The sequence below is a fragment of the Myotis myotis genome, unplaced genomic scaffold (genome assembly GCF_014108235.1).
Source record: "Myotis myotis isolate mMyoMyo1 unplaced genomic scaffold, mMyoMyo1.p scaffold_m19_p_6, whole genome shotgun sequence".
Classification (NCBI taxonomy): Eukaryota; Metazoa; Chordata; class Mammalia; order Chiroptera; family Vespertilionidae; genus Myotis; species Myotis myotis.
The window spans coordinates 93889505-94177862 of record NW_023416368.1 but is presented as its reverse complement, the minus strand read 5'-3'; the positions used below and the strand labels follow the sequence as shown (position 1 = coordinate 94177862).

General features: G+C 41.6%; 1 protein-coding gene, 1 non-coding gene and 2 pseudogenes across 3 annotated transcripts; 2 read left to right on the top strand and 2 right to left on the bottom strand.

The window, feature by feature from the left end:
• Nucleotides 1–8475: 8475 nt before the first annotated feature.
• On the bottom strand, nucleotides 8476–9183 carry LOC118658963 (annotated as a pseudogene).
• Nucleotides 9184–71458: 62275 nt separating this feature from the next.
• LOC118659511 lies at nucleotides 71459–71595 on the bottom strand. The gene has a single exon (XR_004968615.1). It is a non-coding gene; the product is annotated as a small nucleolar RNA SNORA76 (small nucleolar RNA).
• Nucleotides 71596–99901: 28306 nt separating this feature from the next.
• On the top strand, nucleotides 99902–209092 carry ADRA1A (adrenoceptor alpha 1A). Of its 2 annotated transcripts, none has more exons than XM_036315068.1 (3): nucleotides 99902–100850; nucleotides 195003–195388; nucleotides 206562–209092. In XM_036315068.1, exons 1-3 carry the CDS (start codon nucleotides 99968–99970, stop codon nucleotides 206592–206594), a joined length of 1302 nt encoding a protein of 433 aa, XP_036170961.1. In that variant the 5' UTR covers nucleotides 99902–99967; the 3' UTR covers nucleotides 206595–209092. The 2 variants fall into 2 exon arrangements, with proteins under 2 accessions (XP_036170961.1, XP_036170960.1); XM_036315067.1 differs by having other exon boundaries at nucleotides 195003–195532.
• Nucleotides 209093–263194: 54102 nt separating this feature from the next.
• LOC118658571 lies at nucleotides 263195–263993 on the top strand (annotated as a pseudogene).
• Nucleotides 263994–288358: the final 24365 nt, after the last annotated feature.

The following is a 288358-nucleotide window of genomic DNA, read 5'->3' as shown; positions in this document are numbered from 1 at the left end:
CTCTCAGTCTCTATTTGTGCATGCCTGTCTAGTAAGGGTACCAAGGAAAAACTAGGCAAGAGTTAAGAAAGTGGTGGGTTGTGTGTGTGTGTGTGTGGGGGGGGGGGGGGGGGTGGCGGCGGCGGGAGTGAGGTTGGAGCAGCCAACTGTTTTCTACTCCTGGCATATTGTTGCAGAAGACCCAAGAAAACCAAGCGACACTTTAAAGAAATGGAGGGACACTGTTTAATTATGCCAGCGGACTCAGGGAATAGCTTTCCAAATCTGAGTACCGAAACACGCAAGGGGCTTCTTTTTAAATCTCCCTGTGGTCTTTTGTCCCACAAATATGAATTATGCTTCCTGTCCTTTTCGCGGGCCTTGCAAGAAGGCCCCCAGGTGTTGGGGGTCTCCAGGCCATATCTGATGGTTTGGCCTGGCACCAGCGTTAATAACCCTCCCTCCAGGGCAGTGCACTGTTCACAGTTTTATGGCCTCTGTGACAGGTTCTGCAAGATCAGTTGCTGGGAAGGTGGTAATGACTTAATTATAGGTTATCAAGAATCTTGCTGGCATGGATTCCAATTGCTAGCCCCCAAAATATCAATCAGGGTTACATTTGAATTAGCCCTTTTTAGCCTTCTCAATATGAGCATGGCCCTAGATCTTCCCAGCAGGTGTAATAGAAGTTATCACTAGAGACAGAATTAAAAAGTTTGCAGTCAAAAAATGGGCAACAGACCTAAATAGACACTTTTTTAAAAAAATTGTTTAATTGCTTGAAGTATTACAAAGAGTATTACATATGTCTCCTTTTTTTTCTCTCCCCTTGACCCTCCCCTAGCCTCCCTTCCCCCCCAGTGTCTTGTGTCCATTGCTTATGCTCTTGTGCATGCATACAAGTCCTTTGGTTGATCTCTTACCCACCCCCTCCCACCCCACAACCCTCCACAGCCTTCCTGCTGTAGTTTGACAGTCTGTTTGATGTTGCTCTGCCTCTGTATCTATTTTTGCTCATCAGTTTATAATGGTCTTAATTATCCATAAATGAGTGAGATCATGTGTTATTTTTCTTTCATTACTGGTTTATTTCACTTAGCATAATGCTCTCCAGTTCCATCCATGCTGTCGCAAATGGTAAGAGTTCCTTCTTTTTTACAGCAGCATAGTATTCCATCGTGTAGATGTGCCAAAGTTTTTTAATCCATTCATCTGCTAATGGGCACTTAGGCTGTTTCCAGGTCTTAGCTATGGTGAATTGTGCTGCTATGAACATAGGGGTGCATATATCCTTTCTGATTGGTGTTTCTGATTTCTTGGGATATATTCCTAGAAGGGGATCACTGGGTCAAATGGGAGTTCCATTTTTAACTTTTTGAGGAAACTCCATACTGTCTTCCATAGTGGCTGTACCAGTCTGTATTCCCACCAGCAGTGCATGAGTGATCCTTTTTCTCCACATCCTCTCCAGCACTTGTCGTTTGTTGAATTGTTGATGATAGCCATTCTGACAGGTGTGAGATGGTACCTCATTGTTGTTTTGATTTGCATTTCTCGGATAATTAGTGACTTTGAGCATGTTTTCATATGTCTCTTGGCTTTCTGAATGTCCTCTTTTGAAAAGTGTCTATTTAGGTCCTTTGCCCATTTTTTGATTGGATTGTTTATCTTCCTTTTGTTAAGTTGTATGAGTTCCCTATAAATGTTGGAGATTAACCCCTTATCGGTGATAACATTGGCAAATATGCTCTCCCATGCAGTGGGCTTTCTTGTTGTTTTGTTGATGGTTTCTTTTGCTGTGCAGAAGCTTTTTATTTTGATGTAGTCCCATTTGTTTATTTTCTCTTTAGTTTCCATTGCCCTAGGAGCTGTATCAGTGAAGAAATTGCTTTGGCAGATGTCTGAGATTTTGTTGCCTTTTGGATTCCTCTAGTATTTTTATGGTTTCCTGTAAATAGACACTTTTTGAGAGAGAACATACATAAGGCTGAGAGACATATGAAAACATGCTCAAAGTCACTAATCATCCGAGAGATGCAAATCAAAACAACAATGAGGTACCATCTCACACCTGTCAGAATGGCTATCATCAACAAATCAACAAATGACAAATGCTGGCAAGGATGTGGAGAAAAAGGAACCCTTGTTCACTGCTGGTGGGAATGCAAACTGGTGCAGCCACTGTGGAGAACAGTATGGAGTTTCCTCAAAAAACTAAAAATGGAACTTCCATTTGACCCAGTGATCCCACTTCTAGGAATATATCCCACGAAACCAGAAAGACCAATCAGAAAGGATATATGCAGCCCTATGTTCATAGTGTTAGGTTGGAGAGAGCCCAGGATCGGATACATGCAGACATGACAAGATAATGGACTTCCCCTGGAATTTCTCATAGATCAAGGTGCCAGACACAGATACCAGCTTCTTCTCCCTAAATTCACATACCCCCACACAGATAAGAACTTCGTCCTGAATATTCCGCCCATTCCCTGCAGCAGAGAATTCCTCAGCTCATGTCCCCGCCCCTCACCCAACCACAGTATAAAAAAAGTGCCCCCCTCCCTCTTGGCGTGAATCCACGTGCCCTGTCCTTGGGGTATGTGGGTCTCCCGGGGACGCAGAATAAACCTTTTCCTTTCCTTTCTTTTCTGATTCACTGGACTCTATTTCTTGCGCCGCCTCCTGAGCCACCTAACCTAACACATAGCAGCACAATTTATAATAGCTAAGATCTGGAATCAGCCTAAGTGCCCATTAGCAGATGAATGGATTAAAAAACTTTGGCACATCTACACAATAGAATACTATGCTGCTGTAAAAAGGAAGGAACTCCTACCATTTGCAACAGCATGGATGGAGCTAGAGAGCATTATGCTAAGTGAAATAAGTCAGTCAGAGAAAGATAAATATCACATGCTCTCACTCATTCGTGGATTATAATGAACAACATACCGATGAACAAAAACAGATGTGAAGACAGAGAAGCATCGATCAGATACTCAAAACTCAGAGGGAAGATAGGGGAGAGTGGGGGTGAGGGAGAGAGAACAACCAAAGGACTTGTATGCATGCATATAAGCATAAGCGATGGATGTGGACAACAGGGGTGAGGGTGAGGGCAGGATTGGGGGGATGAGGGGACATTGGGGGGATAAGGACACATTTGTAATATCTTAATCAATAAAGGGGGGGGGGAAGTTTGCAGTGCCTAAGGAGGGGTTAATTTCTGAGGCACGGGAGGGCATGGCCCCTTACTGTGCATGGCTGCATTACAGCCACACACAGCTGTTGGGTTGGCCTGTTGACTGTTGATTGCTAGGTCTCTTCTTTGTTGTGATCTCCGAAATGAATCTGGAATTGTGAAATGTGTTTTTTAACTCTGTTATTTTCAAATCAAAGTGTTATTGAAGGGAAAAAGAAGGCCTGTGCAAGTTGCTGAAAGTCTGTGCAGGTTAATGACAGGAAGAGAGACCAAGGGAAGTGTAAACAAAGGCCAAATCCCTAAAGTTGTAGCCTGCCTGTAGTTAACAAACCATTATCTCCCTGCCTGGGGCAAAATGGAAGGAGGAAGGGGAAAAAGGCAGCTTTCTAAGCGGCTTCAAAGCCTAAGAATAAAAGGTGGCACTTGCCAAAACCCTACAGGCTGCAGGCCGTGGAAGCAAAACCAGGACTGGCTAAGGTGCTGTCACAGCTTTGCCACTTCTTTGATCCTGACAAATACATTGAAGTCTTCCAAAATCTCATTCAAGTATTTGATCTCTCATATAAAGACATCATGTTCATATTAAACCTGACCTTCTCAGCCACTGAAAAGCAAAATATGCTGAAAAAAGCAAAACAATTTGGGAATGACCATTTTCTTACTTATGCTGAGGAAACAGAGGACTCTGAGGAAAGAAACAGAAATTTCTTAACAGGACAGGAGGCAATTCCCCCTGTAGATTCTCAATGAAATCCTAGAACTAAAAGGTGGAAAATAAAGCCCTGCCAGTTCTGTGTTATAGAAAACCTGACATAATAAAACAAAAGCCTGTTAATTACTCTAAATTAAGCACCATTAATCAAGGGGCTAACGAAAACCCCTTGGTCTTTTTGGAAGATTCAAGGAGGCTTTTGGATAAGCATACCAACATTACCCCAGATTCAGAATTGGGACAACTAATTTTAAAGGACAAATTTATCACTTAGGCCAGTGGTCGCCAACCTTTCAGACCTCATGGACCACCAGTTGGTGACCATTGCTCCAAAGGTTTCCTTAAACCAGTGGTCACCAGCCTTTCAGACCTCACGGACCAATGGTTGGTGACTGCTGACTTAAGCTACCCCAGACATCAGAAGGTTACAAAAATTGGCTATTGGTCCCAAAAATACCTAAAAAAAAAAAACCCTCCTGAAAGTTACCACCTCTATGTTCTATAATAAAAACCAGAATAAGGAAAACAAAACAAAACAAAACAAAAACAGGACAAGCCAGGCCAGAACCAAGGCTCTTTGTGCCAGGCTTTAGCAAGGCAAGAACCCCAGTCAGAGGTCACTTGGGGCAGGGCTGGTGACCCAGCTGGCCCAATAGGACTAGCAAGGCTTGGGGTCTCCCAACCTGGCTCCTCAAAGGACTACCATCTCCACCCTGGAGCCGCGGGTAAACCTGACAGTAGAAGGCAAGGAAATTAATTTCCTCAGCAGCCACCTTCTCTGTACTCCTCCCAAACCCTGGTAAATCATCCTCAAAGGCTGTAGCCATTACAGGCATGTCTGGGAACCCAAAAAAGAAATCTTTTTCCCAGCCTTTAGGGCACAGCTAGGGTAAGTTGTTCCTTTCCCATGCCTTCCTGATCCTGCAAAAAGCCTCATATTCACATCAGAAACACTATCCTCTCAACCATGAGGCTCTAGAACAGTGGTTCTCAACCTTGGCTGCACATTAGAATCGCCTGGGAATCTTTTTAAAATCCTGATTTTAAATGTGCAGCCAAGGTTGAGAACCACTGCTTTAAAAGGACTCAATATCCTAATAAGTCATCTATTTTAAAAGGCCCAAGGTTTACTGAAACCTTGTCATAGTTCTTACAATACCCCCCTCTTAGGAATTCCAAATAAAGGGGAAGGACTAGTTCTTATAACTAGTAAATAAGGTGATGATTGCTATCCAACCAATTGTCTCTAACCCTCATACTTTACTTGCCCAGACTCCAGAGGACACAAAGTGGTTTGCAGTACTAAATCTCAAGGAGGCCTTTTCCCGTATACCCCTGCCTCCTAATTCACAGTTTCTATTTGCCTTTAAAAAAATCCCAATAATCAAAGCCATCAACTAACATGGACAATGCTGTCCCAAAGTTTTCAGGAATAGCCCTCATTTATTTGGGCAGGCATTTAAACAACTCAAAAAGCCCTTTTACAGGCACTGTGTCTTTAAGTCCCCCCCACAAGTCAGCAGCATCAGCTCCTAAATCCGTCTGTCTCAAGTGAGCCTTGAATACCAGCACAAAAGGAGGACGAAGCTGCATAGCCATCAACTAAATCACCAAAGCTCTACTCGTGTAAACCTCTAGAGCAGTGGTTCTCAACCTTCTTAATGCCGCGACCCTTTAATACAGTTCCTCATGTTGTGGTGACCCCCAACCATAAAATTACTTTCGTTGCTACTTCATAACTAATTTTGCTATTGTTATGAATCGTAATTAAATATCTGATATGCAGGATGTATTTTCATTGTTACAAATTGAACATAATTAAAGCATAGTGATTAACCACAAAAACAATATGTAATTATATACGTGTTTTCCGATGGTCTTAGGCGAAAGGGTCATTCGACCCCCAAAGGGTCGCGACCCACAGGTTGAGAACCGCGGTTCTAGAGGCCCTAAACTAGAGGACCATCTCTTTCAAAGGAAACTTGAAAAGTCAATAAATGCCAAATAAGTAACATACTCTGATATTTCTAAATAATCAATGTTTTCATTTTAAAAATAATTCTTAGTCTGTCTTTTTGTGTCACCTGAATCCTAGGGTGGTACCTAGAGGAGACCTTCTCTATCCTTATTGGGACCCAGAAACACCATAAAATGTTCCTATTTATAGCCCCTCTCTGTAACCCTGGTATACTAAATTTCTGAAGCCATACTGGCTCCCCAAATCCCTAACTACTAAGTATGTTATAAGCAGCCCAATTCAGAGTCAAATAATCTCTCTCCCACAACTGTTTTAAAATAAAATGTGCTAAATCTTGGTCTATAGAACAACGTATGCTGCCACTACCACCAACCAGAACCACTTCTCAAGCCTCTATGGATTTTTATTCACAAAGAAGCCCTTGATTGAGCAGGGCAAAGTCTGTGCCATGAATAACACTTCTTGCTGCAAGCAGCTTAGCTAAAAGGAAAGTCTCAAAGCCTCTTGCCCCAGAAGTCTGGGCACCAATTTAAGATATAATACCATCCCTATTAACTAGCTCTCCTCCTCAGACCTTGGTTTATACTGTTTTATTTTACTCATCTTTAACCATTACTTGTTTACTAGTAACTTTTGTTATGTTTCATATCTTCCCATTTAGAAGCCCTAAAGATACAAATGGTCCTCCACATAGAACCACAGACAAAGGCCACTGCATCCATCATCCGTGGACCCTTAGTTAGCCCACTTCCAATGGGACCCTGACTGCCGCTCCCAAACTACGACCCCTTTGCCAGCAAGAAGCAGCCAGACAAATCGAAGTCCATTGTTCCCAATGGCAGTTGGGGTTCCCTAATTGGAGGGGGGACTGAAACAGGAATTTTAGGGGTAAAATAAGACAGGTTTAGAAAATTTTAGAAATTAAGGGGACCATGGAGGAAGCACAGAACTGCAGAGCAATAGAAGGTACATTTCCATAGAATGAGGGAGCTGAGAATAGCAAAAGGTCTATATTTACAAAATAAAGAGAAGGAAGCCCTTTATCCAGAAGGAGAAGAAGAAAGCCCAAAGGGAATAGGAAAACAATAAGGAAGGAGGGGTGGGCCCTCACATGTCCCATGTGAGGTTCAAAGTTTGAGCCCAGGAGTTACTATAGTAACCAGTCCAAGGGAATAGTGACCAATCAGAGGGGATATCAAGGCACCAAAATCTGTAGCCTTTATAAGCTGTAGGGAAAAGGAACTCAGTGGGACTCTTTCCCCTTCCCCACGTGGGAGTCTGTACTTGTTCTTTAATAAATTTCCACCTTCTGTCCGTGGATTCATTCTTTGACTCTGGAGGACAAAGAATCCGGGACATCCTGCCCAGGGGAACACTGTGTGTTCCAGTCCCAAAATTCCGTATCATAGGGCACACTCTTTCTCTCTCAAGAGCACACCCATGCCTTTTCTCCCACCACTTCTTTCCTAAGCTGTGTATCTTTGTTTTTATTTCTCCAGGGTCCTTCTTTTTCCTTGTTAACTTGTTTCCTGAGTCTACACAGCCCAGCTGGCTCACTTCTTCTGCCTCAATGACTTTTTTTTTTTGTAAAGGGTCAAGGCAGCCACCGTAGGCTCAACTCTTCCTCACATTTCCAAAGGACCAAGGTAGCTCTGTCTAGGGCTAGGCTCACTCCTGTTGCTATGAGCTTGCCTTTTCTATCATTTTTTTTACACAGAACAAGAAATTTTATTATCTCAAATGCTGGTGCATAACCAATAACAAGCTTAATTAGAGGAGGAGACAGAGGGAAACTTCAGAAATTTCTGGATAGGTTTGAAACCTTTAAAGGTTGACGGTGTAACTGTCCATAAAGTCTTTTTTAAATGTAGGGCCTTTCTTTTACTTGACAATTTTCACTTAATAGTTCTTTCATGATGAAGTCCCACCAGTCTTTTCCCTGTAAAGTTAAAGGTAAAACAAAATTTCTCTAGGATATGAAGGTATTAGAAATAGTTTTCTTTATACTTTCACATACATTTTAATGTCTGAATTTGAAAATTTACTGAGAATTTCTTCATTTTTTACTTTTAAAAATAATGGTCAAGATAATGAATTTTCTTAAATTACAGATCACAATAACTTTATAAATGATCAAGATACATGTACAAATAAAATTTCAGATGCCCTTGGAAACATGTTAAGATGTAGTACACATGACACATATTTCTTCTGGAGTTTGCTTATACTTCTGGGATACTAAGAATATTTATCTTATTAGTATACACTGAAAATTTAGCCTTTGATATCTATGGCTTGAATAGATCACAAAGTGGAATCTTCAAAGTTTTCTCAAGAGGCTTTCTGTCCAATAAACTCAAAAGACATCTGGTGCCCTATGTTGGATACATTACTTTTTCTCACGTAATTAGTATCAGTGGGCTCTTGCACTGGCTGGCGGTTTGTCTTGGATACGATGCATTCTTGCAAAACCATTCTGTACAGTGGATGTGGAAGTAATTTTTCCCAATGCAAAGAAGATAATCTGGATCAATCACAAAGTCAAAGCCATACATGTTTCAGGATAAACAGGTTTCAACAGTCCTAAGATCCTTTTCCTTAAACAGCTTTTTTTTCTTTGTCACAACTGTGCAGTCACTGCCCTATTCTATTCTGAAAAACAAAACCAAAGAAAAATTTTTTTTTGAAGATCAAGTGTTTCATTGGCACGGAACCATTTGGAATAAACCCCAGAGACAGTGGAATGCTGGGTCTCTCCTCAAGTAGTTTCCTCCTCTTTAACCGCATTTAACTACTCTTTGTCCATAATCTCATCAAAGCTGGGTTATTCGGTCAGACGATTGACAACCATAAGTGAAAAAGGCTCTTCGATAAAAGCCAACGGATCAAACGCGGTCTTCTCGTAATGCATCTGAAAACCACCATCCACGGCCGCCTCTCCAGCACTGGGTGTTCTCAGAAATAGCTTGTTGACTTTGTCCAGGGCCACGGATGCCCTGTAGCCTCCTCCGGATAGTCGGATAGTCGTAGCTGTCCTCCCAGTCATCAAATTCCTCGGCCTCGAAGTCAGAGCCAGCGAACAGGCCTGGCAGCTCCCCGGGGCTGGGCCGGCCTGCAGGCCTCGGTTCCCCACTGCCTCTGCCATAGGGCCTTCCTTCTCCGCCCGAGGCGGGGCCGGTTGCAGGGGTGGTTCCGGGACGGCTCCTGGTTCCCGCTGCCTACCTCCATCTGTGGAAGGTCACCCTTGCCCGGCATCACATCCATCTGCAGGTCATCGCTCCCTTCATACAGCTCGGACAGCGCGTGCATTGCCGCCTTGGCGCCAGCGGCTCAAGCTCAGGCAGGGCGATTGCTGCAGGATCAGAGTGGCGGGCTGTGCGGCTGTGCCTTTTCTATCTTAAACCCTTCCTTTGCTTCACTGTCCCCAGCTTTAAGAAATGTACTCTCAAAATCACCTGGACTTGTGTTGTGAAATATTTCTTGCAAAAAGTCAAGAACTGAAAGCCCCCACCACTGGTAACATGACCAGTGCAAGTCTACTTTAATAGGTCTATATCTTTATCTCTTAGTGTTTGCATGTAATAAAAGAGATATAAAGGTAAAGGGGCTAATAAAATTTCCTCGGTTTGTCTTAATAGCTGAAATTTCACAATTAAGGTTTTATTTTTCAGGTTAACTATAGACTTCTTCATAAATTAAACATACTGTTAAAGAATGGAAAGCAACAGACCCCAAATGGGGTCATTTGTGCTAAGCCCCTCCTCAGCAAACCAAGACTTAAACTGCAATTTCAGCTTCTTCCAGGAATGTGATCCTCTGCATGATAGCCCCACCTTTCCTCAAAGAAAGGTGACTTAGCCTGAAACAATCCCCGCGTTGTTAGAAATGTCCCTTTTCTGCTCCATTCTGACTACAAAAGCTTTCAATTTTAAGCAGCTCCTCAGAGCTCTTTTCTACTCGCTAGACGGAATGCTGTCCAATTCATGAGTCATTGGATAAAGTCAATTAGATCTTCAAATCTACTTAGTTAAAAAAATTTTAGCACCACTGAGTCCCTAGAAACTTCATCCAAATAAATTGTTCAGATTGCTTTCCTATAAGAAAGAGTATAAAAGCACTGACTTCCATGACAAGAGCATAATCAATGAAGAGAAAGAATGAGTATAGACAGGTGACCACGTTTTCTAACCTCACTTTGCATAGAACTGATCATATTTGTAGTATCAACATGGTGACAAATCATTCTCTCCCTGGCCTTAGCTTTTGATTGAATGGCAGCTTTCGGTTCACACAAAAACCAAAGCCCCCTATAGTAGAGGGAACAGGTATAATGGTAATATTTATACCTTATTCATAACTCTTTCAACACAGTTAGGCAAGCCTGGTGAATAGATTGTATTATTCCTATTTAACAGATGAAGAATCTGAAGCACAGAGCTTAGGTTAATGGATTTTCAAAGAACTTAGAACTGATTAGTGGAAAGGCAGGATTAGAACCTGGGTCTCCTGTCTTCCATTTCAATAGCAATTTCAACTATTCTGAAGCTTCTTTATAAAGGAAGAACAATAGACTATTCAATTACTCACTGGTTCAAGATATTTTGTAACTATCTAAAATGTACAAGCACTGTGGGAACTTCCTGTAAGGAATGCAAAGGTAAGTACGAGGTGGCATGCACCCTCAGCAAGGCCAGCTCTATGGAGTCTGAATGGAGGGGCTTCCTCCTTCCAGAATCATGGAGAGTAGAGAGGTCTGGGCAGGAATCACAGAATATGTTGGGTTAGTGGTTGCTTTCTGGGAAATCTGTGAAGCAAAACAATAATACAGCTCAGAAGCAGTTAGGTTCTGGGGAGATTGCCACTACGCAGAATCACTCTACAAATGATCATTTTAAAGTCTGGGGAGGAGAATTGAATTGGGGGTAGAAAAGATGAATTGAATCAAGAAATAAGGCAGCAAATGAGTGGATTAGAAGTTGAACATAGGATTAAAAGCAAGTTGGTTGGATGTTGAGTTCCACAAAATGCTGCACCTTAGAGGTTGTTAATTTCCTTGGATGATATACTAAACTGAACCTCTGGCTAGGAAATGAAATAAATTAACAAACAAGTGGAGATAGACTCAGATATAGAGAATAGACTGATAGTTGTCAGAGGGGAAGGTTTGGGGACTGGGTGAGAAAGGTGAAGGAATTAAAGAAAAAAAGAAAGACTCATGGACACAGACAGCAGTATGGAGATTGTCAGAGGGAAGGGGGTGGTGGAGAGAGGTAGAAGAAAGTAAAGGGGGGATATATGGTGGTGGAAGGTGACTTGACTTAGATGATGTATTGTAGAATTATACACCTGAAACATATATAATTTTATTAATCAATGTCACCCCAGTAAATTCAATAAGAAAGAAAAAATGGCCTATGAATTAGAATTTAGGTAGGAAATTAAAATTAAAAACAATATCCAAGCCCCACCTCCCAATGGTTCTGATTTAACTATGGCAGCCAGATATTATTATTTTTAGTTTCTCAAGTGATTTGAATGTGCATTCAGGTTTAGAATCCAATTGGAGTAAAGCTGAACCTGCAGGTGGATACACCTGGCCACAGAGTCCTTAGTACATCTATTAGCATTTTGGCTGGTTCTTTACTGGCCCCAGAAGCCAATGAACCTTGGTCAATAATAAGACTGCACCATGGAAAAGCTTCTGCACAGCAAAGGAAACCATCAACTATACAAAATAATGAGAGCCCACTGTACGGGAGAACATATTTGCCAATGATACATCTGATAAGGGGTTAATCTCCAAAATTTATAAGGAACTCATACAACTTAACAAAAGGAAGATAAACAATCCAATTAAAAAATGGGCAAAGGGCCTAAGTAGACACTTCTCCAAAGTGGACATGCAGAAGGCCAAAAGGCATATGAAAAAATGCTCAAAGTCACTAATCATCAGAGAGATGCAAATCAAAACGACAATCAGATACCACCTTACACCTGTCAGAGAGGCTACTATCAACAAATCAACAAATGACAAGAGCTGGCGAGGATGTGGAGAAAAAGGAACCCATGTGCACTGCTGGTGGGAACGCAGACTGGTGCAGCCACTGTGGAAAACTGTGGAGTTTCCTCAAAAAATTAAAAATGGAACTTCCATTTGACCTAGTAATCCCACTTCTAGGAATATATCTCAAGAAATCAGAAACACCAATCAGAAAGGATATATGCACCCCTATGTCATAGCAGCACAATTTACAATAGCTAATATTTGGAAACAGCCTAAGTGCCCATCAGCAAATGAGTGGATTAAAAAACTGTGGTACATCTACACAATAGAAAAAAGAAAGAACTGTTACTATTTGCAACAGAATGGATGGACCTAGAGAACATTATGCTAAGCAAAATAAGTCAGTCAGAGAAAGATAGGTATCACATGATCTCACTCATATGTGGAATCTAATGAACAATGTAAACAAAAATGATGAACAAAAATAGATCCAGAGACACAGAAGCATCGAACAGACTGTCAAACCTCAGAGGGAAGGCAGGGGAGGGTGGGTGGGTGGGAAGAGATCAACCAATGAACTTGTGTGCATATATGCATAACCCATGGACACAGACAATAGGGTGGTGAAGGCCTGGGTGAGGGGGTGAGGTGGGTTGAGAGAGATCAGTGAAGGGAAAGGGGACATATGTAATACATTCAACAATAAAGATAAAAAAATAAATAAAAGACTACACTGAGGGGGGAAAAATCTCTTCAAACCATCTATATTTAAAAATAAATGGACTTAAGCACTGTGTCTCAAATTTACTTGTGTGAATTCTGATATAGTCTTGTGTCAGACCAAGAAAATCAAAATACTGCACCTTAGAGGTTGTTAATTTCCTTGATGATATATTAAAGTGAACCTCTGGCTGGTTGATTCTCTTCACATGTGAAGAGGTGTCACATGTGTGAAAGGATTTTAAGAATTGTGACAAAAGTATCTATGGGTGAAGAGTGTAAAGCAGAAAAATTGATCAGAACAGCATTATTTTTTATGGTGGTTTCAAAGATTAAAAATCAAGGTAAGCTCATGACACCAGGTTAATTGTGTAACTGTCAAAGAATGTGTCATAAATTACTAAAGTTTTCTATTCAGCAAGATGAGGTAGGCAGAGCAGAGCATTTTCCATTAAATACAGATTCCTTAAAAATTTATGGGAAATGCTAGGTGAAATAAAATGAGTTTCTTTACTGTTGGATTTTTTCAGTCTCTATTATAAAGATGTAGGTGGCGAATCCCTAAAAAAGAGATGACAGTAAACTCTGCTTCCAAAATCTATCTCTTCTCTCCTCTTTTTCCCTCCTTTCCTCTCCCCTCCTCTCGCTTCTACTTGTGCTTAAACGCCCCCTCCCCCAAATAACAGTCTAGCCCAGTGGTCGGCAAACTCATTAGTCAACAGAGCCAAATATCAACAGTACAATGATTGAAATTCTTTTTGAGAGCTAAATTTTTTAAACTTAAACTATATAGGTAGGTACATTGTTATTAACTTAATTAGGGTACTTCTAAGCTGGCCTTTGCTAAAAACATCCTCAATCTGATTGAGGTACGTTCGCTGAGGTCGACCCCTTCCAACTCTCCCACCCACACTGGTCTTGTATACTTGTTTCATCTATCTCCTTTCCGAAAACCGACTTCTGCGCATGGGCCACGAAGTTTCAATCGCACTGTACGTGTGTGCCCGCACGTGGTATTTTGTGGAAGAGCCACACTCAAGGGGCCAAAGAGCTGCATGTGGCTCGCGAGCCTTGGTTTGCCAACGACTGGACTAGCCAGTTTGGTTCAGTGGATAGAGCATCGGCCCTTGGACTGAAGGGTCCCTCGTTTGATTACAGTCAAGGATACCAATCCATGTGTCTCTCTCACATCGATGTTTTTCTCCCCCTCCCTTCTACTCTGTCTAAAAAAAAAGAAAAAAAATATCCTTGGGGGTGAGGATTAACACACACACACCACCACCACCACCACCAAAAACAAACAAAAAGAAGTCACAGAGAATTGGGGAAAATGAGAACCAATTAATTTCATCTTTTTCTTTTCTTTTTTTAAAAATTTTATTAGTTCAGGGTTATTCAACCAATTTTTACTGAATGACTAATTTTTTCTACTTTAAATTTTTTAAAATTATAGTTTATATTCAATATTATTTTGTATTAGTAAGTGGTTAGACAATCATATAGTTTACAAAGTGTTTCCCTGATATTTCCAGTACCCACCTGACACTATACATAGTTATTACAATATTGACTATTGCTTACACCCAGTCCAAATGTTTGGTTACTCTTTATACCTTAGGTCATTACTGAGTCATGGACCTTGGTAGGCTAGGGCATCTGTAAGTCCAAGCTCTACCACAGCTCCAAGAAGTACTAACTGGAAAAGATACAGAAGGAGCATGAGCAATTGAGAGCCTCCAACCAAGAAGGGGACCTATGTTGAATCTCTTTAACAAGTTGGTCTTGAGGCACAAGATATCTCTGGGAAAGAATTTGGAACAGGGACTAGTGATGGGCCAGGAGGAGCCTTCCCCCAAATGTCAGACTCCATCTGCCTCTGCCTCCTTCACAGTAGCCACCTGGAGAGGATGACAAGAAGGACCAGGAGTCTTAGGGGTGCAGCATCTCCTTCCTCTCCCCGCACCCAGATTTGGGCACTTGCCCTCACATGAAATAGCAAGAATGGGCTCCTTAGCTTGCCAAGTCTTTCAGCCCTTACTGCTTTGGAGAAACAGGGATCATGGAGGACAGTCCCAGGTATGTGCCTGAATCTTCCCGAAGGAGCCTGGAAACTGGCTTTGGATGGGTAGTGGTAGTGGTGGGAGCTTGCTCTCAGCCTGTGCTCTAACCACCCCTTCACCAGCGAGTTCTCCTCCCTAAAGAGACATTGACATAAAATAGTACATGTGTCAATAAAGAAGTATAATGCAAGAACTGAAAGAAAAGCTTTTCATTTGCATTTCAAATGAACAAACTAATATATATTCTAAATAGATGAGTAAGCTATTTATCAATGTGCAAAGAAACTACCTCTCTATCCACTGATGAAAATAACCCCAGACCCTATTTCATAGTGATGGTGAGCTCCTGGTCTCTAGGCTCGGTCATATTTGGGCTCATTATGGCTCTCTGATGGGTGATTTTTAGGGCTGTCTGTCATTATTTGTCTGCATAATGATACTTCCCATCTTTAATACTCAGTCCCTGTGCTTCATCTCAGCTTTTGAACAGCTGCTATGCAATTTAAAAAATCACCCTGAATAGTAAAATGGACAAATGAGTTTTCTGTGAGTATGAAGGACAAATTGGGTAAATGGACTTGCCTCATCTGGGAGCCAGAACTTCAATGAATTTCCACACAGCAAGTTATTCTTCATTCCATTTTAGTAGTATGAATCCTGAATTTAAAATGAGCATGAAAAGCCACTTTCTTTTAGATAGATTCCTGCTTCTGGCTCATTAAAGCTGCAAAAGCTTTAGTTCAGTGAGTGCCAACCACATAACAGTTCCACCCTCGGGGGAAAAGAATGTCCCTTTCTTCCTTGCAATCTTTGGACTGCTGGATCTCCCCAAAACTGTCAGGGAAGAGAAATCTTTTCTCTCCAGGGAAAAGAAAATTCTAGAGAATAGAATAACCATTTAAATAATGACCTATAGACCAGCTGGGGTGTCTCAATGGTTGAGTGTAGACCTATGAACCAGGAGGTCATGATTCAATTTCCCAACAGGGCACATGCCCTGGTTTTGGGCTCGATCCCCTGTAGGGGGGATGCAGGAGGCAGGGATCAATGATTATCTCTCATCATTGATGTTTCTTTCTTTCTCTCCCCTCCCCCCCACCTTCTTCTCTGAAATAAATAAAAACACCACCACATTTTAATAAAACCAAGCATATTTAAATAATGACCTATAAATCTTCTCATTAAAGTTGGAGTGCAGAGTCCTGAGGGAGGGAGTGTGGGAAAATGTGTTCTCTCCAAGGCAAAGGAAAAACACTCCCTGCCAGCCCAGCCACGGGATGGAACTGAGCTCCTTCGGTCATATGTCCTGACCAGAATGCCTCAAAGCCTCTCTAGAAGTGCAACAGGGAAAAATGTTCCATCTCTCTGACTCTACCTTGTTCAAGCCTGCATTGTTCCAATGGCCTTCAGGCTAATAGTTCCTGCTTTAGACATGCTAATCATTAGAGGAATTTTGCTGAGTTTTTACAAAAACAGCCTCTCCCACTTCCCCTTCCATGGACTTAAAAGAAGCCTGAACCCTGTACTTTTTAAAGATAGATTTGAGGATGAGGGCGCCCATCTTCTAGATTAGCACTTTCTTTCTTTCTTTCTTTTTTTTTTTTTTTTAAAATATTTTATTGATTTTTTTACAGGGCTAGATTATCACTTTCTTGATAAATAATCCTTTTCTTACTCCAAACTGACATGTTGAGTTTTGGCCTTTTAAAGCACTGGCTACAGTATGGACTTTGAACCAATAAGAGAAATCGTAAAATAAGAATTAAATACATATACAAATAGAAATGAATGAATAAAGAATAAAAAGCCAGTAGAGTTGATAAACAAATCCAAGGGCTCATTCTTTTAAAAGATTAGTAAAGCCGAAACGGGTTTGGCTCAGTGGATAGAGTGTCGGCCTGCGGACTGAAAGGTCCCAGGTTCGATTCCGGTCAAGGGCATGTACCTTGGTTGCGGGCACATCCCCAGTGGGAGATGTGCAGGAGGCAGCTGGTCGATGTTTCTCTCTCATCGATGTTTCTAGCTCTCTATCTCTCTCCCTTCCTCTCTGTAAAAAATCAATAAAATATATTAAAAAAATGTTTTAAAAAAAAAAGATTAGTAAAACACAAATACCATAACTAATCACAGTCCTGATAAATGTTGCCTCCTTCTTTGATTTCCCTAAAGTAATTCCACTATCCTTATCACTTTTAGGGTCTCCAAAGGAGGAATGCAGGAGGCCAAAAGGGGTAAAGAATTATGAATTTATTAGATCATCTGGAGAACCAGATGCCTGAGCCTCAAAATGGCGCCAGCACCCAGGGGTGGGGACTCAGAGATTTTAAAGGACTCTAGGCAGGCTTTTTCTGGGTGGAGAATTCTCTGGGCGGGTCCTGAGGGGGAAAGATAATGGTCTTAGCAAGTGGAATGTGGTCTTAGCAAGTGCTAAGCAAAAGGGAATGCCAGTTGTGAAGTGATCTAAAGGTCAGTTCCCAGGGGAAGGGGTGTTGATTCAATTATTTGATCAGACCTAACAATAATTCACTTATTCCTTTGTTTTCCTTTATTTTCTTCGGAGTACTAAAATTCCATTGCATATCTATGTTTCCTTTTTATTGCCCTCTGCTTTTGTAGTATGATCTCTAAAATGGAAGGGCTTTTTTCTGTTTTGTTCCAAAGATTCCCTCAGCACCTATTATTTACAGCACAGGGAGTATAGTAGCAGCTCTATAATTATGGTTAAATATGTGGATAATAAAGAAGGAAAAAGAAAATAACATATGCTCAATAGTAAACATGAGAAAAGATATATATAGCTATATATATGAAAGCCTAAGTGACCTAACGACAGAACAACTAGTCGACAAGGGGCTATGACGCACACTGACCACAAGGGGGCAGATCCACAACACAGGAGCTGCTTCCTGGTGATCAGTGTGGTCCCACAGCGGGAGTACCGCTCAGCTGACCGATGGGCGCCAGATGCTGGGCTCACGACTGGTGAGTGCAGCTGCAGTGGCACTAGCCTTTCACGCCTCTGCAGTAGCACTACTGGGCAGTGGCAGCAGGCACACCGGAGCCAGGATGAGCAGGAGCCATGCGGCACCCAGCCCGGGCAGGGATCAGGCCGAAAGGGGCAGTCCGACATCCCTTGAGGGGTCCAGGACCCAGCCTCTAGTATGTAATATTTTATTTATTTATTTATTTATTTATTTATTTATTTATTTATTTAATCCTCACCTCAGGATATGTTTTCCATTGATTTTTAGGGAGAGTGGAATAGAGGGAAAGACAGAGAGAAACATTGATGTGAGAGAGGCACATCGATTGGTTGCCTCTTGCATGCACCCGACCAGGGCCAAGGCCGGGGAGGAGCCTACAACCAAGGTATGTGCCCTTGACTGAATCGAACCTGGGACCCTTTGGTCTGCAGGCTGATGTTCTATCCACTGAGCCAACCTGGCAAGGACTATATATGTAATTTTTATATATACATGTATTCTATCTAGAAATAGATATAATCGACAAATACATATAATCTTGAAAAATTTGGACAAAAACATATAAAACAATAAAGTTACATGTCAGTTGCATTTTATATCAGTAAGGCCTTCCCAAATTAATGATGATAAACTTGTAAATAAAATAATAGAATAATATGTATATAACTGTATCATCTTCGGTCTTGTGTTGAGAAAGAACTTTATAAAAATGATCTTGAGCAAGCATAAAGTGAAAGATTGATGATCGTGAATGTCCTAAAACAAAAAATAAAATCAACATTTTAGAAACAAGTAAACTAGGAAAGTATTCACAACATAAATAAAAGATGACCACCTTAATATAACAGAGCCTTTAAAATTTAAGAAAAATTTAGGGATTTCTTTCAAAATAGACAAAATATATAGGCAGGCAATTTACCAAATAGGAAATACAGATGGCTGGTGAACATATTAGAATGACTTGCCTCCAGTTAGTATTGAAATACAAGTTCAATGCAATTTCATTTTCAGCTATAGTAATGGTCCAAAAAATGACTAGTAAAGATTAGTATTCAGTCTTGGTGAAGATGCAGAGGATGAGATACTCAAATACTGATGATGGTTTGGCAAATTGATTGAATCTTTCTGGAAATGAGCCTCTCAATTACATATATTATACACATCTTCAAACTAAGCATAACCTTTGCAACAGTAGTTTTACCTCTAGAAATTTATCATGAGAAAAATGCTAAAGAATTCTATTAAGACTTAGTTACAAGGACCTTAATAACAATGTTGTTTATAATAGCCCTAAGTTAGAAAGTAAATGTCCTTTAATTTTGAATTTATTAAATAAATCAAGGCTTATACATGTGATTTATACAGATATTAAAAACAATTGTGGACTAGACATTAGATGATATTGAAGAACTCATCTTAATATTATTAAGGGTGGTAGCAGTTTGTGGTTATGTTTTCTTTTAAAGTTCTCATCTGTTAGAAATACATTTAGAAAAAGGGGAAATATCAGATATTCATATCAAATATTCATTTGGGTCACTTTAAAATACTCCACCCTTTCCCATTCCAAAAAGTATGTGGGTAACATAGATGAAAAATATCCCAACACTGGGGGTCACTCCTCTGTGACTTAACCACTCTGTGCAATGCCCCCCCATGTGACATGGGGCTGAAAAAGAATCGACGTCTTCAGTTGTGGAGGTTGAATAAGGCAAGGCAGGTATTACCACAGTGATGGGCACAGAGTCAGGAGCCTTCCCAGGATGTGCAATATGTAAGACCATGGTAGGTGCTCAGAGGCACAACCACTCTGGTTTTGAAAGGTTAGCTTTCTTTCAACTGATGTCTGAATTTCAATGGTGTGGGGCTAAGGAGGCCTGGGTAAGATAATACCAGGGGCAGATACCAGGGACGAGAGCTACCAAATGGGTAAGAGTGTATTTAACAGAGAAAAAAAATAAATAAATGTTTCTTTCAAAACTTTGCCAGAAGCTCCCCCTGCTGCCTGTAATAACCCACAGGCAGTAGCGATGGGCCAGGTATTGGATAAGGAGGCCAGTTCAGAGATCCTGTTCTTTAAGCCACTGACTCCTCTGGAAGCCCTACCCACTCTTGGTTTTCCTTCCTGAAGATCATTTTTATTTAGGTGGGATTTTTACTGCTGAATTCAAAAGACTGACTAGTGTTGGAGAGTGGGGAGAATTTTCTCTCCTAATGCTTCTCTCTGGTCTAATAATAAAATTGACATGAGATAGAGCAATAGGAGCAGATAACCAAATTTATTATGTATGTACATATGGGGGTTCTGTAAAAATATGGGATCCAAGGACAAATCCCTTTAAGTTTATATAAGGAGAAAGGGGGCTAGTGGGTTAGGCTTCAAAAGGTAGGAAGGCAATTCACTTGGAGATGGAGAAACAAATGTTTGGTCAACAAATGTTTGCTGGCCTATCTTTAACAATGGGACACAGAGAAGACTTTGACTGAAGGGGTCTTGCTAGGTTCCTCCCTGTCCATCTGTCCCGGTTGACCCCAAATTCTATTAATTACTTATTCTGCCTTAGCCTGGTTGGGACAAGCGTAGGTGTCGGAGGGTCAGCGATAACAATGTCCCCCTCGGGTCTTTAAGGCCTAAGGCAACCGACCAAGTCATGAACATCAGCACACAGAGACAGCCGTCAGTCTGCCACCACACAGGGCTTTATTACCAGTTCCTGGTGGATCCTAGCACCAGGCAGGTAGCCGCCCGGTGATGCACACCGACAAGGTCGAAGACGAAAGCGGGAGCGGCCGTGGCTGGGTCTCGGTCCGGGTGGAGCATCCTGGGGTTGTCTTGTAGAGCGATGTGGAGTCCTCCTCTCTCGGGGCAGGAGACACTGAATGTCAAACGTCCGGGGTTTTTATGGGGTCGAGTAAACACGACGGTCCTTATCGGTGGCTGCCAGCTGTGGTGTGCTGTACTGGTGCGATATGGTCTAGGGTACAAGTTCTGGGCGTTCACTCATTTGGGAAAGTACATTCGGGTTTTGTGGGCCTCACACAGGGTTACAACTTAATATTGAAATGTGGGGGTCACTACATCCTAATACAATCATCACTATAACACCATCACACCTAGTTCATATGAAACTGCTGCTATCTATGAGGATAGCTCCCTTCCTGGAGCAGGTCGTCCATCTCAGTCCTTTTAGACAATTAGAAGGAAGGTCAAAGGTTCTTCCTGAGTTTTTTATTTCTTAAAAGTAACCATCTTAAAATAATTACTATTCCAAAAAAATGCATATCTTGGAGTTGCAAACTCTGTTCCCCTCACTAGTCTGGGCATTAACTAATGTAGGCTGTCGGCATAGAGGTAACAATGACCCCGAGGACAGCCTTAGTGCATAGTATGCTCCTGGGCCCTCCAGGGAAATTTGTCCAGCAGCTGTTGTCCAGCTGGAGCAAACATTCTGAGTCACTGATCCCTTTCTTTCCAATCAGACCCTCAGGGGAGCCATGGCTTAATCAATGAAAAGGACTATAGAGTGGGATGGGAGGGTTGATGAAGGATAAAAAATAACATTCTTGGAATGCTTTAGATGAGACTTAAAAAAGCACAAAATGCAGTAGATGAACTGAGAATGAAAGGAGTCCAAATTATTTTTTTTTAATCTAAAATATTCAAACTAATCTCCAAAGCACTGGGTAACCAGATAGACACTTGTGGCTTCTAACATGGCTTAAAATAAGACATGATAAAGGGAAAGATTTTGTTCATTTAAGTCTATGTGGTTATGCTAAATCCTCAGCGTACAATCACTATTTCTTTCATGAATTAACATTGTCAACTGACCCAGTGAAACTGGTTCTGCTCCCTTAAAGCAAAGGTGATTAATACAATTTTTGAATTCTTTTGCAGAGACAGCACTGTGCATGTGCTACCCCGTCCTCCAGCTGCACCAGGAACCCAAGTCTCACCCATCCCCATGGAACTAAAGAACCAGGACTTGACCAGAACTTGAACACCAGAACCCTTCAGGAAGGTCTGGTGCTGAAGCCCCTTACTATAAATGGTCAGGTTCCAAGTTTCTCCAGTTCAAACTTGCCCTGCCCGCACTTCCGCATACGTGTTTCCCCTAACTCCTAAAAACCCTGAATTTTGAGCAATAGCTTCCCAAATTTCCTTGCGTGGCGCCTAGCAATAGATTCTAATTTCTCCACTGCATCTAGGGGTTCAGTGTTCGCCTGAAAACCTGAACTCTCTTTGTGTTTGGTTACACCAATACCCTGCAGAGAAACAAAAATGCATGGCTTCTTCATTTTCGTTGTTTCCTCAGTAGGCACATCTTTTTTAAAAAAGAAGAAAGATTTCATTTTTAGAAATAATCTTGGAATGTAGAGTTTAAGGCTGTTATCCTATTTTTAACCCTCCATCCATATCCTTGGTTATTGCAGCCACATCCTTAATATGTAATGAATGAGTAACAAGAACCCTCTAATAGCTAGTGTAAGGAAATTGATGCAGGAAAACATGATCACCCAGACATACTGATTGTACTTCGGACAGTACAGTCATGCACCACTTAACAAGGGGATACTCTCTGAGAAATACATTGTTAGGCAATTTCATCATTGTGTGACTGTCATTGAGTACACTTACACACACCTAGATGCTATAGCCTATGACTGTAATTGTATGTGCTGTACTTTTTATACAATTGGCCACACAGCAGGTTTGTTTATATCAGCATCACCACAAACATGTAAGGAATGTATTGTGCTATGTGGATATGATGATTATAACATTACCAGGCGATAGGAATTTTTCAGCTCCATTACCATCTATGGGACTATCTAATCCAGGGGTGGGAAAACTTTTTGACTCGAGGGCCACAATGGATTCTTAAACTGGACTGGAGGGCCAGAACAAAAGCATGGATGGAGTGTTTGTGTGAACTAATATAAATTCAAAGTAAACATCATTACATAAAAGGGTACGGTCTTTTTTCTTTTAGTTTTATTCATTTCAAATGGGCCAGATCCTGCCCGCGGGCCGTAGTTTGCCCACGGCTGATCTAATCTAATAAAAGAGAAACATGCAAATTGACCATACCTCCGCTACACCCACCAGCCACGCCCACCAACCACTTAGGAGTGAATATGCAAATTAACCCAACTAAGATGGCGGCGGTCACGGAGCTGGAGGAGCAGGAGGCTTGGGTTGCCCCTGGAGATGGAGGAAGCCAAGCTTCCCTCCTGCCCTGCCAGCCCTGAGCTCTGCTCAAGGCTACAAAGTTTCAATTATAGAAGGTAAATGAATCCCAGATACCTGCTTCCAGCCCGTGGCAGTGGCCAGCCTGAAAACAGCCACCAGCCCCTCACCCAGACTGGCAAGGCACCCCCACCCTGATCCAGGACACCCTTCAGGGTAAACCAGCTGGCCCCCACCCATGCACCGGGCCTCTATCCTATATAATAAAATGGTAATACAAATTGACCCTAACAGCAGAACGACTGGGAATGACTGATCACTATGACACACACTGACCACCAGGGGGCAGATGCTCAATGCAAGAGCTGCCCCCTGGTGGTCAGTGCGCTCCCACAGAGGGAGCTCTGCTCAGCCACAAGCCAGGCTGATGGCTGCCAGCACAGCAGTGGTGGCAGAGCCTCTCCCGCCTCAGCAGCACTAAGGATGTCCGACTGCAGCTTAGGCCTGCTCCCCGCTCGCAAGTGGACATCCCTCGAGGGCCCCCGGGCTGCCAGAGAGATGTCTGACTGCCAGCTTACGCCCGATCTCCCGGGGAGCGGGCCTAAGCCAGCAGATGGACATCCCCCGAGGGTTCCCAGACTGCAAGAGGGCACAGGCCGGGCTGAGGCCCCTCCCCCACCCCGAGTGCACAAATTTTTGTGCACTGGGCTTCTAGTCTATATATATAAAAGGCTAAGTGACCATTTGACCAACTGACTGGGCCAGTAGGTATGACACACACTGACCACCAGGGGGAAGATGCTCAATGCAGGAGCTGCCAAACCACAGCAACTTTGCAGAGTGGCCTCTCACACTCCGGGACCCCTTGGGTGAAGTTGGAGAGTGGATTTTGGCCAGATCCCTGAAGGCCAGGCCGAGGGGCCCCACCTGCCAGAGGGACCCCACTCATTCCGCAGACACCCTTCAAGCTGAGGCCCAGCCCCAGGTGTGACCAGCCAGGGAGGTTGGCTCCAGTGGGAAGTTGGCTCCAGGCATGTCTGGGCCATCTTGCCAAGTCCCATCCTGCCAGCCACCTTCTGATTAATTTCCTTTCAATGTGCACGAATCCATGCACTGAGCCACTAGTCCTATATAATAAAAGGTTAATATGCAAATTGTCTCCTTGATCAGGAGTTCAACCAGGAGTTTGACCAGGGGCCAGGGCCAGCTGGCCAACTGCCCACAGCCCCTCCTGTTGGCCAGCCTGGCTGATAGGCCCCCACCCATGCATGAATTCATGCACCGGACCTCTGGTAATCATATATGCAGCCCGTCATTGACTGAAACACTATTGTGGGGCACATGATGGTATAATCAAAGGTGATGTGTTAGTTTTCTGGGGCTTCCATATTGGCCTCAACAAACAGAAATTTATTTTCTCACAGCTCTGAAGGCTAGAAGTCCAAGAGCAAAATGTCGGCAAGAGTGATCTCTCTGAGGCTCTCTCCTGGCTGGTAGACACCTGCCTTCTCTGCAAGGCCCATGCCTGCTTGGTCTTCCTTCTGTGCATGTCTGTGTTCTAATTTTCTCTTCTTATTGGATTAGGGTTCACCCGTAGGGCCTCATTGTACCTTAATTGCCTCTTTAAAGTCCTTATCTTCAAATAGTTACAGTAGAGGTACTAGGGGTTAGGACTTTAACAGGAATTTTGGGAGGACACAATTTTACCTGTAATACTCAACTTTCTGGCCCCGCAAATTTATGTCCTTTTCATATGCAGAATACAACAGACTTAAAATTCAACCTATTCTGTTATAAACTCAAAGTCCAAAATCTTTTTTAAAAAATATATTTCCATTGATTTCAGAGAAGAAGGGAGAGGAAGAGAGAGACAGAAATATCAATGATGAGAGAGCCCCCTATTGGGGATTGAGCCTGCAACCCAGGCATGTGCCCTTGACCAGAATAGAACCCGGACCCCTCAGTCCACAGGCTGACGCTCTGTCCACTGAGCCAAATCAGCTAGAGCTCAAAGTCCAAAATCTTATCTAAATGTCACCCAAATCTGATATGAGTGATACTTAAGGTATGACTCATCCTGAGTCAAAATTCCTCTGCAGCTGTGAACCTGTAAACCCAGAAAACATGTTATCTGCTTCTCAAATATAGTGGTGGGACAGGCATAGGATAGTCATTTCTATTTCACAAGGGAGATAGAAGAAAGAAAAAAGAATTCATGAGTTCAAGCAAGTCTGAAAGATAGCAGGGAAAATTTCATTAGATTTTAAGAGTCACTAATAATACTATTTGGTTTGGTGCTCTGTTTTCCAAGCCCATCCTGGTGGCACCCCTGCTTTTCAGGCCCTCATTGGACAGACCATGTGGTTGAGAAGAGCACTAGATTGAAGAGACACTAGATGTGGTTCTTTTCAATAACCAACTCTGTGACCTTGACCATGACATTCCAGCATCATAATTTCTTTATTTATAAAATGAGATGGCTACTATCTCTAAGACTCTTTTTTATCTCTAAAAATTATTTACTTTGATAAGGAACATTAGCCTTCTTTTTGACAATTTCTTTTCCCCAAAGAGGCTAGATGGTCAATGATTCCAAAATAGAAAAGTGCAATAATATTTAGGGCACATTTATCTATCTACAGAGATCACTAACACGATTTTCACAAAATAGTGAAGGGGAAGTGGCCACTTTTCAGTATTTCTAATCAAGCAGTCAATCACATAAACTTAAATTTGAAGACATGCTTAATACTATAAAACGCAGACTCATAGGTATTGACCCCAAAATATGGTGCTCAGGTGCCTATTTACAGACCTGGCAAGTATTAAAGCTCAAATTGCCATCGTGGAGAAGCACTCTGTGTAACCAAATCTCTTCCTGCAAATCTGAGAAAATTATATTTCTGATGACACTTGGGACATCCTTCAGCAACTAATTGCCTACTCATTCAGCAATTCTCCATTTCTCTAGTTAAATTCCCAATTTTTTGCCTTTAAGATGCAGGCAAGAAGTGTTTCAGCAGAGAAAAAAAGCAGAGGAGTTAAAATGAGAGCTGATTCATGCCATTTAGTAAAATATGACTCAGCAGGAGGTAAAGAATCCTGAGGTTAGCAAGTGTCCCAGGTTCAGTGCGCCAGAGCTCTGTCATCTCTTTAGGAAGCAAATCATGCCAGTGAGTTAATTAGCATTGTCATTACTTACTAACATTAAAAGAACCTCAAGAAAGCCCCTACAGCATCTTAAACAATCCAATCTCTAAAAGTTTAGATTGATTTTCATTCCAAATATTCCATTAAGTATAATTCAAGCCACAATCTAATAATATTGGTCACTCATAAAGCTGAGCAAGGAATTGGGGGGGGGGGGCGGGTGTCATCTGTCTTGGGGTGATGACTGTGCACATTCTGGGAGATCTATTGGTGATTTGGATTGTTGAATATTAGAGGCAAGAAGAAATTTAGAAGTCATATAACCTAATATTGTCATTTAATAGGTGAATCTCAGGTACAGGAAAGTGAATGAAGTTCCTTGTCCAGTTCCCTGAAAAGACCTGGGAAGGTTTCTTCCACTACATTCGATATTCTCCCAACTAAAGAAACTCTAAGCATACCACAAAATACAAAAGATTTTATCTTTTGGGTTTTTTTTTTTCATTATGAATATCAGACAGTTCATCTCTACAGAGGCCAGAAAAGAGCTAAGTGATGGTTTCAGCCAAAGCATAGCTAATTTAAGAAAAAAAATAAATACCTACACACACATAAATGAGCAATGTTGATTATTTGGACATGCTTTATGGAGAGGATCAACCAGTTGTCAGGCCTGGACAGCGCCTCCCCCCCCCCCAACCCCCCACCCACACACCCACCTTTGTTTTACTGAAATGACTACAGCTTGGGAGGAGGGAATAATGCATACGGAATTAACAAACGAGAGCTGGAATTTACTTGTGTCCTCTTTTCAACAGTACGCTCTTGAATAGTATCAGAGTTGCTTTAGAGATTAAATGGTTGACATTCAAAGTGCCTAGTAGCCTGGTAGGCAAATAACTGTTTCTCATAGAACAACTATCTATTGTGGTTCTGGGAAGACTGTGAAGCCAGTATAATCCTACCCCCAAGCCCTCCCTGCCAGCGCTCTGGACCAGGGGCATGGAAGAGTTTGGAAAATCTGCTTGAGTGCTGGAGCCTAGAGAAGGGGGCCATCCACTCACCAAGAGTTTTGAGAAACTGGTCTTAGATTTCTGTGGAACCAGATGAAAGAGCCGATAACTGATCCACAGAGCCTCCTCCTGAGAAAGTGGCTAAAGGCAACAGAAAACGAAAGCAAGTCTCAGTAGAAGCCCTCTTAGAGCTACTGACATGAAAAAACAAGAAATGGAGGAGCAAATGGGCCTTATGAGAAGGAATCATTCCACCAACTGAATGAATTGGGTGAAGAAAGGGATCCCCCAACCTCTGCACAAGTCTGGAATCTGACCTCTCTAATGTAGAAAGGAAGAGTGAGAAATGCTGGCAACCCAATTCTTGCAGGGAGATGCCATAGCCCTGGACTTGGGGGAAAGGGAGCCCTATCTTCTGGATCACAGCTGCACAGTGAAACTTCCATCATATCGAGGTGCAGGGTATGGGAGGAGGAAGTGGACCTGGCTCAAGTGCCACAGATTCCTAATGAGAGTTAGTCGATTTTCTTGAATAGATGTTGTTTCACTTGCTATGGAGCCTTAGGATAATTTCCAGAGATTTAAATTGTTGGATATTTTAAACACTTTTTCTCCAGCTACTCTTGTTTTGCTGAGGAGTGGGTCCATGAAGCTTCTTTTACATTTTTGTTAATCCTCACCTGAGGATATTTTTTCCCATTGTTGTTTTAGAGAGTGAAAGGGAGAGAGGGAGAGAGAGAGAGAGAGAGAGAGAGAGACATCAATTGATCGGTTGGTTGCCTCCTGCACGGGGGTTTACCTGAAACCAAGGGACATGCTTTTGACCAGAAATTGAACCTGTGACCCTTCTGTGCAGGGGTCCACCTCTAACCATTGAGCAACACCATCCAGGGAAGCCTATGGAGCTTCTCGTGGTACAATTCCAAAAGTTTACTTCTATTTCTTCTTTAATAAGCTTTGGTGGTTATGCCTTTCAAGGAATTCATCCAATTGATCTAAATTGATGAAGGTATTGACATAGAATGCTAATATTTCTGTATTATTCTTTTATTATCTTTTAATATCTATAGACTCTCTAGTGATATCACCTCTCTTATTTCTATATTGGTCATTTGTATGTTTTTTCTTGTCTCTCTAAAGGATTATCCTATAGAATAAAGAGCTAATATGCAAATGGTCATCACGCCCTCACACTGTCCTGCCATAATGGCTCAGACACTCAACACTGGGGGGAGAAGAATGGGGACCCGCCAGGCACAAATGAGCTTGTGAGAGAGGAATGGGGACCAGCAGACTGCAGCCTGGGAGAAGAACAAGCTGCCTGCCCCGTGGTCCCGGGCATCAGCAGCTGTGCCCGCACCTGTGGCCCAGGAGAGGGACAATCCACACGCTACACGGTCCCTGTGGTCCCCGTTGCCAGTGGCTGCGCCTGCGGCCCTGGAGAGGGAAAAGCCACCTGCCCTGCGGTTCTGGGCGCCAACGGCTGCTCCTGTGGCTGCAGCCTGGGCGAAGCCACCCGCCCACAGTCCCCTATGGCTTGCCCAGGTAAAGCCAGCCCAGGTCCGGGTTGCCTGCAGCCAGCCAGAGGGAAAAAAGCCCAGGTCCCGAGTGGCCGGAGGAGAGAATCCTGGGTCCCAGGTGCGGGGTGAGGCAGAGGTGGTTAGGGGCGATCAGGCCAGGAGGGGAGCAGTTAGGAGCTATCAGGCAGGCAGGCAGAGGTGGTTAGGGGTGATCAGGCAGACAGGCAGGTGAGTGATTAGAAGCCAGCAGTCCCAGATTTTGAGAGGCAGTCAGACATCCCCCAAGGGGTCCTGGATTGGAGAGGGTGCAGGCCGGGTTGAGGGAACCCCTCCACCCCCAAGCACAAATTTCATACACCGGGCCTCTAGTGAATTTTATAATTTTTCTCAAGTAATCAACTTTTAATTTTAATGATTTTATATAATGTCTATCTGTTTTCTATATTACTGTTTTCTGCTCTGATCTTTATTCCTACCTTTCTTGTGTCCACTTTGGGGTTTATTTAGTTTTTCTTTTTACTTTCTTTCTTTTTAAAAAAAAATACATTTTATTGATTTTTTACAGAGAGGAAGGGAGAGGGATAGAGAGTTATAAACATGATGAGAGAGAAACATCGATCAGCTGCCTCCTGAACACCCACTACTGGGGATGTGCCTGCAACCAAGGTACATGCCCTTGACCAGAATCGAACCTGGGACCCTTCAGTCCACAGGCCTATGCTCTATCCACTGAGCCAAACTGGTTAGGGCTACTTTCTTAAGTTTCAAGCAGAGATCACTGACTTTAGAACTTTCTTCTTTTATAATACAGTTGTTCAGTACTACAAATTCCACCCTAAATTCTACTCTACTGGCATCTTACACGTTTTGATTTGCTGTTTTTTTATTTAATTCTGCCACACAAAATGGTTTGACTGATGTTAAGTGTCTAACTTCTCTGTATAATTGACCCCTAGAGTTGGTGAACAATCATCCACGTCAGTCATAGAGAAGAGAATTTGGTGGGATGGATGGTTCAGACAATAGAAATTCACAAGCCTCCAATGAGAGAACACTGGGGCTAAACCTCAGCTAGAAAGCCTAGGGTGGGGAAGGAATGAGAATGTCCCTCATGAATGGGATCTAATCTTGGTCAGCAGCATCAAGGCTCCAGGACAACTTACTGAAATTCAAGGCTAGGCTTAAGAGGAGCTGGATCAGGAAACCAAGGCAGATACACAAGCATATAAAGTAAATCAACCCAGGCACTGAATGTTAGCAATGAGGGAACAAACTACTTCTGGTCTCTCAGACTGCTGAAGGGCCTGTGACTGGCTGAATCTTTTAGAGTATTAAGCCCTCATAGCTGGAAAGACAATGTATATTCTCTTGCTTTTGGGTAAAATGCTCTGAAGATATCAATGAAATCCATCAGATTTCATTGCCACAGAGAGATCCATATACGGCTGCCATCTGCTCTGGGCTTGGAAGTACCTAGGTGAGGCCTGGGCTGGCATTTCCTTGTTGATCTAGTGTTTCATTTAAGGTTGCCATTTACTTGTTGATTTTTGTTGGGGGCCAGATGTAAGCTGGCAAGGTCCTTGCACCTGTAGGGGCTAGCAAGGCTGGGACCCTTACCCACACAGTTTTCCCAGACTTGTTTGGATGGCAATTATCAGTAGAATGAGAGTAACATTTGTAGAATGAGAACAGCCTTTCATAGCTTACCAAGAAGTCTGTAACTATTTACTGAGATATGCTGTACTGAGAACTTGTCCTTCTGCTGTATCTCTCCCTTAGAGATTAAGAGGAACAAAGAATACATTCCTCTTGACAGACCCTCCGATTCAGTGTGTTGTGTATAAATAGGATTGTATAGCTAATAAACTCGCTTCAGTTCATCAAGAGAACTGGGGTCCTCCCGACCCCGCTTTCCTGTCTTTCTTTCTTTTCTCAATTCCCACCTCCCTGCCTCAGCCCGGCTCAACCCTGTCAGGCTGGCCCTGACAGATCTGGCGCCCGAGCTCAGGGACTGAGGAACTGGGAAAAAGACGGTGAGGAACTCCGTCGGGCTTGGAGAGACGACGTGAGGATCTCCTCCGGATAAAGAGTGCACTCGTTAAGGTAACGGAGGAGCAATTTTTTGATAATCGGGAGTAAAGCATGGGGCAATTAGAATCTAGAGAAAATGCCCTTTATGGGCAAATGTTAAAGTTTATGTTCAATAGTAGAGGAACTAAGGTTAATGACAAGCAAGTAGAAAAATTTTTAAAATTCATTCAGGAGGTCTGCATTTCCTTATCGAATTTAATACGGGATTATTTAGATCCCAGGCATGACCATAATCAACTGTCTCTTAAGCCAGAAAAAAGGGAGAAGCAGTGTGATAGCACAAAACAGAAGTCTAAAAAAGACAGTATATTAAAAAGAAATAATGTAACTTTTAAAGACAATTTAACTCCTCAAAATGAGGAGGATTTTGAGGAAGCTGCTGCTCTCTGTCATGACGATAATACAGGTATTGTTCAGGCAAAAGAGGAGGAAGAATGTTTTTCTGCTGGAACTGAAGAGGGCAGTGATATAGAGGATGTGTTGGAATGCTTTTTAGAAACATTAAAGCTTCTTGGCAAGAAAAAGAGAAGCCGCGGGGGCCGTTCCCGCCGCTCTCCGCTGCCTTGTGCAGCACCAGTTCCACTTTCCCCTCTCCAGATGGCTTTGCAGGAGGCACGAAAGTGTGGTGAGGAATTGGGCATTCACGCCTTCTCTGTTATGGAATGGGTGAACCCTCACACGGGACAGCGTGAGCGTGCTTATGACCCGCTTCCTTTTAAAACCTTAAAAGAGTTAAAAACAGCCTGTGCTCAGTATGGGCCCACTTCCCCTTATACTTTAACCGTCTTGGAAACTATGGCCTCAGAGGCTCTCCCACCTAATGATTGGAGAGCTATTGCCAAGGCTTGTTTATCAGGAGGGGATTACCTCTTGTGGAAATCAGAATATGATGAAAAGGCTAAGGAACAAGCTTCTCGTAATCGAGCTGCCCGGATTAATATTTCTTATGAAATGCTGGTAGGTGAAGGAGTCTATGCTGATACCCACAATCAAATTCAATACCCCCAGGAAGCTTATGGACAGATTAATGGAGCTGGGGTCAGAGCCTGGAAAAAGTTACCCACCTCTGGTCAGAAAACAGAGGAGCTCTCAAAAATTATTCAAGGGCCAGATGAAAAGTATCAGGATTTTGTCTCTCGGCTATTACAGGCTGTTGGCCGAGTAGTGGTGGATGGAGAGGCTGGCATGTTAATAGTTAAACAGTTGGCATATGAAAACGCCAACACTGCCTGCCAAGCTGCACTGCTGCCCTATCAAAGACAGGGGACTCTCTCAGATTATATCCGCATTTGCGCAGATATTGGTCCCTCATATATACAAGGAGTTGCCATTGCGGCTGCATTAAAGGGAACCACCATTGAAGGAATTCTTCAGCAACAATTTAGCGCAGGGAAAAGTCAAACATACAAGTGTTACACTTGTGGAGGAACAGGACACATAGCAAAACAGTGTCCTTCTAATAAAGGGGTTAATAAAGGAAATGCCAGAGGTCCCAAACAACCTGGACTATGCCCTAAATGTAAAAAAGGAAAACATTGGGCAAATGAGTGTAAATCTAAGACAGATATTCAGGGAAATTCTTTGCCTCAACACCAGTCGGGAAACTACCAAAAGGGGCCAGCCCACCCACAGCAAATAACAGGGGCACTGTCTATTTACCCTCCTGTCCCTGTGCCGTCTCAAGGCCAGCAGGCTGCACAGCACCCAGCCCGCCCCAGCGAGCAAAATAGATACAAGAGCTATTCTGAGCAACCCCCGGGAGTGCCGGGCTGGACCTTGGATCCATAGGAATAAGACATTCTGTCTGCCCTGGGTGCTGCCCTTGCCTACTGAAATAAACAAAATATCATTAGATTTAAAACCTCCCACATAGAGAAGAAACAATGATTTCCTTGCATCTCTGATACAGCTACAGCAAATGCCACCGAATCTGAAATTTAAAAATGCATCTGGGATTTCTGTACACGTGTAAAGAGAAAACTGGCTTGGAACTAAGGCGCGCATTGTCCGATTTTGGACATTTAGATAGAGTTTCAAGCTAAAATCTCTTTACAAATATACAAAATAAAACCCAAGACTGATTATTTCCTAAGAAAGATGGCAAAATTTAACCCAAAGGAAAAAAGATGCTGGCTAGATTCTAGCAGCAGGATTGGCATTTCCATAATAAAGAACAGTTTTTAAATACTAATAAAGAATATTAAAAAGTTAATTTCAAGGCTGAAAAGGAAATTCAGTAAAATTGTCTCTGTTACAAAAATTTGCTAAAGAATATGCCTTAAAATAATAAATTGGATTTAAATCTCAAGAATTATTAAAATATACTAATTAAAAAAATCTAAGTAGCCCAGGTAAAAGACGGCTACACCCTTTAATAAAGGCTGGCTAGCTAAGGCAATTTCTAATAGAGGAAGGGCTAGCCTCCCTTCCCCCAACAGAGCAGGTAGGCCAAAAATTTCCTGCCAGTGACAACTTTTAAAGAGAGGCTTGCTTCCCAGTTTCCCATCCTTGGTAGAAAGAATATAATTTACATTTTAATGGTTACCTGTTTTCAGTCAATGGTACCCCAAGGCTTAGGAATTTGCTAAATTATATTAGATATTCTGAAATAACAAAATGCTAAAATATTAATCTAAATTTCCCTCACAAAAAATCTAGTAGACAGAATTAAATCTATTTGATTATGTCTTGTATTTTTGAAGTATGTTTTTTAAAAAAATGTTACTGATTAAGAAATACTAAATATTGACCTTGCCAGCTAAGAGTTTAAAGTTCTGGTTACATAAATTGGGAGAAATCATATGATTATAATAAAATTTCAACATTTATCTAATTGAAAAAAGAGGATAAATTCTATAATCCCAACCAAAATTTTTAAATACAAAGATCAGTTTTAATTTAATTAATATCTCTTAATAATTATAAAAGGTTTATAATCTTTAAATTATATATATACATATATATTTAATAGTCTTTTAAGTTAGATTTCAAAACTATAATCAAGGAATGACTTTAGGACATTTCATGGGCCCTGAAATATTTTCAAAAGTTTATTCTCTTTTCTTAAAAGATTTTTTAATAAAGACAATTTAATATACTTGAAATCACATAGAAAGCTTTATAAAGTAAATATTAATAAATATATATTTTAAGTTTTTGCCTCTAAGAAAGGGCAAAACAAGTTATCTTATTTAATATTTCTTAAAATACAGCAGTAGAATTTTAAGATATAATTTAAAATAACAAAAGCTCATTAATAATTTTTAATATTTTACAACAGCATATTAACATTTATTCCAAACAAGCTTACAAACTAATTGTTTGGCAGGAATTTAATAAAAACATAAAAGGATTTTATCCCTTCCACTGTGTGGAAGGCCCCCTAGGAAGACACTTAAGCATTCTGTATTGACCTCTCTTGCCCTTTTTGACAAGGGGGTCCCTCTTCCAATTGTCCACAGCTGTTACCTAAGCTCTCTGTTCATACTGAGGTTGAAGCCTCATGGCGGCTGGTACCATGGATCTGTCTCTTGCCCAATGGCGTAAGCTGGGCCCTCTCTAGAGAAGAAATCTAGGTTCCCCATAATCAATGCCGGGGCCCCGCCAGCAGGCGAGGGGATCACAAGGCAGTTACTAGGCATAGAGGCCACAGGGGCATATGCTACCAAGGAGACAAAACTAAACCTCACATCACCCTACTTGGCCCTAGAGGATAGCTAGTTAGTCAACGACGGGTAAGACCCCTCTAGGAGGGGCAACCTAAGACAGGCACAGTCGCAAGGGGCCTCAGGGGAGAACTTAGGGGTCAACAGAGGTGGGACACAGATCCTCACCCCCCCCCCCCCAGCTATACAGGGGCTTGAACACTCGCCCCTTCTGAGGGAGGTCTCCTGTCCCCATAGCTGCTTCTCGATTCCCATGCCCAGCTCAGATCGGGACCCAGATAACAGAAAGAGACTTAGCCCAGCCGAGATTGATACCCAGATAACAGAGACTTAGCAAACAGCAGCTACCCTATATATAAATCTAGCTTAACACCAGGAATGCTCAGGGCCTTCTCAAGGATACAAAATAATCCTTTCCATTAATATTTACAGTATAAACTAAGATTATTATTAAAGTATTAAATTTAACAGTAAAATAGTAGTCAAGTTTTCAGATTAATTAAATTTTACTAATTAATATAAGTAATTATTCATAAAATATTAGCCAAAATTTTCATTTCATGGACAAATTGCTTAACATACTATAAACCTAAAGCAGTCATATTTTTATACAAAAATTAAAATTAAAAGTTATCAAGACTACACTAAACAATTTCCAAAAACCTCCTAATATTAAAAAATAAAAAGGGGGGATAGTGGAATAATAACCTTTTAAGTAAATGCCTTAATTGCTTTAATATTTTTACTTGAAAATTAATTTTTTCATTTATAATGCTAATAGCAAGACACCCATGAAAAACATAGGTGGTGTCAAAATAGCCAAAGGATAATCGTTTGGACAAAAATTAAAAGAATCCCAAGTCTAAATTATAGATATGATTCTTTTATTAACCTTTGGTCGAGAATACATTTGTATATTTTCAGAAAACAACTCCAAGACCATGTGGATTCCTGCAACAGAGAGGAATTATCAGGACTGCTCTAGCCACAGAATAGCAGTGGCCCTGTGAGACACAGAGAAGAGAAGCAGTCCAGAAATAAAGATGGTGAAGACGCCTTATCATGCTAGCAGTCAGCAGCTGTGCGTCGCTGCAGGTTGCCCAGGACCAAACCAGAGAGGGTCGAACCTACATTGCCACCATTTGTCCACCATCCAGAACTGAAATATTACTGCTGACATGTACACATAAAAAACTGTCGGACACTGAAACATGAACTTCACCTAAAAAACAAAGAAGGGGGATCTGTTGGGGGCCAGATGTAAGCTGGCAAGGTCCTTGCACCTGTAGGGGCTAGCAAGGCTGGGACCCTTACCCACACAGTTTTCCCAGACTTGTTTGGATGGCAATTATCAGTAGAATGAGAGTAACATTTGTAGAATGAGAACAGCCTTTCATAGCTTACCAAGAAGTCTGTAACTATTTACTGAGATATGCTGTACTGAGAACTTGTCCTTCTGCTGTATCTCTCCCTTAGAGATTAAGAGGAACAAAGAATACATTCCTCTTGACAGACCCTCCGATTCAGTGTGTTGTGTATAAATAGGATTGTATAGCTAATAAACTCGCTTCAGTTCATCAAGAGAACTGGGGTCCTCCCGACCCCGCTTTCCTGTCTTTCTTTCTTTTCTCAATTCCCACCTCCCTGCCTCAGCCCGGCTCAACCCTGTCAGGCTGGCCCTGACAGATTTTCTTTTTTTTTTTTCTTTTTTTTTTTTCATTTTATTTTATTTTTTTTTTTATTGCTTAAAGTATTACAAAGGGTATTACATATGTGTCCATTTTATCCCCCCGCCCTAGACAGTCCCCTAGCCTCCCCTATCCCCCAATGTCTTATGTCCACTGGTTATGCTTCTATGCATGCATACAAGTCCTTTAGTTGATCTCTTACCCCCCTACCTCCTGCCCCGCAACCCTCCCCGGCCTTCCTGCTGCAGTTTGACAATCTGTTTGAGGCAGCTCTGCCTCTGTATCTATTATTGTTCAAAAGTTTATAATGGTCTCTATTATCCATGAATGAGTGAGATCATGTGGTATTTTTCCTTCATTGACTGGCTTATTTCACTTAGCATAATGCTCTCCAGTTCCATCCATGACGTTGCAAATGGTAAGAGTTCCTTCCTTTTTAGAGCAGCATAGTATTCCATCGTGTAGATGTACCACAGTTTTCTAATCCATTCATCTACTGATGGGCACTTAGGCTGTTTCCAGATCTTAGCTATGGTGAATTGTGCTGCTATGAACATAGGGGTGCATATATCCTTTCTGGTTGGTGTTTCTGGTTTCTTGGGATATATTCCTAGAAGTGGGATCACAGGGTCAAATGGGAGTTCCATTTGTAGTTTTTTGAGGAAACTCCATACTGTCTTCCATAGTGGCTGCACCAGTCTGCATTCCCACCAGCAGTGCACAAGTGTTCCTTTTTCTCCACATCCTCTCCAGCACTTGTCGTTTGTTGATTTGTTGATGATAGCCAGTCTGACAGGTGTGAGATGGTACCTCATTGTTGTTTTGATTTGCATCTCTCGGATGATTAGTGACTTTGAGCATGTTTTCATATGTCTCTTGGCTTTCTGAATGTCCTCTTTTGAAAGGTGTCTATTTAGGTCCTTTGCCCATTTTTTGATTGGATTGTTTATCTTCCTTTTGTTAAGTTGTATGAGTTCCCTATAAATTTTGGAGATTAGGCCCTTATCGGATATGACATTGGCAAATATGTTTTCCCACACAGTGGGTTTTCTCCTTGTTTTGTTGATGGTTTCTTTTGCTGTGCAGAAGCTTTTTATTTTGATGTAGTCCCATTTGTTCATTTTCTCTTTAGTTTCAAGTGCCCTAGGAGCTGTATCAGTGAAGAAATTGCTTCGGCATATGTCTGAGATTTTGTTGCCTTTGGATTCTTCTAGAATTTTTATAGTTTCCTGTCGTACATTTAAGTCCTTTATCCATTTTGAGTTTATTTTTGTGTATGGTGTAAGTTGGTGGTCTAGTTTCATTTTCTTGCATATATCTGTCCAATTTTCCCAGCACCATTTATTGAAGAGACTATCTTGGCTCCATTGTATGTTCTTGCCTCCTTTGTCAAATATTAATTGAGCATATTGGTTTGGGCCGATTTCTGGGCTCTCTATTCTATTCCATTGATCTATATGCCTATTCTTGTGCCAGTACCAGGCAGTTTTGAGAACAGTGGCTTTGTAATACATCTTGATATCTGGTATTGAGATCCCACCTACTTTGGTCTTTTTCAGGATTGCTGCAGCTATTCGAGGTCTTTTTTTATTCCAGATGAATTTTTGGAGAGTTCGTTCTAGATCTCTGAAGTATGCCATTGGTATTTTAATGGGAAGTGCGTTGAATTTATAGATTGTTTTGGGTAGTATGGACATTTTAATGATGTTGATTCTACCAATCCATGAACACGGTATGTTCTTCCATCTGTTTATGTCTTCCTCTATATCTTTTTTCAACGTCCTGTAGTTTTCTGAGTAGAGGTCTTTTACCTCTTTAGTTAAGTTTATTCCTAGGTAGCTTAATTTTTTTGGTGCGATGGTAAACGGGATTGTTTTTATAATCTCTCTTTCTGAAAGTTCACTATTGGTGTATAGAAATGCCTCGGATTTCTTGGGGTTAATTTTGTATCCTGCTACATTGCCAAATTCATGTATTAAGTCCAGTAGCTTTTTGATGGAGTCTCTAGGGTTTTGTATGTATAATATCATGTCGTCTGCAAATAAGGACAGTTTTACTTCCTCTTTTCCAATTTGGATGCCTTTTATTTCTTCTTCTTGCCGAATTGCAATGGCTAACACTTCCAGTACTATGTTGAACAGGAGTGGTGAGAGGGGGCATCCCTGTCTTGTTCCTGTTCTTAGGGGAAATGGTGTTAGTTTTTGTCCATTGAGTATGATGTTGGCTGTGGGCCTGTCATATATGGCTTTTATTATGTTGAGGTATGATCCTTCTACTCCCACCTTGCTGAGAGCTTTTATCAAAAATGGGTGTTGAATTTTGTCAAATGCTTTTTCTGCATCAATTGATATGACCATGTGGTTTTTTTCTTTCAATTTGTTTATGTGATGTATCACGTTTATTGATTTGCGGATATTGTACCATCCTTGCATCCCTGGGATAAATCCTACTTGGTCATGGTGTATGATCTTTCTGATGTACTGCTGGATCCGATTTGCTAAGATTTTGTTGAGGATTTTGGCATCTATGTTCATGAGGGATATTGGCCTGTAATTCTCTTTCATTGTGTTGTCTTTACCTGGTTTTGGAATTAGGGTGATGCTGGCTTCATAGAATGAGCTTGGAAGTGTTCCTTCCTCTTGAATTTTTTGTAGTAGTCTGAGGAGGACAGGTTTTAGTTCTTCCTTGAATGTTTGGTAAAACTCCCCTGTGAAGCCGTCTGGTCCTGGGCTTTTGTTTGCTGGAAGCTTTTTGATGACTGCTTCAATTTCTTCCATAGTTATTGGCCTGTTGAGATTTTTAGATTCTTCCTGATTGAGTTTTGGAATGTTGTATTTTTCTAGGAATTTGTCCATTTCCTCCAGGTTGTCTAGTTTGTTGGAGTAGAGCTGTCCATAGTATTTTTTAACAATCATTTGTATTTCTGTGGGGTCTGTTGTTATTTCGCCTCTATCGTTTCTGATTTTGTTTATTTGGGTCCTCTCTCTTTGCTTCTTGGTGAGTCTGGCTAGAGGTTTGTCAATCTTGTTTATCCTTTCAAAGAACCAGCTCTTGGTTTCATTGATTTTCTGTATTGTTTTTTTGGTCTCTATGTCATTTATTTCTGCTCTAATCTTTATTATCTCCTTCCTTCTGCTCACTCTGGGATTTTCTTGTTGCTCTCTTTCTAATTCTTTGAGTTGTAGAGTTAGATGATTTACTACCATTTTTTCTTGTTTGTTGAGATAGGCCTGTAGAGCTATAAACTTCCCTCTCAGGACTGCTTTCATTGTGTCCCATAGGTTTTGGATTGTTGTGTTTTCATTGTCATTAGTTTCCAGGATGTTTCAAATTTCTTCTTTGATTTCATTGGTAACCCAATCAATATTTAATAGCATGCTATTCAGCTTCCAGGTGTTTGAGTATTTTGGGTTGTTTTTATTGTAGTTTATTTCTAATATTATGCCATCGTGGTCTGCGAAGACGCTTTTTATGATTTCAATTTTCTTGAATTTGGGGATACTTTGCTTGTGACCCAATATATGGTCTATTTTTGAATATGTCCTATGAGCATTTGAGTAGAATGTATATTCCCTGGCTTTCGGGTGAAGTGTTCTGAAGATGTCTATTAAGTCCATCTGATCTAGTGAGTCATTTAGGATTGCTGTATCTTTGCTGATTATTTGTCTAGAGGACTTATCCAGTGCTGTCAGTGGTGTATTAAAGTCCCCAACTATGATTGTATTGTTGTCGATGTCTCCTTTGATATCTTCCAGGAGTTTTTTTATGAATTTGGGTGCTCCTGCATTGGGTGCATATATGTTTACCAGGATTATATCTTCTTGTTGTATTGATCCCTTTAGTATTATGAAGTGGCCTTCCTTATCTCTTGTTATGGCCTTCACTTTGAGGTCTATTTTGTCCGATATAAGTATTGCTACCCCAGCTTTCTTTTCCTTTCCATTTGCCTGAAAGATATTTTTCCATCCTTTCACTTTCAGTCTGTGTGAGTCCCTTCTAATGAGGTGGGTTTCTTGTAGACAGCAGATGTATGGGTCATGCTTTTTTATCCATTCAGCCACTCGATGTCTTTTGTTTGGAGCATTTAGTCCGTTTACGTTTAAAGTTATTATTGAAAGGTACTTGTTTGTAGGCATTTCTGTTTTTGTGTGGCTGTTTTCTTTCTGAGCTTTTTATTTCTTATTTTTATACCAGTCCCTTTAGCATTCCTTGCATTGCTGGCTTGGTGGTGATAAACTCCCTTAGCCTTTTTTTGTCTGTGAAGCTTCTTATTTCCCCTTCAAGTTTGAATGATAGCCTTGCTGGATAGAGTATTCTTGGATTCAGTCCTTTGCTTTGCATCACTTTGTAAATTTCCGTCCATTCTTTTCTGGCCTGATGTGTTTCTGTTGAGAAATCATTTGACAATCTAATGGGAGATCCCTTGTATGTAACTTTCCGTCTCTCTCTTGCAGCCTGTAAGATTCTCTCTTTGTCCTGAACATTTGCCATGGTAATTATGATGTGTCTTGGTGTGGGTCTTTTTGGGTTCACCTTGTTTGGGACTCTCTGGGCTTGTGTGACTTTTTTCTTCCCCACCTCAGGGAAGTTTTCTGATATTATTTCTTCTAATAGGTTTTCTAATCCTTGTTCATCCTTCTGTTGTTCTGGTACCCCTATTATTCGTATGTTGTTTCGTTTCATGTTGTCCCAAAGCTCCCTTAGGCTCTCCTCCTGTCTTTTCATTTTTTTCTCCAATTGCAGTACATTTTGGGTGTGTTTTGCTTCCTTGTCTTCTAAATCACTAATTCGGTCCTCCGCTTCTCCTAGTCTACTGTTGATACTTTCAATGGAGTTTTTCATTGCAGCTATATCACTCTTCATATCTTCTTGGGTCTTACTTAAGTTGTTGATTTTTTCATCTGTTTCTTCTAGCTTCTTCCATATGTTATCGATTTTTTCATCTGTTTCTTCTAGCTTCTTCCATATGTTATCGATTTTTTCATCTGTTTCTTCTTGCTTCTTGCTGAGGTTGTCGATTTTTTCCTCCATCCGGTTTATGCACTCTAGGACCCTTATTCTGAATTCTTTTTCTGTCATGTTGCATGCCTCTGTATTACTTAGCTGCTTTTCTGGAGAGTCCTCCTTCTCTTTCCTTTGGGGGTTTCTTTGTCTACCCATGTTTGATCTCACTGACATATCTAGACGTTGAGTCATTCAGTGGCTGCTCCCTTGGTGGCAGTGACTCCTTGGTCTGCGGTTCCTCTTCGGGCGGTTGCGGTAGCAGCTGCTCTTCAGTTGGCAGCAACTCCTCTGGTGGGTGCTGTTCACAGCTGTGGTGGCTCTTCTGGCTGGTGGGGCGAGGTTTCATGTACAGCTGCTGTTCCTCAGCAGAGGGTGTGGTGCTCAGGAGGTTGCTGCTGCTTGGATCTGCTGTGTTGATTTAAAGGCACAAAATACAACACAACAAGGCACCACGTACCAGGCACTATACACAAATATATTCACGATATTAATAACCCCAAATAAAGGTGACCACCTGAATTAAGAGAATTAGGGGATAAGGAAGAAGGAAGAGAAAAAGAGAAAAGAGAAAAAAGAAAAGAAAATTAGGGACCAAAAAAAGGAGTGCAAAAATGAAATTGGGAAAAAGGAGGGGGGAAAGTAAAAGCGAGAAAAGAAAGGAAAAGAAAAAAAAAGAGTGAAAAGAGAGAATGAAGTGGAAGAGGGGAAGAGACTTTTTATATGAGGAGAATACTCCTATAGAACAGCCATTAATCCCAACAAATTCCAGCAACAGCTCCCTGGAGATGAATGCAAACTAGAAACAACCAATAATATAACGATGAAAATAGAATGGAGAACACTAATCCCAAAATAAAATAAAGAGAAAATAAAATGGCACTTTAAAAAAAAATGGTAAAATGGTAGCAGTAAAAATACTGGTTAAAAATAAGAAGGTAGTAATTAAAAGGGTAAAATCAGGTGATGGAAAAAATAATAAAAAAAAAAATAATAATATTAAAATAAAAAAAAAAGAAAAAAAAAGAAAAAAAATTGGTTTCTTAGTTAAAAGGTGAAAAAAGAAAAAAAAAAATATTGCAGTAGTGAAGGTCCTTTGGTTCTTCTATTCTTCAGTGTGGCTCGCCTTAGACCTTTCCAGGGGAGTTCTGCTCTTCCCGGCTGTAAACCGTCTCGCCAGCTGAGGAATTTCGCCAATTCGGGGTGGATGTTACTAGTTTCAGCTGCTCACTCCATTTGCTCAGGGACACGACCTGGGACGCGTCTGCCTATACCGCCGCCATCTTCCTGCAGCTGTAAGGCCTGTCTCCAGGTGTGGACTCCTCTTTCAATTGACCAGTTCCTCTCTCAGGTCCATGTTGAAGGTAATATTTCTTGCAGGGATCCACACAAGCTTTGATAAATTTTACTCAGAGGAGGCGCAGTGCTGAAGTCAAATTCTGAGGTGCGGAGTGCGCGGAGCGGGCTGGCGGAGGAGGGCGCGGTTGGCGTTTTCTATCGGGAGGGAGTCGCAGAATCTGAGCTCCAGATCCGGGCGAGTCTTTAGGGACCCAGACTCAAACGGGAGAAGCGGGACTGTCTGGCTTCGGTCAGAGCGAGTGTAGCTTTCTCTCTGAGCTTTGCAGCCGGGGCTGGGACTCAGAGAGCTACTTGTTGATTTTCTGTCTGGAAGATCTATCCATTTATGTCAATGTGGTGTTAAAATCTCCTACTATGACTGTCAGTCTCTCCCATTATGTCTACCAATATTTGCTTTACATATTTAGGTGCTCTTATGTTGGGAGCATAAATGTTTACAAGGATTATATTCTCTTGTTGGATGGCTCCCTTTATTATCATGTAGTGTCCTTCTTTGTCACTTACTATAGCCTTTGTTTTAAAGTCTATATTGTCAGATATAAGTATTGCTACCCCCAAGCTTTTCTTAAATTTCCATTTGCACAAAATATCTTTTTCTATCCCTTTTACTTTTAGTCTGTGTGTATCTTTTGTTCTGAGGTGGCTCTTTTGTAGACAGTATATATAAGGGTCTTGCTTTCTCATCCATTCAGCTACCCTATGTCTTTCTTAAAAAAATATTTATTGTTGAGAGTATTACATATGTCCCCCTATATCAGTGATGGCGAACCTATGACACGTGTGTCAGAGGTGACACGCGAACTCATTTTTTTGGTTGATTTTTTTTTTTTGGTTAAATGGCATTTAAATATATAAAACAAATATCAAAAATATAAGTCCTTTGTTTTACTATGGTTGCAAATATCAAAAAATTTCTATATGTGACACGGCACCAGAGTTAAGTTAGGGTTTTTCAAAATGCTGACACACTGAGCTCAAAAGGTTCACCGTCACTGCCTTATATCCCCCCAATTGCCTCCCTCCACCTGGTTCCCACCCTGCTGCAGGTCTTCACCACCTTATTGTCTATGTCTATAGATAATGCATATCCTAGCTAATAAAAGACAAAAAGGGTAATTGACCGTACCTTTGCTATGCTTCCCATCGGCTAATCAGCGCCATATGCAAATTAACCGCCATCTTTGATGTCCTTGGGCAAGGGGGGAAAAAAGAAAAAATAAACAAATGGGACTGCATCAACTAAAAAGTTTTCACCAAAGCCCTGGCCAGTGTGGCTCAATTAGTTGAAAAGTTGTACTGTACACCAAAAGGTGGTGGGTTCAATTCCTGGTCAGGGCACATACCCATGTTGAAGATTTGATCACCAGTCAGGGCACATGTGGAAGGTAACCGCCATCTCTGATGGCAGTTAATTTGCATACTGCAAGCAGGGCTGGCCAGTGCCAGACACCATCCGGGCCCTGTGTGCAGCCCTGGGCGGCCAGGCTTAGGCAGCGTGATCTCATCACCTAAGCCCCGCCCCAGCCTCGACCCCCATGTGCTGCCTAAGCCCCCGCCGCCAAAGCTCCACCCCCATCCGGGACCCCTGTCTGCCGCCTAAGCCCCACATTGCTTAAGCCCCGCCCCCAGCCGGGACCCCCATGTGCCACCTAAGCCCCGCTGCCAGCTGGGACCCCATGGCGATCCCAGAGCAAGCAAGTGCGGAGGGCAGCCGGCCCCCAGGTGGGGGCATGTTTCTCCATTTTGGCTGTCTTTTGTTTCTATGTATAAGATAGCTCTGCTATGATTCCCAGTCTTTTTGGGGTGGCCTTATGTAGTAGGTGTACTGTGGGACTCAGTCGCTCAGTCTCCTTGATCACTTGACCTGTGCTCTAGGAATATCCCTTGCATGGGATATGTGGGCACTCCTGTTGTAATTGAGTCTTGATTGCTATTGGCCCATTAACATGTAGGATTGACCATCAGGTTGGCTGACTATGAGGCTCAACCCTGACCATGGCATGCAAGCTGCTGTGCAGGATCTAACCAGATGAAGTGAAATTTGCCTCAGCAGTGTTTGGTACTTGCTGAGAAATCTCTTTGAATATACTGCTTGTGAAGCTTATTAGAACCTACTCTGATGTTGTCTGAAGCTGGCCACTGTGTGTGTTGGTTCTGAGCAAAACTTTATTTTTATAATGTTTAAAAAATTTATTTCAGAGAGAGGCAGGGAGAGAGAGAGAGACAGACAGACAGACAGAGAAATGTCAATGTGAGAAGGAGACATTGATCAATTACCTTCCACATGTGCCCTGACTGGTGATCAAATCTTCAACATGGGTATGTGCCCTGACCAGGAATTGAACCCACCACCTTTTGGTGTACAGTACAACTTTTCAACTAATTGAGCCACACTGGCCAGGGCTTTGGTGAAAACTTTTTAGTTGATGCAGTCCCATTTGTTTATTTTTTCTTTTTTCCCCCCTTGCCCAAGGACATATATTAGAAAAAATATTGCTAAAAGAAATAGCCAAGCTTTTACTGGCAATGTTTTCTTCTAGGGCTTTTACAGTTTTGAGTCTAACATTTGTCTATATTCAAGACACTAATTTGAAAGAATATATGCACCCCTATATTCATTGCAGTGCTATCTATATAATAAAGAACCAGGGTCATTAGGACTGAAGGCTAGACCAGACCGGAGGTCAGTGCTGGGTTGCCATGGTGACCCAGCACTGACTGGGGCTGCTGCCAGTGCCCCTACCCAGCACTGACTGCTTAGGGGGCTGTGGATCAGTTCCGGAGAGAGGCCTGCAGAGAGAGAGGCAGGGTCTGATCCATAGCCTCTGTGGCAGCCATTGATCAGACCTTGCCTCTCTTTCTCTCCCACCCTGGCCAACAGCCCTGCCTACATTTCTCTCTAGGCCTCCACGGGGGCTGCTGATCAGTCCCACCTGTCTGATCAGATCCCATTGATAGGCCCAGAGACACTGACAGGCATAGAAACTGACCAATCAGAACCAAATTGGCCCGCAGAGTAGGGTAGTTGAGGGCAATATCAGGCCTGCAGGAGAGGGCAGTTGGGAGTGAGATTAGGTTGTCAGGGGAGGGCAGTTAGGGGTGATCAGGCAGGCAGAGGCAGTTAGGGGTGATCAGGCTGGCAGGGAAGGGCAGCTGGGGGCAAGATCAGCCCACAGGGGAGGGCAGTTGGGGGCAAGATCAGACCAACATGGGAGGGCAGTTAGGGGTGATCAGGCAGGCAGGCAGAAGGGTTAGGGACAATCAGGCAGGCAGGCAGGTGAGTGGTTAGGAGCCAGTGGTCCTAGATTGTGAGAGGAGTGGAATCAGGCCTAAACCGGTGGTTGAATATACCCTGAGGGGTCCCCGATTGGAGCGGGTGCAGGCTGGGCTAAGGGAACCGCTACCTCCGTGCACAAATTTCGTGTACCAGGCCTCTAGTTTATAATAGTCAGGATCTGGAAACAGCTCATGGGCCCATTAGTAGATGAGTGGTTAAAAGGACTGTGGTATAGTTACACAAGGGAACACTGCTAAGTCATAAAAAATAAGAAACTCTTACCCTTTGCAACAGAATGGGTGAGAGTATTATGCTAAGTCAAATAAACCAGTCTGTGAAAGATGAGTACCATTTGATTTCACTTATATGTGGCATCTAATGAATAAAATAAACTAGTAAACTAAGTAGAGACAGATTCATGGATACAGAGAACAGACTGACATCAGTCATAGGGGAGAGGATTGGGAGCTGGGTGAGAAGGGTGAAAGGATTAAGCAAAGGAAAAAAACAGAAAGACTCATAGACACAGACAACAGTATGATGATTGCCAGAGGAAAGGGGGGTGGTGATGGGAGGAGGTAGAAGAAGGTAAAGTGGGGATAAATGGTGATGGAAGGGGACCTGACTTGGGGTGGTAAACACACAATACAGATGATGTATTGTAGAATTGTATACCTGAAACCTGTATAATTTTATTAACCAACTGAGGCCCAGTGTGTGAATTTGTGCATGGGTGGGGACCCTTGGCTGGTGATCAGGGCAGATCAGAAAGGGACCACGGGAGGGCTCCAGGGAGGTCCAGACCTCTCACCCAGTCCCAATTGGCCGTACCCCAGCAGCAAGCTTACCTACCGGTTGGAATGTCTGTCCCCTGGTGGTCAGTGAGCGTCATAGTGACTGGTCAAATGGTCGACTGATCGGTCAGACACTTAGCATACTATGCTTTTATTATAATAGGATGTCGCCTCAATAAATTTAAATAAATAAATAAATAAATAAATAAATAAATAAATAAATGTAAAAAGCACATAAGTTGAAATAATTTAAAGGATAGGAAAAACTGCTTTTACTTTAAATTAACATATTTTTTTATTTTGGAACAAAGCCTCACAGAAACTGTGGAAGAGGGAATGGATATAAACTGCCCATTAATAGTGCCATCAACCTTGCCACTATTGACATTTGGACTGGATAATTCCTGTGGTGGGGGGCTGTCCTGTGCATTGTAGGATGTTTAACAGCATTCTGAATGCCAGTAGCAACACTCCCCACAGAATCATGATAATCAAAGAAGTCTCCAGAAATTGCAAAATGTTCCATGACAAGGGGGTGGGGCGAAGACTCCTCACCTTCACCACCATTGGAGACCACTGTTTAGGTTGTGTTTTACTTCAATCCAAGGTTAGAGAGCTTGCATCGTGCTAAGCAAGCTGGAAGCAGGGAAGGAATGAGATAAGATTCCAAGCACTCCTTCTGCCAATTTTGTAAAATCCTTTCTCTTAGAGAAGTGGGACAACAGTGATGACTTGAAAAGGCTCGCCAGCCACACACTTTTTTTATGTGTGGGCCCTTATTTCTCTGCTCGTGCCCTGGCCACTTAGCAGTTCTGACGGACAAGTTGTCCTGAGCATGGTTAGAGCAAAGAAACCCTCTCCCTATTGGTAACTGGTTTTTACTTATTGCTCCTGTTTCCTTCTCTTTGGCCTTGAGGGCTCTTATTTAATCTTTAAACACCATTTGGCACTGTTTTTCTTTCTTGTTTTGAAACTCTCACTTTTCTGGCTTCCATGACATCACACTCTCACAGGCCTCCTACTGGCTCAATCTTCTCAGTCCCCTTTGTAGGCTCTTCCTCTACTTCCCCATTAAATACTGGCATTCCTCAAGGTGCAGTCCTAGGCACTATTCTCTTCTCATGCTGTCCTCTTTCCCTTCATGTTCTCATCCATGACCATTGACGGCTTTATTCGGCTATGGTCATATGTATATACCAATGACTCTAAAATTTATGTGTTTTGACCAGTCCTATTCTTTATACATTGGATCCTTATATCCAATTACTTACTTGAAATCTCCACTCAAGGAAATCTCAAATTTATCATGCCCAAGATCAAATTTTTTTAAAATTATTTTTTCTTTTTCTTTTTTAATTCTCACCTGAGGACATGCTTTTGGTGATTTTACAGGGAGAGGAAGGTGGAGGGAGGGAGAGAAAGAGAAACATCATTGTGAGAGAGAAACATCAATCAGTTGCCTCCCACATGTGCCATGACAGGGAATCAAACCCACAACCTTGATATGTGCCCTGACCAGAAATTGAACCTATGACATTTCCATGTATGGGCGGATGCTCCAACCTACTAGGCCATACCAGCCAGGATCCAAGATCAAATTCTTGATTTTCCATCCTGTTCAAACCTACTCTTCTTCCAGGGTCCCTATATTAATGAATGGCACCTACCTCTCTGCCTCTTACTCTTCACCTTACTCTCTGGCTTTGTGTCATACTGGCCTTCTCTTTGTTCTTCAAATGGACCATGCTGTCTTCTTCAAGAGGACATGCTGTTCTCTCTGTCTGGAACATTCCTCTTGCTGCCGTCCCCTACACTTGGACTCATTTTTCTGATCTCCACCCAAGCACTACCTCCCAGGAAGTATTTCCTGGCATTTCAGCGTACATTAGGGTCATCTGATACTTGCTCTCCGAGAACCATGAGCTCCCTTTGTTTCATGTTAGTGCATGTTCACCCATCAGTTTCTGACTCCTTCTCTAGGTTATAACGTCATAAAGTCTGGGGCCATATCTGTTTTTGATCTCCATTTTACTCCATTGCCAATGTTTTTGAAATTAATAAATGCACGAATTAATATAAAAGAGAAAATTGCTTTCCTGAACTGAGTTTTTTGCCTCTACTTTTTATTTATATTGTTTTCATATACTGACTTTTTATTTTTATAAAATCTAATGTATCCATTTTTCCTACTTCTTTAAGGCCATTTTTAGAACTGCCTTTCCCACCCCAAGATTACATAAACATCCACAGAAATCTTCTTCCAGTACTTTTATGGTTTTGTTTGTAAGATTTAATTCTTAAATCCATCTGGACTTTATTTCTGAAAGAAATAAAATAGTGCCAGCTATTTTGTTTCAGAGCCAATTTCTCCTAAATTGAAAACTTCAGCTATATCTGGAAGTGTGATGTCATAAAATAAGATTTGGAATCAGATGACCTGCATTAAAGTTCAGCTTAACCACTTGGTCATTGTGAAAATTTTAGCCAGTTATTTATTTTCTTTTAGAGTTATCTCCTTTATGAGATGAGAACTCAAGGGAAGAGTCAGTTCATGAATCCTCATGAAAAGGGCCATTGAAGAGGCTGGATAGATAGCCTAATTATTGAGTGTGAGCTTGAATCAGACTATCACCATGCCTCTCATTTTATCGTCTGTAAAATGAGATAAAAATAGCAATCTTCCTTGTATGGTTTATGGTGAGGGTCAAATAAATTAATGAATATAAAGCAATTAATCATGGTGGTGATTAAGTTATAAGCAATGGTTACCATAGAAAAGGATGTCATTATTTCAGTGAGGATAATAGAGAAGATGCCTTGCTCATACTTTCTTGAAGAACTAGGAAAATATCTTGTCAAAGTATACTCCAAAGTGAACTAATAGGGACAGTAAAGAAAAGGAAGTAGAAACATTGCCAAGTACTTTACTGGCCATATGACCAAAATGACTCTCTCTCAGTTCTAATTTTTTGTTATTATTGTTCTTGCAAATCTGTTCATGGTCTATTCTTATCATGGGCAGAGTAACCTCTAATGTTTTCCAGTTTTAAAGGTCTAAGCTTATTAAGTTCAATAAATTACTACCTCAAACTTCATAAAAACCAATATCTTTGATATGGACAGATTTTAATAATATCCCTGGATATGAATGTCTTTAGAAAAGAACTGATAAATGTGTCATATAGTATAAGTAAGCAAGTGGGATGGAAGAGAAGATTTACTTCATATACCAAATCATAACGAATCTTTTCATTAACATTTTGAGCCCCTTACGTGCAGGAGGAACTGGGGAGGAGCAGAATAATAAACAGTAAACCACCATTTTCACTTCTCCTTTCTTTTCTGAATATTTCCCTAGGCTGCGGACCCTGATGTTTCCTAAACTCACATCACGACAGGCATGGTCAGGCCATACTTCTTGTCCAGAAATTGATTTCAATGATGAATGAATTGTGTATCTCTTTCATTGAGTTCAAATTAAGGGATTTATTACTTGCACTGAATTTAACATTCTAATTTATTTAGAATTACTTTTCATTTTACAGTTTGTCACATAACTAGATAGTGTCAGTCACCCAACTAAGGATAAAATGTATGTTTTATTGGTTTTGTTATGGGTTATTTTTGTTTTGTTTGTTTTTTATTTCATGTTGGAAAAAAAGTGTTAGTTTCTATTTTCTGACATGTTCACTTTTACATCTTCTACTGACAAATTCCCACAGAGAATCCAGATGCTCATTTGACATTAATAATTGTAAACACAGTTTAGTAATTTTAAGTTTATTAAACCTCAAGATGTTTATAAGCAGAATTCCCATAGCCATTTTCCTTTAACGTATTTAATTAGAGAAGCAGCAGTTACTGGAAACTTTACCCCCTACTCCCCTCTCTCCTCCATCACCAGTTAAATAAGTGGGATTGTAGGTGGGACTGGGGGACAGGTGTGAGTCAGCTGTATTCTCTACTGCCGTGTTATAAAAGCAATCTAGGCTCCCTTTCTCTGGCTGTCTTGTGTTCAGTGATTAGCCCTTCACTGTGGGAGACTGCCTATTGTCTTCACTAGCAGAGAGGTGTGGACAAGGAACCCAGAAGGCTGGTGATCCTTGAAGCCCTTGCAAAGGTCGGAGCTGGGCGCCACCTCTGTTTGTCCAGACAGTGGTAGCTGAAGCAACTTCCCCATTTATTATTATGTAAATCCTTGCTGATGGGCTAGTCTGCCTGTTGCGGGGGGTGGGGGGGGGGTCGCCTGCCTAAGGGCTATGCTATGGGTGTATCCCAGATCAATAAAAGCTTGGTGAGGCCTGAGCCAGTGGAAGTCCTTCTCCTTGAGTTGGACTTGCCCACCTGGTCACCCAATATTTCCAAATTATCTCTTGTCTCTTCTCTTTCATTTGTGTGCATCTCCTCTTCCAGATCCTGAACCCTGAACCACGCGGGACGTGGAGGGAAACACACTCCACACTTCACATCCATCTATCACTGCTCTGCCAGCCCCAGCCAGGTCTCTGATCCTTCTCTTGCAGCCTCTGGGTGGATATATCGAGTTAGCCCTCTGTTCTTCAGAGGGGACCAGTTATACATTCAGAGGCAGGAGTAAAATACCTCAGGTTCAAGTCACATTCTCCAGTCCAATGTTGGCAACAGAAAAACTGGTGGCTTGCCCACTCCACCTCCCCATTTCCCATCTTAAAAAGCAGTAATATCCATGTGAGCATTTTATTTCTTTTCTACATATTGGAATTCAGAGACAGAAAGTCATGACTGAGTGGGACCTGTGCTGTCAGGGCATACGGGTTTGCTATATAAGCTACAATTTCAGTTTCACATTTAAAAACAACAACTACTACTCTAATCCAATCAATTTCAGTTATGGAAGTTAATTATATGAAACAGCAGAAAGTCAAATATTATTCTATCTTAATTTTACTTAAAACTGAGATAGTAATCAGATCCTGTGCAAAGAATGTTTACCCAAAAGAAAAGGAACAAGAGCAAAATCACTAATGTATTTTCATGGGAGGAAAAAATCAACAAAACATTCCTTTTTCTTTCATAATTGCTCTCTTTTGAGTTTTCTTTCTCAGTTTTCTGAAAGTTAAGTGCACACATGGATATTACTGCTTTCCAATTGTAGATTAACCACCACCACACCCCCCCACCCCCCAAACAATAGGTCACTTCTCTTTGGAAAACAGCTCCAGGCCATGCTCTACTCCACTTTAGAACTTCATATGGCTCTACTGACCAATCGGTGTCTGGCCCAATGTCACACCCTATAAGTTGCTATGTGTTGTCACAAATATACTCAAAAAACCTAGGTCTGCACTGGCAAGTTTATTATTTTTATTATTTAAGAACACTGTTCACTTCATTGGGAGCAGGAACTATTTACATTGTGCCAGTTCTATTAATTTCCTAGGGCTGTCATAACAAATTACCACAAACTTAGTGGCTTAAAACAATTGAAGTTTATTATATCACTAGAGGCCTGGTGCACAAAATTTGTGCACTGGGGGGGATGTCCCTCAGTCCAGCCTGCACCCTTTCCAATCTGGGACCCCTTGGGGGATGTCTGACTGCCGGTTTAGGCCTGATCCAGCAGTCAGACATCCCTCTCACAATCCGGGACTGCTGACCCCCAACCGCTCACCTGGTCACCCCTAACTGCCCTCCCCTGCTGACCTGATTATCCACAACTGCCCTCCCCTGTGAGCCATCTTGTGGCAGCCATCTTGTGACCACATGGGAGCAGCCATCTTGTGCAAGGGCATGACAGTCAATTTGGATATTACCTCTTTATTATATAGGATAGTTCTGGAGGCCAGAAATCCCAAATCAAGGTCCACAGGGTCATGCTCCTCCAAAGGCTCCTCCAAATCCTTCCATGTCGCTTCCAGCTTCTGGTGGCTCCAAGAGCTTCTTGGCTCATGTCCCTAGAACTCCAATCTTTGCCTGTGTCTCCTCTGTGTGTCCTTCCCTTTTCTTGTTTTATAAAGTCAGTTGTCATTGGATTTAGGGACCAGCTTTATCTAGGATGATCTCATCTTTAAATCCTTAATTACATCTGCAAAAATTTATTTCCAAATAAGGTTCTGAGCAACTCTCTCCTTTGATCGTTTTTCATTAGTCTCTGGACACTATCCATGTTTAAGTCTCAAACCCCCTTCTGTTGTCAATTTTATTGATCATCTCTGCATCTTTAGTTTTCTTAACTTTAATTTGAACAATTTCCCTGTCTTCCACAGATTTCTGCATTCATTAAGAGTTTCATTTTCTTTATCAGTAACTTTCAATGATTTTTGCTACATTCAATTTATGTATTTATGCAGAGATAAAATCCTACAGCCAATTTACCTACCTCAGTTTTACATTTGGGGAAACTGTTAAAAAAATCTTGAAGCACTGCTGGAGTATACATATATCTATTTTAGCAAAAGCATTTGAATATTCCTTTATAGTGTAAAGTTTACATATCATACAAAATGGTCACTGGATTCTAAAATTTACCAGAGTAATAAATAATTATATTAAAAGTTGGTAGACCCTTTGTTTCCTGTAGAGATAATTGAACTTGACTATTTGTGCAAATTAATTTGTTAAATTATTTCTTTGGAGCAAGAGGGTCTGAATATATCTCTAATAGTGCACATTTGTATCGCCTTCCATAGTTTTCAAGAACATTTCATATTTATTATTTTATTTGATCCTTACAGTAGTTCTGTAAGGATAAAATAATCCTTTATAATAAAAGGCTAATATGAAAGTTGACCAAACGGCAGAACTGCCAGTCATTATGATGCACACTGACCACCAGGGGGAAGACACTCAAAGCAGGAGCTTCTCCCTGGTGGTCAGTGCAGTAAGGATGTCTGACTGATGGAGAGTGGGCCTAAGCTGGCAGTCAGAAATCCTCTGAGGGCTCCCGGACTGGTAGAGGGCGCAGGCCGGGCTGAGAGACCCCTCTCCCCTAGTGCACGAATTTTGTGCACCAGGCCTCTAGTAATCTACACTAATAAAAGAGAAACATGCAAATTAACCATCACTCTGCCATTACGCCACACCCACCAGCCAATCAGGAGCAAGTATGCAAATTAACCCAACTAAGATGGCGGCGGCCACGGAGCTGGAGCGAGTAGGAGGCTTGGGTTGCCCCCAACGATGGAGGAAGCCAAGCTTCCTGCCTGCCCTGGCTGGCCCTGGGCTCCACTCAAAGCTACAAAGTTTCAATTATAGAAGATAAATAAATCCCAGATACCTGCTTCCAGCCCACCCTGGCCTCCACTCAAGGAGGTGCTGACAAAAATAAATAAATAAATAAAGGAGAGGCTTGGAGCTTGGGTCACCGGGGGGCATGGCCAGCCTGCAAACAGCCATCAGCCCCTCACCCAGGCTGGCCAGGTACCCCAGTGAGACCTCCCACCCTGAAGGGGCTGTGGGCAGCCTGAAAACGTCCCTCAGCCCCTCACCCAGGCTGGCCACACTCCCATGGGGTGAGGGTCCCCACTGGGGGGCTTGGCCAGCCTGCAAACAGCCATCAGCTCCTCATCAGGCTGGCCAGACACCCCAGCGGGACCCCCATCCTGATCTGGGACACCCTTCAGGGCAAACCAGCCCGCCCTCACCCATGCACCAGGCCTCTATCTATACTAATAAAAGGGTAATATGCTAATTAGACTGGGAGACCTTCCAGGAGACCTTCCAGATGTTCTTCTGAGCAAAGCCATGGTGGCGGGGCTGAGGTAGAGGTGGTTAGAGGCCAAGAGGGGAGGGCAGTTGTGGGTGATCAGGCCAAGATGGGACAGCAGATGTGGGTGATCAGGCTGATGGGGGGCGGGGCCATTGGGGGTAAGCAGACCAGCAGGGGGGCCAGTTGGGGGTGAGCAGGCCAGTGGGGAGGGAAGGTGGGGGCAAGCAGGCCAGCATGGGGGGGCAGTTGGGGGCAAGCACACTGGCATGAGGGGCATTTGGGGGTGAGCAGGCCAGCTGCGGGGGGCAGTTGGGAGTGAGCAGGCGGCAGGCAAAGTAGTTAGGGGCAATCAGGCAGGCAGGCAGACAGGCAGGCAGGTGAGTGGTTAGGAGCCAGCAGTCCTGGATTGTGAGAGGGATGTCTAACTGCTGGCTTAGGCCCGATCCCTGTAAACCGGCAGTAGTACATCCTTCGAGGGGTCCCAGATTGGAGAGGGTGCAGGCCGGGCTGAGGGATACTCCCCTCCCCCCCCCCAAGCCCCATGCACGAATTTCGTGCACCGGGCCACTAGTAGTAATAATATATACTGATATTTATCTAATTAAATGAAGCTCCTGAAGTCTATTTGAACCACCTAACACCCTCCATCTAGTACTCAGCTTAAACCCATGGCCATTACCCCATTCATCTACTGATGGGCACTTGGGCTGTTTCCAGATCTTAGCAACCTTGAGTGCATAGTAGAATCACCTGAGGAGTTTCAAAACATATTGACACCTAGGCTGCACCCCACACAAATTAAATCAGAAATTCTGGGGGTAAGACCAGGCATCAGTGTTTTTATTTATTAAAAATTTTTAAAAATATATATTTTTATTGATTTCAGAGAGAAAGGGAGAGGGAGAGAGAGAGAAACATCAATGATGAGAGAGAATCATTGATTGGCTGCCTTCTGCATGCCCCCTACTGGGGATCGAGCCCACAACCTGGCCATGTGCCCTGACTGGGAATCAAACCTCAACCTCCTGGTTCATAAATTGATGCTCAACCATTTGAGATACTCTGCCTGGGCTTAATTTTTATTTTTTTTAAAAATTTTGTCTTTATTGTTGAAAGTATTACAGATGCCCCCTCCACTCCCCATTGACCTCTCCCCCCGCACCTGCCCTCCACCTTCACCACACTATCGTCTATGTCCATGGGCCATGCATATATGTTCCTGGTTAATCTCTCTTCAACCCCACCTCCCCCCACCTCCCCAACCTGCCCTCTGAGATTCGTCAGTCTGTTCAATGCTTCAATGTCTCTATATCTGCTTTGTTCATCACTTCATTTTGCTCATTAGATTCCACATATGAATGAGATCATGTGATGCTTATCTTTCTCTGACTGGCTTATTTCACTTAGCATGATACCCTCCAGGTCCCTCCATGCTGTCTCAAAGGGTAAGAGATCCTTCTTTTTTTACTGCTGTATAGAACTCCATGGTATAAATGAATCACAGCTTTTTTTATCCACTCATCTACTAATGGGCACTGAGCTGTTTCTAGATCTTAGCAATAAACTTTCCTGGTAATTTTTTTTTAAAATATATTTTATTGATTTTTTACAGAGAGGAAGGGAGAGAGATAGAGAGTTAGAAACATCGATGAGAGAGAAACATCGATCAGCTGCCTCCTGCACATCTCCTACTGGGGATGTGCCCGCAACCCAGGTACATGCCCCTGACTGGAATCGAACCTGGGACCTTTCAGTCCGCAGGCCGATGCTCTATCCACTGAGCCAAACCGGTTTCGGCTTTCCTGGTAATTTTAATGTGCAGCTGAGTCTGAAAACCAGTACATTACCCTGCCCTTTCTGGAACACTGATGTCTCTCCAATTCACCTCCTTCTGCTCTCACCTTTTAAAGTGACTTTTATTGCAGATTAAAGGGGAACCACTTTCTTGCAACATCGGTCTCTGTAGATATATACAGTAATTTTCTCCCAAGCTTCTAATTGAAGTTTCTATATATGTATTGATCAGAAGATAAAAGTTGTCCAAAAGGTGTACAGTGTTATTTGTGGGAAGTATCAAAACTTTTGGACCTAACTCATAGGTTTTCACACACTACATGGATATTATATTCAAATTTACATGTAAATATCTCATGAACATCACCATTTTCTTATTCTTTCTAAAGGAATGACAAATGTGGCTCTGAGTATTGGGCTGGCCTGTTTCTTTTTTAATAGCTGGGGATAGCATTAGAATGGTTTGAAAAGGAGCTGAAGTAACACTTGTCCTAGAAAAGTACCCTACATATGTAAGGCCTGAGAAATCTCGGTTGTAAAATAACTTTTACATTTCTCCACTTGGCTTTGAGGCAGAATCGGATAATGGCAATTATTCTGCTGTGACAATGAAATGGGTCTGCTCCTAAACATGCACTGGGGAGGGGCAATGTTGGCAAAATGTAAATTGGTGGCACACATTTCCTTGCAAAGTTGGGCTACAAATAAAAAATAAATAAAAGAGAAATATTCCCAGAACACAAGTATATTCCAAGACTGGTAGAATATTGAAAGAATATAAAAATGGAATAAAAAATGATTCTTACATCAGTTCTTAAGACCATGTGATTACATTATTATATTATTATATCCTGAAATCATTGTCTCTGTTTGCCGTATAAAAGAATGAGAATATACTTCTGAAATTCACATAAAGCCTAGAGAGTTTGCTTCTTAATTTTATCAGCACATAATGAGCAGAACAAAATCAATTTTTAGTTATTACTGAATTAGTTTTCATTACTATACTCCGGTGAAATATATTTAATTATGATTGTTTAGGTGACTAATTATATGGGAGCCATTGAATAAATAAACAACTTTTCCTAAAATGCCATTTTCATACAATAAATGCTCAGCTTAAGACCCTGGTTTTCTGTTAATATTGCATGAAGTCTAAGTCCTTCATGCTAATTTCTAAGGTGTTAGGTATATCTACCTATCTTGTTTCTTCCTGCTTCCCAGCATGCAAACTGTTGCAGTTAGATTGTTTTCTCCGGCCACTCCACCTACTTCCTCATGCAAATCCCCAGACCTGTGTCTCTGTTCATGCTTTTCTCTCCATTGGATTACCTCCTCTCCCTTGTCAACTCAAAGAAGCACAGAATTTCTTCAAGGCGCCACTAGTTCATATCACTTCTACCTACTCTGGCCCATACTGATCTTGCCATTCTCAAAGCTATCCCCCATGGGTAAAGAGGAACTACTGTATAAGAGTTCTGATTTCTCCATATCCAGACACTTGTTATTATCTGACTTGTTGATTCTAGTTGCCCTAGTGAATGGGAAGTTTCTCATTTTGGTTATCATTTGGTGGCTAATGATATTGAGCATATCTTTTTTGTGTGCTTATTGACCACATGCTTAGCTTCTTTGCAGAAATGCCTATTCAGGTCATTTGCCCATTTTTCAATTTAGTTATTTGTCTTTTTATTATTGTATTATAAAAATTGCAAAAAATCTTTAACATTTTCTAGATACAAGTCCCTAATCGGGTATATGACTTGCCAAATATTTTCTCCCATTAAATGGGTTGAGAGTTTTAATAATATTAATGCCTGGGCCTACTCCTGGAGATTTAGATTTATTTAATTTGCTGGCTACTTCCACTCACATTTTCTCAGTGTAGCAGGTAGAGTACTAGTACTGCCACCTTAGAGCCCTGGAACTAACTTCTTTTAGCTCCAGAACAAGGGCCAGCCCACTGGTAACAACTATTTCCAGACCCAAAGTAATTTTATTTCAGGATTTTCTTTCCCTTTGCTGCCCTGTAGTTTCGATCAGTGTCTCTCAAGTTTTACCAACTGATTGATCTCACTTTGAACCTGAGAAGAGGTTAGGAGAATTTCATGCCCTTTTCTCCTACTGAGTCTCTTATGCAAAATATTTGATGATACCCCCACCCCAATCCTCATCCAGGTTTCTGCATATCAAGCAGTTTGGGGAGAAACAGAATTTGCCAAATCCAAGAGAGAAAGGCAAAAGCAGAGGGTCCTCTAACACCCTTCCTCAGAGAGTAAAACGCCTTGCCATGTATTTATAAAGTTACAAAAAACAAACCTATTGACATTTACCAGACTAAAGAATGTGTCCCCAGATGACTTGCTGTTATTACCTATGGATACACATGTAGTTGCAAAATTTTAATTGGCAGTTTCCCTTACTTAAAGCATTGCTAGACAGACAGGTAATAAATAGATGGAGACAGATAGGTAGAAAGATAGATAGAGCAAGATCATGACCATCTTCTTGTACAGGCCCTTCGACTTCATCGCTTCTCTGCCTTCACTGGTCTACACCAACTCCAGCTCACTTGGGTGACAATATTGCTGCGCCGTGGTCAACAACAGCTCAGACATGTGCAAACCTGGCTTCTCAGATGACAATATTCCCAGGGCCATCATTACTTCCATGGAGGGCACCCCCAGCACCAGGGTGTGATGGTGGGCATGGGCCAGAAGGACTCCTATGTGGGCAATGAGGCCCAGAGTAAGTACCCCACCGAGCATGGCACCATCACCAACTGGAATAACATGGAGAAGGTCTGGCATCACACTTTTTACAATGAGCTGTGTGTGGCCCTTGAGAAGCACCCCAGCTTGCTCACCGAGGCTCCCTGAATTCCATGGTCAACCATAAGAAGATAACCCAGATCATGATTGAGACCTTTAACAGGCCATCCAGGCCGTGCTGTTCCTGTACACCTCTGGCCGTACCACTGGCATTGTGATGGCCTCCAGTGAAGGTGACAGCAGTCTGTTGGAGTGAGTATCCCCAAAGTTCTACAATGTGGCCAACAACTTTGGTTGTACATTTTTCTTTTAAAAATTCAAATATCATGAATTGCATTGTTAAAGAAGTCCCTTACCTGCCCCAAAGCTACCCATTTCTCCCTAAGAAAGGCCAGTCCTTGCCCAAGTTCATACCAGGGAGAGTATTAGCATTGCTTTTATGTAAATTATATAATACAAATTTTTAATCTTCACCTTAATACTTGCTCTTTTTGTTTTGTTTTATTTTGAGTTGTCAGCCATTATGGGCCCTGTTTTTGTCCCCAACTTGAGATGTATGAAGGCTTTAGGTAGCCCTGGGAGTGGGTTGAGGTGTGCAGGCAGCCAGGGATTACTTGTACACTGACTTAAAACCAGTACAATAAAGTGTACACCTTAAAGAAAAAAAATAGGTAGGTAGATAGAGTTCTGTATGTTTCTACACAGGTTTATGGTTTCCTCCACCAAAGTTTTTCAAGAGAGTCCTAATTGCTATTTAGATGTTTAATACCGCATCTTTTGCTTTATAAGATAGTCTAGCCCATCCAGTGTTACTCAGTGGTTGAGCATTGACCTATGAACCAGGAGGTCATAGTTCGATTCCTGGTCAAGACATATGCCCAGGTTTCAGGCTCAATCCCCAGTGTGGGCATGTAGGAGACAGTCAATCAATGATTCTCTCTCATCATTGATGCTTCTATTTCTCTCTCTCTCTCTCTCTCAACCTCTCTCTCTCTTTCTCTTTCTCTCTGAAATCAATAAAAAAAATATATAAAAAACTGGGGAAAAAGTCTAGTATCCTCCTTTCCTTCCCCTTAACTTTAAATGCCAGTAGCACCCCTTCTAGTCATTTTGACAACACAGTTCCAAATTATGCTTTTAAAACACTATGACCTCAAAATCCCCAAATATATGTCTTCAGCCTGGACAATTCCATCCTTTAAAGCTCTAACTAAAATTTCTAACTGCCAGTGCCATGCACCAGTTCATGTATAAATCCTACAGGCAACTGAAACTCAACATGTTCCAAGAAAACTCATCTTCCCCCTGCAAGCCTGCTCTCTTCTGAATTTCTGATCCAAGACACTTTGAACTATGCATTCCCTTCCCCTCCTAACCTTCCCTCCTGCTTTCCTCCAACTTTATCACCATGTTCTGTTGACTCCACCTCCTAAAAATCTCTTGACTTCATCCCTTCAAATCCTTGCTCACTAACCTTTACTTGGAAGGACTGTTTAATAGCTCCCAATTGTTTCCCTGCCTTCAGTGGCATCATTGTCCAATCCAGAGTGACTTTTCCAAAAGGAAAATCTGATTAAACGTGTTCCCCACTTAACTCCCTTCACTGGCCTCTCTTCAATGCTGGTGACTCCACCCAGCAGTTGGCTAGAGAATACTTGGGGATTAAATGGAGCGGTTCTAGAAGGTTCATGTCATACACAATGGCACCTGTTCCTTCCTAATTTTTATCAGTTGGTTAATAGAATAAAAAAATCCAAAACTAACCAATAAATAAATCAATGATTTAAAATATTTTCCCTCTTAAAAAGGACAATTTGCTAACTTCTCACTTCATATCCAGTGAACAGGTGTGCTGTGGTTGGTAAATTTCAAAGTGAACAAACTCATGTCTCACTTAGTTTATTACTCATTTGAGTCCCACTAGCAATGATGGTTTTGAATTCCTTTTAGTGGTAGTCCTTTTTCCTTTGCATCCATGATGGGACATTTGTTAAAGAAAGCATGTAGAGGGTATTGGCAAAATTCAAGTTAGAAGAATAAAAATGATAACAATTCTGCAACCGTATCTCAAATTGATCTTCACCAGGACTGTGACATATAAATTATAAGTTAATTTTGCAGCAGATCTCAACATACATTGATCTTATACAGCAGATAAATATTTATGAACTATTTTTAAAAATAAAAATAGAAAATATAATAATAAATATATTTAAATTGACTACACATTTGTTTGATATAAAAATCCTATCTAATAAAAGAGTAATATGCAAATTAACCCTCACTCCATCACAAAGATGGTGCGGCCACAGAGCTGTAGCGAGCAGGAGGCTCGCGTTGCCCCCAGTGATGGAGGAAGTCAAGCTCCCCACCTGCCTTGGCCAGGCTCTGAGCTCTGCTAAAGGCTACAAAATTTCAATTATAGAAGATAAATAAATCCCAGATATCTGCTTCCAGCCTGTGGGCATGGCCAGCCTGAAAACAGCCCTCAGCCCCTCACCCAGACTGGCCAGGCACCCCAGCGGGACCCCCACCCCTATCCAGGACACCCTTCAGGGCAAACTGGCCAACCCCCATCCATGCACCAGGCTTCTATCCTATATAATAAAAGGGTAATATACAAATTAACCCTAATAGCAGAACAACTGGGAATGACTGGTCACTATGACACACACTGACCACTAGGGGGCAGATGCTCAATGCAGGAGATGCCCCCTGGTGGTCAGTGTGATCCCACAGGGGGAGCTCTGCTCAGCCACAAGCCAGGCTGATGGCTGCCAGTGCAGCGCTGGTGGTGGGAGCCTCTCCTACCTCCTCAGCAGCGCTAAGGATGTCTGACTGCACCTTAGGCCTGCTCCCCGCTGGCAAGTGGACATCCCCCAAGGGCTCCTGGGCTGCCATAGGGATGTCTGACTGCCAGCTTAGGCCTAATCCCCCGGGAAGCGGGCTTAAGCCAGCAGGTGGACATCCCTTGAGGGGACCCAGACTGCGAGAGGGCACAGGCCAGACTGAGGGACACCCCCCCCCCAGTAGCACTATATATTACTATATAACTAAAATAGCTATGTTATTTTAAAAAATAAGTTGGACACAGAAGCTTAAAACCCTCTTTTGTCTCATCATGTAAAAATATAAAAATAAGAGTCCTTTCTTTAATCCATTGTCAAGAAAACAATTTTTGTTAATTTAAAAAAAACACATATTTTTATTTATTTCAGAGAGAAAGGGAGCAGGAGAGAGAGATAAAAACATCAATGATGAGAGAGAATCATTGATCAGCTGCCTCCTGCACACCCCACACTGGGGATGGATCCCTCAACTCAGGTTTGTGTCCTTGACTGGAATCAAATCCGGGACCCTTCATTCAGCAGTCCAACACTTTATCCACTGAGCCAAACCAGCTAGGGCTTTTGTTAATTTTTAATGCAGTAATAAGTAATTACATTTTGATTTACATGTTAACATACATTCCATTCCCAATCCAAAAGTAACTTAGTTATTAATCATTTACTTATGAACATTGTATATTTCTTACACAATTAGTATAAAGTGAACCAAATTATGCAAATTATTGGTGATAGGGAAAGAGCAGATTGGATCTGTTATAGGACTATTGATAAAATTATGTTTTAAAAAAGTTTTTTTAATAACATTTTAAAAATCTTCACCCAAGGACATACTTTTATTGATTTTAAAGAGAGAGGAATGGAGAGGGAGAGAAGGAGAGAGGAAGAGAGGGAGAGAGGGAGAGAGAGAGACATCGATGTGAGAGTGAAATATTGATTGGTTGCCTCTCGCATGTGCCCTGATCAGGGATCGAACCCACAACCTGTCCTGTTGCACTGGAAAGAACTCCAACTAACTGATCCACACCAGCCAGGGCTAAAAGAATTTTTTAAGTCTAGAAAGAACAATGATCAACTAAGTTGAATGGTGCAATTATGTGAGGAAAGATGAGGGCTGAGAACTCTCTCACTCCTCTACTTTACCAGGAAACCTACAGAAAGTTCATTTATTTTAGACAACAAGATAGGATACTGAATTCATCTAGTCCTCAATTACCCATTCAGCAAATATTTGGAGTATCTGTTATGTTGCACACCCTTAGAGACAACGCTAGCAAGTAGATCCTGCCCACATAAAGTGTAGAGTTTAAAAGGAAAAAACCAACACAAACTAAGCAAAAACACCCAATGAATTAAGTAATTGTGAATTGTTGTAAGTACTAGGTAAGTGTCACTATCAGCCACCTGATAAGAGGACATTTGAGTTAAGACCTGTAGGGTAAGAAGCAAAACCAGAAAGGGAAACCTTTTGTATCAATAGCCCTGAGGGAAGGTAAGCTTGGAGGATTCATGGAAGTGACAGGTGACCAGGTTTACTGGAGTGTAGGGAGGCATGGGGAGAAGGTAGCCAAGACAAGCTTAGGATGATAAGAAAGGTCCTGTGTTAGTCATGGTGAAAGGTTTTGATTTTTTAAAAATAATAAAACAGAAAAAAAATAGTCTAAGTGTTTTAAGCAACTGATTCAATTTACATGTTAAAAATATAAATCTAGAGAATTCTACTTTCAGTATAGAGGAGTAAGCTTCTAATAAACCAGTTTCCCACAAATAAAAATTCCATATTGGCCAAAACAGAAAAGGCAACTACTTGAGGTCTGTGGAAACTTAAAGGCAGACAGATTCAGGGCCCCACATGATCGGGTCCCCACCACCTTTCTGATTTCATTTCTTTTCACTCTTCTCCTTGCTCACTCTTCTCCATCTACTCTAAGCACACTCCAGGCACTTACTGCCCTGTCCCCCTGGAAGCCGCGTTCCTAATGCACGGTTGGCTAGTTCACATCCTCTGCACACCTGCACAAAGCCCTTTCATAACCCTCTTATGGAAAATAACAACCCTCTAGTCCTCTATTCTCCTGGGACATCCTATTCCCTTACCCCAGTTTATTCTTCTCCATAGCACCTATCACATTTGACACACCATATATTGGTTTGTTTATTTGTTTGTTTGTCTCTTTTATTCATGCATTCCCACTAGGATGTTAGCTTCATCACAACAGGGACAACCCCACACCTAAAATGATGTCTGGAACAAAGCAGTTAAGGACAAAAATATACAGCATAATTGAATGGATAGACGCATGAAAGGAGGGATCCCATTCAACAGTGTGATAACAGGAAGTTATTCTAGACACAGTGATGTCCATGGACAGAAGAGCCATGGCTGGAGAAGGGTAGCATGATTATGGGAGTATAGGTCACTGACCTGCCGTGGCAGGCTGGAACATGTCTGATGTTAGTGGGAACCATAAAACCCTGGAGGGCCAAGCTGACAGGAGCCTTGCGATTTCCTCATGCAAGTCCCTCAGTGAGATCATTAAGACTCAGAATGTGAAATGACTTGGCGGATTCACATAGCAACTAGGGGAAATAAAGAGTTTTCTGATTCCTGGTCTAAATTTCTCCACATTTACCTTCAGGCCCCAGTTTATTTACTATAAATTAATTTGTGTCCCCACCCAAATTCATATGTTGAAGCTCTCATCCCCAAATGCAATTGGAAGTAGGGCCTACAACAAAGTAGTTAAGAGTAAATGAGGTCCTAAGGGTGCTGCTCTGCTCTCTTTCCAACACACACACTGAGGAAAGGCCATGTGATGACACCATGTAAAGGCCAGGGAGAGTGTCTTCACCGAGAGCTGAACCTTGCCAGCACTTCTGCAGAACAGTGAGAAAATAGATCTGTTGTTTAAGCCGCCCAGTCTGGGGAACATTATTATAGCAGCCTTAGCGGACTGCCCTTCCTCTTCTGCCTGCTTCTTGATAAAACAGGATTCATAGCCACTAATCTATGTGACCAGGTGGTTGTGTCTATCACTAAGAAGAGAATAAGGAATAAACAGAAAAATGGATTATAAATATCTTGCATGTGCCTCGCCATCTCAGGCAGCTCACATTTTCAGACATAGCTTTCACAGGTGACTCACTCATCTAATCCAGTGGCTTAGTCTTGACCTTTATAACAGCTATTAGAACCACATTTATGTGAACATTTCAGAAGAGATTTAAAGTGTTCTCCTGTTGTCTTGTTCTTTGGGTACAAACTGAATATGAAGGTGGGGGCAGGAGCCATCAGGGGGAGACAAGCTGCTGTTTTCATTTTTGTCTGTTGGCTTCCACGGGTAATTCTCTCAGTGTGAAAACAACAAAGCACAGGATTTCACTTGTAATGACACAGACCAGGGCTTATTAATCCATTTATTTTATTAAATGACTCACAGAAAATTTGTCTTATCTGCTGTGCTCATATTACCTTTTTATTCCTGACACTGAAAAAGAAAATTGGAGACTCAGTTCATATTTTAGAAGAATCCTTTCCAGCAAAAATATTGATATTTAAAGCCTGGGTTTGGGAGTGAAAAAATGAGGGGAATGCATTGGAATTCAATTCAATTTTCCCAATGTTTAGAACATTTCACTGATATGCAAAGCACTGGTTACACTGTGTACAATGTAAGAAAATCTATAGCCTGCTCGGTGCTGTGTAGTGAGAGGTATGTATGAAGCTCAGTAGGAAGCATTCAGAAGCAAGTTGGAGACCAGGCAAGATGATATGTGTACAAACATCAAATTCCTACTGAAATGATTATAAATATATGAAAAGACATTCAGTGCTGCAATTCAAGGAAAGATCATGTGTATGCCAGAAGCAATGAAGAAATAATTTAGAGCCCAGCCTGGCTGCCTGGCCTGTGTGGCTCAGTAGTTGAGCATCGACCTATGGGCCAGAAGGTCATGATTTGATTCCAGGTCAGGGCACATGTCGGGCTGTGGGCTGGATCCCCAGTAGGGGGCATGCAAGAGGCAGCCAATTAATGATTCTCTCTCATCATTGATGTTTCTCTCTTTCCCCCTCTCCCTTCCTCTCTGAAATAAAAATATATATATAAAATATATATATTTAAAAAAGAAACCATTTAAATATAGTGAGATGGGATTAAATGAAAAGGAAGAACCATCTACTACTGTGCTATCTGCTCAGAAAGTAAGTGGAGGAGAAACCAGCAAAATTGCATTAAAATCCTAGGATGCAAAATAAATGAATAAATAAACAAACAAATAAATAAATAAATAAAATAAAATCCTAGGATGCAAAGGAGTAAGAATAAGGATTGCTGGGTTGTGGGGTCAAGAGCAGAGAGAGGGGGATGAATTACCTCCAATATTTAATATTCAGTGTAATACTGAATAGCTGGGTGGAACATTTTCACTCTATCAGCTCCTATGGGACGTTCTACCAAGCTGGAGCCGAACAGAAGCTACACATCAAGGACAAGTATCAGAAGAAGTGCACCCCTGGGGATCAGCACAGGGAAGGAGGGTCCCTGCTGAGTCGCCTTGTAGCCCTGGCTCAGGCTTCCAGATGCTGTACAAGGACTGGCCTTGAAGAGGGGCTGGAGTCCTGGCAGCAAGGAATTGCCGTAAGGCAGACCAGCGAAAAGCTGATCTGTCCTGCCTCCCATCCCCTAGACAAAGACTGAGAAAGAGATAGAGCCACCCGCTCTTATATAAAGCTCACACACACACACACACACACACACACACACACACAGATAAAGAAAAAGAGAGAGAGAGAGAGCCACAAAACCCTAACTCTAGAAAGACAAGCTGGAGAAAACCCAGACCTTCCTCTGGAAGGGAGAATAAGCAGAAAGCCATTGAAACCATCATATTTCATAAGAAGAGGAACAAACATTTTCTGAAATCCACAGTTATTATCAGAAACTGTGGCATTTTAAAGAAATTGTGTAATTTGTTCTTGGTTTTCAAAGGGCATTGCAAATATGAGATTAAAGCCGGTGCTCATAAAAATTATTTGAGATCAGGAAAGAGAATTGTGATGAAAATTATAATTCTGAATTCAAAGATTCAGTGTAATAGTTGAGCAGATACTGAAGAGATCTAATCTGTAAATGACAAGCTTGAGAAAAAAGCAAAGATAGAGGGATAGAAATTTTACAGGTTACAATCTCCAACTATAAAATAACACAATTTAACTTAATAACAAAAAAATCATACAAAAATATTCTCAAATGTCTCCTGGACATTAAAAGGCAGTGTTCTAAATAACTCTGGGGCCGGTTGAAGAGGTCAATACCACTATGACACACTATTTAGATTATAATGATAATAAGAACACTATCTATATACCAACATTTATGGGATGCTGCTGAAGTTGTACGCACATGTGTGCCTCCTACATGTCCCTGACTGGGAATCGAACCATACCTCCTGGTTCATGAGTTGACACTCAACCACTGAATCATGCCATCTGGGCTACTTGGCATTTTTAAAGAGAAAAAAAATTTAAATGTGCAACTTATAATACCAAGATTACATTTTATGTGTTTTTATATACCACATGTTAATACATACACTATTTATTACTGTATTATTCTACTGGGTTAAAAGCCCCAAACTCTGCAAACATATTTATGGGTACTTTGAGGAATTTTCAAGATTTAATTCTGTTTTATTTTTGCCCTGTGTGTCCAACTTTAGCACTTATTGTCTCTACCTCATTATAGGTGATTCCTCTTGCATTTTTGCTTCTTCTCAGTAATCTTTCTCTTCATCTATCACTGGTTTCCCAGAAAACTTTCCACAGAGGTTCAACTCCTAGTAATAGTAGTAGTAGTAACCCTTTATATTTACATAAAAACAACAGACAAAACAATAGAAACCTTTAACCAAAACATTTAATCAAAATAGAGCATTACAAACATGCACCTCTTGGGGATCTGTTATTCTACTTCAAAGGAGTAGATGCTGCAGGACTCCTTTTCCAGAAGTTTAATCAGGGCTGGATTACATAATGAGGGTGGGGCCATCAGGGTGGGCTCAATGCCCTTATAAAAAGAGGAAGAGAAACAAGTTCTCTCTCCATGTGAAGATGCGGCAAGAAGACAGCCATCTGCAAACCAGGAAGCAGGCCACCAGATCTGCCTGCACCTTGACCTTGGACTTCCCAGACTCCTGAACAGTGAGAAGTAAATGTATGTTGTTTAAGCCCCTCACTCTGTGGCGTTTTGTTATAGCAGCCTGAATGGGCTAAGACCAGGACTAACACACAGTGAGTGCTAAATAAATGCTGGTAGCTACTCATATGCAAATGTTCTGTCTATTTCAGCACTTTAGACAATGCCTCCAAGATCCACTGATTATCTTTTCTCCTGCACTTGGTTTGTCTCACCAAGTCCATTTGTAGCTCCTCTGGTTTTACTTCTCCTCAACCTTTTTGGCAGCCTATTTGATTCTTCATTCTAGTTTGCCCTTGGCAGCAGTCTCCTGGTGCCAGGACCAGGGGCTATAAGACTTGTTCTATTCCCACTTTCACCCGCTGGCTCCTGAAACCTGAGCCTTAGTTGCATCCAACCTCCCAGGAGAAAGTTCAGGCAAAATATTTTGTACAAACTGTTTGTTACAACATTCATTTACTAGCAAAACATTAGAAAATGTAAATGCCCCACAATTGGAGAACATATGAACAGATCATGGAGCACTTACATGGTAGAATATTCTACAATATATAAATATGTTTAAAGCTTTTTTAAAAATAAAATGAAAAAAAAAGTTACAGTCATGGTATATTAAGAGCAGATCTGGGGTAGGTGGGCGGGGGTGTCACAAAGACCTGTGTGTAATTCTGGCTCCACCATTCATTCACTATGTGACATACAGAGGTTGTTTAACCTTTGTGAGCCTCAATTTCCTCATCTGTTAAATGGGGATAGTAACAGCCACTTCTTAGGGTCACTCTGATGATTAGACTAGATAATATATGTAAAAACTTTAGCAATTAAGATATTACAGTAAAAAACAGCCTCAAATTCCCAGTGGCTTGAAACAGCAACATTTTATGTCTTGCTCACATTTCAAGTCCATCAGGGGCTGGCTGGGTGTTGAGCTCCAGATCATCCTTCACTAGACACTCTGGCTGACGGAGCTGCTGGAACATCACCTGCCATCATGGCAGAGGGAAGGAACTTAGCAAATCACATACCTGATCTTAAGTTTCTTTCTGGAATGTCTCATGGCTACGCCTAATTTCAAAGGACAAAGAATTGCAATCCTACCACATGTGCAAAAGAAGGAAAACCAGAAATATTGGAAAACTAGAGGCTCAGTGCACGAATTCATGCACAGGTGGGGTCCAGCTGGCCTGCCCCAATGGGGGTCCATTGGGTCAGGCCAGCAGGGAGGAGGGCTGTAGGTGGTTGGCCAGCCAGCCCCGCCCCTGATTGGGGTGTTGGGGGCCAATCAGGGGCCAGGCCAGCCAGGGTGGGGGGACTGATTGGGGCCAGGATCAGGCTGGTTGACCCCCACAGTGCATGTCATAGCCACTGGTCATTCTGGTGGTTCCGCCATTCTGGCCACTGGGCTTTTACATATATAGATAGCACAACTAACTCTCACAAATACCTATGACAGTGCTGGCACCTAGAGGCTTACAATAATATATATATATATATATATATATATATATATATATATATATATAATGCATTTTTACATATAAGCATTTTCAATGCACAAAAATTAGAACAAAATATGTTACTATTTTAACAGCAATAACTTTAGATGATCAGGTTATTTTGTTGTTGTGTTGTTTTTTGTTAATCCTCACCCAAGGATATTTTTTCCATTGATTTTCAGGAAGAGTAGAAGGGACGGGGAGAAACACAGAGAGATAAATATCAATGTGAGAGAGACATATTGATTGGTTGCCTCCTGCTCGCTCCCTGACCGGGGCTGGGGTCAAGCCTGCAACCAAGGTACATGCCCTTGACTGGAATCAAACTCGAGACCCTTTGAAATAGATGGGCTGACTCTCCAACCACTAAGCAAAACTGCCTGGGCAATAATCAGATTATTGATGGTCCTTTTCTGCACCTATACTTGTGCTGTAATTATTAACTGTATATAATATGTCTATACTACTTTTTAAATAAAGATAAATAAATAAGACTAATACTTATTACTGTTTATATTTAGCTATTTTCATCAAGTTTTTAAAGGCATAACTGAATTTAAAAACCATCCTGCTCTCTTGGTTAACCACAACTCTGGGAGGTCAGCTGTTTAGATGATGAAGTCATAACCGGGGCACTACTTGTGGAGATAAAGGCTATATAAATTTTAGGAAGAGAACAAAGAAGGATGTGAGCTACACTAAAGATTCAAATGTTTGATTGATAGCAAAAGCCAAAATATGGGAGTTACGAACTGTATTGCAAATAGCATTGTCATAAGGTGTTATTAATCTTGTATAATGAGCAGCTTCATTCCAAATTGTTTGATCAACATTTAAAATTCCCCCAAATCTCATCTTACTTGTGGTCAATAAAATAAAAAACAACAACATATAGTCTTTGGTTAAAATATCCTAAAGAAGCATATTAAAAATTATAGCTTTTGTCATGAAAAAGTAGCCAAATGGTTTTAAGTATTCTCAGAGGACTGAAGAAACTCGAAGCTTGTATGTAATAAAACAGAAGCTACTTTAAGTGATGTTGCAGATTTAACGTTCATTAAATTTCTCCCCATTCAGCAAGGAAAACATTTTCTTTCTGTCTCCTTTTGCAGTTATCAGCCACTGACCTTGCACCCCAGTCTGACTCCCTGAAGAATTGTGACCCCAGAATCTGGGGACAGCAGCTGGTTGCACTGAGTTACAGCTATCTGAGCCGAAGATGTCAGTTTTGCTCTGTTTCTTACTGAGAATAGTGTTATTGGAGAGGGGACTTTGCATTAAATGGTGCTTACAAACCAATCCAAGGCAGCATAATATTGCACCTGTACTAATGAAGAGAATGCAGGCTAATAGCTTATTTGTCATTAAAAACTATATTTTCTTCAAGAAATTAATGTCATAAAAAAAGGTAGAGGACATTGCTTTGTATTAAAAGAGCATTGTAAAGCATAAAAACCCAATGAAATGTGTGGCCCTTAAATGGTTCAACCAAACCAAAGGTTGAAGAATATCTGGGGGACAATAGGGGGATATTTAACTGAAGACTAGGTATTAGGCAATGTCACAAATTTTTTTAAAAAAATTTGTTTGTTGTGATATTATGTATTGTGATTAGGTAGGCAAGTGTCATTATTTAGAGGTAAATGTCAATTTTCATAATTTTTAAAACTAAGAAAATATAGATAAAGAAAATATAGAAAAATGTTAATAATTACAGCACTAATTGAATGTAGGTGAGGAGTATTTAGAGGATTATTATTATACTTTTTCTGCTTTTCACTATGCTTAAAATGTTTTTCATTATTAAAACTTTAAATTTCCTAAGTGGTAGGAACAATATAAGGAATGAGAATACATCAATAATATCACAGACCTTTAGAGCTAGGAAAGATATTAGAGAACATTTATTTCCACACCCTCACTTTGGCGATATGACAATTGCTGCCTTGAGTGATTGGCAAATTACCTAAGGCTACATAATTGGTTGGTGACAGAACCCAGAGGAAAACCAGGTCTCCTGAGTCCCAAGTAAAATTCTATAATTGCATTGTGATTCCTAGATTCTGCCCTGCTCACACCTGACTCCTAACTAAGCCAATATGGCTGTCACTCCAAGGCCACCAATTACACTTCTTTTGGGTTATCGGCTATAGCCTTGGGCACCATCATCACAGTTGCCCATGCAACTGTTATAGAATGGCAGACATTTCAGTAAGTAACATCATCCCTATGCCAAATCATACCTCACATGCTACATCTTTTTTTTTCTTTTTTCCCATTGTCACTTGCTGCCAAAGGAACTGCGTAGTGGCATTTAAGCAGCCCTGGATCTGAGCAAGTTAGGTTTGCTCTGGCATGGCCACCAGACCCCTGAGGCCACCGGCCAGGCATTGCAGAGGTTCCAGGGAAGTGCCTAGATGCTACTTCTTACCCCCAGAAATTCAGCAATGAGAAACTAATACAGCCCCCTTCAACCTCCAACCCTCACATGTCTTCCTCCTCTCACTACTTAGTGATGGGAAGGTTCGTTGTTATTTTTACAAAGGTTTCCTCCAAAAAATGCTTTATTCCTGAGAGATACATTAATTAAGCTGTATCTGCATTTCTCTGAATATAATGATTCTGCTTTTTATTATTGTTTAGGACATGAATCTTTGAAATGTATTCACAAAGGACAGAAGAAGTGACAAGAATTAGTGTGTGTGTGTGTGTGTGTGTGTGTGTGTGTGTGTGTTTAGCAAGAAATACCTTTAAGCATTTAGGCAGGTCATAAAATTACAAAATGCCCCAAATTATAAAGACAGAATTAGTAACACAATTTATGTTGATAAAGAGAGTTTAAAGTTGTAAACTCAATTCACATTTCTCATTCTAGATTTACAATATGACCTTCCTTCTTTCCTTCTCTTCTCAATTCATCATTTTTATAGTGAGAGTTTCTAAAGGTAAAATAGTTTAAAAATATGCAAAATATTGGAGATAGAGAGAGAATAAGAGAGAGAGAGAGAGAAAGAAAGAAAGAAAGAAAGAAAGAAAGAAAGAAAGAAAGAAAGGCCAAAACATTACTTTTATGATGACTTTTCTTTACCAGCCTATGTTGTCTTTTGGCAAGGAATTTTAGCTTCCTTGTCTCTATCAGGTATTGCTTTCCACTGTGGGATTTTTCTTGTTTCTAGTTACATTTAGTTTCTGTCCTCAGACCTGTGACATCCAACAGGCAACACTGAATATAGGAACGGATAAATCCTCCTTGGTCTCACAGTCATTCAACAATGCTGAGGAGTCTTGTTCTGGATTGCTCTCTGAGATGATGTACCTGAGCCCCATCTTCCTGCTCTCTCCTGCTTGAAAGCCTCTTGGGACTTTGTTCCTCAGCTCTCAGAACTTGCACCAGCTTCCAAACTCCCTCCCATCTCCTGAACTTTTCCTGGTCTTAAACCTTCTTGAGAAACTGTTCTATTGCTCCTCATAGTCCAACATAACAATAACACATCATAGTTGAAAACATGCCCTCCCCCTCCAACAACAAAATTCTAGAACAGAAAAATATAATAATTAAAATTTACTTAGTTAGAAATTTATGCAGTTTTACTATTATTTTAGTGGCTACCTTAGAAATTGACTAATTTAAGTGACTATGTTTAACAGTAGACTATACACTGTTGAAAAAAAGAGAATTAGTAAATAGCATATAAGTCAGAAAAGTCTTTCAAGGAAAAACAGAGTGACAAAAGGAGGAAATGAAGAGTGGATTAAAGATGCGTGAAATTCAGTAACAAGGTCTAATATATAGTTGATTAAAGCTCCAGATGAGAATGAGAAAATGATGCAAACACAATAATTGAAAAGATAATGACTGAGAATTTTTCACAACCAATGAGAGAGATCTACAGATTTAAGAAGCCCAGTAATAGTGACTATACACATTTGTTTTCTCTTGGGAATTTGGGTGTAGCTCAGGTGGAAATAAATAAAAAAGAAGCCCAAATCTAGATGCATCATAGTAAAACTGCAGAAAACTAAAGATAAAGAGAAAATCTTAAAGGAGTGACAATATATCCTACCTTTCAGGAGTAATATCAGAAATCAGAATATAATAGAACAGAACACCTTCAAAACACTGAAAGAAAATAATTGCCAATCTAGAATTTTTACTGTCTGGAAAGTTCTTCAAAGACTAACTTGCATTAATGACATTTCAAGATAAATAAAAATGAGACTATTTGTCCCCAGAAGATTATACTAAAAGAAATCCAAACGGAGGGTCTTCAAGCAGAAATAAAATAATCTCACACAGAAGGTTGGAGATGCAGAAAGAAAGGAGGAACAAGGAAGATAAACATAAGGGTAAATCTAACTGAGTATTGATGGTACACATAATAATGTCTCATTTGGATTTATATGTATATTTTAAATAAATGGTAACAATAACATAAAAATCAAGAGAAAATAAAAACCAAAGTGTTCAAAGGTCCTTTTATTGCTTCAGAGGAAGATACAGCAATCAATATTAGACTTCGATAGGTCAAATATACATGCTGAATTTCTAGCATGCCTTTTGGAGGATTGCCAACCTGAGTGGCCTGATCAAGCTCTGGAATTTCAGTGTAAGAAAACTTTTCACGACTCACTTTAGGTTGCCATTCTCTGAGATTATTAACGGGCCTCATGGGAGGGAAAGAACCAAAACCATCAAGGTTCTCAAGATTTGAAGTTAGGAAGCCCTGCTATGTTAGACCAAGGTGTCTGTAACTACATCCTAGTGACAGGGAAAGACAGTGAAGTCTCTGATATACAAGCTCATTGGAAAAGTGGGAGTCCATGCTGAAGAGGATTCAGGATAAGGACCTAAGTTTCCATGTAAAAAAATTGGTTTCTTAAGTGAGGCTGATAATGGAAGCTCCTCCATACCAAACCCCCTGTCACAGTGCTTGCAACATTGGGAAAATAGCTGAGCATGAAAGCATCAACTAGACAGAAGCCCAAGTGGGCACATCCTGGGATGAGCCTGGCACTCATGTGTCCTCAAAGGACATGTATTAGTTATTTATTGCTTCTTAACAAATTACCCCTCAAATTAGTGGCTGAAAACAGCACAGATTATTTTCTCTTGAAATCCTTGGGTCAGGAATCTGGGTATAGCTCATCTGGGTATCTCTGGCTCAAGGTCTCTCATAAGGTTGTAGTCAAGATGTCAGCGGGGCTTTGGTGTCATGAAAGCTCCACTGAAGGGCAGAGAGAAATGTTTCTAAGCCAATTCACATGGATCTTAGTAGCCCTCAATTCCTTGTTGTCTGTTGTCTAACGGCCTGGCTCAGTTTCTTGGTCCATGGGTCAGTGCACAACATGGCAGCCCAAGACAGAAGCCACAGTCATTTTACACTTTAATCTCAGAAGTGCCATGCCTTTACTTACCATATTTGAGTCATTAGAAGGGAGTCACTAGATTCCATCTCACACTCAAGTGAAGGGATTTCACCAGGGGGTAGATACCAGGAAGCAGGAATCATTATGAACCTTCTTACAGGCTTTTCACCACAAGGCTAGACCAATAAAATTTCACTACAGAGAGAACAGCAGCCCCTGACTGTAGAGAACTGACTTTCAACAGTGACACCATGACACTGTGTGTCAGAGAGAAACAAAGAAGATGGTAATAATAAGAATCACTATTTATTGAACACATACTCTAAGCAAAACTAATCTAATCAATTTGCAAGTTATGAACTGAATGTTGTATGGCTCCCCCGAAATTTATGTTTAAGTCTTAACTGCCAATGTGATGGTATGAGGAGGTGCGTCTTTGGGAGGTAATTAGGTTTAGAAGAGGCCATGAAAGTGAAGCCTCCATGGAGGGATTAGTGCTCTTATAGGAAGAGAAAGATGGACCAGAGCTCTCCCTCTCTACCACATGGAGAACCGGCAGGAGGGGGCTATCTGCAAACAAGAAACAGGGTTTTTACCAGAGAGCAGATCTGCTGGCACCTTGATCTTGGACTTTCCTGCCTCCAGAATTGTGAAAATAAATGCCTGTTATTTAAGGCACCCAAATCTATGGTATTTTGTTATAGCAGCCAGAGCAGACTAAAATACATCTATTAACTTATTTAATCCTCATAATGACCTAATCAAAATGTGTTGTTAGTATCTATATTTCACCATTGAGGAAAACAAGGCACAGAAAAGTTAAATAACTTGTCCAAGATCGTATAGCCAGTAAATGGTGGAGCTTGCATCGAAACCCAGACAGTCTGTTCTCAGAACCCATGCTTTCACCCACTACATTCCATTGAGTGGATGCTAACGTCCTCCCTTAAGACTGGGTTCTGTAAAATTTGGAGGGGGAATAAATGAAACGTTATCTGATGGGGGCTTGAGCAAGTGTTAACCAGAAAAATTGATATGTCTGCATCTTGGACTTTTTTAAGTTCACAAGCTGACTCCGGGAGTATTCATCTTCTTTGGATGGACCTTCAGATCTCTCTGCTATTGGGTACTGTGGCTTATCTCAAGTCGTAGAGATTTTGAAAACTCCAGGAAAGGCATCTATGGAACTCCACAAAGACTGAGCCAAAGAAAGTCCTCAGAAGATAGCCAACGTTTCTCAATGGCTTTTGGTGGCCTATAATCACCCGGATTAAAAACTTTCCTTACATTAAAAACGGCCATAAAATGAGTTAGAAAAAATTGACTTGAGTCTGATCTAATCTAAAAGCAAAGGAGGCTTTTCACTTAGTACCTCCAAATTTCTCCCTCTTCAAAGAACATTCTCTTCCAGATGTCTCCACAGCTGAAGTCATGGTCTATCTATCAGCAGCCTCCACTGTCTCCCCACAATACAAGCCATTTGCAACACAGTATGGCATAAGCTTTCTCACAAAAATATTTCTTGCTAAAAATATGAAAATTCAGCCCTAACCAGTTTGGCTTAGTGGAGAGAGCATCAGCCTGCGGACTCAAGGGTCCCAGGTTCGATTCCGGTCAAGGGCATGTACCTTGGTTGTGGGCGCATCCTCAGTGGGGGGAGGGGAGGGGGGTGTAGGAGGCAGCTGATCTATGTTTCTAACTCTCTATTCCTCTCCCTTCGTCTCTGTAAAAATCAATAAAATATATTAAAAAATAAATAAAAATATGAAAATTCCAAAATGTCATAGATTAGTTTTGCTTTTACCTTTGAAATATAATCTACTTACTTCTCTAACTTCCTTAGTTCCATGTGGTCTTTCTTGCATGAAGGATATTCTTAGTGGATACATGTTGCACCCAGGATATGCATCCAGTAAATACTCCTTGGGTGACACAGTGAAGGAAGGCTTCCTCTGAATGCTTTGCATAAACCTAAGATTTCATTGGCCTAAAAGGAGAATGACTATTTCCATTTGAACTTGGCCTGGCATCCACACTTTTTGCTTTTCTGCTTTTGGTACCACTGCTCCCTCTGCCAATTTCTCATAATTCATCTGGAGGCCTGCTACAACTCAAAGTAACTCCAGCCAAAGTAACTCCAGAGCGTGAGAGAATAATTCTGTGAGCACCAGTCAGCAACATTCAGGGACTTGAAGCCAGTTTAGATTCAAGCAAAGGCTCCTTTTGGAACCATTGACTATAGAGGAAAACAAATTGCAATGGGTAAATTTGTTTTTGGTGTTGATTCTTTTGCTCCAGTATAAAGTAGAAGCTGTGACACCTGAAACTGGCCAGTGAAAAAGGAGAACCTGTCTGCCATGGCTGGAGGTAAAGTTTACATTTGCACGTTATTCTAAACACTAAGGACAGAGTCACACCAAGCAGCTGTCAGATAACAAAGTATCCATGTGCCAGTGTCCCCATGACTTTCCTCTGCCAAACTCCCCATTTTTCCAAACTCACTTTGATTGCTACGTGTGGATTATCACTGGGATCCTTGTAACTTTCTCAGGCTGACACAGCAAGTAGATTTGATGGCTGCCTGCACCCGAGTTGCCATTAGGCAGTGGTGGTATTATTGGTTCAACACTTAATTGGAGGCTTATGTAGTTCTTGGTGTTGGTGAGCCTTGCCATCTTATTTGCAGAACTTTCTTAGGTGGGAGGGAAAAAGCCTGCCTCATATCCACTATGTTTCAAGTAAATGTTTGTAGAATTTTCTGGACCTCCACTGAGCAGTCATTAATAAAGGGCTACTCCTAAAATTCATTTTAGCAGTAAAAAGCTGTAGATGTTATCAAGATGTAGGCATATTCAGCACCAAAAATACATTTACATATTCCCATTAAATTTCTCTTTACTACTATGATAACATATTCATGCAATTAGCATGTCTACTTCTTTGGCTAGTCCAAGAAGTCCTGAGGGCAGGTCTAATGTTATTCATCTTTATATGCTTAGCTTCGGCACAATGTCTCACACAGTAGGTATTCAATAAAATTCTGTGGAAAAGCCATGTTTAGCAGCTACACCTTTCAATGAGTCCTACATTAAATCTTCTAATTGACAGATATAATGGGCTCCATAAATATTTCAAATAGAAAGAAACCCATTCAACTTCCTGATCCCCTCTACATTCTCACAGGCCCTTGCTCTGAATGAGAGAATAAGAATGTGAAAACCACCTTCTTCTTGTGGTCATTACAAAAAAATAAAATACTCCCTAGCCTACCACCTTAATGTAGAGTTCTAAGCCAAACATCCCAAACATTATTAGGGGAGTTTGAAATATAGAATGACTCCAAACTCTCTCACATATACACTGTACCAAAGGCACACAGCCAACCTGCCTTTGGAGGCAGAAGCCTAGTGGAAACCAGGACTGAACAAATTACTCTTTTCCACTGGGGTCTAGCTCCCCAGCTTCAGAAACTACGTGGGTCAATTCTTAGAGACATTCTGGGAGGCATGGGCCAGAGGTGTCTTGAAAACAGCTAAGATGATTCTCTTCTCAAACTCGTTAGCCCGTGGGGGCATTTGCCAACAGAGCCAATACCTCCAGGTGTTCCATAAAACAGGGATCAGCAAAATTTGTCTCTAAAGGACCAAATTTTAAGTATTTTTAGGCTTTGCAGGTCACGTCTATATCAGTTGCATGTTCTTCTTTTTTGTGTGTTTGTGTGTGTTTACAAACCTTAAAAATAAAAACTAAAAAAAATTTTTTTCACTGGAAGACATGTAGAAGAAATTAGACAGGAAACCTGGATCTGGACCATAGGGAATAGTTGCAAAAGATCACAACCCTTGCAAAAGATCACATTGATGTGACAGACATTAATATGATTCTTTCCTCCAACCCAACAATAAATTTACTTTATTTTGGACATTTCTTATTGAAAAGAGTAAAGGATTTAGGTTCAAAAAACCTAGGTTTCTACCTCTAAGTCACTGTGTGATTTAGGCCAGCTCATTTGATTCCTTTAGGCTTCAGTTGCCGCATCTTAAAATGTGGGCAATAAATAAATATCTTATATAGTTGTTCAAAGACTCCAATGAGTTAACATATGTGGAAGTTCTTCGTAAACTATAAACTCTACTTAAGTGTTAGCTATTGTTAATCTTAATGTTATTTAACTCCTAAGGAATAGAATTACTCTGATAACATTATGGTTTACTTTGTATATATACAGTTCCAATGATAGAGTGTGGGAAAATCCCAAAGGAATATTTGGCTTGAATCATAAATTATTAGAAATCTTCAACCTTTTCTTAGAACCTTTTTTTGCTTGTGTGGGAAATTACTTGTAAGAAAAAGAAATTGTGGTTTTTTGACTTTCCACATTCACAGAAGAAAAACTACAAAAGAAAAAAATTATTTTTGTAAAAAATATTTGTAGGAATCCATTTTTAAATGTCAAAGATTTTGTCCAGAAGTTAAAACAAGTGAAGACTCATTTCTTTAGAAAAAGAGAAATTGAGATTAAGCTGAAAATTAATATAACATACTTTGGTGAGGGAAAAAGCGTGTTCAAATAAATGCTTTTGACTGATTGTGATCACACTGCTACCTTATCTAATACATTTAGGAATTGAACAGCTATTAAATATTGCCCAACTTTGGTGACAAACAAAACAAAAAATGAATTTATATTTTGCCCATGAGATTCTTAAGCTATTTCTTTAAAAAAAGTTATTTAAGAATGTCAACAATTGTGGTAAATGATGATAGCCATTAGTGTCCACTTCTACATTGTGCATGACAAATCATCTCTAGTTCCTCAATCTTTCTTTTTTAATTCTTAACACTTGATATCAGCCCATACACTTCTTTTAAAAAGCTTTGAAATTTTTGACATTTTCACTTTTCTAGTTCTTTGGCTCCTCTTCCTTGAAAACACGAGCATTTCCACTATTTTCTTGATCAACCTCAAGTTCCCTCTCAGCTCCATCTCTCAGACAACAAAATCATTCATACTTATAAATAGTTGTCTAATGTACCTATTCCCATTCAATTATAAGTTCCATGAGAGAAGGAATTTTGTCTTGTTCCCTGTTAAATCCTTACTTAAGGGATATATAACCTGGCTTACATGTACTAACTCCCAGTGCTTTAATCACTAACATTCTGTGTATGACTCTGCACCTGGCCACATATGACACTAACGACCTCAAATTCAACATATATCCAAGCCACACTTATCACACTTATCAGCCACCTCACACATCTCTTCCTCCTCCTGACTCCTTTCTATTAATTTTCTTAGTCACTTGGCGGTATCTCAGTCCATCAAACATCAATTTAATTTCTAATTAATTGCCACCCATTCTGTTAAATAATGTTAAGATAAAAAGGAATAAATAGAGTAAATAGTTTTAAAGTTATAAGACAATAATATCATGAAAACCTATATGCTAATAAGTATAAAAATAGATTAAAATACCAGAGTAAACTATAAACTATCAAAGAAATAGAACTGATAGACAAAACTTTCCCTTCTAAAATGACATTAAGTCGAATATTTTGTACTTGAGTTTATACAACTTTAAAATAAAAGACATTCACTTATTTAAACTGTCCCACCCAAGGAATAGAAAGAGAGCTAGACATCTTTTTCCCCCAGCTAGTACAGTTATAATTTTAGAGCAGAATAAAGACCATACAAGAAAAGAAAATAATAGTCCAATCTTACTAGTAAATATTGTTAGGGGCAGAAATAGAATATTGGGGACCAGCTACAATTATAAGAAATATTATCATGCTCTGTTAACCGTGATGGTTCTGTTCTGATTAGAGAAAGCATATTCTAACCTGGCTGGGAATTGTATATCCCTGGGGCACGGGAGCTAACACCAGAATGTAGTTCATCCTCCTGTCCCATGAACTGCCTATCATTATGGAAGGATTTACAACCTAGTGGTTGAAACAGTCTAGTCCTGGGGGCATCCACCCTTTACAGTTCCCAGCTCCTATTGCCTGTAATCTGGTCCCAGAGCACCAGGAGGTCCCTGCCCTCTGCGACACCCCCTCCCCCAGCCAACACAACTTGTAACCTGTAATTATTATACCGTGCCTACTTTCCCATGCTGTAATTCCTACTTTCCCATGTAATCTTTGACCTTCTACCCAATATAAACATCTGGCTTATGGGGAGAGGCAGAGCAGTGGATGATCTGCTACTCTCCCATACTGCCGGCATTATTGGAATAACACTCATATATGATTCAACCCTGTCTCTGCTTAATTGGCTCAAGTAGTGACAGGCAGCCTGGACCCCTTGGTTGTCTGGTTACAATAGCAGTAGAAAAAATTTTAAATAAATGCAAAAACTAAAACAAAAAGCGTATAAAAGGACATATTATATTAAGACCAAGTAGTGTTTATAGCAAGAATGGAAAAACTATATAAGAAAATCAATCCATATTATTTATCATATTAATAATCATTTTAAGAGATTATAAGAATAAAAAATCCTGTTAGCAAACTGGAAATATATAGAAACCCATTTAACTAAGATTATTACCAAGTAAATACAAAAATCATAGTAAATATTGGAAGTCTAGAAACATTAATAAAAAGGTTAAGGCATGAATGCCTATAATCAATCATCCCTAAAATTTACCAGTATAATGGGGCTAAAGAAATACAAAAAGAACAAGAAAAAAGAGGCATCAACATTTGAAAGAAAGACATAGAATTGCCATTAAATATAGATGTTGTCTTTGTGGAAAATTCAAGGTAATCCACAAATTTAAAAATCAGTATTAACTTCTAAAAAAGAAACAAAAGTAAATGAAATTCAGCAAATCTGATCAGTATACAAATAAATACCATTTGAGTATATCATCAAAAGAAATTTTGAAAATTTAGTAGGAGAAAGACACCATTTATAATAGGAATAGAAACGATAGGGCATCTAAAAATAAATCTAACCAAATTCATGCAAGATGCTTATAAAATTGTTTAAATATTATAGAGACTATATTATGAGTAAAAGGAGAAATATATTAAAGTATATTGTTGTAGCTGATAGGACTATCATAAAGATGTTAATTCTCTACAGATTAACTTTGCAATTACAATTAAAATTCTGAAAAGGTTTTTGTTGGAAACTGACAAGTTCATTAAAAATTCAAATGGGATTTCTAGCTTCTGGTATTTTTCTTACAGCAATCCTTCAGAATATAACAATTACAAATCCTGAATTACCTGTGTGTGTGTGTGTGTGTCCACACTGTGTATGTGTCTGTGTGTGTGACAAATAGTTTATTCTCATTTATGATAGTTACGTTCTATGAAATCACTGCAAACACTGAGTTTGCAAATACTGAACCATTGCTCCTACAGGAAATCATGAGGTTAGGTCTCTGAAATCCTGTGGTCACAACATTTTCATCAACTTCTCAATACATAACCTTGTTGTATGTGTATTTCTGAGAAAAACATCTTCTTTATTATTCTATACTAGTAGCCTGGTGCACGAAATTCATGCACATTAAAAGGGAATTAATTGCCCTAACCGGTTTGGCTCAGTGGATAGAGCATCGGCCTGTGGACTCAAGGGTCCCGAGTTCAATTCCAGTCCATGGCATGTACCTTGGTTGCGGGCACATCCCCAGTGGGGAGTGTGCAGGAGGCAGCTGATTGATGTTTCTCTCTCATCGATATTTCTAACTCTCTATCCCTCTCCCTTCCTCTCTGTAAAAAATCAATAAAATATATTATTTTTAAAAAGGGAATCAATTAGCAGAGATATTTTAATATTGCTATTTGCCTTTGCTCTATAATAGAAGTGTGAGAGATGAAAGGAAATTAGTAAAATGTATATGAAAATAATATATAAATTTATTAATAAACAGTAACAAAAGGATATAAAAATAACAGAGGCATGATATAAAAATGACAAAAACATGATATGAAAACAACAAAAAAATGATATGAAAACAACAAAAACATGATATAAAAACAGCAGTGCTGCAAACAATGACTGATAAAGTGATTAAACTTATTCTAATATCTCCCTGTACACCACATGAAGAGTGAAAACACTTTCAGAGTGCTTGACTAATTTCCCTTGTGCTGAAGTACTTAGAACTTTAACTGTAATGTCACATGCTCTTCAAACTTGAGAGAAAGCAACATATAACTGACCATGTGCAAAAATGGGTTCAGGTAGGAATATGCCTACTTTGTCTAGAGTTTGTCCTTGTGATTTATTAATAGTCATCACAAATGCTGGCATCACAGGAAACTGTTGTCGAATTAATTTAAATGGGAGGCCAGTGTCAGATGGGGACAAATTAATTCTTGGAATCAGAACAGCCTCTCCCTCTGCAGATCCTGTTAATACTTCAGCTTCAATAATGTTAGGTCATAATCTTTTGATAATAAATCTGGTACCATTACAAAGACCCCATTTACTATTGAGATTTCTCAATAGCATGATGATTACACCCACTTTCAATTTTAATTTATGACATGGCATTCCTCAAGGAGTAATACTATTAAGAAATTCTATGGGAAAATTTTCCTTTTCAGCATCATCTGTGGAATCAATGGAATCATCACTCAAATATGTGTGAAAATCTCCATCGAGCATATCCAAATTTTCTCCATTTAATTTTTAAACATGCTCATGTTTTGGACAAAGAATTGCACATTTAGATATATTTTTAATATTATCTATAGCAGTGGTTCTCAGCCTTGGCTGCACATTAGAATCACCTGGGAATCTTTTTAAAATCCTAATTCCTGGGCCTCATCCTCTGGAAATTGTTTCTTTGTTATGGGGTGGGGCCACAACATTAGTAACAAAGATACAGAATTAAAACTTTATTGTGGGGAGCTGCTACAGTGTTTTGGACAGGTTCAAGCCTTGGACTGATGAGAGGGCACAGTCCTCTCAATGCCATGTGCAAGTCCCAGCTTGGAGGGCAGGGCCCTCACAGCACAATTATAGCCAACAGCTGTAGTTGTAAGCTTGAACCTATGGTCCGAACACGTGGCCTCATGTGCCTGAGTGATGTAGGCTTGATAGAGTTCAGGTGCATGTAGTTGAGTAGGATTGAAACCCAGGAGAATGTTGTAAACATCTTGTAGTATCTGCTATAAAATAAAGGCATGGCTGTGGGCGTGGTCGCTGTCTCTCAGAGAAGCAGCGTCCACTGAGACCCAGCTTTCATTCTCTTGTCTGTCTTTTCTAAGCCTTTTAGCTGCCCCCACTCAGGTTCACCCCTGGTCGTGCTGGCGCGCAGCACACTTTAGAAAGATCTGCCTCCACGCTCCGAGGTCGGGTTCCTGCCTCAAATCCTGCTCTTAACAGGAAACAGCACCGGGAAACAGCTTGGGGGAGGGTGCAGCCATTGCCAAGACAACCCCTGCAGGACTGACTTCCTTCTGCTTGGTCGTGGTGGTTCTTCTGGATGTGATGAACACCACCCATGGTTTTTATATAAGTAGATAATAAAGAGGTAATATGCAAATTGACCATTACACCCTCACACAAAATCGCCACCCCCATGTGGGCACAAGATGGCTGCCACAAGATGGCTGTCAGGGGAGGGCAATTGGGGGTGGATCAGGCCTGCAGGGGATGGCAGTTAGGGGTTACCGGACTGGCAGGGGAGGGTAGTTGGGGGGGAGCCCAGGCCTGTAGGGGAGGGCAGTTAGGGGCAACTAGGCTGGCAGGGGAGGGCAGTTAGGGGTGAGTGGGCCAGCAGGGGAGGGCAGTTAGGGGTGACCAGTTGGCAAAGGAGGGCAGTTAGGAGCAACCAGGAGAGCAGGGGAGGGCAGTTGGGTGGGACCAGGCCAGCAGAGGAGGGCAGTTAGGCGTTGATCAGGCTGGCAGGCAGAAGTGGTTAGGGGCAACCAGGCAAGCAGGTAGGCAAGTTGTTGGGAGCCAGCAGTCTCAGATTGTGAGAGGTTATGTCCAACTGCTGGTTTAGGCCCCATCCTACAGGGCCCACAGGGATCAGGCCTAAACCAGCAGTTGGACATCCCCCGAAGGGTTCCCAGATTGGAGAAAGTGCAGGCTGGGCTATGGGGACCCCTCCCCCCCAGTGCACAAATTTCATGCACCAGGCCTCTAGTATATTAATATTCATTAATGTTGAATGCCTGATCAACAGTACTCATGGTTTACCAAAGTTTATCTAGCACATGTTTGTTCTCTATAAGCTACACCATAGTTTTCTTGAGTTTAGAAGTACTAGACAGCACTTTAACACTGTGCTTTGGGGTCATTTTAAATCATACAATCACCAACAGAAAGCACAAATATGTGAAAGGTGTGATACTATATAGAACACATATTTACTGTATGAGAGCTGAGACAAGAGGGGAGACTTCAACTGAGAGTGTGCATATAGAGCAACTCAAATTTTTGTCTGTGCAAGTTAGTGCAAAATCATAACGAATATTCATTTAAGGGTTATAAATAAATTTTAACAAGTAGATGAATCTGCAAATATGAGGACTGACTGTACATATACACTCTATTTGAAGGTACTATAGAGACCAATAAAGGGCTGAAACTGTTGAAAAGTTCATCTTTGGAAGATGAAAAGTGCACCAGGTGAAAATGTGTACCTTTGCTGTTTGCCTAGGGCACTTCTTAGTCCTAGTCCTTGATATAGGAAGACAGAAATCTCCAGCTTTACTTGTTTGAGATGTCAGAGAACAGAATTCATAGCTGACAGAGCAATTGAAAAATTAAGTGGGGAAATCACCAAAAAGAGGTAGTTACAAAGGGCATGAGCATAAAAATCTGCATATGAAACCTGGTCAAATCCTTGACTGAATGCTAAATTCCTGTATACAGGGGAGATTCCAGGGAACTCTGAAAACTAAGATGGAACCTAAATAGCTGAGAGGAAATTTCAGCAGCTACACGCCACAGGAGAAACAGAGTTTAAAGTTGGAATCCTGGCAATTTACGGTAATTGTCTGCTGGAAAAAAATTCAACACTCTGCCCTAGCTAGTTTTGCTCAGTAATTAGAGCATCAGCCAAAGACTGAGGGTCATGAATTCAATTCCAGTCAAGGGCATGTACCTGGGTGCAGGCTTGATCCCTGGCTGTGGCCCAGGCACGTGGGGGTGGCAACTAATCAATGTATCTCTCCCACATAGCTGTTTCTTTCTCTTCCCTCCTTTCCACTCTGTCTAAAAATCAATGCTAAAAATATCCTCAAGTGAGGATTAACAAAAAACAAAAAACAACAACAAAACAAACAAACAAACAAAAAATTCAACACTTTTCATAAAAGTCTTTAGAAATGTGTCAACACAATGTTCAGCATATAATAAAAATTACCAGGCATATGAAGATATATGAAAATGTGACTTGTATTCAAAGGAAAAATTGAACAGTGAATAATTACTCAAGTGTTGAAATAAGCAGAAAAGATTTAAGACAACTATAGTAAATATATTCAAATAGTTAAAGGAAAGTATAGTCAGAGTGGATGAAAATATACAAATGGGAATTCTAGAAATGAAAAAAACACACTAACAAATTAGAAATTGTTGGATGGCTTAACAGCATATTGGAGATGGCAATAAGGAAGAGTCAGTTAACATACAGAAAAGGACTGAAGAAAATAAATGTAGCCTTGGAGATTAGTGAAATAACATAAAATGAAGTGGCCTCCCCTGCCAATTGGAATACATGCAATTGGAATCCTAGACAGGAAGAGAAAGAGAAGGAGGCAGAAAAATATCTTTGAAGAAATTTTCCCAAAAGTAGTAACAATGGTAAATTTACAGATCCAAGAAGTTCAGAAGGATAAACACAAGCAAAGCCATACCTAGACACATCATAATCAAGCTGCTGAAATCCAAAAAGAAAGAGTAAATCTTAAAATCAGCTAGAGAAAAATTATACATTATCTACTGTGAAACAATGATATAAATGTGACTGAGTTCTTAGAAACAATGGAGGTTAGAAAACAACATAACATACATACTCTGGAAAGTAATCTTGGTCTGTTATAGATTTTACAATATTTGCTCCCAATTAAGGTTATACTGTAACCTTACTTTTTGATCCCTTTTATCATACTGAAAAGTATTGAATGTTGATGTGTAAATTTTTCTCAAAAATTCTATTTTTGTGCCTTAAGAAAAACATTTCTTTTTTTTTTCTTTTTTTTTTTTAAAATATATTTTATTGATTTTTTACAGAGAGGAAGGGAGAGAGATAGAGAGTTAGAAACATCGATGAGAGAGAAACATCGATCAGCTGCCTCCTGCACATCTCCCACTGGGGATGTGCCCGCAACCCAGGTACATGCTCCTGACCGGAATCAAACCTGGGACCTCTCAGTCCGCAGGCCGATGCTCTATCCACTAAGCCAAACCGGTTTCGGCAAGAAAAACATTTCTTGAATCCCAATATGAAAATATGTTATCATATATTTCTTTTTATTAATTTAAATTTTTATATTTGATCTTTACTTTAACTTTATTTAATTTTGAGTGAGACAGAGCTCTAATTTTGTTTTACTTTTTCCAAATGGAGAACCAAATGTCTAAGCACCACCAATAGAACTTTCATTAACCATTCTTGGTTAAACCCTTTTTGTTGTGCAATTTTTTTCTTACTTAGGCCTTGACCAATACAGGAAGTAATAAACTGAGTCCCTAAGAAATTTAATCAATATCAACAGTCATTTTGATTTCCCAAATGTTCCCATTATAAATTCATTATAAATTTTGCTTTTTCTGTCATAGATGGTGGTTACATAATTTCTATATGTGGGAACTGGGAAATGCAAATCTAGTTGGAGAAGAAGGCTAGGGTTCTTGCCTTGAACTTGAGTTTGCATAGCAAGTACATTTTTAAATTAGGATTTCCTGTTTTGAGGAGAAGCATGGAAAGAAGGCTAATGGGGATTAAACTCTATACACTGGTCTATTTGTTATTTAGTTTGCTTCATTAGAAATTTACTTGCTTTCTCCTATTTGTAAATTCATTTGTCACTGCAAATATCAAATAGATACTCAAGATTCTCAGCATGCCAATCCCCACTACCACCCAAAGTTTTATTTTTCTGTTGATAATTTAACTCTTCTTTCCAAAAATTTCCCAATAACAAATTGATACTTCTGAAAAAATCATACTGTCATAACTTCTGATGTTTTCTTTTTCTAATGGGCTTGTCATAACCTTTTTAGCTGGATTCATTTAATGACTATAAGAGAGTAAACAAAAAGAAAAACAGTGAGAATTTCAAGAAACTTAGTGGGAACTACAATAGCATGAAACAAGAAATAGAAACAATAAAACAGAATCAGTTGGAAATGAAGAATAACATATCTGACACCAAGAATACACTGGACTATGTTCATAGCAGCACAATTTACAATAGCTAAGATTTGGAAACAGCCTAAGAGCCCATCAGCAGATGAGTGAATTAAAAAAACTGTGGTACATCTACACAATGGAATACTATGCCGCTATAATAGACTTTAAATCTAAGGCCATAAAAGAGACAAAGGCCACTATATAATACTAAAGGGATTGATACAACAAGAGGATATAACTCTGGGAAACATATGTGCACCCAAAATAGGACCACCTAAATTTATAAAAAAGCTATTGGAGGAGTTCAAAAAAGAGATCGACAGCAATACAATAATATTAGGGGACTTTAATCTCCCCTGACATTACTGGGTAGATCTTCCAGACAAAAAATGAACAAGGAAACAGAGTCTTTAAATGACACACTAGAGCATATGGATTTAATTGACATTTATAGAACATTTCACCCTAAAGCTGCAAAATATACATTCTTCTCAAGTGCACATGGAACATTCTCAAAGATAGACCACATGTTAGGACATAAAGTAAGTCTTTAAAAGTTCAAGAAAATTGATATCATATCAAGCATCTTCTCAGATCACAATGGCATGAAATTAGAAATGAATTACAAGAACAACACTCAAAAACATTCAAACACATGGAGGCTAAATAGTATGTTATTAAACAATGAATGGGTTACAAATGAAATCAAGAAAGAAATAAAAAAAACTTCCTGGAAACACATGAAAATGAACACACAACAATCTCAAATCTATGGGACACAGTGAAAGCAGTCCTGAGAGAGAAGTTCATAGCATTACAGGCTTACTTCAAGAAACAATAAAAAGCTCTATTAAACTACTTAACACTACAACTAAAATAATCAGAAAGATAATGACAAGAAAATCCCAGAGTAAGTAGAGGGAAGGAAATATCAGAGCAGAAATAAATAACATGCAGATTAAAAACAAACAAACAAACAAACAAAAGATCAATGAATCCAAGAGCTGGTTCTTTGAAAAGATGAGCAAGATTGACAAACCTTTAACCAGATTCAAGATAAAAGAAGAGAGGTTTAATAAATCAAATCAGAAATGAAAGAGGAGAAGTAACAACTAACATTACAAAAATACAAAGGATTGTAAGAAAATACCAAGAACAACTATATGCCAACAAATAGGACAGCATGGGCAAAATTGATGCATTCCTAGAAACATACTATCTTCCCAAACTGAATCAGAAAAAATCAGAAAAACTGAATAACCAATTAACCAATGAAATGAAAGCAGTAATAATTTTAAAAGAACCACACAACTCCTAGCAAACAAATGTCTTAGGCCAGATGGCTTCACTGGTGAATTTTACAAAACATTCAAAGAACTGACACCTATCCTCCTCAAACTATTCCAAAAACTCCAAGGAAGGAATACTTCTAAGCTCTTTTCATGAAGCCAGCATTATCCTAATTCCAAAACCAGATAAAGACACTACAAAGAAAGAGAATTACAGGTCAATATCCGTGATGAACATACATGCTAAAATCCTCAACAAAATATTAGCAAATAGGATCCAATAATACATTAACAAAATCATACATCCTGACTAAGTGGGATTTACTCTGGGGATGCAAGGCTAGTACAATATTCACAAATCAATAAATGTGATATATCACATAAACAAATTGAAAGACAAAAGTCACATGATCATATCAATAGATGCAGAGAAAACATTCAATAAAATCCAACACATATATTTGATAAAAACTCTCAGCAAAGTGGGAATAGAGGGATCATATCTCAACATAATAAAGGCCATATACGATATACCTACAGCCAACGTCATACTCAATGGGCAAAACCTGAAAGCATTCCCCCTAAGAACAGGAACAAGACAGGGATGTCCGCTTTCACCACTCTTATTCAACGTAATACTGGAAGTGTTAACCACAGTGATCAGACAAGAAGAGAAAACAAGTGGTATCCAAATTGGAAAGGAGGAAGTAAAACTGTTATTATTTGCAGATGACATGATATTGTACATAGAAATACCTAAGGACTTCACCAAAAAACTACTAGATTTAATAAGTAAATTTGACAATGTAGCAGGATACAAAATTAACACCCAGAAAATGATGGCATTTTTATACACCAATAATGATCTCTCAGAAAGAGAAAGTAAAGAAACAATTGCATTTACCATTGTAACAAAAAATTAAAATACTTAGGAATAAACTTAACCAAGGAGGTAAAAGACCTGTACTCAGAAAACTGTAGGACATTGAAAAAAGACATAGAAAAATATATAAACAAGCAAAGAATATATCATATGCATGGATTAGTAGAATTGACATCATTAAAATGTCCAAACTACCCAAAGCAATCTATAATTCAATGCAATTTCAAAGCATATTTCACAGACCTAGAACAAAAACTCCAAAAATGTATATGGAACCAAAATAATACCCCACATAGCTGCAGCAATCTTGAGAAGGAAGAACAAAGTTGGAGGGATCACAATACCAGATATCAAGTTATACTATAAAGCCACTGTAATCAAACAGCCTGTTACTGGCACAATAATAGGTATATAAATCAATGGAACAGAACAGAGAACCCAGAAATCTACCCAAGCCATTATGTTCAATTAATATTTGACAAAGGAGGCATGACTATACAATGGAGTCAAGACAGTCTCTTCAATAAATGGTGTTGAGAAAATTGGACATGTACATGCAAAAAAGTCAAACTAGACCACCAACTTATACCATACACAAGAAAAAACTCAAAATGAATAAAAGACTTAAATTTAAGCTGTGAAATCATAAAAATCATACAAGAAAACAGGTAGCAAAATATCAGACATCTCATGTATCAGAATGTTCACAGATACATCACCTAGGGCAGTGATGGTGAACCTTTTGAGCTCGGCGTGTCAGCATTTTGAAAAACCCTAACTTAACTCTGGTGCCGTGTCACATAGGGAAATGTTTTGATATTTGCAACCATAGTAAAGAAAAGATTTATATTTTTGATATTTATTTTATATATTTAAATGCCATTTAACAAAGAAAAATCAACCAAAAAAATGAGTGTCATAGGTTCGCCATCACTGACTTAGGGCAAGAGAAACAAAGGGAAAAATAAACAAATTGGACTACATGAAACTAAAACACTTCTGCACAGCAAAGAAAACCAACATCAAAATGAAAACAGAACCCACTCTATGGGAGAACATACTTGCCAACGATACAGCTGAGGAGGGGTTAATTTCCAAAATATTACTCATTACAACTCAACGAAAGAAGAGGAACAATCCAATTAAAAAATGGGCAGAAGACCTGAATATACACTTCTCCAAAAAAAATACATAAAGCCAAGAACATATGAAAAAATGCTCAGTCACTAATCATCAGAGAGATGCAAATTAAAATGACAATGAGGTACCACCTCACACCTGCCAGAATGGCTATCATCAATAAGTCAACAAACAACAAGTGCTGTTGAGGATATGGAGAAAAAGGTAACCTAGTTCATTGCTGGTGGGAAGGCAGACTGATACAGGCACTGTGGAAAACATTGTGGAGTGTCCTCAAAAAATTAAAAATGGAACTGCCATTTGACCCAGTGTTCCCACTTTTAGGTTATATCTTAAGAAGCCTGAAATACCAATCAGAAAGAATATATGCACCTCCATGTTCATAGCTAAGATCTGGAAACAGCCCAATTGCCCATCAGTAGATGAATAGATTAAAAACAACCACCTGTGGTACATTTACACCATGGAATACTGTGTGGCTGTAAAACAGAAGGAAGGATCTCTTACCCTTTGTGACAAGCATGGAGGGACCTGGAGAGTATTATGCTAAGTGAAATCAGTCAGTCAGAGAAAGACAAGCATCACATGATCTCACTTATATGTGGAATATAATGAACAAAATAAACTGACAAACAAAATAGATCCAGAAACACTGAAGCATGCAACAAACTGACGTATTTCAGAGGATATGGATGGTGGGGGCAGGAAGATATTAGCCAAAGAACATATATGCATATATGCATAACCTAGACAATAATGAGGTGAAGAGAAACAAAGGGAAAAAGGGGGCAAGGGGGTGAGTCCGGTGGTGGGGGTCAATTGGGAGGGGTGGGTAAGGGATATCTATAATACTTTCAAGAATAAAGGTAAATTTTTAAAAAAACAAAACTCAAACAAACAAAAAAACAATTTCTACATTTGGTATAGATATTGATTCAGGTGTTTCACCTCCCTTCCAGATGATCTCTGACAAAGGTATAGAGAGAATTTCATTGTTATGCCTCAACTGATATTTGCAAGCAAGAGCAAAGTTTTATTGTTTTAAAGGAATAATTTATCTGATCCAGTTATAAGATGACTTGAACCCACATTCCCACCATAATGTACATTGTAAGGGTGGAATGCCACAACTCATGAGATTTGGTGCAAGTTATTTTCTCAGGGAGGTAAGAAAGAGCAGGAAGAATAATGCTGAAGTCACAATTATCTCATCCAAGGCTTCCTTCAGCCGTGTCTGTGCACTGAGCATTTTTCTGATAAAGACTTAGGACACAATAGTTGTTTGGAGAATTGTGATGAGACTGCATCAATACCGTCCTGAGCCATGTTTTCATTTTTCTCCCTCTTTAACTTTTTAAGCCCTATGAGAATTTGTTGAAAAGCCAGGTCTTCTGGTGGATATTAACGCTAAGCCCCCTACTCTGTCATTGTAAGTCCCAGAAATCAGCTCCTAATTCCATTGTGTATTGTCTTCTAAGATAATAATTAACTGATTCTGAGTAATTTTTCCTCAAAGCCTCCTACACTTGCTGACTTTCTCACTAATCACAGTCTTGCCAATCGAAGGCATTGAGTGTATGATTATTACAAGCCTTCCTTCTCCAATTAAAATGGTACACACACACACACACACACACACACACACACACGCACGCACGCACTCATGCATGCACAACACTCTATTGTACAGCTGTTGCTGATTTGCCTTCTTAACTTTTGTCTTTCAATCTAAATTCTGCTTATCCTGTAAGTCCTAAATCAAACAATATCATCCCCTGAGCCTTCACAGAGGTCCCCTGCAGTGGATTTCTCACCTTCCACTATACCGCAAGCCTAAAGAGTAGTGCCCTTAGGTCCAGGCAAGAGGACCCCTGTCTTGGGTTTTAGTCTTTAGAGACCCCAGATATGACTCCCTCTGACCATGGCTCTTTCCAATGGGCAGAGTCCACAGGACCAAAAAATTAAGGTGTTATCCCTGCCTGGAGTCCACTCTCCCTTTTCTCGGTCATGCTTTGGGACCCAGAATTGTCTACCCTAAATGGCCGCACAGATGCTTTCAGGGTGAGATGTGCCAGGGCTTCTGTAGAAATGGTTTCTCCCACTGGATCTGGGCCTCCCCAGCACCTCCCCCAGGAGGCTGTAGCAGTTGGCCAGCCTCTCTCCACTGTAACTATGTACGATGGAAAGGTGGTGATAAAAAAAATTGCCAACACAGCCCTAGCCCATTTGGCTCAGTGCATAGATCATTGCCTCTTGGACTGAAGGGTCCCAAGTTCAATTCCAGTCGAGGCACGTACCTTGGTTGCAGGCTCCATACCAGCCTAGGTCTGGACACAGGCGGAAGCAACCAATCGATGTGCCTCTCTCACATCAATGTTTCTCTCTCTCTGTCTCTCCCCTTTCTTCCACTTTCTCTAAAAAAAAATCATTGGAAAAAAAATATCCTCGGGTGAGGATTAACAACAAAAAAGCCGATCTGCAGATATGCAACAGAACTCCATGGAATGTGCTACTCAGGAGTTGGAGAAATATAACATAAATATCAAAAGTGGCCCATATCAAGGAGTTTGACAAGAAGTACAATCTCACCTGGCACTGCATGGTGGGGAGAAATTTCAGTAGCTATGTGACACATGAAACCAAACCCTTCATCTACTTCTACCTCGACCAAGAGGCCATTCTTCTGTTCAAATCTGGTTAAAGGCATGGACTATACCACAAACCCAGTGACCCATCCAAAGATAAGTATTACAGCCCAAATTCCAAACACCGGAGACTGAAATCTTCAGCCTTGCCTAAAGGAACACCTTGATCTTGAACCTTTATTGTGTTATTTTCTACAAGGCATTCTCTGTACTCATTTGTTGAGATTGTAAAACAATTAGCAAAACAGCTTACATCTGTATTTATTTTCTATTTCATATCTCTCTGCCCCTTGTTTTTCCTCCTCAAAATCCGTTCCTTTCTCAAAAGAAATAAAATTTGTTAAAGAACTGAACAAAACAAAACAAAACACACCTTTCAAGACCTTTAGACTTTTTTCCTGGGCTCATCAATGTTTCTCTCTCTCTCTCTCTCTCTCTCTCTCTCTCTCTCTCTCTCTCTCTCTCTCTCTCTCTCTTTCCTCTCCCTTCTTAGGACAGACCACATCATAGTATGTGCACCTGGCAGCCAAAGGCCAAAAGGCAGCTGCCAGGATGATCAGACTGCAGTGTTCACACATATAGGCATGGCCCTTCAAGATGTGGGACAATGGGGAGTAGGGAGAAAAGGAGGAGTAAGCAGTGGCCAAGGCCAGCTCACCCACTCCAGACGTAATTCCCAGGTCACTTTGCACGTTTCTCCAGCTGAATACATAGTGCTTATGTCGGATGTGGAATTTGAACCACTCTGGATTAGAAGTGTGTTTAAAGTAGCACACAAAATGAGCAGAAATGGAAAGGGCTAATATTTATAACAAGAGTTTTACTAAGCTTTACACGATATAATCTCACTCAGTCCTAATAACCATCCTGGGGGTTTTTATTGTCTCCCTTTAAAAATTATGAAACCAAGGTTCAGAGAAGCTGAGTTTTACCCTGGTCTTACATGATGAACATCTTTATGATTCCACAGCCACTCTTTCTTTACTCCACCTCCCCCTGGGTCTAACTCAACATTTTCTGGAACATCCATGTCAACTGTTGACAAACAAAAAGTCAGCCACATATTTCTCCAGCAAATGGGTTAATTCTGGAACAACAATGAATTGCAGTCCAGAACATGCAACCATGGCAGGCCATGTGCAAATCCACTAAAACAAAAGAGAGGAAACTTTTATGGGGAGAGGAAGAAGTTGGGAGGGCTATTACAAAGGGTTCTCCCTACCCTATCCAGTTTGGCTCAGTGGATAGAGTGTAGGCCTGTGGACTGAAGGTCCAGGGTTCTATTCCCATTGGAGCATCTTATATAAAAACTGTTGTTTGAAATTTTAACCCTGCTATTTGGGCTTCTGTAAATGCTTGCTTACTTAAATAATAAGGAAAATAAGATTACTCCCATTTCTGAGGCCATTTAACCTTCCCCAGACGAAGTTATCAGTGCTGGCACCAGGCCAAGCCTTTGGTTGAGGTCTCAAAGCCCCAGGACATAGGGGCTCTTTAAGAACTTGCAAAGGGGACCAGAAAACCCCATATTTGGGAGACAAAGAGGGTATAAAGGTATAAATACAGGAAACTTCCTGCATGACTTTGCCCAGAATTCTAGAGCATTTTTCTCTGGGCCTGAGCGTAATAACAATAAATGTAACTCCATCTCTCTAAGTGTTGCTTGGTTCTTCTCTGATCTTCTGTAACACCATCAAGGACATGTACTTTGGTTGCAAGCTTGATCCCTGGCCCTGGTTGGGGCACTTATGGGAGGCAACCAATCAATGAGTCCCTCTCACATTGATGTTTCTCTCTCTGTTCTCCCCTCTCTTCCACTCTCTTTAAAAAATCAATGGAAAAAATATTCTTAGTTGAGGTTTAACAAAAAATAAATAAAAAATAGAGTTCTCCCTGTTGTGCTTGGCAATGATGGTGGGGCATGAGAGCTCCCCCTTTTGGCCTCCTTACTTTATTTTAAATGTGGTTTTTGTTTGCTTTTTTTTTTTCTCAACTATTCTCTAAAGAATCCCCAATAAATGGATAGTTTCCTGTTTATGGATCTATGATTATTGAGGGGAAAAAATGGTTCTAAGAGTTAATTTCTCAAAGATTGATGTTTATAGGATGAGAACTAATTTAAAAGACCTGCCTGGTAGCATACTAGTATCGGCTAGAATTAAGGAGCCACTCTTTTCAGTCTTGGCACTAGCTAGTTAGTTGCCCTGGAAGGAGAGGATTTGTGAGTATGCTTGTTCATTTGGGGATGGGGACTGGGAGTTCCAAAGACTTTTGTACATACTGACCTTGCAGAGCAGAGCAATTTTCAGTCGCTTTTCTTGTAGATAACACTGTTTCCCTTGTGTGCCATGGAACAGATATTAATAGAGCATGCAAATGCATGGCGTAAGGCTAATGAATATGAAACTGAACAATAATATATCCCTCTGATGGATGAGGTTTCTGAACAATAGACATTATATGCACATTTGATGAAAAAATGTAAGAGTCACACAGCATTGTAGTCCAGCCTTCTCCAACAGAGGGGACTGAATCACAGAAAGACGGCAAGTGATGTGGTAATTAGAGTGAACCCGGGTTTACTGTCTCCTCACCCAGTGTACTTCCTGCTCAATACAAAGTTCAGTTTATGGACGACCTAGCCATTTGGGTATATGTTTAAAAATAATATTACAGTCAAATAAAATAATATTAAATCTAAATATTAGGTATTCAATGAAGCAGAGCCCCCTGATCCTCCCATGGGCATTCCTCCAGGATATTTTGAGGTATATTGCTAAAAAAGAGGGAGACTTCCAAATATCTAAACTTCTGTTCAAGGGAAGGAATTCAAGTGCATAACAAAGTTATCTATTTGTTATAGGTTTAAGGGAACCTAGTAAATACTTTGAAAACAATGTGTCTTATCTGAATAGATGAAAATGAAAGATGACAATGAAAGAGGTGGGAATCAGAATGCAGAAAACGTTAGCATTTTTCCAATGTTCCAAAACATATATAGCTTTATTCAGTTGTAAGGTAAGCAGAACATAGAATTTACCAGAAAAAAAGTAAACAAGTCTGGTGATGTCAGCTTTTCATGCTCCAGCTATTAATAAATCAAAGAGAATTAAAGGGAAGTAATTCTCCTTTAAAGGATATATTTTCTTATGAAAACTGGAAAAAAAATTATGTGGCACTTCAAAAACACTAAACTATGTAAGAAACTACAGTGAAACTATACTGCTTTTTTTAAAATATGTTTTTATTGATTTCAGAGAGGAAGGGCGAGGGAGAGAGAGATAGAAACATCAATGATGAGAGTATCATTGATAGGCTGCCTCCTGCACGCTGCCTACTGGGGTGAAGCCCACAACCCCGGGAGCGTGTGACCTGACTGGGAATCCAACCTTGACTTCCTGGTCCATGGTTCCATGCTCAATCGCTGAGCCACACCGCCAGGCTATACTGTTTTTTAAAATCTATAGATATGCTCACTTTATCTTCCTGGAATTAGAATTTTATTACAGATTTATTTAATTTTATCTGATTTTACTTGCATCTTAAAACAGATTTATTTAATTTTATCTGATTTTACTTGCATCTTCAGATAATACAATTTACTTGCATATTTGGCAGAACTACATGCTTCTTCCTGATTTTAACAGAACTTAATCCAACTGTTCATCAAATCATATGTTTCAAGTGTACAATATTATAATACATCATCTGTATATTGCATTGTGTCCTCATCACCCAAAGCGAGAACCCAAGCCACTCCAGGCAAGATTTAAAAAAACACGGCTTTGCGCATGTGCCTGGGCTGCGGAGTACCGGTAACCGCAGGAGATCGCTACTAGCTGGGGCTACTGCCTTGTTACGTCAGCGAGACCTGCAAAGTTCCTTGCCAGCTCTTGGCTGATTTCTGGGAGCTGATTATTAAAAGGGTGAAGGTGCAGTTATTGAGCAGCTGTATTTTCTTTTCTTTGCTATTTTCACTCTTTATGGTAAAGTCCCCAAGTAAAGGATAGCGAGTCAGGCGCTTGAAGACATTAGCGGTGGAGGGGTGAGTCAGCGGGTGCGACAGGACAGGGAATTGGCTCCTGGAAGAGCCGGTGCCCTCTCCCCTAGAGAGGAGGCGGCAGGGCTGCTCCTGGGACAGGGATCCCGGCAGCTCCGGCAGCGCCGGAGGTGGCTCCGCGTGGGGGCTCCAGGTGAGTGAGGGAGGGAGCGGGGCGCGAGCGTCCGGCTGGGCGGGTGGGTGAAGGCAAATGGCCTGGCCCCCGCCTGAGCGGATCCCCCACTTTCCCAAGTGCCTTTGGCATTTTCCACCTGCTCTGACCTGTATCCCCACCCCACCCTGTTTTCCTTCTATAGTCTGGGAAGTTATCTCTTAGTTAATAAGTGTGTTTTAAACCTCGTATTTAGTACCCCGAGGTGTGTATGCGGGGAAAGGGTTTTTGCTATTGCTTGTTTTTATTGCCACCTGTGAGCTCTTGAACTTGTGATTTCACAGTAGCCTGTGTCTGGGGTCCTGCCTCAGCGACCAATCCCAGAATTCTTAGAAGCCAAGATGGGTCCCCACTCCTCTCGCTCCTGCCTGGTTCCTGCGGTCGGCTTGCAGCTGTGGGAACCTAGGTTTCCTGCACTGCCCCTGCCCCTCCCCCAACCCGCCCAGAATATCCAGGACATCCTCTGTCCACTGGTGTGCGGGCTGGATTTTCACGCCTAAACCTTCGCAGTGACTGCCACTTGCAAAGCCTCTTCGGCAGACTGAAGCTCCCCCTGTCCCCTCAAACCTCCCCACTGGACCCCAGCAGCCCACCTGGGTGTGGCTCAAGGCTCGAGTCCTCTGGGACCTCCGACCCTATGGATTGGAAAGGAATCCTGGACTGACCTCGGTCGCGTTCAGCCCTGGGGACCCATCCGGCTTTGCTCGGGACCTGACTCTCAGGCCGACTCGGCTGGTGGACAAATCCACGCGCTCCGCACGCCCAAGTGTGAATTCCTCCGGCACGAGCGTGCGCGCGGCACTGCGGTCCCCAGGACGCGGCGGTCCCTCTCCCGGCCCGCCCCTCCAGGTGGCTGCGAAGCGACCTGTTCAGATGGCAGCCGGGTAGATCCTCTGTTCCACTCGCTCAGTTTGGTGAGACACACGCGCCAGCTGCAGTGGCGCCTCGCGGGCTTCGGGGATTTTAATTTCGCCGTCATCCGGCCGCCAGGAGCTGCAGTTTGGGATTTATTTGCTTCGGATTTGAACCCTGCGGTCGCGCGGAGGAGCGCGCCAGGGCGGGCTCCCAGCGGCCGGGGCACTGCGCGGAGCCCCTCCCGCGGGCCCTCTGTTGCCGCAGGGCCAGCCGCTCTGGTACCGCAGAGTCAGCCGGGCTCCCCGCCGGGTCCTCCTCGTGGAGCCCCGCACGACCTCGATCCCCCGTGACCTCGACTCCCGTGCGCCTGGCTGACACCCCGCCTTTCTCTTCGCGCTCTTTCAGGAAGACGCCGGCTGATGACCCTGGGTCTTGGTGAACAGTTCGCATCCACATCCCCCGCCCGCGCGCCTAGAAGCTGGATCTACGGCGGGCCAGCCACACAGTGGGTAACTGCGGGCGGCAGCGGGGTCCAGATGTCAAAGGTCCCCACCTTTAAGAGTCGACGGCAGGCCGCTACTTGCTGGTGGGTTGCGGGGGAGACTGGCGCTGGATTTGAGAATCCCAACTGATGTGCAGAATGCTGAATCTTCTCATCAGGACGCATCAGACAGAGCGGAATAGAGGACACGCATAATCCCGGGGCGGCATTTTGCAACTTGTCTCCTCGAGCGTGGCGCCAAGCCTCCTGTAGGTAGGGAGTGGGGGTCTGGGTCCAAAGCAGCGGGTGGAGGGCTTCCGCGGACACCCCGCTCGCCCCGCCATGTCGCCTTTCATGCCCTGCCCCTTGGCGTGGCCTTCCGAGAGTTTCCAGGGCTGGCAGGGGTTGCTTCCCATCGGCGCACTCTCTGTCACCCCCGGCCAACCCCAGCGGGCAAGGCTCCCCCAAGCCCAGACTTTTTGACTCCCTGCTCCCTCGATCCCGCCTCCGCCCCCGCCCCCGCCCGGGGGTGGCCGTGGAGAGCCGGACCTCGCCCGGCCGGCTGGCTAGGACCATGGTGTTTCTCTCTGGAAATGCCTCAGACAGCTCCAACTGCACTCACCCGCCGGCTCCGGTGAACATTTCCAAGGCCATTCTGCTCGGGGTGATCTTAGGGAGCCTCATCATTTTCGGGGTCCTGGGGAACATACTCGTGATCCTCTCCGTGGCCTGCCACCGGCACCTGCACTCGGTCACGCACTACTACATCGTCAACCTGGCGGTGGCCGACCTTCTGCTCACGTCCACTGTGCTGCCCTTCTCCGCTATCTTCGAGATCCTGGGCTACTGGGCCTTCGGCAGAGTCTTCTGCAGCATCTGGGCGGCGGTGGACGTCCTGTGCTGCACCGCGTCCATCCTGGGGCTCTGCATCATCTCCATTGACCGCTACATTGGCGTGAGCTACCCGCTGCGCTACCCCACCATCGTCACCCAGAAGAGGGGACTCCTGGCTCTGCTCTGCGTCTGGGCGCTGTCCCTCGTCATCTCCGTGGGGCCTCTGTTCGGCTGGAGGCAGCCGGCCCCGGAGGACGAGACCATCTGCCAGATCACCGAGGAGCCCGGCTACGTGCTCTTCTCGGCGCTGGGTTCCTTCTACGTGCCGCTCGCCATCATCCTGGTCATGTACTGCCGGGTCTACGTGGTGGCCCGGAGGGAGAGCCGGGGCCTCAAGGCGGGCCTCAAGACAGACAAGTCGGACTCGGAGCAGGTGACGCTCCGCATCCATCGGAAAAATGCCCCGGTAGGAGGCAGGGGGATGCCCAGCGCCAGGAACAAAGCGCACTTCTCTGTGAGACTCCTCAAGTTTTCTCGGGAGAAGAAAGCCGCCAAAACACTGGGGATCGTGGTCGGCTGCTTCGTCCTCTGCTGGCTGCCTTTTTTCTTAGTGATGCCCATAGGTAAGTCTCCACAGCATCTCATCTTAGTATTTAGGGTCTTCACCCCCTTCCTGCTCTGCTACCTCAGCTTCACGGTGGGTTGGCCCAGAAAGGATCTGCATTTCAAACAGCAAAGCCAGGAGGGCAGTTTGGGAAGGCTTCCTCCTAGAAAAGTGAATTTCCATTCCCTTTCCACTCCAATCTCATTTATATTATGTCCCAGGGCACTGTTTCAAGTAAGGTGAAGTGGTTTCCAAGTGATGCAGATTAATTGGCCTCTTTAACAAGAACGTCAACTTTTCTCAGTACCTTTAAGCCCTCATTCAAGCTGAGTCTCCACCAGCACTTAGGCAGGGTCTGTGGGATGCTATGTCCACCTCTGCTGCTAAGGACTGCACATTCTCTTCACCTAAACATATGCCCATGCTTATCTTGAACAAATGTGTAATTTTATTCTTAGATTAGGTTATTCCTAAGGGTTCATTATAATGGTCTGCTTTTACTACATATCTGTGTTAATTTTATATTCTGGATTCAGTATGGAAGAAAGTATGGTGAGCCTTTGACAAGGAAAAAAATCATGTCTAAATTAATTTAAGTTCAACATAATGTTTCTAGTAATAAAATACTTTTCCCTTTATTTTAATAGTAAGTATTAAAGCTAGCCTTACTCTTATCCAAAGCATTTGGTAAGTTGCAGAAGACAAAGTTTGAAAATAATACGGTAATGTTACAAATCCAGTTTTTGCAAATGTTAAATTAGCTGTTGTTAAAACTAATTAGCTCATTAGAAGGATCAGCAAGTGGATCCACTTGGAATAGTCATTTATCACTGAAAAGGCCTTCTTGAGATCCCAAAATGGTTGTTTGCTATTTTTAGTTTATGAGCTCAAATGTAGACAGACCTACACATTGGTTACCCACTAACTCTAGCAAACAAAAAATTATGATAACGATTATTAAAAGCCTGTTTCCAGCACTTTAGAGCCAAATTTAAATGGTATGTACTTAAAAGTACTTTATTTGCAATGCTGTAATAATAGCAGCTATAATTTTTTTGAGGTCCACCTCTGTTTTAGACATTTAACAAGGCTTCTTATTGCATTAATCCTTTCAACAATTCATGATGTGAGGTATGTATTGTTATCCTGAAGTTACATTGAGGGGAAGGGATTCTTCAGGTTCTAGAACTTCACTGTCTAATACCATACCCACTGGCCACATGTGACTATTTAATGCAAATTAAAATGAAAGAAAATTAATATTCAGTTCCTCAGTCCCACCAGCCACATTTTAAGTGCTCAGTAGTCACATGTGGCCAGTGGCTATTGTTTTAGGACAGCAGAAATAGAGAATATTTCATCATTGCAGAAATTCCCTTCCAACAGAGGCCCTTCTGAGTCCTCTGCCTCACCTTCCTTTGTGTCTGTCCATTTTTATTTATTACTCTGCTCCTGGAAGTACGTCACAGCTTTGAATTTATTTAAATAACACTCTTTACCTGAGCCTCTGCCAGCTTGCCTACCTTTCTACATCTCATCTCTTACTCCCTCCTGAAGTTTGCGCATTTATTCTTGCTCCATTCATTCAGCAAGTATTTATTGAGCACTTGTTCTAGATGCTTAGAATGAACAAGGAGGAAAAGTCCTTGCCAGTAAGATGCTTGAGTTCTTTTGGGGGAGATAGACAAACAAATAAATATAGGCTAAGAAGGATTACACACCTGAAATTAATATAAAATATTATTGAATATTAACTGTAATTGAAAAATTAAAAAAAACAGAAAGCAAGCAAGAGTAGATATATTAATATCAGACAGATCAGACTTCAGAACAAGGAAAGCCATCAATGGTTTCCAGAGGTTCAAAAGGAAAGAGTGAGGGAATGAGTCGATGGGGCACTGGGGACTCTGAGGGCTGGGACACTATTCTGTATGATAATGTAATATAAATACATGGCATTATTCATTTGTCAAAGCTCACAGAGCTATGAAACATAAAGGGTGAACCCGAATGTAGACTATGGGCTTTTGTTGATAATGATGTGACAATATTGGTTCATCAATTGTAACAAATGCACCCTATTAATGCAAGGTATTAGTAGTAAGGGACACTTTATGGGCGAGTCAAAGGCGTATATGTGAACTCTGTACTCCAAACTGCAATCGGCCTCTCCACCTGCCCCAGTGCCTGTCACCTTCTATTTCAGAGCAGCTAGGGGAAACGGTTTTCTAGAACCCTTGTCCTCCCCTCCCCCAGCCCAACTGGTCTTCCTGGGTTGCTGGGTATCTGTTTACCTTAGTGACAGAACACTTGGAGGGTTCTGAGTGGCCAATTGTGGCCCACAGGACACTGGCACTTGGAGGCAGAGCTGTGAGCCCGACCAGCCACGGAAACCTGCTGTCCGCCACCACATCCACCTTCCAACGGGTCTTGGAGCACCTGTGCAATGCTCTGCTGGAGATTTCTGAGAGCTTGAGATATGTTTGGGATCTCCATGCTTTCCCTGGGAGATCCTGGTTTGTGCTGTGTGTGGGTGTATTTGATAGTAAGAAGATGGCACACTTTAGGAATGTGAGGGCATTAGGCTAAAGGTGTTCTGCCCCAATGAAGTCTGTGGGAGATGTCGTAAGAATATTGAACCAGTGACATGTGCCAAGGACTCCCTCAGCCTGCCTGCGGTGGAGGCCAGGCCTTGTGCTTGTTAGCACTGAACACAGACCTGAGCAGGTTGTCACTTCAGGACAAGGTCGACTCTCTGCAAATGTATGGAGGAGCCAGTCTCCTAAACTTTCCCAGCTGACATGAAAACCCATCTCAAAAACATCAGAAATCCATGGAGAGCAACTTTGGAAGAAAATAAAAAATTATTTAATGAAAACATTCATTTTTCAGAAAGTCCACAACTGCTCCACTAATATGAGGTGGAGTAAGTGAGTATAGGAAAAGGAGCAGAAGAAAGACAGGCTGGAGCCAAACACAGAAACAGAGCAGGTCCTGAAGGATCAAATCAGCCAAGTAATATCAGTGGCTGAAAAACTGCTACAGACCATCCCTTCACCTGAGATCACCTAAGTCACATGAAGTGCCAGGTCAAACAAAACAGGGAAGCAGAAAACTGTGATCACCCCGTCCTTCGGTCGCAAATTGACCTGAAGGGTGTCCCTGATAATGCCGTCTTCAATGTGTCCCCTCAAAGTCCTGAAGAAGAACATCATGAAATAGCCAGGCAATTGTGGGAAGAAAAGCAAGTGAAGGAAGAGCTCTCAGGACAAATAACCAATCTCCAATTTGAGGAAGCATCTTTGCAGCATGAAAATTCAAACCTAAAAAGTTAGACTCATCAGCAGAAGCTGAAGCTCCAAATTCTGCCCGAGGCACATGAAGATCACTTAACACAACTTCAGAAAAAAACCGAGGAGGAAACGAGCTGCTTAGAAATGGAGAAGAAACTTCTCACCGTGTCTGTAGATACGTGCACTCCGCATATCAGATTTGCAGCCTACAGGAAGATGGCAGAAGACCTGGGCAAGGAACTGGAGAGAAGCACTTCCTACCAAGGCAAAGGAGACCGTCTTCCATGCGAAAGGGCTTAAGAAAGCTGGAACACAGCCATTGGGTGGAGAGAAAGCGCATGGAGGTGAGGAAAGAAAATGATCGCAACAAGCGAATGCTGGCCAAGGTTGAGTCCAAGGTCCAGCCTGTCCCAAGTGGCCCTGTTGCTCCTGTTGCTCCACCCACAGCCCACAGAGACCCAGAGGAGTCAGGGGATCCCATGGGTCATTAGGCCCCGCAGGAAGGAGGAGGGAATTACGGTAAGAGCTCAAGAATCCAGGGTCACCTGAGGTTTGCTTCCATTTCCACAGCAGCTGGGTCTTGGACATCCACAACCTCTCAGAACATCTATATTGTTTTCTCTTTAAAGTTATTTTGATGATTCATTTTCTTGTTTAGCTACTGTTATTTAATTGATGCTACAATTCCTCTTATTCAAGTAGATATAACATAATTTTAAGTTAGTATTTAAAAATAACTATTCATTAAAAGATAAAGATAAAGTTCATTAATATTAATTCAGGATTACTATGCACTGTTTAAAATGTCAACAGAATAAGAGGCTAGAGAGTAGCAGGACAATGTGGGGGTTCTCTGGGAGGTCAGGAAAGTCCTCTCTGAAGAGGTGATGTTCTGATTGAAGTGAGGAGCAAGAAGTCTGGAGGAAGAGCTTTCTGGGTAGAGCAAACAGCCAGGGCAGAAATTGGAAAGAACTTGACCTGTTCAAGGCTGAACAGAGAGGCCAGTGTGGCTGAACTACAGAGAATGAGGGGGAAGACAAGTTCAAAAAGAGGATGAAGAGAGAGACAAGGTCAGAGTACTGTGTATTTGTGAGACCAAAGTAGAGTTTGCATTATCATTCTAATTGTGATGGGAAGCCGTTCTATTGGAGGGTCTTTTAGCAGGTGAGTGGCTGGTCTTATGTTTTGAAAAGATCACTCAGGATTCTGGGTGGAGAGTGGACTGTTTTGGGTGAGAGTGGGAGCCAGGAGATCAGTTAGGAGGCTATTGGAGAAGTCAAGGGAAGAAAGGTCTTGATGCCTCCACTCAAACAGGTGGAGGTGGTGAGAAGTGATCACATTCAGTACTCATTTCAAAGGTAGAGCTGACAAGTTTGCACATAGGTACATGAGAAAAATAGAGGTATTAAAGATAGCTTCCAGGTCTGGGGCCTCAATAACTGGGTAAATAGTGCATTTTACTGAGATTGAGAAAACTGAAGACTGACAGGGTTGTGAGCGGCTGGTAGGAGTATGTAGGATGAGTGTTTATCTTGTATAGCCCATGTTGAGAAGGGTCCATTAGACATATAAGTAGAGATGCCCAGTAGGTAATTAGATATATGAATTGTAGCTAAGAGGAGAAGCTGTGCTACTATATAAACCTAGGACACATCAATATATTTAAAGCCACAGAAATGGAAGTATCTATAAGAGAGAAAGTACAAAGAGAAAAGGCAGATAAGGTCTGAGCTGAGCCTTGGGACATTCTGATGTCTGAGGGTTAGGAAAAGGAGGTGAACCTACCAGCAAAAGAAATTGAAGAGTGGCCAGGGAGGAGACTGTGATGTTCCCCAACACTGAATGGAAATGTTTCAAGAAGACAAGAGTAATCAGCTGTGTCCCCTGCAGTTGCCAAACCAAGTCAGAGGAGGACTGGGAATCCACACTGGGCTTGGCCAAGTGCAAGTCTGAGTAGATATGAAGAGGTCCTTTGAGGGTAATAGTCTCAGTGGAGTGATGGAAACAAGCCTGATTGTGTGCTTTCTAGGGAGAATGGAAAATGAAGAAGTGGGAACAGTGAAATAGACAACTCTTTGGAAAGATTTTGCTAGACAGTGGAGCTGGGAAATAGAGTGTAGCTGAAAGGATCTAGAGAGAATTTTCAAAGGTGGGAAATGGGATATCATGTTTATACTCTGATGGGAATAATGGAATAGAAAGATGCCGGTGGTACATGCAAGGGAGGAGATGGGAGTCAATGCCCAAATGTGTTGAGAAGTGATGAGAAAACACAGTGGGGAAGGAACAGGAAATGATGGTTGTTTGAAGAGCAAAAGAAATATTAACCCTTGAAGTGAGAAAGTGAATAGATTGTAGAAATTTAGTAGAGTCCTGAGGAGTCCTGTTTGAGACCTGTGGTCATATACATTTAAAGCCCAGTCAAAAAAGTTGTATGTTGCTCTCTAACAGCTAAGAGGCTGGGGATTAATAGGGACTGTTACTGATGACTAGATCTAGGGACCACAGTGAAGAGGTGGTGTTAGTGAAGGGACATAAACTGGATCAGATTAGGGGTCATACAGAGTCAGATGGTGAAAAAAGCTCAGGTGATGATAGGTGACTGGAAGCTTGGGACTTCTAGTGGTGACCAAGCTGAGCACGATGGGCTGGGTCCTGAGGTCCCCTGGGGAAAGGGGACTCTGGTCTAAGCAGAGCCTCCCTCTTGTATCTGATCTCTTGGGGAGTTAGTAATGTTGAGGTGAAGATGCTATTATGGAAGGGAATTGTAGTAAGAGAGGAGCACCCGGAATCACTGGGCTTCCTTTAAATCCTAATAATGTGGTGTGACAGGAGGAAATTGAAAATTTATAGTTAACAGTATTCAACTAAGTTGCTCAGCAGGGTGAAATAGCCCTAAGCCTACCAAGTCTGTGGTGCATAGTTTCTTTTTGACACCAAACAAGTAAAATACTCTGTCTTCCAGGATTTATTGACTGAATAGTAAGTAGCAGGCACAGAGTTAAACAGAATGAAAAGATAAAGCACATTCCCATCCCTCAAGGGCCTCACAATCTATTTAAGGAGACAAATTAGGAACAAATATCACAAGTCTGTGAAAATGATCCTCAAAGCACTATTATATTAACAGGGCTGAGAAATATAACAGTTAACCATGTCTGAAGGTTGCTGTGGAAGCTTCTAGAAATATTGCTGTTGATTAAGTAAGAATTTGAAGGCTAATTACTTCTGTTGGGCCACCAATGAGATGTTATTGTTTTTTAGTACATTTTTCATGCAAAATGTGTACAGAAGAATAACTTTGTCATTATATTATCATACACAAGGGACATGAGCTCTTAAAAAGAAGTATTCTCTTGAAGAGTTTCTCAGTCTGTGCTAGGCTGTCAGAGAACAGTTAAGATAGAAATTAAAACCAGGGCACAGTTGAATGTGATATATAAAGCTGAAAAGTGAAGCACCCACGTGCAGAGGACTACGCTCAAGATGACGGGTGAGTGAGTGCTCCCCATTTCACCACCGAAGGTCTCTCCTCTGTACTATGAAAAGGCTCTGTCTCCTCACTGACCCCATACTCCCTTCCTCCGCAGCTGCTCCCCATCAGGGCTGGGCTAGTTGCTGGACTGAACAGAGTGACTATAGGAAGGAATCTGACTTGCCTGCTCTCAAGTCTAAGTGTTGCTGGTCTTGTTTTCTTTTTGCATCCTAAGTGTTTGGTTGAAATTCAGAACCCCTTCATGGGAGGAGAATCACGTTTGAAGTTTCTATCAATCATTGATACCTTAGAAGGAACGTTTTTTAAAAAACCAACTTTGGTCATGGAAACAAATACAGAGAATGTGAAGGTGTTAGGCTTCAACATATAAAGGAAGAAAGGGTGAACAATGTGCCTCATGGGGAAGATCAGGCACCAGAAGTGTATGTGTCATCTCTGCCTCTTTCATCCTCTGTCTGGAGACCACTAGTCCCAGAGGAAGTGGACTGGGTGGAGAAGGTGTTGGCCTGAGATTTAATCCGCAGCTTTCTTTGTCATGAAATAGGTGATGCTATACAGGGTAGCTGGTAATCTTATCAGAATTCATATGGTTCATATGCCATTACTGACATATGTCAATATAAGGATGTCACCATGAGCAGTGGGTGCACCTGGAGGTCTAAGAAAGAGAGAGCATCAGGGAGAAAGGGATGAAGGGGCCACAATTACTGAACACATAGTTATGTGTCTGAACTCTAGACACATTAAATACAAAATAGGCACTATTATTGTGCGTGTCCATTGCTGTTATGTCAGAAATCAAAAGAGGCAGTGTTGGGCTGAGCTGTGGCTCATGTGGACCTAGAATATTTGAGAATTATGTTAAAAAAGAGGGCGGACAGCACAGTGGTGACCAGGGAGAATATGTTTAAAGTGGAATGTTTGGGGCCCTAACGGGGTGGCTCAGTTGGTTGGCGAGTCGATCCATGTGCGTGCACACACACAAAAAGGTTTGGGTTCAATTCCTGGTCAGGGCACATACCTAGGTTGTGGGTTCTTTGATCTCCAGTTGGGGCACATATAGGAGGCAGCTGATCAGTGTTTCCCCCTCCCCCTCTCCCTCCCTCTTCTCCCTCCCTTCCTCCCTCCTTTCCTTCCCTCCTTCTCTCCCTCCTTTTCTCCTTCCCTCCCTCCTTCCCTTCCTCTCCCTTCCTCTCTGTCTCTAAAATCAATAAGCATATATATCCCCGGTGAGGTTTTTTTTAAAAAGGGACATTTGGAGGAAGGAGAGCTGGCAAAGGGCTTATCAGGTGGAGGCAGTGAATGATTCATTTATTCAGCAAAATTTTATTGAGCATTTACTATGTGCCAGGCAGCTAGAGAATCACTGAAGATAAAGACCAACAAATCCCTGCCCCAATGGCGCTGAAAATCTGCACAAATTCATAGAAAAGTTTCAGATGGTGATAAGTGAAAAACAGTGAAGAAAAAGGGCAAGTACATATAATGACATCTAAATGCTGTATAAGGACTCTTGACTCAAGTGGATGTCCAAGATAAGCAGAGATTGTGCTGCTTCACCACAGATACAAAGGGACCAGGCCCTTGATTCCTATGGAAAAGGTTGATCTCTTGGAAATAATGGTGTAGAGAGAATCTAAGAACCATTATAATTTTAAGATCAGAGACCAGTTTTTCAGTTAACTCTTGCTGTACCACAAACCATCCGAAAATGTAGAAGTTTAAAGCAACACCATTTTATGATTGGTGATTCTGTGAGGAGGGGATGAATCAAGGCCCAATTTGTCCAGAGGTTGGGGCTGGCTCACAGAATCGGTGGCCTCTTTTGCCCCAGTGGTCTAGACTAGCTTTCTTACTAGGTGTACCGGTTAATAATGTGGAGTTTGTAATCAAAGAAAATACAATAATTTAAGAGAAACATCAAAAGTGCTTTATTCAACGTAATGTCCATTGCTAGCTACACATTTCCCCCATCTTTCAGGTAATTTGTGGATAACGTCCCAATTGAACTTTTCTTGTTTTGAAGCAAATCAGAGACCCAATTTTCTACTTCTTTGTATGTTTTGAAGTGCTGCTCAGAAAGTGCATGTGCTATCAATTGGAACAAGTGGTAATCTGAAGGAGCAAGGTCTGGTGAATACGGTGGGTGGGTTAATACTTCCCAGGCAAGATCTTTTAACGTGTCTTTAACTGCTTTTGAAGTGTGTGATGGTACGTTATCATGAAGCAAAATTACTTTGCTGTGTCTTCTGGCATATTCTGGTCATTTCACGATCGAAGCATGGTTCAAATTGATTATTTGTTGTCAGTAGTAGCGATCAGTATTAATGGTTTCACTTGGTTTTAGAAGCTCATAATACACCACACCTTCCTGATCCCACCAAACGCAGAGCATTGTCTTCTTTCTGAAGCGATTTGGCCTTGCAGTCGATGTTGATGGTTGACCTGGATCAACCCATGATTTTGTGCTTTTGGGATTCTCAAAATAAATCCACTTTTCACCGCCAGTCACAATTCGATGCAAAAAAGACTTTCCTTCGTGCCATGGAAGCAACATTTTACTGATGACTTTTTGGTTTTCCATTTGTCTTTCATTCAGTTGATGTGGCACCCATTTTCCTTCCTTTAAGATCTTTCCCATTGCTTGTAAATGATCAGAGATTATTTGCTGAGCAACGTTTAATCTTTCTCCAAGTCGTTTTTGAGTTCGACACACATCTTCATTCAATAATGCTTGTAATTGTTGGTCTTCAAACTTTTTAGGTTGAGCTGGACGTTCTTTGTCTTTCACATAGAAATCACTTTTAAAGCATTTAAACCAGTGTTCACAAGTATCTTGAGATGGAGCATGTTCACCATAAGCTTCCGGAAGTATACGATAACTTTCTTTTTTCAAAATAAAGTAATGAATTAACACTTCCCACAAATGTATTTTTTTGGCATGAAATTTGACATTTTTAAGCATAAAAATAACTCTGATGTTAACACCTTCAACAAATTTGACATATGAAGTTTTGAAGCTTCTTGTAAATACAACAAAATAGCATACATATCAAATCGCATATATATCAACAAATGTGTAACTCCATCTATTGAAAAAAATATGCATTATTAACTGGTACGCCTAGTACAATGTGGCAGTTCTCTCAAGAAGAGTCAGGGCAGATGCTGCCAGGCTTCTGAAGAGCTAGACCCAGTGTTACTGCTCCTCATCCTGCAGTGAAAGCAAGTCACAAGGCAAACAAGTCAGTAGGTTCAAGGAAATAGACTCATCTCCTGATGGGTGAGCAACATGGAGGTGCATAGCAGGAGGGGGGATTACTGTGGCCATCTTACACCACATCTACCTCCCAAGCACATTAAACAAACGTTTTCTTTCACATACCTTTTATTATTTATTGAGAACTTCCCATGTGCTGGGCTTGATGCAATGCATGGAGTAAAAACAGTTGGGGTCCTTGCCTTCCTGCAGGTTTATAATCTCCATGGGGAGATAAAAACATAAATTTGATAATCACATAAGAAATCCCAAACTACATACACTGAAGAGGATGTGGATGGTGCCTTCCTTGAAAATATATACTGTGGATAAGCCTGGTCCTGGGCAGGGAGGCAGAAAAGGCTTGTATGGAAGGAAGGCTTGACCTATGAGCTGAGATCTGTAGAATGAAGAGGTGTTCAGTGGCTATAGGAGAAAGGCGGGAACAGAGTGGGCAAAGACTCTTACCTGGCTGGCTTGATATTCATGATATTTTCCAGAAGATAAGAGATAGCTGGTGTCAAAGGAAGCTGGAGAGAGAGGGTCCAGGCCAAATAAGCCATTAGAGCCATTCTGTGAGTTTTTTTACTTTTATCCAAAGATGACCAGGAACAGGGATGACATGATCAAGCCTACATTTCAAAAAATCAGACACTTAGTGAAAAGAAGACTGTGGCTAGACCAGTTGGGAGACCTTTACCCGGACAGGGAAGAGACATCCTGCCAAGACAACCCCCACGTGCGGTTGAAAATATGTATTTCCATGAGCTGCCGCGGAGTTCTGGGCTGCCCTTAGTGTCATTGCCTCCGGAACACACTGACGAGAAAGCCTCTTGCTGATGAGTAGTATAACCAGACGTGGCTTTAAATTAATTGTGACTCTTTCCACAAGACAAATCTGTCAATGAAGATTTACTATCGTATCCAAAAGAGTGTGCTGCGGGCTCCGAAGACATCTATAGTGAGTTTTAATAATGCTTGCAACAACAGCCAACTCTTTCAAACCAGGCTGCAGACAGGCAGGTCATGACTTTGAAGAAGATAATACTTAGTGACTAAGGTATTGTTACGTTTTGGTACTTCAGGTTTCAGGTTCAGATGAAGACGTTTTTCTAAGGCCTTTTCCTTGTCTAGCAGGTTCTCTGTCTTTCAACCCTGCTATTTGGCACGTGCATAACCCCCCTTCCATATTTCATTAGACATTTATATGTTGACTTTGGGGATGTGAAATTGCTTGTCTGTGCTTTTTGGCCACATTTTATAAAGTTGTATGTTTTTTAAAATTCCTTTTCTATTTTCAAGCCCATATTTTCCCCATTTTTTTCTTTATTGATTAAGGTATTTCATATGTCTTTAACCCCTCATTGCCCCCCTACCCAACCCCACCCATGCCTCCACCTCCCCTGGTGTCTGTGTCCAGTGGTTGGGCTTATATGCATGCATACAAGTCCTTTGGTTGATCTCTCCCCCTTAGCCCCACCCTCCACTACCTACCCTCTGAGGTTTGACCCATTTTATAGAGTGAAGATATTAATCATAATCTATTATATATACTGTATTGCCAGTTTTCTCATACTATATTCAGGTGTAGTAAGAAAAACATAGCTTGTTTATTTTCCAAAAACCAATGTGATCTTTTTCATGAAATTCCACACACACACACACACACACACACACACACACACACACACACATTTTAGTTAAATCCGAGAAGCTCAATCAGATCTGATTATTTCAGCCTCTTTGGGTTACTCAGCCTTGCAGATTTGCCTGCTAAGTTGTTGACCAGGCCCAGGGACTCACATTGCCTCATGGTAGTTGTGAGGGGGCAGGAAATTAGGACCCTTGGCTGACCCTTCATTGTGGTTTTTAGTGCCCGGCACTGGGGAGTTTGGTTCAGTCTAGTTGGCGCTAGTCCCAGCCATCATGCTCTTGTTCCATAATGAGTCTGAGGATGCTCCATGGGGACTGATGTCGGTCTGATGACCTAGCTCCCTCAGTCCTCACTGTGAGAACAGACCTCAGGGTTTGTCTGTGACTCCATGTGTTTCCTGGCTGGGGTGCCACTTGCTTTGTTGCCATTGGTCAGGGGATCACTTTGTCTTTCCATGCCCCATGATCACCTTCCACAGGCTCCTGAGTCAAATCCTCAGCAACGTTCCATCTCCGTCTCAAGGTATGGAGAGCCCTGTGGGCTCCTTCCACACAATGCCAACCCACACCACGCAGACGTGCCAGCCCAGGGCTGCTCTCTGCCCAGCCACACTGGCTGCCACTTTAATAGATACAGTAGACCTTCTGTGTCATCTCCCAGAGTGGACAGTGGGAAAAAGCAACTTCACTCTCACCTTTATCTTCTTAAACTCCTCTATAGTCCTTGTGCTGTTTTTGTGGCTTTTACCAATATATGGACATTTACATTTTTTGTATGTAGTCACATATTTTAATGCCTTTTTCATGGTTTGGCCCTTCTCAGGGATTCTTGGAGAGATCTTCCGTGATGTAAGTCAGATAACCTCTATCTTCCCCTAGTTCTCTTAGAGCACCATTTGTACTCCACCTGGAATTTATTTTTGTATATTGGTAGATGATGTCTAATTATATTTATTTTGAAGTTGTTAGTTATTCTTAAAAGACTTATTGAATAATTTCTTCTTTCCTTTCTTATTTGAAAAGGATAGATTATATTAGAATCTTGACATATTAGAATCTTGACTCTATTTTGGGACTCTGTTTTGTCCCATTTATCTGTCTCTCTAGTATTGGTGCCACATTATTTTAATTACTGTGATTACATTATACATTTGAATATTTTCTCATTTAAGTTCCTGGATGAATATTCTTTTTCAAAATTTTATTGTCCGTCTTGCACATTCATTCTTCCATGCTGGGGTCCAACCCCAGCAGGTCCAGGGGTCCGCAAAGGTGTGGACGGAGTCGGCGAAGAAGGAATGACACAGAGACAGCGTTCAGTTGATCAGCAGCCTAGCCAGGATCTCCAGCGAAGTTCTGATCAGGATCTCCAGCGAAGTTCTGGTTAGGATCTCCAGCCAGGTTCTGTGTCCATGTTCTCTTGCTAGGTTCTCCAGGTTCTCCAGCCAGGTTCTGTAGCCATGTTCCCTCACTAGGTTCTCCAGCCAGGTTCTGTCCAGGTTCTCCAGCCAGGTTCAGTCACCAGGTTCTAGTCAGGTTCTCTTGCCATGTTCTATCCAGGTTCTGTAGCCAGGTTCTCTCTCTAGGTTCTTCAGCCAGGTTCTCTCGCTAGGTTCTGTCTCTAGGTTCTGTGGCCAGTTTCTGTGTCTAGGTTCTGTTTCCTGTTGTCTTGTTACATCTGTATTTATACCAGTTGATTCCAATCCTATCAATCTCTATTCCAAAGGTTAGGGCGTTTCTTATCTCCATTCCAGGGAGTAAAGATTATGTAGCTTAAGCATGATTGTTTGTAGTTAAAGTGATTAATTACCCGCCTGGCACTTAGTTAAGGGGTTTTATTCCCTCCCTAACTTCAGGGGAAAATCCATACCTGGGGAAACAACCTTTCTCAGAGAGGTGACCTTGGTTAAAACACATAGTGCCAAGAAGGTGAGCAAACATATTAAGAACAGTATGCCATATATGCCAGGTCCCTTGAAACAGCAAGCATGGACCAGCTCCCGGCACTTCCAGGAAAATTCTGAGCTCATTTTGTTAAGTTATACCTCTGCCCCCACCAATGCGCCACACACACACACACACACACACACACACACACACACACACACACACCACATGTTAATCATAATGTTTTGGAATGTATAGATTAATTTGAAAAGTGACATCTTTATCACACTGAAACCTCCTTAAGAAATAGGACATGTTTCTCCACGTGCTTTTCAAACTACTTTTTTTAAGCTTTATTTTTATTGTTGACACTATTATAGATGTCTCCATTCCCCCACTCTTTGTCCACCTCCACCCTGCCCCTGCCCCTGGCCCCTTTTCCTTATTTTGAAGATTGTTTACACTTTTAATCACACTTACTACCACCTGCTGGAAAACTGATTATGATAATGAAATTGGGAAATACTGTTTGGTATTTTGACATTAGATATGACACTGATTGTTCAAGACACTTCCTCATATCAAGGAAGTATCTTTCTATAGTTTATAGGACAATTTAATAAAAAATGAATTTTTAGTTTTATCAAATGCTGCTTTTTGATATCAATTAATATTAAGATTTTTGTTGACATTAATTTGATAAATGTGATTTGTAATATTATTCTATACATTATTGAGTAAAATCCTACCTGTTAAGTGGCATTATTCCTTTTTATGTTACTGCATTATACTAAATATTTTATTTCTGGTTTTCATCTATATGTCCTTTTTGTTATTGTGTTTTTCTCTTTTATATTTATTTTGTCTATATTTCTATGTGAAATTACTGTATTTTATTGTATTGTGCTATCTTTGTCACATTTTGGTACCAAGTTTATTTTAACTTTATGAAGCTAACTGTGACACTTTCTCCCCCCTACAATCTGGAACAGTTTAAATAACATGAGAATTATGTGTTCCTTGAAGGTTTGAAAGAACTTGCCCATAAAACATTTGGGCATAGCTCCTTTTATGGATGCAATTTTTGGAGACTGGTTTCTATTTCTTCCATGGATAGTGGGTTATTCTGATTGTCAGATTTGATAATCTTTGTTTTCTTATTTTCCATTTTCCCTTTCAATGAGGTTTAACATTTTAGCTTAGAATTCTACATGAAACTCTGAAATATTTTCTTTTCTATCTTTCGCCCTTTCTACATCATATATTTGTGTTTACTTTCTGTCTTCACTTAGATGTTCTGGGAGGTTATCTATTTTATTAGTTTTTTTTCTTTTTAAATTTTTATTTATTGACTGATTTTAGAGAGAGATGAAGAAGAAGGGGGGAGAGAGAGAAACATTAATTTCTCGTTCCGCTTATTTATGCATTTATTGGTTGCTTCTTGCATGTGCCCTGACGGAATCAAACCCGCCACTTTGGAGTATCAGGACAATGCTCTAACCAACTGAGCTACCCCGCCAGGGCTATTTTATTGGCTTTTTGTTTTTTCCAAAGAACCTATGTCTCAGATTTATTAATCATTTTCATCTGTTTTCTAGTGCACTAATTTAATCTCTAGAGTTTTTGAATTATATTTTGTTCTTTTATATTAGCCTGAGCAGAATGTTTGGTTGGTGCATTCTAATTCTTTCTTGTCTAAGATTAATAACAATCACTTGAGTTCCTTCCTTTATTGTTTTGCTAAGTAGTGCTCTCATCCAGTTGACCTGTGTTTCTACTCTTAATCTCCTTTGTTTTGTTGTAGACAGGAGAGAATTTATTATTATTTTGTTGTTGTTGTTTGTTCATTTGAAAATAATTGGTATTTTTACACCCCCCCCCTTAAAAAATTAATTTCAAATTTACTGCATTGTGGTCAGAGAATGTGGAATTTATTGAGGTTTTTCTTTACGATCTAATATATGATCAATAAGTATCATACTTAATATATTTAATGTTTAATATATATGTTAACTAAATTTTAAATAGTGGTGTTTTTAAGATCTTCTTTTTCATTATTATTTGCCTTTATCTATCATCTACTTTATTATCAAATATTGAAGGAGGTATGGTAACTCTTTCCATTGCTATTAAAAATAACTCTCCTAATTATTTCTAATCATTTTAGCAGGTTTTTCTTTATATGTTTATGTTGTTGCTTGATACTTAAACTATTGAGTCAGTATTATCTTTATTTAGACTTTTTGTTCTATTTATTTTTCCTTAATAGTACATTTAAAAATAGAATAGTATAATCGCTAATATATTTTTATTTGCATTTGTCAACATGCCTTTGCCCATATTTTTATATATGCACTTGTGTTTTTTGTATCAAAAAGATTTTTCATAGTCTGTGTATCTAATCTGGCTATTTGTCTCTTAATAAGGATTTAACTAATTCCCTGTAACAGATATATTTAGTAAGATTTCTGTCTTCTTGTTTTATGCTTTTAGTCTCTTGCAAAATGGATCATTTTCTTTTTGTTTTTAAATTCTGTAATATTTTGAAAAGGTTTCTCCTATTTTTAATTCTACTAGAGATGTCCTTTGAGCTTTTCAAATGCATTTTTAACCTTCATTTTTCTCTTACCCTTATCCTACCACCCACCCACCATTGCCCATGTAAACTTCTATTTTCTCTCCTCTCTGAAACTTACATCTTTGGGTTAATAGCATTTTGCATTTTAAATACATATAATTACCATTAAGTGTTTGTAGTACCTAGTCTATCTTTTGTATCTTTCTATAATATAGTTTAGTGTAATACTAATTGCCATGTTATTACATACTGTAATTTACTCACTCGTGAGCTCTGGATTTCACTTTATCTCCCATGTGAACTGGGGCCAACAAACTGTCACCTGTTTTTGTAAATAAAGTTTTATTGAAACACAGCCATGCCCCTTTGCTTACAAATCATCCATGGCTACTTTCATGCTCCAGTGGAAGCGTTGAGTAGTTGCTACAGAGACTGCATAACCCACAAGGTTTAAAATACTTACTATTAAAGAAGTTACTGTATAATGCCAAATAAAAATTTACCAATAAAGGCATAAGCAAAACACATTTTCTAAGCCCTTACGTGCCTGAGCTTAAACACATGAAAGATAACTTCTCTGAGCATAGAGGTCGAGTTATGCTTTTTAAAAAATTTTTTGAAATACTGTTGTTACTCCTTTGTCTCTTGGTATTTCACGCTTTATAAATGACTTGAGGCCAACTTGCTTATTGTTGTTGTTTTTTGTCAAGTCTTCTTTTTATTTATTTTCTAGCCAATATGCTTACAGAATGGTTTCCCTAATCAAACTTAAAAATGTCTCCTGGAAACTTCTAGTTTGGGGGATTATGTTTTCAGGGCTACTTCCTGGAACCCAGTGCACATTTTAGCACCCAGTGCTAAAACTAATCCTCCAGTGACACCTTCCTCAACTCACTCTCTCTTGGAATTCATACTACTGATATTTTGGATCTCCTATACCTGCCCTATTTTTTATTTTGCTTTTTTCTTATATTATTCATCGTTTTCTTATTTTCTTTTGACTTCTATTTGAATTTCTTGCTTGTGTTGTATTTTACTTGTTATATGCAGTATTCTTCACATTCCCTCCACTTCTCTCCATTTCTATAGCATGTTGTAACGTCTTCATTATTGCTGATGCTTGTTTTATAAACCCAATAGCTCCTGGAGTATCATTTCAACACAACTTAGAGGTTTGCTTCCATATCACTCTTTTAAAGATGGGCTTTTGCTCTGATTCCTCAGCTTGATATCCTCTACTGAACAGCTGAATCTTTTCACATGAACAATAATTCTCTTTTTGTTCCACCTCACAGAGGACGACCTAGTTATAATATTTTTAATGGGCTCTCTTTGGTCCCTGTCCAAATCTGCCAGACTCAAATTAGGGGAGAAGAAAATAATTGTCATTGTTGTAGTTGAGTACAGATCTATTTCCATAGGAGCAACGAAGGAGATGGAGGAAAAAGGGCTCACTTTTGCACAGAAGCTTCTTTGTTGTGTTTGCTGGGCACAGCGGGCACAGTGGCCCTCCTCTGGGCAGTTAGTTGCCAGTAAGAAACCTGCTGCTTACAAGTTGATTGTGTAGTTTGATCCATTATAATGAGAAATGTTTTTGAAATTTTCCTTGCACTCTGCCGCATGCTTTTAAAAATGATTTTGCTGTCGTTAGGAAATAACTAAAGGACAGTCTCAGAAATTGATTTATTTTTTAAATATTTTTATTGATTTCAGAGAGGAAGGGAGAGGAGATAGAGACAGAAACATCAGTGATGAGAATCATCAATTGGCTGCCTCCTGCATGCCCCCTACTGGGGATGGAGCCTGCAACCCGAGCATGTGCCCTTGACTGGAATTGAACTCAGGACCCTCCAGTCTGCAAGCCAACACTCTATCCACTGAGCCAAACAAGCCAGGGCAGAAATTGACTTTTTAAAGGACATTCTAGGATGGATGAAATCCCAGAAGAACAAACTATTCCTAAAGAAATCATAGCAGTAGTTCTCAGCCAGGGGTGAGTCTGCCCCTTAGGGGGCACTTGGCATGTGTGGAGACATTTTTGGCTGTCATAATTTCACAGTTGGGGTGACAAATGCTATTGGCATCTAGCGGGTAGAGGCCAGGGATACTGCTAAAATGCTATAATACACAGGACTGCCCCCACCACAAAAAATTATCCAGCCTCAAATGACAATAGTGCCAAGATTGATACCCTCTGGCTAATTTGATATGAATTCATAAAATCTATCAAAATCTTTAGAAAACACCACATTTAAAGCAGAACGCCAATTTTTATTATTCATATTTTTACTGTGTTTCCAACATCATGGCTAGTGATTACTAATAAACTGAGGTTTCCAGATGCCTAAGGTCCTTAAAAAAGTAAGGACCTATATTTTGTAGTTGTCTATCCACTATTTTTTGGTAAAATTTATATAATAAAAAAATTCACTATTTTAACCATTTGAACATGTATAATTCAGTAGCTTTTAGTGCAATTACAATGTTGTGCAACTATCATGACTATCTACTTCCAAAACATTTTCATCATCCCAAAATATAACCCATACCTTTTAGCAGTCACTCTCCATTTCCCCCATCCCATGCCTCTGGCAACATCAGTCTGCTTTCCATTTGAATGGATTTGCCTGTTCTTGATAGTACATATAAATGGGATCGTATAATATGTGACCTGTTATGTCTATCTTCTTTCATTTAGCATATTGTTTTCAAGCTTCATTCATTTTGTAGCATATGTCAATACGTCATTGCTTTTTATAACTAAATAATATTTCATTGTATGGATACCATATTTTATTAATGTATTCATTCAGTTGATGGACATTTTAGTTGTTTCTACTCTTGGCTCTTGTGAACAGTTTTGGCTCTTGTGAATATCTATGTAAATGTTTTTGTTCAGATACCTGTTTTCAAATCTTTTTAAAATATATTTTTATTGATTTCAGAGAGGAAGGGAGAGGGAGAGAGAGATAGAAACATCAATGATGAGAGAGAATCATTGATTGACTGCCTCCTGCATGCCCCACACTGGGGATCTGCCTTGACCAGGAATTGAACCGTGACCTCCTGGTTCATAGGTTGATGCTCAACCACTGAGCCATGCCGGCTTGCCCTGTTTTTAAATCTGTTTGGCATATACCTAGGAGTAGAATTGCTGGGTCATGTAGTACTTATATGTCTAATGATAGAGGAACCAACAAACTGGTTTTTTTAATTCTTTTTTTTAAAATATATTTTATTGATTTTTCACAGAGAGGAAGGGAGAGAGATAGAGAGTTAGAAACACCGATGAGAGAGGAACATCGATCAGCTGCCTCCTGCACATCTCCCACTGGGGGATGTGCCCGCAACCCAGGTACATGCCCTTGACCGGAATCGAACCTGGGACCTCTCAGTCCGCAGGCTGATGCTCTATCCACTGAGCCAAACCGGTTTCGGCCAACAAACTGTTTTTTACAGTAGCTGCCCCAACTTACATACCTCCCACTAATGTATGGCAATTTTAGTTTCTCCACATTTTCACCAATACTTATTTTCCTTTTAATTATAGCCATCATAGCGGGTACTAAGTAATATCTCATTGTGGTTTTGCTTTACTTTCTCCTAATGCCTAATAAAGTTGAACATATTACCTCTTGGCCATTTATCTATCTTCTTTGGAGTAGCATCTATTCAAATTCTTTGTTCATGTTTTTTATCCCACATCACATGTTTATTTGGACTTAAACACTTATAATTTCATTCTAAACACTTTATTGATAAACATTTTGATATATGTAGTTATGCTATAAGGAATATACAAATCAAAGCTCTATGAATAATACACAGGGTTTTCAAAAATTATGTTTCATAAAGAATACAGAGAAAGGAAAAATAACCACACATCCAATAGCTCAGAACCATTTTAAAGTTAAATTGTCTTTTGCTGTTGAGTTCTTTATATAGTATTTCAAATACTAGGTCCTTATCAGATATATGATTTGTACATATTTTCTCACATTCTATCTGTGGATTGTTCTTTCACTTTCTTGACAGTATTCTTTGATGCATAAATGTGTTCAATTTTTATGAAATCCTATTTATCTACTTTTTCTTTTGTTGTTTGTGCTTTTGATGTCATATCTAAGTAATCATTGTCTAATCCAAGATCACAAAGACTTATCACTCTGCTTCCTTCTAAGAGTTTTTTAGTTTTAGCTCTTACAGTTAGTCCTTTGATCCATTTTGAAGTAATTTTTTTATATGGTGTGAGGTAAGGTTTCAACTTCATTCTTTTGCACATAGAAATCCAGTTGTCCAAGCACCATTTGTTGAAGATACTGTTCTTTCCCTCATTGAAAGTTCTTGACAACTTGTCAAAATTCCACTCACTATAGAAACAGGAGTCATTTATGGACTCTCAATACTCTCCTATATTCTATATGTATATTATTCCTAGACAGTTTCATTGTTTTGATTACTGTAGCTTTGTAATAAGTTTTGATATTGATACCCACTATTTTCTTTTACATTTTCAAAAGTTAATAGAAACTTCCAAAAAGACTATCTCTTGTTAAGAAACTATGTAGAATAGTACCAGTACACTATTCCATGGAAATTCCTAAGTTCAAAAGCTCTGAAGATAGAAAGTTCTACATTCCTAATTTGGGGCCAAAACCTGACTTCATCAGAACTCATTTGACACCAAACCCAATCTGAACTCACATGAATCTATACATACTATGACATCTATGAGAATATATATTTCAGAATATGCAAAATATGAAATCTATATTTTATATAATACACTGAGTTGCAGAAAGATTTATGTTTGCTTGTGAGGTGCTGCCCCACACCTGGCTGGTGCTGCCCCTCTGGTGGTGGTGTGCACTGTACAGTCTATGACGTGTATTACCATCATAACATTGGAAAATCCTGAATTCCGAAGCACGCCTGATTCCAATGGTTTGGAAAAGAAATGGTACACCTGCATCATTCTATTAGGACCACACTGGTATCTCCTGATACTCAACACTCTGGATAATTTTTTATCTTTGTTTAGAAAAACAAGAGGAGAAACAAATCACTATAATGTGCTTTGTGTGACTAGCATTTATGGCACAAGTGATCGCTGTTAGGCAATAGGCTAGGCACTTGATCTCATTTTAAATCTTTCAAAACACAGATTCTGTAGGAAAAACTAATGAAGTGACCCTTGGCAGTGAAAAGTTGTGAGTAGTTTTTCTGACCAATTTTTATTAAGTCAGAAGAAACTGTAAAGGGAAGCTAAGAAACTATGTAGAATAGTACCAGTACACAATTCCAAAGACCTAAATTCAGGTCTTGCTTAACTCCTGTAGGTGGGAAATCAAAGAAAGTTTTCCTCCTCCTGTTGGGTAGCTGATGTCTGTCCTGTCCTTGGTGTGAGGACTGCTTCTTTGCCTTTTACAGTTTTGTTTTGCCTCATCATTCCTGAGAGAAAGTAGACCTGCCCAGATTCCCTGTCACCTCCGTGTGGCCCTCTGTAGCCATCACGGACTATTTGTGATTTCCAGATAATTCTCCTCCTGCAAATAGTTTACACAGTCTAAAATTTTGAATTTTCCTCAGTTTCTTTAGTCTGAACATTGCCATTCTGGATCATTCTTTAAAACAAAAATGCTAGGTTACCATTGAGGTGCATACATTCAGCTCTCTGGTTCATCCAGTCCTATATCCTTAGCCTATTGTTTAAGTGTCATTTTACTTAATTCCATAGTTCCCCTATAAAATTATCTGGAGGTATTTTTTACCCTTGTTTCACCTGCCTGAGAAATGAGGCTCATAGAGGTTAGTTTATTCAATGTCACCAGTAACAGAAGGACCATCATGATTCTTCCTCTTTGACGCATTAACTTCCTCAATATAACCATGCTGATTGAATAGAAAACAGGCAATGGTCATGCCACCGTTTCCACAAGACAATAGAAAATCCTACACTCTCACCTGGCCAGTGTGTCTAAGTGGTTGAGCACCGACCTGTGAACCAGGAGGTCACAGTTTGATTCCCGGTCAGGGCAGATGGCTGGGTTTCAGGCTCGATCCCCAATAGGGGGCATGCAGGAGGCAGCCGATTGATGTTTCTATCTTTCTTTCCCTCTCTATTTCTCTCTGAAATCAATATATATATATATGTTAAAAAGAAAATCCTACACTTTCAATGCTGACCCTGTCATTGCTAGCTCATATAATTTCCTGGATGAAGGGGAGACATAGACATATGAGAGAAATTGAAGCTGGAAAAAAAATCCAGGACAAATAAATGCATAAGCAGAGAATAAGGAGAGCAGGGAGTTAATTATTAACAATGTGAGTCTAATGTTCACTGAGGTCTCAGATGTTTTCATGTCCTGATCTTATCCTCAACTTGCTGATTAGTCAAAAATTGTTTATGAACATTCAGCATCTACTATAGGTTCAGTCCTAAACTAAGTTTTATAAAGGATCCTGAAAAAGATCTACTGCCTTTAAGTCTAACTGAGGAGGAAAGGATAACACCCATGAAACAATAGTTATCAGGACAAGATAACATTCCTTATCAATGCTGTAGGAGTTCGGAGGTGAGATGTGTCAGGAAGGGCTTAAATGGTCATGGAAACCTCTGTGGAAGAAGGGAATCTTCAATTGGGTCTTGAAAGGCAGGATTTAAAAAGCCAAGCTCCAAGGCAGGGGTGAGCACGGTAGGTTCTTGAGCCAGTGAGATAATCCCCTGGAGAGTAGTTAAGTGTGTGTGTGAGCACGTGAGTCTATGCAGGAAGGGCCATGGGAGACACTGATCAGGGTTGGTGGGACAACATTCTCCGGGGTGTCTTTTTCTAAGAGAACATGGGAAGACATTGTGAGTTTGGAGCAGGCGAGTGACATGGTGGATCAGTGTTAAAATAAGAGTAGATCAGCTGTGATGGCAGGACGTGTTGAAGTGAGAAACTCAGACTGTTTGGTTTGAGGGAGGCCCTGAACAGGGGTGTGGCCATGAGACACAGCGAGTGGTGCAGAGAGACAAGACATTTCAAGGCACAGTCAAGGAAAATCAGAAGCTGCTTATGAGGAAGCAGAGTAGGCTAAACAAAGGCAGTATTAGAGCTTTGAGTATGTGGTGGAGGGTTGTGGTGCTCTGGACAGAGATGCTGGAAAGAGGAAAACATCCTAGCCAGGGCTGGGCAAACTTTTTGACTCGAGGGCCACAATGGGTTCTTAAACTGGACCGGAGGGCTGGAACAAAAGTATGGATGGAGTGTTTGTGTGAACTAATATAAATTCAAAGTAAACATCATTACATTAAAGGGTACGGTTTTTTTTTTTTTTTTTTAGTTTTATTCATTTCAAGCGGGCCGGATCCGGCCTGCGGGCCGTAGTTTGCCCACGGCTGTTAGACAGTCATTATTTTTTTACCATATTCAGCCTAAAATCATGGTGTTTAAGTGGAACTATCTAGAACTGTGTTATCCAATACTTAGCCTCCAGACACATGTGGGGAATTAAATTCACTGAAATTAGATAAAATTAAAACTTTAGTTCTTCATTCAGGTTAACCAAATTTCAAGTGTGCAATAGCTAAATATGCTATAATGGCTACCACATTGGAAGTCAGGTATAAAACAATTTTCATTATCTCAGAATGTTCTATCAGACAGGACTGATCTAGAGATCAGTAGAAAATATTAGCATTTGGTGAAGGAGAGCTCTTGAGGTGAGAATGGGAAATTAGTGACACTAAGTCAATGGGTCATCTCTCAAGGAAAAAGGCCTAGGGCTAAATTTTAGGTCATGTATGAAGTTGAGAGAAACAGGCAAAAGAAGAACAAACAAAAATTGCCAGAGGTTTAGGAGAACTGGGAGACTCAGCATAGCATAAAATCCTGGCAACAAAAAGAGGAGAAACTGTCAATGAGGAGGGCATGAGTGTGTGTGTATGTGTGTGTGTGTGTGGGGGGGGTAATGGGGGGATAAGGACACATATGTAATACCTTAATCAATAAAGAACTTTAAGAAAATGAGGAGGGAGTGGTGTCAATGTCAATGCTGCATAGAAGTCAAGGATAAAGAGAACCAGGACAAAATTGTGTTTAGAATCTGAGGTCATTTGTGACCTATCAAACTCAACGAAGGAGTAGGAGAGAGAGATGGAGTTAAATAGGAACACCATAAATTGAGACCGGGAGAGGAGATCAGGGCCTAGGAACATCTCAGTGGAGTGGTAGGGATGGGGGCTTGTTCAGGAGGATGTGGGGAGAAGAAAATAGAGGTGAGGAGCAGAGCCAGCTGTTGGGAGAAGGAAGAAGAGAAATGAAGGAGACAACTATCACCACCAAGGGCTTCATGGACGGTTATTTTTATTTTTTCCAAAAGAATAGGAAGATGGGTTAAAAAAAGAAGAAGAAGAAGAAGAGGATTAGAAGAAGCGGGTGCCTGTGTAACGCCTAATGGTTGGGATGAAACGAGAAAGGGGTCACGAGGAGGGGATTATACTCTGGGGGCTCAGGAGAGAAGGGATAAAAAGAGTGGGTGGGCTTGTGGCCATTGACCTCTGAGATTGGAACAGTTGCTTAAAGCTAGAGGCTGCTTTAGCTTGGTTTGCTCGCTTTTGCTCTCTTGTCTTCCCACTTGCCATGCACAAGATTCTTCCTTTGGATCGATTTAATTTTGATTTGTTTTTCTAATGCATTAGACCTTAACATTTGTGCAGTGTTACTACCTAGCTTTCTGGATTCCTCTAAAACCATTGTAAATAGACATGTGTCCTTATTATTTGTCCATGTCAGTGTCATCTGTTTTAAACTGTAAGGACAAGGACAGAGTCTGTTTAGCATGTGCTCCACAGGGCTTATCATACTACTATGAACATATGGGTAATTCATTCAATACTATTAAATTGTAAAGATCAGTAATTATACTTGTATTTGAAGAGATTCTTTTAAAAATAGATGTATACAGTTGAATATGTGGGTATGCCTGTGTGTGTGTCTTGCTAACTCCACTGATCAAAGATAATTCATCCTCCTTGCCATTATGGTAAAGAGTTATTAGAGATTGATTTAATTTTGGATTTTAGTTTATTATGGACTGGTACTAAATGCTTTCTGTGCACTATTTTATTTAGTCCTTGCAGACATTTTGAGTGATAGGTGTTCTAATTCTTATTTCAGAGGTGAGGAAATTGTGGCAGAGGCTGATTAAGTAACTTGCCCAGGGTCATGCAGCAAGAACAAGGGGCAGAGAAGAAACTGGAACCTGGTCTCTCTGGCACCCAATCTTGTGCCCTTAGTGTCCTCTGTGTTCTCAGGCAGTGTGCTAAAGTGGCTGCTACCATGACTGGGTTGGCCACAGCTATGATCATGCCCACATAAGGATGTGTTTGCTCTCTACAGCCATAAATCTTCTCTCGTTACTGAGAGGTGGAAAAAATGGTTTGGGGGAAATAACACAAATAACACCTCCTGGTGTCAACCCAGCCTTGATGGGGGACAAAAACGCTTAGCAACTCTTTCAAAGTATCCAAGACAAAACTTGACCTTTAAGCAGTTTCTCCATTTAGAGTTAAATTTATCTTCAACAAATATGGTTTGAATAAGTCAAGACCTCCTGTTTTAGCTATTTAACTGGGAAGGTAATATTTCCAATTCAATTTAAAAAATTTCCTTTGCCAAATTCCTCAGGACAAGAAAAAGAAAAGGAGAAAAAGGAATGCTAAAGTTCAGAATAAAAAGAAACTTCCCAGGATGTGCATTGGTGCAAACCATAGCTGTGGTCATCGTAAATATCACTTTTTCCTTTCCAAACCAAAGTCTGGGGTTTCCATAGTAACTGCTATTACTCCAGCTGGTTTGCATCATGTTTTTTGTATAGGAGCCAATGGAGCAGAATCCAGCTATGTCACAAAGTTCAGGCATCACTATCAAATGGATCTTCTGGGGCAAATACCAGAAAGAAAATTATTGCGCACAACACCTTCTCCCACCCAAGCCCTACCTTCCCAACCCTTTGTGCTTTGCTATTATGCTGACCTAGTCCCTAGAGCACCCAGAGTGGGCCTTCTTCTCAAAGTCAGACCATTGGCTGCCTCCAACTGTGACTTCTCCCTCTGTCTGTGTGCACTGGAAGGGAATTAGAGCTGTGGCTATTGATTTACTAATCAGAGTGTTCTTGGGCAATAGCGTTTCACAAGCATCAGAATGTAGATTTGACAGTCCAGGCCAACTGGACTGCAGACTGGAGAGATTGCATTGCCTCCCTGTGGCTCACCCAGGCTTTCAGATGAAAGTGATTTCTCAAGGTCACTGCAAAGCTCAGTACAAAGGTGTCTCATATGGAGAACACATGGTGTGAAGGCACGAGAGAAGTTGTGCCCAGAGTCAGAGACTTGTGTTCCTCTTCTCACCTTTGATCTTGGCAGAATGAGCCTGACCCTGAGGACTTCAGTCCAATCATGGGACTATCATAGGAATATATGCCTTTCCTCTCCCCACGCCCTCTCACCATCCTCATCCCAAGCCCTGCTCCTATTTTCTAGGTGTAGAAAAGGAACTAGGGAGAAATATGTCTCCTCCCACCAAAGCATTTCCACTTCTTAAAATAAGTCCCAGCTTTCCTCTTCTAAGAAGCCATCCCAGAGTGGACTAGGATCTCACAATATCTTTTGTTTACTTTATGCAAGAAACATATTCAGAACCTCCTGAGTGGCAGACACCAGGGGAAGGCCCACACTTATCTGAGCCCAATAAAGGGCCATGATTATTACACAGACATGGTCGGAAGAGGGTGCTATTCCAATTTGGGGGACAAGTGGTCAAAAAAGGCTTCGTAAAAGAAGTGACTTGACTAGCATGATCCATAGCCGTCTAATCTAATTAGCATGCACATAATTATAGCATAGATTTTAAATACCTCTGCATGGGAGTCTGTCTTGTTATCTCCTTAGATTACAAAAATCTTGAGTGTAAAAGCCTGGTCTTTATTATACTGGGTTGAAGATCTGACTTAGAACAGAGCTGAGAGCGTAGAGAGGGTTATCGTGGCCTTGACTCTGCCTTCAGAAACAAAAGGACAGACTGGAGGATCCATAGGCAGTTTGTGTGAGAGGGTGGCCCTGTGCAACAGTGGGAGACAGCTAAGCATGAGAGAGAAATGGGTTGACACCTGAGCCCAAAAGCTGAAGAAGGGGATTTGCATACAGTGCTTTTATTTTCTACTATTTTCTACCATTTTCTACCTACATTTTAAGCATGATTTCAAACTTTTCTATTACCCTGGATCAGAAGCTCCTTAATTGCTTCCTCTGTGACTGGGAAAGTTCTTTCTCTCCAGGCCTCAAGTTTTCATTTGATAAATGATGTGTTGGCCTGGGTGATTGTCTCTTAAGTTCTAAATTGTATTTCACAGGCTTAACCCGAACCAGTCCAAATCAGCTTTGAATCCTCAGGGTCTAAACACACTAATAAGTACTGAATAAATATTTGAATTAAATTAAAGAGACTCAAAGTCCAGCTCTACATGTGAGATGATAAGACTGGGCTTAATGAAGAGTGTGGAGATCTGGGTGAGCTGTGCCGTGCTTTGTATGAATAGCAGAACCACGGGCTGGGTTCTCTACCTGTCGCAGAGGCTGGGAAGGTGGCTTGGCTCTTTAGGCTGGCCCCACTTGGCTGCTTTAGATGTGGATTCAGGCAAAGACTGGCCTGGGTCTTGTGTTGTGAAATATTTAACTACAAAAGAGAAAAAATAAATTATTCAAGTTGTTAAATGTGGTCTTATAAACTAAAGAAAGCCTCCAACTTTTTTTTTTTTATTTTTATTTTTTTTGGTGCCAGAAAAAGAAGCATGGTCTGAGACATCTGTGTGATTGGGCGCCTGTTTTGGTTTATACTCGGTTCTGACTTCACTTTACACAGCCCCTAGAAACAGGAGTCTTGTGTTCAGTACGGACAGCCAACTGCGACAACTCAAGCCAAAGAAACTGGAGTTTTCCTAATTCTGTTGTAGTGCTTCCATGACTTAAAGACGCTCTGTTTCCCTGTCCTCTGGGTTGCCTTCATAGAGATTCAAGTAATAGTTAGGGTAGGGACTAAAGCCAACAAAGGTGGGAACACTTTTTTTACATCGTCTCCAATACGTGTTAGGGTGTTGGGGTGGCAGAGGAATAGCCATTGCAAGTTTCATAAAGCAAACACTTTTTTCCCTGTCCTGATGTCAGGCATACTTCCGCCTATCTAGTTGAGTACCCAACAGTTATTGTAGACTTTAATTACTACTTCTTTTAGCTATAGATCCACACCCTCCCTGACACTATTTTAATTCTAAATAATCAAGGTGAAGCAAAAATAAATAAAAAGTCATTTTAGATGGGGCTGCAAAGACACAGGCAGATGCCTAGTAGAGGAAGGTGAACTCCGTGTGCTTTTTTTCTACTCACAAGACAAGTATTTTCCAGCACCTATGTGCTAAGCAATGTTACATCCACTTTTGTTTAATAATCACAGTTCTGTTAAGAACAGGGAAGTTAAGGACCATTGCCTAATTAGAAAGAGGCAGGGCTGGGATTCAGACCCGGACCCCCTGACTCTGGGAGCAGCCCTTTGCCCCACAGCACGTTACCTTCCTGGGCTGGCCATGTGCTTCCTGCAGTCCTTTGGAACTATATTTAACTGCATGAAGCCTGTGGTGACCGGAGCATCTAGCATTGCTACCCCCCACCCCAAACTGCTGGCCCCTCCTGCAGAAGACAGAGAAAAGCACTTCCTTCTGAATAATGAGCAGAGATTTTTTGGGAATTTCTGAGATCTCTTTGTAGTTACTTTGCACATTTGGTATACAAGAGGCTACTCGTTTGCTCTTTCATAATGCACCTGCAGTTTTGGACAACAGCGATGAAGTGAGCAATGCCACGTGCGTTATGGCCATGAAGCCTAAGTAATTTGCTGCACTTCTTACAGAGTTTGCTGAGAGTTTTTAGTAACAGCGCTGCAGTTTGCTATTCGCTACTGTTTTTGAGAACTACGGATCATTAGGAGTTTTGGTCCTAATGCAGGGATGCAGTCCAACAGTATCATTAGCCCTGTGGCTCTGGGTGATTTGGTGGGCTTTCTTTCTCTCCAAGAATATGGGCTCACGAAAGGTAGGAAGGGACTTGTATAGTATCCATGCTTAAAAAGCTTCATTTTCCGAGGCCATGAGATTACTCACCAAGCAGATCAGTATCCAGTGTGGTATGCTGCTCAGAGCACTTCCGGTGAGTCCAGCTTTGTCATTGATCACTTTGGGCACATTGTTGAATGTGCCCTACAAGAATCTGCATTTCTTGCCTGATAAATAGGGTTCGTTTGAAAGTTGCCCAGTGACCTCAGAACCATATTATTGAAGAGTCGTGTGTGAGAAAAGATTTGAGTGCTACAAAATGTTGAGTGTCATAAAAATGTAAGATTATCTGGTTACATAGATGACGGTGCGTGAAGGATCCTTAGCTAAAGTGGTAGCCAGTCTATCAGTGATGAGGGTAGAATGGTGCAGTCCATGGACAGGAGCCCAGCCACTGACTGCTTGTCACTGGGCTGTGAAGAGAGTGAGTGTCTGGAGACGTTTATGGCAATGTGACCGAGTAATTTTATGTCTGCTGAATATAGTAATAAAACTTAGGCCTTGAATTTTCTTGGTATTTTAAAATTTTATATTTAGTATTTCTCTTTCTTACATTTAAAAAAAGTACGGTGCACAATGGATTTGGGGAAAACTAGCCCTTCACACGGATGATACGAGAAACTAGGTATGTGAAATATCAGAAGTTCAGGAGATAATTGGGAAATTAAAAGTCTGTATGGTTTACCTATCCAGAGAAAGGCCGCCAGGAAATGGAAAACATGAGTCCATTCCAACTGAGTCGCTTCTCTACCTGTTTGGTGTCCTGGGGACACAGAGGACATGCTCTGATGTCTGACCTTGGGGACTCACTCAGTATCATCAGAAGGAATTAAAGTCCAAAGCACAGGGCTACAGCTGCTTTTCCTAAGATGCTACCGAGGACCATAGGGCTTGTGGCTCTTTTCCTGGGCTGATGGGGCCTAGGTGAAGACAGCCGTGATACAAAATCCACAAGAAACCATGGTCAATTAAGAAGAGAGAGAATGCTAAATGGGCAGACAGCATGATTTCTATTTTGGTGTTGAGATTTATAAGTTAATGTTTTAACATATATTTTAATATCAAATAGGACACCCCCATCCATTTTGGTTTTCATCCTTATGTATTCCTCTAGATGAGATTTAGAATTATCTAGTTCTAAAAAGCTTAGTTGAAATTCTGTTAACTTGTGTGTTAAAATGAATAAAATTTATCTTTGCAATATGAAGACTTCTCATCCATGAATGAATCATTTTATTCCACTCAGTTAATTTTTATAATTTTCTGTTTGTTCATTCTATACATTTCTTGTTAAATGTATCTATCCCTGGATATTTTATATTTTTATTGTCACTGTGAATGAAATCTTGTATCCCATTACTTTCTAGTTATTGCTGGTGTGTAAGAAAGCTTATGGGTTTTGATATATTTAATGTTTAACTGGCCACCTTTCTGCTCTCATTACAGTTCTAATTCTTTTGGGTTATCCAGGCATAACAAATTATGTATAGACATTTCCTGACTCTGGTCCGCCTTTCCAGTATGAGTAACTTACCGTTTTCTTGGGTGATTGCATTAGCTATTATTTCCAGAACACTGGTAAGTAAATGAAGATACCCTGATACCCTGTCGGAACGTCACAAGCTGTTGGACCCTCCATATCAACAGAAACATGGAAACTGAAGCTCTGTGCTCCCTCCTTTTCTTCTCCCCTGTTTCTCAAACATTTGCTGATAGGAGTAAAACCTCATTCAGATGATGTGGAAGATGACCTTGGAAGAAATGCGCAAGTTAAATGCTTTGTTTCTGCTTTGCCTTTGTAATATAGTACAAGAAGGAGATCGTGGGATAGAGGGACTGATTATATGCTTAATTACAAGGTTCCTATGATTTTTGTAGCATCTTAATTGGAGGGAAGAGGATGCCTGAGTCACTGTTGGGCTTTCTGGTGAGGGCTGGCTCAGAGCAATCGCCTCACCCTTACAGCACCCTGTGTCTCTCCGTCTCCCAGGGAGACAGCAGGCTGTGCTTCTGAGGGCTTCACTTTGTGTTTTATGCTTGATTTCCATTTGAACCCATATTCAAGCCTCTGACAAGCAAAATGGGGACAAAATACATCCCTTGGTTCTATTTCCAACCCATTCAAAAATAGAAGGCTGTCAGAGTTCTCAGGAGCGGATGTCAGCTCAGCTGGGAGGCTGGGCGCCTGGTTTCCCCTGGGAGGTCAGGCGAACCTGAGAATTGAAGAAGCCCCTATTTTCTGCTGCTCACTCTTTGTCTTTATCCAGCTGCACACACTATCACTGTAATTTCACAAGTATATGTAAGTGTGGTCATGCTGCCATGCGTGGGTGCTGTGCTGTGCCCTCGGGTCCCTTCTCTCCAGGACGGAAATGCTCATCCTCCCAGAGCTGAGAGTTTGACGGCTCACAGGTCAGTCTTACCCCGGTGATAACCCTCTCCTGGTGGTAGCTGCCTCCCTTCTGGGAGCAGCCCATGTCCAATGCCTGGTCGTCAACCTAATTTGGCACAACTGTCAGAGCACTTCCAGCTCCACTGGGATTGGTGGAGGCCCAGCTTGCTTCACAGACCACAGGTCTGATTCTGAGGGCACCTCCCACAAACCTCCTGCAGGTAGACCCCCATCTTGGAGTCAGCATTCCCAGAGACTATATCTCAGTCCACTTCCTTGACCAATGCAATCTGCTTGAAATTTTAGTGGCATCCTTTCGCTTTTTTTTTTTTTAAAGTCAACTTCTCCTCGTCTCTTGTCCTCTACACCAAGATGAGCCTCACTGACCTCTCCTAAGAACACACGTGTTCACAACCTGTTTTGTGTCTGCCCTCATTTCCCCCTCTGTTCCTTTCGTTCTCTACAAAAGCCATCTGTGGCCTATGGCAGTCATAGGCTCCTCTATCAATGGGCACTCACTGGGTTTCCAGGCTCCCGCCTCCAAATGGTGCACGTTGTTTACAGAGGTGCTTATGAACGCAGGTGCTTGAGCTTCTGTGGATAGACTCCTAAGGGGGTTGCTGGTTTAAAGGAAGTGCATACTTTCCATTTTTAAAGGTGTTGCTGAATAACCTTTTTAAGTCTCTTGAAGCATTTCACCAGCCACAAGGAGAGTTGCCTGCTTCTTATGTCCCCACCTGAAGATCACAAAGCTGATCTTTAATCAGGTCTCTGTTCAGGTCTTAGTCATTTCTCACTGAAGACCCACCTTGACCCTTTGCTGTTGAAAGAAGGAGAGTTTGGTGAAGGGAAGACCAGGCTGATGGGCTTGAGAAAGTCCCCCGACCTCCAGGTGGCTCCTTCCTCCAAATGGAAGAGAAATACGGACTGCAGACTCTTCTCCTGCTCTAGCCCCAGCCTGGGGCACATGGCTGCACAGGGTGGGGGACCCAAGCCTGAGGGGCTGGTGCTGTCCCCAGCCCAGGGGCATGAGAAGGATCTTTCAGGGTGAAGATGAGGCGGGGATGGGCAGGGGGAAAAGCTTTATGCTGCGTGCTCCCCCATGACTCATAGGGTCCTTAGCTAGTTCCCAGCAGGTGGAATATGCTCCTCTTGCCTCTGAAAACAAACAGAAAAAGAATTGGCATGTGACTGGTGTCCCAGACTGGAAAGGAGGAAGACTGGGGTGACTTCTTAAAAGGAGGAAAATCCGTCTAGGATATTTGGGCACACAGATGCACCTCCTCCAATATCCAATAAAACATCGGATGTGAACTGGCAACCTCGTGACCGCCACACCCCTTTCAAACTCTCCATGACCAGTGATGGGGTAAGGTGGGGAGTTCCTGGCCAGGGGGATGCGTCTGTGCCTGCCTGGCTTGGTGCTGGGCACGAAATGTCGCAGACTGTCTCTCTCTACCTGGGCATTATCAGCATCTCCTTGCCTCTTTTTGGCGTGTGAAATTAGGCAACTCTATGCCCTGTTATTATAGCACAGAATCATTATCCCTAATAAACATTTCATAACTCAATCTATTTTTACCAATTGTTTTAAATCTTTCTTATTAGCTATGTTAGGCATGCTATGATTTTAATCTTCTTAACGTCCATGTGAGAGTTTGACAGGTCAGCAGGGGATCTTGCCTTAGCTGCCAATGATACATGATTAGGTTAAGCTCCAGGGACCCATGCTCTAGAGCAGGGGTGGGCAAACTTTTTGACTCGAGGGCTACAATGGGTTCTTAAACTGGACCGGAGGGCCGGAACAAAAGCATGGATGGAGTGTTTGCGTGAACTAATATAAATTCAAAGTAAACATCATTACATAAAGGGTACGGTCTTTTTGGTTTTTTTTAGTTTTATTCATTTCAAGCGGGCCGGATCCGGCCCGCAGGCCATAGTTTGTCCACAGCTGCTCTAGAGCCTCCCTCTCCCCATCCCAGACTCATCTCTGAAGCATTGTAAGAGAACTGGGTCTCCTGCAGTCCACAGAGTAACAGTGTATCAGTGAGAACAATATCTTAGGCTTTCATCTAATCATTTAGTTTTGTGAAAAAGAAGTAAATAAAGAGGGGGGGAAGGTGAGAGAGAGAGAGAGAGAGAGAGAGAGAGAGGAGAGAGAGAGAGAGAGAGAGAGAGAGAGAGAGAGAGAGAGAGAAGAAGAAGAGAGAGAGAGAGAGAGAGAGAGAAACTGATCTCATCTGGGAGGTAACTGCAGCAACCCAGGTCATTTCTGAGAGGCAACAGAATCGTGTTTTAATATACTGTAAGTTTAATATACTGACTTTAATATACAAAGTCGAGGGAAGAGTTGGCACGGTGGGAGACCTTGGACCATTCTTTTTTTAGGATCATCGCTGGGTAGGAAAATAATTGAGGTTTTGGCAGCTGAGATGACTGTTGGCAGAACAGCTTATTTCTCACTTAATTCCTTACGTAAACCAGCATCCCTACTAACTTTTGCCATAGCTGCACTGAAGAGTTTGGCTGTGCTGTCCCTCCAGCCAATCCATCTTTGGTTTTACCTGCTATTAACTGTTCCCCGTTTGTGCTAAAAGAATACTGTCCGGCTCCAGAGCTTCATCCTTTCATGGCCATTTCCTGATGGTCCAGATGCATGACATCCTCACACTCAAGAACAAAGGAGTCCTGATGACTAAGGCTGATGTTCTGGAGATAGCGGAAGAGTGCAAGCTCAGGTCCAGGTTGACAAGCGTTAGAACGTAAGGAGGGTCACAATTCCACAGCCAACTTACACCAGATCCTCCCCTTTCTTTGGAAGAAGGGGTCCATGACTGCCTCCAAGGTTCAAGGGCAGGTGCAGACCGAATAAACTATGAAGCATCTTTTGCTAATAGGATCTTGGGTGTCCAACCAACCTTCCCCTCCCCACAGGAGACCAACAGGCCCTGACCAAGATCACCCCTTGGTGCCTGGCAAGAACAACTCTCAGTGTGAAGTGTTAAAGGGAAAACTGTGGTGAGCATCAGAATGACTAGGAAGCTTATTAAATATGATAAATTCCCAAGCCTACCCCCAGAAATTCTGCCTCATGTGCACTGGGGTGAGTCCTTGTAGTTCTGACGCAGATAGTTGAGTTGAGTCTGCTAGAACATCACACACTGGTGTTCTCTTCAAGTACCTTCTCCCTGCAATACCCCAGCGCCTCCCTCCACACAGGCCGCATTTGGTGTGGAGCCACTCTCTTCCGAATGGATCAGCCTCCCTCGGTTGGCTTGAGCCTTAGATCAGGATTTTCTCTGAAGACACTTACCAGGCTGTTTGTAAGAGGAGTGCTGGTGATGGAATTACCGATCTTTTTCTAGGCTTTAATTTTCTGTTGGGCTTTTCTTCTGAGTCCCATTGCTGCCTCTTTGCCCCTGTTTATAACAAACCCCAAAAGTAGGCTCCCTGTGTTCAGAGGTGGGATCAAGGACAATCTGACCGCTGGCTGCATTTCTGTGAAATGTGATCTGGCATTCTATCATATTGCCTGTTGTTCATTTATTGTCATTGTTTTCATCCTCCATTTATTGAATCATCTATCTTTTCCTTGCCATATTTTCTTACGGGTGTTATTTATAACATGATTTTAATTGCCAAGGAAAATACCATTAGAATTATATTTATTAAAAATATGAGATAGCCTGGCCAGTGTGGCTCAGTGGTTGAGCATTGACTTATGAACCAGGAGGTCACAGTTCTATTTCTGGTCAGGGTACATGCCTGGTTGCAGGCTTGATCCCTAGTAGGGGACGTGCAGGAAGCAGCCGATTGATGATTCTCTCTCATCATTGATGCTTCTATCTCCCTCTCCCTTTCTCTCTAAAATCAATAAAACATATTTTTAAAAATGAGATAAGTTGGAATCTTTGTAATATTGTTCTTTGCTTTAAGGGACATGGATAGCACTTCACTTCCTCATTTTTAAGGATGTTTCTCAGGAACCGTCTTATCTTTCTGTTGTTCTTTGCCCAGGCAGCTCTGTTTTATGACTACTAGCAGCCATTTGAATTTGCCTTGTTTTGTGGCCATTTTCTTGTCAGACTTGTTTCCTCCTCTCATCCTATGGTCTTGATTCCCCAGGGTTTATCCAGACTCTGGATGGGCAGCGGGTAAGGCAGGAAGCTGCCTGGGGCTCTACAGGTCGGTGTGGGTGGAGGCTCAGGTGACAGCTGGAAGGCACCATGGCTCCTGGTGGTTTCCCAGCCTCCAGCAATTGTTCCTATAGTGTGGCTCTGCTGTACTGAGAGGTGATGCTTTTACAAAATTACCAGAAACTTCACGTGCGCTGCCTCGTGCATACAGCCCTACAAGGTAGATACTGTTATTATTCAAATGTAAAGGAAGAAACAGAAATGATGGAATCCCAAGATTAAGCGATGTGGCTCTCAGAGCTGGTGTGTGGCAAATGCAGGAGGAGGACCAGGTCCTGGGCTCTCTATAAGGCTATGATATGTCCCCAGCAAATTTAAGTGTTCACTAGGCGATAGGCATGATTGTTGTTTCCAGTGTTTAGGTCAATTGACTATTAAGCCACTGACCACAAAGACTTGCAGAGTTGAATTCACACCTTTAAACTTCACTTGGTAGAGAAGATTTCTACAGGGAATGTAGTCACCCTAAAACCAGAGGACCTCATCATACTGTGGCAATGCCAGTGTCGCAGAAGACACACAAAGGAAGGAAGGAAGGAAGGAAGGAAGGAAGGAAGGAAGGGAGGGAGGGAGGGAGGGAGGGAGTCCTCAGCATCTCAGCATTCCAGCCCTTTCACCTCCAGCCCTGCATTCTAAAATCTTCCCTTCTTCTGCCTCCTGTGAGGACTTTGAGCTTTCCTAACCACAGGCAAGTGAGAGGTATTCATTTAGGCCAGTGGTTCCCAACTTTTTTTTTTTTTGCCAGCCCTCCCTAAGCATCTCTAAAATCCTGATCCTACCCTCCCCCCCCGCCCCCCCACATCCCGTGACATTTAATTCTTCTTATTCAAAAGTGAACTCCTATTCACGTGGAAGAAGCCTAAAAGGCAATGAGCTTGGTTTAAACAAGCCTCCAAAGAACATGGCATCTATGAAAGAGAAAAATAAAAGAACAAAAGGACAGTTGAAGTACTGAGGAAGAAATCACTAAAAAATTATTTAAATAATAATAATAATATGAAGTGGTATGAAAAAATAGCAAATAAAGTTTCAAAACATATAATAGAAAATTGAAATGCATAAATATGTCACAATATATATTTACATACTGTGTATGAGGCCTCTAGAATGATAAGAAATGCAAAAAATTCACTGTTAATACCTCAAATTGCCTCCCTTAAAAATCAAATTGCCCCCCTGTGGGGCGTGTGGCCCACGTTGAGAACCACTGATTTAGATGCTAATCTTCTTTTTCAACAAAAAAGGAAGCAGTTTGGTGACAGGAGACCGAGGACAGGTTTCTAGTCTTGTGAAGTAAGTTTGATTTTACAGAGGAACAAACAGAGTCTCAGAGAGAATAAATATGTGTCACATGTCACCCAGTTGGTGAGTAGCAGAGCGGGGTCTAAATCCACATCTGTCCTATTTCAGAACCTTTCGGTTAAACCTCCACATTTTCCATAAACAAGTTTTGGCTGCAATGAGACATAAAAACTATAGCCATGGTATTATCTTGTGGCAGTTATTTGAAAACCCAAGTATTCTACTGACACATTAAATCATGATGATAAAAAGTTAACATTTATTTAGTGCTCACCATGCGCCAGCTGCTATACAAGCCTGAATCCTCTCATTTCATCCTCATAGCAATACCATGAGGGCTGTTCAGATCTTGCACTCCACGTTACTGATGAGAAAAATGAGGTTTGGTGAGTTAAAGAAGTTGCCCAATTGTGTACAGCTGTGCCACTGGTACACAGAGTCCTAACTCTAGGCAAAGCACTGTGCACGGTACCAGAGAGCTCCAAAAGGTGAGACCCTGCTGTCTGTCTGGTGAGGCTGGTGGCTGCATATCAAGTGGGCAAAGCAGGCAGCATGAGCTGGTTGCCAAAGCCCTGGGGCAGACCAGCACTACAGAGATTCAGACCAGGAAGACATGAGCACAGACTAGATAAGTACAGTTCCTAAGGATACTTCTAAGAGCTCATGGAAATATTTTAATTTTATTTAAAACCAGAATTAAAAAATAAACTTGTAGGTAAAAAATGTGTTAATACACAATATAGTCATCTTTATGCCAATAGAATCATAAATGCAATTTTCAATATTTTATGTGGAAGCAGGGGCCCATAAAGGCAAAAATAGCTAGAGCCGTGAAGGTCATAAGGTGGCCCTGCTATTGCCTCCTGGATGCAGGTCACTCCGAGGCCTTAGGTGGTTGCAGAGCCATAGGTGGTAGGAGCCTGGGTCCCTGAATGTGGCATGTAGGAGAGCTGCCTGGCAACCAGACACACCCAACTACCAGCTGGAAATAGATTCAAAAGATTATCGCATGAGATGACCACCTTACTCAATTACCCTAGCATGTCTAATTTTGTTTTCTTAGGAGACACAGTCTGAGGTTACACAATCTTAGGGTTATATAGTCTGAGGAAGGTCACAGAAGGAAATTGAACTGGAGCTGAGCTTGACAGCTGACGTTCTGGCTCAGCTGGAATGCATCCTGTTTTCATGATCTCCATGATGAGAATAAGGCCAGCTTGTAGGTGGGTTGGCCATCTCCTTACAAAGAGGAGGTAAAGACTACTCAAGGCAGAATATGTTTCTGGCATGGCCAGTGGCCAACTCTGTACCTGGAACCTTGGAGGAATTCAGTAAGTGTATTCTGTGTTGAATTGAACCATTTTGCACCACAGAAAACTATTTCTGTGGTTTACTAAGTTAGTGCCTTCATGCAAACACCAGCGTAGAAACTTGGAAGTGAGTTATCTATCTTAACTAGTGTCAAATAGGCAACCAGCTCTGGGCCTAGCAGTGAACAGGATACCTGTGGGGGATACAGAGAGATGGGAGATTTGGTATTTAAATTACATGATAATGCAATTTGTATATAATTGTGAACTAAACTTGGTGGTTTTTTTCTAAAGAAGTGATGGGAATTGTGTAAGGGCTGATGTAGTTAGGGAAGACCTTTTGAGAAGGTTTCACTTGACCTTGGATTTAGGGAATAAATAGGACTTAAGTAGGAGGGATTAGGAAATTTTGACAAGAATGGCTGACAGTTTGCTGGTGGGGTGAGCACAGTGTTGGGGGATGAGAGACTAGCATGACCAGTGCAAAGTGCTTGTAGCCACTGTACAAGTAAGGAAGTAGGGCAGAATTAGGAAATGAAGAAAATTAATCTTCCTCTGCCTTCCACCTTTTGTAAAACAACCAAACTCTCTCACTTTGGTGTTGAAGGGAAGTATGGTTAAAGGCAGGAAGGAGAAGAGAAAGGGAAGGAAAAGAAAGGACAGTTGGAAAGTGGAAAACAAGCAACGGGGTGGGGAGTGGTAACTCACAGTAGCTCTCGGTGAAAAGATCTTATAAAACCCTCCTGAGAAGGGGCTCTCTGAGCACAGAACTGGGGACTGAGGCCCTGGAAGCCAACAAGGTCAAGACGACACATTTGGGTGTCTCTGATTTCCGTGCAGCATGCAGGCATCACTGTTTTATCCAGTGCTTGAATTCAGTAAAATCAAATGCTAGCAGAATGGAGCTGGTACACTGTCACGCTGGTAATTCAGCTCCACGCTGTAAATCTGCCAGCCAGCTTAAGAACAACTACTGATGCAATTAAATCCAATGTCCAGTTGGAAATGAAAGCCACCATTCTGTGGAAGATGAAAAAGAAAGCATACTCCTAAATGGTTTTTTCCCCAGGAAATAAAGATGGGCTCATTTAACACGATTTCTACCTGTTCTCCTACAATTAGTGCTTAAGTGACTGTCTCTGGGTATTAGGCAGTCCCAGGAAATGAAATGATGCAATGGTAATTGGCCATGTGGGTTTCTTCACTTCCCTGGGGATTTCGCTTGGCTTAGAGAGCATTTTTTTACATGGACCCTGTCTGCACTCTTTATTTAGCTAATTAGAGGGCTTAAGGGAATGAGCTGGCATTGAAACTGAATATCTGGGTTCTAGTCCAAACTAATAAATTTTATCTTCTATTGTGTTTTTATCTTGAACAGCTGTATTACATACATTATCTCATTTAATCTTCACTATAACCGTGTAATGTTGGTATCATGACCCCTTTTACAGAGATGAGAACATTAAATTCAGAGAGGTTGCCCTGATCCATGTTCCCCAACCAGAAAGCAGCAGAGCTGGGATTAGAACTCGAATTGACCGTAATTCCCAGGCTCTGCTGCCCGTTATTAGTATCTACTGATTAAATAGACTTGTGTTTCCTATAACAAGTCACTTCAGCTCTCTGTCTTCACTTTCTTTAATTTGTTGAGGATTCTGTGAAGATGTGGCTGTTCTAAGTGCCTTTCTTTCTGTACAGATTAAGCATACTTTTACTTTTCTCTCCCGTTTTTATTTCGCTCCCTACCTCTTTGCTCTGTTTTTCTTCTCTTTCCTGCATATCCAAACCAGAGCTGCTGTTATTGGGTGGAGGTGTTGGGCAATGAGAGGCAGGGGTTGCGGGGTAGGGAAGGGGGGCGGGGGGGGGGGGGGGCGGGGAGGAAAGCAGGTCTGTCCATTTAGGCACTCTGTTTTCCAGCTCCCTGAGCAATGCTTTCTTCCAAATGAGCTCACAGCAACATAGTATGGGGCAAGGGCCTAAGGGCTTGGAGCTTGAGGATTTTGTTTCCAGTTCTGCCACCATCTTACTGTGAGGCTTTGACCAAATCATGACCTTATCCTTGTTTATAACAATGTAATATAATATAATAGCCACTAGCCATGCGACTATCTCAATTTAAATGATTTAAAATGGAGTAAATTAAAAGCTTCACTTCTTCAATTATATTAACCAATTTCAGTTTCTCAATAGCCACATGCTAAGCACTTGTATGTATAATCTCATTTAGCACTCAAAACAATTTATGAGATAAGTACAGCTTTACAGATAAATAATGTGAGTCTTGTAGATATTTGCTCACTTGCCAAGATTATATATGGTAGTAGAGTGGTGGATATTCTCTAACTCCAAAATCTGCTCTCTAAATCAATATGTCATAATGCACTCCCGATGGAGAAATAGCAAAAAGAAAAAAAATGCTTACAAAATGTGACCAGTGACTTTTACTTCCTACGTATTCCAATAATTATAACAAAAAATTCTGGGCATTCTATGTAAAATAAACATAAGAAGATTCTGAAAGATGAAGAGAAGTCATACCAGCTAGAGGTCTTCAGACCCAAGGGACCAAACAGTGATAAGTTTCCTGAGTTTTTTTTGTTTGTTTTTTTCAGACTTGGAAGAGCGAATTAAAAATATATATATTACCCCACTATATGATATCTATAAGAAACTCATATTAATATAATGATATACATTAGTTGAAAGCAAAATGATGGAAAAAGAGACCATACAGACATTAATCATAAGAAAGCAAAAGTAACTGTATTGATATCAGATAAAGTAGATTTCAGAGCATGGAAATTACTCTGAGAGAAAGCTCAATCCACCAAGAAGACAGCAGTTCTGAGTATTTATGCATTAAACAGCTTAGCTGCAATATATGTGAAGCAAAAACTGATAGGCTGAAGGGAGAAATAGACAAATCCACAGTTATATTTGGAGATTTCAACACTCCTCTCTCAACAATTGATAGAACAGCCAGACAGAAATTAAGCAAGCAGAACTCAACACACTATCAATCAGGAGGATCTATTGACCTTTATAGAATATACCTCCCAACAACAGCAGAATACAACTCTCTTCAAGCATCCACAGAATATTTATCATGATAGACCATATTCTAGACCATAAGGCACATATCAACAAATGTAAAATTAAAATCATACATGTCCATGAGGTCTCCAACCACAATGAAATCAAATAAGAAATCAATAACAGAAAGAGAACAGGAAGTATTTTAGACACATGGGAACTAAACAACACAGTTCTAAATAATCCATAAGTGAAAGAGGAAGCCTCAAGAGAAATTATTTTAAAAAAAATTGAACTGAAGGAAAATGAAAAGAAAACATATCAGAATGTGTGGACTACAGCTAATGTAGTGCTGAGATGGGAAAATCTTCCATTATAAACACGTTATAAAAAAGGAAAAGTCTTAATTTAATCATCAAGGCTCCCACTTCAAGAAATAAGAAAAAGAAAAGCAAAATAAATCCAAGGCAAGAAGAAGGAAGCAAGTAAAAAGATAAGAGCAGAAATCAATAAAATTTAAAACAAAAACTATAAAATTAATAACACAAGAACTGATTCTTTGAAAAGCTTAATGAAATTGACAAACATCTAGCAATACTGAGAGAGATAGAGAGAGAGAGAGAGAGAGAGAGAGAGAGAGAGAGAGAGAGAGAGAAAGACCTAAATTAACAATTATCAGGAATGAAGCGGGCTACCACTACAGACCCCGCAGTGATAAGGACACACTATGAACAATACTACACACATCAATTTGACTTAGATGAAATGAACTAATTTTATTAAAGGTTTGAACTACCCAACTCAATATAAAATCGCTAATTTAAATAGCCCTATAGCTATTAAGGAAATTGGATTCTTAGCTTAAAGCCTCTCAAAAAGAAATTGTCACACACCAATGGTTTCAGTGAAAAATTCCATCAAAAGAAGAATTAATACCAATCTTACACAATCTCTTCAGAAAATAGAAAAGGATGGAACATTTTTCAATTTACTTTGGAGCTAGTATGGAAGGAAAGAAAGGAAGAAAGGAAGGAAGGAAGGAAGGAAGGAAGGAAGGAAGGAAGGAAGGAAGGAAGGAAGGAAGGAAGGAAGGGAGGGAGGGAGAGAGAGAAAAAGAGTGGGGGAGACAGAGAGGAGAAAGGGAGGGATGGATAGAAGGAGAAGCTGAGGGAGGGGAGAAAGAACATGGCAATCTAATATCCTTTATAAATATAATTCAAAATCATTAACAAAACAATAGCAAATTGAATTCAACAAAATATAAAAAGAGTTACATGTCATTACTAAGAGGAATTTATTCCAAGAATGCAAGGTTAGTCTAATATTTGAAAGTCAATAAATGCAATTCATCATACTAAAACACTAAATAAAAAGTATGGATCGTATTAATTGATGCAGAAAGCGCACGTGACATAATCTAAAAGATAGTTTGATAAAAACTCTCAGAAAACTAGGCATAGATGGGGAAACTGCCTCAATTTGATTTTTATACAACCAAATGCAGATTACAAGAAACCTACAGGCACCATGAAACATGATGGCGAGAAAGTAAATACTTTCCCCCTAAGATCCAAAACGAAGACAAGGATGTCTACTCTCACTGCTCTTACTCAACACGGAGGTTCTAGCTAGGGAAACAAATCACGAAGAGGAAAGAAAAGACACAGATTAGATAGGAAGAAATAAAACTGTCATTATTTGTAGATGATATAATATTTATATTGAAAATTCCAAGGAATATATTTAAACAAATACATCTAGAACTAATAAGCAAGTTCAGCAAGGTCTCAGGGTACAAGAGAAACAAAAATGTATATTAATATGCTAGTAATAAGTAACCACTTGGGCACCAACATTTAAACTGCAATAACCATTTACATTTGCTCATAAAAATAAAGTACTTAGGTTTAAATCTAACAATGAATATGTAGTATTTGTATGCTGAAAACAACAAAATGATGATGGAAGAAATCAAAGAAGATTTAAATAAATTGGAGACATAAACTCAGTAGAGTAATGACACCAATTCTCCCCAAATTGACATACAAGTTTAGCACTATCATTGTCAAAATTCTAGCAAGATTTTCTTATATTATACACAAGAGTCTTCTAAAATTTATATGGAAAAACAAAGGAACAAAAATAGTGAAAAACCACTTGGGGAGAAGTTTAAAGTGAATCACCCTATCCAATTACTATATTATTATACTAGAAGCCTGGTGCATGAAATTCATGGGTTCAGGGGCAGAGGGGCGGTGATCCCTTAGCCAGGCCTGCACCCTCTCGCAATCCAGGAGTCCTCAGGGGATGTCTGACTGCCAGCTTAGGCTAAGTTGTCAGTCGGACATCCTGCTGCAGAGGTGGGAGAGACTCCGCCACCACTGATGCACTCGCCAGCTGTGAGCCCAGCTTCTGGCTGAGCAGCGCTTCCCCTGTGGGATAGGGCTGAAACCATCTGACATCTCCCGAAGGGTCCCAGATTGTGAAAGGGCACAGGCCAGGCTGAGAGACGCCACTGGTGAATGATGGGGCTGGGGAAAGACACAGGAGGTTGGCCAGCAGGGGAGGGACAGTGGGAGGGTTCCAGGGTGTGTCCAGCCCAGCTGTGGGCAAACTATGGCCAACGGGCTGGATCCGGCCAGTTTGAAATGAATAAAACTAAAAAAAAAAGACCGTACACTTTTATGTAATGATGTTTACTTTGAATTTATATTAGTTCACACAAACACTCCATCCATGCTTTTGTTCCGGCCCTCCGGTCCGTTTAAGAACCCATTGTCAAACTGAAGCGGGAAGGCCAGGGAGGGTTGGGGGGCAGGAGGGAGGGGGGTAAGAGATCAACCAAAGGACTTGTATGTATGCATATAAGCATAACCAATGGGGGATAGGGGAGGCTAGGGGACTGTCAAGGGCGGGGGGGAAAAAGGACACATATGTAATACCCTTTGTAATACTTTTAGCAAAAAAAAAAAAGAATCCATTGTGGCCCTCGAGTCAAAAAGTTTGCCCACCCCTGGTCCAGCCCATCTCACTCAGTCCGATCGGTTGGACCCCAGCAGCAAGCTAACCTACCGGTTGGAGCGTCTGCCCCTGGTGGTCAGTGCAACTCATAGCGACCAGTCGACCAGTTGACTGCCCTCTGATGATCAGTGCACATCATAGCGACTGGTCGACTGTCTGACCCCTGGTGGTCAGTGCATGCCATAGCAAGCGGTTGAGAGGCCTTAGCACAGTGATGGCAAACCTTTTGAGCTCGGCATGTCAGCATTTTGAAAAACCCTAACTTAACTCTGGTGTCATGTCACATAATAGAAATTTTTTGATATTTGCAACCATAGTAAAACAAAGACTTATAGTTTTGATATTTATTTTATATATTTAAATGCCATTTAACAAAGAAAAATCAACCAAAAAAATGAGTTCGCATGTCACCTCTGACACGCATGTCATAGGTTCGCCATCACTGCCTTAGCATATCATTAGCACATTATGCTTTGATTGGTTGAATGGCCAACCAGTTGACTGGACACTTAGCATATTAGGCTTTTATTATATAGGATAGTGACAGTAATCAAAACTATGTAGGCTGGCAGAGGGATAGACACACAGATCAATGGAACAAAAACGGAGAACCCCCAAATAGACCCATACAAATATATCCAACTAATTTTTTACAAAAAAATGCAAATGAAATCTAATAGAAGAAAGCCTGTTCAAGAAATGATATAAGAGCAATTGGACATTCATAGGCAAAAATTAAACCTTGACCTAAACTTCACACCTTATACCAAAATTAACTCAAAATGGATCATGGACTTAAATGTAAAACTTAAAACTGTTAGAAAAAACAAAGAAGAAAATTTTTGGCATCTAGGTCTAGACAAGACTATATAATAAAAGCTATGTTCATAACAGGAAATATTAATACATTGGACTTAATCAAAATTAAAAAGCTTTTGCTTTGAAAAAGACCCTGTTAAGAGAATGAACAAGATAAGTTAATAGTGGTAGGAATTATTTGAAAACATATATCTAATGAAAGACTGCTGTCTAGAATATATAAGGAATTCTCAAAGTTCAACAGTAAAAACAAAACAATACAAAAACAGTCCAAGTAGAACATGAGCAGAAGACATGAACAGATATTTCACTGAAAAGTATATACAGATGGCAAATAAGTACATGGAAAGATGCTCAAAGCATTAGCCATTAGAGAAATGCAAATTAAAACAACTAGATATCATTGCACAACTATCAGAATGGCTAAGTTTAAAAAATAGTGACAACAAATGCTGGCAACAATGCAAAGATACTGGATCACTCAAATTGCTAGTAGTAATGCAAAAGGTTTAGAAAAGTTTGGCAATTTCACAAAAAAATAAACATGCAACTACTATACAACCTAGAAATTGCATTTCTTGGCATTTATCCCAGAGAAGTGAGAATTTATGTTCACATAAAAATCTGTACAGGAATATTTATAGCAGCTTTATTTGTAATAACCCCCAACCAGAAACAACCAGATGTTCTTCAGTGAGTGAATGGTTAAACAAGCTGTGATGCATTCCTTCTCAGTAATAAAAAGGAAGGAACTATTGATACAGGCACCATTTTTAAAAATGAATCTCCAAAGAATTATGCTGAATGAAAAAAGCCAATCCCAAAATAATTACATACTTTATGATTTGTTTTACATGACTTTTTGAAATGGCAAAATTATAGAAATGGACCACAGATGGGTGGTAGCCAGAGGTTAAGGAGGAGGTGGAGTTGGGAGGTGTCCTGGCAGTGATGGAAACGTTCTGTATATTGACTGTCTCAATGTCAATATTCTGTCTGAAGGATTGCTTTACAGTGTTACTATTGGAGGAAACCTGGTAACAAAATATCTCTCTGTATGATTTCTTACAACTGTATGCAAATCTGCAATTATCTCAAAATAAATTTTAATTTTTAAAAACTTGACTAGTTTGTTTTGCTTTTTAATTTTTTATTAGACTTACTAGATAACATTGGTTAATAACATTATATAAATTTTTTATTTAAATTACAACTCATAATATTACATCTGTATACTGTATATTGTGCTCGCCACCCAAAGTCTAGTCTCCATCCATCACCATATATTTGACCCTGTTTACTTTCTTAACCCTCCACCCATTCCCCTTCCCCTCTGGTAACTACCATTCTGTTGTCTCTATAACTATGAGTTTGTTTTTTGTTTGTTTATTTTGTTGTTCACTCATTGCTTTTTTATACACCCATTACTTATAGAAGTTTCATCTTTCAGAATCTCAGTGTGATGAAGCAATTTGGCTTTTGTTAACAATGCTCATTGTTGTGTGTGTGTGTGGGCATCTTGGTGAGGGCATGGTTTGATGAGGTGGTAGGTGGTAGCAGAGAATGGTTGGTATACACCTTGGGTAAGATGGTGAAAAGTCTCCCAGAGAAAAGAATGCGTGTACTGTCCATCTGCATGGCCATAAAGTTGTAGGCCAAAAGAGATCAAGGATATTTAATCAAGAAGTTACCCTTAGAAAGGAGATTGGAAAAAAATTTTAAAAAATTTAACCAACTTTGCAGAATAAAAGAAACCGCTAAATGATTCCATCTCTCCTAATCTTTTTCACTTAAATAATTGTAGCATCTGTTTCACACAATGATTATGGAAAAATTAAATGAAAGGATGCATGTAGAAATGCTAATCACCATGCCTGGCACACACAAAGGGATTACTAATGGTTAGTTATTTTTTAATAGCAAGTTCCCCGTGGACATTACATTGAGGTATAATTTATGTACACTAACGTCCATTCTTTTTTATTATTGAATGAGGACTTTATTTTTTTTAACATTACAAACTCTCCTTTTCTGATAAGATATATCTTACACTCAAAGACAATCTTCAACAATTAAAAAAAAATTAAAGGAGAAATCCATTGTTCACAAACAAGAAGATTCTACAGTAATGATGGCAAGGAAACCAATACATTTCACAACCTAGTGGTTCAAACTAAGTATCTAGAGCAGATTATAAAATCTGAAAGATGACACGAACTAGACAATTATGAAAACTGCTCAGGGTGCAGAACCGGGCTCTGAGAATACAGAACAAATGCTTGCTTTGCATTGTGCCTCAAAAGGCATTTTCATCAGGTTCACCAGGACATGGCAGCTTCCCCTCCTCCCAGTCTTTTGTGCAAATCATAAAGTTAATTCTTTTTTGCTGTACAGTTCTATGAGTTTTAACAAACACATACCAGCACAATCAAGGTACTGAAAAGTTCCACCATCTCCAAAACTTTCTTCATGCCTTTTGGCAGTCAAATCTCTCTCCTCACTCCCAGCCCCTGCCACCATTGATCTATTTTCTATCTCTATAGTTCTGCCATTGCAAGAATCCTAATATATAAAAAGCCAGGGGCTGTCACGACCAAACAGCAGGCTGTGTGGGGCAACCAGGCCCGCAGGGGTGTTAGTGAGGGACGACCAAATGACTGAACAGCAGGCTGTGTGGGGTGACCAGGCTGGGGGGGGACAGTTGGGGGCAACAAGGCCAGCAGGGGAGGGGGGAGTAAGGGGCAACCAGACCAGTGGGGTGGGGGGAAGTTAGGGGCAACCAGGCTGGCAGAGGGGGGCAGTTGGGGGCGACCAGGCCAGCAGGGGGGACAGTTGAAGGTGAACAGGCTGGCGGCGGGGGGGGGAGCAGTTAGGGGCGATCAGGGAGGCAGGCAGGTAATCAGTTAGGAGCTAGTGGTCCCGGATTGTGAGAGGGGTGTCCAACTGCCGGTTTAGGCCCGATCCAGGGTCCTAGATTGGAAAGGGTACAGGCTGGGCTGAGGGGACCCCACCATGCATGAATTTCATGCACTGGGCCTCTAGTCTATATATATAAAAGCCTAAGTGACTGTCCAATAGCTATGACGCCCAATGACCATCAGGGGGCAGATGCTCAACACAGGAGCTGCTGAGCTATGGTGAGTTGACAGCTGTGGTTCTCGGGTGATGCACCTGGAACCAGAAAGGAGGGAGCCTTATTCCAGAGTGTGTCACCCGAGAACTGCCTCTCACAATCTTGGACCCGCCAGGGGATGTCAGAGAGCTGGTTTCCGCCTGATCCCTACAGGCCAGGCCAAGGGACCCCACTGGTGCACGAATCTGTGCACCAGGCCTCTAGTGTCATATAAATGGAATCATACAGTATGTAGCTTTTTAAAAACAGTTTCTTTCACTTAGAATAATACACTTGAGACTCATCCATTTTATTGTATGAATCAGTAATATGTGAATATAACACAATGTCTTTAATCCATCTGGAATTGATTTTTATATATGATATAAGATTTGAATCCAAAATAATATTTTTCTCCATTTGGATAACTAATTATACCAGGGCCATTAATTGAAGCATCTGTCTTTTCTCCTCTAATCTGCAATGCTAACTTGGTCATACATTAAGATTCCTTACATATGGGTCTGTCTCTGAGCTCTCCATTCTTTTCTCTTGATCTATTTGACCATTCCTAAGCCAATATAGCACTATCTTATTTTATAAAAAATTTATATCTTTATATTTAAGAAATTAAGTTCCTTCCTCCACCTTCCCCTCTTTCAAATATTTCTGGCAATTTTTGGCTCTCTACTTACTCTGAAATAGTATATTTTCATTATAAATTAATTTGGAGAGAATTATACCATTTTAATAATGAGGTTTTTCATATAAAACCATGATATATTGATCTATGATGGTTAATTTTATGTGACAGCTTGACTAAGTTAAGGGATACTCAGATAGCTGGTAAAACATCTGAGTGTGTCTGTGAGAGTGTCTCTGGAAAAGATGAGCATTTGAATCGGTAAACTGAGTAAAGAATATCAACCTCACCAATTTCTTTCAAGGAATTTGTCCAAGTCATCTAAATTGTTGAAGTTATGATCACAGGGTTGTTTGTAGAATTTCCTCACTATCTATTTTTATTGCCTGTATAGTCTATAGTTCTAAGTACTGCTTTAGCTTCAAACCACATATTTTGATGTTATGTTTAATTAAGCTAAAGGAGTTTCTCTTTTCTGTGATTTCTTCTTTGACTCATGAGTTATACATGAGTTACTTTCTTAGATTTGTATATTTTTACATTACCTTCCTGTAATTGATTTTTATTTTAATTATATTACAACCTATAAATATGTGTACTATATTTTCAATTCTTCTCAACTTGTTATGATTTATTTAATGACCAGAATACAGTCTATCTTTAGTAATGTTCCATGTTCTTTGAAAAGAATGTGTATTCCAACTTGGTTGGGGGGAAAGTTCTGTAAATTAAGTCAAGTTGCTTGAAAGTGTTATCCAGACCTCTTATATTCTTTTAAAAAATATATATTATTGAAGGTATCACATATACCCCCTTTCCCCCCCATTGCTCCACTCAAGCCAGTAAAGCCTGGCCCCAAGCTTTCACCACCCTATTGTCATTGGGAGGAATTGACCTCTAGGCCGATTGTTACTCATAGGTAATGCATATATGCATAAAAGATCTTTGGTTAATCTTCTCCCACCCCTACCCCCTCTTTTCTCTGAGATTCATCAGTCTTTGATTTTAGATTCAATTATTTATAAATTTGTATTTATTGCCATTTTATTTTTGTTTCTCTTCTCCTCCTCCTCCTCCTCCTCCTCCTCCTCCTCCTCCTCCTCCTCCTCCTCCTCCTTCTCTTCTTCTTCTTCTTCTTCTTCTTCTTCTTCTTCTTCTTCTTCTTCTTCTTCTTCTTCTTCTTCTTCTTCTTCTTCTTCTTTCTTCTTCCCCTTTTTAAAGAATACCCTTCAGCATTTCATATAATACTGGTTTGGAGGTGATGAACTCCTTTAACTTTTCCTTGATTGAGAAGCTCTTTATCTGACCTTCAATTCTAAATGATAGTTTTGCTGAGTAGAGTAATTTTGGTTGTAGGTCCTTGCTACTCATCACTTTGACTATTTCTTGCTTCTCCCTTCTGGCCTGAAAAGTTTCTGTTGCGAAATCAGCTGACAGTTGTATGGGTGCTCCCTTGTAGGTAACTAACTGCTTTTCTCTTGCTGCTTTTAAGATCCTCTCTTTGTCTTTAACCTTTGGCATTTTAATTATGATGTGTCTTGGTGTGACCCTCTTTGGGACTCTCTGCACTTCCTGGACTTATACCAATAAGTCTATTTCTTTCGCCAGGTAGGGAAAGTTTTCTGTCATCATTTCTTCAAATAGATTTTCAATATCTTGCTCTCTCTCTTCTCCTTCTGGCACCCTCATCATGTAAATGTTGGTATGCTTGGTGATGTCCCAGAGGTTCCTTACACTATCTTCATATTTTAGATTCCTTTTTCTTTTTGATCTAATCGGTTAGTTTTTACTTCCTCATATTCCAAATCATTGAATTGATTCTTGGAATCCTCTACTCCGCAGTTGAAATTCTGTAAATTATTTTTTATTTCAGTCAGTGTATGCTTAATTTCTGACTGGTCCTTTTTCATGTCTTTACCATTCTCATTAAGATCCTTGAAAATCTGCCCTAACCAGTTTGGCTCAGTGGGTAGAGCATCGGCCTGTGGACTGAGAGGTCCCAGGTTCGATTCCGGCCAAGGGCCTGTACCTTGGTTGTGGGCACATCCCCAGTAGGAGGTGTGCAGGAGGCAGGTGATTGATGTTCCTCTCTCATTGATGTTTCTAACTCTCTATCCCTCTCCCTTCTGCTCTGTGAAAAATGAATAAAATATATATATATAAAAAGAAAAGATCCTTGAAAATCTCACTAAGGCCCTTGAAGCTCTCATGAAGATCCTTGAGTAACCTTAATGCCATGGTTTGAACTCTGTATCCAGTTGTTTTCTTGCTTCCATTTCTTTCATTTGTAACATGTTTCTTTGTCTCCTCATTTTGGCTGTTTCCCTGTTTTTGTTTCTATGTATTAGGTAGAGCTATTATATAGAGTGGCCTTGTGTATTAGGTGTCCTGTAGGTCCCAGTGTCTCAGCCTCCCCAGTCATCTGAGCTAGGCACTCTAGCTGTGCCCCTGTGTGGGCTGTGTGCACAGTCTTGTTGTAGTTGAGCCTTGATTGCTGTTGGTGTCATTGGGAGGAATTGACCTCCAGGCCAATTGGTTGTGAAGACCAGCTGCATCTACAATGGAAGAGCTGCTGTGCATGAGATGCCCCTAAGGAGCAGGACTTGCTTCAGTTAGGCTTTGGTGCTCACTGAGTCTGTCCCTTGAGTGTGTTGCTTATGGATGTGTAGAGTTGTAATCTGGTATGGTCTGAAGCTGTCGAAGGCCCCCTAGAAGGTAAAAATTCAGCTACTGCCTGGGGCCTCCCTGCAGGAGCTACAGAGAGATCTGCAAATGGCTGCTACTTGTATTCGGCCAGGAAGTGCCTAGGTGAGGCCCAGCTGTAAAGCAAGGCAGGCTGATGCTAGTGCCAGTCTGGGGCCTTTTATTGATAAATTTGGGGCATGCTGACTCCAGCTGTTGCTTGTTTAAGAGATTTTAGCAAACACTGAAGCCTGAACCAGGACTGGCCATTCATATGGAAAAGAAACTGCAAACAGCTTTGGTGGAGCCACAAATTGGATGGGGCAGTATCTCAGGGAATCACCAGGGAAGAGCAAACAGTGTGGGCTATGCTGATGAAAACTCATGTAGCTTCCAGGCTGCTCTATGACAGGAGAGGTCCCAGCATAGGAACAATGACCCCTGCAACCATCCCTGTCTGGGAGAAAGCCACTCTCCAAGTTCCTTCCCTGATTCCAGACAGTCTAGTTTCTCCCCACATGTCCTTGGATTCCTTAAAAGCCACCAACACTTGGTGCTGGAGCTCAGTGGAAATGGGGCCATGTAATTTCATGTGTGGGCCCTTTAAGAGGAACACCTGGGATTCCAGCAGCCTCTGTGTCACTCAGCCACAACCCTTACTGTGTTGTTATTGTTTTTAAATGTATTTTTATTGGTTTCAGAGAAAGGAAGGGAGTGGGAGAGAAACAGAAACATCAATGGTGAGAGAGAGATCAGCTGTCTTCTGCATGCCCCCAACTGGGGATTGAGGCCGCAAACCAGGCATGTGCCCTTGATTGGAATTGACTTAGGACCTTTCAGTCCACAGGCTAATGCTCTATCCAGTGAGCCAAATTGGCTAGGGCAATCCTTGCTGGTTTTTAAAGCCCAAAGTTACAGGGACTTCTCTTCCCAGCTATGGAACCCTTGGCTCAGAGTCTGGTATGTGACTGGTACCCCCTGCTTCTCACAGGAGGCCTTGGAGATAGTCCTCCCAATTAAAAAAACCTCCACACGTGGTTGTCAGACCAACCCGTTCTGCGCCTCTGCTCTTCTTACCAGTCTCAATGTGTTTTCTTCTTTACTTCTCTAGTTGTAGGACTTCCATGTAGCCATATTTCAGGCAGTTCTGAATGATGGTTGTTCTGTATTCTAGTTGTAATTTTGATCTGGTTGTGGGAAGAGGCGAGTACTGGTGTTTCCCTATGCATTTTCCCAGACCTTTTATATTCTTACTTATTTTCTCTTTACTTAAGAATAGTGTTGCGGCCTCCAACTATAATTGTGGATCTGTCTATTTTTTTTTATTTCTATTCATCCTTGTTTACATATTTTGAAGCTCTATGATTAAGTGCATATACCTTTAGGATTGTAATGGCTTCTTTAAAAAGAAATTATGATGTCCCACTTTATCCCTGGCTGAAAGCTACTTTTTCTGACATTAATATAACTCCTCCAGTATTGTTTTGGTTAGTATTTGCCTAGTGTAAGTTTTTCACCCTTTAACTTTTAACATATCTATGTTTTTATACTTAAAGTTGGTTTCTTAGAAACAACAAATAACCAAGTCTTGCTCTTTAACCAATCTGATCATTTGTCTTTTAACTTATATGTTTTGTTTTTTACTTTTATATAATTACTAGAGGCCTGGTGCATGAAATTTGTGCACTCAGGGGGTCCCTCAGCCTGGCCTGTGCCCTCTCAGTCCAGGAGCTCTTGGAGGATGTCAAACTGACAGCCTTAGGCCCATTTGTAAAAGAAACTATTACAATCCTAAAGCCAGCAGTCGCACATCCTAAGTGCTTCCACGGAGGGGGGAGAGGCTCCCACCACCGCCACTGGCTCACCAGCCGTGAACCCAGCTTCTGGTTGAACATCGCTGTCCTTGTGGGAGTGTACTGACTGTCAGGGGGCAGCTCCTGCATTGAGTGTCTGCCCCCAGAGGTCAGTGCATGTAATAGCAACCAGTCATTCTGCCGTTTGGTCAATTTACATATTAGCCTTTTATTATGTAGGATGATATTTGCAATTAAAATCTCCTACCTTGCTAGCTTTTCTACTTATTTAAACTGTAGTTTTTTCTTGTTCTGTATCTTCTTTTAGATTCATTGAGTATTTGTTATTATTTCAATTCATCTGCAATATTGACTTATTTTATGCTTCTTTAAAAAAAATTTAAAATTTATTTTTATTGTGTAAAGTATTACAATATCCCATTTTTTCTCCCATTCACCCACCTTCTCTCCACTTCCATCCCCTCCACAGGTCTTCCCCCACTATTGTCTGTGCCCATGGGTTATGCATATATACCTATAAGTTCTTCAGTTGATCTTTTTCCTCTCCCTTCTTCCCTCTGAGGATCCTCAGTCTGGATCTATTTTGGTTTTTAGTTTATTTTATTCATTAGATTCCATGTATAAGTGAGATCGTGTGACACTTGTCTTTCTCTGACTGACTTATTTCACTTAGCATAATACTCTCTAGGTCCGTCCAGGCTGTCTCAAAGGGTATCCTTTTTTACATCTGCATAGTATTTCATTGGGTAAATTACCACAGCTTCTTTATCCACTCATCTACTGATGAGCATTTGGGCTGTTTCCAGATCTTAGCTATTGTAAATTTTGCCACTATAAGTATAGGGATGCATACATTCTTTCTGATTGGTGTTTCAGGTTTCGTAAGATATATTCCTATAGGTGGGATCACTGGGTCAGGCAGTTCCATTTTTACTTTTTTGAGGAAACTCCTTATTCTTTTTCATAGTGGCTGTACCAGTCTTCATTCCCACTAGCAGTGCACAAGGGTTCCTTTTTCTCCATATCCTCACCAGCCCTTGTTTGTAGACATCCTGGCAGATGTGAGGTGGTAACTCATTGTCAGTTTAATTTGCATCTCTCTGATGATTAGTGATATTGAGCATTTTTCCATATGTCTGTTGGCCATTTGTATGTCTTCTTTGGAGAAGTGTCTATTTAGGTCTTCTGCCCATTTTTTGATTATGTTGTTTGTCTTCCTTTTGTTGATTTGTATAAGTACTAAATGAGACTAGACAACCAACTTACACCATACACAAGAATAAACTCAAAATGGATAAAAGATTTAAATTTAAGTTGTAAAATCATAAAAACCCTTGAAGAAAACATAGGCAGCAAAATATCAGACATTTCACATAGCAAAATTTTCACTGATACAACATCTAGGGTTAGAGAAACAAAGGAAAAAAATAAACAAATGGGCCTTGCCTTGTGCCTGCTGCACCAGCAGGGCTAAGGGGAGTGTGCACTGCCATCTTTTGGCTGTGGGCGCTGCCATTTTTGAGGATGTTGCAGTCAATTAGCATATTCCCTCCTTATTGGCAGTGGGCACCACCATCTTTGAGGGTGGGGCAGTCAATTAGCATATTCCCTCCTTATTGGCTGTGGGCGCCACCATCTTTGTGATGGCATGAGGGTCAATTAGCATATTCCCTCTTTATTAGATAGGATAGAGACTGATACTTTGCTCACTAATTTTCAGCTTTCTTCTTTTCTAAAAGAAGTATTTAAGGCTGTAAATTTTCCTCTAAGTACTGCTTTGGCTGCATCCACCAAGTTTATATATTTAATTTTTGTTATAGTTCAGTTCTCAGAAGAAACTTTTCTCTCCCACAATCAGAATCGAGACTGAGACTGATTCTTGTCATCTACCCTTTCATTGAATGCCCAGCCCTTTCAGAGTTCCAGGTTTCATGAAGGGATTTCTATTTCTATTGCCCGCAATCTTACACAGTCTCAAGGCTTCATCTTCTGTCCCATAGGGTTCATGAAACCCATAGGTCTTGACAATCAAGAATAATAAATGCCCATAAGGCAGTTTAGGTCAGTATTATGTAAAAATTCTGTTTTAAGCTACCTCCTGTTGCTGGACCTTGCAATGTAGCTATGCACTTAAAGGGGAGCATATTAAATTTTATCCATTATATGTAGGTGTTCTGTTATAGGAGGTTTTTCAGTATATCTTGTCTGTCCTGTTTCCAGACATAAAAGTCTACATGTGATCTTAAAACCTCTTTAAGAGTATTTACCATATAATTGAGCCCAGTATGTCTTTTTTTTAAATATGTTTTTATTGATTTTTTTAAAGAGAGAGGAAGGAAGAGGGTCTTGGATCCAAGCATTAGATGGATGGATGGGTGGATGGATGGATGGATGGATGGATGGATGGATGATGGCTGGGAGGGTGGGTGGGTGGATGGGTAGATGGATGGATGGATAGATGGATGAATAGATGGATTCAGGGATATTTAAGATCCCATTTAGTCACAGGTTCCCTTCCAATAAGTAGTAGGATCAGTGAGACAGAAAATTTGGGTTTGGGAAACCAAAGACAAAAGGGAGCCAAATATTTGTTTTACCTTTTTTATAATCTTGCCTTAAAAAGCCTCGCCATAGTCATGTCACTGAAAACCACTTTACCTGCTCCTTTGGCAGCCTCGACTACATTACCTATCATGACTATGAAAGAAGGAAGCAAACATTTATCAGTTCTTACTCTTTAGAGCAACTGGACAGCTTCCACTACTCTGACTCTAACTGAAAAATCTTCCTCTAGCATGTTTTACTATTAAAGCGAGTATAATCTTTCAAACCTACCCCTTGGCTGGCAATATCTAGTAAAGATACGGCTGTAACTAATGCTTAAATAACAGACTATTTCCTGTGCACATATCATCAGGAAAGTGGTGTCATTGTTATTTAAACCTAAGTATTAGTTACTTGATTATAATTTTTGTCTCAGTAGATATAAGCTGAAGGAGTATGGAGAACTCCCCAGAGAACAAAAATGGGTGAGTAGAAGTTGTCATTGCTAAGAATGGAGGCTGAAAGGGAGGAAGAGGCAGGAGTGTGACCATCAAAGGCAGAATAACATAATTTTGCAGAGGTTTCATTTGATCAGAGCCCAGTTTCTTATCATCCGATTTAATAGACCACATTTTCTTCTTCCAAAAAGAAAACACATAAAACATATTTAACTTATCAAATCAGATATTTTTCTTAAAGTGTTATATCTGCCAAAATATATTTATAAGAATGTTCATAGCCCTAGCTGGTTTGGCTCAGTGAATAGAGTGTCAGCCAGTGGACTGAAGGTCCCAGGTTTGATTCTGGTCAAGGGCACATGCCTGGGTTGTGAGCTCGATCTCCAGCTGATCAATGATTCTCTCTCATCATTAATCTTTCTCTCCCTTTCCTTCCCTCTCTGAAATCAATAAAAATATTTTTAAAAAGAATGTTCATAGCTGTTTAATTGGTAATAGCCCAACAATAATAAATCATCCAAATGTCAGTCACCTATTAAATAGTTGTGTTATAGTCATACAGTGGAATACTATACAGTAATAAAAAACCCTGCATGTTATATCTTCATACATATAACAATATGAATGAATCACATGGACATGCTGTTGGGTGAACAAAGTCAGACACAAAAGAGTACAAACTGCATAATTTCATTTCTATGAAGTTCAAAAGGAGGTAAAGCTAAGCCATAGTGTTAGAGGTTGGAATAGTTGTTACTTTGTGGGGAGTATTGACTGGGAGCACAGAGGGAGTCTTCAGAGGTGCTGGAAATGTTCTGGATCTGAATCTGGGTAGCAATGTCTTAAGTTTATGCATATGTATAGAACCATTGCACTGGATCAAGAAGATTTGAACACTAAAATCTTGTTATATTTAAATTTTTTTAATACAAGAAAGTTGAGAGTCAATCCCCACTTACATGGGTTGATGAAAAGTTTTACAAATGGGCTCTGAGGGTGAAACCCAGATGGCAGCATAGGTAAACACCGGAAATTGCTGCCATGCACAACCACTTCAAAAATACAACTAAAAGACAAAACGGACATCATCCAGAACCACAGGAAGGCTGGCTGAGTGGAAATTCTACAACTAGAAGGAAAGAGAAAAGCACACTGAGACTCAGAGGAGGTGCGGAAGTAAAGAACGGAGGTACGGAGGTGCACGTGGAAAGGGCTGGCAACTGAAGACACAGTTGTCTTTTTCAATCAGGAGGGAGTCTCAAGCTCCTGACTGCTCTGAACTCCAGTTCTGGGCGAGTCTCTGGGGACCCAGACTCATACAGGGAGAAACTGGACTGTCTGGCATCTGTCAGAATTCAAGGGCGGCTTTCTCTCAGAGGTGCTTGCAGCGATTACTGGGACACTGAGACACGGGACCTCTTAGGGTAGGACTGAGGATCTGCCATAGTTGTTTGCTCTGCCCTGTTTATTCCCTGAGACCCTGCCCCACCCAAGCTGTGCGGAGAGGATTTTGCATATGAAAGGCCTGGCCCTTTGTAATCTGAAAATTATCTAACAAACTGCAGCTGGGTCAGAGAGACCCAGAACTTACAAAAGAAGGCACAAGGCCCCACAGCAGCTTGCATTGCTTCACAGCTGGACCTCCTCTGGGCACCTCCAAACCCCAAACAAAAAAGAGGAATCTGCAGATCTCTCCATAGCTCCTGCTGGGTAGCCCCAGGCAGAGGCTAAATTAGCACCTCCTTAGAGATCCAAGAGCCAGTGCACCCAGTGGTCAGAGTGGGACCATCCAGATTACAACTCTTCAGATCCATAAGGGACACACTCAGGGGGCAGACTCAGTGAGCACCAAAGCCCCACTGGAGCAAGTCGTGCCCCAGAAGGGTGTCTCCAGCACAGAAGTTCTCCCACTGCAGACACAGATGATTCTCACAGCCAATTGGCCTGGAGGTCAATTCCTCCCAGTAATACCTACAACAATCAAGGCTTAACTACAACAAGACCGTGCACAAAGCCCACAAAGGGGTGCACCAAGAGTGTCTACCTCAGGTAATTGGGGAGGCTGAGCCACTGGGCTCTATAGGACACCCAGCACACAAAGCCACTCTATCAACACAGGGAAGCAGTCAAAATGCGGAGACAAAGAAACAGGTCACAAATAACAGAAATGGAGGAAAGCAAACTACTGAATATAGAGTTCAAAACCACAGTTATGCCCTAACCGGTTTGGCTCAGCAGATAGAGCGTCAGCCTGTGGACTGAAGTGTCCCAGGTTCGATTCTGGTCAAGGGCATGTACTTCGGTTGCAGGCACATCCCCAGTAGGGGGTGTGCAAGAGGCAGCTGAATCGATGTTCCTCTCTCATCGATGTTTCTAACTCTGTATCCCTCTCCCTCTCCCTGCCTCTCTGTAAAAAAATCAAGAAAATAAAATTAAAAAACCATGGTTACAAGGTTTTTCAAGAATTTTCTAGAAACCGCTGATAAATTTAGTGAGACCTTCAAGAAATCTAGTAAGACCCTCGAGTATAAGAACAAGGACCAACTAGAAATTAAGCATACACTGACTGAAATAAAGAATATTATACAGAGTTCCAACAGCAGACTAGAGGATCACAAGAACCAAGTCAAAGATTTGAAATACAAAGAAGCAAAAAACACCCAACTGGAAAAACAAAAAGAAAAAAGAATCCAAAAATATGAAGATAGTGTAAGAAGCCTCTGGGACAACTTCAAGCGTACCAGCATCCAAATTATAGGGGTGCCAGAAGAAGAGAGAGAGCAAGATATTGAAAACCTATTTGAAGAAATAATGACAGAAAACTCCCCCTACTTGGTGAAAGAAATAGACTTACAAGTCCAGGAAACACAGAGAACCCCAAACAAAAGGAATCCAAGAGGACCACACCAAGACACATCATAATTAAAATGCTAAGAGCAAAAGACAAAGAGAGAATCTTAAAAGCAGCAAGAGAAAAACAGTCAGTTACCTACAAGGGAGTACCCATATGACTGTCAGCTGATTTCTCAACAGAAACTATGCAGGCCAGAAGGGAGTGGCAAGAAATATTCAAAGTGACGAATAGCAAGAACCTACAACCTGGATTGCTTTACCCAGCAAAGCTATCATTCAGAATTGAAGGTCAGATAAAGAGCTTCACAGGTAAGAAAAAGCTAAAGGAGTTCATCACCACCAAACCAGTTTTATGTGAAATGCTGAAAGGTATCCTTTAAGAAGAGGAAGAAGAAGAAAAAGGTACAGATACAAATTATGAACAAATACACATCTATCAACAAGTGAGTCTAAAAATCAAGTGGATAAATAATCTGATGAGCAGCATAAACTGGTGAATATAATAGAATCAGGGTCATAGAATGGTAGTGGACTGACTATTCTGGGGGGGGGGTGTGGGGGTGCGGGAAGGGACTAGACAAAAATCGTACACCTATGGATGAGGACAGTGGCGGGGGGGAGGAGTGGTAAGGGCAGAGGGTGGGGTGGGAACCGGGTGGAGGGGAGCTATGGGGGGAAAATAGAGGAACTGTAATAATCTGAACAATAAAGTTTTAATTTAAAAAACAAAAACAAAACAAATGGGCTCTGAGCAGACTGGAGTTTAGTGGCAGTGATTAAAGAGAGATTGGTGTAAGGACCAGTTTGTCTTTGGACAGTGAGATGGTGAGCTTGCTATAGGCAGAATCCAACCTTATTTATCGGTTTCTCCCTCAAGGGCCTGACACAAAATGCTGATGAACAAGTAAATGCACTCAGAGTTTGCCTATGCTTGTTAGCAGACTTGGTGTTTGATATAGAATGTCCTACGTGGATTTAAAGAATTTCCTTTAAATTCATGTTTTCACTTAGTTAACTCCAAAAATTGGTTGAGCATAGAAGCATATTTGGAGGAAATGATGAAAGAATAAAATGATATGCTAGGTGAGTTTTTTCTGTTATTTTCTCAAATAATTGGTTAATCAGGGTTTAAATTAAGTCAACTCTTTTTATTTTACTTTCAGACTATTAAGGATCTGAGAAGTAAGAAACAGTAGTTTAAAATAATTTCACAATCTGCTGTCCAAGAAACAAGGATGTGTGGGCCATGTGTGATGTTATAGGAGTGGGTATGTTGGGTTTGTGAGGTGGGTTCTGGTCTCTACTAAAGTGCCCATATAATATTTCTAATGAACTCACCGGTTTTCTGCAAGAAAAAAAATCACTGGGCATATTTTAGGTTGCAACATGCCAGCTCTACCTTGCCAATGTGACTTAGGAGTGGGTGTTAATAAGGGCTTGCCTTCTTATTTGAAATTCTTCAGATCATCCCATAAATATTCAGTTACCTTTAACTGAGCTTCTTGAAAGATTCTCCACTATTTCCTTCCTTAGCACATTAATGGAAGATTCTAACAGATGGGTTCATTTAGGGTACACATGCAGCCTCTCTCCTTAGTGACACAGAGTGGCTGTTTTAAGCCTGCTGCCTGTCACCGACTCTTAGAATGGAGTGCAGAAACTGCAGTGGGAATTCAGAAATCCAGCATGAAATTAACCCAACATGGAATTTGCCTGAATTACTAGAAATTGCATGACTACTCTTTTGTAAACATTTCTTTGGTATTTGAGATGACCACATCTCAAGTTGATCAGTATCTTGGCTTTAGTGACTTGACCTCTGAGTTTAAAATATTAAGAGTTAACAAAAAGGATGTGTGCATGCCAGTGGAGCTTGGGTAAGGGAAGGGCAGCTGTTTCCAAGGGAGAGCTCCCTTTTAGACTCAGAATTTTGCTGTGATAAAAGTTGCAAGCTAAGACACAGAATAGAGTGTCATTATCTAGGAAAAACAGTTCACTAACTAGTAAATCTGAGGACCAAATTACTTAAGACACTTTGCAAAAATGATACAGCAAGTCATTTTCAGAGGTTGGCCATGTCCAGGATTGCTACTCTTTTGTCTTCGTTTGAGTAGATGCCATCATCTTGCATTTTATCAGGCCAAATCTGCAGTAATGTCTGTCTCTCAGCACTTTGAGGGAAGAAACCACCCCTGTGCTGTATGTATAGCACAGTATATAATAAAGATAGGACTTTAACATGTTTATTTATTTGAATTTAAGTGTACTATATTGCTTCACCAAGGTAAATGAGATTTTGTGTTTTACAAATGATTACTATTACTGCATGGGATTGTCCCTGTTATTTGATAAAAGTTGAAAGGTAAGTATTAGCCTAGCATTCCAGAGCAGGATGACATGGCTCACTGGAAAGTAAAAATCAGTAATTCCCAATCTTAGAATCTACCATTTCTTGGCTCATGGAAGCCGAGACACCTGAATTTTGGTTCAATGTTCTCTAAAGAGTGAATTGCTTCCTTTGGGGCCCTAGTGTTTTTAGGGTAATCAGATAACACTTCTCAGAGATGATGGGTCCTGGAAACCAGTGGGCTTTCAATATGTGGCCAAAGTGGCACATGAGGGAAGCAGGAAGAATATTCCCGGCGGAGAGAATGCCATAATACAAGTCTTGAAAGCAGAAGGGGTATTTCACAGTGGTTTAAGGTGACTTTGGTGTAAATTTTAAAACAATATGTATTTTTTTTTATTGATTTCAGAGAGAGGAAGGGAGAGGGAGAGAGAGAGAAACATCAATGATGAGAGAAAATCATTGATTGGCTGCCTCCTGCACGCCCCCACCCCCCTTGGGAAATCGAGCCCACAACCCAGGCATGTGCCCTGACTGGGAATCGAACCATGACCTCCTGGTTCATAGGTGGTGCTCAACCATTGAGCCAAGCCAGCTGGGCTGGTGTAAAGTAAATTTGATGTAAATCCCATTTAGGAAATTAGTGAGAAGTAAGATTGGAAATGCTTACTGAAATTATATTGTAGAGACAAATTTAACAGTTATTTACTTAGCACATGACATATACCCGCCTTATGCAAGATGCTGGGGATAAGACAATGAACAGACAGGCAGGTCCCTACTCCTACAGAGCTCACAGATCAAAAGAGAGACATCCGAGTCTCTGATGTAAATTGTCTTCACTAAGCAGTGGGATGTGCCTGGAGGCAGGAAATAATCCCATCAAAATGTGGGGATGTGCCTCCTAAAGTTGTCCCAGTGGTTATAGTGGAAACACTAATTATATACTATTTTTTAAAATGTCCAGGTATGAGTTAACTAGGACCTGAAGTAGATAGTAGCAATCAGAATGAAAAGAAAGGACATATGCCCAAAATGTTGTACAAGAAAAAAAAAAGTTGAATTTGTTGCTTACTGAAATAGAGGTCAAGGGAGGGAAGAAATGCCAGGCAATGGATGTCTCCCATCTTAGTGAGCATGACACCTCAGTGTGAACTTTTTTATTAGGAAAACCTACTAAACAGAAGAGGGCGGAAGGAGAAAATGAGGTCAGTTTCAGAGTTGGGGTGGAGATATTTGTGAGAGAACAACGTTGTAATATTACACAGGAAGCTGGAGCAGGGGAGGACCACACGTTGGCAGGAAGGCTTTGTTAGCAGTGTGGATGTCATCTGTGGAGTCCCAAGATCTACAAGGGCCAAAAGGCAACAACAAGTAAAAGGCCAAATTCAAAACTCTTCAAAATTACTAGGTTTCCATTTTCATAGTGTATATAGTAGAAAAAAGTAGGTTCCAACAGTGGAATGCTATCTAGCTATAAAAAAAAAAAAGGATGAAAAGATATTCACACATTGATAGGGAAGTGAGTACCAGGATGTATTAAGTTAAAAAGGCAAGGTGTAGAAGTATATACTAGTATGTTATCTTTTATGTAGGAAATGTAAGCAAATAAGGCTATATAGACAGTCCTATCTAATCTAATAAAAGACAAACATGCAAATTGACCATACCCTTGCTACACCTTAAGCAACGCCCACCAGCCAATCAGAGCGACTATATGCAAATTAACCAAACCAAGATGGCAGCCGGCAGCCATGGAGCTGGAGCAAGCAGGAGGCTTGGTTGCTCCAGTGATGGAGAAAGCCAAGCTTCCTGCCTGCGGCGGCCTGCTCTGAGCTCCACTGAAGGCAACAAAGTTTCAATTATAGAAGGTAAATAAATCTCAAAATAAAAAAAATTAAAAAAAAAGGAGAGGCTTGGAGCTTCCATCGCCGGGGGGCTTGGCCAGCCTGAAAACGGCCCTCAGCCCCTCACCCAGACTGGCCAGGCACCACAGTGGGGACCCCCCCACCCTAAAGGGCATGTGGCCAGCCTGAAAACAACCATCAGTTTCTCACCCAGGCTGGCCAAACCTCCATGGTGTGAGGGTTCCCACTCGGGGGGGGGGGGGAGCTTGACCAGCCTGCAAGCAGCCATCAGCCCCTCACCCAGGCTGGCCAGGTACCCAAGTGGGACCCCCACCCTGATCCGGGACACCCTTCAGGGCAAACCAGCTGGTCCCCACCCATGCACAAGGCCTCTATCCTATATAATAAAAGGGTAATATGCAAACTGACCCTAGCAGCAGAACAACTGGGAATGATTGGTCACTATGACACACACTGACCACCAGGGGACAGACGCTCAATGCAGGAGCTGCCCTCTGGTGGTCAGTGCGCTCCCACAGGGCGAGTTCTGTTCAGCCACAAGCCAGTACAGTAGTGGTGGTGGTGGTGGGAGCCTCTCCCACCGCCTCAGCAGCACTAAGGATGTCTGACTGCAGCTTAGGCCTGCTCCCCACTGGCAAGTGGACATCCCCTGAGGGCTCCTGGGCTGCCAGAGGGATGTCTGATTGCCAGCTTAGGCCCAATCTTTTGGGGAGTGGGCCTAAGCCAGCAGGTGGTCATCCTCCAAGGGGTCCCAGACTGCAAGAGGGCACAGGCTGGGCTGAGGGACCCCCCACCCCACCCCTTGAGTGCACAAATTTTTGTGCACCAGGCCTTTAGTCCTATATAAAAAAAGCCTAATATGCTAAGTGTCCGGTCGACTGGTCGGCCATTCAACCAATCAAAGCGTAATATGCCAATGATATGCTAAGGCAGCTCAACTGCTCGCTATGATGTGCACTGACCACCAGGGAGCAGACACGCCAACCAGTAGGTTAGCTTGCTGCTGGGGTCTGGCTGATCAGGATTAGCCAGATGGGCTGGACACACCCTGGATCCCTCCCACAGTCCCTCCCTGGCGGGCCAACCTCCCATGTCCCTCTTCGGCCCTGATTTTACACTGGTAGGGTCCCTCGGCCTGGCCTGTGCCCTCTTGCAATCCGGGACCCCTCGGGGGATGTCGGAGAGCTGGTTTTGGCTTGATCTCACAGGCAAGACCAAGGGACCCCACTGGTGCACAGATTAGTGCACTGGGCCTCTAGTATTTGCATAACATAAAACATTGGAAGAGTAAAAAAGAAACTAATAAAATGGTTACCTGTAAGGGATAAGGGGAAGTAGAGTAGATGGAGTCTAGGGGTATGACTCCTCAGTGCATACCTTGTTATAGAGTTCTAATTTTTTCCAAGTAAATGTATAGGCTATTCAATTAATGGACTTAAAAAATAAGGAAGTGCAAAGTTCATAGCCCTGTATCTGGCACAAAGGGCTCAGGAAGTGGCTCTGTTTCCAGAGAGGAGTACGAGGTGTTTCTGGAGAGAATTAGCCATCTTGTGAGGCCTTAAAAGGGCAGGAAGGAGTGGAATTTACAGGTTAAGAGCAAAAGCAGGTGGGTCCTGGCCTCTTTGGTGGATATTTTTCTCAGTTCTGCCCAACACCTATGCTCTAGCCAGGCTGGACCCTCCCCTGTCTTTGCCTGAATAGTCTAAGTATGTTTCTACTTTTGTTCATGCCACATTCCCATAAAAAGGAACATGTTTCCCAATGTTGCCTACTGACACAAATCTTCATTCATTCCTTTGTTCAGCAAATATGAAGCAGCTCCATTCATTAGACACGGTGGCTGACCCAGACCCGAATGAGGCACAGTCACTCTCCTGAGTGGGTTCACTGTCTATGAAGATGGACAGACACTGAGATTAATAATGTAGCATGGCATTCCAGAACAGCTTCTCAGGCAGGTGACATTCACTCTAAATAGTAAAAATTAGTAAGAATGGATCAGGGATGAGATTCCCTCCAGTCAAATCAGAAAGAATCAGAGTGAAACCACTCATTCTAACCACTCATGTCAATAATTTGTGTTACTTTCATTTCTTAAATTAATATTTTAGCCACCTATGTGCTTAGTCACCTCTTTAATTCTTGCACATACTAGTACATTGTTATTTAATTGCCAAAAGAAGCCCTGTGAAAATAACTGGTCATTTCATCCTCATTATGTTGATAGGAAGGGAGACTTGGAGAGGTAAGTAAGTGGCTTGCCCAAGGCCAAAGCTAATTCTTCTTAGGAGGCTATGCTTAATAGGAGGAGGTTAAGTCTGTGATCTTTATGAAGAAAAATAATTATTGTTGGGAAAACTGTTATAAGGCTCTTCTTTTATTGGTTCCACCTGGTTAGAAGACCTTGAGGAACCAAGGATTTCTGGAATTTTAAGCTCATTCATTGAACATATTTATTTTTGTAGCATTTCCCCCTACACAAGTTTCACATCATGAACAAGGCCAAAGTCAAGCTCTGAAGGAAGAAGCAGATAGTGGGTCACACGTTTGAGCCGTGGCCCTCCTCTCTCATTCATCTTCTCTCCATGCTCACAAATGTCTGCTCCCTCCCAATCCACTCTGGTGACCTGAGCCGGTGTCCTGCACCTGTTTCTCCCTTTACTTCTCTTAAGTGGAGTCTAGAACACTGATGGCGAAACTATGACACGTGTGTCAGAGGTGACACGTGAACTCAACTTTTTGGTTGATTTTTCTTTATTAAATGGCATTTAAATATATAAAATAAATATCAAAAATATAAATCTTTGTTTTACTATGGTTGCAAATATCAAAAAATTTCTATATGTGACACGGCACCAGAGTTAAGTTAGGGTTTTTCAAAATGCTGACATGCCGAACTCAAAAGGTTTGCCATCATTGGTCTAGAATGTCACTTTCCTTTCTGTGGATCCATGACCAGTTCTTTCTCCTCTTTTCCTGGACTTTCCCTCAGGCCATATCTAACCAGGGCCAACTGCACCTCCTCTCTACTGCATGCGCTCTCAATGTCATCATTCCAGGCCTGTGGCAGCTGTATGTAATGACAGAGCAAAGGGAATCGGGCAACCCGGGATTCAATATCAGTGGTTCCACTTAGACATGACATCTCCCCACTAATTACTAGTGCCTTCTCAGCAGTGAGTTACTATCTGGATTCCCAAGCATCATCTGCACAAGAGCCGGGCCCCACAGAGTTCCTATTTTTATCAGGTTTGGCATTGCACTTACATTTAGTTAAAACTGAGCCAGAAGCCACAGAAAACTTGAATTGTGCTCTTTTTTTATACCTAGGGCCACTCTATAAACTTGATAAAGAGCTTTACACCCTCTTATCTATCATACTACAAGGAAAGAGCAAAACAAAGCCTGCTTTTAATTTAAAAACATACTCTTTAGAGTAAACATTCAGCTTCTGGGACCAGTTGTACCCTGTGGTGTACGAGGGAAGGGTGTGGGGAATTATTTTGAGGGAAAAACAAGAGGCTGAATGAATTGCAGCCCAGTTAAAAATAGGACAGTATGGCGCTGACCAGGTAGCTCAGTTGGTTAGAGCATCTCCCCATAAACAGAAGTTGTGGGTTTGTCCCCATCAGGGCACATACAAGAATCAACTAATAAATGCATAAATAAGTGGATCAACAAATCGATGTTTCTCTCTCTCTCTCTTCTTCTCTCTTTCTAAAATCAATCAATAAAATATAGGACAGTAATAATTCTCCACAGCAGGTCATTAGATAGGAGGTGGGGAAGTAGGGGCATAGTAGATATTTTCTTTCTTCCTTCAGAGGAAGAAAGATGTTTAGAATGATGTGCCAGCTCATTCTCCGAACAAAGACATGGTCTCAGGTGGCAAGGCCAAGGGTATAAAGGGTAAGAGCTTGGGCCTTAGAGCTGGGTTGTAGGAATCCAATCCACTTCTTCCATTTACTCCTTACATGATGTCATCAGACAAGTTACTTAGTCTCTTGTGCCTGTTTCCTCATCTGTAATAGTATTTTACCGCATAGGATTTTGGTACATCTACACAGTGGAATACTATGCTGCTGTAAAAAAGAAGGAATTCTTACCATTTGCAACAGCATGGATAGAACTGAAGAGCATTATGCTAAGTGAAATAAGTCAGTCAGAGAAAGATAAATATCACATGATTTCACTCATTTGTGAAATATAATGAACAATATAAACTGAGGAACAAAAATAGAACCAGAGACATAGAAGCATCAAACAGACTGTCCAATCTATGAGGGGAGGCAGGGGTGAGGGGGTAAGAGATCAACCCAAGGACTTGTACGCATGCATATGAGCATAACCAATGGACACAGACAGTAGAGGGGTGAGGGCATGTGCTGGGGGGTGGGGCCCCCGGGGACGCGGGGAATGTACAGGAGAGGTCAATAGGGGAAAAAGAAGACTCATGTAATACTTTAAGCAATAAAGAATTTAAATTTAAAAAATATTTTGGGAAAATTAAATGAGATAATACCCAGAAAGCATTTAGAAAGTACCAGGCACATAGTGAACAAGCAGTAAGTGTTAGGTCTTGGTTGACCTAGAGTATTGGCTTTCCTTCTCTACAGCAAGCAATTTGTCTTATCTTTAAAGTGTATTTATACCCTCCCTATGGATGCTGACCAGTAAATAGTAATTCAATGTTAATTTGTTGTTCAGCCCATGATACTTTAGAGAACAAAACTACTATGAATAATTATGCCCAGACAACAGGCATGAACTGATACTGCTCTGGGAAAATTAGGAAGTGACTTTAAGGAAGGAGACAGGCAAAAGTTAAGATTTGATTCCTTGCCTAAAATGAGAATCCTAGTCACCAGTGGCATTAGGAAAATATTTCAGAGCTATGCCCCAGATCTTTAGAATCAACATCTGTGGAACCCAGTGGTGTGTGTGTGTGTGTGTGTGTGTGTGAGAGAGAGAGAGAGAGAGAGAGAGAGAGAGAGAGAGAGAGAGAGAGAGAGAAAGAGAGAGAGAGAGAGAGAGGGAGAGAGACTCCAAAGCTAATTTTAAAGCCTACCCAGGGTTGATGCTCCCTGATGATCTATGAAATCCAAATTTTATGGCTTCTGTCTAGATGTTAACAATAAGCAATAAGAATAAATTAAATTTCTATCAGACCGTGTAATGGCTATTATTTTTCACACATGTCATCTGAGGTGGTGTCTAATATAGCCAACCTATAAGACATCAGATATTCTTTTGATGGGACACGCAGAGGTTACTTGACTTGTTAATGGTCATTCTGAAACTCCCAACTTTTCGTTTAGAGACGTTCCACCTTATATGATCATTTGTTCATTAAGCAAACAGTGATATGTTAGAGTAATTCAGAGCATGACTCTGGCACCCCAGGCAAATACTAGTGTGTTTGTTGTCACTATATATTAGCCTGCAATTTCTAGAATCTTGCATGAACAGAATCATACAGTATTTACTTTTGTGGCCTTTTCCCTTTCATTCATCATGATTTTGAGACTCATCTATGTTGTGTTTATTAATAATTTGTTCCCTTTTAGTAACAAATAATATGTATAAGGTAAAACCTCGATATAATGGACTAATTCAGGTGAGGGGGTGTCCATTAAAGCCAAAAGACCATTATATAATAAAATAGGCTTCCCGAGTGCCTATGCTAAAAATTTGACAAATTAGTTAGTTTACCTGTTTTTACTTATATAGACACATTTGTGTAATTAAAATTATGTATGAAAAGTTTAATTTCACAGAAAAGTTTTTTATATGTATGACAGTACTTTTAAATTTATACTGAATTGGTCTAGTAAATGCGTGCATTCACCAATCACCAGGATTAAACAGATGCCCAAGGCTCGGGCTTAGCGCACGTGGGAACATAGGCTGCAAGTGTTAAAACGGCTGCAGAAAGTCATGCCACATGACAACAGAACCAATTACCGTGAGATGCAGTCCGATTACGTGCTGATCATTCACAGAACATTGTTTACAAGTGACTCTTGGATTTAAATATGTAGACTATAGTTGTAGATATGTAATATTTATTTATGTCTGCAAAATTACTAGGGTTTCTTCCAACATATGGCCTATTTACTAAAATTTGTTAACAATAACAGTGAATTAATAATTAAAAAAAACCCTGTTTATTTAATTATAAGCAAATCTTGGTTAAAAACATTTTAAAATTAATAGGGTGTTAATGTTCACATATGACATACAGACCAGAAATCTTACCTGTTAAATCTGAAGTCCATTAAATTGAGGTCCATAAAATTTATAGTTTATGTATTATAATTTGTTTATACTTTCACCTCCTAATGAACAATTGCACTCTTTCTGGTTTGGGGCTATTATAACTTAAGTTGCTTTGCTCATTCATATATAAGCCTTTGTGTGGACACATATTTTTATTTCTCCTGGGTAAATATCTAGAAAAGAAATGACTGGCTCATATGATAGGTAGATGTTTTAAATTTTTAACTCTCAAAATATACTTTTGCAAAGTGATTGGACCGTTTTGCATTCTCACCAACAGTGCTGGTGAAGCAATTTCCAGTTGCTTCACCAGCACATGCTATGTCAGTTTTGTTTTGTTTTTAGTTTATCCATTGTAATGGGTGTGCAATGGTACCTCATTGTGATTTTACTTAGTATTTTCCTGATAACTAATACTGTGTATTATCTTTTAATGTGCTTATTGGCCATTTCTTTTGTGGTGAAATGTATCTTCAAATCTTTTGCACATTTTTTATTGTGACATATATTATCTTATTATTGAATTATAAGACTTCTTTGTTTATTTTAGACACATATCATTTTTCTGGTATATAGATAGATAGATAGATAGATAGATAGATAGATAGATAGATAGATAGAGATAGATAGAGATATAGATAGATAGATAGATAGATAGATAGATAGATAGATAGATAGATATAGATATAGATATATAGTATATATATGTGTGTGTGTGTGTGTTTGTAAGTATTTTCTCCTAGTCTGTGTCCTGTCTTTTTATTTTAATTAGTGGCCCGGTGCATGGATTCGTGCACATTGAAAGGGAATTAATTAGAAGGTGGCCGGTGGGGCGGGACTGGGTGAGACAGCCAGACATGCCCTGGAGCCAACTTCCCGCCATTCCTCCCCAGCTGATGGCACCTGGGGGGGGGGGGGGGCGGCGGTGCTGCGGCTTGGGCGTCTGTGGAGTGAACAGGGTCCCTCCAGCAGGTGGGATCCCTCTGCTTGGCCTGAAGGGATCAGGCCGAAATCTGCTCTCCAACATCCCCCAAGAGGCCCTGGAGTGTGAGAAAGCACTTTGCAAAGTTGCTGTTGTACAGGGTGTGGAATGCAAACACAAGTGTGCAGGAAACCAGATTCGGGGCTGACAGTGCCCCAGCAACAACACAACCCAAAGCCGAAGGTGGAATTGCATGGCCCCTCAGGGAATCAGGCTCCCTCTTCTCTGGCTCTAGGTTGTGTCACTGGAGAACCCCTGCTGCCAAGTCAGCTCCTGCATTGAGTGTCTGTCCCCTGGTGGTCAGTATGCGTCATACCTATGGGCCAGTCTAACGGTCCCTTAGGCTTTTATATATATAGATAGTGTCTTCTAAAAACCAATATTTTTTAATTTTGATAAAGTCCAATTTATCCATATTTTAAATTATGTTTCATACTTTTTATTATTGTGATTTTTAAAACATATTTTTATTGACTTCAGAGAGGAAGGGAGGGGGAGAGAGAGAGAAACATCAATGATGAGAGAGAATCATTGATCGGCTGCCTCCTGCACACCCCACACTGGGTATTGAGCTCCCAGCCCGGGCATATGCCCTGACTGGGAATTGAACCATGACCTCCTGGTAGATCCCAACCACTGAGCCACACCAGCCCAGCATATGTCTCCTACTTTTGATGTTCTATCTAAGTAACCTTTGCCTACCTCAAAGTCACCAAGATTTTTTTCTATGTTTTCTTCTAGAAATTTCATAGGTTTCGTTTTTACACTTAGACCTATGATCCATTTTGAGTTAATTTTTGTGTCTGGTGTGAGATAAGAAATAATGTACATCTTTTTCCATATGGATAACCAGGATCCAGAAACATTATTGAAACATTCCTCACTGGATGTGTATTAGTTTTCCATTGCTGCTGTAACAAATGACTACACACTTAGTATCTTGAAACAACACAGATTTATGGTCTTACAGTTCTGGGGATTAGGAGATCAAAACAGATCTTACAGCCCTAAAATTAAGGTGTCAGCAGGGCTGTCTATGTTCCTTATGAAGGTTCAAGAGGTGAAGCCATCCCTGGCCTTTTAGAGACTTGTACAGACTGCTTGCCTCTCTTGCCTCATGGCTCCTTTCCACTCACATCACTCTGGCCTCTACTTCAATTGCCACAGCTCCCTCTCTGACCCACCTGCCTCTCTCTCTTATCAGGACCCCTGTGATTATATTGGGTCCACCTGAATAGTCTAGGATAATCTTCCCATCTCAAACTTCTTAACTGCAACGTTTCTTTTGCCCAGTAAGGTAGCATATTCCACAGGTTCCTGAAATTAGGACATAGAAACCTTTGGGGTCTATTGTTCTGCCCACCATATAATGCCTTGGCATCTTTGTTAAAAGTCAGATGACAACGTATATGAAGGTCTTTTTCTGGACTTTCATGTGTTATTGATATACATACCTATTATTTTGCTAATACCAAATTATCTTAATTCTTCTAACTTTCTACAGTCTTGAATTAAGGTAAGATGAGTCTTCATCCTTTGTTCTTTTAAAGATTGCTTCGTTTATTCTAGATCCTTTTTATTCCCACATAAATTTAGAAATAGTTTGTTAATTTCAACAAACAAAAAAATCTGATGAAATGAGTTTTAACATGTTTCCTCCTCCTCAGTTTTTTAAAAAATTTAAGTATAGTCAGTATACAACATTTTATTAGTTTCAGGTGTATGAAATAGTGACTCAACATTTATATACCTTACAATGTGATCACCTCACTAAATCTAGTAACCCTGTCACTGTGCAAACTATTCACAATATTTAATCTTTTTTAAAAAGACACCTTTATTGTTGAAAGTATTATAGATGTCCCATTTTCCCCACTCCTGGCCCCTCCCCAAGCCTTCACCACACTATTGTCTGTATCTATGGGTTATGCATAGCTATAATAATAAATGGGTAATATGCTAATTAGACTAGATGTCCTTCTGGACGAAGCCGGGACTGTGAGGGAAGCCTGGGTCTCGGGTGCCTTTCTTCATCCTCTAAATAATAAAAGCCTAAGCGACTGTTACAGCAGAACAACCAGAACGGGCGGTCACTATGATGCGCACTGACCACCAGGGGGCAGATGCTCAATGCAGGAACTGCCCCCTGGTTGTCAGTGTGCTCCCACAGGGGGAGTGCCACTCAGCCAGAAGCTGGGCTCACCGCTGGCGAGCACAGCAGCAGTGGTGGAGCCTCTCCTGCCTCCATGGCAGTGCTAAGGAACAGTGAGCAGAGCAGTAAGGAGCAGCAAGCAGGTGGGCGGTGAGGAGTGAGGGGTCCTGGACCATGAGAGGGATGTCCAACTGCTGGCTTAGGCCCGATCCCCACGGACATCCCCCGAGGGGTCCTGAAACACAACAGGGTGCAGGCCAGGCTGAGGGGACACCCCCAGTGCACGAATTTTGTGCACTGGGCCTCTAGTTGTAAATGAAGTCTATGAAAAATCTGTTTGCAAACATTGGACAACTGGTAATGCAGAATTTTGATCACTGAGAGAAGGGAAACAAAGGGAGAGAGCCCTTATATGTATGTCCCTGATTTTCTGCCTGTAGAAACTTTCTAGATTATACATAGTACGTGGAAGGGGATTCTAAACAGAGCATGGTGGTCTCATTGAGTTGGGGAAACAGATCAGCGATCAGGGAGGCTGCAGTGGCTGGACTTTGTAGGCCAGTGTATCAGAGAGAAGAGCATTGCCAGATAAAGAGCCCCAAATATCTGCATGGGGTCTCATTGAGCCTCTAGCTCAGCGGTTCTCAGCCTGTGGGTCACGACCCCTTTGGCGGTCAAATGACCCTTTCACAGAGTTCGCCTAAGACCATCCTGCATATCAGATATTTGCATTATGATTCATAACAGTGGCAACATTACAGTTATTAAGTAGCAACGAAAATAATTTTATGGTTGGGTCACAACATGAGGAACTATATTTAAAGGGCCAGAAGGTTGAGAACCACTGCTCTAGCTGAATATTGTGCCCTACATACTTAGAATGAAATTTCAAGTGGTTGCTCAAAGAACAATTGCTGAGAACAGAACAAACTACTAGGAAGCTATAGGCTAAACAAGTCCCAGCACGAACAAAGAATTGAGAGATGGTAGAGTTCTGATCCCACACAGTAATGGGACCTTTTTGAACAGCTAGTACAGTTAATAGAGACCCCAGAAGGACCATGCCTTGATATTAAGGCTAAATAGCCCTAGATTAAAGGCCACCATAAGTCCATACCAACAGAGCTTAAATTCAAGTCTTGAAAGCCGATCTTCAGGCAATTTAACTGTCTTCCAAATAAAGCTGCTCTTTAAAAGAAGAACAAAAAATTTAGACACTTAGCAATTACTGGGAAGAAGCAGGAAAGTGGGAATCAAAATCAGGAAATATAAATAGACTAAAAAAAACCAATAAAGCAGATAAGAATTTTAGACAGCTATTATAAATATGTTGAGAAACTTAAAGGAAAGCATGAACATAATAAGGAGATAAATAGTAGATATAGAAAAGAGCAAAGTGTGCCCTAGCTGGTTGGCTCAGTGGATAGAGCGTCGGCTCATGGACTGAAGGGTCGCAGGTTTGATTCCAGTCAAAGGCATATGCCTGGGTTGCTGGCTTGATCCTCAGTGGGGGGCATTCAGGAGGCAGCCAATCAATGATTCTCTCTCATCATTGATATTTCTATCTCTCTTTCCCTCTCCCTTTCTCGCTGAAATAAAAATTATATATAAAATTAAAATTAAAAAAGAAAAGAGCAAAGTGGAACTTCTAGAAATAAAAGATCCTATATAATAAAAGGCTAATATGCAAATTGACCAAATGACGGAACAACCAGTTGCTATGACGCACACTGAACACCAGAGAGCAGACGCTCAATGCAGTAGCTTCCCCATCGTGGTCAGTGCCGGGCTCATGGCTGGTGAGCACAGTGGCTGTGGCAGGAGCTCTCCCGCCTCCATGGCAGTGCTAAGGACATCCGACTGACAGCTTAGGTCTGCTCCCCAATTGGACATCCCCCGAGGGCTCCCGGACTGCAAGAGGGCACAGGCTAGGCTGAGGGACACCCCTGAGTGTACAAATTTTTGTGCACCAGGTCTCTAGTATATATATATATAGACTAGGGGCCCAGTGCACGAATTCATGCCCCTTGAAAGGAACTGTGGGCCGCAAGGCTGCAGTGGGCACAGGGGCAGGTCTTGGCCTATCCTCTCCACCCCTGCATGTCCCCTCCCACTGTGGACCCCAGTCCCGTCTGCTGGCAGCCCACTCCCACTTCTGCCGCTCCCACATGCTGATGGCGCCGGCCCTCCTTGCACCCACTGACAGCACAGAGCAGTTGGGGCAGAGCGTTTAGGGCCAGTGCCATCAGTAGGTGCAAGTGGTGGTTGCTGCCCCGATCACCTCTCAGGAGCAGGGGAAGGTGGAGAAGTCCTCAGGGGCAATCAGGGCTGGCAGCCACTGCTAGCACCTGCTGATGGCGCCAAGCGATTGGGGCTGGCACTGGGCACCAGCAGTGGGTGCAAACAGGGACAGCGCTGGCAGCAAGTGTGAGCACCAGGTGGGACCATGGCACACGGGAGCAAAGAATTTTCAGTAACTACCAGAGGCCTGATGACAGTGACTGACACCCTGCCTTGGTCTGGCACCCCCACTCACCTGCTCCACCATCCTGCTGTGGCCTATGCCTGCCATGTTTTGCACTCTGCCGCCTCCTGCCAATACCCACTATGTTTTGCATGCCCCCTGGTGGTCAGTGCACATCATAGCGTCCAGTTGCTTGATTGTTCAGTTGTTCCACCATTTGGTATTTTTGTATATTAGGGTTTTATATATATACTAGAGGCCCGGTGCACAAAAATTTGTGCACTCGAGGTGGGGGGGGCCCTCAGCCCGGCCTGTGCCCTCTCGCAGTCTGGGACCCCTAGGGAGATAACGACCTTCTGGCTTAGGCCTGCTCCTGGGTGGCAGAGGGCAGGCCCAATCCCTAGGTGCAGCCCCTAGTCGGGCTCAGAGCAGGGCCAATTGGGGAGTTGGGGCACTGCCCCCTGTCATTCACAGAGCAGGGCGGATTGGGAGGTTGCGATGCCACCCTCAGTCACACTCAGGGTAGGGCTGATTGGGGGGTTGGGGCACCTCCCCCTGTCACACTCAAGGCAGGGTCGATGGGGAGGTTGCAGCGCCACCCCATGTCACACACAGAGCAGGGCCCATCAGGGGGTTGGGGAGCTCCCCCCTGTCATGCACGGAGCAGGGCGAAACAGGGGGTTGGAATGTGACCCTCTATCACCCCCAGAGCAGGGCCGATCAGGGGGTTTGGGTGCCGCCACTGTCACACTCAGGGCAGGGCTGATGGGGAGGTTATGGCTGTACCCCATCACACACAGAGCAGGGCCCATGGAGGGGGGGTTGGGGCGCTGCACCCTATCACCCACAGAGCAGGGCTGATCAGGGGGTTGGGGCGCTGCCACTCTCACACTCAGGGCAGAGCCGATGGGGAGGTTATGGCTCTACCCCATCACACACAGAGCAGGGCCCGTGGGGGGGGGGGGGTTGGGGCGCCACACCCTGTCACACACAGAGCAGGGCCAATGGGGAGGTTATGGCTCTACCCCGTCACACACAGAGCAGGGCCAGTGGAGGGGGGGGGGGAGTTGGGGCACCTCACCCTGTCACACACAGAGCTACTGGGTGATCAGGGGGTTAGGTAGTTCCCCCCTATCAGGCACATAGCACGGCTGATCAGGGGGTTGGGGTGCCTTCCCCTGTCACGAACAGAGCAGGGCGGATAGGGAGGTTGTGGCCCCGCCCCCTGTCACACACAGAGCCTCAGGGCGATCAGGGGGTTTGAGCACTGCCCCCTGTCATGCTGATCCTATTGCCGGAGGCCTCTCAGCTCTGCTGATCCTGGTGCTGGGAGGCCTCGCGGCTCCGCTGATCCCGGTGCTGGGAGGCATATTACCCTTTTACTATATAGGATAGAGGCCTGGTGCACGGGTGGGGGCCGGCTGGTTTGCCCTGAAGGGTGTCCTGGATCAGGGTGGGGGTCCCCACTGGGGTGCCTGGCCAGCCTGGGTGAGGGGATGATGGCTGTTTGCAGCTGGTCACACACCCTTCAGGGTGGGGGTCCCTACTGGGGTGCCTGGCCAGTCTAGGTGAGGGACTGAGGGCTGTTTACAGGCTAGTGGGTGACTGAAGCTCCCAACCGCTCCTTTTTTCCTTTTTTCTTTTTTTATTCTGGGCCAGCTTTAGCTCTGGCTACAGCTCTGAGGCCTCTGCTGCTGAAAGCAGGTATCTGGTTTGTTTGGGTTCTATTATCGAAACACTGTATCAACTCCAGCTCTGAGATCCCGGTGGGCTGAAAGCAGGTTTCTGGGGCTTTGTTTAGCTTCTATATTTGTAACAATGTTTCAAACTGCAAGTTCAGAGGCAGGCAAGGCAGGCAGGGAATGTTGGAGACCTCCGTCACTGAAGCAAGCAAGCCTCATGTTAGTTTCAAGCTGCCTGGCTGCCGGCTGCCATCTTGGCTGGCAGTTCATTTGCATATCGCCCTGATTAGCCAATGGGAAGGGTAGCTGATGTACGCTAATTACCATGTTTCTCTTTTATTAGATAGTATAGAGTAGAGGCCTGGTGCACAAATTTGTGCATGGGTGGGGTCTGGCCAGTCCACCCCAATGGGGGCCCATTGGGGTGGGCCGGTGGGGGCAGTTGGCTGGCTGGCCCCACCCCCAATCTAGGTAGGTGGGCTGATCAGGGGCGGGGCCAGCCTGGGAGAAGAGCCAGCCGGGGGAGGGGCCACAGGCAGTTGGCCAACCAGCTCAGCCCTCCATCAGGGTCAGGGGGCCGATCAGGGGTGGGATCAGCCAGGGTGAGGAGCCATGGGCAGTTGGCCAGCTGAGAGCAGTGGCCACGGGCAGTTGGCTGGCTGACCCTGCCCCTGATCAGGGTGGGGGTGCCGATTGGGGCTGGGGTCAACCCGGAGAAGGGGCTGCAGGAAGTTGGGGGGAGCCTAAACAGGGCCTGGATCGGGCTGGTTGGCTGCTGCAATGTGTGTCATAGCAACCAGTAGTTCTGGTCGTTCCAGTCATTCTGCTGTTCAGTCACTGGGCTTTTATATATATAGATTAGGGGCCCAGTGCACGAATTCTTGCACTTTGAAAGGAACTGTGGGCCATGAGGCTGCAGTAGGCACAGGGGCGGGTTTCAGCTCCTCCCACCACAACCTCTGGTTCCCTGTCTGCTGACAGCCCCACTCCTGCTGCCGCTGCTCCCAGGCGCTGACAGTGCTGGCCCCGTTTGCACCTGCTGATGGTGCAGAGCTATTGGGGCTGGTGCCAGCAGTGGTGCTAGTGTCAGCTGCTTCCCCGATTGCCCCTCAGGAGCATGGGGAGGTGGAGATGCCCTCAGGGGTGTTCAGGGCCAGCAGACACCGCTCACACCCGCTGATGGCACTGAGTGATCGGGATCGGCACCGGGCACGGGCAGCAGGTGCAAGTGGCGGCTCTGGCGCCAGCTGCGGGTGCAAGCAGGGCTGGTTCTGGCAGTGGGTGTGAGTGGCAGTGGCTCCCGTGCTGGCAGTGGGTACGAGTGGGGTCAGTGCCGGCAGCAGGTGCATGTGCTGGGTGGGACCGCGGTGCACAGGAGCAAAGAATTTTCAGTACCCACCAGAGGCTCTCCCTGATGACAGCAACCGGCACTCCACCTTGATCTGGCATCCCCGCTCACCTGCTCCACCATCCCATTGTGGCCAACGCCTGCCATGTTCCGCATACGCCCCCCGGTGGTCAGCACACATCATAGTGACTGGTTGTTCGGTTGTTCAATTGTTCTGGTTGTTCCACCATTTGGTCTATTTGCATATTAGCCTTTTATTACATAGGATGGTGCTATGAGCATTCTTGTACAAATTTTTGTGTGGCCCTATTTTCAATTACCTTAAGTGTAATTGCTCAGTAATATGGCAACTCTATGTTTGACTTTTTCATATAAATTGATATATCCAAACATCCTGTTTCTTTATGCACCAGGTTTGAAAATTTGGGTATTTCAAGGAATTTATTTCATCCAAGTTGTTGAATTTATTGGCATAAAGTTCAAAATATCCACTTATTATCCCTAAGCTCACCAGAGATTCAGAGATCCCATGTGTGCAAACACATTAAAGGTGAAAAAACCAGCTAGAGTGGAGACCTTCTCCATATTCTAGGCTCAGGTGAGATCTCAGAGAAACATAACTTGGGAGCAATGACAACACCCAAAAGCAACCTCAACAGAATCAAATTGTTCTGAATATACTTCCAGGTCTTCTTATAGGTGCCTACCCTCTGCTCCCACAGCTAAATATTTGGCCATGGATTCAAGGGAACCCATCTGCTGTTGCTGGGACTTCCCTGCACAGCTTTCTCCTCTCTGGGCCCTGCCTCGCAGATTCATTCATCTCAGTGTCCCCGAGCAACAGCCTGTGTTTTCTCCATCTAGAGAGATGCTCTCTGTGTGAGCTTCACTTCCCTGTGTCACAGGTAGCAAAGGCCTTAAGGGAGAAAGCCAGGGTAAATGTGGAGCACATCTGCATTTTCTTCCCTCAAGGATGAAAACCTAAATGCCTAAAAACAGGTCCTCCATATACTGTTTCCAGTTCTACCATTTTTCATGCCAGAATACTATGTTGATATGTATTACTATGTCTGGTTGGAACCCAGTAATAAACTTTTGAACAACTACATACATTAAATTAACAAATTCAATGTAGATAATTCTCAGGAATTTTTTTAACTAATCAAATTCAATAATTAATCAAATTCAGGCATTGTCGGGAACCAAATATGAGTAAAATACCTTCTCTGAAGGATCTCCTTGGGCAGGGAGATAAAGCAGAAAGATGCATAACAAACTTCATATACCATGGGTTTATAAATCCCATTAGATGAAAATCAGAGTGCTCAGAGGAGCGCAAGGGGATGTTTAATTTTGACATGGGGGTGCTGGTGGGTGAGTAGTGTTTTGGAAAAGTTTCTTCAAAAAGTAACTTTTCATTTGAGTATTGAATAATGGTACCTACACAAGCCCCAAAATATCCTCTTTTTGTAAACTTTAAAATATTTTCTAAGCTTTGTGCCTTTTTTACAGGCAGATACTGTCCTGGATTTAATTTTCATGAGACTCCAGGTAGTCAAATGAGTTGGCTTTCTCTAAACATGCATTAAATGGCATTCAAGATAACTGAATTGTTGGCTCTATCTGGAGAAATAATCTATGAATGAAAAATGTCCTAGATCAGAAGTAAATGAGAGTAAGCAGAAGCTAGGTCAGAGTTGGCAGTGTTTATAACTTGTTTAAGCAAAGGGATATGTATTTTTGCATCTGCTTCATATAATAGGAGTCCTTCTTAAACATGTTCTTGCTACCTGGGTTAATAAAGCTATGCTTTTCTGAGGGTGAGAGGTTCAAAACTTTGCCCATCCACTCAGCTAGAAGAATTGATAATTTGGAGCACCACTAGAAGGTATTCAAAACCGATTTACTTGTCAATGCAGATAACAATTTGTGTCTGGCTTTGAATCAAACCGCCGCCAGCTTGACAGCCTGGAGACAGGTTTGATCCCTCCTGCTTCATTTCATCACCTTGGACACAGAGAGTGGTTGGTGATTATTTATTGATGCGATCACCATCTGACCACTTCCTCCTTGAAATTCCCCTTGAATCCCTTTTTCTCCATATTCTAAATGAACACTCACATGCAGCGTTTCTCAGGCGTTTTGTTTGCAGGCCTCCCTTACACTCTTAAAGATTATTGAGACCCTTAAAGATCCTTTAATAACGTAAGTTAGGTCTGTTGATGTTACCATGTTAGAAATTAAAACTAAAGTATTTTAAAAATACTTAATTCTTTTAAAATAACAAAATAAACCCAATGCATTTACCTAAATAATATACTTTTGTGCAAAAAAACCTATATTTTTCAAACTGAAAAGAAATAGTAAAAAGAGTAATATTGTTTACATTTTTGCAATCTCTTTTATATCTGGCTATAAAAGACAGCTGGATCCTCATAGCTGCTTCTGCATTCAGTCTGTCACAGTAACACATGGCATCTCTGGGAACTTACAAAAGGAGGAGAGTGAAAAGGCAAATTATGGCCTGATATTATTATGGATATATTTTCTACCCAGTGGGCCTTGGAGAGAGCTTGGAGAGCTGATGCTCTACTATTACTCTATTTGAAGAGAGCATAACTTTATTATTTTCCTATGAAAATTTCCCTGTGAGTGAAAGAAAGAGATGATAGATAACTAGAGCCAGGTAAAAAGTCTGCTGTTGGAACCCTGGCCTGGGGAATGAGCACAGCTGTGCTGGAGTTGCTGAGGAGGCTTCTGTTCCCAACAGCATATCCAGAAAACACCGTTGGTGGGAATCACACCCGTGGGGACAACCTTTCCTTAGAAAAACACAAAATCACACCGTGCACCGGGGATTAGTTCTTTTTAGGCAGCCTCCAATGCACTTGTCTCTGTCTTTGGTTTTTCTTTACCACTTTCCATGGTTACCCTTCAGGTATTTTATTCCTGACTCAGGCCTTTCAGGTTTTGTAAAACTTTCTGAACCATTGAACCACTAGAACAGTAGGAAATTCATGAGTCGTTCCTATTTGCCCTTGGGAAGGCTTTATAGTGGACATGCTGCCTTCTGGAAGCCATATGTTTATTCTTTAAGATTAAACTATGGTACATCAAACATTATAACCCTAAACCACGTCCTAGTGAACGAAAGATACTGTATCAGTTAACAATTATACAAATGTTCAAATCCTAGGGGTTATAATTTTCTACTTTCCTATAATACTAACCAGCCTTTGAACGAGCACTTGGATCACCATACTCCACTAACTAGTTACCTATCAAAGTGTATTGTAAGTCCCCCAGACCTGTGGACCTAATAAGTCCTAGTGCAGAATGTGTACTTGATTTTGAATTCAATGAGGAGTCATTGAAATGATTTAATTAAGGATGATATGATCAGGTTTGTTTTCTCAGAATTTCTCTGGCTACAGTGTGGGCACTAGGTTGGAAAGACTAGAAGCAGGAAGCTCAGTTAGTAAGCTGATACGGCATCTTAGTTAGAGATGATGGAGGCCTGAACTAGGATGGGTGGTGACAAAGAGAATGAAGGTTTAGTGATCTTGACAGGGTGATTGGATGTAGTGGGAGAGTGAGGATTGAGGACAGTGGTTTTCTGGCTGGGACAACTTAGAGGAAGGGGTTACATCTACTGATGGTGAAGTAGAGAAGAAAGAGTAGGTTTGTGAGAGGCAATGAGTTCAGTTTGATTATGTTAAGGATGAAATGATTCGGTAATAGTTGTGTATGTGGATCAAAGCTCAGGAGCCAGACATGGTCTAGGGATAGAGATTTAAGATTAATCAAGGCAAAAAAGGAAATTGAAGCTGTGGAAATGGATGAGCTTCCCTTACCTCTCTTTTCCCCCTTAGAGTATCAGACAGTTCTCAGTTGAAACGGCAGAAGGCTTGGTTAATTTTGAAAAGAATAAAGATGTTTCCTGAGGTAAAACTGAGATTTATCAATATTGAATTTATTATGAAAGATGGAGGCATGATCAGTTCTTTTTTTTAAAGATGTCTATAATCAAAACAGTGTCATATTCTATTGCCCTTTAAAATTAGAGAGTAAATTTCCCCAATCCCTTTCTGCATCTTAGAATGGATTTGCCCAGTTGTATTTAGAAGCCATATTATAGCTTCCAAAAAGACACCTTTTATTTTGAAATTAATCTATAAAATGTCTGTGTACATATGTTATGTCATTTTGAATACTACTCACTTTGGATGGTGGTCAGGCACACTGCTGGTCTGGTCCAGCTTGAGCCTAAGGCTGCGGAGAAGTAGGACCACAGACAGTCTCTGTCCCTGGTTAACCCAGACAGGGAAGAGGTGTGTGCAGGAGTGCAGAACAAAGGGTTCTTCAGAGCTAGATGATGGATGGCTACAGTGTCCAGGGACACGCCTCTAGGTGACGTGGTGGCCAGTGAGAGACCTGGTATGTCATTGCCAAGTAGGGATTGTCCAGGAAACTCAGATTTGGCATCTTTACCGAAGTACAGAACCAAAAGTTCATCTGCCTGCTTTCTGTTCACTTCTCACTACAAAAGCATCAGACAACTCACCCAGGTCCTTGCCAGCAAGTCTCTGGAATGGAACTTGCCTTACCCTTTATGCTGAATGTGAAGGGACATCACCCTGAAAACTTCCTCTGCTTCTTCCCAGGGTGGCCGATTTTGGTTGTTTGTTTCGTTGCTTCGAATTTGTGGTGTTTGGCCTTGAATTCACATCCCACAAATATGAGAGGAGGCTGATGACTATCGCGCCTTAATTACAGGCAGCAGCCTTTCCTACAAGACTCTATAAAATATCTTTATAAGTACTGGAAGTAATACTTTGATAAAGTGCCTATGACTTAGCTATAAAAAATTATTGGTATAATTATTTTGTTTTTATGTAAATAAGAATGTCTTGAAGACCAGGAAGATAACATGTTGGAATGTGAGTCGAGACAGGCTCTCCTTTTCCATTTAAGAGTGTATTTCCAGCTGTAAGTAGTTGAAGCAGGGGTTTTATTCAAAGTATCATTTTCTTCCATCAACAAATGTCATCTATTGACTCAATAAACATTTATTGAGAATTGTTCATCACTAAAGGAGATAAAAATAAAGGATAAGAAGTAGGTTGTCTTTAAAGAGACTAAAATCATAAGGATTGAATGTACTATTCATTCAATGTTATTTATGTGGTTCTTCTGTATTATATAAACTGTTGTAGGTGTTGAGGATACATCAGTGAAATAAAAATACAGAAATCTCTGACTTAAAAGAGTTTATATTCAAGAAAAAAACACAAGCATAGAAGATGGTGATGTCTACTACAAGAAAGTAACTAAAGTTAAATGCGTAAGGGTAAATGGTATAAAAACAGACTGTAATGAGGAAGGGGTTCATGGATGAGCTGGATTTTGAACACAATTCTGCAGATTGAGAACTTGAATGGATTTAAGTTTGAATTGATACAAGGGAAAGGGACAGGTCACTGAGAGAGGAGCAGGAGAATAAAGCAGAGAACCACAGAAGCTGAGGCCATAGTCACCTTAGTGGATTAACAGAGTTACAGTGAAAAGCCTGCTATGGCAAGAAGAAAGCTTTGGTGTTGGAAATTTACAATTCAGTTTAATAGGAATTTCTTAGAAATACTCATTGAATGAAAACTCCAAGGCCAGGGAACCTTGTACATTTTCCTGACCTTCCTATCTCTAGTATTTACAACAGTGCCTATCTCAGAGAAGGTGCTGAACAGATTACTTGTCAAGTGAGTGACAAGTTTGTGTAAGGCTGGTGAAACCAAATGATGGAGGGCCTTGAATGACAAGGTGATGTACTTGACCTTGATCTTATCAGCAACAAAAAGACAATGTACAATACACATGTTGGCAGGTCTCACTATTAATGAGGGTCCCTTAATATATTTCTGGCTTCAATCACTTTCCATCATGGCTTCAATCACTTTCTTGACTTTCTGTCTCTTCCCCTTAGAGATGACAAGATGACCAGTGCCATTGCTTCTCAGGACCTAGATGTGCATATGTGCAGCTCTCATATTACCAAGGAGCATGGGAGCTCTGGACCATGCTGTGCTCTGTGCACAAATAGAACAAATGCCATTCCTACCCAGTGTAACTCACTGTCAGTGGCTGCAGAGTATTGCCTGTGTACCTGTGCCCCATGAGAACAGCCCCTGGCTATGTCCTCCCAGCCCTTCTTTCCCTCCAGCTCAGGTATTAATCTCCAGGATGGACATTAGGATGTCTTCCCCAAACCTAACCCAAAACCTTGCGCTCCCTCCCTTCTAGCTGCCCTCTTCCCTCCTGGCCATCTCCCAGGGTTCCTCAATCATCCTGCCTGACACGGGCCTATTTTTCACTTTTGACTGTTTCTGTTTACCTAGAAGCATATGTTTTTACAGGGGAAAGGAGTGGTAATGGTTACATTTCACTTTACATATTAGGAAACTGAGGCTCAAGGAAGGGAAAGTGACTCACTCAGCTTTAAACAGCCAATCCAAGCCTTCCTGATTCCTGGTCCTGAAGTCTCTGATTTCTGAGCAGGAAAGTAGTGCCACCCTCAAAAAGCTGCAGGGTGATGAGTCGGGCACCATTGGCTTAGCAATGAACAAGGCTAGAAGTGGAGAGAGCCCTCCAGCTCTGCTGCCACAGTGCATGGGTCCTAGGAATGGGAGTGGAGGGGAAAGGCCAAGAGTGAAGGATGTTCCAAAGGAAAACATCAGTGGGGCTCAGTGACTGGTTGAAATGTAAGAGACAAAGAGGAGGAGGAGTCAAATACACATTCTTCTTTCAGGACCTGAGCTAGGCCCTGTGCTTGCTCTACAGCAAGAGAGACAACCTAAGCCTCTGCCATTGTAAAGCTATTGCACATGCTGGGGGTGAGACAGACGATCCAAAAAAACAACTAAGCAAGAAAACTTACAAGAGGGTGGGTGAAATGGGTGAAGGTGTTCAAAAGGCACAAAATTCCAGTAATAAAACAAGTAAGTCCCGGGATATAATGTATAACATGGTGACTATAGTTAACAATACTGTAGTGTATATTTGAAGGATACTAAGAGTGTAGATCTTAAAAGTATTCATGACTGGGGGAAGTGGGGGAAATTCTTTTGAAAAAAAGAAAACGTACAAACCATGATATGTGCCGTGAAAGAAATACACCACACTAACACGTGTGTGTTTGAGGATTACTCTTCTTTAAACGGGGTGATTGGAGAGAGCTTTGTGTAGTGATTATAAGATGTATCAAATGTGAGACTCATGAAGCAATGGTGACTTTAAAGAAAGTGGTGAAGTTTGGAAAATAAGTTGGTTTATGAAAGGAGGTTGCTTTTAAGGAAACAACCTTTAAAAGAACATGATGACTTATTTGCTGACAAATCTCAAAATTTTGTTAACTAAAGAGGGTGAAATTGTGCTATCTTTTGAAAGTGTTTGAATTACTTATTTCAAAAAGAAACATACCACACCAGGAGTTCTTCTAAGGAAATGTGCAGAGTGAGTCTACCCGGTTACTGCAGGTGTTTGGGTTGAACATGCGTGTTCTGGGAGACATGGTCCCCTTTTCAAAAAAGGAGAAATATAGTTTGGGGCTTTGGTAACTCCTGAGAAAAACATTTTGTAGCACTTTACTTTGAGAACTTGGACTCATCCAGGGTAAATCCCTAATTCTGTAGAGCTACATTTAGCCAGATAGAATGATACCATAGTGAGTCTCCCCCTTACAGAAGGCTGAGGTGTGAGAGAGTCTCCCCAAGTGATCTCATTCCTGGCCTAGGCTGTAAGAAGCAGTGGTTCTTGATAATAATAATCATGGTATAGTGACCAAAGGCCAGTGTACACTAGTCCCTGGATAAAGGAAAAAGGGACAGTACTCCCATCCCACACTGGGCAGTCCCAATAATGCTCTGGGTTTGTTCTGTTCAGTATTATGTACCCAGAACACAATATGTATCTTTCCCCCCCACTCTCTGCACCATCCAACAGTTGCTTCCTTCTTTGACTTGACTACTAAGCTTCCTGCCAGAAAGTTCAGGAAAGATTCAACATATTACCTCTCACAAGAGAGCAACCACATCACTTCCCAAAAAGGCACAAGAAAACTGTGCTATTTTAAGCCCCAGTTAAATAGAAGAAAAGAGAACGTCCTTCTAAAGAGGTGTTGAACTAATATCCTCTTGCCCAGCTTGTAAGCTTGACACTGTCATCAGGACATAAGGGCTAAGTAAGGTGTGCCAACCAGAAAGATATCTTGTTCTCAGGAGTTGGGAGGTACACTTGGCCATCTTTTGTGTCCCCCAAGGCCAATGCAAGGGGCCAATAGAGACTGAAGTCCTCTTCTCAAGAAAATGAGTCTGTGTACATACACAAACTTGTATTTCATTTCATGGGAAGTCTATCCATGAGTATTAGATTGAGAGCCTAGGGCTTTAGTCCACAGTTAATCTGGCCAGCTTTCTTAGAGATCCCTGACTACCATTCTAGGTAGGTAACCTAAAGACTCCTGTCTGGCTAAGCTGCCCAAGGCAAGTCACTATGACAGCCAAACCAGAAGCCCAGCACAAAGGCATCTGGTAGATCTGAGATAATAAGAAACTTGGGTCTGCGCTTACTAGTACACTCTGAACCCTACAGCTTTTCTCTGGGGTTTAGTTCAATGGGTTTTCTGCCTGGCAAGATGCCAACTAATCTGGCCTGGATAGTGCTTGGCACTGGAGTTCCTTGGTCTGGGGAGCTGGATTTCTATCTGTGTGACAGCTTGTGTCTCTCCTCTGTTCATTGGATGCATACCAGTCACATTGGACTGATACCCACACCCATGGAGAGGCTACTGGTGGAAGAAGGAGAAACAATTAAGGGTTATTTTCTTTCATGGCCATGTAACATCAGCTTCTCCTTTGGAGTTTGCATTGTTTTAATTGGAGTCATTCAGGCTCCAATTTTCTTAATGTGATACCCTACAGATGAGCCCTTCCAAGCTCATCACCGACTGTTCTTTTTTCCAGTGTCTGAACAGTACATTATGACTTTATGAATGATGTAGTTATTTATGATGTTACTATCCTCCCCCTTCTTTCTCATTATATCTGCAAAACTTGTCATCCTATGCTAACATCTAGACATATTGCCATTAACACTTTCTGGTTACTAAATGGCACATAAGATTAGGAGCATAAATGGGTGAAGTGGAGCGGAGTCTGGGTATAGTCCTGACTGGACCACAAATGAGCCAGGTGATTTTTTGGGGACCCCCTTTCTTTCCTCAGCCTTACTATCTTCATCTATAAAGGAAAGGTTGACAGTGCTTGCTAGTCTCTATGATCCTGCCAGTCTTCACATTCTAGCATTCTGTGACTCCAGCTAATTAGGGTTTATCATAACCCAATGTCTCAAAGTTGTCTTGAAGATGTCACATTTCCAGGGAAGTGAAATGAAGCATAAAAGCCGGGAGGCTAAGACCAAGAAGATTGACTCACAGGTTTATGCTTCCATACCAAGTCACCCTGACTCTGAAAGTTGAACTAAAGAGGAACTTTCTAATTCCCTGTACTGGGCTGGAATTTTGAGAACTCCACTTTTGTCACCACTGTCTTATAGAGTGAACTAGAAGCACTGCTAGAAAAAGACCAGAAAACCAAAACTGGCAGAACAATGTTTTTCTCCTGTATTGGGGACATTGAGAGCAAACTTTGCTGTAACTTTGTAGCTAAAATGTGACTATTGTAACCAATTCTTCACTAGGAAGGGTCCCCAGCATCCAGATCAGGAATAAAAAGTCAGATGTTCCCAGTGGAGAGGACATCAAGTGATGAGACAGAAGTGGCATTATTTGAAATCATAATTTTCAATTTCCCCTTGGAATCTAGAGGCCTCAACAGTGGAGACAACAATTCTGAATCTCCAACATGTTGATGGTGCTCAGGGATAAACTCATGTTCTGTCCATCTCGGTCTGGCCAAGTTTTAGTTGACCAAGATGTTTAGAAGATCTTAAAGAGGAAAGATTCAGAGATTCTGCAGACCAAATAGTGGAAGGAAACTCAGTGAAGGGAAGAGTCCTGAGGGCTTGGGGGTTTTACAAAGCTCAAAACTTAAAGCAGACAGATTCACATAAAGGGATAACCTGACCTTCAGGGTGACGGGTTCAAGGGATTAAGCTGGGAGCTATATGCTCCTCTTGAAGCAGAGTCTGGGCAGAGATTGTTGAGGAGTACAACAGACCTTCAGCAATAAGAGAAATAGCAGTCCCTATGCCCAAGTCAACAATTCAAAAGTCTTGCTCTTTCTATTAAGCATGATGAGAAAAACTATATGCCAACTAATGCAGCAAAAAAAAGTGAAATACCATCCCAGAGAAAGCCAGAGGATTAAACAGAAACTGGGCAAAATGGGGGGTGGGGGGACAACAGAACAAAAGCATGGGCAGGAAGAGAAACACAGGGCTAGGTCACATCGTGAAGCAGAGTCATGAAGAGGCCAGGGAGACACATTCGTTCAGCTAGTTAGTTAAGGAATTAACCATTCGTTTGGCAAAAACTGGGAGGATATGTTGAAGAAGCCAGCATTGTGCTGGGTTTTGGAATTCCATGAGTAGACAAAATGAACATGGTACCTGCCCAGATGACGTTTACAACCTTGTGACTGCATCAATGGCATCGATCCCTAAACCAGGCAGCTTTGACCTTGGTGCTCCATGCCAAGATGGATGGAGGACAGGGAGAAGCATGATCCACTTCCCTCCCAATTCTAAAAAGCATCATCATCATCATCATCAAGAAGAAAGGGATCTGAGAAGAAAGTGAGGTTGGGGATAGACATAATGAAGAGTTCAGAGAAGTCCCTGAGCAGGAAGGTTTGGATAGAGAGGAGCTAGCAGGATGAGGGGACCCTGATTGGGATCAGGCAGCAACAGCCATTTTCCAAGCCTGATCCCAGCTCAATCTCCCCTTCCCAGTAGAGAAAATGTGAAGGCAAGAAAGAGATCTAAGTATATGAAGAATGCAAATAAGGAGGGAAACAGCCCATTATTGTCTTTTCTCACCTTCAGAAAGTTCCTGAGGGAAATACAGTTATGAGTCTTTTTCCTAACCCCAACCAGTACCTACTGAAAGAGAATCATCCCCAGGGCAGGAAAAACACTACGAGAAGGAAAAATGAATCCCATGACCTGCCCCTATGGAACTGTCATATTGGGAGTGGGCACATCATGCTAGGTTTAGACATATCTAAACCTAGTGGGGAGGACCAGTATTTTGCTCTGAAGCTGTAGACACAGCAGGAAGGCCACAGTAGAGAGAGCCCAGGAGCTCAGCTCTGAGTCAGCCAGACCTGAAGGTAAGGGGCCTCGATGGAGGGACTAAAAGGAAATTTGAGATTTATATTTATGCATGCAGATCAGGGCTCTGTAAGCAGAAAGAGTGTCCTTGAAGGAATTGGGGGAAATTCCAAGGATCCCAAATCAATTTATTAGCATTCCCATTCATAATTCATGTATTTTTCTTTTTCTTTTAATTAAAATTCTTAAAATAATAGAAATGTACTCCCCTTTCTAGTTGATTTATAGAATAGTGAAATTCTAAGACAAAGTAGTTCTTGGTATACCCTGCTCATATATTCTCATTAAGGCCAGATCAAGGTATGCCTTTGTGAAATGGGTTCCCTTAATCATGTCACTGTTGTATTAGGAAAATATATTGGATAATATATTGGTATCATAATGTAAAAATAACGTTTTCTAGAACTGATCATATTCAAGCAAAACCACCACTCCTGTTGGCCTTGGCCACTTTCTTCACATCTCAAATGAAGTTTTAAAAGCGTAAACAAACAAACATAAACAAACAAAATTTAAACAGACTCATAGACACATGGACTCATTGACTGGTGGCTGCCAGAGGGGAGGTAGATTAGGGGACTGGATGAAAGAGATGAAGAGATTAAGAAGTATAAATTGGTAGTTATAGAATAGTCATAGTCTGTAAAGTACAGCATAGGGAATATAGTCAATAATATTGCAATAACTATGCATGGGGTCAGGTGGGAACTGCTCAGATGAAGTTTGCCACCTTGTGACTGTGTCAGAGGCATCAAAATATTGGGGGGATCACTTTGTATAAGTATATGATTGTCTAACCATTATACTGTACACCTAAAACCAATACAAATTTTAAAAAAGAAAAAGAAAAAGCATGTTTCCAATTTAGCTTCCTGCAACTATACACTTTATCATTCTCTATTCAACACCTTCTTTCCCAAAAGATGTATTAATTCAAATCTATTTTGAGATTCCATAAAGGAACATAGGCTAGAAAATCCAACTGTCCAATTTTAAATCCCACCTCTACCAGCAACCATCTGCCTGTGTGACGTTGATTAAGTTATTCAACCTCATTAAACCATTGTTTCCTCATTTGTAAAGTAGGGATGTTGCTAATAATGATGAAATTGTATGTGAAGTGCTTAGCACAGGCCTGGCTCAAACCAGGCACTCAATATAAATAAATCTTATTATAATTATAAGAAAACGTTAAAAGCTTTGGAGCTAAAGAATAATACTTTAAAACCACTCTGTGTGTGTGTGTGTGTGTGTGTGTGTGTGTGTGTGTGTGTGTTTTAATTTATTTGAGACACACTGAACTTAACAGGAAGTGTGCCTCAGAGATAATACATGCTCCCATTGACCACTGTATCATTTTGGGTTTGTTTTTTTTTTTGTAATATTTAAGTGTACTCTTTGTTTATATTGATGAGATCCTCTACTAAATTTTAGGGCATTGTTTGCTAGAATAAAGACACTCATCAGTTTTTCATGCCTCTAATGGGTCCATAGAGTAGAGAGAAAAAGAAAGACATAAAAGCAAGGCCTTGCCCAGCTGGTGTGGATCAGTGGTTGAGAGTCGGCCTGTGAATCAGGAGGTCACCCATTCGATTCCTAGTCAAGGCACATGCCTGGGTTGCAGGCTTGATCCCCATTTGGGCATATGCAGAAGGCAGCCAATCAAAAGTTCTCTCTTATCATTGACTAGGGGCCCAGTGCACGAATTTGTGCACCTTGAAAGGAACTGTGGGCCGTGAGGCTGTGGTGGGCACAGGGGCAATTCTCGGCCCATCCTATGCACCTCCACCCAGCCCTCCCACTGTGGACCCTGGTCCCCTGTCTGCTGGCAGCCCCACTCCAGCCACCATGGCTCTCATACGCTGATGTTGCCAGCCCCACTCCCACCCGCTGATGGCGTGGGGTGATTGGGGCCGGCACCAGCAATGGGTACAAGCAGGGCTGGTGCTGTCAGTGGGTGCGAGCAGCAACTGCTAGCCCCGATCACTCCTCAGGAGCAGAGGGAGGTGGAGAAGCCCCGAGAGGCAATCGGGACCAGCAGCCACCTCTCACACCCACTGATGGGACCAAGCAATCAGGGCCGGTGCCCGCATCAGGTGCAAGTGCCGGGTGGGACTGCAGTGTGCGGGAGCAAAGAATTTTCAGTAAGTACCAGAGGCTCACCCTGATGACAGCGACTGGCGCCCCGCCTTGGCTGGCACCCTTCCTTACCTGCTCCACCATACTGCCACAGCCGACACCTGCCATGCTCCACACACACCCCTTGGTGGTCAGCACACATCATAGCAACCAGTTGTTCTGTTGTTCTGCAGTTCAGTCTATTTGCATATTAGCCTTTTATCATATAGGATGCTTCTCCCTTCCTCTCTGAAATTAATATAAAAAATTTAAAAAATAAAATAAAGGTTTTAAGCAGGAGCAAAAGAAAAAAGCTGTGAAGAGAATAAAGAACACTGGAATGGGAGTTCTATATCCCTTTACCTATCACTGTATTAGTACCATAGCTATCATGTGGGTGACAATCATCATGTTTTTAACTTGGATATTGAGTAATTGAATAAGATAATGCCTTATATTTTTCCCACTTTATGGTTCCGTGGTTTTGTTATTCTGCTGCCAACGGCTATGTGATAGTTATGGTACAACTAGAGGCCCAGTGCACAAAATTTGTGCTCTTGGGGGGGTCCCTCAGCCCAGCCTGTACCCTCTTGCAGTCCAGGAGCCCTCTGGGGATGTCTGACTAATGGCTTAGGCCTGCTCCCCGCCAGCAGTCGGACATCCTTAGCACTGCCGTGGAGGCAAGAGAGGCTCCTGCCACCACCACTGCACTTGCCAGCCATGAGCACGGCTTCTGGCACACTGACCACCAGGGGGCAGCTCCTGCATTGAGTGTCTGTCCCCTGGTGATCAGTGCGCATCATAGCAACCTGTCGTTCTGCCGTTTGGTCAATTTGCATATTAGCCTTTTATTATATAGGATATTTAAAGAGGTATGAAACTTGATTCCTGCTTTGTTAACTACTGAACTAGACTTGAGTAGCTAAAGAGGATTGGGAAGGGCATTTTAGACACTGGGACCCAACTCAAGAGGACAAAAAAAAGTGAGCAACCAGACTCACTACAAACTTGGAGACAAGTTCATAGTGTCTGGTTAGAGTAAGAGTTTTAATGTTAGAAAGCTAGATTAGGTCGAGTTCTGCGGAGAACCCTGAATGTCAAGCAGTTGACAAGCATTTTATAAGCATTTGGCAGCCATTAGAGTATGTTGAGCAGGGAAGCATATTGTAACATCAAAAGGCATCATCAAAGAAAAATACAGACACTCCTCAACTTACAATAGAGTTATATCCCAATAAACCTATTATGAGTTGAAAAGATCATAAATAAAAAAATGCATTTAACACACCTAACCTGCCTTAGCCTAGCCTACCTTAAATGAGTTCAGCACACTTACATTAGCCTACAGTTAGGCAAAATCATCTTGCTGTCACTGCCCTGCATCATAGAGAGTATCGTACCACACATTACTAGCCCAGGGAAAGATCACAACTCAAAATTTAAATGCAGTTTCTGCTGAATTTGCACCAACATAACAGTGTAAGTCTAAACATAGTAGGTATGTGACTGTACTTACAGTGTAATTGAAAATCACTGGCCAAAAGTTGACAAAGCTACTATTTTATAAATTTTGGATTCTTATTAAAATATACAATTCCAATATTCAGGAGAGAAGGAATTCCTAACTATTTAGGTTGTGTCTGTATAACATTGCTTTAAAGAACAAAAGGAATACTAAAATAACCCCATTTTTATATGGGTTATTTGAATGAATTCCAAGTTATTTTAAAATTCAGGCAAAAAATTTGCATATGTAGACTCAGCTTAAGTTCCTAGTTTTCATTATGTAAAGCTTTCAAGCAGACATGAGGGAATGTTTATCACTGAGAACCAGTGTGACCCTACCCACTGGGCCTGCTCGCATTATTGATGTTGCACATGTGGGCCAAAGAGAATGGTCTTGGGGATAGTGCAAAGAATTACATTCATCAGGACTAGTCGGTCAAATGTGAAAAACTCAAATGCACTTGGTATCATTTGAAACTTTTAAAAAATAATCTAAAAGGATGTTTCTTGGTTTGCTTGCTTGTTTTCCTAGACCATTGACCTGTTGGCTTGCAAATAATATGTATGAATCTATGTGTTTCCTTCCAGGGTCTTTCTTCCCTGACTTCAAGCCCTCTGAAACAGTTTTTAAAATAGCATTTTGGCTCGGATACCTAAACAGCTGCATCAACCCTATTATATACCCATGCTCCAGTCAAGAGTTTAAAAAGGCCTTTCAGAATGTCTTGAGAATCCAGTGTCTCCGCAAAAAGCAGTCTTCCAAACGGGCCCTGGGATACACCCTGCACCCACCCAGCCACACCTCGGAGGGGCAGCACAAGGACCTGGTGCGCATCCCCGTGAGCTCAGGAGAGACCTTCTATAAGATCTCCAAGACAGATGGGGTCTGTGAATGGAAGTTTTTCTCTTCCTTGCCTCGTGGATCTGCCAAGATTACAGTGTCCAAAGACCAATCAGCCTGCACCACAGCCCGGGTGAGAAGTAAAAGCTTTTTGCAGGTCTGCTGCTGCATGGGGCCCTCGACCCCCAGCCATGGAGAGAACCATCAAATTCCAACCATTAAGATCCACACCATCTCCCTCAGTGAAAACGGGGAGGAAGTCTAGAGGACAGGAAAGGTCAGAAGGAAGGGGGGATAATCTTAGGCATGTTCATTCTTCTTGGATGACAAGACAGAACCCTCCAACCAGGGACCATCTGGGAATGGGTCGGGGAGGAGACCAACTCTTGGGCAGTGGGTAGGGCTCAGGGAGGAGGGAGGATGTCACACGGCCATCCAGTTCAAAATGAGGATAAACAGCACGTCCTTGAGGCTAATGCTCTCTGGGGCATCCTCTGAGCCCGCTCTCCACGTCTGACCCCTTCATTGAAAAACACCATGGGAAACAGAATTTCATGCACCATCCAAAAGTCTATAAATATAGGATTATGATTTCATCATGAATATTTTCAGCACACACTCTAAGTTTGGAGCTAGTTCTCGATGGAGTGAGGGGATTTTATTTTCAGGCTAAACCTATTGACAGCGGTGTTGGATATTTACAGGGTGAGGGCCTGGAGAGGAAGAGCCTTAAGATGGTGGCTGATACTCATTATTTTTAGAGCAAGTTTTACACTTCATTTCTGATACATCCAGTGTCTCAGCTTGGGTTAAACTTGACAGTGAGATTTACCTTTTTCGGGGACTTGACCAGCTGCTTCTCCTGATTCCCTAAGGATGAGGGTGAGGGGCACGCATATCTCTGCACTAACGTAGGCACATCCTTTAGGCTTGGGTCTAGAGTGTGTTGAAAGAACCAGCCAGTGAAAGGATGGTTTTTCCTATTGGAAAACAGTGGAGATGAGGGTAATTTTTTCAACTTAACTACTGTGGACAAAATTCCATTAAGCAGTTCCTAGATCAGATGGAGGAAGTCTTCTCATGTAAAGTATTTAAAGATCAAAAGGTTGGGGTGGACTGGGTGCTAATTTCATGCAAATTAGAGGCTGCAAAATTACTCTACAGCCTCTTTGACATGGCCTAGAAAGATCTTTCTTGACAAATCACTTACCTTTTTCAGAACTCTATTATGAAAAGCCACAGGTGATAATATTTTGAAAGGCACATCTTGATTTCCATTTCTTCTCAGCTGCTTCACTTTTGCATCGTGGATGAGAGCCAAGGTCTCCATGCACCTGTAGAATGTTGGAATGAGCCTTATGATCTGAGTATATCCTTTCTGAAATTTGAGTGACACACACTTATCTTGGGAGCATACTGACTAAAAGCCCATCAATAGCAGGAGTTTGCAAAGCGTTTTTGACAGATGTCCATTTAGTCTGGTAAAAGATCCGGTATCCCATTCACTTCATTTATTTCCACTTTCTTCAGGCAACATGCTATTTTTTGGTTTTTGTCTACCAAAATTTTGGTAAACCTTAATAACTCAGTATACCTACTAAATATGAAGATGGTAATTATATGTAAAAATTAAAATATTTTTCATATTTCACAATAAGAATTTAAAATGAGGTTTTGAAATAATTATTGACAAGAATCACTGGTCTAAAACTACTTATCATTTCAGTGGGCTCTTTCCCCATATTTGGGTAATTCCCTCTAAAAATTTTGAAGTAGAATGTAGCCGTTATTTAAACCTTCACGGCAAAGTAGTAGCCAACATCATCTATTTCTTCTTCCCTTGCAGCAAAATGATAATTTCCTTAAATTCTTCTGAAAGGCTAATGCCTGCACATACTGCCATGGAGGGAATGTTTGTGTGTGGACTGGATTTGGTTGTTGGTTGTGTTTGGACATAGAATATTACCACTTTCTCACCCCTTTCTGGAGAGTGTCTTCTTGCTGACTGGATAGACATTCTGCCTTGTGCTCATAAATTGGGTTCTGGCATTAGATGTTGGCTGGATTTTTAGGCTCTTCTGGTCTTTCTGCATGGCCCACAACAGCTCTACCAGATGTGGCTGTCCTATTATGGATGTAGGCACCAGGGAAGGATGTGAATATGCAAACCTCGCTCCTCTTCTGCCTTAATAGGAAAAATAAGTTTCATTATTGAGAAGAACTTCTTTCAGAATCTGAATTTTAAAAAACACTCTGGCCAGGCTTCCCCTTCCAGGAACAACATCCCCATGAAAGAATGGTAGCAGTTTTTCTTCATCAAAATATGCCTCCATGTTTGAGATGATCTTTAAACTGCATTACTGACGAATTTAAATATTAGATATTTAAATTTAAGTTTAAGATCACCAGAAAGCTAGCATTAATGCCAGTGCTAATCAAAATAAACAACTAGAAAATCTTTCCATCATCAGACAAAAGCCATGACAATTGTGTTCATGCAAAATGATCCATAAATAATTGTCTGCTATACTCTTCTCCAACCCACTCCCTCCAGGGAGGTAAACTTTAACATTTTTTTTCTTTCCCATAATATGGTATTATGTATAAACACTCCAATTTTACAAGAAATTAATAATGTCACCCAAGACTTAGCCAAAGTGGGATAACAATATCCAAGATATTTTTTATTCACCCACAAAAAATCTCTGTACCTTTGAGCATGCCAAAAACTATCTAAAATTGTCACGGTTAAACAAATGGTGGTCATATTTATACTTACATGTGTACTGCATCTATTTGGAGTTTGAAGAATTTGCCCAGGGCAACAGGGGTCAGAATGTCTTCTCTAATGTGTTATGAAAAGCAGCTGCTTTGGGATTGTCTCCGCAGCACAAAAAGTCAGCTTGACATGATGGGATAGGCAAAACCTGATTTCTTCTGCAATTCAAATTGCATGCATTAAGAGAGACCTTGAATCTCTTTATTCAAAAATGTCCCCAGATGTTTGCAAGGATTTCAGGAAAGCATTTTGCTTGTCACAGTTTTCTTCCTTTCGCCTCTGTTGTGTCTCATCCGAGACCGCTCCTGCCTGTAATCACTCAGTGTATGCTAAACTCTCCAAAATATTGAGGCTTGTAACTCTCTCACCACCTACTTGAATTGGTCCATCCATGGTAGACAGTGGTATTTGGGTAAATAAATATTTTCTTAGGGCTTTTTTGGTAAGTGCTACTGTGTGCCAGGCATTACCAGGGCATTTTTGTACCCATTGTCTCTAAACCCCATAGCAATTTCACAATTTCAAAAATATTCACATTTTTTAGATTAAAACCTGATAGTTGAGAGTGATTAAGGACTGGCTCAAAGCCAAGGAGGAACCATGATTCAGTCCTGGTTCTGCCTGACATTAAAGTCTGCATGTTGTTGTTTTTCCCCACAGTACCCCTGCCTCATGAATAGTGGGGGTAGAAGTCCCCAAGTCAGGACCGGGTGTGCTAAGGATGCTAAGCCAGACCCGAACTTTTTAATGCTTTGTTCCCTTGGGATTTGCTTGCCAATTAACTTTGATAAATATCCTGCCAAATATTCATTCCAGCCAAAACCAACAAATAGCAGGTCATAAATGAAAGGGTTTGGCGTCTATAATTCTATCAGACGGCACCGCTTTCCTGGGGATCACTGCCTGGAATGTTACTCAGGCTTTGCAAGGAGCACAAACTGTATGAAATTGGGAGAAGATGGGCATATAAGAGAATGCAGAAGAGGCTGCTGCATTGGCCTAGAATAGCAAAACACACGTGTGGGTATGAAATACTTTCATAGGATACCAGCGCTATTGACTACCAACCACAGTTAATTGGCACACTTTCGGGAAATATATCATTTTTTAAACTAAATAAAAACAAATATGACATCACTTTTATCAACTGTATTCCAACAATCTTGTTTTTTTAGTTTGAGAAAGAGAAAATAAATTATAGGTATTTCACCAGGATTGCACAGAGCTCAGAGAATGTGTCAAATATGTGAATGCCGTATCTGTCACGATGTGGCCCTGGTTCAGAATGCTGATCTCCAGGTAGCCAGAGACCTGGGCAAATTTTGAAGATGGGGAATCGGTTGGCAAAGTGGCTACTTATTAGATGGCCTCCCCTGGGTCCTGGGTTTCCTTTCTTAAATGAACACTTGATGTCCTGGGTGTCCCGGCCTCCCTACCCTTTCATAGTGAGCCATCATGCAGGCCCAGTAAGTTTCCTGCTTGTAGCCTGAGAGAACATTTTAAGACCTATTTGCTTGGGAGGGTAATTATTCAGTCTTTAATCACAGCTACTTAATCACAGCTTGACACACATTTTCACTTGCTCCTGGGGCTGGTTCTGCTCAGGTCCTCTTGCCAAAAGAGATGCTGCCTCTGCCTACGTGTTGACTTAATTAAGGGAAGAGCTCTGTTTATCAGCAAAGGGAGAAGGGAGCCCAAGTGCATGGAAGGTAAACTCTGCAAGTGAAGCAGGGTGTTGAAATAGAAGGCAGAGGTAACTATGGAGACAACATCAGGTGTATGCTCACCTGTTACTCTGATTTCTTTTTAAACTACTAGGACTTTTAACCATGAAACCACCTGCACACAGCTCCGGTTAAGCTAGTTGGAACACTGTTGGCAACTGCTCCTTGTCTACAAAGTGTGCTGTGGAGTAGGCCACCATCTTCAAAAAGCAATGGCAGTAGTGGCCTTCTGGCCTCCAAAGTCCCTGCAAGATGACTGTTGTAGGGCTGGGCTGGCAAAAGCAAGCCAGGATTTGAACAGAGGACACTGGCCCCTAGCCAGTGCTCCCATCAACATTACCTCATTCATGTTCCCAAGACCCAAATGTCACGGGGGCTGAGGATGGACCTTATCTGCCCTGTGGAGGAAAATGCCATCTCTCCTTTGCTCTTGCAACACAGATTACTGAGTGCCCCACCCAAAAGGAATGTTATGGCATCGGGGAGGGGGCTGTTGAGGAGAAAGAAGATTTACCATAGATATTCTCAAAGCAGGATGGATGGTTCAGGAATACGTTACTGCAAGTGATAAGCAAGGAACTGCCCTAAAGCTATGCGTATTCATTTTCTCTTTCCTTTTTGTGTAACTGCGGAGTTATTACATTACTTTCCCTCCGTGCCATAGTCCACATTGCCACCTTATCAGCTAGAAATGATTATTGCTAAACACTGAAAAATTCAGACTTAATTGGATCAAAAAATCTAAGAGCAAATGTATACTGTATCTGGAGAAAAAAATAATAAAGATGTTGACCTATTAAAAAGCCTGAATAATAGTAGGTACATTCAGATGCAATATTAAATAAGTGAAGATAGAAAATCCCAATATCAGTTTAATGTTTCCTCCCATTTGTACACTACTTCATACCTTTTATAGTACTTCTGCCTATCTCAAGTCTTTCCTGAGTATTATTCCATAATATAGAGTATCTGCACTTAACATATGAAGGAATGAGGATAGAGGAGTAGGGAGAGGTTTAAGGATTTCTTTGAACCAAATCCAGCCTCTAACTCGTTTGTCCATGAGCCTTCACTATCTCCAAGGCCCATTGTGTTTCTTGAAACCCTGACTTTCATGCTCACTAATTCATCTCTAGTCCACATTTTCAGCTGTTTGTACCTTCTCTCCTCGTATAGCTCAGCAGCTGTGCAGTACAAGATTGTTCTAGGGACTGAGTGCATATTTGTCTATGCTTCTCTCATTGGCTAAAAAGCAAGCTGATGTAATTCTGCTCTTTCTCCCTAGATAGTCAACAGCAAAGCTAAGGAAATAAGCAGGGCAGGGAGCTCTTGTCTTGCTCAATGGGGTGACACATAAGGTAAAGCCAGCAGTGATTGACACCTTCAGGACCTCAGGAATGCAAAGGTCCCAAAGGGAATCTCAAGGCCCTCCTTTCCCAGGGAGCCTGAGAGTCATCTGTATACAACCTGATGATCACTGTTAGCAAACTGCTCACTTCCTCTCCTGCACTAAATGCACTTGGCATGAAACATACAGAGAGGCACAGACGGTCCCTAGCTAATGAGCTGGGTGTGTTCCAAGCTCATTTATTGCAAGTCAAGAATGCATTCTTCCAAGAGGCATTGCTAGAAATGGGGGAGAGGAAGGTTGTTCTCAGATGAACTAAAGAATAAAGATCTATTTAAGGGATACCTGAGGCCGGAATACTTTTTCTGTACATAGCTAGGCATTTGGGCATTGTGGAGCCATTCCATCTCTGTAACACATGCTGCTTTGCTTAATTTCCTTTTTTGAGTGTGAGTGTGTGTGTGTGGCGGGGGGGGGAGGACAATCCTCTGAAAATGTAGAAACCAGTCTTAGTTCACAGGCATGGGCTAGATTTAATCCATGGACCGTAACTTGCCACCCCTGATCTATACAATTGCTAGCTTACACTTTTATGAATATAATGCTAAGCAGATTTTGGTGTTCAGCAAACATTCTTTTTGTTTAATATGCCATTGATACATCTCCACTTGACTAGCTTAATGTTCCCAACCTGCATGAGTTGTTAGGTATAAAGTGACAAGCTCATAATCAGCGGTGGGATTGGCTCTATATCACCTGTCCACCCAAAAGATACACTTAGTCTATCATTGTGACTTTCTACATAGGCGTCAGGATAAGAGGGAAGCACCCACCACGCCCTCCACTGTTGTATTTTGTAGAACAGCAAGTCAGCAGAATCCCAAGGGAATCCATGGAGATCTCTCAACTCTTCACCTCATTGGCAAAATCCCCCAACACATCCTGGCTGACCCTGAGAGTAGCAACAACCAGTAGGTGCCATTTGACCAGGGCTGATGTGAAGTCCCTCCCAGACTGCAAACCCTGCTGAAGCAATTCCCAGAAGCCTTCAGGCTAAGTGTGGCTCTGGGAAGGCCTCCTGACCACAGCCCCCTGCACTAGGGCCTTGGAGAGTGTGCCCTGGAGCTCATTACAAAGTGGGGCACAGAAAGAGGTGCTGGGAGAAGGATGTCTTCCCAAAGACAAATAGGTACTAGTTCTAGCAGGTCTCTTCTCCTCCTCATTTTCCTTCTTTTCCTATTTTTCCTTTTCATTTAAGGCTGAAATTGCTTAACTTGACTTGAAATGGCATTACTATGAGGCGATGAAGCCATATTTCTCTGAGGTAGTGCTTTGTTGGAGGGACCTGTTCCCTGTTCTCTCTCCAGTGCTAATGGGCGATGAAGGAGAGGAAGACATTCCAGGTTAGAAACAAGGTGTTATGTTCCCAGACCTGGGGCAGGTATCTGCAATGTTAGGAGATGCAACTCTCCCGCAGGGCTCAGGGTGAGGCCTCGAGTAGTAATGGGTGCAGGACTGACATGAAAGAACATGGAAGGATCGAGGCCAGTAGTAGCACCACTGTCCACGCAGGACACAGAAAGGAAGGCTTGGGCCACCTCGGTGTGGCAGCTTCCCTTCGCTGCCCCCTGTCTGTCTTGCTTCATTCACTTCTGTCTATCTCCTTTCCTTATCTTTTCCTCTCTCTCAATAATTCTAAACTCCACTTCTTGCCAAACTTATAGGCAGTGACTGACGTTGGGGTGGGATGCCCTTACTCCTGTGGGTGCCAGTTCCCGTGGGATAGAGAGTGCCATGCATAACCCTAGGTGATAAGGCGGAGTTTCCCTCAGACCCTTCATCCCCTCCCCATATCAGGCATTAGGCCTGATGCTGCAAGCTGGCCCTTTTGCCCCCACCCCCACCCCCCCAGCCTCCAGGGACGCAGGTAAGGTGAAGGCAGCTCAAGGTCCTTCCCAAGGGCTTTCACCCTCTGCCCACATTGCTGTCTTTCTGCTTTTTACTGTTAGTTCCAAATGAAAGATACAAACACATGAGCAGCCACATATTAAAAAGAGCGGGTAGTTAGGAGTGGTGTCTGGCCCCTCACCAGAGTGCACCTCTTCTTACCAGTCTACTCTCACTCCCTGACAACTTACAACCCTCTGACAATTTACCAAGCCCCACGAAGTCACCTTCTCTTTCTCTTCCTCTTCATCCTTCATCTCTCGTCTTTGTGGCTTTTCCCTTTCACTTCCCCATAGGTTCTTCAAAGCCTGGATTGATCTCATAGAGTCAAGCTGGTTCCAGGTCAGCATTAAGCAATGCTAACCTGATGCACAGACCTCAGCTGGGTGAAAGGTTCCTTCTTCCTGGTGCTCCTGCTTTGTTTCCGGCCCACCTCTCCTGGGACTCATTCACAGACGCCCTCTAGTCTCTCATCATATCCAGGAGCCTCACTACCCCACGCAAAGGGTCGTCTCCTCCCACGTGTGCTCCTGCTTTTGCTGCCACAGCCCCATGCATTTGGAATGCCTTGTATCAGTGTGCTCAGGCTGTCCTGGCAAAGCACCGCAGGCTGAGGCTTAAACAGCGGAGGTTTATTCTCACAGTTCCAGAGGCTGGAAGCCTGAAATCCAAGTGTCAGCAGGTTGCTCCTCCTGAGGCCTCTCTCTTTGGCTTGCAGATGGCTGTCTTCTCCCCATGTCCTCACATGGCCTTCCCTCTGTGTGTCTGTGTCCTAATCTCCCCTTCTTAAAAGGACACCAATCAGATTGGATCACAGCCCATCCTGATGACCTTATTTTAACCTTAATTACCTCTTTAAAGGCCCTATCTCCAAATACAGTCACATTCTGAGGCACAAGGTGTTAGGATAGCAACACATAAAATTTGGGGAGTCACAATTCAAACCATAACAATTTCCTTCCCACTCTCCTTTTAGCTCATAAAAATTTATCCACAATTCTTTTTCCAGGTCAGATGTTTAAATTCAGTCCTTCCTGAATCCTGTCTCCAAATAGCCACAGCAATTGTCTGTAAAATGCATCTGGCAACCAATGGTGCATTTTACTGTGATCTTTCTGTCATTTATAAAAATCTATATTTTTCTCCCTTTTAAATTTACTTTATACTGTAGCTACATATGTCTATCTTCTCAACTAGATTAAAACTCGGAAGGGCAGAAACAGTCAAATTGTTTTGTATGATCCTAACAATCCTCAGCACCTGGGTGGTCATATCTGGGGACCAGGACCCCTCGGAGCAGGCAACAAGAGAGGGGACAAAGAGGGACAAGATCCAAGCACTAGCTACAGGCAGGGACTGGTAGAGCAGGTCCATGGGACTTGGAAATACCAAAGTGACCCACCAGGAAGGCTCAGGTAATGGTTGACAACACTGGGCTTCTTAAAAGTCGCACTGAGATTCTCATCAGGGGTGCAGAGCACAGCAGTGGGAAATCCCAGGTTAGTGCCATCTAGAGTAGGCAGGCCTGGGATCCCCCAGGAGACATCTGCATCCAGGAAAACAGAATGCCGTCACTGAATGAGACAGACCCTAGACCAGTGGTTGGCAAACCGCGGCTCTTGAGCCACATGCGGCTCTTTGGCCCCTTGAATGTGGCTCTTCCACAAAGTACCACATGCGGGTGCGCAAGTACAGTGCGATTGAAACTTCGTGGCCCATGCGCAGATGTCGGTATTTTGTGGAAGAGCCACACTCAAGGGACCAAAGAGCTGCATGTGGCTTGCGAGCCGCAGTTTGCCGACCACTGCCCTAGACCTTGAGAGAGAGGTGAGACAGAGCAAATGGGATCAGGAACCAATGTCAGAATCCAGGCCTGGGAGATGGGTCACCAAGGTGCACGTGGGAGGCTGTATCACCACAAGTCCCCAATCCGGCAATGGGTAAGTTGTCTAGAGTAAGGTAGTACATCAGCTTCAGTCCAATCTAGAAATGAAAAGAGGAGAAATCATGTGACAAGGCAGGGCCTACAAAAGTATAAAGTGTATTGAGGCCAAAGCCATCCAAAAACAGGTTTGAATGAGTGTAGCAATGGTTTATTGATTTATAAAAAACACACGCAAACACACACACACACACACACACACACACACACACACACACACAACAACAACAACAACAAAAAACCAAAACAAAAAAAACTTGCCTTTCTTCCTCACTCTGGTCCCCATTCCTTTTGCTAAACCCAGCCTTATCTTTCATAATGAAAAGATTTCAGCTCGGCAGCTTGGCTAATTAATGTCTCAAGGGTTGGGAGGGCTTTGCTTGGCCCATTAATCAAACGCTGAGCATCGGGTTGAATGCTTCTCATCCACAGTGCCGCTCCCACCCAGGCGCTGTGTCAGAGCAGAGGGATTGTCATCGTAAAGAGCAGGGAAAGAGGGAGCATTGGTAGATGGGGAGGTGAGTGAGCCGCTTCGATCAAAAATAAAAATGCCCACATTTAGTTTGATAAGTAACAAGAATATTAAAAAGTAACCCATAAAGTACTTTAAAGAGCAAAACAAGCAAGTATGATAAATATTTAAATAACAATTTATTGTTAGTTTTCTACCTATATTTTTAAAGAGGGTAAACGTTTATTAGGGAGCAACTGAATTAAAAAATAGGGTCTCATGCTTGCTTTTGTCTCCAGCAGCTCAGCAGACCCTCTGCCTCCCTTTGCTGAATGTCACACTCAACCCTGATACTTAAACTTCAGCACATGAGTGCTGACATTCTGCAACAGAAATTTTGTTTCAGCTTTTCAAGCCTGAATCCAAACACATGCTAATGCATCAGATGTGGAGGAAGGAATGCTGTCATAAAGATGTATGTGTGTCTGTAGAAAGAGAAGTAATTCTGACCATTGGAAAACACTAGAGTATCTGAAACAAAGCTTGGGTCTAAAATCATCTCAGGAAGTAGGGCTGAGCTATGCTTGGCCTGGGTAACTGTAGAAGTCAGTGTTTACAAGATAAAACAGCAAATGTCTAGTCATGAACCATAGGCAGTTTTAATTTTAGCTGAATTGAAACCCACATCATGAGAGCACCCGCTTTCAGTCTCAGCTCTAGTTTCAAGTGCTGTCGGTGAGAGCCCCAACATTTCGGTGGATCCCTTGAAATGATCTCCAGGGCTCTTCTGGGCAGGTGGCTTGACAGGAAAGTCCATTGTGTAAGCTCAGCCCACCAGGACTCAGTCTGCCTTAGGCTGTCAGCCATACTCAAAGGCCTTGTTTGGCAGGGACCTGTCAAATGGTCTCTCGTGACTCAGAATCTCATACTTATTTTAAATGGAGGGGAAAAGTTACTTTCAGGGATGAGGTTCTTTGCCCAACTCTGCTTTGTATAAACACAGCCTATGTCTATTTCAGTCTTCTGGGTTTTGAGAAGCAACTGCTGAGTTATGGCAAAGGGTGAACTGGTTGGTGTTGACCCAAATTAAAACGAAGAGTTTTCCTTTCTTGCAGCGCTGGAAGAAGGGAGACAGCATCATCGCCTAGGGAACAGAATGTGACTGGCCTGGAAAACAGGGAAATGAGTGTGGGCCTCGATTTACAAAGAACCAGCTCTACCAAAGTCTAAACTTGTAGAAATGGAGGCGTTGTGTCTGGAGTAAGAATTTTTACTCTACGGAAGGATAACATTTGGGTCATGTTGATGCATGATGCTGTGTATGTGAAAACCATGGATGTAATTCATTACAGGTCATTCTGCCTTGATTTTGAAGGGACAGACAACCATTACATGCAGCCTGGTGTATGCCCCCGGGTGCTGTCCTTACCACCCAGCAAGGAGGGTGTCCAGCCCGGCCCCTTTCCTGCTACCCACAGTCAGGAGCCTGTATGTCCACATGGATGTACTTGTTTATCAAGCATTCATCTAAGACACAAACCTAACATATTACTATTGTCAATGCTGGGACAACAGTGATTTTAGGAGTAACTGTGAATACAAATTTTTTGAGAGTCAGCTCCCCCCTATTGTGCCCCTCAAACTCTAGCATATTCACAGAAGTAAACAAACAAACAAACAAAAAATCCTTGCTGCAAAACAAAATCACCTTCTGCCAAGGGAAGCTGCCATAACACACAGCGGGTCTGTCACTCATTTATCCATCTGTGTTATCAGTAAGGGCTCCAGGCACAGGTCCCGAGAGTGGAGGACAATGATGGACACATGTTCTTCATGACCAAGGCTCCTGTGGTCTGTGGGGAGTGCAGGCAAATCAATAATTATAGCAGAGAGTGGTAAGTGTTGTCCCCTGGGAGTTTGGTGGAAGGCACCCACCAGCCTTGGAGTTAGCCTTCCCCAAAATAGTGACCCCTGAGTTGGATCCTGGAGGACGGAATGGAGTGGGACAGAAGGAGCTGCTCCAATCAAGGAAGGAGTGAACCTCAGGCATGTGCTAGCTTTGCCACCTCCTCCGTTCTGTTAGGGCACGCGGAAGTCAGTCTTGCTTAAATGGATGGCCACTTGGCTTTGCAAACCTCATCCCTCAAGTTCCCTTCAGACCAACCACACCTGCTTTCCTCCTCACTCTTTTGTTTTGTTTTGTTCTATTCCAATGAAGAATTGAGGACGAGCCAGTAAATGATGAGTCCAGGGGTTTTTCTGACAAAGCTCCCATGTTCAGCTTGGCTGAACACAGAAAAGTTTATTTCTTTCTCATCATGCAAAAAACATTTGCTTCAACAAAAAGTGGCTCACTCATAAGAACAAACAAATGTTTTGGAAGTCTTAATACGCAAGTCTTATGTGCTATTACTTAACGTTTTTAAAAATTGAGAAATCGTTTTTTAGTGAGAAAACATTGTGCAGTAAGCTTTAAGAGAAAGAGTATTTTCCCTACAAAAAATCTAGAAAGTCATTGTATCATTCCAGTACCCCAAAGGCTGGCTGGCTCGTCGTCCATCGCTGAAGGGTCAGTATCTTTGCTGTCAGAGTGAAGGGTGCCTATCACAGCTCCAATGCAGCAGAGGTGGTGGGAGAAACGGAAGCAAAAGTGAGGGCCTTGGAGTTGCTCCTTTACAATCAACTAGCAGTTAGGAAGGATGTGGCTTTCTGGGGCTAATAAAAACAAATTTGGAGGCTTGCTTTGTCTTTGAAATTAAAACCGTGTTTTAGTAAATCCAGCTGATGCCATTTAAACATGAACCCTGTGCCATTTCCTGGCTTACTGCAGCTTTTCTGTTTCTCTCACCATTAGATCTGTTCAAAAGAGGAACGTGGCATTTCCACGTTTCCAGAAAAGCAAATGTGAGCTGACTGGCCACATTTGCTGTTATGGTTTTCCTAGAGCCCTTATGATTGTTGTGACAAATAAGATCCTTGTAACGTACAATTTCTAACTATACCGTGTTTGTGATTTATGCCCTCCTCCAGGTTTTGGTATTTGGTCAGTTGAGTTGATCTTACCCCGTTCCCTCCATGTTAGAGTTTAACTGTATCATGCTGAGAGTTTGGTGTGTGCTCTATGCTGAAAGAAGAATATTCTCCTGAGTCAGATAAATATGTTCATGTGAGAGAATTGCTATACTTGAATTTGCTGCAGCATTTTGTATTGATGCACATATATGACACCCAGGCTGACTCAATGGCTTCTAAAACATTTAATGTCTCTTAAATGGACTCAATATCCTTGGAATGTGCTGTTTAAATATTTCTGAATTTTCTACATGCCATTTTTACAGGTCCATTTGTTTATGATGTGAAGTGGTAAAGAATCAATCACTTTCGTTGTGTGTGTGTCTGAAGAAAATAAATGTATATATTACTAAGAAGAAGAATAAATTATTGAAAAATATACTTGATGGATCATGCAGCCCACTGTTGAAAAGGAATTTATTTTATTTCTTTAATAAAGTGATTGTTCAAATTATAAGCATTTATATTGTCCTTCTAAATATGGATGCCATAATATTTAAGTGTTGTTCAATCTTGATGTATGTTCAACATTGATATATGTTCAACATTAATGTATGATCTCTAATAAAATATTTTAAACCTCTTTCTTTAAACACATATTGCCCAGTTCTTTAATCACAATCTATTGTTACTATGTCTGTTGAAAGTGGAGTGGCAGTTGGTGTCTTTAGCCAGCTAAATGGAGTAGTTTGTACATAAGATATTCAAGTTGGCAGCATTCAGGGTTCAGGTAGGAGCCAAAATACAACTGCATTTAGAGTCAAGGAAAGATGACAATGAAACTCAGACATACAAAAATTTTGAATGTGTTCAAGGCTGAATGTATTAAGTGACCCAAAACCAAAGCAATAGGTTAGGTGAACGAGTGGTCAGAGAAGGCCATGGGCAACACAGTTCAAGGGGAGTTTTACTGTGGAGATTCTAGTCTGACCATGATCTCAGAGCCTGGAAGCCCCAGCACCACACCTTCAGCCCCATTCCCTCAATGGGACGCCTTGGCAGTGTGGTGTCATCACTGGGGACAAGATCACTAGAGTCAAATTGTCACAGGTTCCAAATTCTCTCAACCATTCACCACCTAGATGATTTCAACACAGAGATCCCATACTCCTAACACTTTAGTTCTTTCTTCTCAAAAATAGGGACAATTACTGTATGTCAATGAGAGGGTTGTGGAGATAATAAAATGAAGCAATGCTGCAGCAAATTCAAAGGTTTAGAAAAGTGCCTGATATCTAGTTAGCACTGAGAAATTACATGTTGTTCATTTTCTTATTGATCTTGCTGGTTTGGTTGTGGCTGTCATTTTAGCTACCCCTAAAGATAACATTACTTTTCTGGTGATGAAGAATCATTATTTTTTTACCCAAAGCCCTTAGCATCTAAGTCAAGTAATAGCATCACATCTATACTGATTTGGGTTTTGAAAAATGATGTCATGTCTTGTGGGTGCTCAGCTGGTCATAATCCAGGCTCAGTTAGCGTGACTGTAGCCTCACTCCATGGATCCCCACAAAAGGTGGGGAGTGGCAGGCAGATGGAGGGTGGGAGGGAATCCTAAGATACACAGAAGTTTGCAATTGTCCAGCCTTTGTTTTCATGGAGCTTGAAAGTGGTAAAACTAATTTTTAGACTAATATCATTGGTTTATCCAATGACTTTCTTTAACGTATTTTTTGCCTCAGGTTATAGACTCTGGGAGAGAAAGTAGAAATATTGTTAATGTTAACACTCATTGGTTCCTATGAAGGAAAAAAAATTATTTAAACTATGGCCATAATAACATTAGGGCCACGTCTCTGCTGTGCATTCTACTGTGACTAACACTGTGGAAAGCCCTGTTCTAACGGGTTCAAATGCATCACCTCATTTAATGTTCATCATCCTATAAGGAAATGCTAGGAATCAAATTAGGGTGCATTTGGTTGGAAGCAACAGAATACCCATTAAAAAGTGGCTCACATTGTCTTATGTGACACAATTTGTAACACTATCCTATCTAATAAAAGAGAAACATGGTAATTAGTCGTACATCCGCTACTCTGCCCATTGGCTAACCAGGGCAATATGCAAATTAACTGCCAGCCAAGATGGTGGCTGGCAGCCAGGCAGCTTGAAGCGAACATGAGGCTTGCTTGCTTCAGTGACGGAGGAAGCTAACATTCCCGCCTGCCGCTGCCGGCCTCTGAGCTTGCAGTTTGAAACTTTGTTACAAATATAGAAGCTAAACAAAACCCCAGAAACCTGCTCTCAGCCAGCTGGGATCTCAGAGCTGGAGTTGAAACAGTGTTTCGATTATAGAACCCAAACAAACCAGATACCTGCTTTCAGCAGTGGAGGCCTAAGAGCTGGAGCCAAGCCTCAGAGCTAAAGCTGGCCCAGATAAAAAAAAAAAAAAAAGAAAGAAAAAAAGGAGCGGTTGGGAGCTTCAGTTACCCGCCAGCCTGAAAACAGCCCTCAGCTCCTCACCCAGACTGGCCAGGCACCCCAGTAGGGACCCCCACCCTGAAGGGTGTGTGACCAGCTGCAAACAGCCATCATCCCCTCACCCAGGCTGGCCAGGTACCCCAGTGGGGACCCCCACCCTGATCCAGGACACCCTTCAGGGCAAACCAGCCGGCCCCCACCCGTGCACCAGGCCTCTATCCTATATAGTAAAAGGGTAATATGTCTCCCAGCACCTGGATCAGCGGAGCCACGAGGCCTCCTGGCACCGGGATCAGCATGAAAGGGGGCAGTGCCCAAACCCCCTGATAGCCCTGCGGCTCTGTGTGTGACAGGGGGTGGGGCCACAACCTCCCTATCTGCCCTGCTCTGTTCGTGACAGGGGAAGGCACCCCAACCCCCTAATCGGCCCTGCTCTGTGACAGGGTGCAGTGCGCCAACCGCCCCCGCCCCAAGGGCCCTGCTCTGTGTGTGACGGGGTAGAGCCATAACCTCCCCATCAGCCCTGCCCTGAGTGTGACAGTGGCGGCGCCCCAACCCCCTGATCTGCCCTGCTCTGTGTGTGACAGGGGGCGGTGCCCCAACTCCCCTATCGGCCCTACTCTGTGAGTGACAGGGGGGATCTCCCCAACCCCCTGATTGGCCCTGCTCTGAGCCTGACCAGGGGCTGCACCTAGGGATTGGGCCTGCCCTCTGCCACCCAGGAGCAGGCCTAAGCCAGCAGGTCATTATCTCCTGAGGTGTCCCAGACTGCTAGAGGGCACAGGCCGGGCTGAGGGACCCCCACTCCCCCCCGAGTGCACAAATTTTTGTGCACCGGGCCTCTAGTCCTATACAATAAGAGTCTAATATGCAAATAGACCAAATGGTGGAACAACCAGAAAAACTGGCCACTATGACATACGCTGACCACCAGAGGGCATGTGCGGAACATGGCAGGCGTCAGCTGTGGCGGGATGCTGGAACAGGTGATTGGGGCACCAGACCAAGGTGGGGCGCTGGTCACTGTCATTGGGGCGAACCTCTCGTGGTTACTGAAAATTCTTTGTGCCAGAGCCACTGCTCACACTCTCTGCTGGTGCCCAGTGCCAGTCCCAATCGCTTGGCGCCATCAGTGGGTGTGAGCAGCAGCTGCTGACCTTGATCATCCTTAAGGGCTTCTTCACCTCCCCTTGCTCCTGAGGGGCGATCGAGGCAGCAGCTACTGGTCACACCCACTGATGGCACTTGCTGCTAGTGCCGACCCCAATTGCTCTGCACCACCAGCGGGTGCGAGTGGGGCCAGTGTTGTCAGCATGTAGGAGCTATGGTGGCAGGAGGGGGACTGCCAGCAGACAGGGGACTTGGAGCTGCAGCAGGAGGAGCCGGGCAGGGGAGCGGAGGATGGGCTAAGACCCGCCCCTGTGCCTACTGCAGCCTTGTGGCCCACACTTCCTTTCAAGGTACACAAATTCATGCACTGGGCCCCTAGTTATCAACAATTTTGCATGAAAACATTTATTTTTGAAAATGGTCTGCAATCAAACTACCTGGGTTTGAATCCTATTCTATGAGGTGTCAGTAAATGTTTAGCAGCCAGCTCTCCAGAAAACAAAAACAAAAACAAAAACAAAAACAAAACACACAAATAAACAGAAAAAAACAACAACACAGAATTTGCAAATTTGTCAATTCCTGTGGTGTAAATTCTCTTACAATAACACATATCAAGCTACCAACTTGACATCATTGAACATGTGTTGGGGAGAGATGTACACAAACATGTCTCTGGATCCTGTACGAGCCAACATCAGCACCCTACTCCTGCCACTTAGTAGTATGTGGCCTGAGCCTACCTGTATGTTAATTTCCTTATCTGTAAAACGAGATAATAGTTACACCTTCTTCATTGGAATAATTCATGTAAAGAAGTCCTGTGCTTCATTCAATCAGTAGCAATGGATGCTAGTTATCATTGTTATTGTTAGTTATTGCTAATATAGGCACAACACAGAAACCATCTCAGAATAGAAAAGTGTTCATCCTTACTCAATTTCTAGAACAACTCTTCTAATTGCGATCCTTCTTCAGACATTACACAGCATGACTCCTCATCCCCACCCACAATGAGTTTGTTCATCTCTGTTTCAGACTCTAAAGTTTTTCTCGAAAATTCTGTTTCTTTGCATTTTTGCTTTAAATGAAGTACTTAATGATTTTATGAACCAGTTTTCTCAAAGAGTCTTTTAATGCCAAATCATTCTGCCAGCCTACTATTTTCTCTCCTGTTTATAAATGCAAATGCCTCCAGCATAATTTATGAAAAATAATTATTCTGTTGTGTAGGTGGACAGAAAAACGACTACCCCCATACTCACTCCTCACTTTATTCTTATGTTCTAATCCATACCCTCCTTTCAAAGATAATATAAGCATATATTAAACTAAATAAATAAAAGTGCCTCAGTATCTGGGGTTGGGTTGAGTTTTGGGGTCCTGAGTGGCACCACACCCACCCTGCAGTTCTCTTCTGTGGGAACACTATATGTAGAAAGATAAGAGCCAATGGGAAGAAAATACAATGTTTATTTATTCCCAGAATAGCTCTATTCCACTCCAGGTTTCTTACACCCACTTAATTGATTCTAAAATGTCCAGGTTTGAGGAGTAAGGCACTGGTAGGAAAGCTGACATTGAAGCATAAGTGTGGCCACATGTGCTTCTGGAATGGGGTGAGGTATGGGTGGGCAAGAATGAAATCCTGCCCACTGGGGATGCAAGGCCTGAGAACCACCAGCAAGAATAGACAGTTCTCGGTTTTGCTGGTAGGAGGCAGGGGAGGGGTCGTAAGGACAAAGGACGACAGTGAAACAAGGGCAGTATCTTCTCTTTGGGCAAAAGCACAAGGATAGAAGCAGACATTCTTCCCACCCTCCCCACATAAATACCATATGTGGGTATAAGTTAGAAATTAATAATTCTATCCATGCTATCGCAAATTACAAGATTTTGTTCTTTTCATGGCCGAGTAATATCCCATTGTACCACAGCTTTTTTATCCATTCGTCTATTGATGGACACTTGGTTTGCTTCCATATCTTGGCTATCATAAATAATGTTGCAATGAACATGGGGGTGCACATATTCTTTCAAATTAGTGTTTTGGGTTTTTTCAGATATATAGTGAAATAAGCCAGACATAGAAAAACAAATGCATGTGATATCACTTATATGAGGAATCTAAAGAAAAAAATTAATGAACAAACAAAATAGAAATGGACTTATAGACACAGAGAACAAACTGGTGGATGATAGAGGGAAAGAGTGTTGGGAGGTAGGATGAAAAAGTGAAGGATTCAAGAAGTACTAATTGGTAGTTACAAAATGTGCATGGGTTATAAGGTAAAGCATAGGGAATATAGTCAACAATATTTTAATAACTATCTATGGTGCCAGGTGAGCCCTTGAATTATCTGAGGGAACACATTGTAAAGTATATGAATGTCTATCTGCTGTGTTGTACACCTGAAACTAACTAATGTTGAATGCAAGCTGTAATGAAAAAATAAAATAGTAAAATGTTTAAAGTAATAGTTCTGCCAACCTCTAGGCCTATTCCCCAAAGGAGAGTTTACCATTTTCTAGTAAATTCATTAATTCAGCACATATCTATTGAACACCTGTTATATGTCAGGCATCATCTCACAATACATCAATGAACAGAGCATGGTAAAAAAATAAAATAGACTTGACTTAGGAAGCCTACATTCTAAAGCATCTTCCAGAAATGCATATGCAAATATATGGATCCTTGAAATCCTATATAATAAAAGGCAAATATGCAAATAGACCAAATGGTGGAACAACTGAACAACTGGTCACTATGACATGTGCTGACTACCAGGGGGCGTGTACGGAACATGGCAGGAGTTAGCCATGGCAGGATGGTGGAGCAGGTGAGTTGGGGCACCAGACCAAGGTGGGGCACTGGTTGCTTTTATAAGGACGAGCCTCTGGTGGTTACTGAAAATTCTTTGCTCCCACATGCCTTGGTCCCACCTGGTGTTTGCACCTGCTGCCCGGCACCGGTCCCGATCATTTGGTGCCATCAGCAGGTGCAAGTGGTGGCTGCCGGCACTGACCGCCCCTGAGGGCTTCTCCACATCCTCCTGCTCCTGAGGGGTGATTGGGGCCAGCAGCCACCGCTTGCACCTGCTGATGACACTGGCTCTGCTTGCACCCGCTGCTGGCTCCAGCCCCAATCACTCTGCACTGTCAGTGAGTACGAGCGGGGCCAGTACCATCAGTGCATGGGAGCGGCAGTGGTGGGAGTGGGGCTGCTGGCAGACAGGGGACTGGGGGCAGTGGTGGGAGGAGCCAGGCTGGGGTGCAGAGGATGGGCCTAGAGTCTAGACCCACATCTGTGCCTACTGCAGCCTCATGGCCCACATTTCCTTTCAAGGTGCACGAATTCGTGCACTGGGCCCCTAGTATAGTGATGGCGAACCTATGACATGCGTGTCAGAGGTGACACGTGAACTCATTTTTTTGGTTGATTTTTCTTTGTTAAATGGAATTTAAATATATAAAATAAATATCAAAATATAAATCTTTGTTTTACTATGTTTGCAAATATCAAAAAATTTCTCTATATGACACGGCACCAGAGTTAAGTTAGGGTTTTTCAAAATGCTGACACGCCGAGCTCAAAAGGCTCGCCATCACTGCCCTAGTATCTTTATAAAAGTAGAACAAGCCAGATATTCTGATTGGTTACATTAGATTCACTGTTATAACTCAGTAATTGAGCAATTGGTCAACCCCTGATTATCATAGAGCTCTGAGGTTTTGCCTTAACTTATACCTCACAAAGTTAATAAAGCAAAGCCCAGTCTCCTGCCCTCTGGGAAGTTATAGTTTGATATAATGAGTGCCACCAAAAGACTCTGAGAGCTTATTTTAGAGCTTACAGCATTTTTAAGAGCCATAAACTTATTTCAACAGTATTTTCACTGCTTAAAATATTTTGGGAATTCTTCGGAGAGTGTCTTTGGAGTCAATTTATGTGTGGTAGCTCCCCTTAAAATTCCTGTGTTATTTACTTATTACCACAAATAGTACTAGTCTAGACCAGGAAAGGTCTTTCTCAGACACAAAAGGTGAGCCTTGCAGCTGAGGGGACAACTTCACAGGTCCCCTCTGTTTGACTCTGGGCAGCTGCTGCCAATGCCTTGACCAGATTGCTCTGCCATCCTATTGGCCAAATACAAGCCGGGAGGGTTGAACTACTATAAAAAGTCATTCTGAGTAAATTCAGTGGAAAAAATTAGGTCAATGGTTTTCAAACTGTCTTTTTTTAGTGCAATCTTTTCTTTAGATGGACTCTTACACAGAAGCCCTCTATGCAGAATAAAGGAAAGCAGAAGGTCCTGGAATGATGTAGGAGTAGATAAAACTTCAACCACTCAGGCACCCCACCAGACACACACTTTCCCTGGTGACCCCCGAGGAATGGCTACAGGACCTTTGGGACCCCCTGGAGCAAGGTCTAAGCACCACTAAACTACACACTCTTCTTACCTTCCCACAGACCTGGCACATAGCGCTCTGCCAATAAAGAAAGGCTCCTATGAGAGGGAGGGAACCAGATGGTAAAAGGCGGTTGGAGGAGGGGTATTTCCCCAAAGAGCTCAATATGTAAAGAAGCCTAATAGAGGGTCTACTACCAAAGATAATTACCAAACTGGGCTCGTATCTGCAAGAATGGTTCCCTGGAGGCTGAAATCCAGAGCAAGCCAAGAGCCACAGACAGTGAGTACGCTCTCTCCCTCTGAATGAAGTGAGTAGGGGATAGGCCCATGGTCTGGCTGAATGGTGTGATGATAACTGACAGCAGAGAATTTCAATTTTGATCCCTTATTCTCCAGCAGAGAGAATCAACCATTTTAAAACTAGAAAAGCCATGCACATAAATTTAAGCAGAGATTCATGGGAATTATAGCCCAGGCAGGTGAGTGGTGAGGAGCAGTGGCAGTGGCGGGGGCACCTGGGGAAGAGCAGAAGCTGGGAGGGGCCCAGTTCCCACCTCCCACCTTCCCTGAGCAAGTTCTGAATAAATTGGTAAGTATGTCTAAAGAGCAGTAGTTAGTTAACACTGGTTTACTACTTACTGGAGGTAGGTATTATTCTAAATGTTCCACATATATCAACTCCTCTACTGCTCTATCATTTCTGCCTTTTATAGAAGAGAAACTGAGGGTTTAGGGGTTTGAAAAATTCACATACCAGTTGGTGACAGAGGTAGAATTTGAACCCAGTTATTCTGATTCCAGAGTCCAGTCTCTTAAGCAGTATGCCACGATGCCTTTGGAAATCTGACTATCAGTTTTATCGCTGATAAAGCTTCAAGTTGGAGGATACAGCTTCTATCTCTGGGCAAATGAGCTTTGTGAGGGGCAGTGCTGGCCAGGGCACATTAATGGGGTGCTGCCCGGGAATTACCTGCCTGTAAGAGCAGGACAACAGTGCTGCCGCCTGGGCCAGCTCACTCCCAGAAGGATCAACCCCAGCTGAGTGGGCCCAGTTTGTTGTTTCCAACTTTTCCAGCAGATTAAACTACTCCATGGGATGATGGAAGGGAAGATGGGGAATGAGGAAGAGCTGCTCCCTCTAATAGGGATCACACAGGAAGCTCAGACAGGTCAGGGAAGCAAGGGGCCCCAAAGTCCAGGAGGAAGAAAATTCAAGACAGTACCAAGACCCAGTGACAAAGCGAAGTGGAGCGATTGACTTCCTACAAATGGTCCAAAACCAGGACTATCCCGGGCAGAGTCAGCAACTACAAAATGCATTACGTGACTCCAAACATCTTTGTGTGACAGGCACTTGATACATTGCCCAGCCTGCTCTTGACAGCCAGCTTTAATGGTATGTTCCTTTTGCAGATGAGAAAACTGAGGCAGAGCAGAATTGGGCACCTGCTCCCGGTTTTCCAGCTGATGAATGCCAGAGCCACATTTTCTCTGCCACTGATAAACCTCGATTTTGGCAAAGAAGAAAGAGAAAATTGCTGCAATGTGAAATATTCCAATGCTACCCTAAATTAGAACATTGCTTTTAAAATTCTCCTCTACGTATAATGAAGCTTTTAATAAAATGTTTAATGTGGCTTCTCTACAAAAGCATATTTTCAACCCACAATTGACAATATTCTCTCTCATCCCCAAATTAGGACATGTGCTTTTCAAAACAAGAGAGGATATTTAGATGTGGGACATCTCTGGACACACGGTTGCTTAGCATCGTTGGTTTAACGCTCTCGTACACTCACATTAAGCAGCCCCTAAACTAATTATATAATCCCATGAGTGCGCTGAAACAATGTGATTTCCTGACTTTCTGATAAGGAAACCAATGAGAGACCCAGCACCAACAAAATGTGGACACCAGCATAAAGGCCCTGAAAATTATTATGTCTTTTGCAGCCACTTCCAGTTGGCGCAAGAGGGGGGCCCCGGGAAAGGCGGGGGGAGATGGTGTGCTAAAAAATTAATACTTTTTCTCCCAACTTCTAAGTTCTTCTAAGCTGAGCTAATAATCAAATTTTCATAGACAGATTAACAGGAAAAAATCAAGTTTTAATACATATGAATGGGGATTCTCATAGGCCTGAAAATTCCAAAGACAGTGAGGCAACACTGGGTATATAAGACATTTTGGATAAAGAATAAAAATTGGGGAGAATGAGGTCTTAGATTTCAGAAGTGAGAAGGGGTGATTTACAGGTAGCTGAGGAAGAGCAGAACACATGTGGCAGGAAAATTCTTGCTAGACAACTCAGAAACAATGGGGCTTGAGGAGTCTATTTAACAGGCCCCTGCCTGACGCCTTCCTATTGACCATCTTAATTCAAATTAGGCTAAGATAGCTTCCAAAATTCTCCTTCCTGAACGCCCTCCTCTGTTGGAATGTCTTGGGCAGGAAAGGGGGCAGGGTCAAAGGTTCTTTCTTTTTTTAAAAAAATCTATATATTTTTATTGTTGACAGTATTACAGATGGCTCTCATTTTCCCCTCCCTTTGTCCCCCTTCACCCAGTCCCTGCCCCACCCCAGACCTTCACCACACTATTGTCTGTGTGCATGGGTTATGCATATATGTATATATGTTCTTTAGTTAATCTCTTCTCATCCCCCGACCCCTCTCCCCTCTGAGATCTGTCAGTCTGTTCCATGCATTCATGCCTCTGGACCTATTTTGTTCTTCACTTTATTTTGTTCATTAGATTCCACATTCTTGTTTTTTAATAAACAGCTTAAAATCAATATTCCAAGAGGCACCTTCAGGATGGCAAAACTTTGATTCCTTCACAGCCTTGCAGCTGGAAGTATCCTATAGGACTCGAATCTTGACATTTTCCAGGAAGTAAATATTGCTTCCAGAAAATTCTCCTCCTAGAACTCTCATTTCAGGAACACTATTTCTTGTAAAACAGCACAGTTGGCTGGTAATTGGAGAGTTGCTGATTTAATCATTGCTTGCAACCCACATGAAGGGCGGGGAAAGTCCTGTTACGTTATGATAAATATTTAGGGAGGAGAGGAGAAACCCTTCTCTCCAGGCTCAGTGCTCTGTGGACACTAGGGAATTAGGTGTGAGGAGAATTCACATCCAAATTTAGAAGTGACACCTTCAAGTTGTGCCTGCAGCTATAAAGCAAGAGGAGAAAATACTAGAGAAACCAGGAAAGACAAGATTCTCCTCTCTCAGGGACAAGGTCCCTGTGCACTGCTTTGGACTGCAGTCATCAGAGAAATAATCAATAGAAAGTAAAAAAAATAATAATTACACAATTGCCAAGCATCACTTTCCTGCTCAGGGTTAAAAACTGTGTAGGCAGGCAATAGAGTCCTCAGCCTTGACCTTCAGAGGACACAACTGATTCTTAATAGCCACAAAGTTTTATGTTATATGTTTGTAGCTGAGTTCCTTAACCAAGACCAACTGTTAGATATTTAGGTTATTTCCAATTTTTGCCTATTATCAAACACTTCTTAAACAATCTTATGGCTAAACTAGAGGCCCAGTGCATAAAAATTCATGCACTGGAGGGGGTCCCTCAGCCTGGCCTGCCCCCCTCACAGTCCGGGAGCCCTCAGGGGTGGGAGGCGACCCGGCGATCAGGGGAAGGCGACGCCCCATCACACCTCTGCTGCTGCCACTGCCGACAGCGAAAGCCTAGGCCGGGCCTGGACCTGAGCCTCAGGTGGTCCTGGGGGAGCTGGGCAGCCGCCATCCAAGGCTTGCCTGTGCCACATGCCTGCCGCCCCAGCAGGGCTGAGGGAACTGGGCACTGCCATCTTGTGGCTGTGGGCACTGCCATCTTTGAGGGTGGGGCAGTCAATTAGCATATTCCCTCCCTATTGGCTGTCAAATCTGTTAATATTTTCCTCTACAATTTCTGATTTTGGTTATGTTTAGAGAGACCTTTGCCAGCACATGATTTTTAACTGCATTTTCTTCTTGTTCTCTTAAGTATTTATGGGGTTTTTTACTCTTTCTTTCAATTTAGAATTTATTTTGGTTTATGATGCAAGGTCAGGCTCTGAATTTATTTTTTTTGTAAATAGTTATCTAATTATTCTAACAACTTCCAGTGGCTGACTTTCAGTTCTTGCACTGTTTCTGTAAACGTCCTGGAAGAGAGATGGATGCTCAGTGCCCCTGAACCTTGATAGATGCATCTCTTCTATTACGCCCACAAATCTTCTCATTTGATTGAGCCCACTGTCACAGTAAATAGCAAATCAAGAAGCCACGGCATTTATTTTCCATATCCAATTATACTCAGTTGACTCATCACCAAACTCAACAGATGAACTATTTCATTGTGCTCCGGATATTTAGAATGTCTCATCACCATGTAAAAGTTTTACATGTAAGCTTACTTTTTCATCAACCTGAAAAAAGATTTTCAACCTTTTTTCATCTCATGGCACACAGAAACTAATTGCTAGAATTCTGCAGCACGCCAAAAACAACATTGTTTTCCTATCTGACAAAAAAATGTAGGCATAATTTTGATTCATTCACACAGGACAGCTATTGTGTTGGCTTTCTTATTTGCCCATCTAAGGGAAAGGCGGTCAGTGTCCCTGACTAAACAGTCAGGTGCTGCATCTTTTAAAAATTCTTGCAGCACACTGGTTGGAATTGCCGCCCCATCCCCATAGCCCTACAGAATAAATCTTCCTGTATGCCTCTAATATAAGTTATAAGATATGAGTCAAAACAGGCCCATGTCCGCCTTCCGCTCATCCAGGTGCCTGACCTTGAGCCTGCTCCTCAGCGGCCAGACCAGCTGCCCTTCGGAATCTCCAAAATGGGAGGAGACCAAACCCAGCCGCCCACAACTCACACTTTTCCAAAGCTCGGTATTTCCTTCCAGCCTCGGAATTAGAAACACAGAAGCAATTTGAGAACCAGATGTGACTCCTTGCAGCAGCTTCCAAACAAGGACTCCTTCCTGTATTTGCTTGGATATCCCACACAGAGTGGAGACTACACTAGCTCATGCCGTGTGGAACATCATTGGCACTTGGTGTTTCTCAGAGGAATACATGGAGAGAAGAAAGAGGAAGAGTATTCGGGGCTGCTCTTTTTCCAGGCTACCCGCAAATCTAAAAGACTATTGCTGGGAACTAAAACTCATTTGGGAGCCCTGGCCAGTGTTGCTACGTGGTTAGAGCATCAGCCCTCATACTGAAGGATCTTGGGTTCCATTCCAGTCAAGGGTTATGTGTTTGCTCCCCGCCCCAGGTCCGGGCACTTGTAGGAGGCAACCAGTTGATGTAGTTCTCTCACATTGATGTTTCTCTCTCCCCCACTTCATTCCTTCCTTACACTCTCTCTGAAGAAGCAAGGGAAAAAATATCCTCAGGTGAGGATTAACAGAAAAAAAATCCTATATAATAAGAGAGGAATATGCTAATTAGCCAGGACACCCTCACAGGTAACATCCGGCAGGAGCAGGTGGGTGTGGCTCCATGCCACATGAGGCCGGGCACATGAGGCTGCATCAAATAAAATTAATGCGTTCACATGCCCGAAGACAACAGGGTTCAAGAAGGAAGGGCTCCAGTTTCGTTTGCTCACACCCAGGTAGGAGGCCTCCGTGGGGCAGCTCTCCCCTCCGAGCCCTGAGCAGGCGGGTGCTCGGCTCAGGTCCCGGGGCCCCAAAGGGAGGCGGAGTGAAGTGCTTTCCCTCCGGGGCCGCTCTTCCTGGGAGTCCGGTGTGGAATGCGCTCTCCCTGGGAACCCGGAAATCTGCCTCCTGGGGCAACTGCACAGCAGCCAGGCCTGGCGAGCCGCAGAGAGGGAGACCTACCAGGAGGCCACGCAGCTGCCATAGTTGAAGTCGCCCTCGATGGAGGAGCAGGGGGAGCGGGGATCAGAGTCGGCCATGTTGGCAATGGAACCCCAGCTCCCCACCGAATGACTAGCGCACATGGACCTCAACAGTCCCCGGTCACTTCCTGAGCAGCAGTCAGCCCGGACTAGGGATCAAGCCCAAAACCTAAGTAGGTGCCCTGACAGAATGGAGCCCACAGCAGGGGCCAGGGCAGCCAGAGGGGTTTTGTTGAGGGGCTCTGACAGGCAGCGTGCAGTGCAGTGGGTTAGAATCTCCACCTGACGCAGCAAGGTTGCTGGTTGGTCAGGGCACAGACAAGAAGCAACCAAAGAGAGCATAATAAATGGAACAACACACTAGTGTTTCTCTCACTACCTTCCTCCCTCAAATAATCAATCAATAAAAATTAAAATAAAAAATAAACCCTCTAGCCCTAACCAGTTTGGCTCAGTGGATAGAGTGTTGGCCTGTGGACTGAGGGGTCCTGGGTTCGATTCCAGTCAAGGGCATGTAACTTGGTTGAGGGCAAATTCCCAGTGGAGGGTGTGCAGAAGGCAGCTGATGGATTTCTCCTTCATCAATGTTTCTAACTTTCTATCCCTCTCCCTTCCTTTCTATAAAAAATCAATAAGATATATATTTTAAAATAACATAAAAATAAGCTCTCTGCCTTGCAGAGTTACTGAAAACAGTTAGAAAGCGAAGTCCCATCCCTTCCAGTTCATTCAACAAATACTTCATGCTCTTTCAATAATCACACTGAGTGGGTGTTTGTTTGTTTGTTTGCTTGTTTTGGTCAATCCTCACCTGAGGAAATTTTTGCATTGATTTTTTTTTTTTTTTTAAAGAGAGTGGAAGGGAGGGAGAAAGACAGAAACTAATGTATGAGACATCATTGGTTGCCTCTTGCTGAATCCCCAACCAGGACCCTCTATTAAAACTGCAACCCAGGTACGTGCCCTTGATTTGAATCCAACCCAGTACCCTTCAGTCTGCCTGCAGAAGCACTATCCACTGACCAAACCAGCATTTTTTTTCTTTTTAAGTCCTCCTCTAAGGATATGTTCTTTTCATTGATTCTAGAGGAAGGGAGAGGGGAAGAGAAAGAGAAACATCGATCAGTTGCCCAAGCAATCCGACAGGGATGGGACCCACAACTTGCATATGTGCCCTCACCTGGAATCGAACCCATGACCCTTTGGTGCATGGAAGGACACTCTAACTACTAATCCACACCAACCAGGACCTGGAGGTTCATTAAAAAAAAATTTTCAGATCTGCCCTAGCCAGGTGGCTCAATTGGTTGGAGTCTCAACCTGTACACCAAAGGAGTTCCTGTTGGATTCTAGGTTAGGGCACATATTTCTCTGTCACATGGATGTTTCTCTCTCTAAAAATCAATTTTAAAAACATCCTCAGGTGAGAATTAAAAAAATATACATACGTAAAAAATTTTTCAGATGTAAAATTTTATTTGGTTCTTTTTAAAATTTTATTTTTCATTTACAGTTCATATTCAATATCCTATCTACACTAATAAAAGAGAAACATGCAAATTAACCATCACTCCATCACCCTGCCACTCCGCTACACCCACCAGCTAATCAGAGCGACTATGCAAATTAACCTAACAAAGATGGCAGTTAATTTGCATAAGCAGTTGCAGAGGGAAAACTGAAGATGACTGAAGATGGTGGCAGCCACGAAGCTGGAGCGAGCAGGAGGCTTGGGTTGCTCCCTGCAACGGAGGAAGCCAAGCTTCCCGCAGGCCCTGGGCTCCGCTTAAGGAGGGTCTGGGGGCCTGGGTCACCAGGGGTCTGGGTCATGGGGGGCAACCCAGGCTTCCAGTCCCCCCTGGGCTCTGCTGGAGGAGCTGGAAAGAAAAAAAAAGAGGAGGGGCTGGGAGCAGCTGGAGCGGAGAAGCCAAGGCTCACTGCTGCGGCCAGACCAAAGGCCTGGGTCCAGGGTGCTGGAGGAAAACCTGTGCCGGCAGCCAGGGGAAGGAAGGCCTATTGCGCGAATCTTTGTGCAAAGGGCCACTAGTTCTATATAATAAAACCTTAATATGCAAATCGCCCAAATGGTGGAATGACTGTTCGCTATGAACTGACCATCAGGAGGCAGATGCTCAATGTAGGAGCTGCCCCCTGGTGATCAGTGTGCTTCTACAGGGGAAGCGCCACTCAGCCAGAAGCCGGGCTCACAGCTGGCGAGTGCAGCAGAGGTGGCTGGAACCTCTGCGGCAGCACTAAGGAGCAGCAAGCCAAGCGGTAGAGAGCAGCAAGCAGGCAGGCAGTAAGGAACGAGGGGTCCCAGACTGTGAGAGGGCACAGGCTGGGCTGAGGGACCCCCCCCACACACACACACCCCAGTGCATGAATTTTGTGCACTGGGCCTCTAGTAAGTACGTAAATAAAATAAATAAATAAATAAATAAATAAATAAATAAATAAATAAATAAATAAAACTCATTTGGAAGAGTCCAATAAAGGGTTAATTTGTACTTGGGGGTTTTTTGTGGGGGAGGGGGTAGAGAAACCAACTTCTCTCTCATAAAGGGCCACTTGAAATAGCTGCGATTATGTAATATTTTTAGTAATGTGAACTGTAGCCCTTCTCATTCCCAAGCCATTTCTCAGGACCCCTTTATTCCTTTCAGTGTCTCTTCCACTTAAATTTTATTTTCAGTATTTCAGAAATTCTCTCTATCTTTCTTTTGAGCCCTGAGTCCCTGGCACCTCAAAGCCAACTTCGATGTATGCCTTGTCCAACAACACAGTCTCTACTCTGACTACAAATAGTGTGCTACGGTCTGAATGTTCGTATCCCCCCAAATCCATGTGCTAACAACCTAATCCCAAGGTCACAGTAGTTAGTGGTGCGGCTTTTGAGAGATAATTCATGAGAGTGGACCCTCATGAGTGGACCAGTGCCTTTAGAGAACAGACCCCGAGAGATCCCCCTCCCCTTCCACCCTGAAAGGGTGGGGGAGTGGGGGCGGGGGACAGGGGACAGGCTTTAGGGGGTCAGTGGGAGAAGAAAGGGGACATATGTAATACTTTCAACAATAAATACTTTTTAAAAAGGGAAAGACAGAAGGGATTCAAGTAAGTACAAAAAAAATTAATTTATTTAAAAAAATAAATTCACAGTCTGCTATACAGAAGACAGCCTTCACCAGAACCCAACATGCTGGCACTCTGATCTTGGCCTCACAGCCTTCAGACCCATGAGAAATAAATTTCTGCTGTTTATAGGCCACCCAGTCTGTGATATCTTGTTATAGCAGTGCAAATGGACAAAGACATAAAGCATCTGCCATTTATAAAAAGAAAAACAGTCTACAAAACGAATGGCCACAGCTCAGTCCTTGCTCCTCATTCTAGAGAGGCATACAGTAGCGTGTTTGCCCTCGTGGCCTTTGGTATTAGACTGCCTGGGTTCAAATCCTAGCTCTGCCCCTTACCAGCAGCAAATTGTCCACTTTGTACCTCAGTTTCCTCATCTGTAAAATTAGGGTGATAATAACAGCATCTACTTAGTAGGGTTATTATAGGAATTAAGTGAGATAATATATATGAAAGGCTCAGACTCATAGGTAGCCTGACACATAAGCAGTAGATGAGTGTCAGCTGTCATTCTAGTTATATCTCTAAGTAGACGATAAATCCCAAGGTTGTCTAAGTTCTATGCTACTCAGTCCCCTCCTGTCCCAGGTGCCACCAAGCCTATGCCTTTCTAGAAAGCCATCCTGCTCTCTGAGGTCAAATTTTAGAATAGACATCACTAGCTTATTGGAAGCGTAATACTTTTTTAAAAAAAAATTATACTACAGTAGTACCCAGCTACTGTCTTCCTTGTGAACTGCCAGTTTGAGGAACTGTCAGCCTGGTTAAAGGGCAGGATAAGAAGGAATAAAGTGATGAGGGAGATGAATGCTAAGCCATCTCCAGCCTTAAAAGTCTGCACCCTGGAGGTCTATCTGAGCTGAGTCTACTATGGTTTCTCTATTTTTTAAAAAATATGTTTTTATTGATTTGAGAGAGAGAAGGGCGGGAGAGAGATAGAAACATTGATGAGGGAGGAACATCAACATTGATCAGCTGCCTCCCTCATGCCCCCTACCAGGGATTGAGCCCGAAACCTGGGCTAGGGCCCCAAACTGCTGACCTCTTGGTGCATAGATTGATGCTAAATCACTGAGCCACACCAGCTGGGCTGTGGCTTTTCTAATGAATCCCTATTTCCCCGGGGCCAGATCTTGCCTGTTCCTCTGGGGAAATGCCCTACAGGAAGTGCTTGTCCATGCTGACTCTGCTCTGGCTTTAGAATTGATTGCTCTTCTCCAGCAATATTGCTTCTTCCTTTGAGAACGACCCCTATCACAAGTGCCCCCTATCACAGGGTAGGTTAAAGCTATGTATCTGATGAGAGAGTGGTCAAGATCCAGAAACCTGGCACCCTATTTTGCCCACATCTATTACTACTGGGCTTTTAAACCATTTAGGCAAACCGGACAAGGCCAGGTGAGTGACAACTAATCACTGCTAATGAGGATTTGGCCCGAATCCTTCTGTAGTCTCCTGCCAAGGCAGTCATGCTACTCCCTGCTTAAAACCCTCTGATGACTTCTCATGGCTCTTAGGATGAAATCCAAACTCCTGAACAAGCCCTTGGCTGAGCAGGCCTCCCTTCTCCTTCCTCTCTGCTCCTTCATTCTGCTTTACAGTTTGAACTTACTTGCTCTCTCCTGCCTTCGTCTGGAAAGCACTGCCCCTGTCCATTCAGCCTGTTTCTTATCATCCTTCAGATCGCAGCTTCTGTGTCACTCCAAGAGTAGATCAGATCCTCTTTGTGTGCATCGCATACTTTCTGATCTGCTTATTAAATTAAGATTACTTAACTAATTTGTCATTATTTGGTCAATACCTGTCTCCCTGACCAGACTGTGAGCTGCATGCAGGCAGGGACCACATCCATCAGAATTCCTGTGGCATCTGTGTGTCTAGTACAGTGCCTGTCACGTAGCAATAGCTCAAAAATATTGCTGGGTGAATAAATGTTGACTGGGTGAATAAATTAAGTGGGGCTCCAGTTTTAATACTAACTAAAGAGTTCCTAACTGTTTTCTCCATTCTGGCTTTAAATTTTTCTAGCCTTCTTGAAAATAACAGTCTCCGTCTCCCTGAATGACTTGAACATCCCCTTAAGCCCTCCCTGACCAGGCTCACACAAACACGCACTGAAATACAGTCAGCCAAGCCACATTGTTTTATTCCTCATTGTCATTCTTAAACCACAGTTTCAGTTCCAGGCCCCATAAATCAATCTGCCCTGCTCTTCCCACAGACATCAGCTTTGACCTTTGAATTACTGCTATTTTTCCTAGAAAGCTCTTTGCTCTTAAATGAAAAATGAATGCCATTAAATCCTCCCTGTGCCATACGATCTTTGCCTTGGCAAAACTAAAGTGTACAGAATATGTACTTACTGCTAAGCCCTGGATCCTGGTACCAGATCAGATAAAACCACACCCTGAGGCCTTGCTCTGTAAGCAAAGCACGCCCACAAACTAGATGATCTCCAACAGCAGTTTCAACATTATGCTCTGCGATTCCACCATTATATGATTACTCACAGAAGGCTTGATTAGGAGTTAGATAAGCCTCTGCAGTTGAACAAATTTAGATTATAATCTGGCAGACATCGACCAGCCATGTGACCCTGTTCAGCCCTCAAGTCTTTCACAGCCCGGGAATCTTCTTCTAAAAAAGAGGATAGTAATAAACCTCACAAGATCATTTGAGGAATAAAATGAAATGGTGTCGTGAATGTTTAAAGCAGTTCCTAGTCCTCAAAAAGGTAATTTTTGTGAATGTCATCAATATCATTTTCCTGAGCCATCTTCATTTATGGGGTTGAATCCTCTCATCCCAGGCCACAAAGCCTCCATTCTAATTCCTAGAGGGAGCCTCAGTAGGTGCCTCCTGAATGACTAAAATGAGGAAGAGGAGGCAAAGTAGACCAATTTGTAGAACTTGACCCTTAAGGGTTTATCTATCCAAAGAAATTATCTCACTAAATTTAGTTAAACACAATTGTATTAATCAGGGTTCTCCAGAGAAACAGATCAATAAGATATATATAAAGTCCAAATATATAGAGACTTTCTTTATTATAAAAGGATCTGTTATAAGGCACTGACTCACACAAGTATGAAGTCTGAGAAGTCCTACAATCTGCTGTCTGCAAGAGAGAGAAGCATGAAGACCTGTGGTGTAGTTCAGAGGCCTGAGAGTCAGAGAGCCCATGGTGTAGCTTGTAGATTCCAACCCAGAATCAAGAGAGACAGAGGACAGGAGATGGTCGATATCCCATCTCAAGCAACCAGGGAGACAGAGTGCTCCACCTTCCTCCACCTTTCCTTCCATTCAGGCACTCAACAGATCTGATGAGGCCACCTGCATTGATAAGGACCACCTGCTTTATTCAGTTCAACAATTCACTTCTAATCTCTTCTAGAAACACCTTCACCGATACCCCCAGAAAGAATGTTTGAGTAGATATCTGGGCACCCATGTCCTTCTCAAGTTGACACATAAAAGTAACCATTTCAACAACAATTGCAAACACTGAGTTATATTTTTTAAATTTTCAGTTAGGATTTTAATTTTCTAATAATATAAAATTCCATTTTTTTACATTTTTTATCCACTAGTAATTATGTCATATAGACAGTTTATGAGATATCAACACTAACTGTTCTTTTAAAGTAGCACTTATAGAAATAACTTGGGTTGTCAAAATATCCTACTACTAGCTAACAGCTTCATATATATAGGCTTATTGTCGTATATAATCTGCCTACACACCCCACTGCATTTTGAGGGCTGCCTTAAAAATATTACCACAGACTTGGTGACTTGGAACAACAGGGATTTATTCTTTTATGGTTTTGAAGACCAGCAGTCCAAAATTAAAATGTGGTCAGGGTTGGTTCCTTCCGGAGGCTCAGAGGGAGAATTCATTTCATAACTCTTCCTTAGATTCCTCTCTTGCTGGAAATTCTTGGTGTCCCTTGGTTTATAGCTGCATCACTCTAATCCAGGGGTGGGCAAACTTTTTGACTTGAGGGCCACAATGGGTTCTTAAACTGGACTGGAGGGCCGGAACAAAAGCATGGATGGAGTGTTTGTGTGAACTAATATAAATTCAAAGTAAACATCATTACATAAAAGGGTACGGTCTTTTTTATTTTTAGTTTTATTCATTTCAAACGGGCCGGACCCGGCCCGCGGGCCATAGTTTGCCCACGGCTGCTCTAATCTTCGCCTCCATCTTCACATGGCCTCGGTGTCTCTGTGTGTCTTATAAAGACACTGGCTCTTATAAAGACACTTGTCATTGGATTAAGGGTCCAATCTAATCCAAGATGATCTCATATCAAGATCCTAAACTAATAACATTTGCAAAGACCCTTATTCCAAACAAGCTGGTCACATTATGAAGTTCTGGGTGGACATATCCTTTGAGGAGCTACTATTCAACCTACTATGCCCACCAAACTAATATTTCCTAAGTATCACTTGGGAGACAAATCTTCAGTAACAATATATAGTCTATAAAATTAATTGAGACTCTTTAGCCTGGTTTTTGGTGCCCTCCACAATCCTACATCCTCATGCATTTCAATCGTATCTCTCTTCCCCTACATTGAGTAAGCACTTCTGCCATAATTTTCTACTCATGGCCAAGCTACAATTTCCTTTTCCACATCCACACTTAGAAAGCCCTCCTTGTTTTTCTCACCCTTTGCGACATCTTAATCCCAACTTCTCCAAAAAGGCTTGTGTGATGAGAGTTGCATGAAGCATAAGTATTCATTGTTAGCACTTTCCATCCGAGGGACTCTTGTGCTGCCTTTTGACATCTTTTGCATTTGTATTTGAGCATTTGCTTAAATTATATTGTTATTTAACTTTTAATATGTTTCTGTTTTGTCTTCCTATAGTTTAAGTTCTTTGAGTAAGACAACCTTTACTTAAATTCCTTGCATCCCACCTTATAATAAGAGAGAACTTATTATAAGAAATTAGCTCATGTGATTATAGTGGCTGAGAAGTCCCAATATCTGTAGTGGGCAAGCTGGAGACCCAAGAAACCTGATATATCAATCTGAGCCCAAAGGCCAGAAAAGACCAAAGTTTGAGCTCAGGCACTTAGGCAGGAGGAGTTCCCTCTGATGTGGCCTTTTGTCCTATTCATGCCTTCAACTGATTTAATAAGGCCCGCCCACATTAGGAGGCACCCTGCTTTACTCAGTCTACTTACTCAAATATTAATCTCATCCAAAAACATCCTCACAGACACACCCAGATCATGTATGACTGAATGTCTGGGCACCTTGTGACCCAGTCAAGCTGACACACGAAGTTCATCATCACAGAGAGATATATGTGGATAACAATTGGCCCCAAATATATTAATAAATAATGCACCACATATCCCTAAAATCAGAGACTCACCACTTGAAAGCACTAAATCATCCTGCAGGGTTTCTGTAGCTACAGCTTTAGTGAGATGTTTTTACAGATCACCACCTTGTCAGGGGAGGTGATTGCTCTTCCTCTCGTGGCAGCTGAAACAGCAATGAAATAAAGTAATATTTACTAGCAAATCAAATAACAATGTAAATATAGTTGGCTTCTTATCTTCCCAACCCATATCCCACATGCAATTAACTGACTATTTATGCTTGAGAGATACTAAGAAATCAAGCTCATTGGTTCCAAGAGGAGTGCTTTAAGATCCCCTTGAGAATCATTACACTTACACTGAGGTACATATCTGAAAGGTCACTTTAACTTTAGTAAAACATGCTTGCAACCCTGCACTTTGCACATGACTCATAATAAATACTGTTGGATCAGGGATTGCAGAATATCCCCTTTTACATTTATGCTCATATTGCTAAAATACTTTTCTCCTATAAATGCAATATTGAATTTCATTTAACCATTTGGGGAGATTTCTAGGGGAGAATGACACTTTGATACTATGATTAATCCTTCAAAAATGTACTGAAAATAAAATAAGCTCTTTCTGTCCAATAATCTACTTTCCGCTGCCTCTACTTCTGAGCTATATGCAATGTCTTACCTAACACCACCACTTTTTATGCTAAGCTTGAACACTCTCCTGACCAACCCCCAGTGTCTTTGATTCCCATTTATTCCAGGATAATGTTATCCTGCATCTGTACCTATGAATGTCCAGAAATAATTTAATTCATTTTAAGTAAGCATTTCTTATTCATTCATTACATGGTAAGCACTGGGCTATACTCATAAGCTTATTAATCAAGAAGATGCCATTAATCAAGTAGCTGTATCTGTCCATGTCTAGCCAGGAAAATAAGCATTCCTTTAAATAATCCAAAGAACAATATAACGTAGAATTTGTTTAAAATGTGCTTTACTGGTTGAAAGGGCAAAGCAATAAGGTGTGAAAGGGAGGCAAGGAAAGCAAAAGAATTGTCACCTAAATATCAGAGCGCTGGCCTGAAAACCCCAGGCACACAACCCTCAGCGACTCGAGGCATGGCCGGTTTCCTGGGGTCATCATGCTGCTGGCACAGTCACCAAGCGCTCATGTTGCTAGAGCCCACAGAAGCCTGTAGTCCCTCAGTCACCTGCCAAGGATGCTTCACTGTCCCCATGGGTCTCTCGTGTTCCTGTGTGCCTTGCCAGGTAGGCCACCCTCTAGCACAAATATGCTGATGTGCGTGCAGTGTGTTATGTCTGGATTTGTCAGATTTACCAGATGAAAGTACAGAATGCCCAGTGAAATTTTAATTTCAGATAAACAACAAATAACTCTTTAGTCTAAGTATGTACCAGTAATAATGAAGTCCTTTGTCTCTGACTCAGAAGACTTGTCTTCTGCCATATTTCATAGAAGAGTAACAGACTAATTTCTTAACTGGAAAGGAAGATAAAAATCAAATTCCAGACCTGACCGTGGGCAGCCCTCAGAGTTAGGGCCCTCCAGATCTGCAAGTCTGCTATTCATGTTCTTACATGCTATATAAATTTCTGACGCCAAATAATCAGCACCCTTCCCCATCCTCAATAACCCAATTGGCTTGCAGAGAAGACTCTGGTGAGAAGGATCACCACAGTGTATGTCTACACAGTCCCAGTCATGCCATCAACTCTAGAAGAAAAGTACTTCAAACAAATTGGAAACTTGAGTGAATTAGTTGGTTGAGTCTTTCACTTTTCAAATGATTGCTATTTTGTAATTCAAACCATCTTAGTTTGCGAACTCTTTAGTCTGAGCTTGGTGCTCCTACAACCTGACCTCAAGTTCCCAATAGAGGGCTAGGTTATTTGACTGAGGTCCAAGTACAGTCAGTAACTTTTAATTGAGCTCAGCATGTACTAACTAGACCATATCAAGTGTATCAGACAGAATTCTTGACTACAAGCAGTAGAAATCAATTCTCACAAACTTGAAATTTATGAAAAGGCTATAAACAAGCTCAGAGCATTGGCAGGAAGGCTGGAGAACCAGGCTAAGAAAATGAGCAAGATCCACCAAGGGAACTCAGGCTGGAACATAGAAAAGGTCACAGCACAGAATCAATCAGGTGAGGACACTATTCCTGGCTCTGATTCCTCTGCCACCACCAAGAGTGGCTTTCAGTGGGTACCTAACCCTGAGCTGGACTGCTGATTGTCACATTGAACAATTTTTCAGCTCTTCCTTTTTTACCTGTATCTTTGAAGTACTCTGCAAACTCAAAGTTACAGACCAACTAAAATCAGGCTGTGCATCTATACCTACCGGCCAGGCATGAAGAGGAGGAGTAAGAGAGGTCCTGGCCTCTTCGGCTTCCATTGAAGGAACTTATCCTCCACCAGGACTCACATTAATATAGGTTTCCCTCATAATAAGAAAATAATTGATTCAATTACTGGATAGAAAAATATGAAAAATTGTCATTTAGGGGGACATCAAAAGTATGACATGGGTCTTGCTCTAAAGCAATTTAGCTCTAGTGTCCATAACAAAACAAAACAAAAAATAATAATTATGACCTTACCCTTAGAGAATTAGGTAGGACTAAAAGAACTAGGGGAAAAGGGAGAGATTAGTGTGAGTGGGAGAAGCCAGGATGTCTCATTCAGGATTAGAAAGATAGAAAGACTCTGCCAGATAGAGAAGAAGGTGGGAGGAAGGTACTTTGTTTGGGGTAAAAGAAATGAGCAAACATGTATAAATGAGAAGGAGCAGAGTCTGTGTGGGGATAGATAGTGGAATGCTTGGCTGGAGAAGAAGGTTTCCCTTGGAAATCAGTGGTGCAGAGGTTGAGGAGTGAGGGAGGGAGTCTAGGAGAGATTTGTGCCTGATGCAAGAGGCAACAGGGAGGCGTACATTTGGTAGTCAGAGAAGTGCTACCCTCAAAACAACGATGCTTTACAAAGGTTTATCTGGTGTTAATGGGCAGAATGGGTTGGACAAAGAAAATACTGACATTAAGGTCTATGCTATGGGGTGGACTTCCTTGCCTGACTTCATGTTGAGATATACCTTAAAGTAATACTTCTGACCTCCCTCCACGCCTTCCCCAGCCCTATTCCACTGCAGGAGTACTTAGTTCATTTGGATCTCGAAGCTGAACATTCGAGGCTCAGCCCCTTTCTTTAGCCTTCTTTTGGGGATCTCTTCATGGCTCTTCCATGTCCTAATTTTCACAAAGGTATGCCCCAACAAGGAGGCCTGTAGTTGTCAATGTTACCTGTGACTGTGAGGGAAAACATGGCTCATTCAGGATGGACTTATGAGCCAATCCATTTGGTCTCCAGACCCAAGTCTTATTCCTGGTCCCATCTCTCATTTGGTTCAGAACTCAAACCGGCAAAAACAGTGGGTTGGAGGACAATGTATTAATCCAGGAAGAATATAAGGAAGACTTGAATCAGAGTATTTATGAGGTGTATTTGCAATCAAAACATCTGGAATTTGTTGATAGGTAGCTCAACTACTAAAATGGCTGTGCAGCCTTCATTTAATTTCTCTGAACCCCAAGTTTCTCATCTCAATCGGGGCCAATCAGGGCTGTCTTGCCCAGTCCCAATCAGCTGGACCCCAGCAGCAAGCTAACCTACTGTTGGAGCATCTGGAAAACGTGACTACCTCTTGATCTCCTCATCTCAGGATTGTTATGAAGGTCATAAGCAAAGAATAGTTTACATCACTCAGTATCTGAGTCTCCCTCCCTCCCATGGGGCCAGAAACTTGGTCAACACAGGGTCCTTACAATGACCTTCTAAATTATTGAAGCCCCAAAAGCCGGTATTTGGAATATTGCAAATAATTTCTGCATTTTACAGTAAAAGAACAAAATTGTCTTCAAGTCAGAGCTTCTCTTTTTCTGGAAGAGATCTGTTTAGTTCTGCAGATGTTTCTGCAAATGCTCTGAATACTGGGAAATAACTCACAAGCAGGTGCTTCAAGACTTCATGCTTAAGTGTTTTACCCAGTAAATTCACTTGTGTAATTTTGGAGCATACCTAGGCTTGCATCTCTGAAATCCAAAAAGGTTTTCCTTAAGTTTATTTGGACTTTCCAATCCTTGAAATATATCCTTGTCCTTGGGGAATGTGTGTGTGTGGCATTTTGTCCTGGAATTTGAGGCCTTGAATGCAGCAGGAGTATAGACTTGGTCTTGTCTGGGTAAAAGACTATGAAAAGGCCAGAATGAAAATTGGTGCAGAGCCTGGCCAGCATGGCTCAGTGGTTGAGCATTGAGCTATTGAGCAGGAGGTCACAGTTCAATTCTCGGCACATACCCAGATTGTGGGCTCATTCCCCTGAGGGGTGTGCAGGATGCAGCCAATCAATTATTCTCTCTCATCATTGATGTTTCTATCTCTCTCTCCTTCTCCCTTCCTCTCTGAAATCAATAAAAATATTTTTTAATTGGTGCAGAGCACACTGAACTGGACTGTTGGTATGATACACAAGTAATTATTTAGGAGAAAATAAGCCACAGTTTAAGATATCACTAGTGCGATTGCCTTAATTGGGCCATGACAGGGAGCTCCGCTCAGCCACAAGCTGGGCTGATGGCTGCAAGCGCAACGGAGGTGGCAGGAGCCTCTCCTATCTCCAGCAGTGCTAAGGATGTCCGACTGTGGCTTAGGCCCACTCCCAGGGGGATTGGGCCTAAGCTGGCAGGTGGACATCCCCCGAGGGTTTCCAGGCTGCCAGGGGGATATCTGACTGCCAGCTTAGGCCCAATCCCCCGGGGAGTGGGCCTAAGCCAGCAGGTGGACATCCCTGAGGGGTCTTGGACTGCGAGAGGGTGCAGGCCAGGCTGAGGGACTCCCCCAAGTGCACAAATTTTTATGCATTGGGCCTCTAGTCTATATATGTAAAAGGCTAATATGCTGTGTCCAACCGAGCAGTTGACCAACTGGCCACTATGACGTGCACTGACCACCTGGGGACAGATGCTCCAACAGGTAGGTTAGCTTGCTGCTGGGGTCCAGCTGATCGGGACTGGGCGAGACAGCCCTGATTGGCCCCGATTGTTGGCCAAGCGGAGGGACCCCACCTGTGCACGAATTTGTACACCGGGCCTCTAGTTTAATATATTTATCTATATTTAATAATTTGATCCTTACAACAATGCTATGAAATCATATTACTATTCTCATGTTAAACTTGAGGCAAATGAAGCTGAAAGACATTAAATAACTTGCACAAGATCACACTCTTGCCAAATGGAGCAGCTGAGACTCAGACTTGAACATGTCTAACACCTAAGTCTGTGCTCCAGACCCCCACTCTCAGTTGCATGATGGAGTGGGTCTCTTCTCAAAGGCTCCAAGGAAACAAGTCAGAGACTTGGCCAAAGACTCTAGTCTAGTAAGTCAGAGAGGGAAATTGAAATAGGTTATTATAGCTAAAGAGAAACACCTCAGACACATAAAGCTGGGCATGGGGGGTTGAGGAGAAAAGAACAAGTATGGGATGGTGCTGAGCCAAGTAGGCCATTTTCTTGAACCATTTATTTGTGACCCTCTCCCCAGATGGGATGGGGCTGAGACATTCCTGGTTTGTCAAGCAATAGGCCTTATGACACATAATTTCATGTGTCAACTTGACTGGATCAGGGGGTGCCTGGATATTTGGCTAAATATTATTTCTGGGTGTCTCTGCGGGGATATTTCTGGCAGAAATTAGCATTTGAATTAGTATACTCAGTAAAGCAGATAGCTCTCCCCGGTGTGGGCCTCATCCAATCCACTGAATGGCTGAATAGAACAAAGTGGTGGAGAAAGGGCAATTTGCTCTCTCTGCCTGACTGAGCTGGAACATTGGTCTTCTCCTGTGCTCAGACTGGGACTTATGCCAACAGCTCCCCGGTTCTCAGGTCTTCAGACTCAGACTGAAGCTCACCACTGGCTCTCCTGAGCCTCCAGCTTGTAGATGGAGATCAGGGCATGTCTTGGCCTCCAGAATGCAAGACAAGTCTTCATAATTTCTCCCTCTCTCAATAAATCTGAGATGCATTCTTGTAATGTTTAAATTTTTGTAAGGAACATATTTTTACAATAAACACAAATGTGTAAACTTTTTAAAAAGGAAAATGTAGTACAAAAGCCTTTGAGTACTTGTCATTCCCTATGTCTTCCTTCCCAGAAAGTCTCTTCAATATTCAGTCCAGGCATTTTGGGAATGCTTGGGAGCAGTATTTGACTGGTAGGTTGGTTGGTTGGTTGGTTGGTGGTTAGACGGTGGTTTGTTTGGCTTATTAGGGTAGAGCTGTCAAAAAAACTAGGAGGGGCTTGTACTGGCATTCCATGAGTGGGCATGCTAATATCTTGCAACCCAATGGGAGATTTCTGCACAAAACACCAAAAGTGCCTGTCCTAAGAGACTTCAAATCCCATTTTATTACATCAGATCTATGTCTTTCTGCTCTGGCTTTTGGTCTCAGCCCTTTACCATTATCAGCCATGGACTTATAGGGCTACACCATCACTTGCATCTTGATACACAAGTATGCAGATTTCAGAGAACAGGAAAGCACCAATGATTCAGGCTGCTGATCTGAATCTGTACCTGCCTAAGCCACCATTGACAACATGGATGGCTAAGAAGCCATGAATGTTCCTGGCCCCACAATAGCATGTGATTGGCTCTTGTTAATGAAATCCAATTAATGCAACCATTTTATTTTTTTTATTTTCGTTATTGATTACGGTATTACATATGTCCTTATCTCCCCATTATCCCCTCTCCCCCAACTCATGCCCTCATCCCCCTGGTGTCTGTGTCTATTGGTTAGGCTTATATGCATGCATACAAGACCTTTGGTTGATCTATCCCCCTAACCCCAACCCTCCCTTACCTTCCCTCTGAAGTTTGACAGTCTGTTCAATGCTTCTCTGTCTCTGGATCTATTTTTGTTCATCAGTTTATGTTGTTCATTATATTCCACAAATGAGTGAGGTCATATGATATTTATCTTTCCCCAGCTGGCTTACTTTGCTAAGCATAATGCTCTCCATGTCCATCCATGCTGTTGCAAATTGTAAGAGTTCTTTCTTTTTTATAGCAGTGTAGTATTCCATTGTATAGATGTACCATAGTTTTTTAATCCACTCATCTGCTGATGGGCACTTAGGCTGTTTCCAAATCTTAGCTATTGTAAATTGTGCTGCTATGAACATAGGGGTGAAGATATTGCTTTGGCATATGTCTGAGATTTTGCTGCCTGTGGATTCCCCTAAGATTTTTATGGTTTCCCATCTTACATTTAAGTCCCTTATTCATTTTGAGTTTATTTTGTGTATGGTGTAAGTTGGTGGTCTAGTTTCATTTTTTTGATGCAACCATTTAAAGTGTTATTCATTACCCAGCACTTTATGATGATTGAAAAGTAAATAAATTAAAAATCACCCAGCCTGAATTTCAGCTCAGAGACTCACACACAGAAAAGAAAAAATATTATCTCCTAATGGAGCAGCAAAAATAAACTAATAGTCCTTTGACCTCAAATGTAGAGTCTCCGGATAGGAAGTCAGGACCCTTACAGAGAGAATAAGGCCCCAACCCTGAAAGTTCTTGGTGAAATCCACAGTCAGTATGCCACATTTTCAATAAAACAGCATACACGACTTACTCCATTATCAAAAGACTAGTATTCCTTTTGCCAGAAGAATACCTTCCACATTCTTAGGTCTGCAGTCTGTCTATTTTTAGGTGAACCCAAAACTGTAATATCATTGACTCCCCTGATGCATTTCACAAAACCAAAAGAGGCAGTTAAATTAAATTATGAAGCTTAATATTCTTATTCCTAGCCTCCTTGCATTACCCAGTGAAGCTTCTACTTCCATTAGGGAATACTCAATTATAGATCTTGCTCTAAATGCATTTGCATATGGCTCTGTGGACACAGATGTCCTCCAGGGGCTCCTTCAAAATTACACTCCACTTGTATGTGAATTTTAGTGCTCCTCCTGCTGCCTGAGGACAGGGTTTGATACCAAGAGAGGAAGATCCGCTGAGGGAATGGAAGGAGGGGACATGGCCCAAGGGAGGCAGGCAATCCTGCCTTCACAATGAGCTCATAAGCCAGGGAGATGGAGGATGTCATTTCTCCAAGGGGACTCATGCAGTAAAAATTCACAATTTTATTCTCAAAGATATCTGAAATTTCCCCCGTGGTGAACTGGCTCCGTTTTAGATAGCTCCTTAATTAGTATATCGCTGTTACAATCAGCCTAGTTCAGCGACTATCTTACAAAGACGTGCCACACAAAAAGACAGTCTTCATCATTTGCTTGAAATTCTGTTTTTGCCCAGGGACATCTGGCAGCAATCATAATTTACTCATTTGGACTGAATAAATGGTGTACTATTTCCTTTCCTATGTGCAAACCCTCAAGTATGGCCATTAGAGGAAGCAGAGCTCTCACATGTCATCCAATGCTGCTCTTTGCCAAAAAAGTCTTGTTCCCTATTTTTAAGCTCTTAGAACAATCCCATTTTAGGGTATTTGCTTTATTTGGACTAGCTTTTTGATAATTGGCATCACCTTCTTTTCTTTAAAAAAATAAAAAAGGTTTATCTTCTTTCCATGCTGGGCAACCTTTCTGGATCTCCTGTTGGAATGTCCTCAGGTCTCTGTCTAATGCTCCTGCTCATTCAGTTCAGAAGGAAGCAGCCGTTATACATAATGAGACAAGCTACTAAGACTGTTCTGGTGGTTCTCAACCTTGACAGCACACTAGAGTCACCTGGAAAGATTTTTAAAATCCCAGTGTCCCAAAGATAACATACATATGATTATAAGATTCCATTTACATGACATTTTTAAATTGGGGTGGAGACTGGAGAGACAGAGAACAGATCAGTGGTTGCTAGACTCTAGGGCTGAGGATGAAATTGAGTATTCCAAGATGGCTGCAGAGTAAGAGGAAGCTACATCCACCTACTCCCAACCTGAAACTAGATTTATAGCTAAATTATACAGCAATCAACATGAATAACAAACTGAATGTTAGCTAGACTGAAATATAATAACCACAGATTTACAGAAGGAGCCACATAGAGACTAGTAAGAAGGGCAGAGACACTAAAAGGGCTAGCTCCCACACTCAGGTGTGGTGGCAGCTGAGAAGTCAAAGGAATCACACAGCTGAAAAACTCCCTCCCCCTAGTAATATGGGGTCTCAAACCCATGCAGGGATCCCTAACCCAGAGCAACAGAGATGGGAAGAGGAGCCTGCATAGCATCTGGGGGTGAAAGCCAGTGGGGATTCAGTCCATGTGGGAGACTCTTCTCAGGGAAGAGTGCTCTTATTACTATAGCCCCAGCCTGAGGAGTGCACGGTCTGTACTCCAACTGCGGGTGAAGCCATGCTGGTCCTGTGGAATGGTCTGCTGGCTATCCCCAGCAGTGACTTTAAGGGGCCCTCATTATTCTGGGAGGCTTTTAGTGGAGACCCAGACAGTGATGAAACTGTGTGACTTGGGAAAGAGGGCTGGTCTCCCCCACCTCAAGCACAGAGCTGGTACCCCCCACCCCGATGTGTTGAGTCACTTTTCTAGCCTTTCCTCCTGAGTTTAGTGGCATAGGAGGACCAGAGTGTTACGGGGAAGCTTTTGTCTGAGAATCAGATGGCCAAGCACTGGGGTTGTGGCTACATCGAGGGAGGGCAAATCCAATCTTTCCTATGAATTTAGCCTGTGCTATTCCAGGAAGGAGAAGAAGTGACTGCCCTCCTCATACAGGCTTGCAGGGACCACCCCCAGTGAGAGACTGTTTGGATCAGCCATGCCAAGTCCCTGCTGGGCTCAGTTCTGTAAGGGGAAGGGAGGGTGGCTCAGAGTGGGAACATTCAAAGTGTGAGACCCTCAGAGGCCAAATTGCTTAATTCCCTCCTGCAGGCTGTGTCAGCATCAACCTAATTTTGATAGAGCCCCCTGAGCCTGGGGTGGCTGAGCTAGCTCCTGCAGAAGGGTCAGCTGGTTACACCCAACCTGAACCTGAAGCAAAACCCTCCAGGGGTAACTACAGTTGGAGACTCTGGCAGAGACTGGGTAGTTTGGCTTTGTAGCAGGGGCCACTTTCTGTGTGCCTGACTACTTGATTCCCAAATAAGGGACCCACTAGCCCAACCCCAGTTGCCCTACCCTACCGAGTTTGCAACCTGTGGAAGGGGCCATGGATTGTGGCTAGCCTGGGCTCATCCTACAGTCTTTCTTCAGAAGGCTCTGGAGGAAAACCAGGCAACTTCAGGGGGAGGTGGAATAGCTGACAGGTAGAAGCAGACATCAGGAAGAGTCAGTCCTTTTACAGATCTCCCTCACCATACTCTAAACTGGAGGAAGCTGACCCTTATACACAGGTTGGCCCTTCCCATGCACACCCAGATCCAGTAGATGCAGATATAAGCAGTGAACAGCATGGTAGCTCCAGACAGACAGTCCAAGGATGGTTACACATAACATCAGACATTAACCTGTACCTAAAGCCCACACAAGTGGATCCAGAACCAACATACTCAGTGGTGGGCTTCAGACAACACAGAGCTTGACCCAACTAGCCATACAAGTGGTACACCCAAAGCAGGGTACCAGCAGGCACAAGACCCTGCTGGGAGAAATTCTGCCCCTGCACAGCATCTCATACACAGTGATCAAGATTAAACCTTAGGGTCACACAGTCTGGAGGGTTAACTTGACCTACGAAAGGGCCAATAGCCTTCAAGATTCATCTAATAACTGGGGTTGCACATAACCCATAAGAAACATTCCGGGAGCATGGAGCTCAGAAGATCTGAGCCAATATGACACCTTCATCACAAAAACATCATAATAAGTTTAGTAGTCATAGCAGATCTACCTAATACACAGACAAAATGAGGAGACAAAGAAAAATTCCCCAAATGAAAGAACAAGAGAAATCCCCAGGAAAAAAATAAAATAAAATGAATGAAGTTGAAGCAACAAAAACACAAGATGCAAAGTTTAAAACAATTGTTATAAGGATACTCAAAGAACTTAAGGGAAGAATAGATGATCTCAGTGAAAACTTAAGCAAAAGATAGCATTAAAAAGGACATAGAAACCATAAAAAGAATCATCAGAAGTGAAGAAAACAATTTCTGAAAGAAAGAATCAGCTTAGATGAAGAAGTGGATTGAGTCAGAAAATGAGAGGACCAGGTAATAGTAAGCATCTAAGCAGAGCACAAAAAGAAAAGAGAATTTTTTAAAATGAGGAAAGTCTGGAGAACCAAGATGGCAGCATAAGGTACAAACCTGTACGTGCTGCCCCCCACAACAACATTAAAACCACAACTATAAGACAAAACAGCTATCATCCAGAACCACAGGAAAGCTGATCGAGTGGAAATTCTACAACTAGAAGGAAAGAAAAAAGCGCATTGAGACCGAGTAGGAGGGGAGAGGAGCCAAGAACAGAGGTACGGGGCGCCCGCGAGACTGCTGCACCTTGGTGCGTGGTTTTTTTCAATCGGAAGGGGACAAGCTCTCAAATGCACTGAACTCATTTACGGTGAGACGCTGGGGTCCCGGGGTCCCAGGCTCCTCCGGGGAGAAACGGGACTGTCTTGCAGCGGGGTGGAAAGTGAAGGTGACTTTCTCACAGAGCTGCTTGCAGGGATCATTGTTGCTGTGGGGGCCCGTGGCACTCCGAAAGTCCCGGAGTCGGAGTCGCAGGGTCCCTGTTGACACCATTGCTGTTTGCCCCACCCTGGGAACTCTCTGAGACTCCGCCCCACTACATCCCCTCCCAAGCGGCACAAAGGAGGCACCTGTGCTTTTGCAGCCTAACAAACTGCAGTGAATCGGAGAGCTCCAAAACTTCCAAACTCCAAACAAAGAGGAGAAATCTGCTGATATTGCTGTAGCTCCTGCTGGGTGGACCCACACAGTGGTTGACTTGGAGATCCAGGAGCCAGGGCACTCCGGGTCAGATACTAGATTTCAACTTCTCACATCCATGAGGGACACACTCGAGAAGCAGACTCAGTGAGCACCAAAGCCCCACTGAAGCAAGTCCTACCCCATAAGGGTGTCTTCAGCACAGCAGTTCTTCTTATTGACACAATGGCTCCTGGCAGTCAGCCAAAAATGTGAAGACAAAGAAACATGTCACAAATGAAAGAAATGGAGGAAAGCAAACTAATAAAGGACATAGAGTTCAAACCCACAGTTATAAGGTTACTCAAGAATCTTCTACGAACCCCTGAGGAACTTAGTGAGAACTTCAAGGATCTTAATGAGAATGCCAAAAATATGGAAAAGGACTACTCAGAAATTAAACATACACTGACTGAAATAAAGAATAATATACAGAGATCCAACAGCAGACGAGAGGATCCCAAGAATCAAGTCAAAGATCTGAAATACGAAGAAGCAAAAAACACCTATTCGGAAAAGCAAAACGAAAAAAGAATCCAAAAATATGAAGATAGTGTAAGGAGCCTCTGGGACAACTTCAAACGTACCAACATCCGAATTATCAGGGCTCCAGAAGAAGAGAGAGAGAGCAAGATATTGAAAACCTATTTGAAGAAATAATGACAGAAAACTTCCCCTAACCTGGTGAAAGAAATAGACTTACAAGTCCAGGACGTGCAGAGAACCCCAAACAAAAGGAATCCAAAGAGAACCACACCAAGACACATCATAATTAAAATGCCAAGGGCTAAAGACAAAGAGAGAATCTTAAAAGCAGCAAGAGAAAAACAGTTAGTTACCTACAAGGGAGTACCCATATGACTGTCAGCTGATTTCTCAACAGAAACTATGCAGGCCAGAATAGAGTGGCAAGAAATATTCAAAGTGATGAATGACAAGAACCTACAACCAAGATTACTTTATCCAGCAAAGCTATCATTCAGAATTAAAGGTCAGATAAAGAGCTTCACAGATAAGGAAAAGCTAAAGGAGCTCATCACCACCAAACCAGGATTATATGAAATGCTGAAGGATATTCTTTAAGGGATAAATACCACATGATCTCACTCATTTGTAGAATATAATGAACAACATAAACTGATGAACAAGGACTGATCCAGAGGCGGAGAAGCATTGATTGGACTGTTGGGCCCTGGAGGGAAGGTAGGGGAGGGTAGGGTAAGCAGGAGAGATCAACCAAAGGACTTATATGCAGGCATATAGGCCTAGCCAATGGACATGGACAACAGGGGGGGTGGTAAGGGCATGAGCAGGGGGAGGGGATAGGGGATAACGTTGGGATAAGGACACAGATGTAATATCTTAATCAATAAAAAATATATTAAAAATAAAATAAAATAAAATGAGGAAAGTCTAAAGGACCTCTGAGACAACATCAAGCATATCATCTGCATCATAGGGGTACCAGAAGGAAAAGAGAGTAAGCAAGAAATGGAAAACCTGTTTGAAGAAATAATGGCTGAAAACTTTCTTAACCTGATGAAGAAAAAAGTCACGCAAGTTCAGGAAGCACAGAGAGTCCCATTCAAGAGGAACCTGAAGAGATTCACACCAAGGCACATTATGATTAAAATGCCAACCACTAAAGAGAGAACCTTAAAGGCAGAAGAAGGCAGTTACCTACAAGGGAATTCCCATAGGGCTGTCAGCCAATTACTCAACAGAAAAACTATAGGCCAGAAGAGATTGGCATAAAACATTCAGTTATGAAAAAAATGTGTAACCAAGACGACTCTTTCCATCCAGGCTATCATTTTAAATTGAAGGCAAAATAAAGAGCTTCCCAGACCAAAAAGAGCTAAAGGAACTTATTATACTAAATGAGTATTGTAAGAAATTTTAAAGGGACTGGTTTAGAACAAAAAAGAAATAGAGAGAGGGAAGAAAATAGGTATTAAATAAAAATGTGGCAATAAATAAGTACCTATCAATAATAAATGGATTAAATGCTCCAATGAAAAGACATGGGGTAGCTTGAATGGATTAGAAAACGTGACCCCTACATATGCTGTCTAGAAGAGACCCACCTCAGAACAAAAGATGCATGAAGGTTGAAAGTAAAGTGATGGATAAAAATATCCCATGCAAATGGAAACAAACAAACAAACAAACAAAAGCTGGGGTAGCAATACTTATTTCTGACAAAATAGACGTCAAAACAAAGGCCTTAAAAAAAGACAGAGAAGGTTATTACTTATTATTAAAGGGATCAACCCAATAAGAGGATATAACCCTCATAAACATATATACACCCAGCAGAGGGCTAATAAGTATATAAAGAAAATCTTGGTGGACTTTAAGGGAGAAATCAACAGCAATACAGTCATAGTAGGGGATTTTAATACCTCACTGTCATCAATGGATAACACAGACAAAAAAGCAACAAAGAAACATCAATCTTAAACAAAACACTGGATTAGATGGAATTAATTGAGATTTGCAGAACATTTTATCCAAAAACAGCAGAATAAACATTCTTCTCAAGTGCACATGGAACATTCTCAAAGATAGACCACGTGTTAGGACACAAAATAAGTTTTAACAAATTCAAGAAGATTGATGTTATATCAAGCATCTTCTCAGTTTACAATGGCATGAAACTAGAAATCAATGACAATTACAAAAACAGCAAATCATTCAAACACATGGAGTCTAAATAGCATGTTATTAAACAACAAATGGGTTATCAATGAAATCAAGTAAGAAATATAAAACTTCCTGAAAGCAAATGAAAATAAACCCACAACAATCCAAAATCTATGGGACAAAGCAAAAGCAACCCTTAGAAGGAAGTTCATAGCATTACAGGCCTGCCTTAAGAAGCAAGAAAAATCCCAAATAAATACTCTAACCCTACACCTAAAATTAAAAACAAAACAAAACTAGAAAAAGAACAATAAACAAAACCCAGCAGAAGAAATGAAATAATACACATCAGAGAGGGAATAAATGACATAGAGACTTAAAAAAATAATAATAAGTCATTGTTCTTTGGAAAGATAAACAAGATTGACAAACCTTTAGCCAGAATCATCAAGAAAAAAAGAGGACCAAAATAAATAAAATTAGAAATAAAAAAGAGAAGTAACAACTGACTCCACAGAAATACAAAGGATTATAAGAAAATACTATTAACAGCTATATGCCAACAAATAGGACAACATGGACAAAATAGACAAATTCCTAGAAATATACAATATTCCAACATGGAATCAGGAAAAGTCCAGAAAACTGAATAACTGATTAATTAAATGGAAGCAGTAATCAAAAACTCCCAGCAAACAGAAGTCTTAGATCAGATGGCTTCTCAGCAAATTTTACCAAATACTCAAAGAAGAACTAACACCTATCCTCCTCAACTATTGCAAAAAATTCAAGAAGAGGGAATACTTCCAAGCTCTTTTTATGAGGCCAGCATTATCCTAATTCCAAAACCAGAAAAGACACTACAAAGAAAGAAAATCACAAGCCAATATCCCTGATAAACAAAAAGGCTTATTTTCTTAGCAAATTGAATCCAGGAACATATTTAAAAGATTATACACCATGACCAAGTGGGATTTATTCTAGGGATGCATCATTCTTTGTACAATATTTGCAAATCAATAAATATGACACATCACATAAACAAAATGAAAGATAAAAATCACATAATCATATCAATAGATGTAAAAAAAGCATTTGATAAAATCCAGCACCTATTTATGATAAAAGCTGTCAGTAAAGTGGGAACAGAGGGACTCTACCTCGATATAATAAAGGCCATTTATGACAAACTCACCATCAATATCATAATCAATGGACAAAATTAACAACTGTAACCCTTAAGATCTGAAACAATACAGGGATATTTACTTGTATTCAACATAGTACTGGAAGTCCTAGCCACAGCAATAAGATAAGAAGAAGAAATAAAAGGCATCCAAGTTAGAAAGGAGGAAGTAAATCTGTCATTATTCACAGATGACATGATATTGTACATAGAAAACCCTAAGGAATCCACCCCAAAACCACTAGATCTAATAAATGAATTCAGAAAAGTAGCAGGATCCAAAATTAATATTCAGAAATCAGTGGCATTTTTATACACCAATAATGAATTATCAGAGAAACTAAAAAATTAATTCCATTTAATATTGCAACAAAAAAATAAGGCACCAAGGAATAAATTTAACCAGGATGTAAAAGACCTGTACTCAGAATACACTAGGACATTAAAAAAAGAAATTGAGGAAGATAGTAATAAGTGGAAGCATTTATTGTGTTCATAGGTTAGAAGAATTAACATCATTAACATGTTCATACTACCCAAAGGAATCTATAGATTCAATGCAATTCCCATTGAAATGCCAATGGCATGTTTCACAGATTTAGAACAAATATTCCAAAAATTTATATAGAACAAATAGCCTCAGCAATCTTGAGGCATCACAATACCTCTACTCCAAAGAGGCCATGCAGATGGCCAATAGACATATGAAAAAAAATGCTCAATATTACTAATCATCAGTAATATGCAAATTCAAACCACAATGAGGTACCATCTCATACCTGCCAGAATAAAATAGATGAACAAGTACTGGTGAGGATGTAGAGAAAAAAGAACCCTAGTACACTGCTGGTGGGAATGCAGACTGTTACAGCCATTATGAAAAGCAGTATAGAGTTTCCTTACAAATTAAATATGGAACTGCCTTTTGACCCAGCAATAACACCTCTGGGAATTTATCCTAAAAATCCCAAAACACCAATCAGAAAGAATATATGAACCCCTATGTTCATTGGAGTGTTATTTACAATAACTAAGATCTGGAAACAGCCCAAGTGCCAATCTGTAGATGAGTGAATACAAAAATTGTGGTACATTTATACCATGAAATACTATGTGGGTGTAAAAAAAAAAAAGAAAGAAAAAGAAACTTGTACCTTTTGCAACAGCATGGATGGACTGGAGATTATTATGCTAAGTGAAATAAGCCAGTCAGAGAAAGACAAATATGATATGATTCACTCATGAACAAAATAAATATAATGAACAAAATAAACTGATGAGTAAAATAGAAACAGACATGTGTATACATGGAACAGACTGACAGCTGTCAGAGGGGAGGGTGGAGAGATAGACTGGATGAAAGAAGGTGAAGAGATTAGCCAAAGAACATATAAGGTGTCCAAAAAAATACACACTTTTTAACAGCTGATAACTCACTTAATATTCACTCCTTTTCAGGTTTAACTGATTTGAAATATAGGTGAAGCCAGACTAAGCATTGAACAAAGAAAAATTACCCCTAAAGTGTCACTGGACTTTTTTAATGGAGATACATAAAAGATCGTTTCAACCACCACCCATACTGGCCTCAAACACCATACCAGACCCTACAGCCACTCCAGACAAAGACCTGCTACCTCATCTGCAGGCCTACAGACACCAGGACTCCAGCCTCTCTGGCCACAGGCTCCTGTGAGCCCCAGAGTGCACTACCCTCCCACCAATCTGCCGCTTCAGCCACAACCCCCACGCAACTTGGCACCAGGACCCTTCGGTGAGAGCAAAAATGGGGAGACAAAGAAACAACTGCCACAAAAAAGAAAAGGAGGAATCACCAGAAAAGGAAGTGAGTGAAACGGAGGCATGCAATGTGTCAGAAAAAGAATTCCGAGTAAGGGTCACACAGTTCCTAAACTGGCTAGATGAGAAAATCAACAACTTATGTAAGAATCAAGTGGAAATCAAGAATGATATAGCTACAATAAAAAATACAATGGAAAATTTGAACAGTAGACTAGAAGAAGCAGAGGACTGTATTAGTGAGTTAGAAGACAGGGCTGAAAACACACCCAATCTGAACCGCAATTGGAGAAAAAAATGAGAAAGCAGAAGGAGAGTCTAAGGGAGCTTTGGAAAACATGAAACGAAGTAACACACGTATAATAGGGGTTCAAGAAAGACAAGAAGATGATCAAGGATAAGAAAACCCACTTGAAGAAATAATGACAGAAAACTTCCCTGATTTGTGGAGGGGGAAATCACACAAGCACAGAGAGTCCCAAACAAGGTGAACCCAAAAAAGACTGATACCAAGACACATTGTAATTACAATGGCACACGTTAACAACAATGAGAGAATCTTAAGTCTACAAGAGAGACAGAGTTACCTACAAGGGACCTCCCATTATAATATCAAATGATTTCTCAACAGAAACACATCAGGCCAGAAGGGAATGGAACAATGTATACAAATTAATGCAAAGCAAAGGACTGAATCCAAGAATACTATACCCAGCAAGGCTAGCATTCACAATTGAAAGGGAAATCAGAAGCTTTGCAGATTTAAAAAAAAAAAAAAAAGGCTAAGTGAGTTTATCACCACCAAGCAAGCAATGCAAAAAATGCTAAAGGGACTGTTGAAAAAGAAGAAACAGAAAGGGAAGGAGGAACACAGGCATAAAGAATAAAAATGGCAACAAACAAGTACCTATCAATAATAACCTTAAATGTAAATGGATTAAATGCTCCAATCAAAAGACATAGGGTAGCTGAATGGATAAAACAACATGATCCATATATTTTGTCTACAAGAAACCCATCTCAGAACAAGGGACTCACACAGACTGAAAGTGAAGGGATGAAAAAAATTTTCAGGCAAATAGAAATGAAAAAAAAGCTGGGATAGCAATACTTATATCTGATGAAATAGACTTCAAAGTGAAGGCCATAACAAGAGATAAGGAAGGCCACTTCATAATACAAAAAGAATCGATACAACAAGAGGATATAACTCTGGCAAACATATATGCACCCAATGCAGGAGCACCCAAATACATTAAAAAAAAAAACTTCTGGAAGATATCAAGGGAGAGATCGACAGCAATACAATCAACATAGGGGACTTTAACATCCCATTGACATTACAGGATAAATTCCTCTAGACAAAAATTTAACAAAGAAACAGCAATCCTAAATGACTCACTAGATCAGATGGACTTAATTGACATCTTCAGAACATTTCACCCCAAAGCCACAGAATATACATTTTTCTCAAGTGTACATGGGACATTTTCAAAGATAGACCACATATTGGGACACAGGCAAAGTCCCTTCAAATTAAAGAAAATTGAAATCATATCAAGCATCTTCTCAGATCACAATGGCATAAAATTAGAAATCAACTACAATTAAAACAATCAAAAATTTCAAACACTTTGAGGCTAAATAGCATGTTATTAAACAATGATTGCGTTACCAAAGAGATCAAAGAAGAAATCAAAAACATCTTGGAAACAAATAACAATGAAAACACAACAATCCAAAATCTATGGAACAAAATGAAAGCAGTCCTGAGAGGGAAGTTCATAGCTCTACAAGCCTACCTAAAAATAAAAAAAAAATAAAAACGAAAAAAACAGTAATAAATTACCTAACTCTACAACTTAAAGAATTAGAAAGAGAGCAACAAGAAAAGACCAGAGTGAGCAGAAGGAAAGAAATAATAAAGATCAGAGAGGAAATAAATGACATAGAGACCAAAAAAGAAAACAATACAACAGATCAATAGAGAGAAACTGAGATGGCAGCATAGGTAAACACCAGGAAATTTCTGCCTCCCACAACAACTTCAAAAATACAACGAAAAGACAAAATGGACATCATCCAGAACTCATACGGGGAGAAACTGGACTGTCTGGCAGCAGGCAGAACTCTGAACTTGAGGGCGGCTTTTCTGCAGAGGTGCTTGCAGCAATTATCTGGACACTGAGACGCTGGGCCCCTTAGGGCAGAGCTGAGGACCAGCCATAGATGCTTGCTCCACCCTTTGATTCCCTGAGACCCTGCCCCACCCAGGATGCAGCAGAGGCTTTTGCATATGAATGCCCTGGCCCTTTGCAACCTGAAAATTACCTAACAAATTGCAGCTGGGCCAGACAGACCCAGAACTTCCAAGAGAAGGCCCAAGGCCCCACAGCAGCTGGCATTGCTTCACAGCTGGGCCTCATCAGGGCACCTCCAAACTCCAAAAAAGGAAGGGGAATCTGCAGTTCTCTTTGTAGCTCCTGCTGGGTAACCTCAGAGGCTAAATTAGCACCTCCTTAGATCGAAGAGCCAGTGTACCCAGTTGTCAGAGGGGGACCATCCAGATTACAACTCCTCAGATCCATAAGGGACACACTCAGGGGGCAGACTCAGTGAGCACCAAAGCCCCACTGAAGCAAGTCTTGCCCCAGAAGGGTGTCTTCAGCACAGAAGTTCTCCCACTGCAGACACAGATGATTCTCACTGCCAATTGGCCTGGAGGTCAATTCCTCCCAGTGATCCTACAACAATCAAGGCATAACTACAACAAGACTGTGCACAAAGCCCACAAGGGGGTGCACCAAGAGTGTCCACCTCAGGTAACTGGGGAGGCTGAGCCACTGGGCCCTACAGGACATCTAGCACACAAAACCACTCTACCAACACAGGGAAGCATAAAAAATGCAGAGACAAAGAAACAGGTCACAAATGACAGAAATGGAGGAAAGCAAATGACTGGATATAGAGTTCAAAACCACGTTTATAAGGTTTTTCAAGAATTTCATGGAAACCGCCAATAAATTTAGTGAGACCCTGGAGGAGATGAAAATGACCAACTAGAAATTAAGCATACACTGACTGAAATAAAGAATAATATTCAGAGATCCAACAGCAGACAAGAGGATCCCAAGAATCAAGTCAAAGATTTGAAATACGAAGAAACAAAAAATACCCAACCGAAAAAGAAAAAAGAAAAAAGATTCCAAAAATATGAAGATAGTGTAAGGAGCCTCTGGGACAACTTCAAGAGTACCAACATCAGAATTATAGGGGTACCAGAAGAAGAGAGAGGGCAAGATATTGAAAACCTATTTGAAGAAATAATGACAGAAAACTTCCCCTACCTGGTCAAAGAAATAGACTTACAAGTCCAGGAAGCACAGAGAACCCCAAACAAAAGGAACCCAAAGAGGACCACACCAAGACACATCATAATTAAAATGCCAAGAGCAAAAGACAAAGAGAGAATCTTAAAAGCAGCAAGAGAAAGAAACTCAGTTACCTACAAGAGAGTACCCATACGACTGTCAGCTGATTTCTCAACAGAAACCATGCAGGCCAGAAGAGAGTGGCAAGAAATATTCAAAGTGATGAATAGCAAGAACCTACAATCAAGATTACTTTATCCAGTAAAGCTATCATTCAGAATAGAAGGTCAGATAAAGAGCTTCACAGATAAGAAAAAGCTAAAGGAGTTCATCACCATCAAACCAGCGTTATATGAAATGCTGAAAGGTATTCTTTAAGAAGAGGAAGAAGAAAAAGGAACTCTTACCATTTGCCACAGCATGGATGGAACTGGAGAGCGGATAAATACCACATGATCTCACTCATTTGTGGAATATAATGAACAACATAAACTGATGAACAAGGACTGATCCAGAGACGGAGAGGCATTGATTGGACTGTCGGGCCTTGGAGGGAAGGTAGGGGAGGGTGGGGGTAAGGGGGAAAGATCAACCAAAGGACTTATATGTAAGCATATAGGCCTAACCAATGGACACGGACAACAGGGGGTGAGGGCATGAGCGGGGGGGGCGGGGTAGGGGGCAACGTGGGGATAAGGACACATATGTAATATCTTAATCAATAAAAAATATATTTTAAAAATAAATAAATAAATAAATAATATGTCACAAAACAGTAAAAAAAAAAAAAAAAAAAAAAAAAAAAAAAACACAAAAAATCAATAAAACCAAGAGCTGGTTCCTTGAAAGGATAAACAAGATTGATGAACCTCTAGCCAAGCTCACCAAGAAGAAAAGAGTGGACCTAAATAAACAAAATCAGAAATGAAAGAGGCAAAATAACAACAGACCCCAAAGAAATACAAAAGATTGTTTAAAAAAATACTATTAACAACTATTTTAACAAACTGGTCAACCTAGAAGAAATGGACATATTCCTAGAAAAATACAAACTTCCAAAACTCAATCAGGAAGAATTTAAAAATCTCAATAGGCTGATAATTATGGAGGAAATTGAAGAGATAATCAAAAAACTTCCAGCAAACAAAAGCCCTGGTCTGGACAGCTTTACAGGGGAGTTTTACCAGACATTCAAAGAACTAAAACCTATCCTCCTCAGACTATTCCAAAAACCTCAAGAGGAAGGCACACCTCAAAGCTCTTTCTATGAAGCCAGCATTACCCTAATCCCAAAACCAGATAAAGACACTACAAAGAAAGAGAATTACAGGCCAATATCCCTGATGAACATAGATAGATGCTAAAATCCTCAACAAAATTCTAGCAAATCAGATCCAGCATTACATTAGAAGGATCATACACCATGAACAAGTAAGATTTATTCCATGGATGCAAGGCTGGTACAATATATGCAACAATAAATGTGATACATCACATAAGCAAATTAAAAGACAAAAATCACATAATCATATCAATTGATGCAGAAAAGGCATTTGACAAAACCCAACACCCTTTCTTGATAAAAAAAATCTCAGCAACATGGGAATGGAGATCATACCTCAACATAATAAAAGCCTTATATGACAAATCTACAGCCAACATCATACTCAATGAGCAAAAACTAAAACCATTTCCCTAAGAACAGGAACAAGATAGGGATGCCCACTTTCACCACTCCTGTTCGACATAGTACTGGAAGTGCTAGCCATAGCCATCAGACAACAAGAAGAAATAAAAGGCATCCAAATTGGAAAAGAATTAGCAAAACTGTCATTATTTGCAGATGACATGATATTGTACATAGAAAATCCTAAAGACTCCATCAAAAAACTACTAAACTTAATAAATGATTCAGCAATGTAGCAGAATACAAAATTAACACCCAGAAGTCTTTGTCTTTTTTATACACCAGTAATGAACTCACAGAAAGAGAAACAACAACCAAAAAAACAATCCTATTTACCATTGCACCAAAAAAAAAAAAAATTAAGATACCTAGGATAAACTTAACTAAGGAAGTAAAAGACCTGTACTCGGAAAATTACAGGACATTGAAAAAAGAGATAGAGGAAGACATAAACAAATGGAAGAATATACCATGTTCATGGATTGGTAGAATCAACATCATTAAAATGTGCATACTACCCAAAGCAATATATAGATTCAATGCAATCCCCATAAAATACCAACTGCATATTTCATAGACTAGAAAAAACTCTCCAAAATTTCACAGGGAACAAAAAAAGACCCAGAATAGCTGCAGCAATCTTGACAAAGGAGAACAAAGTTGGAGGGAGCACAATACCAGATATCAAGCTATATTACAAAGCCACTGTTCTCAAAACTGCCTGGTACTGGTACAAGAACAGACATAGACCAATGGAACAAAACAGAGAACCCAGAAACGACCCAAGCTATTATGCTCAATTAATATTTGACAAAGGAGGGAAGAGCATACAATGGAGTCAAGACAGTCTCTCAATAAATGGTGTTGGGGGAAATTGGACAGATACATGCAAAAAAGATGAAACTAGACAACCAACTTACACCGTACCCCCAAAAAACTCAAAATTGATAAAGAACTTAAACATAAAATGGAAAACCATAAAAATCTTAAAAGAATCCATAGGCAACAAAATATCAGACATATGTCATATGTCATAGCAATATCTTTACTGATACAGCTCCTAGGGAAATGGAGCAATGGAAACTAAGGAGAAAATAAACAAATGGGGCTACAGCAAAATAAAAGGCTTCTGCACAGCAAAAGAAACCATCAACAAACAACAAGAAAGCCCATTGCATGGGACAATATGTTTGCCAATGTTATATCTGATAAGCGTCTAGTAAGGATCTAGTAAGCTCCAAAATTTATAAGGAACTCATACATCTTAAGAAAAGGAAGATAAACAAAGGACACTTTTGAAAGCGGACATACAGAAGGTCAAGAGACATATAAAAGTATGCTCAAAGTCACTAAGCATTTGAGAGATGCAAATCAAAATGACAATGAGGGACCAACTGACACTTGTCAGAATGGCTAACATCAACAAATCAAAAAACGACAAGAGCTGGTGAGAATGTGGACAAAAAGGAACCCTGGTGAACTGCTGGTGGGAATGCAGATTGGTGCAGCCACTGTGGAAAAGAATATGGAGTTTCCTCAAAAAGTTAAAAATGGAACTCCTACTTGACCCTGTAATCTCACTTCTAGGAACATATCCCAAGAAATCAGAAACACCAATCAGAAAGAATATATGCACCCCTATGTTCCTAGTGGCACAATTTACAATAGCTAAGATTTGGAAACAGCCTAAGTGCCCATTAGCAGATGAATGGATTAAAAAACTGTGATACATCTACACAATGGAATACTACACTGCTGTAAAAAAGAAGGAATTCTTACCATTTGCAACAGCATGGATGGAACTGGAGAGCATTATGCTTAGTGAAATAAGCCAGATGGGGAAAGATAAATATCACATGATCTCACTCATTTGTGGAATGTAATGAACAACATAAACTGATGAACAAAAATAGATTCAGAGACAGAGAAGCATCGAACAGACCGTCAAACCTCAGAGCGAGGCAGGAGCAAGATGGGGTGGGGAGGTAAGAGATCAACCAAAGGACTTGTATACATGCATAGAAGCATAACCAATGGGCACAGACAGTAGGGGGGTGAGGGCATGTGCTGGGGGCTGGGAGTAGTCGGGGAGAGGTCAATGGGGAGAAAAGGAGATATATGTAATACTTTTAACAATAAAGAATTTTTAAAAATGTATAAAGTTTACAGTATAAAACCGGCAATAATCAATGAATCAAAGACACACAAATACTGAATGAAATGATTCTTGATGTTTATGATTCCATTGGTTTGTGTTATCAGCAATGCCTGGACTATAATAGTCATCAGTTTGAAAATTGGCATTGACCAAAAAAATTATTCATCTCTATAGAGTCTTTTAATTTTGAAAATGAACTGTATGTTAACAAACACTGAGTTTATAATCACGCAAAGTGCATATACATTTTTGAGGGACACCCTATAGATATAATCCATAGACACAGACAACAGTGTGATGATGGCCAGATGGGAGGGGGGCCAGGGGCTGGGTGGAGTTGGGTAAAGGGGGTGGAGAATTGGGACATCTGTAATAGCATCAACAACAAAAAAAGAAAATTGGGGAACCTCACAGGGAAACCACAGAAATTTTGGAAGTGTTAGAATTTTTCTGATTGTGGTGGGTGTTACAAGAGTCCGTGCATGTGTTAAAACTGATAGGTCTGTAAATCCAAAGAAATGAATGCTACTGCATATATTTTATTTTAAATCCCAAAGCCCAGGCCACATCCAGACTAGATGATTCAGAATTTCTGGGTGAGAGCCAGGCATCTATATTTTTAAAGCTCCCTAGGTGTTTCCAGTGTGCAGTCAAGGTTAAGAAACACAGATCTATGTGAGCAATGTGTTTGTGGCTTTCTTAGCAGCTCATTCCCCCCATCCCAGAGGACCCATCAGCCACCGGTTTGAATGGGAGGTAGGTTTTTGTGATTCTCTTCTCAAGGAGATGCTTATAAATAGTATGGATTTTTGTTTTTGAGATCCCTGTCCAATGCCCAGAAGTAGTCCTATTAGACATAGAAGAGACTAGGGTCCTGTGTTTCCAGAATATTCCAAATTCAGTCTGGTTCCCAGCACCCCCAACCACAGAAGATAAACGACATTAAAATTGCTATATATGATCAGAGCCAGGCAAGAGTTTTGCGATGATTAATTTTATAGTCAACTTGACTGGGATACAAGGTGCCCAAACATCATCCTCAGTGTTTCTGTGAAGGGGCTTTTGGATGAAATTAATGTTTACATTAATAGACTGAGTAAAGCAGATTACCTTCCCTAATGTGGGTGGGCCTCATCCAGTTAGTTGAAGCCCTAAAGAGAACACAAAGAAAGAATTCCTACTGCCTGCCTGTTTTCAAACTGGCACATCAGCTTTTTCCTGCCTCCAGACTGCAACCGAAAGATCAGGTTTTCCTGGATCCAGAGCCTAGCAGCCTGTTGGCCTGTTGCACTGTATCTACACCATCAGTTCTTCTGATTGTCAGATTGACAATGAGGTACCATTGGACTTGGATTAAAATTACACATCACCTTTCCTGGGTCTCCATCCTGCAGACAAACCCTGCAGACATTGGAACTTGTCAGCCTGAGCCAATTCCATAGATAGGTAGGATGTATATCAATGTATATCAATGCGTGTATATATATGTATATATGTGTATACAATATTCCCCCCTAATCTGTAGGGGATGTGTTTCAAGACTCCCAGTGGATGCCTGAAACTGCAGATAGTATCAAATTCTATATATACTATGATTTTTTCCTTTATATACATAACTACAATAATGTTTAATTTATAAATTAGGCACAGGAAGGGATTAAAAATAATAACGTAGTACAATTATAATATCCTATATAATAAAGAGCTAATATGCTAATTAGACTGAACAGCTGAGCGATCTTCCAGACATCCTTCCAGAGAACCTTCTGGATGAAGCTGGGGCTGTGAGGGCCAGCCAAGGCTGTGAGGGGCTGTGAGGACCGGCTGAGGCTGCAAGGGCCGGCTAAGGCAGCCAGGGCTGCGAGGGCTGAGCCACTTGCACGAATTTCATGCATCAGGCCTCTAGTACTATAATAAAAATGATGTGAATGTGGTCTGTCTCTCTCTCTCTAAATATTTTATTGTGTTATACTCACCTTTCCCTTTAAAGGAAACACTTACGGATGTCTTTGGCATGTCCAAATTGGCAGCATCACTGTTCTTTTGCTTTGGGGCTGTTATTAAGTAAAATTGGGATCACTTGAACAGAACACAAGCACTGCTATACCATGACTGTCTATCTGTTCATCGAGATGGCCACTGAGTGACTAAGAGGTGGGGAGCGTACAGAATGGATAAACTGGGTAAAGGCATGATTCACGTCCAGGTGGAATGTAGCTGGGTGGCGTGAGATTTCATCACACTACCCAGAATGGTGCTCAAGTTAAAACTTAGTCACTAATCATCTGAGAAATACAAATCAAAAAGACAATGAGGCACCATCTCACACCTGTCAGAATGGCTATCATCAACAAATCAACAAACAACAAGTGCTGGCGAGAATGTGGAGAAAAGGGAACCCTGCACACTGCTGGTGGGAATGCAGACTGGTACAGCCACTGTGGAGAACAGTATGGAGTTTCCCCAAAAAGTTAAAAATGGAACTCCCAGTTGACCCAGTGATCCCACTTCTAGGAATACATCCCAAGAAACTAGAAACACCAATCAGAAAGGAGATATGCACCCCTATGTTCATAGCAGCACAATTCACCATAGCTAAGATCTGGAATCAGCCTAAGTGCCCATCAGCAGGTGAGTGGATTAAAAAACAGTGGTACATCTACACAGTGGAATACTATGCTGCTGTAAAAAGAAAGAACTCTTACCATTTGCAACAGCAGGATGGACCTGGAGAGCATTATGCTAAGCCAAATATGCCAGTTGGAGAAAGACAAATATCACATGATCTCACTCATTTGTGGAATATAATGAACAACATAAACTGATGAACAAAAATAGATCCAGATACATAGAAGCATCGAACAGACCTACGAGCCTTGGAGAAAAGGCAGGGGAGGGTGGGAAGGGGGGGTAAGTGATCAACCAACCAAAGGACTTGTATGCATGCAGATAAGCATAACCAAAAGACACAGACAGAAGGGGGTGGGAACAAGTGCTGGGGGTGGGGGGTAGGGGGAGAGGGAGCAGCCGGGGTGCGGTCAATGGGAGAAAAAGGAGACATATGTAATACTTTCAACAATAAAGAATTTAAATTTAAAAATAATTTAAATAAATAAATAAATAAAATTCCCCATCTTCACATTAAAAAACAAAACAAAACAAAAAAAACTTAGGAAGTGTTTAATTCTGAAATTTCTCATTTAAGATTTTCAAAACAAATATTTTGTGTTCTGAAACCACATAAATTGCATCCATGGATAAAGGGATCTGATGTATATGTATATGTATATGTATATGTATATGTATATGTATATGTATATGTATATGTATATGTATGCATCTTTTTTTATTGTTGTTGTTAAACCTCCCTGAGGATGTTTTTCCCCATTGATATTTTTTTAATTCTTTATTGTTTAAAGTATTACATATGTCTCCTTTTCCCCCCATTGATCTCTCCCCGGCTACTCCCATCCCCCAGGACATGCCCTCACCTCCCTACTGTCTGTGACCATGGGTTATGTTTATATGCATACAAGTCCTTTGGTTGCTCTTTACCCCTCGCCCCCTTCTCCCCAGCCTTCCCTCTGAGGTTGGACAGTCTGTTTGAGGCTTCTATGTCTCTGGATCTATTTTTGTTCATCAGCTTATGTTGTTCATTATATTCCACAAAGGAGTGGGATCATGTGATATTTATATTTCTTCAACTGGCTTATTTCACTAAGCATAATGCTCTCCAGTTCCATCCATGCTGTTGCAAATGGTAAGAGTTCCTTCTTTTTTACAGCAATGTAGATGTACCACATCATTTTATCCACCCATCTGCTGATGGGCACTTAGGCTGTTTCCAAATCTTAGCTATTGTAAATTGTGCTGCTATGAACATAGGGGTGTATATATCTTTTCCAATTGGTGTTTCTGGTTTCTTGGGATATAGTCCTAGAAGTGAGATTGCTGGGTCAAATGGGAGTTCCATTTTTTAACTTTTTGAGGAAACTCCATACTGTTTTCCACAGTGGCTGCACCAGTCTGCATTCCCACCAGCAGTGCACAAGGGTTCCTTTTTCTCCACATCCTTGCCAACACTTGTCGTTTGTTGATTTGTTGATGATAGCCATTCGGACAGGTGTGAGATGGTACCTCATTGTCATTTTGATTTGCACCTCTTAGATGATTAGTGATTTTGAGCATGTTTTCATATGTCTCTTGGCCTTCTGTATGTCCTCTTTCAAAAAATGTCTATTTAGATCCTTTGCCCATTTTGTTTTTTATTGTCTAAAGTATCACATCTCTTCCCCCCCCCCATTAACCCCCCTCCTGCCACTTCCACCCCTGAGGGCAAGCCCCCACTGTCCCAGTGTCTGTGCCCATTGGTCATGCTAATTAATATGCATGCATACAAGTTCTTTGGTTGATCTCTTACCACCACCACCCCACGCCTTCTCCCCAAGGTTGGACGGTCTGTTCAGTGCCACCTTGTCTCTGGATCCATTTTTGTTCATCAGATTATGTTGGTCATTATATCCTACATATGAGTGAGATCATGTGATATTTATCTTTCTCTGACTGGCTTATTTCACTAAGCATAATGCTGTCCAGGTCCATCCATGCTGTTGTATCATTTTATTTGGCCTTTCAAGGAGAGGAAAAGAAGAGAGAGTCTCCCCACATTGATTTTTAGAGAGAGTGGAAGGGACGGGGAGAGACAGAGGGAGAAACATCAATGTGAGAGAGACACATCAATTGGTTGCCTCCAGCACATGCCCCAACCAGGGCTGGGGATTGAGCCTGCAACCAAGGTATGTATCCTTAACTGGAATCAAACCTGGGACCCTTCAGCCCTAGCTGGTTTGGTTCAGTGGATAAAGCGTCGGCCTGCGGACTGAAGGGTCCCGGGTTTGATTCCAGTCAAGGGCACATACCCATACTGTGGGCTCAATCCCCAGTAGGGGGCATACAGGAGGCAGCCGATCAATGATTCTCTCTCATCATTGATGTTTCCATCTCTCTCTCCCTCTCCCTTCCTCTCTGAAATCAATAAAAATCTATTAAAAAACATTATTTAAAAAAAAAAAAAAAAAACAACCTGGGACCCTTCAGTCCCTGGGTCAATGCTCTATCCATGGAACCAAACTGGCTAGGGCTGCATGCATCCTATTTTATTTGTTCTGCTTTTCTGGAGAATCCTGACTAATCCAGATCTCTTAAAATTCACAGCTGCTGACCAGGTAGGCCTAAGCAGCACCAATTTAAAGGTAAAAGAAGGCACTGACATAGACCCTTCTAGAAATACTACAGAAGACTTACACGCTCTATCTATTATGTACTCCTATTCCTAGACACCACCCAAGATCCTCGGAATAAGGACCTTCCTTCCTTATACTGCCTCACAGATCACTACTCCAAAATTAAAAGCAGAAGGAAGAGATAGAGACCTTTCCCTTTTTTTACCTAGAACAGCAATTCTCAATCAGTGTGCTGCAATAAACTTGCGATACCTTACTACTTAGTCAGGGCACTAGCCTCTTTTCCCTTATTACCAAAGTTAAAAAATAACAACGGTCAACACAACAATAGCCTTCTGGTGTGAATGCCCTGTCTTGAACCATAAATATCTAGGTCATGTAATAGAGCTGCATCTTATTGGTCATGTCACATAATAAGGCTGCGTCTGATTGTTAATTCTTGTTACCAGAAATCCTTACATACAAGTATAGGCACCTAATTCTTTTTTAAGCACTTTGGAGCAAAGAGTGTAGGTAAATACTATGATTATTTTTTTTGTAAATCAATCAAAATTAATCTATTTTTGTCAGATGGGCCATATATATATTAGTATGCTGTAGAAGTTTAGCAATTTGTTTGTGTGCCATGAAGTGAGACAGTTTGAAAATTGTTGGCCTAGAACATGGTGAGTACACCCTCCATAGAACAAACTCAGGAAGATTGATTCAATCACATCTTTTATTATTGCTTCCATTTCAGTTGTTTTGCCTCCTTCTTTGGAAAATCTTAAATTATGAGGTTGGCTATCTGCTATCTTCAGCACCCATTATCCATGCCCACTCACATCATCTTGGGTAAAAATCCTTCTACTTTACCTCTGCATGCAGGAGAGATCAGAGCATTTGTTCTGAACCTCAGTAGTTCCTTTGCTTTCTGTCTACCCTGAAGTTTACTGCCTTTAATGTGGATAGCAACTCAACTGTTGCATTTTTAATAGCTTTGCAATGAACCCAACTCCCTTCTGGTCTCATCCTCTTACATTTCAATGGCAGCATGTTCTCTAGTCATAAATTTCTACCCCTTTGTCATGGAAGCCATGTCTTTCTGCATCATATTATGCAAATTATTTCCTTAAATGTTCCTCTACATTTGCAGTAGGTTGTTCTAGACTTCCCTTTCCATTTGAATGTTCAGGAAAGTGTTCCTCTCCTTTCTTCTCCAGGAGGATTTTATAAGCTCCGTGATGGAATGTTTCCTGTTGACTTATTCAATAAAGAGAAGATATTCACCTGGACTCAATGTTTACTATAATTCAAAGTGTGTGGGCTATCTTTGGCTCTGAACTCTCTCCACTGGAGTGCTGACTGAATTTAATTCCCAAATATGCAGCTGGAGAGCAGTTGATAGACACATCTTCTGGAACAAATTTTCTTATCTAGGGAGCTTTTATTATCTGTGTGATTCTGTTAAGCAAAAATGTAATCAAATTTTATTTTCAGTACCTGACTCTCTGATACTATTAATAGATGAAGTACATATAAAACTACAATCCCCAAAATGAACTATTATTGAGTTCTTAATTTCCCATGATGCACTTGCACCCTGCCAACCCCTTCCCTCTTTTTTATGCAATCTGTGAGTGGAGGTGGAACAACAGGTGGGATGAGGGTGCCCAGCAGTAAGTAGACACTCAATGTAACATTTTTCATTATTTCTTTCATTGAATAGGTAGTGAGTAAGCACCCTGATTCTGGCACTCTTGTAGATGGTGAGGGCACAATAGCAAAGCAAAGTTCCCCCATCATGGAAGTTACATTGTAATAGGTACAGAGTTGATGTTCAGCCAAAGAAATTTATCAGATGGGTAAGTGCTATGAACATTAGCAGGGTAAGGGGGTAGAAAGTAATGACGGGACTTAAGAATTTAGAAAACGCTTCTCATAAATGGATTTTTACCAGCTTTTCCCCTCCAAAATAAATTAAATACAATCCCCATACAGGAAACACAAAATGTCCTCTTAAAATGGGCACTCAGCTTCCTTTTGTCACCTTCAGGGGTTCTTGGGTATGTCCACAGGGCTCAAGAGACACAGCTGTAAAATCACTGAAATGAGTCCAGGAGGCACATTTTCAAAAAATTTTAATGGTATTTTTAATTTCTGAAACAACAAATAGCCATTCCAAATGGCAATAGTTCCCAAAGTGGATGAATTAAAAATGTGGACGCTGCAGGTAACCCCTGAGCTGAGGTCCCCCCCTCCCCCCGCGCCTCACCCCACCCGCCCGCACCCCCTATGAGATGAGCAAAGCCCGAGCCACTGCCCATGAGGTTGCCATCCAGGTGAAGCTGTGGGGCTGGAGCGGTCAAGATGGGGGCAGTGGGCCTCTCGCTGCCCGCCAGCATCTGGAGCTCCGGGCCTTCCTCCACCTGCTGGAGCACAGTTGCCTTCAGGAATTCCTCGCCAGAGCCCCTGCTTCCAGATTTCAGGTAAGTATCTCCTGGCCACGGTGCTGGTCTACTTCCGGCGCGCCAACCTGAAGCTCAGCGAGTACACCTGCAGCAACCTGTTCTTGGCACTGTACCTTGCAAGCGATATGGAGGAGGACCTGGAGGAAGCCAAATGTATGTTTTTCCCGTGGGCCCTGGGCGAGGGTTGGCACAATCAGGTGGCAGACTTCCTGCGTCAGAGGGACAAGCTGCGGGCGAGGATGGGCTTCCGGGCTTTAGTGAGCCGCCAGCGCTGTGAGAAGGTCATGGCCATGGAGCCATCCCACTGGGCCTGGGCTCGGGAGCGGTGCCCCCACCATGGCGGGGCTCACAGGAGCTACTCAAAGGCCAGGATCACTCTCTCCGGGGCTCCCTCTGTGGCTCGCCCCTTCTCCATAGTCACTACTCCCACCAACCCTGCCCCTTGCCTGTCTTACCCAAGAGTCCTGCCCCAAACCCGAAGTGGTACGGCTCTCCTTCCCAGGCCTGTCTCTCAGGGGCTGAAGACCCCTGGGCTGGGGGCTTCCTCATGGTCATGCCCTCCCAGCTACTTCTGAAGCCAGGCACCTACACCCTTCACATCCTCTTGGAGCCGCTGCCAGTGCCCTAGGAGCAGACGGATGGACGAACGGAAGGACACACGCATGCTCACTCGCAGGTTGAAGAGCAGGGGCCTGCCTGCCCTGTGGCCCACTGCCCTCCAGTCTTGTTGACTGCAAGCTGTCAGTGCTGCCCAAGCCCCCTGCCCCTCCTCCCAACCTGCAACTTGCACTCACTCTGACCCTGCCCCCCTCCAATAAACTCATGTCCACTGTGTGGGAAAAAAATGTGGGGAATATCATTTGGATTCCAAGAAAGTGAGGAAAATTTAATTAAACAAGACTATATTCCTACAGGGTTTATTAACTGACAGTTTCAAATGGTAACAATTAAGAAAAGAAATCTATAAATTGTTCAAACAATGGCCTCATTGTTGGAATAAAGGAATAGACTTTTCAAGTGAGTTCTTTGAGAGAAATCACTTATTTGAGTGGATGACTTCTGATATATTCATTTAAAACTGCTGCTTAAGGAAACCATGCTAGGTGATGGAGAAAAAAATGTTTTGTGTTTAGACAAACCTGACTTTGAAGCCCAAATCTCTCACATGATACTTACATAACCATAGGCAAGATACTTAAACTTTTGAGCCTATGTTTTCTCACCTGTCAAATGGGAGTAAAGACATATTTTACATAAGATTAAATATACATAGCCAATAAACATGGGGAGATATTCAACATCATCTTGTTCAGGGAAATGTAAATCATGATTACGAGATGACATTTTGCAACAATTTGATGAGAAAAAAATGTAAAAGTTTGACAAGACCCTGAACATACACTTGCATGCACTTTCACACATAGCACAATGCTCTTAGACAGCCCTCAAGCAGAATAAATCTATCTGAAGAAGCGCACGTTCCCAAAAAGACTAGGTAAGGACACGATGATATTTTATTTCTTCAAGATAGCACCCTAATGGATATGAGAAATATTTCAGTCACTAATTCAGTTTCTTGATCAGTTGTACAATATATTTACTGAGTATTTATCATAAAATATCAGTACTCAACTAGATGAAGTAAGGTATACAAGAAAGGGAGTACAGTGCAAACTCGTGGTAGACATGACAGTAAGCAGAAGGAGCGGAGGGAGGAGAAAGAGCAGAGGAGAGAGACAAGAAAGTGAGATTAATTCTCCGGTACTCCTGAGAGAGGAAATTGACTTACTCACTTTGGAAAATAGTTTTGTCATTATCTAATAAAGTTTAAGATGCATACACCCTGCAAACAAAAAATTTCACTCCTAAGTAATTATTTTACAGAAAGACATACTTATGTGCTCCAGAAATGGTCATGTTAGCATTACAGTTGGTAATAGCCTCAAACTGGAAATAAAATGCCCACAAAACAAGTATAGTTAAATTGTGGTACGTTTATCCAATGGAATACTATACAGCAATGAAAATGAAGACACCAGGGTTAAAGATGGCTGCCGACAGGACAGCAGGCTGCAAGGTAGTGTGTGAGTGAGAGAACAAAAGGAGAGTGAGTGGATGTGTGGGGAGGGTATGTATTTGTGAGTGAGGAACAGCTATATGCCAAGGAATTGTTGGGGACGGCCGGATAGGGCTCCCCTGGCCAGGCAGCCTCTCCTGCTGCTGAAATCTCTCCCGGAGTGGATGGCTCTGCGCAGAGATTGTGCCATCTTGAAGGGGAGAGTGGCGCTGATCTGAAGCCCAGTCTTACCTTCAACCGGGGAGACCCTTGGGCACCTCCTGGGACCCTACAACCACAACCCCAGAGACCAGCTACCTCAGCTGTGAACCCAGGAATACCAAGACTCCAGCCTCTCCGACTGCAGGCGCCTAGAAAGTCTGTCCAGGAGGAGACAAAGCGGCGCAAGTACGCCGATGACCCCTGTGCCTTCTCACAGAGCAGAGAGAAGGAACAGCTGAATCAATTAATATCCACCCGGAACTGGCGAATCAAACACAGCTGATGAGAAATCCATGGATGGAAAGGTCAGGTATTGCCTAGGGCAGCAGTTCTCAACCTGTGGGTCGAGACCCCTTTGGGGGTCGAACGACCCTTTCACAGGGGTCGCCTAAGACCATGGGAAAACACATATATAATTACATATTGTTTTTGTGATTACTCACTATGCTTTAATTATGTTCAATTTATAACAATGAAAATACATCCTGCATATCAGATATTTACATTATGATTCATAACAGTAGCAAAATTACAGTTATGAAGTAGCAACAAAATAAGTTTATGGTTGGGAGTCACCACAACATGAGGAACTGTATTAAAGGGTCGCGGCATTAGGAAAGTTGAGAACCACTGGCCTAGGGAGAGGTGAGATCTGGGGTCTAGGCTGAAGGGAAAAATGCGCGCAAAACAGGCGTGAAATGCGCACAGCGGGAACTAGAGTCTCAAAGGAAGATTGCACCCCACAGAATACTCGCTGCTGGGGTAAGTGTAGCCCTCGAATGTGGAAGGGGGTCCACAGGGCTGCGGGCAGAAGGAGACTATAGAAATTAACCCACGGCAGGGCTGGGCACAGGAGGGCAGTCTGGAGTTCTGCTAGTGCACCCTCTGCGGAATGCCAGGGGAAGACTCGAGTCTGTGCGCATCCTGTGGCTTTTTCTTTTCTTTTCTTCTTTTTTTTTTCTTTTTCTTTTTTAAATCCTTGCTTCTGATTACTAAGCCCAGTACATGGGATCTACCAATTAAAAAACACTCGCCGAGACTGCAGGAGAAAGCTGTTTTTGTGGAACCTGGAGAACAGAGTGTGGAGAAACGAACAGGAAGCCAGCTCTAGGGCAGTCGATCCCTCTAACCCAGCATTACGTGTGGCAAGGAAAGCCATCTAAACACTGGGTAGGGGAGGAGCCTTTTAGTCCCGGATATCAATACAGAAACACTTCCACCCAGGGGTTGTATCAGAAATTGGCTCTTGTGTGAATGCAACTAAAGGCAGACTAAGAAATGAAGAGCTCCCAACTGCTTGAAAAAAGGATTGTGGTTTATGACGCAGAGGAGCTGTGGAGCGCAGGGAACTCGAATACTGGGCTGTCTACCTGACAAGAAACAGACCTGCCAAGCAGAACAGTAGAGGAAGTGAATGACCTTCACTACCTCACATTTTTATTTTTTATCTTTTACTTGAGAAACTAATTTTTTTTCTTTCTCACCTGATTTAACCTTTTTTTATATTTTTGTCTTTAATTACTATTATTACTACTATTATTTACCTTTTCTTAAGTTTTATTTTATTTTTTCTTTATTTTATTTTATTTTATTTTATTTTGGGATTAGTGCTCTAATAAAAATAGTGCTCTAATAAAAATAGTACATTCTATTTTTATTTTTCCTACAGCATTATTTTACTCTATCTCAATTTTCCCTTTATACCAACACTCTCTTCCTCACATTCCCTTTTTGCCCTGTTTCTCTTACCCTGTTCTTGCTTTAGTTTTTCTCTATCCTTTCCTTTTACTCCCTGTTAAAAATTGATCTCACTCATATATCTAATTTCTACTCCCCTGCTCCAAGCCCATACACTTTTCTCTTCCCTTTCTTCAATATTCAGATTTTCTTTTACTTCCCTTTTGTTTTTTTGTTTTGTGTTGTGTGTTTTTTTCTATTCTGTTTTTTAAATTTTTCCTTTTCTCAATATCATTTTTGCATTCTTTTCTATCCCCTAACTCTCTTTTTTCTGGTGGTCACCTTTATTTGGGGTTATTAGTATCGTAAATACATTTGTGTTTGGTGCCCTGTGCACTGTGTATTGTTGTGGTGTATTTTGTGCCTTTAAGGCAACGCAGGAGAGAGAGAGCTACATAACCAGACATCCAGAGAGGAGAGATCATGGGGAGACAAAGAAACAGCCACATACAAAAGAAAGGGAGGTATCACCAGAAAAGGAAGTAAATTAAATGGAGGCAAGCAAAATGTCAGAGAAAGAATTCAGAGAAATGGTCATAAGGTCGCTAAAAAGGATAGAAGACAAATTCAATAATATGTGTAAGAACCAAGATGAAATGAAGAAGAATCGAGAAGAAATGAAAAATGACATTGCTGCAATAAAGAACTCAATAGAAAGCATCAACAGTAGACTAGAACAAGTAGAGGACTGCATCAGTGAGCTAGAAGACAAGGTAGGAAAAAATACCCAAGCAGAGCAGCATCTAGAAAAAAAAACTTAAAAAGCAGGAGGAGAGCCTAAGGGAGCTTTGGGACAACAGGAAATGAAACAACATCTGCAAAATAGGGATGCCAGAAGGAGACCAAGGTGATCAAGGAATGGGAAACCTGTTTGGAGAAATAATGACATAAAGCTTCCCTGATATAGGGAAGAAAAAACTCACACAAGTGCAAGAAGCTCACAGAGTCCCAAACAAGATGAACCCCAAAAGACCAACACCAAGACACATTATAATTAAATTGGCAAACACCAACGACAAAGTAAGAATCTTAAAGGCTGCCAGAGAGAGAGAAAGTTACCTACAGAGGATCACCCATCAGACTAGTGACTGATTTCTCAACAGAAACACATCAGGCCAGAAGGGAATGGAATGAAATATACAAAGTCATGCAAAGGAAGGGTCTGAATCCAAGAATACTATACCCAGCAAGACTATCAATCAAAACTGAGGGTAAAATCAGGAGCTTCACAGACCAAAAAAGACTAAGGAAGTTTATCACCACCAAACCAGCTATGCAAGAAATGCTAAATGGTCTGCTATAAAAAGAAGAAATAGGAAGAGAAGAAGGAACACAGGCATAAAGAATAAAAATGGCGACAAACAAGTACCTATCAATAATAACTTTAAATGTAAATGGATTAAATGCCCCAATCAAAAGACATAGGGTAGCTAAGTGGATAAGAAAACATGACCCATATATCTGCTGTCCACAGGAAACCCACCTCCGAAAAAAGGAATCACACAGACTGATGGTGAAGGGATGGAAAAAGGTTTTTCAGGTGAATGGAAAGGAAAGAAAAGCTGGGGTAGTAATATTTATATCTGACAAATTAGACCTCAAAGTGAAGGCCATAACAAGAGATAAGGAAGGCCACTTCATAATACTAAAGGGAGCAATTCAACAAGAAGATATAACTCTGGCAAACATACATGCACCCAATACAGGAGCACCCAAATACATAAAAAAAAAACTTCTGGAGGATATCAAGGGAGAGATCTACAGCAATACAATAATAGTAGGGGACTTTAATACCCCACTAACACCACTGGAAAAATCCTCTAAACAAAAAATCAGCAAAGAAACAGCAATCCTAAATGACTCACTAGTTCAGATGGAATTAATTGACATCTTCAGAACATTTTACCCCAAAGCCACAGAATATACATTCTTTTCAAGTGCAAATGGGTCATTCTCAAAGATAGACCACATATTGGGACACAGGCAAAGTCTCTTAAAATTCAAATAGATAGAAATCATATCAAGCATCTTCTCACATCACAATGGCATAAAACTAGAAATCAACCACAATAAAAACAATAAAAAAATCAAGCACCTGGAGGCTAAATAGCATGCTATTAAACAATGATTGATCTACCAAAGAAATCAAAGAAGAATTAAAAAACATCATGGCAACAAATGACAATGAAAACACAACAATCCAAAATCTATGGGACACAGTGAAAACAGTCTTGAGAGGGAAGTTCATAGCTCTACAGGCCTATCTCAAAAAAACAAGAAACAATGGTAATGAATTATCTAACCCTACAACTCAAAGAGTTACAAAGAGAGCAACAAGAAAAGCCCAGAGTAAGCAGAAGGAAGGAAATAATAAAGATCAAAGTGGAGATAAACGACATAAAGACCAAAAATCAATACAAAAGATCAACAAAACCAAGAGCTGGTTCTTTGAAAGGATAAAAAGATTGATGAACCTCTAGCCAAGCTCACCAAGAAGCAAAGAGAGAGGACACAAATAAACAACATCAGAAATGAAAGAGGTGAAGTAACAACCAATCCCACAGAAATACAAACGATTATGAAAAATACTATGAACAACTCTATTCCAACAAAATGGACAACCTAGATGAAATGGACAGATTCTTAGAAAAATACAAGATCCCAAAACTCAATCAAGAAGAGTCAAAAAACCTGAATAGGCCAATAATTACCAAAGAAAATTGAAGCAGTAATCAAAAAACTTCCAGCAAACAAAAGCCCTGACCTGGACAGCTTCACAGGGGAGTTTTACCAAACATTCAAAGAACAACTAGAACCTATCCTCCTCAGGCTATTCCAAAAAATTCAAGAGGAAGACACACTTCCAAGCTCTTTCTATGAATCCAGCATTACCCTAATCCCAAAACCAGATAAAGACACCACAAAGAAAGAGAATTACAGGCCAATATCCCTGATGAACATAGATGCTAAAATTCTCAACAAAATTCTAGCAAATCGGATTCAGCATTACATTAGAAAGATCATACACCATGACCAAGTGGGATTTATTCCGAGGATGCAAGGATAGTACAATGTCCGCAAATAAATTAATGTGACACATCACATAAACAAACTGAGAGATAAAAATCACATAATCATATCAATTGATGCAGAAAAAGCATTTGACAACACGCTTTCTTGATAAAAACTTTCAGCAAAGTGGGAATAGAAGTATCATACCTCAAATTAATAAAAGTCTTATATGACAAACCTACAGCCAACATCATACTCAATGGGCAAAAACTAAACTAATTTCCCCTAAAAACAGGAACAAGACAAGGATGCCCACTTTCACCACTCCTGCTTGATATAGTACTGGAAGTGCTAGCCATGGTGATCAGACAAGAAGATATAAAAGGCATACAAATTGGAAAGGAAGAAGTAAAACTGTTTTTATTCGCAGATGACATGATACTGTACATAGAAAACCCCAAAGACTTCATCAAAAAAACTACTAGACTTAATAAATGAATTCAGCAATGTAGCAGAATAAAAGTTAACACCCAGAAATCTATGGCTTTTTTATACACCAACAATGAAGTCACAGAAAGAGAAACTAAAAAAACAATCCCATTCACCATTGCACCAAAAAAATAATAATAATAATAAGATACCTAGGAATAAACTTAAGTAAGGACCTAAAAGACCTGTACTCAGAAAACTACAGAAAATTGAAAAAAGAGATAGAGAAAGACATAAACAAATGAAAGAACATACCATGTTCATGGATTGGTAGAGCCTACATCATTAAAATGTCCATACTACTCAAAGCAATCTACAGATTCAATGCAATCCCCATTAAAATACCAATGGCATATTTCAAAGATCTAGAAAAAACCCTCCAAAAATTCATCTGGAATAAGAAAATGACCCCGAGTAGCCACAGCAATCCTGAGAAAGAAGAACAAAGTTGGAGGAATCACAATACCAGATATCAAGTATATTACCAAGCCACAGGTCTCAAAACTTCCTGGTACTGGCATAGACAGTGTGAACAGACATAAAGTGGGAACAGACATAAAGACCAATGGAACAGAACAGAGAACCCAGAAATCGACCCAAGCCATTATGCTCAATTAATATTTAACAAAGGGGGTAAGAGCATACAATGGAGTCAAAACAGTCTCTTTAATAAATGGTGCTGGGAAATTTGGACAGATACATGCAAAAAAATGAAACTAGATCACCAACTTACACTATACAGAAAAACAAACTCAAAATGGATAAAGGGCTTCAATATAAGATGATAAACCATAAAAATCCTATAAGACTCCATAGGCAGCAAAATAGCAGACATATGTCTTAGCAATATCTTTACAGACACAGCCCCTAGGGCAATGGAGACTAAGGAGAAAATAAACAAATGGGACTACATCAAAATAAAAAGTTTCTGAACAGCAGAAACCATAAACAAAACAACAAGAAAGCACACTGCATGGGAGAACATATTTGCCAATGATATTTCTGATAGGGCTTAATCTCCAAAATTTACAGAGAACTCATACAACTTAACAAAAGGAAGATAAATGATCCAATCAAAAAATGGTCAAAGGATGTAAATAGACACTTTTTGAAAGAGGACATACAGAAGGCCCAGAGACATGAAAACATGCTCAAAGTCACTAATCATCCTAGAGATGCAAATCAAAACGACAATAAGATACCATCTCACACCTGTCAAAATGGCTATCATCAACAAATCAACAAATGACAAGTGCTGGTGAGGATGTGGAGAAAAAAGGAACCCTCGTGCACTGCTGGTGGGAATGCAGACTGGTGCAGCCACTGTGGAGAACAGTATGGAGTTTCCTCAAAAAACTAAAAATGGAACTTCCATTTGACCCAGTAATCCCACTTCTAGGACTATATCCCAAGAAAACAAAAACACCAATCAGAAAGGATATATGCACCCCTATGTTCATAGCAGCACAATTTTACAATAGCTAAGATTTGGAAACAGTCTAAGTGCCCATCAGCAGATTAAAAAACTGTGGTACATCTACACAACGGAATACTATGCTACTATTAAAAAGAAGGAATTTTTACCATTTGCAACAGCATGGATGGACCTGGAGAGCATTATGCTAAGTGAAATAAGCCAGTCGGAGAAAGATAAATATCACATGATCTCATTCATATGTGGGATATAATGATCAACATAATTTGATGAACAAGAATAGATCAATCTAAGACACATGGTGGGGGGGCGGTTAGAGAGCAACCAATGGACTTACATGTATGCATATTAGCATAACCAATGGACACAGACATTGGGGGGATGGGGCTTGCCTGAGCTGGGAAGGGATGGGGGAGGGAGTCAATTGGGGGAAAAGGAGACATATGTAAAACTTTAGACAATTAAAAAAATGATAATAATAAAAATTTTAAAAAAAATTTATGTAGCTGTAGTGAAGACACTACAGCTACATACGGCAATGATGACATGAGTGAATATAAAAAACATTATGTTAAACAAAACAAGATAGACAAAAAAAAAATTTATTCTGTATAATCCCATTTGTAAAGTTAAAAAATCAAGAAAAACTAAGCTAATTTTTGGGGACTCATTCATAGGTGGTAAAATCATAAGCAAAACAAAGAAGGGAGGGAAAGGATTATGGTTCGTGTAATGGTTAATTTTACTTGTCAACCTGGTTAGGCTATAGAATCCAGATATTTGGTCAGACACAGGTCTAAAAGCTGCTATGAAGGCATTTCTTAAATGAGTTTACATTTAATTAGTAAACTTTGAGTAAAGCACATTACGCTCCATAAGGTGGATGATCCAGTCATTTGAAGGCCTTAAGAGAAAAATATTGAGGTCCCCAAAGGAAGAAAGAATTCTGCCTCTAGACAGCCTTTGGACTCAAGCTGCAACAATAGCTCTTCCTAGATCTCCAACCTGCTGGCTTGCCCTGCAAATTTCTTGCCAGTCTCCACAATTGCATGATCCAATAGCATAAACACCCCCGACCCCCTCTCTTTCTCTTTCTCTCTCTCTCTCCATATATGTATGTGTATTTCTATGTCCTATTGATTTTGTTTCTCTGGAGAACTTTAATACAATCTAGAATGGCCTTTGGGTTGCTAGAAATATTCTATTTCTTCTCCTGGTTGATAGTTATAGAGATGTTCACTCCTCAATAATTCATTAAGCTGTATATTTATGTTTTACGTACTCTGTTATATATGTACTGGAGGCCTGGTGCACAAATTCATGCACAGGTGGGTTCCAGCTGGCCTGCCCCGATGGAGGCCAATACAGGGCTGGGCTGGAGGGTGGGGACACAGGAAGTTGGTCGCTGACCCCACCCCCAATCAGGCCTGATCAGGGCCAGGTTGGCTGGGGGTGGAAGAGCTGTGGGAGGTCAGCCGGCCCTACCCCTGATGGGGGGACAATTAAGGGTGGGGCTGGCCAGGGGAGAGGCTGCTGGCAGTTGGTCAGCTGGCCCCATCCACGATTGGGGTTGCGGCGGGTCGATTGGGGCGGGGCTGGCCAGGGGGAGGTGCCATGGGAGGTTGTGGGGGGCCAATCAAGGTTGGTTGGCCACCACAGTGCACATCATAGCAACCAGTCATTCTGGTCATTGCGGTTGTTCTGGTAGATCCGTCATCCGGTCGCTTGGCTTTTATATATATAGACTAGAGGCCTAGTGCATGAAATTCGTGCACGAAGGGGGGTCCCCTCAGCCCAATCTGCACCCTCTCCAATCCAGGACCCCTCGGGGGATGTCCAACTGCCAATTTAGGCCCTGGGATCTGGCCTAAACTGGCAGTCAGACATCTCTCTCACAATCCAGGACCGCTGGCTCCTAACTGCTCACCTGCCTGCCTGCCTGCCTGATCAACCCTAATTGCCTCTGCCTGCTGGCCTGATCGCCCCTAACTGTCAACCCCCTGCCAACCTGGTCGCTCCCAACTGCACCCCCTGCCAACCTGGTCACCACCAACTGCTCCTCCACCGGTCTGGTTGCCCCTAACTGCCCCCTCCCCCTGCTGGCATAATTGCCCCTTACTGCCCCCCTGCTGGCCTGGTTGCCCCACACAGCCTGCTGTTCAGTTGTTTGGTCATCCCTCACTAACACCCCTGCTGGTCTGGTCGCCCCCAACTGCTCCCCTCTGCTTGCCTGGTCACCCCCAACTGCCCCTCCCACTGGCCTGGTCACCCTTAACTGTCCACCCCCTCCACTGGCCTCATCTCCCCATGCAGCCTGCTGTTGGGTCGTCCATCGGTTGTTTCGGTCATGACAACCCCTGGCTTTTTATATATTAGGATTATATTTTATAATTTAAAAAGGATTTATGAAAACATTACTTTCTAGCTAGCATTGAGAAGCTCATAAATAAACAAAAGAAATTGAATCTAGCATCAAATGACATACCTTATAGCTAGATAATTCAGAAGTTTTGATAAAATATCCAAATGTCATTTATGTCAAACCTTCTTCCAGTGATTATTGGCTCCTTCTATTTTCTGAAAAACTCAAGTCTCCTTCTTGTGCACCCACAAAACTTTATAACACATCTTTATATCTTTCCATGCCTCTTCGATTAGACTCTAAGCACCATAAGGAAAAGATTTACATCTCATTTTTGCACTTCGGAGCACAATATACAGTAGAGTGATTTCTCAATAATAATTTCTTAGATGCATTCATGAACCAGTTCATTAATAAATAAATAACACTTTTCTGAATAATGGACTCTAAATATGATTTGCCACGGTTCTGAATAATAAAGGAATGGTGTAGACTAGAACAGTGATTTTCAACCTTTTTCATCTCATAGCACACATAGACTAATTACTAAAATTCTGCAACACACCAAAAAAATACAGGTATAATTTTGATTGATTTACAAAAAATAATAATTGTAATTACCTATTCTTTTTGTTTCAAAGAATATATGTACCCCTATGTTTATTGCAGTGTTATTTACAAGAGCCAAGATTTGGAAACAACCCAAGTATCCATCAGTAGATGAGTGGATTAAAAAGCTGTGGTACAGCCCTAGCTAGTTTGGCTCAGTGGATAGAGCATCAGCCTGAGGACTGAGGGGTCCCAGGTTTGATTCCAGTCAAGGGCACATGCCTGGGTTGTGGGCTCAATCCCCAGTAGGGGATGTGCAGGAGGCAGCCAATAATAATTCTCTCTCATCATTGATGTTTTTATCTCTCCTTCCCCCTTCCTCTCTGAAATCAAAAAATATATACATATATACATAAAAAATAATAAAAATAAAATTGTTTTTAAAAAAATCTGTGGTACATTTACACAATGGAATACCATTCTGCTATAAAAATTTACTCTGTGACAGCATGAATGGACCTGGAGAACATTATGCTAAGTGAAAAAATCCAGTCAGAGAAAGACAAACACCATATGATTTCACTCATATGTGGAATTTAATGAACAAACTGAACTGACAAGCAAAATAGAGACAGACTCATAGATAGAGGGCAGGCAGATAGTCCTGGTGCAGGGAGGGGTTGGAGAGATTGAGCAAAAAAGAAAAAGAGAGAGAGAACTCATGGACATGGGTAACACTGTGATGAATGCAGAGGAGGGGAGAGGATGAGGGGAGGTGGAAGAGGGCATTGATGGGATAAATGGTGATGAAAAAAATTAAATTAAAAATAAATAAGAAATGCATTTGCATTTAAAAAATTAAAAATCAGGTACCTATACTTGCATGTAAGGATTCCTGGTACCAAGAATTAACCAATCAGACACAACCTTATTATTCAAAGTGACCAATATGATGCAACTCTATTATATGACCTATATATTTATAGTTCAAGACAGGGCATTCACACACTAGAGGGCTATTGTGTTAGCTTTTGTCGTTTTTTTATCTGACAATCTAAGGGAAAAGAAGTCAGTGCTCATGACTAAATAGTCAGGTATTGCATGTTTTAAAAATTCTTGTGGCACACCAGTTGCAAGTCACAGAGCTAGAAGATAAAAAAAAATTATGGAGCCCAGCCAGTGTGGCTCTGTGGTTGAGCATTGATCTATGAACCAGGAGCTCAATTTGATTCCCAGTCAGGGCACATGCCTGGGTTGAAGGCTCGACCCCCAGTAGGGGGTCTGCAGGAGGCAGCAGATCAATAATTCTCTCTCATATTGATGTTTCATCTCTTTTTCCCTCTCTGGAATCAATAAAAATATTTTAAAAATAAAATAAATTATGGGAAATATGGGTCTTATGCTGGATTCTGAAGGATGGTAGAGTATAAGTAGGAAAGTCTAAAGACATTCTCTTCATACCTTAGAGAGTTTGTGAATGTAGGTGAACAGAGTAGACTTGTAGTTCAGTGGGGTTGTCTGGAAGGACAGGGCAGAATATATGAACTAAAAAGTGGAGCAAAGCTGTTCAAAAAAAAAGGAAGCCAGGAAGGGAGACTGGGCCCAATTCTGTAGAAAACAAGATGCAATAATTAGTTTCCCTTCTTCTTCTTCTTCTTCTTCTTCTTCTTCTTCTCCTTCTTCTTCTTCTTTTTCTTCTTCTTCTCCTCCTCCTCCTCCTTTTTTTTTTTACCTTAACATAAAGACCCCACTTTTTTTTTAAAGACATTATTTCTATTTTATTATTCAAAGGATGATAATTTTTTATTTATTTATTTATTTTTTAATTAAATCTTTATTGTTCAGATTATTACATTTGTTCCCCTTTTTACCCCCATAACTCCCCTCCTCCCAGTTCCCGCCCCACCCTCCGCCCTCACTCCCCACCCACTGTCCTCATCCATAGGTGCATGCTTTTTGTCCAGTCTCTTCCCGCATCTCCCACACCCCTTTCCCCCACAAGAATAGTCAGTCCATTCCCTTTCTAGTCCCTGATTCTATTATGATCACCAGATTATTTATTCACTTGATTCTTAGATTCACTTGTTGATAGATGCATGTTTGTTGTTCATAATTTGTACCTTTACCTTTTTCTTCTTCTTCCTCTTCTTAAAGGATACCTTTCAGCATTTCATATAATACTGGTTTGGTGGTGATGAACTCCTTTAGCTTTTCCTTATCTGTGAAGCTCTTTATCTGACCTTCACTTCTGAATGATAGCTTTGCTGGATAAAGTAATCTTGGTTGTAGGTTCTTGGTATTCATCACTTTGAATATTTCTTGCCATTTGCTTCTGGACTGCAAAGTTTCTGTTGAGAAATCAGCTGACAGTCGTATGGGTATTCCCTTGTAGGTAACTGAGTTTCTTTCTCTTGCTGCTTTTAAGATTCTCTCTTTGTCTTTTGCTCTTGGCATTTTAATTATGATGTGTCTTGGTGTGGTCCTCTTTGGATTCCTTTTGTTTGGGGTTCTCTGCACTTCCTGGACCTGTAAGTCTATTTCTTTCACCAGGTGGGGGAAGTTTTCTGTCATTATTTCTTCAAATAGGTTTTCAATATCTTGCCCTCTCTCATCTTCTGGCACCCCTATAATTCTGATGTTGGTACGCTTGAAGCTGTCCCAGAGGCTCCTTACACTATCTTTGTATTTTCGGATTCTTTTTTCATTTTGCTTTTCCAGTTGGGTGTTTTTTGCTTCTTCGCGTTTCGAATCTTTGACTTGATTCTTGTGCTCCTCTGGTCTGCTGTTGGGTGTCTGTATAATATTCTTTATTTCAGTCCATGTATGCTTAATTTCTAGTTGGTTCTTTATCACAACATCGGGGGTCTCATTAGATTTCTTGAGGATCTCACTACATTTATCGGCGGTCTCACCAGTCTTTTTGAGGGCCTTACTAAGTTTATCGGCAGCTTCTAGACAGTTCTTGAGAGACCTTAAAAGTGTGGTTTTGAGCTCTATATCTTCCATTTCTGACATTTGAGGCCTGTTTCTTTGTCTCCGCATTTTTTTATCTTTTCTTGGTGCACCCCCTAGTGGTCTTTGTGGGCAGTCTTGCTGTAGTTAAGCCTTTATTGTTGTCGGCAATACCGGGGGTGATTTGACCTCCAGGCTAACTGGCTATGAGAGTCCGCTGTGTCTGCAATGGGAGAACTTCTGTGCTGGATCTCTAGGGCGGTGCTAATCCAGCGTTTGCCTGAGGCTATCCGGCAAATGGTTCTGCGCAGGGCTTGGGCTGGGCGGGTCCCCGGGGATCTACAGGGCGGGCGGAGCAAGCAGTTATGGCTGCTCTCAGTTCCGTCCCTAGGGGCTCTGCCTCACAGAGTCCCAGCAACCGCTGCAAACCTCGGAGAGAAAGCTGCCTTCGAGTTCCGACTGAAGCCAGACAGTCCCGCTTCTCCCGTTTGAGTCTGGGTCCCTAGAGACTCGCCCGGATCTGGAGCTCAGAGTCTGAAACTCCCTCCCGATGAAAACAACAACCGCGCCCTCCACCGCCAGCCTGCTCCGCGTGCACTCCGCACCTTAGTATTTCACTTCAGCACTGAGCCTCCTCTGAGTCTGGGTATGATATTCTCTTTCCTCCTCGTTGTAGAATTTCCACTCAGCCAGCCTTCCTGTGGTTCTGGATGATGTCCATTCCGTCTTTTAGTTGTTTTTTGAAGTGGTTGTTCGAGGCAGCAATCTCCGGCGTTAACCTATGCCACCATCTTGGTTTCTCCCAAAACTCCACTTTCTGAAAGGGGAACTAGTAAACTCCAATTCTCCGCATGATGATACTCTTCATCACTAAAAGACCTAATTTCTAGGTTAATGCAGTTCAAAAGCTACTGTTCAAAGTACTGAAACATTCAGATTTCCTCTTTTGCTTTAGTTTTCAGCCAGGAAGAAATATAATTGTTACCAAGGCACCAACATAGTAAGACATAGGAATGAGACTCTGAGGGTAATGCCCTTTGGTTTTCAGCATGGAAGCCTGTGGCCTAAGTTCTTACACTGAACTATAGGACATAGGATACAAACGGTTAAGACCCTAAAATTGGTGAGATTGAGTTTTGTCCACAGAGCTGAGTAATATTTTTTTAATAATTTAAATGACTTTTTGACATTAATTAGATTAAACCAGTTTCAAATTAGACTTTCACTCTTGGTGCTCTGAGTTCACGCATTTAGTGTCTCAAAAAGTTAACTGTCATGATAACGCCTATAACACCATAGACAGATTAACAACATTTGGGTAATTAGTTGGCCCATAATTTCAGTCATCTCTGAGCTTTTCTATTTGCTATTTTCTTTAGATATACATGGACTCCTACTGCAGCTTTTTTTTATGCTATAGCTTTTATTTATTTTATTTTATTACATTTATAAAAGAAAGATAAAGCACACCTCCATAATCGAATCCTATGTTAACAAAAAAAAAGTGGAACTAAGACAAAGCAGAGAAAATGGGAGACGGGAAAATAGACAAATGGTTTAAATTGAGGGCAATTTTCCAGCTTGATTTATGCTGCTCTTAATTGCCAATTCCCAGGAGCCTCTTCTGCTGATTCTTTAATAGGAGAGGGGATGATCGCTGCCTCAGAGTAAACCTGAAATGATGGATGGCCTGGGCATTCAACAGTTAGGCTCTGCTGGTGTGAAGGAAAATTTCCCTGCCTGGGAAAGCTTAGCTCAGTTGGTTTGTAATTTTCATAAAAGCCAGAGCCCACACTCAGTATGCATTTGAATGCCATGGTGCCATGTCATCCATTTTAAAGGGTGTGATGTGCTGTAAATTCTTTGTCCTGGAATTCACAGAGAACATGTCATACCTCCATGCCAAACAAGGGTGAAACACCTTTGGAAATCATTATTCAACTGAAAGATGTTTTAATAGCATGTGTTCCCTTATATAAAAATAAAATTTCTTTTATAAACAAAATTATAATATGCAAAAAATACATCACCTCTTGTCCTATGACATGGAGATAACCACCATTAAATTGTTCACCAGTATTCTTCCAACACATTACATGTGAAGGTATGTTATGGACTGAATCCTTGTGTCTCCCTCAAATTCATACATTAAAGTCTTAATTGCCACCTGGTTGGTTTGGCTCAGTGGTCAGAATATTGGCCAGCAGACTGAAGGGTTCTGGGTTGGATTCTGGTCAAGGGCATGTACCTGGGTTGCAGGTTCAATCCCAGGTCAGGGCGCATGCAGAAGGCAACCAATCAATGTGCCTCTCTCAAATCGATGTTTCTCTCTCTGTGTCTTCCTCTCCCTTTCACTCTCCCTGAAGAAATCAGTGGGAAAATATCTTTAGATGAGGATTTTTTTAAAAAGCCTCCGTTAGCAAGCTAATGGTTTCAAGAGGTGGGGCCTTTGGGAGGTAATTAAGGTTAGATGAGTTCATGAGGATGGAGCCCCATAATGGAATTAGTGTCCTCATAAGAAGAGGAAGAGACTAGAGTTCTCTTTCATTCTCTCCATGCACACAACGCAGTGGTCATGTGAGAATACAGCTAGAGGGCAGCTGACTGCAAACTAGGAACAGATCTCACCAGGAACCAATTCAACTGTCACCTTAATCTTGTACTTCCAACCTTCAAAACTGTGAAAGACAAATTTCTCTGTTTAAGCTGTCCAGTCTATGGTATTTTCTTATAGCAGCCTGAACAGACTAAGACAAGTATATTTTTTTAATGTGAACCAATGGTTTTTCATTTCTCTTGCTCCCATCTTTTTTATTTTGTCCAGGTGAAAATTAATATAAAGAGAGAAAGGTTTGTCTGATAGATGCTCCTCTCTAAAGCAGAGTGGTTAGAAACAGGAGCTACAATCTATTTATGGTCAAATCTACCATTTATTAGCTGGGACATTAAGCAAGCTACTTCTTTGTGCCTCAGTTGCCTCAACTAAGATAGGATGTGTACAGTACCTACTTCAAAGTGCTCTTGGAGGAATTAAATTAGTATATATATTATATATATATTATTATATATATATATATATATATATATATATATATATATATATATATACTATTTAGAATAATACTTGTTATATGGTCATCACAGTGTAAGATTTGGCTGCTGCTATTATTTCTATTTCTACCATGGACTTCTCAGATGGGGCACCAACAGCATATGCTGGAGTTGAAACTTGAGGAAGCAGTCAGAAAGACACAGGGAAACATGGGAGAGAGAAGATGAAGCAAAACCAGAGAGAAGGGTATTCCAAGCCACCTGCCTTCATAAGCACTAAAAAGCAATGTAAAAGAAAAATTGTTCTAAGTCTAGGCTGGGATGGAGCCTTATGTATGATGTAATTCACAACTCATTCTGAAAAAATTAGTATTTCTGATCAAATGCTTGAGCAATTTTCTGATAAACTTTAATGGGATTAAGACTTGATGTGGGAACCCATGCTCTGTGCTGTCAGTTGAGTCCCAGTCACACATTCCTGGGTGCAGAATAAAGTCTCGGGTCATCTCTGTGTAAGCATTAGCAGTGTGCTTTTGCTCTCTCAGATGTGTGCCAGTGGGACAATAAATTATTTGAACAAGAATTTCTTTTTTTATTAATATAGTATAAGCTTTTTATATACAGTTTAACAATGATTACCTAATTATTCTTTTTTCCTTTAAATATGTCTTCCAAATGTGAATCTTTAGAATATATTAGTTTTTTTCCCAAAATATGTTTTTATTGATTTCAGAGAGAGGAAGGGAGAGGGAGACAGAGATAAATACATCAACAATGAGAGAGAATCATTAATCAGCTGCCTCCTGCATCCCCCTCACTGGGAATCAGCCTACAACCCGGGCATGTGCCCTGACAGGGAATCCAATAATGTTGGGAGCAAGCACACAGAACCTCCAGCTACTCTGCAGCCATCTGGGATTCTGATGCTATTGTATTTTAAATTTTAAATTCCAATAGTTCATTTCTGATAACAAGTTATTTCTAATAGATTACAAGAGCATACAGGAGGATGGGACCAGACACCTTTACTCTTACCAAGTAAAAAAATACTTTCTGGCAGTTAACAACAAGTGTCAAGGTTTTATTTTAATCTTGCTGCAAAGACAAAATCTTTAGCCTGGCCTGGATGACTCAGTTGAGCATAGACCTATGAACCAAGAGGTCACCATTGGAAGGAAAAAGTCACACAAGTTCAGGAATCCCAGAGAGTTCTAATCAAGATGAACCCAACGAGACCAACTACAAGACACATCGTAATTAAAATGGCGAGTATTAAAGACAAAGAGATATTCTTAAGCGTGGCAAGAGAGATACAGTCTCTTGGAGCTCCCATAAGGCTGTCAGCTGGTTTCTCAACATAATTAATCACTATAGGCCAGAAGGAAAGTGTATGATGTTTCAAAGTAATGAAAAGCAAAGATGTGAAACCAAGGCTACTCTATCCAGCAAGACTATCACTCAAAATTGAAGGGGAAATAAAGAGCTTCCCAACCAAAAATAAAAGCTAAATGAGTTCATTACCACCAAACCAGCATTGCAATAAATGTTAAAGGGACTGCTGTAAGAATAAGGAGAAATAGAGAGAAACATAAACATAAAGAATTAAAATGGCAATAAAGAGGTACCTATCAATAATCACCTTAAATGTAAATGAATTAAATTTTCCAATCAAAAGACATAGGGTAGCTGAATGGATACAAAAACATGACCCATATATATGCTGTCTACAAGATACCTACCTCAGAACAAAAGTCTCACACAGGATAAAAGAAAAGGGATGAAAAAAATTTTTCATGTAGATGGAAATGAAAAACAAAACAAAAGCTGAGGTAGCAATACTTACATTTGACAAAATCAACCAATAGACCAATAGATCAAAACAAAGGCCATAAAAGAGACAAAGAAGGTCACTACTTAATACTAACCACTGAGCAACAGTGGCCAGGGCTGCTGAGCGTTTTTATAAAAAATGGGTGCTAAGCCCTGGCTGGTTTGGCTCAGTGGATAGAGTGTGAGTCCATGGACTGAAAGGTCCCTGGTTCAATACAGTCAAGGGCACGTACCTCAGTTGCAGGTTGCCCAGTCCTAGTCAGGGTGCATGCAGGAGGCAACCAGTCAATGTGTCTCTCTCACATTGATGTTTCTCTCTGTCTCTCCCTCTCCCTTCCACTCTCTCTAAAAATCAATGGAAAAAATATCCTTGGGTAAGGATTAACAAAAAAAAAAAATGGGTACTGGATTTTGTCAAATGCTTTTTCTGTATCTATTGATATGATCATATTGTTTTTATCCTTCATTTTGTTTATGTGATGTACTACACTTATTGATTTGTGAATATTGTACCAGCCTTGCATCCCTGGAATAAATCCCACTTGGTCATGGTGCATGATCTTTTTTTTATTTTTATTTTTACTTTTTACAGAGAGGAACGGAGAGAGATAGAGAGTTAGAAACATCGATGAGAGAGAAACATCGATCAGCTGCCTCCTGCACATCTCCCACTGGGGATGTGCCTGCAACCCAGGTACATGCCCTTGACCGGAATCGAACCTGGGACCTTTCAGTCCGCAGGCTGACACTCTATCCACTGAGCCAAACCGGTTTCGGCGGTGCATGATCTTTTTAATGTATTGCTGGATTTAGTTTGGTAATATTTGTTGAGGATTTTAGCATCTATATTCATCAGGGATAGTGGTTAGAGTGTTGGCCCACGCACATCTGTCAGGGGATTGAGGGCAAGTACTTGGGTTGCAAGTTGGATCCCCAGCCCTGGTGGGGTCACATGTGGGAGGCAACCAATTGATGTGTCTCTCTCACATTGATGGTACTCTCCTTTGTCTATCTACCGCTCTCTTCTTTCCACTCTCTCTGAAAAGCAATGGGGAAAATATCCTCGGGTAAGGATTAACAAAACATAAAAACTCTCAGCATAGTGGGAATAGAGGGATCAGACCTCAACATAATAAAGGCCATATATGACAGACCTACAGCTATTAATGGGCAAAAACTACAAGTGTTTCCCTTAAGATCAGGAACAAGACAGGGATGATCACTTTCCCCACTCTTATTCAACATAGTACGAAAACATAGGCAGTAAAATCTCAGTGGCAATATTTTTGCCAATATGTCTCTAAGACCAAGGGAAACAAAGGGAAAAATAAGCAAATGGGACTACATCAAACTAAAAAGCTTCTGCACAGCAAAGGAAACCACCAACAAAGCAAAAAGGCAGCCCACTGTATGGGAGAACATATTTGCTAAGGATTCATCTGATAAGGGGTTAATCTCCAAAATGTATAAAGAAGCTATACAACTCAACACCAGAAAGACAAACAATCCAATTAAAAAATGGGCAAAGGACCTGAATAGACAGTTCCCCAAAGAGGACATACTGATGGCCAGTAGACATGAAAAAATGTTCAAGGTCACTAATCATCAGGGAAATGCTAATTAAAACTACAAGGAGGCATCATCTCACATCTGCCAGAATGGCTACTATCAGTAAATCAACACACAAGTGCTGGTGAGGATGTGGAGGAAAAGGAACCCTAGGGCACCGTTGGTGAGAATGCAGACTGGTGCAACCACTGTGGAAACAGTATGGAGTTTCCTCAAACAATTAAAACTGGAACTGCCTTTTGATCCAGTGATCCCACTTCTAGGAATATATCCTAAGAATCCCAAAACACCAGTCAGAAAGAATACATGCACCTCATGTTCATAGCAGCATCATGTATAATAGCCAAGATCTGGAAACAGTCCAAGTGCCCATCAGTAGATGAATGGATAAAAAAAAGCTGTGGTACCTTTACACAATGAAATACAATGCTGCTGTCAAAAAAGAAGGGACTCTTATCCTTTGCCAGCAGCATGAATGGACATGGAGATTATGCTAATAGAAATAAGCCAGTCAGATAAAGATAAATACCATATGATCTCACTGATACATGGAATCTAATGAACAAAATAAACTGATGAACAAATAGAACCAGCGGCATGGATACATGGAGTAGACTGACAAATGGCATGGCACTTGAGCTGTAACCATAGCCACTAAGGAGAAAAACTTCCAAACATTGAATACAGTGATCTAACCTCAGAGTAAGGAAGTTCTAGGACCTGGTGTGAATGTGCCTCTTATGAGCAGGCAAAGCCTCACGTCCGATGGAAGGGAGTAACTCATTCTCACGGCCTCACTAGCCCCTGGCTGTGTAAGTGCTCAGAAGTTCCCAGCATTGTTCTGAATTTCTAGAAGTGGAATTTAAGTTCAATTTGTAAGCTCTAGAGATCTACAGGAGTAAACAATCCAATAATAGCTGTTTGATCTTTAAATATGAAAACAATAGTAGCTAGCAAACTAATTCATTGCACTTAAAAGCTGGCCATGATGAGCATTCAGAGAAACTTCTAAATAATTTCATATTATCAAAGACTAGAATCAAAACTCTGAGTCTTGCCCTAGCCAGTTTGGCTCAGTGGATAGAGCATCAGCCCACGGGTTGAAGGGTCATGGGTTCTATTCTGGTCAAGGGCACATATTTAGGGCGAGCTGGAGGCAACCAATAGATGTGTCTCTCTCACATCGATGTTTCTCTCTCTGTGTCTCTCCCCCTTCCTTCCATTCTCTCTAAAAATCAATGGAAAAATATTCTCAAGTGAGGATTAACAACAACAAAAACAAAAACAAAACTCTGAGTCTTGTGCAAACCTTCCTGAAATGTCAAGGAATCCACACCAATTCCTTGTATTGTTACACCCTACCATGAAGTAAGTCACAAGACTATGAATATTCTAATGGGGAAAATGAAAATTAAGCCCACTGCAGTATTGAAAATGTCTTCTTGAGACTGCGTTCAATCCAGACCAACATCCTCTGTGTTTCCTGTAGACACACCTATACTAATTATATAATTTATTGGTGATATGGAGTCAGCTTACTGTGTAACTGCATTTTCTTAATTGTATCCCTTTCTAACAGATTCTTGCTTTAGGCCCTACCAGGGGTTGGCAAACTTTTTGACTCGAGGGCCACAGTGGGTTCTTAAACTGGACAGGAGGGCCGGAACAAAAGCATGGATGGAGTGTTTGTGTGAACTAATATAAATTCAAAGTAAACATCATTACATAAAATGGTTTGGTTTTTTTTTTTTTTTTTAGTTTTATTCATTTCAAACGGGCCGGATCCTGCCCGCAGGCCGTAGTTTGCCCACAGCTGCCCTAGACTCTAGGGTATGAATTAAGCACTTGAGCTTGTCTGACTTGGTTCTCCCTGAATATCCAAGAAACTGAGGTCATATACTCACTAAAGTTTTGATTCTTATAAACAAACTGAGGTTGGCTATAGGAGCTCCAAGATTCCTAAAATATGAGCATTAATGCAATAGCATTGTCTCAGTTCTCCTTGATTGCGAAGAATTCTTACCTTTACCCACAGAGACTCCACTCACTACTAACAAACTGGTAGCAATGCTCTGTGCTATGAGCTTATAGCAAGGGCAAAAATGGGTTTCATTAGAGCTTTAATAAGTGTAGACAGAAATATGCAAACATTACTGTCCGTTTCTAAGGACTGAAAGTCTTAGCACTGTGATCTCTGTTTCCCCTTAAACTTCAAGGGATCTGCTCTAGTTGATTTCTGTCATTTTGATTGTCATGAGCAAAGGTGCATTTTTTGCTTTTATTTTTAGTCTCATAGCAGGTGCGAGGGAGACACTCACAGCCCTGGATGGCCAGCACTCAGAAAGGTGTCCAATGCATTGTTTGGAGCCAGCTTCAAAGCTCTGTGGCACCTTCCCAGTTTTGAAAACACACCAAGTTGCTTTAAATCTTCCTTTAAAAAACTGTTTTCAAACGGAGACATTGGAATATTTCTTTGCCCAAGGGTCCTAACTATGGTGACCCTTGAAGGACGCCTCTAGATGTGGCTGTCACTCTCCAGGTAGAGAGCGCAGGTGGGAGAGGTTGCTCACGCGGTCCTTGGGGAAGTGCCAAGGCATTGCCTCTAGCTGCTTCCTGGAAGGCTGCTCCCTGGAAATAGAATTAGAAAGGCAAACATGCTTGGGACAGAAAATGAAAGGATTGGCATGCTTCCTGATTAGCTGTCAGCCTAACCGACATCAACTAAGACACTGCAATATTGTTATTGCAGCCAAGGGATGGATTTTTAAGCTCAGTGATTTCTCTTGTCCTAGTAGCCTCAAAGTTTCCATGAATTCCTACTAGCTCCCACTATGGACAAACAGAATTACTGGTCTTCATAACAAATATCCTACATGATAAAAGGCTAATATGCAAATTGTCCCCTCGAGAGTTCGACTGACCAGGGGTTTGACCACTCACCATGAAGTGTGCAGACCACCAGGGGGCAGCACAGAATGAAGGAAGGCCCTGATCGGCCCTGATCACTGGCCAGGCCTAGGGACTCTACCCATGCACAAATTTTGTGCACCAGGCCTCTAGTATTACTATAAATTGTGATACATTCCATAAAGGGAATGAACAGGGTGGTATGAGAAAGAAACATTATGTGGAATGGTACAGGGCCAGGGAATAAACTGCTGAGGACAGGCAGATGCAAAAGCTGGAATTGAATGATATGATTCAGTTTGTGGGGAGGGAATTTCCCCCCTTCTTCCCCTCTTAGGTCTTTCAGCTGGTCTAATAATCAAATTGACATAAGACAGGTTAACAGGAGAAAATAACTAAATTTTTTTTTTTAATTTTTATTATTGAAAGTATTACATATGTCCCCTTTTTTTCTCCCATTGACCCCTTCTAGCCTGCACCCACCACCCGCCTGAGGCCTTCACCTCCCTATTGTCAGTGTCCATGGATTATGCCGGTGATGGCGAACCTTTTGAGCTCGGCGTGTCAGCATTTTGAAAAACCCTAACTTAACTCTGGTGCTGTGTCACATATAGAAATTTTTTTGATATTTGCAACCATAGTAAAACAAAGATTTATATTTTTGATAATTATTTTATATATTTAAATGCCATTTAACAAAGAAAAATCAACCAAAAAAATGAGTTCGCTTGTCACCTCTGACACGCGAGTCATAGGTTCACCATCACTGGATTATGCATATATGCATGCAAGTTCTTTGGTTAATCTCTTCCCACTCACCCT

Excerpts from the sequence above, each read along its gene's own strand:
- ADRA1A (XM_036315067.1), top strand. The coding sequence starts at position 99,968 with ATGGTGTTTCTCTCTGGAAATGCCTCAGACAGCTCCAACTGCACTCAC. Across the intron at positions 100,851-195,002 it reads TTTCTTAGTGATGCCCATAG|GGTCTTTCTTCCCTGACTTC; the intron begins GTAAGTCTCCAC and ends GTTTCCTTCCAG.